At 39.8% G+C, this 288,358-nt stretch overlaps 3 protein-coding genes across 19 annotated transcripts; 2 read left to right on the top strand and 1 right to left on the bottom strand.

Moving 5' to 3' along the window:
- Positions 1 to 79,541: 79,541 nt before the first annotated feature.
- Positions 79,542 to 100,170, top strand: Frg1 (FSHD region gene 1). Of its 2 annotated transcripts, XM_059244771.1 has the most exons (9): positions 79,544 to 79,778; positions 82,298 to 82,368; positions 86,167 to 86,292; positions 87,192 to 87,249; positions 89,811 to 89,925; positions 96,780 to 96,884; positions 98,228 to 98,319; positions 98,778 to 98,888; positions 100,027 to 100,170. In XM_059244771.1, exons 1-9 carry the CDS (start codon positions 79,717 to 79,719, stop codon positions 100,061 to 100,063), a joined length of 777 nt encoding a protein of 258 aa, XP_059100754.1. In that variant the 5' UTR covers positions 79,544 to 79,716; the 3' UTR covers positions 100,064 to 100,170. The 2 variants fall into 2 exon arrangements, with proteins under 2 accessions (XP_059100755.1, XP_059100754.1); XM_059244772.1 differs by lacking the exon at positions 96,780 to 96,884 and having other exon boundaries at positions 79,542 to 79,778.
- A 27,845-nt stretch (positions 100,171 to 128,015) lies between these two features.
- Asah1 (N-acylsphingosine amidohydrolase 1) lies at positions 128,016 to 163,655 on the top strand. The gene is made up of 14 exons (XM_059244691.1): positions 128,016 to 128,173; positions 143,833 to 143,879; positions 148,353 to 148,443; positions 149,341 to 149,427; positions 152,992 to 153,070; positions 155,119 to 155,193; positions 156,405 to 156,450; positions 157,472 to 157,616; positions 158,438 to 158,492; positions 158,602 to 158,683; positions 160,728 to 160,859; positions 160,947 to 161,070; positions 161,494 to 161,550; positions 162,604 to 163,655. Exons 1-14 carry the CDS (start codon positions 128,093 to 128,095, stop codon positions 162,691 to 162,693), a joined length of 1,191 nt encoding a protein of 396 aa, XP_059100674.1. The 5' UTR covers positions 128,016 to 128,092; the 3' UTR covers positions 162,694 to 163,655.
- Positions 163,656 to 175,726: 12,071 nt separating this feature from the next.
- Pcm1 (pericentriolar material 1) lies at positions 175,727 to 274,857 on the bottom strand. 16 transcript variants are annotated; one of them, XM_059244353.1, is made up of 41 exons: positions 274,607 to 274,856; positions 255,670 to 255,786; positions 253,729 to 253,974; positions 252,783 to 253,052; positions 250,487 to 250,657; positions 250,184 to 250,300; positions 248,525 to 248,713; positions 244,332 to 244,509; positions 244,078 to 244,167; positions 241,423 to 241,532; positions 239,676 to 239,892; positions 237,779 to 237,977; positions 236,700 to 236,873; positions 236,053 to 236,207; positions 235,706 to 235,935; positions 232,082 to 232,233; positions 231,825 to 231,954; positions 230,171 to 230,311; positions 229,166 to 229,356; positions 226,054 to 226,251; positions 224,206 to 224,425; positions 223,954 to 224,099; positions 223,260 to 223,450; positions 220,035 to 220,206; positions 215,931 to 216,289; positions 204,165 to 204,329; positions 198,650 to 198,822; positions 198,151 to 198,282; positions 195,438 to 195,558; positions 194,428 to 194,586; positions 193,897 to 194,036; positions 190,747 to 190,881; positions 187,511 to 187,708; positions 186,158 to 186,220; positions 185,569 to 185,704; positions 184,989 to 185,149; positions 181,855 to 181,927; positions 180,467 to 180,726; positions 177,398 to 177,490; positions 177,203 to 177,317; positions 175,727 to 176,079 (listed from the first exon to the last, which is right to left on the bottom strand). In XM_059244353.1, exons 2-41 carry the CDS (start codon positions 255,763 to 255,765, stop codon positions 176,054 to 176,056), a joined length of 6,492 nt encoding a protein of 2,163 aa, XP_059100336.1. In that variant the 5' UTR covers positions 255,766 to 255,786; positions 274,607 to 274,856; the 3' UTR covers positions 175,727 to 176,053. The 16 variants fall into 16 exon arrangements, with proteins under 16 accessions (XP_059100336.1, XP_059100338.1, XP_059100337.1 ...); XM_059244355.1 differs by having other exon boundaries at positions 193,897 to 194,033; XM_059244354.1 differs by lacking the exon at positions 274,607 to 274,856 and adding an exon at positions 274,433 to 274,525.
- Positions 274,858 to 288,358: the final 13,501 nt, after the last annotated feature.

Genomic DNA, 288,358 nt, shown 5'->3' with positions numbered 1-288,358 from the left:
TGTAGGTAGCTCTTAGTCAAAGCTATGTTCCTTAGTAATGTGGGTTAAATCTTGAAAGCACTATAGTGATTAAGGTTGCTTTAGAAGTCTAGAATGGCTTTTACATAAAAATGTTCCACAACCAACATCATTCTTCAAGGATTTGAGGAGATACCTCTCTCCAACTGGCAACTTTCAAACCTTCTGGTTTTATCTACCACAGCCTTGCTGGCATCCTGTTTACCCAGATCATCATTAATACATCATGCTCTTCATCACTCACTTAAAATGCTGGTCTATTGTAGTAAAGAACATGAAAACAAAACTTTCTGCATGCAATGAGATCATTTCTGATAAAATTCACTCAGACACCTAGGGCCATCCACAGTCTACAAGGGATGAAAGAAGGTGCCCTTTGATAGAAGCAGTCCTCCTATGGTATTTTCCATGGTTGTCATTATGGAGTTGGGTGAATCTCTAACTCTGTGTGACAGGAACTGAGATTGAAGGATATTCTACTCCTATTGAATAATGTTATCTTCTTTTGAGTAGAATATCCAACGTGGTTCACTTACATGCTTGGCTTTGGTGCTATCTGTCACCTGAGGCACCCCCAATAGTGTTTCAGTTCTTTTCCAATAACTTGGGCATCTCACAATATGGCAACTATTTTCCAAGAATGAGTCTCAAGAGCAAGCATTCTAAGAGAAAGGAAGCAGAGGCCTCTTAACACCTGGCCTAGAAATCCTACACTATCTTTCTGTATATATTTTATTGGTCAAAGATGTCACAAAACCAGCTCGAGTTGTCTTTTTTAATATGAAAAGCAGCAACCACATACTGAGAGTGGGATGAATGTTAGGGTCGCTTTCAGAAGGCTAGCTTAATTGATGATTCCAGATCATCCTGAAGATACCAATTTCTTGGAGCATTTTGTCCTTTTTACGAGTTCATAGTCAAGTAAAATCCAATCCCTCTAAAACACTTGATCCTTGAGCTCATGGTCATGGCAAACCTGGAATTCTGCACCCATAAGCTCAGAAGGAGATGTTATAGTTTGAATTGGAAATGCTTCCACGTGCTTGTGTTTTGAGTGCTTATTTCCCAATTGATGCTGGGAGGTTGTGGACCCTTTAGGAGGTTAAGAAGAGGCATGCCTTTGATGGTTATACCAGCATGGCATGCTCTATCTATCTATCTATCTATCTATCTATCTATCTATCTTTCTCTTCCTCTCCTCCCTCCCTCCCTCCTTCCTTCTCTCCCTTTCTTTTGCTACACAATGATACAAATAGCCTCAACCACACACTCCCACAGTCATGAACAGAATGACTCCTTCATAACTTCCCTGCCATGATATACTGAAATTCTGAGCCAAAATAACCATTTCCTCTCTTAAATTCTTTCTGTTGGGTACTTTATCACAACAATGAGAAAAGTAACTAACATTGTCCACATGTGCACATGCATTTCATAACACAAATTCACATTTATGTGGTAGATCACATCCATAATAGAAGTCTTGCCTTCAGTGAAAGAGATACATTCAAGACAGACAACATTAGTAAATGATAGCATTTTATCACAGACTTAAATATCTTCTTACTGGTAAAAATAAAGCACTTCCTAGTAATATCTCATCGATGTATTTAATCACTTACTACATAAAAAAGATAACAGGAATAGAGGAAAAGGTTTCTAATCTATGATAAATCTGTTCGAATTGCAAGTAAATCTGTTTCCTTTAGATTTATAAGACATTTCCTCTAAATGCATGATACTATTGATACTACCCTTGGATCATTGCTACCTAATAAACAGTTTTAACTTCTAACTTCTATTCTTTATTAGTGCGGTACAAAACTTTTGCTGAACAGATTCATTTTGAAGGTGGTAGCCATTCTCAGAATACTTTTGTGAAGGTTCTGCTGAGTAAAAAAAGTCAATAATTTTATCAGGGAATCTGCAGGCTGAGTCTGCTCTAACTCCAGTGATGTTCCATGGAAAAGTAGCCTTCATATGAAGCAACCTTGTCTTCCATGGAGGGGATGGTCCTGGACATGGTCATGCCAGTCACCAAGAGATCTAAGAAGCTCATAAAAGTTTGGGGTCACCTACTATTCCCAGCAATATCTCTGTGACAGTCAGACATAACAAGCTGGAAATGATTATTTCAAATTCTGAAGTTAAGAGAGTGATAGGTCAAAAAGGAAGAAGGAGGAGGAAGAGGAGGAGGAGAAAAAAGAAGAAGGAGGAGGAAGAGGAGAAGGAGGAGAAAAAGAAGGAGAAGGAGAAAATGATAGAGTCCAGGTGTAAAAGAGCTATAGGCAAAATAAAAAGATATGATTGAAGTTCCCTTATGTTAGTAAAAGTGTGATTAATGATCATGTAATCTTTACAACATAACTGACCTTGTCATATATTGTCATGTATTCTGTCCCATGTGACCCACAGGACTTTTAACATGAATTTCATATATTCCCCTTATAGCTTTGAGAAGAAAAGGGGAAACCAAATATCTTAGATTCCAACCTCTGAACCTATTTGCTATTGAGGTACTGTCCTAGGGTTTCTATTGCTGTGATAAAACACAGTGACCAAGAACAACTTGAGGAAGAAAGGGTATGCTCCCACTTACAATTCTCAGGTCATTCTCCACCACTTTGGAAAGCCAAAGCCGAAACTGAGGGCAGGAACCTGGAGTCAGGAGCTGATGCAGAGGCCGTGGAGGGGTGCTGCTTACTGGCTTGCTCTCCATAGCTTGCTCAGCCTGCTGTCTTATAGCACCCAGGACCACCACCCCACGGGAGGCCCCACCCACAGTAAGCTGGGCCTTCTCACATCAATCATCAACCAAGAAAATGCACTACAGATTTGTATACAAGCCAATCTCGTGGGGACATTTTCTTAATTGAAGTTGTCTTCCCAAATGACTTTGTCCTTTGTTAAGGTGGCGTAAAAACTAGCCAGCACAGGCACCTTCTAAATTTCAGCAATTTCGGCAACAAGGTAAATTTGTATGCTTACTGAGCTTGCCTTTCTACTCTGTTTTATCATGAAAACAGTACTAAAAACGTAATGCAAAAAGATATGTTGGAAAAACAATGAAAATATATGGCAGTTGTGTGGACATTACGGTTTAGATATCTTCCCATGCTGAAATTATTTTTTCTTTTATTTTTGAGATTACAATTACATCATTTCTCCATTCCCTTTCCTCCCGCCAAGACCTCCCATATATCCCTCCCTGCTCTTTTTCAAATTCATGGCCTCCTTTTTTTTTAAGAGCTAGACAATATATTTAATCTCTTATATCCAAACTATTATTATTTTCTCAAGTAATTAATATATTAGATTTTTTTTTCACTCATTTCAACCACTTAAATCTTTACCTTTCCCACATGTAGCACAGAGGACTCAGCAGCCTCTTGTCACAGGTCCCCGGCACGTCCTTCAGGTATGTAATGTAACCAGTGTGATGTCACCTCAACTATGTCACCTGGAGTCACACTAGCCATGGGAGTCAACTGGTGAAGACACACAAGCATGGGGCTTTACTGTTAATCAACTCCTATATCAAGTTCACCCAGTCGGAAGGAATTTGTTTTATAGAAATCTTGATGAAATAATGAAAGCCAACAGTAAGTGATCTAGAAACTTCATTTAGCCTTTTCAGGATACATGGCCTCTTTTTTTTATTAATTGCTATTATACACACACACACACACACACATATATATATATATATATATATATATATATATATATATTCCTAAAGATACACTTCTCATTCTATATAATGTTACTCATATGTATATGTTTTTAGGGCTAATAATTTGGTATTGGATAACCAATTGGTGTGTTCTTCCCTGGAGAACACTATTAAGGAAAAAACTGTGTGTGTGTGTGTGTGTGTGTGTGTGTGTGTGTGTGTGTGTGTGTGTTCATATGCACAGATGCACATGTGTCACAGAGCATGAGTGGAGAGGCCAGGGAACAATCTTCAGGTATTGGTACTCACCTTTCCACCTTCTATGAAACAGTGTCTTCTCCATGCCATCTAAGTGTTCTGGGATACTTGCATATTATGTGAAGATATATTCCTGTGACTGGTTTAATAAAGAGCTGGACGGCCAGTGGGTAGGCAGAAAGAGGTTATGTGGGATTTCTAGGGACAGAGAGGACTCTGGGGAGAAGAGAGACAGAAAGATACCAGTAAGACTCTAAAGAAATCAGACATATGGTACAGATAGATCAGAGGTAACCGAGCCATGAGGCAAAACATAGATTTAAAAATATGAGTTAATTAAATTATAAGAGCTAGTTGGGAAAAGGCCTAAGCTAAGGCCAAGCTTTCATAATTAACAATAAGTTTCCATGTAATTATGTGTGAGCTGGCATCCCAAAGGAAAATCCATCTACACCTAAGCCAAGATAGCTGGCTGAACTGCAGGAGGACCTCCTGACTTCTTCCCTTTTCCCAAGGCAGGCATTGGGATTACAGATGCCTGCGTGACTGCACAGATGTTTTTTCATGGGGTCTGTGGATCCAAACTCAGGCCATATGGCTTGTATGGCAAGAACTTCCACCTAGTAAGCCATCTCCCCAGCCCCCCAAATAATGTCTTTGAAAAACAAATATGATTGTATACACGATACCTCTGCAGGTAGGTGCCACCTACCAAGCCTGACAGCGAGATCCTGGGACCCAAGTGATGAAAGGAGAGAACTGAATGACTCTTTCAGGTTGCTCTCTGACCTCTACACCTAGATACACACACACACATACACACACACAAACACACACATACACATACACACACACATACCACACACCACACACATACCACACCACACACACACACACACACACACACACACACACACATACACATACACACACACATACCACACACCACACACACACATACCACACACAAAAACACACCACACACACACACATACACATACACATACACACACACACACACACACACACACACACACACCACAAATAGATGTGACTAAACAAATACAAATGTCAAAAAGTATAGTATCATTACCAGAACATGCCTTCATGAGATAAAATGCTTTTGTAGACTTACTAGATGGGAGCTGTTAAATTAAAAAAATATATATATAGGGTGGTAAGAGGACTGAGATCTCAGATCTTTCACAGCAGGCACAAAGCAAGAACTTACCAACCACTTCCCAGAGACCACAATTACATTTGGTAATAAGATTAAGGGAGGTAACTTAATCATTCATTTTATTACTAATGCTGGCACCACAATCTGGATAATATATTTTTAGAGGGGGATAATGCACTTTTAATTTCTAAATTAATCTTTGCAAACAACTCCAGCCCCCTGTGATCTGCAACTTGGATTTATTCTAATGATCTAGAGGACAGCTGCCACCCAGCCAAATGAGGGCAAAATGGGGAGAAGGAGTGGGGTGTAAGACTCTCAGTGGAACACATCAGGACACCAAATGTGATGGATTTTGCTTGAGTCAAGGCAATCTAAACACACCATCAAGATCCAAAACTGCCTTAAAATATGGCCTTCCTGAAATGATCCAGTTTTCCAGTAAGGTAGAGACAAATTCATCAAGTCTGTCTTGCAGGAGGATGTGACACGGCCAGTTCTTCTCCTATTAACCGATGTCACCGCATGGATTTAATTCCGCACATTCAAGTCCAGATTTCTGTACCCTCGATATAGACATTTCACATTTTATTTGTCACCCTTTGTTCTCAAAAAAAACAGGGAACCGACTGCGCAAGAAGTAGTAAAATTCTGAGAATAAACTGGAAGCAATGTTTTGGGTAAAGAACTGGCAACATTCACAGCAAATTACTGTGGTATAAATTCAGTCCTGTACCAGAACCTTCTCATAGATCACGGGGTAGATGGCGGGTGAAGTTGATGGGATATTGATTCCAGCAAGAAAATAAAGGGCTATAAAACAAAAGATGATTAACATGAGATCGTTGTGTGAAGCGAACCTTAATAGACCAGGAGTTGTTAAATAAAACAGCGAGGAATGGGACTGTGCTCTCAGCTCACTTACAGCTGGAACCTTCTCACCATATATTAAAATTCTCCTGTGCATTTTTACTTCCCTGCATATTATCAATCCATATTCACCCACTGAAAAACATCTGAAATTAACATGTGGGGAAAGTAACCATATCTGGGACATATCATCAGGCAGAGAAAAAGCAACCCAAAAGCAACTGGCAATCGGGACTTCACGAACCTATAAATACTGTCAGAAAATAAAACGTTTTTATTTCTTTCATTTCACAAAGTCCCACTAATGTTTCACTGCATGCTATGTACATCTTGTTCTTAATAGATGCTGCTACAGTGAGGTTTTATGGGCTGATTTGTTGCTTAAAGTACACAGTGCTCAGCAAACAGATATATTGCTAAAACATGCAAGTAAATTCCTAAAACCAAGTAGTTTTCTTTTGTCAAAAATCATTCTACCGCAGTAGCACATGCCTTCTCCCATGCTCCATCCATCCATATACATACTACCACCCAGCTACCACCATTACTGCCACCACAATGAATTCTGCTAAACATTATCAATAAAGAAGCATCCTTTGCCCAGAAAACCAGACATTCCTGGAGCACTAATGGTTTTATTCCACTTTTTAAAAGGCAGCTTACCTAATTTGGGATCAGTGCTCTTAAAAGAAGTAGTTGTGTCCAGTCAACCACACAGGATCAGTGGATAAAGAAACGAACTTGGGCCGGGTGGTGGTGGCGGCAGCGGCGCATGCCTTTAGTCCCAGCACTCAGGAAGCAGAGCCAGGCAGATCTCTGTGAGTTCCAGGCCAGCCTGGTCTACAGAGCGAGATCCAGGACAGGCACCAAAACTACACAGAGAAACCCTGTCTCGAAAAACCAAAAAAGAAAAAGAAAAAAAAGAAACAAACTTGGCTCTCCATGGGACAGCTTCTAAATGCAAAACTCATGATCTGAATTAAACAAGTTCACATTCATGGTGATGGAAAAATGTTTTCCATAAGACCTCAAAGGCCCCATGGTTCATTCAGATGAAAAGTTAAGACATGAAAATATTAAAAAGCAGTCTGCAATTAGTGTCTTGCCCTAGTAAAGCTTTGTTGAAGTATTTATAGATGTGAGGTAGTCTCTGTGATGTTTCAAATCATTGATGTATTTATCACATAATATACCAATGGCTAACAACAACATATAATGGTAACAAGATTTTATGAAAAGACTAGTCATAAAACCCAAGAAAATCCAAGAATTTTATATAATTTCCCCTTTTATGAGGGTTTTTTTTTTTCACCTTCTGGGAGAATGGCATGAAACAATAAATCCAAGATTCAGTCTATAGACAGACCTAAGGGGTTTTTGTTGTTGTTATTTTAACTTAAGTTTGCCAGACTTAGTAAATTAAAAAAATAGAATGCCTACTTAAGTTTGAATTTCAAAAACAATAAATAATATTTTCGTATACACTTGCTATATACACTAATTGGTACGTGCTTATATATGTGAAAATTATTCATTGTTTGCCTGAAATTCAAATTTAATTGATGTCCTGGATTTTATTTCGCAGTCTTATTTTAATTATATTCCCCAATGATTTACATTTTATTCTAGAATTTACTCCATTATTGAAGGAAATAAAACAGCTATCAGGGATAGGATTGCTGGAGGAAGTGAGACAGTATAACTTCTTAGGTACAATATCAGCAGTTCTAAATGGATCGGAGCAGAGAAGAGGGGAGGAACATCAGAATCACTGAGGGACATTTTCCCTTGATTGAAATCTCTAGTGTGCTGATATTATGTAGTGCTTTCCCATCTTTATTTCTATATGGAAGTCAGTGGTTATGAGCCCAAGCTTGCGAGCTGGACTGACCTAAGTCTGAACCACGGCTCTGCCACTTACTCTCTATACAGCCTTAGACCAGGTACTTAACCTCCCCTCAGCTCCCTCTTTTTCATGTTTCAGATGAAATTGATAAGGATAGGATAAAACAACATAGCATAAGCACTAACTAAGCACCCTTACTAATTAAATGTCATGCTAATTGTTTTCGCCACAACCAATCACCAAAAATAAAGGTTGTCACAGAAGATCTTCCCTGGCTAACTATGTGTCAAGCCCATTGGGATACAAGTGCAAAGCCCTGTAGTTGGCAGAATATCCCACTCTGTGCTATATTTCTTCTGAATAACAACAGAAGTTAGGACTCTGGGAAATGAAGGTTCCTTTAGAGCATTTTTCTCTTCTACCCTTCCTCACAGTGGCTCTTTATAGACTCTCTCTCTCTCTCTCTCTCTCTCTCTCTCTCTCTCTCTCTCTCTCTCTCTCTCTCTCTCTCTCTCTCTCTGAGAAGAATTTCTTCCCTCCTCCCATCCACAGACAGAAGCAGAGAGCCCATCCTGTTCAGAAGTTTAGTGCTCTTTCTACAGTTCCATCCTAGAATTTGCTCTGTGCTCAGGTACAAGTGTCACATGCCTAAAATGGTACCATCAAGTCTGGTTTTGTGCTTGGAAGTCAACATATGCCACATCTCCCTGTTTCTTTTTATCCACATAAACCAAACAAGGGAGTTCACCAACACCCTTTCCACACTTACAGGGAAAGAGCTGTGTGATTGGAGGGAAGGTGCCCACATTGCTCTGGGACACTCATTTGGTCTGTGTGGGCAAGCCTTTCTAATCATATACCCTAAAGGTTTACATTGCATTTTCTGGTTTATTGCCTTGTTGGAGGAAATAAGACAGCTGCTTCTGTGAAAGAGGTGCTGGGAAAGCACCATTTGTAAAATGTGTTTCATTTCAAAGCCTGTGGCTTACAGGCAACATGAATTCAGGAGTAACTTACAAGGCAATTTCAAACACAGGCTGAATCTGGAATCTCTCGGAAGGGTTTCTCCCTTGCTACCATGCTGGAGGAAGTGAAGGATCACTTGTAACATTCTTTGTGACCTACAGGGACAGCAGATGCCAGCACCCTTAGAGCTGGTTCAGGCTGCAGAAGCTTTGCCTCCCAGTGCCCTAACACCACATGGACGTTTTGCACCTGGTCACTTGTAAACGTTTTACTGACACCTAGAACTATGCTACTGGCTAACAGGCAGATAGATGAGGGCAGAGCCTGTTGAGTCTTCTTAGAGGAAATGTTTTCAGAGAAATCATGAGTCTCGCTTTTTATTCCTGAAGCACTCCCCTGCCAAACTCCTTAGTAGATGACAGACCTACATAGAACAGATGTCTTTTATTTGCACTGTATTCCTAGGATGTCCTTTCACATGCATGCTGACCTCTGATGTCTAATTGGGTGGAGTGGATAAGGAGCTAGACAGTAGACAAGTAGATAGCTCTGCATGGTGTCTGCCCTCTTTCTTCTCACATATTCCCAGTGAAAATGCTCCCGCCTGGGCCCTCCCACTAGCCCTTATCGAGCAGGAAACAGGAAGAACAAGGATGGTGGCAGCTGTTACATCGCCCATCCTCTGGTCTTTCATCGACAAGAGAAAGCTATCTCTCCTTCAACTGCTCAAGAGAGGATGTGGGTAATAATGTATGACCTTTAACTATCAGCTGTTTGGATTTCCTTCAAAACCCGAGGTCAAGAATGCTAAGATCAGCATGCTAGGAAGTTGGTCAACAGATCCTGAGTTCCTCCTGTTGCTGGGCACTGTCGTAAGCAGCATGTGTGGAGCTATCAACAGATGTTTGGAGTACCTCTGCACACAGAACACGTCACAATACGTTAACCCATCGAACCGCCTGACGATTCTGTCATTTTGTGTAATTAAGAATAAAATTACTTAATATATAAGAACATTTTCTTGCATATTTGGTGCGTAATGCCTTTTAACTTAGTGCCTAAACACTGAGAACATTTCTAAACAGAGATGGGCGGTGACATCTCTTAAACATGATAAAACTCCCCTTACATCAGCTATACATAAGCAGAGGAGAGTAGAAAAGGGCCCATGTCAACCGTACCAATGAGCAACAGCCCCGAACCTCTGTGTTCATAAATACAGGTCTGATACGAGAAAAAAAGTAAAATCTCCAGAGAGAAGCTATGCACCTAGACTGCTCTATAACAGGCTTGGCAGAGCAGGAAAGGTGGCTCATCAGATAAAAGCTGCTCTTCTAGGGAGCCCCATGTGGCAACATCAGTAGCTGCTGTCCCAGGGGATCAGATGCCCACTTCCAGTCTCTGCAGGCATCAGGCATGCACACGGCACACAAGCATAGAAGCAGACGAGCTTGGATATGCCATGCTGTGCTTTGTGAAGACAGCATAACAATAGAAACAGTGAGGATAACAAAGAAATTTCCTAGAACTGACAATAATAACAAGGCCACCAGTTCTTTTAGTTATGCGTAGGATGACATGGAGATGGGGCAGGGCTGCTCTTCAAAGAAGGGTGTTATCTGTAAAGTAAGTACTTCCCATCTTCCTCCTAGCTGATTCTTTTTCAGAGTAAATTTCTTCATCTAGATTACTAGCTACTACTATAATGTGTGCACTAAACAACACTGATAATACCAAGTATATGGCTTTTCCCACACCAGTGAGTACCCCAACTCTCCAGACATCAACAAGGTATCTAACAGTTCAGCCAATTCTATCACTGACTATCCAAAATTTGAATAGACTGAGGCTAAGGGCCCAGTCCCACAGGCTGCCTTCTACTTCAGATGTCCACTGCACATCTGGCTACCCATACCGCTAACTGAACAGCTGTAAAGCAGCAGTTCTTACAAACCCATTTGCCAGATTTTAGGACAACAGTTGATTAACTTTTCTAGTTTACTAGAAAGGATATTACAAAGGACAAAAATGAACTGTCAGATGAAGAGGCACATGGAGCAAGGTCTGGAAGCATCCAGAACACAAGAGCTTCCCTATGGAGTTCACGTTTTCACCCATTCATGAATGCATTCATCAAGCTGGACATTCTTAAAATCCCATAGTTTATGGGTTTTGTGTAAGTGTGATTGATTTAAGTGTTAAGCATTGGTGGTTAGCTTAACTTCTAGCCACTCTCACCCTGAAAAAATTATGGGCTGGGAATAAAAGTTTCTACCTTGTAATTGTGTGGTTAGCTCCTCTGTCAATCAGCTGCTCACCTTGAAGCTATCCAGGGGTTCAAAATAGACATCTAAGCACAAATGCAGGTGAAGCTGAGAACGATTTAACATGAATAACAAAAGATGTTCCTCTCATCCCGATCAGTCAAGAAATTGCAAGGGTTTTATATCCATGTTAGGATGAAGGCCAAATACATTATTTACTTTTATGTCACATATCACACCAATATTCAGCACTATAGCTAATTCAAGGTAAGATGCCATCAACTGAGTCTATCAGTACTAAGCACAGTGCATCGGGATATCAAAACTTAAAGAACGGAGACTCCATATTTAGCTCATTAGGGGAAGTAAGGGCCTAGGGACCTGAAGAATTGGGTTTGACTTTTATTCCATGCTAACATCATTTAATCATTTATTCATTACATTGGGCACTGGAGATGAAACACCAACTAAGACAGAGTGTTCATAGTCTTTGCCCTGCTCTGTGTATCAAAAATCGTAAGGACAGAGCTGGATACGTCTGACAATTTGCCAAGCAGACAAATAGGTCTTAGCAATTGAGCCTGCCTGAAATAGAGCGGACGATGGCTAGATTCCTTCTTTACTCAGATATTGCTGAGTGCCTACTATGCACCACATGCTAGACGATGGCTGGAGGGGGCAGCAAAAAGGTCTCCCTGAGAAGTCTGAAACCAATTAGCTTGTAAATCCCACACCCAGTCCCACCTGCGTGAAAGTGTCTTGCAGCCTTGCTCAACATTTGTCCTGCATTAACCGACTCCAGCCACACGCCCACCACGTTTGTAGATTCTGCCACCTGCAAATCAGAAAGAAAAAAAAAAGTTGTTCTCACTCAGTCCCCCTAAACCAAATTAAACCTCAGACATGTGGTTCTCCAGCATCTGCCATAATCAAATTGTGACAAGGATTGTACTTCTTCTTTCTGTGTTCATCTGTCAGGCTGCCCAGCTGTCCAACATACCTTCTCACTCCCCCGAGGCTAGCCATCCAGACCCCATGCAACTGTAGACCATGCTCTCACTTCCCAGAACCACTTTCGCATCTTTCTTTCATTGCATCAAAATTTTGCCCGAAGTCACAGTGGGTTAATTTAAATGAAATTGAGGCACTTCGTCTGAACTTCCGGTCATGTGTTTGCATTTGTCAAGCACATTCTCCGTGAGCAGACCTATTACAGCTGCCCATAAGTTTTGCCCATTGACCATACCACTAACAACCAATAAGAATTCAGAATGCGGCCAAGCAGAGAAAGTAATGAAAGTAAACAGGGATCGCAGAGCGAGAGAATGGGAGCTGTAGCTCCAGAAGCCGGCGATACAGGTTGGATGCTGCTGTTCCATCACTTTCTAATGCTGCCCCATGGCTCTGTCTGACTCAGTGTCTCATCTCTGAAGTGGGACTCAAAACAATTCACTCTATAATTAGTACAAGTATGAGTTATGGTGACATAGGCTTAAAACAATACCTGACGCACAGTAAGAACACAATAAACATCAGCTATGGGGTTAGCTATCAACAACTAGATCATTTGTGACCATTTGTGAGACCCTATACAAAATGAAAATATAGCCATGACTGCAGAACTAACTTTAAACCAAGTTAAGGGACCTTCAAAGCACGGAGGCCTGTGTGAGTAACCAGGTCACAGTCACAAAATCAAGCCAATTCTGCCTCTCAGTTTGGTGGAAAAAAAAAACCAAACAAAAAAAAAAAAAAGGGTTTTCTTTTTACCCTTAACACCAGGGATTCTTCTGGGTGATCATTAAGAAAACTTTCTGGCAATCCGCCTTTTGTTTGCTTCTGGGAGATTGGGCATGGGTGAGAAAAATCGGTGGCACTTTCCAAAAGCACAAATAAAATCCAATAGCACACATACAAACAAATCCTAAGGTAGGTTTTTGCAAGTGAATCACTTGAACAACTTTCTGATGGAAAATCTGAAACAAAAATAATGAGCTATTTCATGAAAGCTGTTCTACAGAGGCAGAACCTGACAATAAATCCACAAACTCACTCCTGACTCCTGCCAACAGAAGCCTTGCTTAAGTAGAAAGGAGGTTGGGACAACAAAGGGCACTTCATAGAAAGCTTAGATTCCTTCTGAGATTAAAAAAGACTAGACTCTAGATTCATTTATTTTAAAAGCCATATCCTTTACTGTTTAATTTTGTGGTTTAAATTGCCTGTCAACCCATAAGAAAATAGAGCCTAGGTCCAGAGCTGAATAAACCAATTTTACATTCATAGTCAATTATAATTTTTAAATCTTTTTTTTTCAGTCGGTTTGTTTTCAAGCTCTTTTTATTTATCACTGACAATCAATTCTCAGCAATTTACTATACAAATATTATCAAATGCCTCCCATTTATTCTGAAGATCTAAACTCTGATGAAATAAGACTGCATGATCAATGCAAATAGCATTCCTCATCCCCTCCCCGGTCCCTGGTTGTAAATCATGATATGACAGTATCTATCCAGAGGCTGAATCACTGGTACCAGTCCACAGTGTTTAGTACTAGATCACTAAATCTTCATAAATCATATTCCCTTTTCCTCCCCCCACCCCAACCACTTCACATCTCTGTGAAAACACATTTATTTTCCAAATCCATCATTTCCAGGGCTGTTCATTTTCAACCTTAATTTCCTGGCCTATCTATTTGCTCAGGTATCTTTTTTTTTTTTTTTTTTGGAGGTGGGATTTGTCTGAACACACTGCTTTGATGGCAGAGGCTTCTTCAGCACCCTCCTCGTCTACTGTGTAACCTCTGAGAAAAGGTTAATATATCCTTATATATCTTTAAGTTCCAAATCTCTTCCTATCCTGTGAGCTTAAAATCACATCAAGGTAATTTCAGATCACTTGAACTCTGGCTCTGCCCCATAGCCTTTCGTTGGCTCCCATCTTGATTGGCAATAACAGTCTTATATTAATTTTCAGGCCTCGGGAATAAAAGTTACTAACTTGAGTTTGGTTTTGGGTTTGTTGTTTCTGCTTTCTAACAAGCCTTTTATAATTTCAGAAAGCTACCTTTAAAACAACTGTCCATGAAAGATGATTTTAAAGTTAAAGTTTTGGGAACACACTTTGAGTTCAATTGATAGCACAATACAATGGCCTGTAGTCTTTTTTTTTTTTTTTTTTTTTTTTTTTTTGGTTTTTTCGAGACAGGGTTTCTCTGTGTAGCTTTGTGCCTTTCCTGGAACTTGCTTGGAAGCCCAGGCTGGCCTCGAACTCATAGAGATCCGCCTGGCTCTGCCTCCCGAGTGCTGGGATTAAAGGCGTGCGCCACCACCGCCCGGCTCCTGTAGTCTTCAAAGACCTTCTGAGCAAGCTATTTATATTAGCAAGCCATTCTAAGGAATAACGACTTTAATTAGCAATGCTCTTTAGACAACTAAAAGTACACCCCCGGACCATTAATTTAACTTCCTAGGCATATTCTCTTGGGTAGTAAGATACACTGTAACCAGGGGAAGGTTTTTAAGTACTCCCTTCTGTGCGGCTACTCTGAGACATGGACTCAGAAGAATTGAGATCTGTTCCCATACTGATTCCAACGCTGCCCCCTTTCATGAAGCACTGAAATGATGGCTGTGGAAAGTTCGCATGCTGAGGACCAGATCACAGCTAACAGTACAGTGAATGCTGGCTCATAGCTGTGCATTCCAGAGCGGGTGACATAGAGAAGTAATTGAGAAAATAATTCAAGAATAGCGTCCCACATTTCCTCTCATTCCCAAATACACACGGGGTCCCCCTCGGAGGAAGAGAAAAGAGAATTTTTGGATTAGAGTTGTTACATGGACATCCTCTACCAGCTGTGGACTCACTGAGGACTTGGCCATTTGCTATTTACCCTTAGCACCTAGCATGGTACTCCACACAAGGCTGCCTGGACAACCTAAAGTGTATAGGATCAGCGGGTCTTGTCAAAAATGGAAATGGGCTAAACCCTTGTCTGGGATGTAAAGACCCTACAAGGATTTTATCAACAAGAGATGATAAAGAGGACACACAAAACTGACAGTAAGAGATTGCTGGCATCCGAGGAACTCATATGGATACCACAAAAAAAAAAAAAAAAAAAAAAAAAAAGAAGTAAGCCAGCAAGAATATTGGGAAGTACTGAATCTTATTTTCTCAACTTTTCAGTTTTTAATTCCCCTACAGGTAGACCACTTTAGGCATAGCCAAAGAATCAAAGTTGGCCAAAGTATCCTGGGAAATTCCAGTGCTACCAATAGCCACAAAATGATGGAACATTTCATGTTCAGTTGCTGCCACAGGAGTTGTTACTCATCATGTATGGGAAGGGTTGGGGTATTCTTTGGAGAAAGTACCCTTTTCAGTTCTGCATTGACCTTAACCTCTAGACATCTCACTCTAGTAGCAACCCACAGCATAGCAGCAGGGACCATGTTAGAGCTGGCTTAGAGAAGACACCAAGTAAAACAGTCAATTGGCATTTTATGGGATGCTCTAAATGAAATAGCCCTTCCTTAAAAAAAAATTGGTAAGCTATGCTATGCTTTCCCCTTAGCTCATGTTATGTGATTCCTTTCATATAAATTTCAACTATAAGCAAAATGAATCTGCAGTGACAGAAACCAAGTCAATGACTTCCTGAGCTGTCAATGACTGAGGAGGCGAGGTTGACTGACAGGGAAGGAGAGCAAGCTTTATGGAGTGACAAGCACATTACATATCTTGGTTAAGGTAACACACACATTTGTTAAAATGGCTGCCTTTAAATGCATGCATTTTATTTTACATAAATTCTACCTCCACTGAGTTGATAAGAAGAAACTGTCTTGGGCTGTGGAGACAATGAAGACAAACGGTGAGGCACTGGCTGCACAATCATGACTACCTGAGCTGGATCCCCAGAACTCGGATTTAAATGCTGGGAGTGGTACTAGAAACCTACATTCGATTGAAGTCCAAACACAAACAAGCGTTTGAATCAACAAGCTGGATGGTGGTGCAGTATTCTGCACTTGTAATTCTAAAACTGGGGAGGGAGAGACAGGCAGACCCCTGGAAGCTTGCTGGCCATGGCCAGGCTAACATTAATCATGAATTCCCAACCAGTGAGAGACTGTGTAATCGTCTCTAGGGGAAAAAAAAGGTAGAAGGGATATGGGAAGGAATCATACCTGAGATCATCTTCTGGCCTCTACCCATATGTTCATGAACATACACACACACACACACACACACACACATACACACACACACACACGTGGCGGGCGGGGGGGAAGCTCTCAAGAACCTTGATCCTGCCACAGAGATGACGTACTCTGCTTCCGGGACAAGTTGAAAGTACCTGAAAGCAAATAGTACTAAGAGGACCCAGCTGTCTCTAAGTAGGAAAGTGTTTTGTCTGTTGTATTTGGCTTTCTCATATAAGCCCAGGAAACAAGGCATCTTTCAGAGTCAGCAGAGTTCAGAGCAGAAACAGTGGACTACCTGACTAGTTGATATGTGTTCTAGTGCAGGTTCACTGCTACCTGGAGACATTGCTTCCAGCAGATCAAGGGACTTCTCCTGAGCATTCACTGTTTCTGTTTGTCAGACTTCTCATTTTTTTATGTTCTTGTAGCCCCCCCCCCCTATACTCCTTTGAGGGAGTTCTTGTGATTTCTTTTTCATTTCATAGCTCTCCCATTGTTTGGGGTCTGTTGTTGGACCTTCATTAATTTCTTTTGTGTCATGATTTCCTGAGTTCTGTAATCCCTTAGTCCTTGTATTGGTTCCTTTTCAGCAAAGAAGGGATAAACCCTCACTACTCACTCAAGCCTGTGACTCTGGAGAGCCTAACTGGTGAGACCTGTGAGCAAGCTGAGCTTTCTTTCAGTTTCTCCAGATGGCTGGGATACTTACTACCTTTGCTCTGAGTTGAGATGGGACAGCGGGCTGGGCTCCATGAGACTATTGGCTTAGTCTGCATCCAAAGTCTGCTACTAAGTGGATACTGCAGTCACCTCAAATCGGGTTATACTACAGGGTGTGCCTGGTCAAATGATATACCTATTTGAGTTCGCCAGTTTGATAGGTTTTCAAAAATGGTTCTGAGGTTAGGTGGAGTTGGTGACCAGAATGGATGAAATCAGCTACTATGCTCACTAAAAATCCACCATTACAAATAATCTCCCCACTACACACTTGGTCACAGGATATGGAGAAATCAAATAAGTACTGAACAGGAAGCTTCCTCTTTACTGACTAGCTTTCAGAATGCTGGAAGGTGCCATGAAGACCTCTAGCAATATACGTGTGTGTGTGTGTGTGTGTGTGTGTGTCTGTGTCTGTGTCTGTGTGTCTGTATATCATCAACATTCTTACCTAGCTATGAACCCTGTGAGCTACAATAATGATTATTCTAGAAAGATATGGCATGGATACAACAGTCTCACCAATGTTAATAGGGATAACCAAATGATTTATGACTGAGTATAAGGCTGATCCACAGGAGGAAACTCATGCCTGATATTATAAAACTAACCAAGAACCCTTGGGCCCCAAGGGTGAAACTATTACTGTTACTTTGTTAAATGAAAATGCTATCAGACTTCTCTCTAAATTCTTAGCTCTATCCCCATAGATTACTGCAGCTCTCAGACCTAATCAAAAAAGTTAACAAAAATTCACAACTGGTCAAAGTGCAGAGAATGTCTGTAGAGTTCTCAGTTACAAAGTGGATATCTGTATCACACTCTTTACCCCAAAAATTTAGAGACCACCACCTTTTGTATGGGTATAAAGAAGGGGTATAAAGATTTTAAGGGAGGAGTCAGTAAGAATCAGAGTGAAAAAATGTCCTCTGGACATGACAGGAATGCTGAACTTACCGCAGCGATGGTTGCCTGCACAAGACCTGTACAAGATCAAGCCAATCAGCATTTCAGCATGAAGGGGAAGCAACTCACTAACCACCATCCTAGTGGAGAAGCAATTGACAATTGCTGGGTTCTGGGGGAGGGAGAGTCAGTTTTCTTGTTTTTCAAAGAAATTTTTTTTTAATTTTATATACCAACCACAGACACCCTCTCATCCCTCCTCCTGCTCCCCCCGCCAGCATTCTCCCCCCCTCAACCCACCCTTCATCCCCTTGTCCAAAAAGGTAAAGCCTCCCATGGGGAGTCAGAAAAGCCTGGTACATTCAGTTGAGGCAAGTCCAAGCCTTTCCCCCTTGCATCAAGGCTGTGCAAGGTATCCCACCATAGGTAATGGGCTCCAGAAAGCCAGCTCATGGTACCAGGGATGGATCCTGATCCCACTGCCAGGAGCCCCTTAAACAGACCAAACTGCACAACAGTCTCGCTTATGCAGAGGTCCAAGTCCAGTCCCATGCAGGCTCTACAGCTGTTGGTCTAAAGTTCATAAGTTCCTATGAGCTTGGTTCAGTTGTCTCTGTAGATTTCCCCATCTTGATCTTGATGTCCCTAGCTCATAGAATCCCTCTTCTCTCTCTTCAACTGGACTCTTGGAGTTTGGCCTGGTGCTTGGCTGTGGATCTCTGCATCTGCTTCCATCAGTTACTGGATGAAGGCTCTATGATGAAAGTTAGGGTATTCGCCAATCTAATTACTGGAGTAGGCCAGTTCAGGCACCCTCTCCACTATTGCTATAGTCTAAGCTGAGGTCATCTTTGTGGATTCCTGGGAACTTCCCTAGTACCAGATTTCTCCCTATCCCCACGATATCTCCTCTATAAAAATATCTCTTTCATTACTCTCCCACTCTGTCCCTGTTCCAGCTCGACCATCTTGTTTCCCTATGTTCTCATCCCCCATCCCCTACCCTCCATTGCCCCCCTCACCCCCAGTTTATTCAGGAGATCTCATCTATTTCCCCATCCCAGGGCAATCCATTCGTCCCTCTTAGGGTCCTCCTTGTTAACAAGTTTCTCTGGAGCTGTGGGTTGTAGTCTGGTTATCCTTTGCTTTATATCTAGTATCCACCTATGAGTGAGTACATACCATATCTGTCCTTCTGAGTCTTGGTTACCTCACTCAGAATGATATTTTCTAGTTCTATGCATTTGCCTGCAAATTTCATGATGTCATTGTTTTTTACTGCTGAGTAGTACTTCACTGTGTATATGTGCCACATTTTTTTTTATTCATTCTTTGGTTGAGGGGCATCTAGGTTGTTTCCAGGTTCTGGCTATAATGAATAATCCTGCTATGAACACAGTTGAACAAGTGTCTTTGTGATATGATTGAGCATTCCTTGGGTATATGCACAAGAGTGATATCATTGAGTCTTGAGGTAGTTTTCTAGAAAAAGAATCCATGATGATATAAAGAAACAAAAAAGGGTATGACCACTGGTAGACCACCCTCCAGTGTATGGCCCAATGACCATAAGTATGTGGGCAGTACAAACTTGAACTAAGTGTATTATTAAGAAGAGAGAGGGGGGAGAGAGGGAGGGAGGGAGGGAGGAGGGAAGGAAGAAGGAAGGAAGGAAAGGGAGGGAGGAAGGAAGGAAGAAAGGGAGGGAGGAAGAAAGGGAGGGAGGGAGGGAGGAAGGAGAAGAAAAAGATAACATGAAGTTGGGAGAAGGTAGAGCATGAAGGTGGATCTGGGAAGGGTAGGGGGTGAATGTGATTAAAATACATTGTATGCATGTATGGCATTCTCAAAGAATTATAAAAATATTTTAAAAGAATTGTCTTCTTATTTATTACTACCATTTTTCCTAAATTGATATAGTACCCAACTACCTTCTCGACACTGATTCTTACACTCATAGATAAGTGTGGTTCTCACCCCGTCAAAGAAGCTTCCTTTTGCAGCAAATGGAGGCTATTGCAGAGAACATCTCATCAAAGTGCAAAGAATAAGTGACTGCGGGATGCCCATCACCCAATGGAACAGCTACAGCATAACTCTTACACCCAAGGCTTGGGAAACATTACGGAGGAGGGTTCAGAAAGATTGTAAGAACCAGAAGACCAGGAAAACTACTACAAAAAAAAATGTCTTCTGGACATGGCAGGAATGTTGTGCCCATGAACTCTCAGCAATATGATTGCCTGCGTAAGACCACACCAATCAACACCAGTCACAAGATCAGCATCAACATGGATATTCAAAGGGCTCATAAAGGACTACTCTGAATTGAAGACTTACAGGCAGTAGACAGCTACTGAGGCAAGAGAGTCCGTTTTCTTCAGGGATGAGTCCCCAGACAGGCTGTCCATATACAATTGCTGTACCCATGTACATGTTGGCAACATTAGTTGTACTCAGTAGGAGATATTTATGTTTATGTGTGTATATACAATACTACTACAGAAAAAAATAAATTTGAAAGGGGGATGTGGTAGTTTGAATAAGAATGGCCCCATATACTCATACATTTGAATGTTTGGCCATCAGGGAGTGACACTACTTGATTAGAAGGTGTAGCTTTTATTGAAGTAGGTGTGGCCTAGTTGGAGGAAGTCTGTAACTGAGGGTGGGCTTTGGGGCTTTCAAAAGCCCAAGCCAGGCCCAGTGGCTTGCTCTTCTGACTGCCTATGTATCCAGATATAGAACTCTCAGCTATTTCTCCAGCACCATGTCTGCCTGTGTGCCGCCATGCTTCCTTTCCTACCATGATGAAAAATAAACTAAACCTCTGAAACTGTAAACAAGCCCCAATTAAATGCTTTCTGTTATAAGAGTTGCCATGGTCATGATGTCTCATCTGATGTCTCATCACAGCCATAGAACACTGACCAAGACAGGGGATGCAGGAGGAACATGAGACAAGCTGGAAGGGAAAGGGTAGAGTAAACATGATGAAAATTCGAATAATGAATACTTAATAATATAGGAATACTCAAAAATAAAATAGTGAAAGAATTGTCTCAGTTAGGTAAAGTCTTCAAATGGGCTTCAAGCTGAATGTGTGCTGTGGGAACTTAGGCTATGACAGCTCTAGTCCTTTCTCTTTTTCTGAAATGTACTGCTGTGATCGTCTTCTGTCTTCAACACTATTCCAGGTAGGGCCTGAAGTTAGTCCTGGACGTGAACCACCTAGACATCCAAACCACATAGAATTTCCTGAGACTTCTGAACGAGACATGCTTGGCTTTTCAGGTGTTATCTACTGTTAGCCAGTACCTCTGAGTGCGCCCTACTGCCGGCAGATAAACAAAGCTACCGTCAAGATCTTCGATTCTTTTTGGTCCCTGTGGGCTCTGTCTCCAAGATTTCATATACTTGATCCAGGAGGGCCAACCAGTGCCATTTTCCCCCCTGAAATCTCCACGAAGACAGAGTAGTATGTGCTTCCAAAGAGTATCTCAGAACACCAGAGAGGGCAGAAATGTATGCACCCAGGGTTCTCTTCACCCCTGCTAGAAGTTTTACTCCCTAGGAAGTACTTTCTCCATAGCTTCATGCCAACTTGGAAGCTGATAAGCAATCCAGCCAAAGGGAGAGATTTTTCTCTTGCCATTTTCATGTATTTTCTATTCCATTCTGTGTCCCACACTGGCAACTCAGGGATACTTCCAGCTTTCAGGGGTCTTACCAAAGTGGGGTAGCTACTTGAAATTTTTATGGAAATGAAGAAAGTGTGGGATCTAGCTGGTATCATTCTGTATCACAATCATAAATTGTGCTCAATACAAATGTAATATCTAATGGCCCCCGCATCTGGAAAACATGTAGCAACATTATGGTTTTCCAGAGCCATAAAGACCATATGCAGTATTCCTTAAGGGACAGATTATAGTATCTTTCGGCAAAGACACTGGTAGTTTTCCTCTGTGCTTTTGCCTCCTAAGCGAGGTAAGTTCGAGTGGGTAGTTTTAAAATGGAGAGGCCAGTGCCAAACGTGGCAACCCTTTCTTCTGTTATTCTCTCTCCTAATTCCTTGGGTCCACACTCATTTGTGACATGTTTGGATTTATAGACCGGCTCTTCATGATTTAACTTTCTCAGGGCACAAGCGCAGAGAAAGCAGTCAGGAAATATACATAGTTTAGAAGATGAATTTGCAGTCTGCTCTAAGGGTCAATAACCTGGCCTTCTGCCAAAGCAAGGCAGGTGGAGAATTCCATGATGTGGGTCTGAGAAGCCATATGCTAGCAAAAAGTTTGAGAACTGTTATGTGGAAAAAAATCATAGATAATCTTAAAAGTTATCTGCAATTAAACACAAAGTGACAAGAAGTTTGTGTTAACTGGTTTCAGGCACATGGTTTATAAATTTATCAGTATGTGTTTCTATTACCTTCGAAGGAACAGACTACTGAATTTGAACACTGAATGCACTTAATCATCTAATGTCCAAATATCACTTGTTATGAGCAACTGGTAAAAGAAAATGGATTATACTAGTCTAAGCATTTTAAATGTATGTATTTCAAAATGTGACTCTGAGCTGAGGAATGATTGAGAGTTGGTGACTTCTGGAGGAGGGAAACTCAGTTTTTATTTAAGGGCATAGGCCCTAGTGGTAGGTCAACCCTGATCCAGTGGATGACCCCCACACCCGTGAGTATATGGGCAGCACAAACTGGAGTCAGTGAGCTATTTTCTAAAAAGTGAGGACACAAAGTTGGGAGAAGTGTGTAGTGGAGGTAGATCTGGAAGGGGTTAGGAGTAGTAATGAGAATGAATATGATCGAAATACATTTTATGCATTGTGACATTCTCAAAAATTACTTAAAATTGTATTAAAGGGCTGGAAAGATGGGTCAGATGATTAAGAGCATTTGCTGTTCTTTCCAAGGACCCAGGTTTGGTTCCCACATGGTGGCTCACACCCATCCATAACTCTGGTTCCAAGGGATCTGACAACATCTTCTGACCAGTCTTTGGGGATACAAGGCATGCATGTGGCATATAAATGCCCATGCAGGTGACCACTCATAAAATAAAAATAAAATAAGTCTTTTAAAAAGTGTATTTTAAAACATTTTAATGTGACTCAAAGCAAATAAAGGGTAGCTGTTTTTTTAATGCTGTGGCATTCAAAATTAATCTGACAGAGCATCTACTTAAGTAAAAATTATTGAAACAATTTCTCCAATACTCTGACCCTGTTACAAAAATAATTTGAAAGATGTACATTTTTATTTTTGTGTCCATCCATGTGCTTAAAAGCCTAACACTATGTTTTCATTCAGTCAAAAATGTTATGCTGATAGCTAGGGAAAGACAAAAATACATGCTCACTGCCTAAAGGGACATGCATGTAACCTAGAGGAAAAGACAGATAATGATAATCATTTAAATAACATACATATTATTTCATAATGAAAATTATATCATATTTCATATGATGAATGCAATGGAGGATAAACGACATACCTGAGATCCAACCAAGAATCATAGCTTAGGAACTTCATGGATGTAAAATAATCATGGAATGGCCATTAAGGATGCAACCTTTTACTAGGCATGATAGATCAGTAGAAGTTTCGAGTAAAATGCAGGTGAAAGAGTTTGTGAAACAAAGGAGTTGGTGTGCATGAAATCCCTGAGTCAGACAAGAGCTTGTCTTGTTCAGTGAACTAAAAAGACCAGTGCGAGCAACAGAAGCAACATGAAGCTAGCAAACAGGAAGCGATTAAAAAGACAAATGATCCACGCTAATGATCTTTGATTCTGTACTAATTGTAAGGAAGGGATGATTTGTTTGGTGGAGTGTCTTTCAGCTCACTTCCAGATTTGTCTCTGAAGACACTTGGGTCTTATTTTCTCTGGCCTGTTGTCTTAGCTCTCACTGGTCCATCGGCTTAGCTGTGCATCTGTTTCCTAGAGCCGCCATGACAAAGGACCTCAAACTGAGCATGTAATACAACAGAAATCCATGCTCTTAGGATCTAAAAGCCAGAAGTCTGAGACAGACAATTAGAAACTTGGGGGCAGTAGGGGAGTTGCCCCATGTCCCTCTCCTAGCTGCTGCTGCTTGCTGGGCATCCCTGGCATTCCTGGCAGATGAATTCCAATCTCTGATCTCATTATACATCTCCTCCCCATTTATCTCTGTCTCTTAATCCAAATGCTTCTTTTATAAAACTGCTAGCTGTGGGGTTAGCATCCACCATAATCCAGGATAGTCTCATTTTAATCTCGACCACATCTGCAAAGACCCTATTTCCAAAAAGTTCACAGTCATAGATCTCCAGAATGAGGACTTGAACATGTGTTTTTTAATCATGCAAACCAGGTCATAACAGGAAGCTACTGGGTAATGTTAGGGATGGAGTGATACAATCATGTTTGCTTTTTAACATCATATTGGCTACTGGGTGGGAAATGGGTTGGAAAAGCATAAAATCAATTGTGTGTTTCATTTTTATAATATTGTATGATGTTGGAGATCTAAAAGGTTCCCAGCATATAAAATACATATCAATATTGAATAACTACTTACTAATCATTTAAATATGCTGCTGAGCTAAAGACAATTGAATTAATTATAATGAGGGAGAACTGGCCATTGAGCAAAAAGAGAAACGGAGGTTAAATCCAGATTAATAAGTGGCCACGGTAGCTGTAATATGACTAGGTGCTAGCCAGTTCTCCAAATCTCTACTTTGACTTTTTTTTTTTTTTTTTTTTTTTTTTGGTTTTTTGAAACAGGGTTTCTCCATGTAGCTTTGGCACCTTTCCTGGAACTTGTTCTGTAGCCCAGGCTGGCCTCGAACTCACAGAGATCCACTTGCCTCTGCCTCCCAAGTGCTGGGATTAGAGGCGTGCGCCACCACCGCCTGGCTGCTTTGACTTTTTGACCTATAAGCCCACAGGCCTTACATTCAAAACTCTATAACTCTCCATTTATTTATTTTTTTTACAATTGCCTTTACAATTTAAACAGGTGAGGTTTTATTCTTTTTTAAAGAATCTATTTATTCCTTCAGAAAGATTTATGGAATAAATTCAAAGTGTTTGGTAAGTAACCCAGCCACGCAGGGACACACCAAGCTGCTCATTGGCTGGTGAACGTACGTACATTATCTCCAGGACAACTGAGTAAACAATTGTCACGCTTCTACACAGATGAACCCATCTGCAAGGCAGAAAAAGCATTCTTTCTGTCACCCAGCCCCTGATCAACCTTATTACCCTAATCCACTGGGGCAGCTATTTTCTTGAAAGTCCCACACATGCCTCGAACAAAGTAGAGAGAGAAAAAAGAAAGCAGCCAGGTGCAGTGTGGGTTTAAATACACAGTGGAAAAAGTCTCCATTCATGTGGCAATTCTATTTCAATGGCAGAACATTTGCATAGTGAACAAAGCTTTAATTTGCTGGTAAAATTATTAAATTAATATAACTATAATCTTTTTAATATGTACAGTTTGATCCCATATTAATTTTATTTTTGCCTGCCTCTCTAGCTGCTGAACTGCCCATCACAGAGCTTGTGTACATATATGTCTGAATAGATAGATGTATAGAGAACAAGATGTTAGGGATGGAGGCTGGAGAGATGGCTCAGTGGTTAAAAGTACCTAGTGCTCTTGGAGAAGACACTGGTTTGCTCACCAAAACTCACAGGGGCTCACAACTGCCTGTGACCATAGGTCCAGAAGATTCCCTGAAGTCTTTTAACCTCTGGGGGCACCTTTGCTCATGTTTACATACCCACACAGATACATAATTAACAATAACAAAATTAAATATGTTTTTAAAATATGTTTGGCCTTTTCCCTCATTGGATATCTGAAGGCAAGCAAGTTGGATCCTTAGCAGTTCTACTGGGTCAGCCACAGAAGTGTGGCCAGGGTTCTCGCTCTTGCCTCATCTGCTCAAACTATCCTAGTCTGGCAGGAAAGACTAACTAAGCATGTGAGCTCGGTGTTTTGCTTGGTACTCACATGATATAGGCTTCATTAAGTTGGACTAAGCAACCGTTCTTGAATAGATTATTCAAGACCATCTACCCAATGAAAGCAACTAACTACTAAAACTGTAAGTCTTTGTACATTAAAAAAAAGAAAAGGTTGTGACCTTAAAACAATATTTGGGGGCTGGAGAACTAGTTAGGAGCACTTGCTGCTCTTTTAGAAGATCTGAGTTTGGTTCCCAGCACCTACATGGCAGCTCACAACCCACTTGGCCCCCATGGGCACTGCACACATGTGATACACAGACCTATATGCACCAATACACAGAAAATCAAATAATTTCTAAAATATCTTTTAGATAGTTGCTCTCATCTTAATTTTTCTATTACTTTAAAAAAAAAATACAAACCGAGCAATGGTGGCGCACGCCTCTAATCCCAGCACTCAGGAGGCAGAGGCAGGTGAATCTCTGTGAGTTCAAGGCCAGCCTGGGCTACAGAGTAAGTTCCAGGAAAGGCGTAAAGCTACACAGAGAAACCCTGTCTTGAAAAAACAAACAAACAAAAAACAAAAACAACAACAAAAAAAATGAGAAAGTCATGCTTATTATAGAACATTTGGGAAACATTTAGAAGTGTGAATAAAAAGTGGCAATTCTAATTCTACCACTGTCTACATTTTAGAGCATCTTAGTCAGGATCTGTGTGAATATGAAGAGAATCTTTGTTTTCTTGTATGGAGTGTTTCCTGTGTCATGAACTGCTCCTCAGCAGTGAGGAGGGGATGGTATTCCACTAGTCAGAGAAGAAGGAATGATAATGATCTGAACTGGAGATAAAAACAAAAATAAATGAAGAAATAGGAGAAATATTAAAGATAAAGTTGTCAGGACAAAGTGATAGATTTGATGCATCTTTTGAAATAACTTCCAAGTTACACGTTTTATTTCCACAAATGTAAAGGTCTCACATAATTTTACCATCAATCCTACCCAAAGTGCAGTATATTCAGCGGAGGTGCACAAGGAATTCTTGCAAAGTCGGTTTAGAAGTGCCCGTTCTTCTGCCAGCAGAATCACCTGAAATATCAGAAGGGTAAGTTTGCCTATCACATTTTCTAATAATTTTAACATGGTAGTGTGGACTGAGTGTGTTCCATTCTGAGTATCAGATAAAAACAACGGGATCTGAAAGAATGTAAGAGAGAAGATGTTGGCTCCTAACCAGAGACTTCTGTGGTATATTTCTGTCTTCACTGTATAACAGTGAAGTCTATTTAAAAAAAAAATCCAAAACTGCAGCAAAGTCATCTCCTTCTCCTCATAATGCTTCAATAATGGTGTACGGAGGGCCTGTGCTACAGATTTGAAATGTGTTGTATTTTCAAAGCTAACTGGCTGATTTATGAAGAAACACATGTGTTTTTTTACTTCACAAAGGCACATTTGGATATTATTAAACTGAAAAGATAAAATATTGCATAGTGCTGAAGAATTAATTTCAAAATGTTTCTTTAAGATAAACAGCGTATCAACTCTATCTTAAATGTCACCACTTTGGATGACCAGTTGAACAGATTTACAGACAACTCCTTTGCTAAAAAGGAATTATTTTGGTCTACCTGTCATAAACTATTATGTCCAAAGTTGTGGCCATTGCCTCCAACTACCCTGATGTGAGAAATCTGCCCTGCGAAACCATGAGACCTCTGGAAATCTGTCCTTATCAGTAGAACTGATAACACGAGAGAGAATACACTCTACATCACACATAATTCCTTAAAGAATTTCCTCATCTTAACGTTGGCTCAAAAATGATGTATTGAAGGGGAGAAATAAAGCCCTAGCAATCACAGCTAAGAAAGCAGGGACTGTCAGCATCTTTCTCTCCAGTCTGTAATTCAGAGCTGGTGCACAAGCCCACAAGCTGGTGTTATCACAAATCTGCTTTCTTAGCTTTTCTTTGCACATTCCAACCCATCTTCACATACTCAGAGGGTTGTTTTTTTTTTTTTCATGAAATAAGAATTCTAAAACATTCTTCCTTGCTCCTTTATCCTTTGCTGACCAAGTCTGCAGCATTTGAAAATTAAATCATGAAGGAAGGAAATTTTTGTGTCTTAGAAAGGTTTCTGCACCTGGTGAGGACCCAGCCCAACAAGCCCTAGAGCCTTGAGAATGGCCCTGCTGGCTGGCATTTCTTTGCAGGGTGGATGCAACAACCCCAGGACCTTTGAGTTCTCAACCGTGATCCCTTGGAAGGAGGTAGGATTTGGCTACCTGCGGCATAGAGTTCTGCTCCCTCGGTTACTTAGTCTGGAAGAAAGTGAGACAAGGTCTTCCCAGGACAGGAATAGAAGGGCAGTGGTGTCACACAGGTAATGTTTCTCTCTATGTAAATGTCAATGGAGGTCAAGCACCCTTAAACCTGCTTAACTTCATTTCGTTAGTTACTGGATGCTACTTTGTACCAAGCATGATATTACTGTCAGAACAGAACAACAAATAACAGGCAAAAAGAAAACATCTCATCCAGTTTACATTCCACACGTTAAAAGGCTTCTTCCACCAAAGGAACCTGGGACTGAGAAGGCATTCCTTCACCGCCAGCGTCAGGAGAGACAGTGATACACTCCACACAGGTAGATAGATGCTGGAGAGAAATAACTAAAGCTCTTGGTTCTAACCAAGAACACGGGCTGCTTTGAGTGTCCCGTTCCTAATATCTTCAGTCTTGGGAAGCAAAAGACTTTCTTTTTGAGACAAAGACTCACTATGTAGCAAGTTAGCCTCCGATACCGTATGTAGACCAGGCTGGCTTCGAACATTCAGTCATCCTCCTGTCTCTGCCTCTCCAGTGCGAAGACTGTAGACAGGCCTCACCACACCATGCTCCTAACCTTAGTAAATACAACAAAGAGGAAATCAGAAGATGGATAATTTAATCCCTTAAAACTAAATGTAAATAATTATATTCCTTAGAACTAAATGTAAACATATACGGTCTATAAAGGTAAACATATTTACCTTATGCTTAACTAATCTGTTTCTTGAGAGGAGTTACCTTGTATTATTATCTTGGAGGAGAAAATAAAAGGAAAAAAACTGTGTCACAGATGTTGAGAAAGAATTTGTATTAGTTATAGAAAAAACCACAGTAATGTGAGGAATCATTCTCAAAAAGACTCTAAATCCCCTCTCACCTCCCAGCACATGGGAGACCTAGAGATCTTTAAAATATCTGGGAGAAGGGTGGACACTATCTCTTAGCACCATGCCTCTCCCAGGAACTCAAAACAAAAGGTTAGTACTGGGGTCCCGTCTTTCATCAGTTTCTATTCATTTGTAGGAAAACAATGCATTCTTTCTCATGTTAACAACAAGCATGGTATCTACTCTAGCTGAATTAATCCTGATATCTGGAGAGGCAAATCTGAAAGACAGACAATTTCATCTCATCAACTTTATCTGAACATTATAAATTCAAACTGATGGAATCCAAGAGTATGTTTATCATACAACAAAAACATAGCAAGGAGGGACCAGTTTTGAATTTTTTTCCCCTAGTTACAAGGCTCTCTGGGAGAATAACTATGAAGAAAACTTTGTCGTGGTGTTAGATTTCACTCCCCCACCAAAGAACAAAACTAACAATAAAGAAATATGAACAGTAAGAATTACAATTTTCCACTTCAATTATTTTGTTTTCTCTTTCTTAACAAATCCAGCTATCTTGTGTGTTCTCTTCCCCTTTCTAAAAGTGTCACAAGTAGAAACCCAGTATTTCTATTAGGGACTGTTTTTCTTTTAGACCTACAAAGTTCATAAGAATAAATGTTCATTTTTGAGCTCTATAGACCTCTATGAACAGTGTGGTGGTTTGAATCACCAATGTCCCCCACATTCTTGGGCATCTGCATACTTAGTCCCTAGATGGTGGTGCTTGGGTAGGTTTAGGGGTGTGGCCTTGCTGGAGGAAGTGTACCACTGGAGGTGGGCTTTGAGGGTTTAAAGATTCACACCAAATCTTGTTTGCAGTTCAATATGCAAACTCTCAACTTCCGCCCCCGGCTGCCGTGCCATCACTCCAACATCACAGACTCTCAGTCTGTGAAATGAATGCTTTCTATAAGTTGCCTTGGCCATGGTGTTTTCTAACAGCAGGAGAAAAGTAACTAATACCAATGATTAAACTGTAGCTTCAACAGACGCAGAGATCCACAGCCAAACACCAGGCGGAGCTCAAGGAGTCCAGTGGAAGAGAAAGAAGAGGGATTCTATGAGCAAGTACGTCAAGATCATGATGGGGTAACCTGCAGAGACAACCAAACCAAATTAGTGAGAACTCATGAAAGTTGGATCAATGGCTGTGGAGCCTACATGGGACTGGACTAGGCCCTCTGCATGGTAAGACAGTTGTGTAGCTTGATCTGCTTGAGGGACCCCCTGGTGGCAGGATCAGAATCCACCCATGGTGTATGAGAGGGCTTTTTGGAGCCCACTACCTATGACTGGACACCTTGCACAGCCTTGAGGCAGGGGGAGGGGCTTGGGCTTGCCACTACTGGATGTGCTTCCCCATGAGAGGCCTTGCATTCTTGTGAGGAGGAGTAGGGGGTAGGTTGGGAGGGTGAGGCTGGGGGGTGGGAGGAGGGAAGAGGGAGATCTTTGGTATGTAAAAATGAGTGGAAAAAATTTTTAATAAAAAAATTATCAAAACAATTTTTAGCTTCAAATGATTCATTAGGATACCAACTAAACAATTCTTCACTTGGTAAACACAAAAGATAAAATCACTTTGAAACCTTATAAAACATCAACATTCAGGTAAAAGGCCATAGAAGCAATATCGATATTCAGTAACTCTATCACAACTCATAATCGGTATGCCCAGAATGAAGCTTTTTAATAATTCCCAGGCTGCTATGTGCCTAAGATTTAAAATCCTAGAGTCTACAGGTTCACTGAGACTCATAACACATAAATTCTGGATAATACCCTGATGTCTTCACCATGAAATAAAATCATGATTAAGCTATGAGAAAGTGCCGCACTTGCTTATATATACCCTTGAACAAGAAAAAGGAGACTCGTGGTACAGACAAAGAACTTAGCACATGCTTTGAGCTAGAAAATCTCCCCCAGAGAGTCCCAGGCAAATGTCCTCCCAAATTCCCCATCCACTCCTCCTACAGCTTCTGTTCAGTGTCTTCAGGATCAGAAACTCTGGACCACTGTACTCCAATCACAAACTCACCTATTAGACAAAGCACTGTAGATCCACAGGCAAGACGCATTTAACAGCCCAATTATGAGTCAAGAAAGCGGCGGCGACTGCCAGCACCCGGTTGCTCAAAGAGCCTGAGAAACCCACGGAGACTTTGAGGGCCGATGAGGCAGTGGAGGATAAATGTGCAGAACACGGAGTATCTCTGGAACAACTAAAAAAGATTCAGTAAATTGGGTTGGAGGGATGGCAGAGCAGAGCCAGAGCCACGCTCATGTCAGAGAGAAGCAAGGTGGTGACAGGTATGGGAACACAGCCATTATCAGGGAGGTCTATCCTGGCGGGCCAAAAGCATGGAGCGGCTCCTGCTGCAGCTTGGGCTGTTCACCCTGCTGTGGGGAGAAGTCCGAGAGGCTGGGGGTGGGGCATGGTGCTGCCCACAGACAACAAGTATAGTGGCAAGGAGAAAGGTTGTGCCCGGCGAGACGAGGGTCGTGCCCGCTGAGCAGCACCGCGACAGGAATGTTGTGCTGCAGCAGTCTGGAACTCTCTCAGATCCTGCACGCTGGAACCATTGCCCAGCCACAAGATCACCTTGAACTCTGGGTAACAACAGCATACCCGAGATGATCCTCAACCATAGTCCAGTATCTATGGTGTTTCAGAAACCAGAAAACTTGAACCCGACTAATGACTCATTGCAATAAGTATTTGCATATAAAGCTGTTTGGGCAATGTGTGTGTGTGTGTGTGTGTGTGTGTGTGTGTGTGTATGTATATGTATATATAGTATGACACACAGCAGTTTGCAATGCCACTTTGATGAATGAATGATGAATGTGCGATGGAGAGGTAGAAAAGATGACTGAACAGAGCAACATGCTCACAGTGGAGAGAGACAGAACTAAAGATGCTTCAGTGACAGGTTTGTCCCACTGCGTGGCTTCAGTAGACAAAGGAGCATGTCGTTGTGGAGTAGGGCAGGCAGAGAGGTGTGCAGCAACCGGGAGCTCACACAGGCTCTGGCCCCGAACTCACTGCCCAGCCGCAAGATCACCCTGGTTCTGCGCAACAACAAGATATGCGAGATGAAGAATGATTCATTTTTCGGATTAAGCCTCCTAGAAAGACCTCCATGGTTCATACTGCTGCTGTAGGCCCTGTTGGTGCCTGAGGTTTGTATTGCCACCAGAGGCTATGTGGATGCCCACGATCCATGATGCTGCAGGGGACCACATTGATGTCTGTGGTCCCTTGTGGAGGCCCACAAAGGTTTCCTAGTGAGACCTGAGCTTGCTTTACCCAGCAGAGCTGCATTCGAGGATTGCTTGACCACATGTGTAATTACCAGGTGATTGGAAGGGTCAGTACTTGGCTGTGCTAGGGGGAGGTCTTTTGCTCTACCCCTTGGCATTCCTATAAAAGGCCCTTTAGAAGAGACAGAGGGGCCAGTGGATATTCATCCAGGCCCTCCCAAGGCTATCCTGTGTTTCTATCTGTTTCTCTCCCCTCTATCTTTCTGACTAATATCTCTTATCCCTTTCTCCTCAAGAGTACCCAGGGGAAAAAGTGGGGACAGGTTTCTCCACAGTCCTTGTTACGGCCAGAAGCCATGTTGATATCTGTGGTCTATGCTGCAGCTGGAAACCATGTGGAAGTCCATGATCTGTGCTGTGCTTGCTGTTATGAGCATGGGAGCTTCTTTTGCAGTAGTATAGATGACTGCAGACTCAAATTTGAGAATGGGAGACATTGAAGGATTCTATGACGACCCTCCCATACACACAAACACACACACACACACACACACACACACACACACACACACACACACACAAAGAAACAGTCCAGGCAGGAAGCCATTGAAGAGAGTCCTAAAACCCTGTGATAGGAATGCTGAAGTGTAGCTCATCACAGTTCATGGTTTCTGGGGTCATGGATTCAGTTGTCTTTAAGGGCTAGCCACTGGGAATTTGATCATGTTCCAATAAGTAACACAAATTGGACTTGGTGGTTTTTTTTTTTTCTTTTGTGGGAAAGGACACAAGGGTGAGAGGGTGGACCTGGGAGGAATGGGAAGCGAGTATGACTGGAATGTATTGTATGAAATTCCCAAATAATCAACAAAAAGAGTATGTTGGGAAAAAGTTGCATTTAACACAACTCTTTCAATGAAGTGGGTCAAAACAGTAAGTATGTCGATCAGTAATTAAGCATAGATGTAAATAAGGCATACAAAATGGAATCGTCTAATGAGGTTGAGGACATCCACAACCTTTTTAATCCCTCCATAGGGGAGGAAGCATTTCTTTTCCTCACATACGTCTAGGCCCAAATGCTTATTACAATATTAATAAGAGACAAACATACTGTTTTATCTATCTCATATAGCATAGGAGGCTTCATAATGAAATGAAGACCAGAGAAAGGGAAACTCATCAATTTTACTTTCAGTTTTGATGAAGAGTAGAAAGACATAGAGACATATAACCAGACAAAGTGGATGATGTGGTTAATCTTGATTGGCAACTGAATTAGAATTACCATAGAAATGAGCCACAGGATATATCAAAAAGCATTTCTAGAATAGGGAAGACTTGCTCTCTATATGAGTGGCACCATTCTATGGGGTCCCAGACTGGATAAAAAGGAGAAAGTGAGCTGAACACCAGCGTTCCTCTCTCTCTGCTTCCTACTATGAACACAATGTGACCAGCTTCCTCCAGTTCCCGCTCCCATAATTTTCCCAGATACTGAATTATACCCTCAGACTTTGAACAAAAACAAACCCTTCCTTGCTCAAGATGCTTTTTTCAAATATGTGAGAGCAAAAAGAAAAGTAACTAATACAGGGTATATGGCCTGATGATAAATCAGGATGGGGGAGCATTTAACAAAACCTTCTGTCATAATCTTCTGTCTCTTCAGCAACAAAGATATTTCTTGACTCCAGGTGTTGAGACAGTGCCTCCCATCATAGACAGGTGGGAGCCAGTTAAAAAGTGGTCCGCTGTCTACCGTTTGCTCCAGTTTCCCTCCAATCCCAAGGTGACATATTTTGAAGGCACACTTTATTTTTTTATTTTTATTTATTTTTTTATTTTATAATTAATTTAATTTTACATATCAGCCAAGCATTCCCCTGTCCTTCCTCCTCCCGCCCCTCCCCACACCCTTCCCCCAACCCACCTCCCATTCCCACCTCCTCCAGGGCAAGGACTCCCCAGGCTGAGCTGAATCCCCAGGGAAGGCACACTCTTGAACCTCACAACACCTTCACCACTAGGAATATAGTAAACGGTCCAGCAAAATGTCAGGAACAGTGGGTAGATGGGGAAATCAAACCAGCTACTGGCTTTACAATAAACAGAAAAATTCAATGAATATCATAAATGCTAATTTTTTTGTGTGTCTTTTCAGAACCACTAAGTAGCCACAGGAAAAAAGGCAACCCGATCGCTTTCCCACGGCTCTCAGTTCGTGGCCTAATAGATCATGATTCTGTCTCACCCACCCATGCTCAGCAGCCTTAAATAGACAGATTTTCTACTATCTCTTTCTCTGCTCAAAAAGCAAATGCTTCCCACTCCAGATGCTACCCAAGTGAATATACTGTAAGAATCCATTGTTTGTTTGTTTGTTTGTTTTTTAAGCTCAGGAAAAACTAAGAATTAGTGTGTGACCTCCCAAGATCTCACACATACATACATGATCTCACAAGCACACAGTCACATGACAAGCAATGACCTTAGGACAGCAAATTGTATTTTTTTTTTACTTTTATTATTGTCAATCATGTGTGTATGTAGCAAGGTGGGTATGTGTAGAATGAAATTCCTCGGCCCCACCTGGACAGCAGTCAATTATTTATAAAATAATCACTCAGAGGCTTAATATTAATTACAAACTGTTTGGTCTATGACTCAGGCGTATTGCTAGCTAGCTATGACATCTTAAATTAACCGATTTCTATTCATCTATGTATTGCCACGTGTCTCGTGGCTTTACCTGTGTTCTGTTACATCTTGCTCCCCTCAGTGGCTCACAGCAACTCTCCTGACCCCACCTTTCTTCTCCCTGTATCACTCTTAGATTTCCTGCCTAGCTATATCCTGTGTTGCCATAGGCCAAAACAGCTTCTTTATTGATCAATAATAGCAACACATATTCACAGTGTACAGAAAGACCAGCTCACAGCAGGTATGTACACATGTGTATAGGTGCCCAGGGAGGCCAGAAGTGTCAGATCCCCAGGAGACGAAGCTGCAGGCAGTTGTAAGCAGGAGCTGCTCAACCTGGGTGGTGGGAACTGAAACCAGAGAAAAGTAGAACTGTGAATAAAGAAATGGATTGACTCCCCTGTGTGTACCTATGTAAGTATTTGTGTGGGGGTACACGTGCACTCACATTGGTCTCCACACCAGACCCTAATATATTCCTTATCACCAGAATATATTTACCATCACAGTTAGTGTGGTGAACAGTTGCATTGCCACAAGTATGCCTTAGAAGGCATCTTTTGTTTGGCTGACAACCCTGGAGTGACAAGAAGATACTGAAGTATCACGTGAGTGTCTGGTACTCAGCTATCATCACCCAAATGTAATTTTAAGGAAGGGTTTTCATTTCTGAATCCATGTTTCATAAACAGACATGTCAAAAGGATCCAAATGACAATGGCAAAGGTTTTAAATCAGAGACTTGCTGTCAGCAGTTCGTAGTAGCAGCACATCATTGTCAACACAGAGAGAATGACAACATTCTTAAGATGGAGAAAGTATCAGTGCTCAAGGATTGCCAAGTGCTGGAGTCCCCAAAACAGCGGATAGCTGAAGACCACATGGGTCTTTGTTGTGAGCCTTGCTTCCGTGGCTCCTAATCTCCACTTGGATGTTTTTCTGTCTTTCTCTTTCTCTATTTATTACAGGGGATATTAACAAGTTAAAGAAGTCAAAATTGTTGTCTTCTTAAAAACAGAAGCATTTCCAGTGCAGAGTTGATGTACTGTGCAGGTAGGTAATCACTGTGCAGTGCATGTAGGTAATCAAAAGAGCAAAGGGAAATGCTGTCATTAGCAGTCCAGGTACGTACACTTGCATTAAGCAAGGAAGATTCAGGAACAGTGGCATTTTTTAACTTCTTTTTTATGTAAATGGGTGTTAAGCCTGTGTCCACCATGTGCCCTGATTTCCTGAGGAGGCCAAAAGAGGATGTTGTATCCACTGGGATTGGAGTTACAGACAGTTGTGAGCCACCACGAGGGTGCTCAGAATCAAACCCCAGTCGTCAGGAAGAGCAGCCAGTGCTCTTTATTACTAAGCCATCTCTCTATCCCTACAGTGGAAATTTTGAAAACAGAGAACCTAGAGAAAGGAGCAAACCTTTCTCTTAGACCATTCTCTCCCTTCCTAATGCTATGACCCTGCGATACAGTTCCTTGTGTTGTACTGACCCCCAACAACACAATTATTTTGTTGCTACTTCATTTTGCTACTGTTTTCTTTCCCTGCTACTTCATTTTGCTACTGTTAGGAATCACAATGTGAACATCTGATATATAGGATATTTGATATGCGATCCCCAGGTTGAGAACTCTGTCTTAGACTCTTAAGTCCTCTTATCACTGGTTGCTCGGGTGTTGCAAACCTGGAATAGAGAAGACACTGACCTGTCTCTGCATCAAAGTCATTCCTACGTTGTCCCATCTGGGAAGGCAAGGGCAGGGCACTTCCACCACAGAGGCAATGTCAGCTGTGACAATTCAGGACTACTTTTTTAGGTATTCAGTTGTTAACTGGATGAGACCAGTCCTCATTTGGCCGTTCAGTGTTTCAGTGTGTGGTCTCATTGAGTCTGCTGACACCAGTAAAACTTGGACACAAAATCATTCCCTGCCAATCTGTTACAAAGGAACTCGACCATGCCTTAACACGCTTTGACCCCAGTCAATATCCTTTTCCAGCTGCTGGTTTCCACTCCTTAAAACCATAACAAATCAAGGGGCTTTTCTTTTTCAGTAAATTATGAGAAAGTAATCACCACACAAGGCATGCCAGGTGAGTCCCATTAAGCCCTTTTGATTCAGTTAATGCTAATTCATAAAAAGAAAATATCCTAAATTCTGACTTCAACACAGATGAAAGTTCATCGAATTCAACACACAACATGGTGTGCCGTTTCTTTCGCCTCCAGCATGGTGAAAGGGATTTGACTGATTGAATGAAAGAAAACAGAAGGAAAGGTTAAGTAATGGCATACTAAATTTGTTTGGGGAAGGGGGAGATTTCCTATGATCCAGGGAATACTTTTGAACTTACTTTCCCCATCTTTATTAATGACTGTGGGGAGGAGAAGCAAATAGCATCTTAATAACTTCTGCAGGCAAATCAAAACATCCATCTGCACCACGTTGTTAACATTCAGAGCTGAGAAATGAAACCAAGTAATACAGTCAGATTAGAAATGGAGGGAGGCAATAAAAATAAGATCCAGCCTAGTAAGCTAATATCTCTGCAGGGAATGTTATAAAACACCTTTATGTAATGGAAGGAAGGTCCTTGTAAAGGCATAATGGCAGAAGAGACACGGAACTGTTATAAGAAACTAAAACAGGATTTACTATGTGCAATGGCAGCCAATAGAGAAGTGACGGGAGTGTCTGTGTGGTAAGAAAAGGCATCTCATCCCTGGGAGAAGAGGAAAGGGAGCCTCAGGAAGGAATGAGTGACTGCACTCAGAACTCCTTGGTCGGGGCAGGAGCGGGAGGGGACACAGGAACTAAGGCTCATCGAGGAGCCAGAAAAACAATAAGGATCCAATGACGTGAAGTAATTATGGAAAGATGAGAAAAATCAGACCTGCGTCGTCTGCCTAAATAATCACTTTGGAGAGATCAACTAGCTACGTATACTTAGAGAGGGGCAACAGTAAACACACACACACACACACACACACACACACACACACACACACACACACACAGTGCTACAAGAGATTAAGAAAGTAAATGATATGGGGGAAATTTATGGTGCTTTTGTTTATATTTGGACATCAAAGTACATCACAAGATAACTCTAAAATCTTATATTACTTGAAATTAGAAGGCTTCATTTTTCCTAAATCACTAAGAATACATTTTCCATATTCTTTGTCCTTATTCTAAACATCCATTGACTCAACCCCTGGTTGGAAATGTATGAGAAATACTTAAACTCCAATCTATACCCTTAAAATGGAATATTTGTCGTTGAGGATATAGTTGGTACAATCCTTGCCTAGCATGTGAAAAGCCTTGGCGTGATCCTCAGAACTTCATAAATAGGGTGTGCTGGCACATGCCTATAATCACAGTTCTCAGGAGGCAAAAGCAGGAAGATCAGAAATTCAAGATTCTCCTGGTGTACGTGAGATCCTGCATCAACAATAAACCAGAACAGTTGGCATTTACTCCCTAACGTTTGTCAGCTAGGATTTATTCAACTTCTAATACCAAGCTGAGGTTAATTTCATATTCAGCTTCCACCAAGACAGAAAAGAGTTTAGCTGTATAGAAAGTTTGTCATCCAGCACAAAGAATAGTCATACTAGAAAATTAAAAGTTATGGGTTCTTTCTCTCCTTTCGCTCTGATTTTAACTCAACTCTCCTGCCCAAAGCTACATGAAATGGTCCTAATCTTTGCATTCTCACGTGCCTCCAGAGATAAGTAAAACAAGTCCTAATCAAGCCCATTTTAGTTTGTGTAAAAAACCTTTGTTGGACACATACATGACTCAGTCATACTCATTCATAATTCATGAGGAATCTGAATTCTTCTTAGAAATAGGGAGCATGTACATAAATCAAAACAATGCACAAGGAGCTGGTGAGACAACTAAAAGGTTACCTGCCACCAAACATGACGACCTGAGTTTCGTCCCCAGAACCACTCAGCGGAAGAAGAGTGTCAACTCCTACAAGTGGTCAAGAATGACGCCTCTTGGAGACATTGTAGGCTAAGGGAGAATTCCCAGGAAGCCACAAGGACGACCCCAGATTTGACTACTAGCAACAGTGATGAGGGGGCCTGAACTGGCCTGCCCTGGTAGTCAGATTAGTGAATACCCTAAATGTCATTATAGAGCCTTCATCCAGTAACTGATGGAAGCAGATGCAGAGATCCACAACCATGCACTAGGCTGAGCTCGGGGAGTCCAGCCAAAGAGAGAGAAGAGGGATTGTATGAGCAAGGGGATTCAAGATCATGATGTGGAAATCTACAAAGACAGCTGAACCAAGCTCAAAGAAACTCACAAACTTGAGACCGACAGCTGTAGAACCTGCATGGGACCAGACTAGACCCTCTGCACATGGGACACAGTTGTGTAGCTGGGTCTGTTGGAGGGGCCCCTGGCAGTGGGATCAGGAGCTATCCCTGGTGCATGAGCTGGCTTTCTGGATCCCATTACTTATGGTCTGACATCTTGCTCACCCCTGATAAAGTGGAGAGGTGCTTTTTGTCCTGCCTCAACTGAGTGTACCAGGCTTAGCTGTCCCCCATGGGAGAACTTACTCTGTTGGAGGAGCGGATGAGGGTTGGGGAGGAAGGTGGGGGGGGATAGGAGGAGGGATGAGAGAGGGATCTGTGGTTGGTGTGTAAAATGAATAATTTAAAAAAAAAAGAACAACCTGCCGGGCGGTGGTGGCGCACGCCTTTAATCCCAGCACTTGGGAGGCAGAGGCAGGCAGATCTTTGTGCGTTTGAGGCCAGCCTGGTCTACAGAGCGAGATCCAGGAAAGGCACAAAACTACACACAGAAACCCTGTCTCAAAAAAACCAAAAAAAAAACACCAAAAAAAAAAAGAACAACCTCTTTTACTTTAAGGAATAATTAAGCCAAGCCCTGGATAAAGAGAGGACACTGAGCCACATCAATGGCAGTGGAAAGCTTTCCAGACAAAAGACACTATAAATGAACAGGCTCTGGGGCAGAAGCACATCTTTTCTAACATCTTTGAGGGCTGCATCTGGAAATAGGAGCACGAATGGACTTCAGACCGGAGAAATGTTGGGGAGCAAAATGGTTAAGACATTGTTTAGCCATGGTAGGGTATGGTTCTGGGAAAACAGGACAGAATTTTAAGCAAATGAAAAACATTATCTGTCTTATGTTTGTCCATTTTTAAATCACACTATGACTGCTCAGTGAAGAGTAAATTTCCAGGGAGCTGGGTTGATTAAATGAGAGGTGAATTAAGAAATTATTTCAATAATCCAGGAGAGCAACCGCCTAGGTAGGGAGAAATGGAGCGGATATGGTGAGGAGAGATGATGTCCAAATATCCTCCAACAGCATGTGTTGATGTGGAGTGTAAGAAACAGGACACATGGTGAGTTTTCTGGCTCTTCAATCTATGGATTCACTGCAGCTGCCATTGACTGAGACAGGAAGACTGGGGGGAGGACAGTGTAGGGCTCAGGGAGTTGGAAGCGGGAGATTAAGAAGTCCATTGTGGCATCATCCCCAGCCCTGTTGCAGACTGCTTCCAGGTCCCTCTCCTTCCTGCCTACCTCCATCTCCTGGGGTCTCTTCCAAACCTTGCAGCAGACCCATCTTTCTTCCCTCATTCCATCCTTTTGTGCAGCCAAAGACCCTGAATGGCCACACTGGACCTGGGCTCTGGTAGATGATTTTCACTCTCTTTCTGTACCTCTAGTCTCATTCCCAGCCCTGGAGCAGACTATCAGTCTCAGTATGTTTATCATTTGTATATAGGATAGCTACTGATTTTCGTGTGTTAATTTTGTTAGTTTTGTATCCTGGAAAGAGTTTAACAGCTATAGAAGTTTCCTGGTGGAGTTTTTAGGCTCTTTTGTGTATATATTATATCATCTGCAAATAAAAATAATTTGACTGCCTCCTTTCCCACTTGTATCCCCTTAATCTCCTTCAGCTGTCTTATTGCTTTAAGTAAGACTATATTGAATAGGTATGGACAGAGTGGACAACCTTGTCTTGTTCCCGGTATTTTAGTGGAAATTCTTTGAGTTTCTCACCATTTTAGTTTATGTTGGCTTTGGGCTTGCTGTAAACTGCCTTTATTATGTTGTGGTAGGCCCCTTGTATCCCTGGTCTCTCTAGGACTTTTATCATGAAGGGGTGTTGGATTTTATCAAAGGCCTTTTCTGCATCTAATGAGATGATCATGTGTCTTTTGTCATTCAGTTTGTTTATATGGTGGATTACACTTACTGATTTACCTATGTTGAACCATCCCTACATCTCCTGGATGAAGCCTACTTGATTGTGGTGGATAATCTTTTGGATGTGTTCTTGTATTTAGTTTGCAAGCATTCTATTGAGAATTTTTGCACCTATGTTCATAAGAGAAACTGGTCTGTAATTTTCTTTCTTTGTTGGGTCTTTGTGTGGTTTAGGTATCAGAAAAATTGTGGCCTCCTAAAAAGAACCAGGCATTGTTCCCTTGGCTATTACTTTTGTGGAATAATTTGAGGAGTATTGGCATTAATTCTTCTTTGAAGATCTGGTAGAATTCTGCAACGAATCCATCTAGCCCTGGACTTTTTCTTTTAATTACTGCTTCTATTTCACTAGAGGTTATAGCTCTGTTTATCTGATCTTGGCTTAATTTTGGTGTGTGGTATCTATCGAGAAATTTATCTATTCCTTCTAGGTTTTCTGTGCACAAATTGCTAAACGGTCTTATTAAATAAAAAATCCAGAGGCAGATATATGGGTGAAAACCTGCGAGATCAGAGGAATAGGAAAAGCCACAAGCTAACCTCACCTGACTGACACCTTAGTCTCCAAAGAGACCTACTTCCTGTATACCCACGCCTATACGCCTTTCTGTTCTGCTATCTCATTTGCCCTCTGTCCAGCTACATCACTTCCTCTTCCTGCCAAGCACTGTCACTTCCTGTCAGTCTGTACAGACCTACAGACCTCTATGGTTAGTGCTGGGATTAAAGGCATGTGTCACCATGCTTGGCTCTGTTCCCAGTGTGGCTTTGAACTCACAGAGATCCAGACAGATCCCTGCCTCCCGAGTGATAGGTTAATCCTATCATGTGGTACCATTGCCTGACTTCTATGTCTAATATAGTGGCTGGCTTTTTCCTCTGATCCTCAGATAAATTTTATTGGGGGACACAGTATATTGGAGGACACAATACATCACCGCAGTTTTCCAGTTTGGTGCAGTACAGATTTTTAAAGTACATCCTTATAATACTTTGTATCTGGTTGGTGTCTATAGTGATGTCCCCTCATTCATCTCTAATTTCATTGATTTGGGTCTTCTCTTGTTTTAATTAATTTGGATAAGGGTTTATCAATCTTATTGATTTTCTCAAAGAACCAACTCTTTGTTTCATTGGTTCTATGTATTGTTTTGTTGCTGCTGTTGTTATTGTTTCTATTTTATCAGTTTCAACCCTGAGTTCATTACTTCTTGCAGTCTACTCCTTTTAGGTGTTATTTCTTCTTTGTAGTCTAGAGCTTTCATATGTGCCATTAAGATGCTAATATGAGATCGCTCCACTTTTTGGGTATTTAGTGTTATGAACTTGCCTCTTCATTGTATCCCATAAGTTGGGATATGCAGTGTTTTATTTTCATCAGTTCTAAAAAGGTTTTGATTTTCTTCTTAATTTCTGTACTTACCCATTTTTCATTCAGTAGTGAGTCTTTGCATTTCCATGTGCTTGTATACTTTCTGTTTTTAATATCCAGCTGTAATCCATGATGGTTAGATAGAATGCAAGGAGTTATTTCAGTTTTCTTGTACCTGTTGAGACTTGCTTTGTGTCCAAGTATATGGTCAAATTTTGAGAAAGTTCTATGAGCTCCTAAGAAAGTACATTCTTTTGTGTGTGGGTGAAATGTTATGTAAATATCTGAAAGGTTCATTTGATTTATGACATTATTTAACTCTAGCATTTCTCTGTTTAGTTTTTGCCTGGTGAAAGTTGGGTATTGAAGTCAGCCACTATCACTGTATGAGGGTCAATATATAATTTTAGCTGTGATGGTGTTTCCTTTATGAATTTATGAATTATTGTTTAGAATTACAATATTCTCTTGGTGGATTTTTCACTTGATGAGTATGTAATGACCTTCCCTGTCTGTTCTAATTAGTTTTTGTTTGAAGTCTATTTCATCAGATATTAAAATGGTTACACTGGCTTGCTTCTTGGGTCTATTTGCTTGGAATATTTTTTTCCATCATTTTATCCTGATATCCCTTTATCCTTAATAGTAAGGTGTATTTCTTGTATGCAGCAAAAAGATGTATCCTGTTTTCTAATCCATACTGGTAGGCTGTGTCTTTCTTTTTTTTTTTTTTTTTTTGGTTTTTTGTTTGTTTGTTTGGTTGGTTGGTTGGTTGGTTGGTTGGTTGATTGGTTGGTTGGTTGGTTGGTTTTTTGAGACAGGGTTTCTCTGTGTAGTTTTGGTGCCTGTTCTGGATCTCACTCTACCAGGCTGGCCTCAAACTCAGAGATCCACCTGCCTCTGCCTCCCGACTGCTGGGATTAAAGGCATGTGCAACCACTGCCTGGCAGTCTGTGTCTTTTTATTGGGGAATAGAGACCATTAATATTAAACTTTATCAATGAGCACTGTTTATTGATTCCTGTTATTTTGTTGTTATGTCATGGGTTTTCCCCCCTTTTTTAACTTACTGATTGAGATTTTTTTTTCCTTGTGTTTTCTTGGGTATGGGTAACCTTTTCAGGTTGAAGTTTTCCTTCTAGTGCCTTTAGTAATGCTGGATTTGTAGAAAGATATTGCTTAAATTTGGTTTTATCATAGAATTTTTTTCTTTGTCTATTGTGATTAATACTTTTGCTGGATATAGTGGTCTGGGATGGTACCTGTGGCTGAGAGGAATATAGATGGGCTAGGAGATAAGGTTGAGAGGTACTTTAGAAAAGAGCTAAGGGGATCCTGTCCACACCAAGAGGGGATTCTGAAGGAGTTGGTGGTGTGCTGGGGAGAGAAGATCCTGCAAGTAGGTTGCAGTAAAACAAAGTGTGATCTGTAAAGACTTGGATGAAAAGGCTAGGGGGGCCCATGTGTTAGAGTCTCCAGTGACAGAGTTGAGGTGGGAGGAGAGGCACCAATAAGCAGGCTGTTACCAGGCTGTGGGGGAGAATGAGGAGATCATAATAAAGGACAGGAAGGATAGTGTGACTCACCTACCTGAGTCCCTGACCGATGTGGCCACTGAGGATCTTGGGTAGGGAGTGTTTCTAGGTATTATATCTACAGTTGACACAATGGAGTGGGAATGGGCTAGAAGAGAGGACTGAGGGGGTTCACAGGAAGGGGGAAAACTGGGCCCACATCAAGGTTTCAGGGAGTCTCCAGGGAGTGGAGGTAGAGGAACCTGCAAGCAGTCTGCTACAGAGCTTAGGATGAGACTGGAGAGGTTGTAATGGAGGTCAGGAGGGAGAGCAAAAATCACCTACCTCATAAACAGTTATTTAGAAGGCAATTTGACAGGAACATCTTGTTCATTTAGCAGAACAATAATAGCTTCCCCACTATGGCCTCTCCAACTATAGGCTTTCACCAGGCTTTCAGTACCAGGCATGAGTTCCCTCCTATGAAGGGGGCACCAAATCCAAATGGAAAACAGTTGGTTATCCCTATAACGGACTAGCCACTAATGCATCAGTGGGCTGACCTTGCCTGGCCAGTCAGTATTCTTGCACACAGTAAGACCATTGATGACGATTTTCCTAAAGAAGCTTTCCTAGTACCTTTCAGCACTCTAAGGGCTAGCTAGCAGGGAGGAACCTTCCAGTCAAGTTCCATCTTGATTTCTTTCTCACGTGACAAAGACACATTTCATATTTAGCAACAGTATCTTGCTGACTAGTGTTGGTGGGCCACGAAGAGCAGTGGCAATTGCCTATATGGTTTTCAGTTTATGATAATCTGTTACATCAACTAGTAAAAGCCAAGAAGGATGAATTTGGGCTTTAAAGTTCAAGAAAATTAGTTGTCTCTTTAAAAGAAAGTGAGTCGGTATTTCCCATGGTCTTAAATAATCCTTCAGAATGATGGGTTAGGAAACAAATGTGCTTCTATTTATCTATCTGTACTTCAACAGATTAAAAATGTAAACAAAATCTCCCTACATGTCTAAGGCACTAATACATTCAATTATTAATCCACCTAAAAGTGTAAATCCAAGAAATTTTTAAAAACAATCATGGTGTTCCAAAGGGAACACCAAAATTCTATGTGTTTTGTGATAGTGACATAATTAAAAAACACATACTTTCTTCAGTCATCCAATATTTTACATGGTATACCTATAATAACAAAATATTAACAGTATGAGAAGGGGGTGTGATGCCACACACCTACACGTCCAGGCTTTAGAGACTGAAGCAGGAGAATTTCAATTCAAGCCCATCTGGGCTACACAGTAGGAATCTGTGCCATAAACCAAACAGTAAGAATAAATATATATTAGGCCTCAGTTTACAAAATACTTTCATTCCACCACCATTTTTAAGAGAAACTGTGACTGATCTGGTGCATCGTTACAGGTCATTAAGCTATTTTTCAAAGAGTACACTTTTTAGAACAAAGAGCAGCTTAGCTATACCTGACTTTTGCTGCAAGCTTTAGCCTTGGAATGGTTGTACGTTGTCATTTGGTCTGGAAATCATCGGAGGCAGGCCACCCCTTCTGGAAGCAATGGGCTGCTGCTCTGTGGCTCTAGTTCCCTCGCTGGAGACAAAGGGTTATAATCTATTTCAATCATAGATTTGTTATGAAATTCCAGTGAGCTTCATCTCACATTGTTAGGCAGAGAAAATGAAATAGAAATTCCAATTGGTGTTAGGTATAAAATGTAACCTTAATAAAATGCCTCTCATAGTTGCAAGATAAAATTCTATTCCTTCTTTGCGGGTTATTCAGATAACACCTCCTCCATTATGCCTTCTATTTGCCCATCAGATGTGCTTGGTGATAATATCCTCCTTCCACTCAGTACGATGCCTCCTCTGAGGTGAGATACTCTATACTCAGGCAGAAATTGAGGTCATATAGACAGGAGCTTCCCAATTCATTTTTTTTTTCTTGTTTTCTTCTATTTTTGAGATTAATATAATTACCACATTTCTCCCCTTTCCTGCATCCAAACTGTCCCATAATATTTCTCTCTTTTAAGTTTATGGCCTCTTTTTTCATGAACATTACAAGCATATATGTATATACGTATATAATCTTAAATACAAGATGCTCAGTCTGCACATTGTTACTTGAACGTATGTTTTCAGGGATGACCATTTGGTACTGAATAGCCAACTGGAATGTTCTTGCCTGAGGAAGACTATTTCTCCCTCTCAACATTTCCTAGTTGCCTGTAGTTCTTTGGGTAGGGTTGAGGCCTCATGGGCTTCTCCCTGTCTCTTTTGAAATGTCTATTGGTATCATGTTGATGAGACTTAGGTGAGGGAGAGGGTTTTTTTTTTTTTCAGGTATGTAGCCACTGATAAGTTACGCATGATCCAATAAATAACCCCACACAGTAAATATTCCCACACTCATGGGGAAAAGGGCATCACTGACTCGTCCTCTGACCTGCCTCACTGTCCTCACAGGCCTTCCAGGAGCCTCCGGATTATGGTTGCCCTCCTCTGATTTCTTAACATCCAGGTACAGCTTCTCATTCTCAAATATGGAACTTGATTGTGTGCCTGAATTCTGATAAATCAGACCCCAGAAATAACCCTTAGGAAAACTCAGAGACAGAAAGGAGAAAAGTGGAGGGGGGTAGTTCCTACACCAGATTTGTACACAATTGTGATTCATTCCGCAGCCCATATGAGGTATGTGTCACACTGTACTTCAGCTGAGGCTCAGAGAGATTAAGTAAGTTTTCCAAGACCTTACATATACTTGAGAACATAGCCTGGATTCTGAACATGTGTGAGGTTCTGAGGTTCAGGCTGTACAGTGTGTAATGTTAAAATATAGCTCTAAACCAGGACAATCATGTTCCCTTTAGGGCACAACACTATCCCTTAGGATGATCCCAATAACTGAACTTTCAAACTGCTTTATGAGCAATATACATCTCCTGAGAAAGAATTAATATATTCCCTGGGTCTCCCATTTAGATACATTTGAGTTGGACACAAGAATAAAGAAAAAAAGATCAAAAGGGGAGAAAAGAAATGAGTTGACTAGAACAGATAATATTTGGGACTTTTTTTTCCAGACAAATTCAATAAAGATGTCTGCTTCTGTTACCTAAAATCATCGTGAAAAGTTTGCCCCTCCCATTTCCAGCACCTTTGTATAGAGCACATAATCGAACTTTATTTACTCTGGCCAAGACTTCTTTCAATGCTTTTATAATATTCAAAGCAAGCTTTATTTTATCCTTAGCAACCATAAGCAGAACTTCAACAATTCTCTACACATTTCACTATTTTAGGGAGAAAGTTCCATGAAATGCTAAAGACCTTGATTGTTAGAGGGATAAAAGAGTCATGCTTTGCTCTGGAGGAGCAAAACCTTGGCAGGGCCAGAGCCATCTTCGAAGAGCAGCAGTGAAGTTTCCCCTCCGCTGTCTCAATGAATGGCTCTTATTTTGCCGTGTGCTTATCCTCGGTAAGGACGCCAGATTGATTCAAGTTATTTGTAATGCCTTGAAGGCAGAGGATGTTGTAGCATCAAGAGTTCCCACAACACACTGTTGCTTTTCTAAGGGAGAATCTTGTCACAAAAACATAAATGTCAACAGAAAGTACACCTCTTCTTTTCACATATTAATATTGCTCAAAAATAAGTAAAGATGTCTATCAGAAATGCCCAATGCCTGTGTGCATTTTCTTTTAAGATTTTTATTGTTATGTATGTGTATATGTGGTGTGTGTGTATGAGTGCAGTGTCATCAAAAGCCAGAAGAGGGAGTCAAAACCCCTGGAGCTAGAGTTATAGGCAGTTGTGAGTCACTTGACATGGATGCTAAGAACTCTTGGTCCTCTGGAAGATCAGCAAGCTCTTGTAACCATGGAGCCATCTCTACAGCTCCCTTACATGTGTTTTCTAACCTGCAGTTGGACAGCAAAACCGCCTTCCATTCTTGAATCCAAGTCTCAGACCACAGCAGCAAACTATAAAAACATCTATCTGCAACTTTTGGAGTTGGAAATTACAATAAAAAATCTATTTTCTTCATCATCATAAAATAGCATCAAGAAATCAGTGAGGAGATACTTATGTTTGACAGATGTGAGATTCTGGGATTCTTTTTTCTTTGTCTGTCTTGTTGGTGGCTAAATGAAGGTTTTAAAAAAAAAAAAGCACTTTGGGGGTAAGGAAGATAGTTCTGTCAGTAAAATTCCTGCCGTGAAAGCATGGGGATCCAAATTCAAATTTCCAATATCCATATTAAAAGAGCATGGCATGGTAGCATGTGTCTATATTCATAGTGTTTGGATGCAGAGGACAGAGTCGGGCAAATCTCTAGAGCTTGCCGGCCAGCCAGTCTAGTCAATCCATGAGTCAGTCCCAGTTTCATTGAGAGATGCTGTCTCAAAATACAAAACAAAAAACCTGGTGGAAAGAGATAGAGGAAGAGTGACTGTCTTTGTCACTGTTCTATAGTCACCACGACCATCGCAACTCTTATAAAAGAAAGCATTTAACTGGGGCTTGCTTACAGTTTCAAAGGGTTGGTCCATGGTCATCACGACAGGGAGCATGGCAATGTGCAGGTGGTCATGGTAGCTGAGATTTCTACATATGGATCTGCAGGCAGCAGGAAGAAAGAGACTCTGGGTTTGGCAAGGGCTTCTGAAACCTCAAAGCCCATCCCTAGTGACACACTTCCTTGAGCAAGGCCACACCTCCTAATCCTTCCAAATAGTGCCACTCCCTACACATTTAAATCTATGAGCCTATAGGGAGTCATTCTTATTCAATACACCATAAAAACACTTGATATCATCTTCTGGCCTCCACATTCTCATACATGGACTCATGTATAGAGATATGTGAGACCTAAGATACAACTTAATAGTAAAATGAGCATGCCTAGCCTGCATGAGGTCTTGGGCTGAATGAAGCCTTAGCACTGGGAAAAATAAATGGAAATATGTGATAGAAGTTGGAGATTGGGATAAAAATTTTAATAATACTTTAGATCAATCAGAGTGTGGAAAAGTAAATAGAAAAAAAAAAGAGCAGTTTTGGCCAAGCCAAAGAAAAAAGGTTGATATGGAAGCACTGTGGGAAAAAATGGGCTTTGCCCAAAAAAAAGAACACAATGTTAGAGCAAGGGGTCAGAAAGATTGTTAATCCAAAACTATTTCGCACAAGAGGAAGTGAAATGTCCACCCACACAGACCCTGTGTGTGGACTTTGTCTCAGGAAATACTGGTCAAGGTGGCACAGGGTGACTTCTCCAGTAGAAGACATACTCATTTCTTTTGGCTAGTGTTGGAAGCCTGCATGGAGGTAGTCAGGACTGCTGAATTAATGTGACTGGGCGAAGATTGGGACCCTCACGGAAGTCATGCTCCTTTATTAAAGGGGGTAGGAGGAAGATGACTAGAACTGAGCACAGCTCAGGACTCAGGACCACAGGGGGAGCTACAATGGATGACGCACAGGGGAGCTGTAGTTGATAAAAGAAGAGCAGGGAACCTGACCTTCCAGTGTTGATCTCAGCCTCTACGTGAACGGGTTTTGTCTTACTCCTAGTCAGAGTTCCGCTATTTCCTCAAACCATTGAGTGCTCAACCCTAAGAAAGACATTTATATCACCCCTCTAAGGCTCAGAGAGTGGCATGGAAGAAGAAGCGAAAGAAGATAAGAAGCAGGAGACAGTGAGAAGGGTGGGCAAACGCTGTCTTCTGAGCACGGCACAGCCGCTGCAATCATACACTCGCCGCAGCCGTGGTTGTCTGCGCATGACTGGAATTGTCGGTGGCAAGTTAGGAGTGGAGGAGGAGTTCATGGAGTCCTTCTCCTCCCTGCTGAACTCTTGGCGAGTAGGAGATTCTGAGGAGGGAGAAGGAGGAAGAGTCATTACCTTCAGATGTGTATGGAATGGAGAGCCCAGCAAGCTTGATTAGGAATCTCTATACCCATGGTTACGCTGATGGCCCTGCTTAAACTTAGAGTGTCACAAAACAAAACAGAAAGCCATGAACATGGGAAAGGGACCAGTTAGGGGAGGGAGAGTTGTTGACAGGATTGGGGGAAAGATAAGAAAGGATGCAGGTGAGAGTAATCAGAATGCATTATTTACACGAAATAAACTGTCCGACAACGAATTTTACTGACAAAAATAAGGAATAGGTATTTCATAACCTCCCATAAATTTTAAGTCATCTTTATTTCCTCAATGTTAGCTGAAGTTGAGGTATAGAAGCATAAAAGAAGAAGTCAATCTGGCTAGATGAAAGGGAACGGTAAGTGGGCAAAAAAGAAGCTCTGGGAAGAGCAGCCCAAAGGCACTGGCTGGCTGGCTGGGTGACCCCCGAGGCCCCAGTGGGACCAATCACATGAGCACATCTAACAGGGGTCCAAGCACCAAGCCAGGACAGCCAGGGCTATGTGCTGAAAACCTGTCACAAAAAAAAAGCTAAATTAGTAACCTACACATTAAATGTAAAGTTGAATAATAATCTACACATCAAATGCCATGTTTTGTTTATCCATTGTTTATTCATTTACCCATGAACTGATTTCTTCTTGGTTGCTTTCAGCCACAGTGAGTCATGCAGCTGTTGTCTTTCCACAGAGAGACATGAGTATCTGAGGCCTGGCTTGAAATTCTTTGGGGAATAAATATAGATGTGAAGTAAGTATAAATATGTATGAAGAAATCATATGGTAATTCCCCATTTAGCTTTGTGAGGAGGCGCCATACTGTATCCGGCAGCTGCTACATCTCTCCACATCGGCATCAGCAATGCACAAGGGTTACAATTTCTCCCCACCCTGGCCAGCACTTGTTACTTTTTATATATAGTAGCTATCCTGATTGTTTTTGCAATGTCTTTTTTAATGCTATTCCACGGATGCCGGGTAAAACAAAACCTACTGAAGAGTTTTCAGTTGACTGAATGAGTGTCCCATGGAAGGCAATCAGCAAATATTGGTCCCTTTCTTGCTCCCTTGGATTTTTACTGATGTTCAAAGAAAGAATGGGGAATGTTAAGCTGTGGAGATGTGACACAGAACTGCCCTGAACTTCTGTTTTGTTCTACCTCTAGATCTCGCAGCAGATGTCAAATGTTTCCTCTGTTAGGTCTAAATAGCACTATACCTGCATCCAGCTTTCCACGCAAATTTACTAATCAGCACCTCTATTATTAAACAAACAAGGGCAGCTGTAATACTCAAGGAACTAGGAGAGATTATACTTAAAATTACATCTCTCCTAGCATTTAGTTTATTGAGTCACTCCAAAGTTTGTTTGTTTTCAGTTAACGATAAAATGCTTTGATAGCCCTAAAATTCTGAAATACTTGACAATAGAGGCAACAAAATAATTCACAAACAGAATAAGCATATGATGCCTGAGAAATGCTTTCAGAGACAAATTTAAGAAGCATTTGCTCCTTTTCTTTCTCCTTACAGTTAAAAACCATGACTTAGGGCCGGGCGGTGGTGGCGCACGCCTTTAAGTCCCAGCACTGGGGAGGCAGAGCCAGGCGGATCTCTGTGAGTTCGAGGCCAGCCTGGGCTACCAAGTGAGTTCCAGGAAAGGCGCAAAGCTACACAGAGAAACCCTGTCTCGGGAAAAAAAAAAAAAAAATGACTTAGTTCATCATCCGAAACCCTTGTATGTCCTTTGTTATGCTGGATGTCTGCAATGATTACTGAGCTGCTGATAGAATCCACGGATGACCCCAGGATCCACAAACCAATCAGTCAGCTATACAATGTCTAAGTGTTAGCAACAAAACACTGAACAATTGACTTGTAATGAAACAAATCAAACTACATTAAAGAATCAGTGCTCCTTGCTAGACAATCTAAAATGCACCCCACAAACATAGATCAATGAAATATTGGAAAATCCAAACCAGTTGTGGCTCACAGCTGTGCATCTGTCCTATGGTATCGATGATGTGGCAAATTAAAACTAACCAACTCTTAAAAACTGGTTTTCAGAAGAAACTCAAAGATTTTTGTGAAAGCAAACAAATCTTGCCACTTTCAATTTGTTGTAATCAAGCTATTTACAAGCATCATGCACTCCTGTATACAACTGAAAAATTTCGATACCCTCAGTTTAAGTAAAACTCTAAAAACCACTTGTGATTGCAGACTTCACTGCCCTGTGTGGGCTTTGTTTTCTTTCCTTTCTGGGTGTCACAGATTCTGTGATTAAACCCATTAAGTAATTTTATGTGTATTGGCCAAGTGGGAAAGTTCTCTCTAACGGACTGCCAAGTAGGCTGAGATCTACAGCAAAGCAGCATGAACTTTAAAATATACATGATCACCTGAGCTCCTCATTGAGATGCTGATTCTGATTCATTAAGACCTCAGTTCTAACACACTCCCAACAGTGCCCAGACTGCCAGCCTTGTACTCAGGGGAGCAATAATGTACATGGATGCTAGCCAACAAACGAAAAGTAAACGTAGCTGTGAATTAGGTCAATTCAAGGACTCAAGAAAAGGACAACATTGCTGAGATATACACATACCAATTTAATTGAAATATTTAAAAGATCTGCTCAGAGTCCCATAAAAAATGTATTGGGGGGCAAGAGAGATGACTCAGCAGCTAAAAGTCCTTGCTGCTCTTCCAGATGACCCAAATTTTGATCTCAAAATCTGTGTCAGACAAATGTCCAACTACCTGCAACTCCAGCTCCAGGGGATCTGACACCTTCTTCTGGACTCCACCAGAATGCACACATACATGCTAATAAAAATAAATCTTTTAAAAGAATGTATTAGGGCCAGTGACTGTGTAATATATTTATCTATAGTCCAGGATTTGGGATACTGATGTACGAGATTCACAATTTCGGTTCTACATAGTATGAGTCAAAGAAGAAGAGGAGGAGGAACAGGATGGGGAAAAGGAGGAGGAGGAGAAGGAGGAGGAGAAGGAGAACAACACTCATACAAAAATCTGAGCAAACTGGATATTTAATCCAATACTTGAGAAGCAGAGGCAGGAGGATATCTGAGTTCCAGGCCAGCCTGGGTCTACATAGCAAGTTTCAGGCTAGCCAGGGCTATATAGTGAGAATCCTAGCTCAAAAACAAAAATCTTAGCAAAAGAAGAGTAATTTAATTAACGGTCTTAGGCAAAGTGGAGATCATGTTGGCCTGAAGAAAGAGGAAAGGAACATGGGGATAATGGCATAGTGAGTGAAGAAAACACTTGGGAAAAGCTTGCCCGTGAAATAAGGAAGATGGCATAGATGGTAGAGAGGTTTACAGAATCCTGGGAAGAGTTTCTCCACGATACAAGGTAAGATTCGCAAAAACGAAAGATTTGTGTTTAGACACTGACCAAGCATCAGGCGAGAGCTAGAGATGCCAAGAAGAAATAGAAAAGCAATGAGGGGAATCTCTAAAAAGCCAGGAAAGGAAGAAGCCAGGGAATCACGAATCGCTTTGATTATAAGAGAGAAGACTGGCTGCACCTGTCGGGGTAGAGACTCTTGTGGGGACAGACAATGCCATGCCTAAGCGAGCTTCGCGGTTCCCGATGTACTTTGTTGTACAGGACCTACCACAGGCACCCTGGTTACCCACATTTCACATAGGAGGAAAGGGCAGAAGAGAGAATAGCAATGCATGAGGTCACACAGAGGGATTCTACTCTGTCCATGCCACATCTCAGGCCTTCAAACTTATTCCACCAGAATTATAGATGAGATGTAACAAAATGCCAGTTAATACCTCTTGAGATCTTGAAAATAAGAATACCCTTAGTTACTTATTTTATTCATCAACAAACACAGCACAGATCAGGGGACCAGCAGCACAAAATATTCTCTTATATAAATCATTATGCCCATTAGAGAGTCTTCCACTTTTTTGCTTATTGCTAAGAATTATACGGGCCTGGGTCAAATTATTAGATGAAACTAAAATAGAGGGTCGTGTTGTGATGTTAGGAGATTAGAGGTCGTACCACGGATGTAGTTCTAGCTCAGTGACAGACAGCCAGGTTCATAGTGAAACGATTTCCCCTTGCAGGTACCTGGGATTTGATGAAGCAAAGGAAGTGGCTAAAATGATTCAAAACCGAAGGGGAAGCCGAGTATGGTGCTGCGTGCTTTAATCCCAGCACTCGAGAGGCAGTAGCAGGTGGCACTATGTGTTCAAGGCCAGCCTGGTCTACAGAGTGTGTTCCAGGACTACATAGAGGATTCCTGTGTTGAGGTACAAGGGGAAATGGGGATGGAGGGAGGTAAGAAGCATCATTATAAAGACCTTTGAATTCAAATGTACTATTCAGATTACTGAATCTCTGAGGCTAGACTTCAATCAGTGGAAATGGCCCCCTACTCCCGGGAGAGAACAAACATGATTTAAGTAAAAAGCTTTTAGTTTTATGGCTGGGGAGGTGGCAATAAAGCAAATGAACTTCCTGCCTGTGACTCTTTTTCAAACCCTGCCAATTCTTGTGTCTGGGGAAGCTATAAAGAATGTCCAGTCTCCTGTCAAAAGAACTGCTGTGGATCTCCAGCTTGCCTTCAGTCAAGCACCCAAGCATCCATAAGCCCAGAAGAGAGGAATAAGCGGGGCCATTCTGCTGTCTCCTGCTGCAGTTACACTAGCTATACCTCCGCATAAGCAGGACCATGAGCCGTAGGTGCTCCAGGAATACATTGAGCAGTCTGAACAGCTAATGAAAAGCAGAATCTTCTCTCTTTGACAGCAATACCAATAGCATGAAGCACGTCTCCTTTGGAGCTTTCCAAACCACTTCAAAAGCATGTTTTCTGGTGTGGATCAACAAAGCTAAGCAAATTGCCCCTGAGTGAATAGCCACCAGCCAAGATATTGATGAGTGTGGGCAGCTCGGGACCATGCACGAGCTCCATCGGTGAGGTCCTTCTCAGAGCTCTGTTTAACTCCAGAAGAGTGTGGACAGCGCGTGAAGAAAGAGGAGCTGATTTTTGTGATCTTCAGCCAACCTAAAGGGGACTAAGCCCTTGCCTCTTCGTGGTGTCTTGCCCAGGCTCACTTCACCCAGACTTGACCTTTGTTCCTATCGAAACCTACCAGTTCGGCTGGCAAGATGGCTTGACGGGTAAATGTGTCTTTTGTCAAGCCTGGTGACCTTCTGGGGACCCATGTAGTAGAAAGAAAGAACTGACTCCCAAAGTTGCCCTCTGGCCAGCCCTCTTGACAGGTGGTGTCATAGCTGTGCCTGAGCACAAATACACAAACACACACACACACACACACACACACACACACACACACACACACACAGCAAAGCAAAGCAAAGCACATACATACATACATAATAAATAAATGAATGGGGCTAGAGAGAAGGCTCAGTTCGGAACACTGGCTGCTGTGGCAGAGAATTCAGATTCAGTTCCCAGTGGCCCCATGGCCCCTCACAACTGTCTGTAATTCCAGTTTCAGGGGATCCAACACCATTTTGTGACCTCCATAGGTACCAGGCACACATACGATGCAATACACACATGCAGTCAAAAATCTATACACATAAAATACAAATAAAAAATAAAGTCTTTTGTTTTATATTTCGTAGCTGAGGACTAAGCTTTTGCGCTTGCCAGGCAAGCGTTCGACCATTGAGCTAAACCCTCCACCACAATGAAATCTTTTTAAGGGAGTTTTTGAACACTGGAACTTCTATAACCTTAATACACGAATGCGGTATGAAATGAACATGAGACCTGAAGGATCCAGGGTTCAATATTACGGTTTAAAGTGATGTGTTGGGTGTCAAAGTGCGGACTTGTAATGGTTAATCTTTGTTGCCAACTTGCTAGGATTTTGTATTTGGGGCCAGTGATTAATAAAAGATGCTTCCCAACAGTCCTACATGCAGTCTAACTTGCCACAAACCAACCAATAAATTTGCCTTGGATCCAGTTACTACTCTCACGTGAGGCTAGAATATGAGGAAGAACAAGAGAAAAACAATCAGTGTCCCTAAGAAGACACTACAAACTCACCTCTTGATGCAGTTCTCTCCACACTTGCTCTTTGAATCTCTGTTTAAATTTTAATTTGGCAAGAAAAGTAAACTGTGTGATAATGGGGGTAATTGAGATGGTGTTTATCCAGGAACAGACTCTCCCCCTTGTCTCTGTGAAGAATGTGTATACCAAAAATAAGATTCAGTAAAAATAATACTTTATTACAACCTGGAGAGTTTCCCAAACAGAGAGGACTCTATTGAGCTAAGCCAGAACTCTTAATACTAACTCAGTCTGATGCCAAACTAGGCCAGAGATCACCACCACCACCACCACCACCACCACCACCACCACCACCACCACCCTGCCTAACCCTGGACTCTGCTATTTCCCTCCAACCCAACCCAACCTTAGATTTGGTCACTCATATGAGAAAGAGCTGGACGACCTGGCAGGCAGGGAAGCAGCTAGCCACAGAGAAAGCTAATGATGCCAAGGGAGCTTGTCGAAGATTTAGTGCGTTTTTCTTATTTGTCTCGGGGTGTGCTGTCTGTAAGAGATCGGCTATGAAGGCTCCTGCCAGGGATTATTCTGCAGGCATGTCTCACTCAACACTGGAGGAACAAGATCCCAGAAGGAGGGAGAAATGGTTAGACTTTCTGCCAAAAGGAGAAGGCCCAGCCTTCTGTGACGCTCGCCCAAGAAAATCCACTTAGAGTCAAAGAAAGCTCTGGTTTTAGCTGTGGCTCTCAAAAGAGACCTAACCTTGGCTGTGGCAGGCAGTTCATCCCTGGAGATATACGGAAGGGGGTGTGAGTAGAATCTGGACACCTACTGTCCTCTCCAGGCCAGTGTGTCATTTTATTGAGTCCATATGCAGAAAGCCTCAAAATCCTGTTTGCTGATCATATGTGTGTGTGTGTGTGTGTGTGTGTGTGTGTGTGTGTGTGTGTGTGTATACCACAGAGCAGTTTCTTATCCTGTTGTCAAGATAAAATACTCTGATAAAAGTGACTTCAGGGAGAAGGGGTTAATTCGGCTCACAGTTCCAGGTTACATTCCGCCATGGCACAGAAGTCTGAATGGCGGGGGCTTGAAGAAGCAACCGGTCACATGATGTCTGCAGTAGGAAGAAAAGAGCAACGAATTCATGCCACTGCTCAGTTTCCATTCTCCCAGCTTACACAGTCCAGAATCACCTACATAGGGAACGGTCCCACCCACAATTAAGATGCGTCTTCCCACAACAATTAGCGTAATCAAGACAATCCTTCACAGGCATACGCAGAGGCCCCAGTGATTCTGTTTTTGCAGGGTTGACACTAACCATCACAGCCACCACGCATCTTGAGGCTTTTGAGAACTTCTTATTAGCAGGCTATTCTGGTGAAAACCTAATAAAGTACTACTGGGAAAGAAGTGAGGTTTCTGAAGAATCAATGTTAGCACTCCCAGGACTCCGGAAGTGCTGTAGGAGAATGGTTTTTAGGTCCCAGGATGCAGAGGTTGGGATTCAAATGCTAGAGATTTTTATCCATGTGACAGCTGACTGTTATTAGGTAAGGTGCTGTGGGCTATAAGTTCATGTCCCACACAAGCTCTGACAAAAGGATCTTTCTAGGATGTGGAGCCTTCGGGTGATGATCAGGCTTCAGAGAGGGCAGAGTCTCTCAGGATGGAATTGGTGGCCTCTGAAAAGAGAAAGACATGACAGTAGATCTCTCTTTCTGCCACAAAAGGGTACAGTGAGAAGCTAGCCATCTGCTCAGAGAGTCTTCACTGGCTAGGTGCCGGGGCCTTGACCCTGAACTTCCCAGCTTCTGGAGACGTGAGGAATTAAATCATAAATCTGTGGCAATTGGTGAGAAACCCAAGCAGACTAAGACAGAGGATTAGCTTTTGTTCAGATATCTCACGAGTTCCAGTCACCAGAAACCATGAACTGCTAGTTTCTCCCTCTTCCCTTGAGACATAAGTTCAATGACTAGGGGAGTGTTGTGGGATATTACTGTAACTACATAAAGATGTGTTACATTTGTTTATGTTGTGGAATATTACTACTATAACTATGTAAAGATGTGTTATATTTGCTTATGCTGCATTTGTTTAATGATGTAAAGATGTGTTGCTTTGCCTGCCTAAGGCACCTGATTGGTCTAATAAAAAGCTGAACAGGCAATAGCTAGGGTAGAGGGATAGGCAGGGCTGGCAAATAAGTAAGAGGAGGAATCTAAGCTCAAGAGAGAAGAGAGAATGAGGGAGAAGGAGAGGGAGATGTCTGGGGCCAGCCAGCCAGCCAGGTAGCTGCCAGCATACCAGATATGGAGGAAGCAGGAAAAGGAGGACATATAGAATGAAAGGAAGGTTTTAAAAAAAAAAAAAAAAAAGACCCTGAGACAAAATGTAGATGAAGAGAAACAGGTTAAATTAAGTTATAAAATTTAGTGGGACGAGCATAAGGCTGGGCATTCATAACCAATCAGAAGTCTCCTTGGAGCTGGTGGATGGCCCAAAAGAAAGCCTGCTACAGGGAGGTACTTCTGTCTAGCCCAAACATCAGGGAGTGCTTGCTTTAGTCCGACTTTCTTTGGACTTCCAGCTCCCAAATTATGACAGGGAGACTTATCATTAAGTATAAAAGCTTGGCCTTAGCCTAGGTTTATTCCCAACTAGCTTCTAAAACTTAAATTAACCCATTTATATTAATCTGAGTTCTGCCACGTGGTTCATTACCTCTGCTCCATACTGTAAGTCTCACTTCCTCTGTGTCTGGCTGGCAAATCCCGCCTCTTTTCTTCCCAGAGTTCCTGTCTCTTCCCAGAAGTCCTCTCATGACTAGCTATTGGCCATTCAGCTCTTTATTAAACCAATCAGAAGGTGCCTTGGCAGAGACACATCTTCACGGTGTACAAAAGGATTGTCCTACACCCACTTGCTGAACGGACTGAAACATCTTGATGATGCTCACTTCCAGGACCTGCACAGCACACCAACGTGGGTTCTGTCTGCCTTGGATTTCAAAGACTGCTTAGCCTTGCCCTTCAGACAAGGGTATCATGATGATTCCAGCAGGAAGCTCAGATTCCAACGTCAATCTTGCATTCCAAATGTGCATCACTTTAGTCAGCACTAACACCGAGCGCTTAGTCAGTACTTCTGACTAGAGCTTTCCTTCCCTGATCGGTCACCAGACGCGTGGCTCACACGCAGTCTCGACATTTGGTGTCTGGCCTGCTGTGGCCACTCACAGCTCAGTCAAAATCAACATAGGTCTGCTGGCTTCCTATCCCCTCAATTTAGGGGTGCAAATAAATTTAAAACCAGGAAAGCAGACTTGCTTTATTTTCATTGTCTCATCTCTCCACTTCTTAGAAAACCTGGACTTCCAATAACCCGTAACCCTTCTGAAAATGACACAGCAAATACAGTGCATGCACAGAGCAAAGCCCAACTGACTTGTTTTTTTCCATCACCTAAAAAGCGCATAAGGTAATTTCTAAACCGGCAGTAAAATCTATTTATAAAGAATGTTGATTTGTTTTTTGGCACTTCAGAGCACAGAGGTTCAATTCATTTCCTTACCATAAAAAGAACCATTACTTTTTTTTTGAAACAATTATAGTCAGTACATTTTATAAATGTCTTAATTTATATAAAAAATTGTAAATTGGAATGTAAATAGCTTTCCTAAAATGTCTCCAGTTTATACGCAGTTTGCTGGTTGGTGATCTTGCTATTCTTTATAGCGAAAGATTTCACGGTCGCTGAGTGTATATTACAAAATTGTTTTTATAAAGCAGTTAGTTATCACTAAAACAATTATTATAAATTAAGTTGCGGGCCTTAAAGGGACATCTTTATTCGGACAATGCTAGATTATGAACTGACTCATTAACAAAAACTATTTTTCTACAAGAAAAACATACATTCCTTTTATGGAATAAATAAATCTACTACCATGCTGAAAATATAAAACTCTGGAGTGGGAACTATGTTGATTTTTTACTGTACATTGTGGTCTCTGGATTGCCTGCCTTGAATTATTAGAAGGGAAACACTGCCACCTAGTGGATCCATGAGAAAGTGGGCGGGCTTTGCTCAAAAATCATTGACTTGTGCTAGAGGCCATGAATTTGAAAGAGAATAAGGAGAGGTGGACTGGAGGGCTTAGAGGAATGAAAGAGAAGGAGGAACCCAGACAATTGTGTTACAATCTCAAAAAGAAAAGAAAAAAATATAAATACCGTGTTAGTGATCATTTTTAGATTTGGTTAACGGGGGGGGGGGGGGGGGGGGGGGGGGGGGCCTGTGAACATAGCTCAGTTGGGAGAGTGCTTGTCTAACAAGTACAAATCCTTGAGTTCCAAGCCCAGAACCCCATAAGCCGGGTGTGGTGTCCCATGCCTGTAATCCCAGCACTCTTGGAGGGGAGGGGAGAGTAATCTTTATTTAAGGGACAGTGTAGTACTTATGGAGCTATGTAAACGGTGCAGAAATGTCCTCGGGGGGTTACAGCATCTAAATACAGCTAGTGTCGTCTCTCTAAATTCCAAGTTTAGATGGGGAAGGGACGAATTAAATGAAACGTTAATCAAATAATATCATTCCTAACTTAAAGGCGAGCCAAGCAACAAGAGCCCAAAGGGACAGTGAAGAAGTGACCAGGACAGGAGGACAAACACTTCCACATCCTGAACCCTCCTCCAGCACCACTCACCAAGACCCACTGCCACCACACTGTCTCTCCTGTGCTTGCCTTTTCCTTCCACCCCACAAGCACGTGGCCTAGGGAACCCTGGAAGGTCCCTGCAGCCCTTCTGCAAAATTGAATTTTTTTAAAAAATCACAGGTGCATCCTTGTTTTCCATATCTGATCCTCCTTGGTCTATCCTGGGCTAACCTAGAGGCCACCTGACACAGGCTACCACAAAAGACTGAATGTAAAAGCAGATAAGGGAATCAATCTCTCTTCTGTGGAGCCAGGCATTAAAGAGGAATGCGAAAGTATAAAGCAATGCCGTTCTTCTCATCAAATCTATTGCTCAGAAAAGTAACTTTTAATAAAAATGAGATTTGCGTTAAAGTGTAATACGTAGGAGCTGAAGAGATGGCTCAGCAGGAAGAGTGTGTACTGAGGACAGGAGTTTGGCTCCCAGCACCCACACAGGGTGGTTCACAGCCCCGGGAACTCCAGCTCTAGTCTGACTGCCTTGGTTGGCCTCTGTTGGCTCTCCGCTTACAAGCACATACGTACACATATCTGCTCTCTCTCTCTCTTTCTCTCTCTCTCTCTCTCTCTCTCTCTCTCTCTCTCTCTCTCTCTCTTTCTCTCTCACCCACACACACACACACACACACACACAAGAAAGAATAAAATCTAAAAATAATGTGACAAGTGTATTTTTTTAAAGATTTATTTATTATGTATACAGCATTTATGACTGCAGGCCAGAAGAGGGTGCCAGATATCATTACAGATGGTGGGAGCCACCATGTGGTTGCTGGGAATTGAACTCAGGACCTCTGGAAGAACAGACAGTGCTCTTAACCACTGAGCCATCTCTCCAGCCCCGACAAGTGTATTTTTAATATTTAAGTTTTCCATTTTAATTTTAATACATTAAACATTAATCCACAGAAGCAAAAAGTGTTTGCGTGTCCTAATTAACTTGCTTTTTTTAAGACTTACTTATTTATTTATTATGCTTCTGCCTACATGTATGTCTGCACATCAGGAGACGGTGCCAGATCTCATTACAGATGGTTGTGAGCCACCGTGTGGTTGCTGGGAATTGAACTCAGGACCTGGGAATTGAACTCAGGACCTCTGGAAGAGCAGCCAGTGCTCTTAACCTCTGAGCCATCTCTCCAGCTCCCCTAATTAACTTGTAACGATAAAGAGTCTCAAAGTCCCCAAGCTCTGGACTGGTACATCACATACCCCTAAGGACAACACTGGGTCAGTCAACACCCTGTGCCTTTAACCCTGACCTGCCTCCTGCTACCCATGTTGCAGTCTTCAGAGCCTACGAGTCTACTGCTGAGTTCAGAGTGGTGCAGGTATCAGACATTAGCATCCTCACCGTTTAACGGCTTCATTGAGATTTCACTGACAAAAAAAAAAAAAAAGAAAAAAAAAAGGTTGTGTACCTTGATATTTTGGTATCCAGAAACATTGTGAAAGGGTTATATCAAGAGATTGAACTTATCTATTATCACTGCATGACTGCCATTTGTGTATACATATGTGAGTGCATGCATGCAAAGTGCTCATCACATCTATCCTCTTAGCATGCTACAAGCGTGCATTATCTAACAGAGCCTGCACTGTTTGACCATTATCTTATTCCTCTCATTAAGGGAACAGTCCTGCAGCAACACCACAAACTTGAGTTATCTTTCCATTTATTTATCTACTCTAATTCCTTTTCCGTGTATACCTCTTCCTCCTTCTTGGTTCAATTTATTCCTAAGTATTTTAGTCTTTTGGATACTATTACAAATGTGAGTTTATTAGTTTCACTTTGGGGATAATTCAACAGTATTCAAAAATACCACTGATTTTTAAGTTGATTCTGTATCTTACAGCTTTGCTAAATATGTTAGTTTTAATTGTTTTATTATTGTCAGGTGTTGTTTCATTTTTCCATAGTTTTTATGATTACTTAGATAGAAGACCATTTCTTCTTCAGCTGGGGCAGCAACTTTTGATTCTTCCCTTCTGATTTGGAATGCTTTTAGTTGTTTCTTGTCCAATTATGTTGCATTAACTTCCAGCTCCATCTTGAATAGAGGTGGTAAGATCATTTTGGATCTTAGAGAAATAGATTTCAGCTTTTCACTAATGTGTTAGGGATGGCTTGTTCATACGTGGTATTACTTTGTTGAGGTGTCTGTCATATCCAGCATATTCAATGCTTTTGTTGTGAAATGCTGCTGAATTTTGTCAATTATCTTTTCTGTTTACTGAGGCGATTGTCCATTCTTTATCTCTCTTTTATTAATATGGTGTATAATGTTGATTGACTTGCATGTGTATTGAACCATCCTTGAATTGAAATCCATGAGTACATTCTTTGTTCTGATGTCATTGAATTCCATTTGCTAATATTTTGTTCAGAACCTACTTTGTTTCCTACTATTTTTTCACTAACAGTGCCTTATTTGGAGGTAGGGTTTGGGTGTGCATCCATGCAAATGTGTGTCCATGTGTGGATATATACATGTGGAGACTGGAGGTGAATGACAGAGGTAATTCCTTCGGAACCATCCACCATAGTTTTTGAAGCAGAATCTCTCATTGGGATCTACTGGTCAGCAAACTCCCAGGAGCCTTCTACCTCTGTCTTCCCAATTCTGGGATTACAAGTACAAACCACCATGCCCAGCACATTTTTTTAGATTTATTCTGTTTTATATGTAAGAGTGATTTGCCTATATGTCTGTATGTGTGTGTGCCTGGTACCTGTAGAGTTCAGAAGAGGATGTCAGATCTCCTTGAATTGGAGTTACGGAGGCACCATGTGAGGGCTGGGAATAGAACCCAAGGCCTCTATAAGAGCAACAAGAGCTCCTAACCACTAAGCCAGCTCTCCAGCCACTATGTCCAGAATGTTTTACCTGGATGCTAGGGATCAAACTCAAGTCCTCACAGTTACATGGCAAATACTTCTCTAACAGCCATTTCCCCCAGGTCCCTTATTTGCCTATTTTTTTTTCATGTTGATGCTAAACTGACCACTTTCCTTAGAATTCTTTTCTGTATTTACTTTAAAGCCTGAAAAGCAATACCCGTGAAGACAACTTTAAATTCAATTTTTCGCCTTTAGGTTTGGTTTTGTTTTCAGTTTACTCACATGGAGTATGATTTGAGATCATCTGAAGCCATCTGGTAGCTACAGCTCATGGATGATCATTTTCTTTCCCTCCCAAGTCAACAGTAAATTACCTTTTATTACTGCCTCTTTGTTCAATGTGATTCATGTTTCACCCAACACATTGGAAGTGTAGCACTTTGTCTTTATAAGAGCCCCAACTGCCTTTATCTTGGGTGCTCAACAAAGCAGAAGTTCTAAGTCTCCAGGATATGGCAGATGCTTGGTCACAAGCTAGCCTTTGTACTCATTCATCCAAGTGTTCCTGCTTTCTTGATGTTTAGTTTTATAGAGATTTACTTTGTACCAAATGACTGGTGCATTAAAAATACCTTATCTAGTGGAATGAGGTTTTTAGTATTTATTAAATATTGAATAAATTATTTATTACAACTTTATTAGGCACAGACATGGTGCAATATATACGTGCATGAAAAATAAGGGTTGGGGATTTAGCTCAGGTAGGTGGGGGGGGGACCTTGAACTTGCCGGGCGGTGGTGGCACACACCTTTAATCCCAGCACTCGGGAGGCAGAGGCAGGCGGCTCTCTGTGAGTTTGAGGCCAGCCTGCGCTACAAAGTGAGTTCCAGGAAAGGCGCAAAGCTACACAGAGAAACCCTGTCTCGAAAAACCAAAAGAAAAAAGAAAAACACTCATACAGATAAAAATAAATAAAATTAATTTTTAACATTATTATAAAGAGCTTGTAAATAAAATATCATGCAGTGAAATTAACCAAACCATCGTACATTTCAGTGAACTTCTATATAATTAGAGCCATTCTGAAAGTGTGAAATTTCACATTGGATTTTATACTTTCACCATCAAATATATTTTAAGCACTTACTCACACCAAAAAGAAAAATCAATAATGGAGTTAAGATTAGAAAAATGATTATCACCTTTCATTAATAGTTTTTAAATAATAAAGGTCCTTCACAGTATTTGCTATTCTGTTGAAAATGGAAGCCATATTTTCTTCTAAATCAAGGGAAAACCCTCTTCCTCCTCCTCCTCCTCTTGGGTTTGATGTGAGGTGAGTCTCTGGAAAGTGAGAGAGGCCTGTGACACCCTCTAAGTAAATGGTAGGTCTGTAATCACCATTACCCCTCAGCTCCTGGGTCTGAGTTACAGCAATAAGATGCAAAACGTAACAGTAGAAGAAAGAGTAAAAGTAAGATGATGGTTTATGGTTTGTGTTTTACTTATACTAGTAAAGTGATCAGTAATTTTCCAATGTCAAAGAAAAAACTGAGAGTCCTTTGCAATTAGGACTTGGAAAGATATGGGATTTCTTAGAGGTTTTATATTTGTTACATAAAAAAATAAGGCTTATATTGAGAAATATTACTTTATAGACTATGATCTTTTTCTTTTCCTTTTTTTCCATTTTTGTTTTCTTTTTAGATTTTTTTGAGACAGGATTTCTTTGGGTAACAGCTCTGGCTGTCTGGGAACTAGACCAGAAAAATAGACCAGGCTGGCCTCAAATTAAGAGATCCACCTGCCTCTGCCTCCCAGGTGCCGGGATTAAAGGTGTGTGCCACCACCGCCTGGCTGACTGTAATCTTTTATAACTACTAAATAACATTACATATTAAAATCTAATGACTTATTAGGTTCAGAGATAAAATGCACACTGCCAATAAAACTAAATATGGCAATCAAATAATAAAGTCAATTGGGAACTGAATCAGTGTGTTTTATCACTTTATATGTACTTATTATTTTAGTGAAAAATTCACTTGGTACAGAGGTAAACATACTCAAGAAGAGTTATCCAGTTATAGATGAAAATTTCCAAACTTAGAAAGAAAAAAAATGATGAAACAAATGTAAAAATGTATACTCACACTAGCCTATAACTAATTTTAGACCAGCTGAGATAAGGACACAGGATTTTTCAGGCAGATAAATATAAGATTACAGTAATGTGTAAGCTTAAGTCACTGGAATTGAAGATGCGAGTCCGTGAAGAGAAAAACAATGACCCACTGTTCAGATGGGTTGGTGACGCTAACGAAGACCATCACAGAGTTGCTATGGTGATGAGAATGAATGGTACATGTTTCAAAGCCGGAATTGAGGGATGTGTAAAGATGTGTTCCAACACTAGTACTGGGCCATGATGTGATTCTCCAAGTCTGGGTACAATAGAATGGGAGCTGAATTGGGGTTGGAAAAAGTTAGAAGGGGAATTTTCATGGAACAATCAAGAGGACATTAGTCTATTAGAAATTTTTATTTACCCTTCTGTCAGATGTTCAAATCCTTGTCCTTTTTTTATCGTAGAAGATGGAACACCATGGCATGCAATGAACCTCAGGTAATAATGGGAATATTTATAAAGTAAGTCATGGTGGGTGAGGATGTGGAAGATGTCGAAGGAGCCGTGACAGTATGATAGGAGAAAAGAGGGTTGGGCCAGAAATGAAGATCGAGGGATGTGCAAGGCTCTGGGGAAAAAACCAAGACAACTATTTTCCTAAATGTTAGGAAGGGGCACATGGGCACAGTTCCCAAGAGTCTGCCTGAAAGCTGAGCTGCAGTACAACTCAGGGTCTGAAGAGCTACCAAATAGCCTAGCTCGATCAAAGGTCAACTGGCCACTTCCAAGCACTTCACATCTTAGATAGCAGTTTTACAGAGGCAGGAAGGCTCACCCACTAAATGAGCGCTTGTAGTCCACTGCACTATCGACTTTAAGTTCTCCTGAGCGTCTGTCTTTCCTTGGGTTTGTTTTTTTGTTTGTTTGTTTACTAGTTTATTTGGGGTTATCATTTGTTTCTGGTTGGTATTTTTTTATAGGGGAAAAATATTTAGTAACAAAATAAGAAAGTAGGGAATAATAGCAGCTTAAACATTAGAAACAATAAAGAATAATAATATCAAATTATAAACTTAAACTATTGTACTTTTTTTTCTATGTGGCTGACTGCAGATACGGTCATGGTTGCAGTCGAAACAATTTTGTCAGGTAGCAGTTAGAGACCTAAGGTGAGAAGTCAAAAGTCCACTTATATTTAAATTTCCCTGGTGTTTGTTGTGGTGATATTTTGTGTGTGGTCTAACAAGTAAAGCTTGCCTGAAGACCAGAGGGCAAAGCCAGCCACTAATTAGCCATAGAGGCCAGGCAGTGGTGGCACACACCTTTAATCCCAGCACTTGGGATCTCATGCCTTTGCTCCCAGTTCTTGGAAGGCTCACACGCCTTTAATCCCAGCACTAGGGAGGTGGAGACAGGAAGTGATAAGGCTGGGCGGAAAAAGGAATATAAGGTGAAAGGAGACAGGAGCTCAGTCCTTTCCGCTGAGGAGTTGGTGAGGTGAGAGGTGTGGCTTGTTCCTTGTCTCTCTGATCTTTCAGCATTTACCCGGATATCTGACTGCGGGTTTTTATTATTAAGACCAATTAGAATTCGTGCTACCGTTTGTTTTCTTTATTCTCTTATTTATACATCCTCTTAGGAACCAATAAGCAGACAGGAGTGGTAGAAATGCAAACACACAAGCAAAGGAGAACCAGTAAGAACAGCTACAGCCTTTCTCCTCAGGCAGCAGCATGCAGAACAGGCCCACAGAGCCTTGCTGGATTAGCTGAACACCAAGGAAGGAAGCACCTGTAGATTCGCCTTTGTAAATCCCCACTAGACTCTGAAAATACAGTTCGGTTTTTATGAGCTATGGGCCAGTGTTGAACACCAGGCTAAATGAAAGGAAGATACATATTCTCTCCACCATAGTAAATAAAGCCAGTAAGATCTAAGAGCAGCTTCCCACAGGCACAAGAAGCTACTAAATAGCATCAGAGATTTCATTTCAGTGTAGAATGCAAAAGAAATATCTAAGGGAAATAATCCTTTATAGCCACCAGATTTGTTTAAATGTTCATTTTTTTTAAAGTCTGGAAAGAGATGGAAGAGGAAAGGATCAATAAACGTATACAATTATTCTTTTCATTTTCCTTCTAATCTTTCCATTAGATGGCACAGGTTTCATATTTACAGCCTCATGGTAGACTGGAGCTTATCTTCACTGAACTCCACATTTGGATAGTGCTAATTACGGTGACATCATTAAAGAACAATACCATAGATTATCTATGCCATAATAATTTATCTAGCAAACTACAGGACTGGACTAGAATGTTACGATTTTTTGTAAGTTACAAAATATAAGAAAATTAGAACAACCCAATAAACATAATTCCTGCAATATTGAGTTGAAGATAAGTTGTAAGCCACGAACTTACCAGAGTCCCTGCAGAGCCTATCCAGGAACTCTGCATTGCATTTGGGTAGATACTGAGTCATCTACAACCAAGGGCCCATTTAATAATTCTAATGCATTTAAAAACATATGAATTTTTTATTTTAATGATTTCTTTATTTACTTCTTCATTAGGATGTCATAGTTTTACATCTATTTAAGAAACCTCAGATCTTCCATTTGTGGAGGACGCAGAAAGACATCAGTAGGAATTTGAACAGATCCTGGTAGGATAACTGTAAGTAGTCTAACCCTCGTGCATAAAACGGATTAATCTCAGAACAATCGCTTTTTAATCATCTTAAAGAACGGAGAGTGACCAAAAGCAAGCTGAAAGCAGAGTGGATTTTTCCTACTAAGAAGGGGATTGCATTTTTATTTCTTAGGGTAGGCTCCAGACAGTGCCACTAAGAGTCATGACAACTCACAAAGAAGCAAAACCTTTACAAACTGAGGAATCAAAGTTCAGGGTGGCACAAAAAAAATTAAAAAAATAAAATAAAATAACAATAAAAACATTTGAAGCCCGAGGAGGAAGGCCTGACCATGAGAAAGTAACAAAAGAGAAACCACCCAGTTCTCACACAGATTCCTATGCAAGGTCCTGGCTGGTACCTGCTGTGGTGGCCTAAATTCAATCCTGGCCATCAGGAAGCTCTGACGGCCGATTCCTGTGCATTTTAGGCCAGCCTGGGCTACATATTGAGTTCCAGGGAAGTTGAGCTACACAGTGAGATCAAAACAAAACAAAACAATTAAAAAAAAAAAAAGCCAAACTAAACAGAACTGAAAAGAAACTTCACTGAGGCCCACAACAAAAAGACTGAATTTGGAGACAGAGGTTAATCAAACCAACTGCCTACTAAATAAAACAATTACAGTTCTCCAGCAGGCGGCTGGGAAGAAACGATTTAAAAAGTTCATGTTGTTCTTGTAGAGGACCTGGGTTCGGTTCCCAGCCCTATAGGGTAGCTCACAACCATCTGTAACTCCAGGTACTGGGGATCCGACCCTCCCCTGACCTCCACAGACACCAGGCACATGCACTGTGCACATATATGCATGTAAGCAAAACACTCATACACATAAAAATGTCTATTTTTTTTAATATTCCAGCAGAACAAAACAAAATCCAGAGTTCCTACAATCCAGGATGCAATCCAGTTACATCCTATACATGAAGAAACACTCGCAAGATAAAGCAACCAACGAAAACCAACTCTAAAGTGACCCTGGTACTGGAACAAGTCAGTACGGATTTTTGTTTCTTTGTTTTTGTTCTGTTCTGTTTTTCTAGCTAGGGTTTCTTTGTGTAGTCCTGGTTGTCCTGGACCTCACTCTGTAGACCAGGCTGGCCTTGAACTCACGGAGATTCGCCTGCCTCTATCTCCTGAGTGCTGGAATTAAAGGCAAGGAGAGTGCCACCACCACACAGCTTTTGATTGTTTTTCTTTTTCTTTTTGTTTGGGGAGGACTTTTTTAAGTTGTTATAACTCTTTCCAAAACAAAACAACATAAGAACAGGAAAAACCTAATACTGATGGAAATCAAAGAAAAAAGAAGTTGGAATCAAAAAGATCTAATAAAAATTCTTAAAGGCACATATATGAAATTTTAATTGCCAGATATACTTAACAGCAATTAGAGATGATGAAAGTAAGACAATGAACCTAAACATAAAAACATTGAAACTATCTAATCTGAAAAATATGAGCAGTCATAATATATGGATTCATGCTTTTGTGTAATCTTGTATTTTGCATTTTTTTCATTTTTATTAATTTTACTAATATCTTATTAATTCTTTGGGAATTTCATATAATATCTTTGATCATATTCATTCTCCTTCCCCAACTCCTCTCAGATCCACTCCCACTTTCCAATCCACCCAACTTCATGTTCTCTCTTTTTAAAAAAAAAAAAATCTATCGATTCCAGTTTGTACCACCCAAATACTCTTGGATGTGTGTTGCACGAATCCTAAATGGTCTTATAACAAAAACCCGGAGCCAGATATTGGGGTAAATGCTGAAAGATCAGAGGAAACAAGCCACAGCCACTTCTCACCTCGCCAGCTCCTCAGCAGAAAAGAGACGATCCTGTCTCCACGAATCCTCAGACTGAATGCCCATGAGTCCTTAGCTAAAAAGGCCTAATTTCTGTCTCCTCCCAGCTTATATCTTTTCTCTGCCCAGCTGATGACTTCCTGTCTCAACTTTCCTAGTGCTGGGATTAAAGGCATGTGACTCCCAAGTACTGGGATTAAAAGTGTGTGATCTCAAGTGCTAGGATTAAAGGTGTGTGTGTCCCCACTGCCTGACCTCTGTAGCTAACTCTGTGGCTGGCTTTGTCCTCTGATCTCCAGGCGAGCTTTATTTCTTAGATTACAAATATCAATATCACCATAGATGTGATATTTGTCTTAGTGATAAAAAGATAAAAATAAGATATTTATCTTATTTTTGATAAAGTCACTATTACAGACTGGTACATTGGAAGAATACTTAGCCAGAATGTGTCTTTATTTCATTACTGCTTAAAACAGAATTTCTAGTAACTTCTTCACATACAAGATAAAAAATGTAGATCACATGGCAATATTTACATGCATTTACTCTGCACCTGCTGGTCTCCTAGTATAACACCAGTGACCTAACAGCCTTGGTAGGAAAGCATGCTGGGCCAGGTGTAGGGAACATGCTTGTATCCAAGCACTCCAGAGGCAGAAGCATGTGGACTGCAGTGAATTCATGTCCAGCCTGGTCTACATAGAGAGTTCCAAAGCACCTAACCTACATGGTAAGACCCTGTCTCAATAATGAATTAATTATTATTAATTGGAAAAATAGATTAAGACCACTGTTTATTATTTCTACATGTCTTCCTCCACTGTTGCAAATCACAGACCCAGGCAGTGTGTGTGTGTGTGTGTGTGTGTGTGTGTGTGTGTGTGTGTGTGTGTGTGTGTTGGGCGCCTGCCTGCCTGCCTTGTCTGAGAGAGCAAATGCAGCATTGCAGATCAAACCCAAGGCTTTGCACATCTGAGTAGGAGGGACTCTTCCCCAACTTTAGTGCAATTTTTTTTTTTTTTTTGAGATAGGGTCTCACTATGTAGCCCTGGCTGGCCTGGAACTCATGTTGCCTCAAACTCAAAGCTATCTGCCTGCCTCAGCCTCTAGGTTTAAAGATGTGCATAGCCACACCCAGACCATGGTCATTTTTAATGTATATCATCTTTATCAGGATCGAAGTTCATTTTGCACAGTGAAGTAAAGGCGGGAAGCAGGGGAGCACGAATCAGAGTAAGGTGACAGGAAGCCAGAAACACATTCTATACACAAAGCCATGCAAGAAGACAGAATATTTGTTCCAGTAAAATCAGTCATCCAGCAGATTGTCTCACACACCAAGTTAGCGTTTGGGGATTGGAATCAAAATCCAATCACTTCGGGGCAGTGTTTGTCAGAGGGCAGTTCATATTACTTTCTTCAGAATTACCTAAGCACTGGTCACAGTGCAAACAGTAGGCTCGAGTCCCAGACTCGCTAAGATTCCATCTCCAAGGATGGATCTTGGAAATCTTCGCTTCGAATCTGCAAGTCACTAGGTGATGTTTACAGACGGGAATTCGAGCTACTGCTTGTTCTGGCAGACTGGGAGCTGGCAAAAGGAAGCTGTAGATGGAAGCTGAGGGCAAGTTTCACACCCTTGGCACTATGGGCAATTCTTCAGTGGGGAGGAGCGGTCCTGCGCATGGTGGGGATACTAAGACGCCTCCCTACGCTCTTCCCCTGCCTCCCAGTTGTTTCAAATAAAAACTCATCTAGGCACTGGAAAATATACCTTGGGAAGTGGAGGAGTCCCTAGAACATAAGGAGAGCCACTGCTCTGGGAGGACGGTGGAGTAAGGATGTTGTTGCCAACCCAAGAACTGGAAGAGAGGGGAGCTTCCAAATATTGGAACTGTCAGCCCAGGCTAGGCTTGGACCTCCAGCAAGAGTGTATGCATAAGTTTGCAGCTTATTGAATCTAGAGGGCCTATTTAATGTTAGATTTTGTGACAGACACAATAGAAAGGCTAGAACTATACAGGGTCTGGCAGAACAGGCCAGACCTGTATCCTCACTAACATCAAATTTTAAAAACTTTGTTGGCCACAGCCAACTTCAGCCCTGAATCACAATTAAATTTTGCAGTTTCTCGTGTATTTTATTTTATATATGCACACAGAGAGAGAGGGAGGAATGGAGGGAGGGGGAGAGAGAGAGAGAGGATGGTGCACATGTGGAGGTCAGAGAACAACATTCAAGAGACAGCTCTCTCCTTCCGTGTGGGTCTCGAGGACTTAACCCAGGTCATCAGGCTTCACAGCAAGTCGCTGTACCCACTGAGCTACCTCTCCAGCCCCTGAACCAGAATTTCCAGTGATAAAATCCAAGCATCTGACACAAAACCAGAATGTGGCACACTCACTGAAATTACCGTAAAACTATGTCCAGAACTCAGCCAAGATAGCCTTGAACCAAGTAGACCCCCAAACCCCTCAGTGTCTGAACCTGTGGTAGCTCTCACTCCAAGCTCTAAGTGAGGATGAGAGCATCACACACACACACACACACACACACACACACACACACACACACACACATCTGTATGAGTCCAACCAAGGGATTTCTCCAATGCTATCGCCCTACCTTCTTTCTAAGTGGATCCTTGCTCTTCTGTATCGTTCTCACTGCTTCAAAGACAATTCCCTTCTCTCAATCCAGCCTCTATGTTCTATAGTTATTTGAATTGTCTGTGATTTGGGAACAATTAAGGAGAGAATCAAAACCCTTATTAACTGATTGAAATAAGAGTTCCTGACTTCCTTCTAGAGGTACTTCAGAAGGCTGAGCATCAATTGTAGCAATAGAGAGGGTACCGCAGTAAGACAGATGCCGTGAGGATCACAGGAAGCAGCAGTTCTTAGAGTAGGTCTAAGTTCTTAGAGTGCTTTTTGACATACACACACATACATATACTCTCACACGCACACAAAGACACACACACACATAGTCACAAACACATACTCACACACATACGCTCACATACACACACATAGACTCACACACACACCTACACTCACACACATACACACACTCATGCACAAGAAAGAGAGGATTGCCAGCACTTGGGAGGCAGAGGCAGGCGGATCTCTGTGAGTTCGAGGCCAGCCTGGTCTACAGAGCGAGATCCAGGAAAGGCGCAAAGCTACACAGAGAAACCCTGTCTTGAGAAACCAAAAAAAAGAAAAAAAAAAGAAAGAAAGAAAGAGAGGATTGAAAAAATTAGTTGTGGCTTCTCCATAGGGCTGACTTGTCCTCCTGCTGAGTCTCCAATAAGTGAGTGTTTTATGAGTCACAGCATGAAATGACTCAATCCTCTAGAGGTGCTTGTCCATACTTATGTGGCATGTACTCCCTAGGGCGAGTAGTGCTGGCCCACTCCTGGTTGCCTAAAGGATATCTGGCTCCACAGAGCCATGGTGTTGAGCAACTTTACTAGGTATTGCAATTCCACAACTGTCTGTTGTATTGTTTCACCGGGAAGACATGAATAATGAACAGGAAACCATTATCTAAGAATATAAAATATAGTTAACTAGACACCACAAGTGCTATAGTAACTTTGGTGGCAATTAACCTTGAAAATAAATTCATGTAGTCTTTCTGCATAGGGTGTGTCCTGCATAAAATGTATCAGAAACATCAATGAATGCTTTATGTCTTTTCATGATGTCAGAATTTATCACATAACAAATTCACAAGCTGTAACAGTTCCATTGCCAGCAATTTGCAAAGTAATCCCAATCTTCTTTAATAGCTGTCAGCAAGCACAAGTTCTTTTTTTTTAAGTATAGCAAAAGTAAAATACAATAAGATAAAACAAAAACTATCACATTGAAGTTAGACAAAACGAACAAACAGAAGAGGAAGAGTCCAAGAGAAGGCACAAGACTCAGAGACCTACACATTGACACACTCAAAAATCCCATAAAAAAACACTAAACTGGAAGCCATAATATAAATACAGAAGACCTGGTGTGGACCCATGCAGGTCCTGAAACAGATTCTTTTATTTTAGTCTTAATAACTGATATAGTCTTGGGTTTTATATATATAGTCTCAGGGAGTGTGTGTGTGTGTGTGTGTGTGTGATTCAAAATAGCTACAAACAGGTTAAAGAGGCCACAACAGAATTCAGGGAGGTCAAAGAAGCCTTACTGTAGACATAAGCAGGCAGCTGAGAGAGATGCCATGAATCGCCACAGTGGAGAGTGGCTGGAGGCATGGGACCAAGCTGCAAGGCTGCCATGTTGAAATGAACCTCAGGATTTAATAGCTGTTTTCAATCAGAGTTATGTATACATTTCCTGGCCCAACCAACTGGTCCCAAATAACTGAATCAAAGGCTGAATATGAATTATAAATGCTTGGTCGATAGCTCAGGCTTGTTAATAGCTAACTCTTTCACTTAAATTAACCCATATTTCTATTTATGCTTTGCCATGTGGCTCATGGCTCATTACCTCAATTTTACAAGTCCTGTTTGCTCGGCAGCTGGCTGGCATCTCTGGACTCCACCCTTCTCCTTCCCTTCATCCTTAGTTTGGTTGTCCCATCTATACTTCCTGCCTGGCTACTGGCCAATCAGCATTTTATTAAACCAGTTTGAATGACAAATCTTTACAGTGTACGAGAGGATTATTCCACAGCAGTGTTAGGTAGCATCCTCTTCATGAGACCAATGTAGGTATCCTGCATCATTCTTTTTCCTAGTGTGCCCCAAAAATTATCAAGCCTGGTTTTTCCAGTATGGTTTTAATGTACCCATGCATTTATATAGTTGCAAGCTACTTAGATAACTTCATGGGGTAATAATACATTTACTATAGAACTAAGTTATCTATTAGTTTGTATAGTCATAAGTTTTATCTGGTCCCACCCAGCCCCATGATCCCACAGCTGCTTATAAAATAACCACTCAGAGCCAGGAAGTGGTGGCGCATGCCTTTAATCCCAGCACTCGGGAGGCAGAGCCAGGTGGATCTTTGTGAGTTTGAGGCCAGCCTGGTGTACAGAGCAAGATCCAGGAAAGGTGCAAAGCTACACAGAGAAACCCTGTCTCAAAAAAAAAAAACCTCAGAGGCTTAATATTATTTACAAACTGTATGATCTATGACAGGCTTCTTCCTAGCTAGCTCTTATAGTTTAACTCAACCCATAACTATAAATGTATATATCGCCACATATTCCATGGCTTTACCTGCATCTCATTACTCTCTTGACTCTACCTTTCTCTTTCCTGTCTCTCTCCTTGGATTTCCTGCCTGCCTCTAAGCTGCCTTGCCATAGGCCAAAGCAGCTTATTTATTGACCAATGGGAACAACATATATTCACAGAGTACAGAAAGACATCCCCCAGCAAGTTTGCATATCATGGATAGTGCTAGACAGGTGGAAGTGCCTACATGTATAACAAGGTGCAAAGTCATTCTGCCTCTGCATTTACACTCAAAAATGGAGTCAAATATTGCTTGTAAAATGGAAAAAGGCATAGCCTGAAAGCCAATGTGTTACACAATTCAGATCAACTTAGAGCAGGGCACAGCCTGATTGCAACAAGAGTCTTGAGAGACACTGTAAGTCACCTGATAACTGAAAGTCAGAGAATGGGTAGACATGCTTATAAAGCTTTTGTACCTTACAGGTGCTACTTGCAACCTTATTCTGTATAATTTGGCCTTTAAACTTGTAGCATAAGTATTCCCATCCTATTTTCCCCCCGCCCCTGCCCACTCCTCCTTTTATTTAATATGTGGTTGTTCTGATAGCACTCTGACCTTTTTCCAGCATGTACAGATACTGTAGCTAGTCATGCAACTCTCCTTTAAAAATACATTTTTATTCTAAACAGAAAACATGAAAGCTACCTTTAGCTGTCAGTCATAAAAATAGAACTTCTCTGTACTTGCTTGAATGTAAGCATCTTGTGATTTTTATCAAAACCACATGTGCCCTAGTGCCTTCTGTGAAGTAGATACTCTCTAGGTAAGGGGCTTAGGACTTTATCTTAAACTAGTGTCTACCATGATTCCTATGATCAGCAAGCATTGGAAACTAGTGTTGGATCCTTCTAACAACCTTAGAAACTTGGAAGCGTAACCTGGGGGGAAAAATAAAGATAAGGAACAGTGTTCTAGGCAGAAAAAGCAAAACAGGGCATTAAAATTTTTCCCAAGGGGCTGGAGAGATGGCTCAATGGTTAAGAGCACTGACTGTTCTTCCAGAGGACCTGAGTTTAATTCCCAGCACCCACATGGTGGCTCACAGCCATCTGTAGTGAGATCTGGCACCCTCTTCTGGCCTGCAGGCATACATGCAGACAGAGCACTGTATGGATAATAAATAAATAAATCTTTTTTAAAAAATTCCCAATAACTCAGCGTAGTATCAAAGATTAAGTATGGAGGGAGGTCACCAATACAGGCTGGAGAAATGGATCAACAGCTAAAAACATGACAGCTCACAGCCACCTGTAACTCCAGATCCAGGAGATCCAACACAATCTTCCCTGTCCTGATTTCTCCAAGCATCAGGCACGTGATGAACAGACATACAGGTAGGCAAAACACCTACACACATGAAAATATTTTTTAAAAAATTAAAAGATCACAAGCCGGGTGGCAGTGGCACACGCCTTTAATCTCAGCACTCGGGAGGCAGAGCCAGGTGGATCTCTGTGAGTTTGAGGCCAGCCTGGTCTACAGAGCGAGATCTAGGACAAGTACCAAAACTACACGGAGAAACCCTGTCTCAGAAAAAATAAATAAATAAATAAATAAATAAATAAAAGATCACAATATTTATTAACTAGTAATAGGATTCCCTCCATATGTGTGTCAAAAAAAAAATGAGCTGCCTTGCATAAATAGATAGGAGAATGTCAATCTAGGGGAAAAACTTAAGATGCTTCAAAGCATTTTCACAGCATAGTGTAACATAACTATGGGTATTCTCAAGGAGGCTGAGATGAGGGACAATTTCTAAAAACAATAACAAAGAGGACAGGAGCCAGGGATTTAGCTCAGTGGTACAGCACTGGCGTTACCAGAAATTTTGGGATGCTGCGCAGTGAGTACCATAAGTTACAGGGGAAATAGATGTATCCTTTCAGGGTTCTTAGTCTCCATGATAAAAGAACCTAAGAATAAACAAAAACTCAAGGACCATTTTATTAGTGTTCAAAAGAAAAACCCTAGGAAAAGAAACATTACACTTCTTCATATATATTAACATCATCTCAGGAGAAGAGAGAAAACTATGTTGTTTGTAAACAGCCACAGTGGAAGTTTTAGAGAAAAACAGTGAAAAATAAAATTAAAAACAACCAAACAGACAAACAAAAAAACCAGAGTGCCTGAAAAAGAATGCCAGAGATTTTGGCCAGTAGCTAAAAGAAATGTCAAAGGGGGAAGTGTAAAGTCACCCTATAACTCAGAAAATCGGACAGACCTTAGAATAGCCTCGGCTGAGGCTCCTCCATTAGTCAACTGCAGGTTGGGTGGGTTTTATAGGAAGGAAAAATATGGCAGGGCTTCTAGAGAGCTCTAATCAAGACTACTGGGGCATTTTCCTCTCTGAAGTGATAACCCAAACATCATTTAGGAGAAGGGCTAAAATTGGGGATGAGATAAAATCCTGTTTTCACCAAGAAAATCCAGTTCCAGAAGAGATCAGTGTCTGCAGCTTTGATCATACCCTCGGGATGTCTCCAGGTAAAGGTGCTCTTTTAGGAGAAAGGTAAGAAACCAGAGCTCCCTTCTGGTATTCTTGAGAAAACCAAAGACATTCCTGGTTGTGTGACTTTCCAGGTCCCTGCCCTAAGCTGCATGTGCAATTCCTATCTCCCCTTCTTATCACAAGACTAGGTCCCCAGCACAAAGAAAAAAACAAGACAAAGAGGCTTTAAGCACAGATGATTTTAAACACTAATCCTTGGCTGGGTTAGTAATAATAAGACACCATATTTGCTGGATAGGGAGAACTTCTTGCAGAAGTGTTTCCTGTATGAGGCTGTGGCAGCCTCTGTGCAAGTTTGGGGTTCAGATACTGTCTTTTGTGATAGATACTTGCAAGCAACAACAGGCAAGAAACATTCCTTCATAAATGTACAATTTTGTGTTTATAAGCGTTGACAAAGCCATTCCATTTTGAGTATGACGACATCCATGTTTCTTTCACAGGACTAAAGGAGGGCTGTTTTCTTTTTTTGTTGTTGTTGTTTTTGGTTTTTGTTGTTGTTGTTGTTTTTCTGGAGCTGAGGACCCAACCCAGGGCCTTGAACTTGCTAGGCAACCGCTCTACCACTGAGCTAAATCCTCAACCCGTTTTTGTTGTTTTTTTTTTTTTGAAAAAACAAAGGTCATACAGACGTTGTGTCTGCGGTGGGTGGTTTGGAATGGGAAAAAGTTATAACATCATGGGAAAGATTGGAGGAGGCAAAAGAAATAATGTACGATGCTAGATCAAGAACCTACACAGAAAGACGGATTAAGTTAGTCTTCCACGTCAAGACCAAAGTCTCTTCAGCGCTTGTAGTAGGCGACAGCACTTAACAATACACACTGTGTGTCATACCCTATTGTTTCCTCTGCATTACTCAAGGCTCCCAGGTGAAACAATACAATTAACAACCCTGGAACTGAAGTATTCGACGAAGCTGCCCCGAGGGCAAGGCGCTGACCCACGCCTCCACAGAACACAGATCCCGGATCCTCCACGCAGGCTCAGCGGCTTGGAGCATCGGGCTTTGTCCGCTGCAAAAACTGGGGGCGAGCAGACGTGATCGGTTCAACACTTGCCTCATCAAACCCCAGCCCTGTCTCTCTCTCTGCAGCCTCCGCGACAGGAAGCTGTTGGAGACCTTCCCGTCCACCAGGGGGCCCCCCTCTGTCCGCTTGGCCTGCTGGGGGGGGGGGGGGGGAAGAATCCCAACATCCGGGACTTCGCCGCGGGAACCGCAAACACGCTGGCGCGGCCGGACCCTCCGCGGCCGCCGTAGCGGCTCGATCACAGTAAACAGGAAGCGGGAGCCTCCGTAGCGCTGAGTTGAAGAAGGCGGAGGACCCGTGCGGGACTCCCTCGTCTCCCGCCGGCCGCCGTTCGAGCCCGCTCTCCGTCCTTCTCCACGTCCTCCTCCCGGTCCGCAGGAACTCTGCCGCCTCCGAGTGCCGAACCATGGCCGAATACTCGTATGTGAAGTCCACCAAACTCGTGCTCAAGGGTACGAAGGCCAAGAGGTGAGGCGGAGCTCGGGCGGGAAGTCTCGGTTCTCGGCGCGTCCCAGCCAGGACCCGGGGTGGCCGCCCCCGTCACGGCCTCCCCGAGATGCCGCTGCCTGACAGAGGAGCCCCCGAAACAGGGAGACCAGTTGCCCGTGGGGCTCCATGCTTGGGGACCGTCCCTGCAAGGGTGACTTGCTTTAGGACCTTGGGTGTGGGTGTCGGCTCGGATGCCGACCGCACGCACCAGCGACGAAGACTGACGGTTCGTCTGCTCATTCATCAAGAGCTCAGATTTGTTGTTGTTGTTGTTATGTTTCTTGCATCTCGAGACTGTCAAAAGAGTTGACGAGAATTGCAGGAGACAGCCAGCGCAGACTGGAACGGCCAAGTGAGGGCGTGCTGGTGGTGATTTGTATAGTCCGCTCTTTAGAGAAACAGACCTGCCCATTGGTATCTCCGTCCTCTTTTGAAAGATTTGGCCCAAGTTGTGCACTTCTTTCCTGGATCACTGGTAACGCAGTTTCAGGAGGTACTTGTCAAGGGAGCCCCGTGCCTCTGAGAACTGCTGCTGGAGTGTGGCATCGTGAAGAATGTGTCCTGACCGAATCTGAAACTGTGTGAAGTAGCTGCAGGGAGAACAGAATTAGCTTCTGAAAACTTTGTAGTTAAGATGCAAAGAAGACAGACATTATTAAAACCAGGATAGCATTTCCATGTTTCAGAATGTGTTCTTTTTGGGTGTGTGTGACAGGGTTTCTCTGTGTAGTCCTGGTTGTCCTGGATCTCTCTCTCTCGCTGTAGACCAGGCTGACCTCGAACTCAGAGATCTGCCTTCCTCTACCTCTAGAATGCTGGGATTAAAGGTGTGAGCCACCACGCCCGACTCAGGATTTGTGCTAAGCACTTTGGATAATCGTTTTTCCTCTAAGATCTCTTTGTGTTTTTCGTTTATGGAGCTGTAATTCATATACCATAAACTCCTCCTTTTAAAATATACAGCTAATGAGTTAGTATATTTATGAGTTCACCACTATGTATGTATTTTTACCACTCTAAAGTAAACCCCTTAACCATTAAACAATTATACCCATCTGCCCCTCCTTCCAGTTTCTGTCAACTGCTTTCAGCCTATAAGGATTTGCTGATTAATATTTATGTCAATGGAATTATACAATACATAATCTTTTGTGTTTGCCTTCTTTCACTTAGGTTGCTGTTGAGACGATGTCTCACTGTGTAGCTCTGGCTAGCCTAAACTCACAGAGATCCACCTGCCTCAGCATCCCACATGCTGGAGTTGAAGGCATACCTCACTTATTTCACTTAGTTTTGAGGAACATCCATATTGCAGTGCAGTGTATTTGTTTTGTTTTGTGGCTGTATGATTTTCTTTTGTATGTCGTTAGCATGTTTTGTTCTTCATTTAATGAACATTTTACACTAGTGATAATGCTATCAATATTCTATTTTTTTGTGGACATGCTTTTTTCATTTTTCTTGGAGATATATGGAAGTAGAGTCACCTCAGTATTATTTATAGTAACTCAGCGTTTAGCTTTTTGAGAAATATTTTCCAAAGAGGTTGTCTTAGTTAGCGGTTCTATTGCTGTGATAAAACACCCTGACCAAAGGTGTGGGGGTGGAGAGAGGGTTTGTTTCAGCTTACCTCTTGTAGTCCATCATCCAGGAAAGAGAAGGCAGGACCCAGTGTAGACGCCGTGGAGAAATGCTGCTTACTGGCTTGCTCAGCCTGCTTTCTTACACAGCCTGGACCACCAGGCCACAATGAACTAGGCCCACCTATGTCAATCATTAATCAAGGAAATGCCCCCATAGGTTTGCCCACAGGCCAAATCTGGTGGGGATATTTGTTCAGTTTAGGTTCCATGTGCCCAAATGACTCTAGCTTGTGTTAAGTTGACCAAAACACTAGCCAGAGCAGAGGCTGGACCACTTTTCATTCTTCAGCAATAGAAGGTTCAAAGCCACTCATAATCCTCATAGAAACTCTTAAGAATTTGTCTTCATGCCGGACGGTGGTGGCGCACGCCTTTAATCCCAGCACTCGGGAGGCAGAGCCAGGCGGATCTCTGTGAGTCCGAGGCCAGCCTGGTCTCCAAAGCGAGTTCCAGGAAAGGCGCAAAGCTACAGAGAAACCCTGTCTCGAAAAAACAAAAAAAAAAAACAAAAAAAAAAAAAGAATTTGTCTTCATTATTATCCTCCTAAGTGGGGAAAGTGATTGATAGATTAGTTTTGTTGGTTGATTAATTTGGGGAATTTGTTTTTGTTTTTGTTTTGTTTATATCGCAGAGTAACAGGGACTGTAGATTATTATTTTAAATGTAACAACATGGACACAGGGCCAGAAGCAACTTCTCAGTATTTATAATATAATATGTCTGTAAATTTTTAAAAATCATTTGTCTATAAATCAGTATATAGCTTGCACGACTCCTCTGAGTGTTTATCTCATAATTTTCAACACATATATCAATATGTCCAAACTCATGTATGTATCTTTTTTTTCCTTTAGTAAAAAGAAGAAGAGCAAGGATAAGAAGAGGAAACGGGAAGAAGATGAGGAAACCCAACTTGATATTGTGGGTGAGCCACTTCAGTTCTCTATTGTTTGAAACGTTAGCGTCTGTTGATGGTTATGTTCCATTTGAAGTGTTCGCCTCATTAGAACGGGTGACTTGCTTGTCAGAGCCTTCAGTTTGAAAGCTCACTAGATGTCACTGTTGTTCTTATCATTAGAACAGCTAAGTAGAACTTCAAATGCCTGTCACACCAAAGTATTGCTTACCCAAGTACGTTTACACATGATTTTCTTTGGAAGTGCATGAATTTCAGTAAAAAGTCTGCAGTTTCTTTGTTTCCAATGGAAGTATAATCTGGTAAACTAATTATTTTGTACCCTGAAGTGAATGAATATCCTAAACACAATAGAACATCAAGGTACCCTATAAATGGTACTAGAAATAGCCTGTCCCAAATCCATAACCAAATATGTTTTTGTTTTTTGTTTTTGTCTTTTGTATATCTAGCTATACGTTAAGTCAAATTTCTATATTTTGTATAATGTTTAAGGGTCCAGCCTTAAATATATACAGTTCCAGGGGCCCAGGAGAGACGCTACCATCGGAGCAGGAATGAATCCAGTTTCTCAGAGCTCTTTCATTCAATTCATTTATTCATCAGTCACCATCATTCAGTCACCAGTTCAACTCTCTCCCGTCTCTTCATTTCCTTGGTTCCTTTCATTCTTTCTAACCTCCTTCTCCCAGGACTGGCCTATATCTTATCCCAAGCAGCAACACCTCATGTCTTGTGTACAACACAAGATTGTAGGGGTCCCGCTAGAGGCTTCCTGGCAATTATATTTGCAACCCAAAAGGGGAGAGATAAGAGTGGAGTCAGTTAGTAGTTGGGATAAATCAGAAAAGGAATTTATGTGCTAGAAATATATCCTTACTGCGGTTAGGTGAAGGCATTACAAGTCTATCGTAAATGTGTTCAACTGTAAACTTACAGGTGATAGGGTAGGGAGAGTCTGTAGGTCACTAAAAGTTAAAACTGTGAATTTTTTCCTCTGCCGCCAGTTTCCTGACAGGGTGGGGGAAAGTACTGATAGCTAGTCAGTCTGTATCACAGCCTGAAACTGGTAAGAGGAAAGCCCTTTTTGATCATAGAGGTTCTCTGGGGTGGTGAGAGAGAGAGAGGAGGGGGAGGCTTTGATTAACAAAGCTTGTTAGTCTAGTGGGTAGGCATAGATGTAATAAAGGATTTAAAGAAGATAGGCAATGGTGCAGAAATTATATGGGAAACCTCATATCATTTGAAAAAGTGATTCTAAAATAACAAAATTCTATAATTAGGGTCAGAATCAAGAGTAGATACATGAGTGTTGATTTGCAAATTTTTAGGATAGGTGAGTATTTAATAATATTAGAATGTACCAAAATTTCCTAAATGGTTTTGCTGTTGTGCGTCCTTGATAACAAGTAGTCCTTTCTCCCACTGGGTGCCCTTTGTTCTCTTTATAGTGCTTTTCTGGTGAGCTGGTCACTAGTTCTCCTCAAGCCTGTTAATTGTTTCTCACATGGTTACTACCTTTGAGATCTTTATTTAGCTTATCCCAGCATCATGACAAACTTGTACTTTTCCTTTTAGACATACTGTAGTTTAGGATTTTCTTTTTTCCTGGTTTTATCATCCACATCGGTTGATTGTATAGTATAAGATAGGACTCGGGTTGGGTTTGCTTTTGTTTGTCCTGTTTACAACCAGTTCCAGCCTCCTCTTGAACAGTTAGTTACCTTTCGCCATGAAATGGCTATTTGAAAATCAATTGAGTTTCTGTCGGTCAGTTTCTTGACTCCCGTTCCATGTACACGTTTTTCTGTTATATATTTGTCTTTATTACTTTCACTTCATGAAGTTTCCAGGTCCAGTAGTTGAGTCCTTCTACTTTATATTTCCTTTGATAAAATTAGCTCTTCTGAGTTTTTTATGTCCAGATAAATTTCTGAGTTAACTTACCATTTCATTTAATAAAGCCTATTGGATTATCTGAGAGCATTGTATTGCTTCTAGGTTATTTGGGATTCAGTATCTTAATTGTATATAATTTATATTTCTGTATCGACCTTGCTCTTTGAGGTATTACACTCCTCATCATTGCTATTTTTGTTTATACGAACATCTGGGGTCATGCTTCCTTTGACTATTGTTTTAATTTTCCTTTCTTCCTGTGTCTTTTCTTTCATTTACTAGCCAGGACTTTGGAAATGTTGAACAGATATGGTGAGAATAACTGTAGTTATTTCTAGTCTTCAGCAGAAAGTCTTGAGTAGTCCCCCATATAGTATGATTTTATGTTAGGATCTTCATAGGTGTTCTACCAAAATAATGAATATAGTTGACGATCTTAAAAAGAATTCTTAGTAAGTTGTAGAATTAGTCAAAGAGCAACAAAGATGTAACGTGTACCCCACTTGCCAATTGTTTTGACATATAAAAAACAGTAACTGACAACTGCAGAATACATGTTTTTTTTAAAGTGTCCCTAGAAATAAACCAAGAAAGTATATTCTCAGTAATACTGTAAATGAGACTGTGCAACAACACCTTTTGAAGGTGGAAAAGCGTAGAATGTCCTGTCCCTTCGTAAACAGAAATAACAAAGTGTTGGAGTGGATCTCAGATCCCACTTCAGTGTGTGCAGCACTAGACAGCGTTAAGCTTCGAGGTGCTGAGTTGGGTCCCCCCTACCACCCAAACCAAACAAAACTGTGATTGACTTAGGGAGCTCTGTTCATAGCACCAGCTGCTTTCTGACAGCTCAGCCCTGGGGTGATCCTGCAGCCATGAAACATGTAACATACCTCTGGCCTTTGAGTGGAGGCAACTTGAATTCCCAAGAAGAAAACACAACTGCTGTGGATAACTTTTTAGGCAGTGGAGATTTCTAAAAGTAATGTATCGTTTTTTCTACTTTGGTAGAGACTGAAAATTTTGAGTCTGTCAGAAATGTATTTTTCTGAAATTCACTATTGAGATGCTGTGTTAAAATGATTTCTTTACTATTAAATGTAGGCTTGGGGGTGGCTCAGTGGTAGGCTAGTTGCCTAGCATGCATGAAGCTTTATCATGGATGTGGGGGAAAGCATTGGTGTATGTAGGATTTGGCATTGGTCTCGGGCATCCTCGGAGGAAAGGAGAGGCTGTTGGTGAAAGCATCTCACTCTGTGGGACTCTTTTAAACATTGATACTGGAAAGTGTGTGGGATGGGGTCCGCAATCAGAGAAACTGTTCTCTTACTCCTTTGTTTCGGTTTGGTTTTTGGTTCTTTGGTGTGGGTTTGTATTTGTTTGGGTTTTGGGGTTGTTGGGTTTTTATGTTGGTTTTTTGGTTTTGGTTTTGGTTTGAGGCAGGATTTCTCTGTGTATTCCTGACAGTCATGGAACTCACTCTGTAGACCAGGCTGGCATTGAACTCAGAGATCCACCTATCTCTGCCTCCTGAGTGCTGGGATTAAAGCCATGCACCACTGCCGCCCACCTTCTTCCTCTTTGGTATCTCTGTATGTGTGAGAGTGATCCTGACTGTGACATCAGTCACGGGAATCCACCTGTGTAAACAAACAAGTGCATGCAGAGCTGGTCAACTATGAGTGAGGTTTGGGATTATGTCGATGTCAAGTGCTAACAGTTGTACAGGAGTTATGCAAGGTGGTAGGTACAATTAGGAGGAAGTCAGTGAAGGATAAACCAGGTCTCTCTGCATTGATTCTTATGATTGTCAAATACAGGCTTTTAGAAATAAGTTATAGTAAAAACAATAGAAAACCTCGAGTAACCCTGAAATAAAATGGTTAAACCTTGATTTTTGTTTTGTAGGAATCTGGTGGACTGTATCCAACTTTGGGGAGATTTCAGGAACCATTGCCATTGAAATGGATAAAGGAGCCTATATCCATGCACTGGACAATGGCCTTTTTACACTGGGAGCTCCGCACAGAGAAGGTTTGTGTGGGACAAACAGTGATGGGAGACCCTGCCAAGGGAAACATTACAAAGCTGGTGGATGAGTCGGAGGCATGTTCCAGAGCAAGGCTGCCATCCCACTGAGCTCCTCCCCGTTTTTCCTTCCTCACTCCTGCTATTGAGAGCTATCTTTTTCCAGAGTAAGCATTTGAAGCATTCTGACTACTGTCAGAAGAACCCTGTGGAAATTAAAAATAGCATTAAAATCACATTAAAAATTGCACTTATGCTGGGCAGTGGTGGCGCACATCTTTAATCCCAGTACTCGGGAGGCAGAGGCAGGCGGATCTCTGTGAGTTCAAGGCCAGTCTGATCTACAGAGTGAGATCCAGGACAGGCACCAAAACTACACAGAGAAACCCTGTCTTGAAAAACCAACAACAACAAAATTTTTTTTTTTTACTTATAAGTGAAAAGAAAGAAGAAAATCTAATTGAACCAGAAGTTTGAAGTTTTGTTGTTTTGGTTTCTTTTCCCTTCAGAATTGGGTATAATTAACAGACATTTAGACATTTCTCCTTATTGTGGAAGCACCACAGAAAATGAAGTAAGTGGAAAGTAAGAAGGTGTATGATTTGGCCAGAATGGATGTTCCTTGAGTAAACAAGAGCATTTAGTATTTCACATACTGTTATTCATGTACTGTGTTTTAAAACAGGAGATTGTATTAGAAGTGGCTAAACAAGTTATGCCAGCCTGTCTTACAAAGTACATGAAGTCACCATCTAACAGTGGCTTGCTAATATAGATAGTGTGTCCAAATATCTCAATATCCTTACCTGTAACTTTAGGGGGAAAACTAGTTTTCAAAGCATAAAATAGCTTTATGTATATATTTACAGCAAATGTTGTATATTTCCATTTTTGTTTTCCTATAGTTGATGAGGGCCCCAGTCCTCCAGAGCAGTTTACTGCCGTCAAATTGTCTGATTCCAGGTAAGCTTTCCTTGAACTGTATTTAAAAGCCTTAAAATTTAACTTCACTTAACCATGCATGGTAATGCATGCCTTTCATACCTATCTCATACCATAGGAGACAGAATCAGAAGTATCAGGAGTTCAAGGCCATATTGGCTGTATAATGAGTTTGGGGCCAGCCTTGGCTACATGTAACCCTGTCTCAAAAAATAATAATAATAATTTCACTTAAGTTTAAAAAAAAAAAACTACACTATTAGTGAATACAAGATCTTTTTTTTCTTTTCCTTTTCTTTTTGAGACAGGATCTCTCTACAGAGCCCTGGCTGTATTGGAACTCGATCTGTAGACCAGGCTAGCCTCGAACTAACTGAGATCAGTCCACCTCTGCCTCCTTATTGCTGGGACTAAAGGTATGCACATGGTGTTTCATTAGGGCACAAGATGTTTTATTTACATCACATATACATTGTCTGAAGATAATTTTGCAAAGTGTGTCACTGTTCCTGAATTTGGCTGTGACTAATCACAGGCAGCCATCTGGCATTATCCACGTGTGGCCTGGTGTCTTCGCTCAGAAATTTGGGATTTTGGAGGTTTGGGGATTAGGGATATTTAGCCTGTACTACGTATGTAGATACTCTCAATATATACTACTCGTCTAAAAAAAAAATAAATAAGAGCTTAAAGATGAAAATTAATAATGTCAAAGACCAAATTAAATAGATGAGAAAGAGAGAAAGAGCATGAGAAGAAAATAAACATAAAATAAAATCTGCTAGTAATACTATCATGTATAGATTTGCAATCAGAAGAGACATATTAGTCATGGTGGCAGATACCTGTCATCCCAACTTGAGAAATTGAGTGTCAATGTTCTAGTAGTAGTTACAGCAACAAAATAATGTTTTATATTATCATCAATCCCCAACTGAGTATGAAGTCAATTCAGCATCCCCAGAGATTGGTTGACAAATAAAAATCAGAAATCATTATTTTTAAAATCAAATTTAAAATAATAGCTTTTATATTTCTTTGAAAGACTTAGGAGTAAAGCAAAGGAACAGAATGTCAGTCAGTAAACTTCTTTATAGTTACAAACAAGACTATTATGAGCGGTAGAAAATGAGGAAAGTATTGCACCAATCTCCATATGCAGTGAGTGGTTCCTTGGAGGTATATCTGCTTTGAGTCATAATCCTGATGACATCAGTAGAGAATGGGCACACACCAGGTAGTTTTGAAGTGGGAAAAGAAAATAAGAACATGCCGGTGTCATTCTCTCTAATAACTATCATGCAAAGTATATACAGTACTATTTTTCCCATATTGTGTTTTTCAGCATTTTTAAAGTACTTAGTTACTTTTCTTGTCTGAGACCTGACAAGAAACAACTTAAGGGAAAATACTTTGGGTTTTGGTTTAAGAGGGTAAAGTTGGTCTTGGCAGGGAGTGTGTCTGGGACTCCGTATCTCCAGGTATCATCACAATTTTATGTACTCTGGAATCCCAGCTCATAAGACGGTCTCACTCACACTCAGAGTGTGTATTGCCTCCTTAGTTAAACCTCGCTGGAACCAACCCCAAAGACACCCAAATCAGTCAAGCTAACAATGAAGACATATATCAGTTTTCTTTTTCTTTCTTTTCTCTTTTTTTTTATAGATATACAGGGTTTCACTATGTAGCTCTGGCTGGCCTGGAGCTTGTTAAGTAGACCAGGGTGGCCTCTAACTCAGGAGATATTCACCTGCCTTTGCCTCCTGAGCACTAGGACTAAAGGCACATTGCCACCATACCCAGGGTATACTTTTTCAAAATTACAAGATTAAAATAATTTATTGACTAGATGCATAGCTTAGAACAGTGGTTTTCAACTTGGGGGTTGAACAACTCTTTCACAGGGGTCACACCACATAGCCTGCATATTATTACGACTCAAAACAATAGCAAAATTGCAGTTATGAAGTAGCAACAAAATAATTTTATGGTTGAGGGTCACCACAACATGAGAAACTAAATTAGAGCGTTACAGTGTTAGGAAGGTTGAGAACTGCTGCCTTAGAGCACACCCCTTCTCCTCAATAAAATCTTAATTTGAGGTGAGAACCTAAGTTCTTATAGCCTTTTCTTGAAAGCAAGTTAACAAACTGTAGAGTTTTAATATCTGGTGGGAGTCAGCCTGGGCTCCTAAAAAACACCCTGTTTTACAATCATAAGTTGATAACTTTCAATCCAGTGGCTTCCTTTTCTAAAGATAAATCAACAATTTTATATATAAAACAGAAATCAGTAAGACTGTATAATAGCATAAAAGGTGACTTTTATACATCTATGATAGGATAATGCATTTGGAAAATGATTGCTGTATAATGTAAGATACTGTATAATAATTATATTAGAAAGCAAAACATAAGATTATAGAGAATATGGTGACCATTGTAAACATGTCTGGATTTATTAATGTATATGCATATATGTATACACACAGATACATAAGTATACATAATATACTCTACATTTTATCATTAAAGTCTTACTCTTAATTTTTAACATTTATCTTTTTTATTAAACCAAAGAATTGCCCTGAAGTCTGGCTATGGAAAATACCTTGGTATAAATTCAGACGGACTTGTTGTTGGGCGTTCAGATGCAATTGGACCAAGAGAACAGTGGGAACCAGTATTTCAAGATGTAAGTATTGTCACTTAGAAGGGTGCTCCACCAATTTAAGAAAACGTCATTATCAGTAAAAGCACATTCTCTAAAATTAATAATAAAACAAAAAAGGATAGATTGTAATAGTGTTATATGTTAAATTGAAAACAATTAGAAGAACTTATAACCCTGTAAAGATGTCAGAACAGTGCAACAGAAAGGAATACCTTCCTCATTCTGGTCTCCATCCACCATTGAGGCCTTGTTGTCTTGTTTTCCATGAAAAGATTAGGACTCTTGCATTTAAGTGTTGGGGTTTTAAAAAAGAAGCAAATCCCCGGGTGTTTCAGGAGCATCTTCTTCACATAGGTTGGTTCAGAACCCTTAGAGACTGACAAGAGAGCAGTGAGGGAGCTAATGCTGCATTATGACAGCTGTGCATAGACTAGTAAACCATGGTCCATTGAGATAAACACCCTTTGGACAGCTCTGAGTCTCAGTTTGTGAAAGTCAGTATAAACAAGTTTCATTAAAGATACATCAACTTTAGTAAATACTCAGTTGTAATGTATTGAAAACTGTAAAGAAGAGCCAGAAGAGAAATTCGGTAGCTGTCCAGCAACAGTGGTGTGTGCATTTCAGCGTAGCAAGCATCAGGGCTGGAGAGGTGGCAAGCACACCTGCAGCATCAGTGTGAGGACCTGAGTTCAGATTGCAGCAACCACAGAACAGATGGATGAAGAAGCTGCATGTGCCTGTAACCCCAGTGCTGCCTCAGAGACAAGAGGGTCGCTTGGGCCTGCTGGCTGCCAGCCTGACTCCAGATTCCCTGAGCCCCTTTTCAAAGGAGTAAGACATAGTGTAATGAGTAGGACACCTGGTCTGTTGTTTTGAACAAATTCTCAATCATTCGATTTTACCAATAAAGACTTGGGAGCCAGATGCTGGGATGAAAGCCTGCTAGCTGAGAGAGGCAGAGAAAGCACCCAGCTGACCGACCTTCCTCTTCTGTTGATGTTCTAGAAACCTTCCTCTTCTCCTTTCTCTCTCAAACTGCATGTCCCTCCCTTCTACTTCCTATGTGTCTCTCTATCCGTCCTCCTGACTCCCTCCTACTCTCTATGGTTTTTTCTTAATAATCCTATGTACACTTCCTGTCAACTGGTTGCTTGCTCTGCCTCTTGACCTATGGTTGACTTTATTCAACCCTGTTTACAATATTCAAGCAGGAAACTCTTGGATTAAAGGTGTGTGCTAGGGCTGAGCTATACCACAGCTAGAAACAGGTTTTTCATGGTAAATAATGAAATCTCGGGGTTCACCGTGTGATCAGATATCCTACAACAGGTGTCCTCCAGCCTTCACATGTACAGGAGCATGCACCCTCATACACACACACACACACACACACACACGTGCATACGCCTCATACACATACACTACATTTAAGCACACAGAGACCAAAAATAATGATATAATAATACTTATACGATGCCTTGGTGCATTCTGTTCTCCCAAGATGAGGTAATTGATCCTTTCCTTCATCTCCTAGGATAAAATCTTGAGTTAGTGACTGGCAAACAGTTATGGCCATATTGTTGTGAGAAACACATTTTGACATCTCATGAGCAAGAACTGTACTCAAGAGTACTTATTTATTTTTTGGGTTTTTCTCTTTTATTGAAAGTAGTTTTTTTTTCATACAATATATTCTGATTATGGCTTCCCCTCCCCCTACTTCTCCCAGTTCCTCTCTACCTCCCCTTCCATCAGAATCCACGCTCTTTCTATTTCTCCTTAAAAAACATCTTAGGAGCAAAAATAAAATAAAATATAATACAATAAAACAAAAACAAACACTGGAATTGGACAAAACAAAAGAACAGAGCCAAAAAAAAAAAAAAAGCACAAGAAACACATAATAGAGACACACATGTTCACACACACAGGAATCCCATGAAAACAGGAAACCAGAAGCCGTAATAGATAAGCATTGGACCTGTAAGGTTAAAAAAGGAATGCTCTGACTCAACATTATGAAACAGAGAACCTCCAAAGATGCCATTGAGTTCATTTTGTATCGGCATCTACTGTTGGCATGTACAATCCTTTAAGAATGGATTGTTTCCCCCAGTGAGACTCCTCCCTTAGAGAACACTAATTTTTCTTTTGCGAGTGGTTACCAAGTAGAGATAGCTTTTGGTTTAGGGATGGGGGCATGTGCCCACTCCACCTTTCAGCTCTAGGACCCCATCTGGTGCAGACCTCTGCAGGCCCTGTGCATGCGGCCAGTCTCTCAGTTCACATGTGCAGCAGTCATGCTATGTTCAGAAGGCCTTGTTTAGTTGTGTCCTCTATTTGGCTCTTACCTGCTTTCCACCTCCTCTTCCATAGAGTTCACTGAGCCCTGAGGGGAGGGATTTAATGGAGATACCCCATTTAGGACTGGGTGTGTCAAGGTGTCTCACTCTCTACATATTGTCTGGCTGTGGGTCTCTGTGTTTTTTTCCCATCTGCTTCAGGAGGAAGCTTTCTCTGATGATGGCTGAGCAAGGTACTGATCCATGATTATAGCAGAAGATCATTAGACATCATTATATTACTACATCCCTTTAGTTTTCCGATAGGTCCCTGGCCTATCTACTCTCAGGTTCTTGGCCACCAAACAGCATTGAGTTCCATCTCATGGAGTGGGCCTTAAATTAAATCAGATATTGGTTGCTTGCTACTCCCACAGGCTTTGTGCCACAGTTACACAGGTGTATCTCACAGGCAGGTCATCATCAGATAAAGGATTTGTAGCTGGGTTGGTGTTTACTTTTCTCCTTTGATAGCATGCAGACTACCTTTCAGTACCATGAACACTGATCCACAGGAGATGAAGCTCTAGATAGGAACCAGCTCGACTCCTCCATGTTCAGTGAGTTATGTAGGTGTTGTCTTCAGTAATAAAGGCCTTGCCATCATTTTGTCAAGAGCAACCAATAACCCTGGTGCTAGCCTGAGTTGTTATTGGCCAACACCTTTATTATATATAACCCATTCCCAGTCCTGGAAGCTCTCTTTGATGATGAAAGATGTCCAGTTGGTGATTTCGTTTAGGTCACCTTTATATATGTGTATATTTTAGGAAGCTTCTACTGTAGTGGGCCTCCATATGACCCCTCAAATGGCCCTTAGTTTTAGCTGTTTCTCCCTGTGTTCCCTCCTGTTCCCCATTCTAGTCTCCTACCCCTCAGAACTAATTATTCTGTTCTTAGAGTTTATAACTATCCTCCCTGGGGAGATCTGTCTCTCCTCCCAGTCCCTTACTCTATACCTAACCTCTGGGGTTACATGGATCATAGCTTGTTTATCAGTGAATTAATAGCTAACATCCACATATAAGTGAATACTGTATTTTTCTTTCTAGGTCCGAGTTACCTCACTCAGGATGATTTTTTTCTAGTTCCATCCATTTACCTGAAAATTTCATTTTTTTAATGGCTGAGTAATATTCTGTTGTATAAATGTACTGCATTCTTCTGTTGAGGGGCATCTAGACTGTTTTCAATTTCTGACTGTTATAAATAGAACAGCAATGAACATGGTTAAATAAGTGTGTCTGTAGTAGGATGAAGCATCCCTTTGGGTTTGTACCCAACAATGATCCAGCTTGATCTTAAGTTAGATTGATTTCTACCTTCCTGAAGAACTGCCACACTGATTTCCATAGTGGCTATACAAGTTTGCATTCCTACCAGCAATGGGTGTTTCCCTTACTCCACATCCTCCCCAGCATGAGCTGTCATTTGTTTTACTGATCTTAGCCATTCTGACTGGTGTAAGATGAAATCTCAAAGGAGTTTCGATTTGCATTTTCCTGATGACTAAGGGTGCTGAACATTACTTCTAAGTGCTCCTCAGCCATTTAAGTTTCTTTTATTGAGAATTTTCTCTTTAGATCTGTACCCCATTTTTTAATTGAGTTGTTTTCTTGATGACCAGATTCTTGAGTTCTTTATATATTTTAGACATTAGCCATCTATCAGATGTCTAGTTGGTAAAAATCTTTTCCCATTCTGTCAGCTGCCACTTTGTCCAAATGATGGTGTCCTTTGCCTTACAGAAGATTTTCAGTTTCGTGAGGTATCATTTATTAACTGTTAATCTTGGTGCCTGTGCTAATGGTGTTCTATTCAGAAAGTCTTCTCTGCCAGTGAGTTCTAAGCTATTCTCCAATTTCTCCTTTATCAGACTCAGTATATCTGGTTTTATGTTGAAGTGTTTGATCCACTTGGACTTGAGTTTTGTGCAGGGTGATAAATATTGATCTATTTGGATTCTTCTACATGCAGCTGTCCAGTTTGACCAGCACTATTTGTTAAAAATGCGCTTTTTTTTTCCAGTTTGTAATTCTGGCTTTTTTTTTTTTTTTTATGAAAAATCAGGTGTCCATAGATATGTAGATTAAGTCTGAGTCTTCAGTTCTATTATTTTGATGAACAAATCTGTTTTTGTGCCAACATCATGCTTTTTTTTTTTTTTTTTTTTTTTTTTTTTGGTTTTTCGAGACAGGGTTTCTCTGTGTAGCTTTGCGCCTTTCCTGGAACTCACTTGGTAGACAGGCTGGCCTCGAACTCACAGAGATCCGCCTGGCTCTGCCTCCCGAGTGCTGGGATTAAAGGCGTGCGCCACCACCGCCCGGCTATCATGCTGTTTTTATTACATAGGTCTGTAATACAATTTGCGATCGGGGATGGTACTTACTTTCAGGAGTTCCTTTATTACTCAGGATTGTTTTCATTATCTTGGGTTTTGGTGTTTCCACATGAAGTCGTGTGGATCTGTGAACATGGGAGATCTTTCCATCTTCCAGTATCATCTTCAGTTTTTTTCTTCAATGTCTTATTAAAGTTTTTTTCATACAAGTCTTTACTTGCTTTACTTGGTTACACTCCCCCAAGATATTTTATATTATTTCAGGTTATTGTGAAAGGTGTTGTTTCCCTGATTTCTTTCTCACACTGTCATTTGTAAATAGGGCTGCTGATTTTCCTGAATTAATTTTGTATCCTGCTACTTTGCTGAAAGTGTTTACCAGTTGTAGGAGTTTCCTGTCAGAATTTTTAGGGCCACTTAAATATACTATTATATCATCTGCAAATAAAAATACTTTGACTTTTTCCCTTGCTGTTTGTATCCGCTTGGTCTCCTTCAATCATCTTATTGCTCTAACTAAGATTTCAAGTACTATATTTAATAGATTTGGAGAGCATGGGCAACCTTATCTTGTCATTTTAGTAGAAATGCTTTGAGTTTCTCTCTACTAGGTTGATGTTGTCTATAGGCTTGCTGTAAACTGCCTTTATTATTTTAAAGCATGTACCTTGTATCCCCAATCTCTCCAGGACTTTTATCATGAAAGGGTTTAGATTTTGTCAAAGTCCTTTTCTGCATCTAATGAGATGATTATGTGACTTGTTTTTCAGTCTTTTTATATGGTAGATTCCATTTATCAATTTACCTATGTTGAACCATCCCTGCATCTCTCAGATGGTGCCTACTTGATCATGATGCATGATCTATTTGCTGTGTTCTTGGATTTGGTTTGCAAGTATTTGGTTGAGAATTTTTACATCTGTGTTCATAAGGGAAATTGGTCTGTAACTCTCTTTGTTGAGTCTTTATGTTGTTTAGGCTCACAGTAAACTGTGGCCTCATAAAAAGAATAGGGCAGTGTTTCTTTTGTTTCTATTTTGTGGAATGATTTGAGGGATACTGGTATTGACTCGTCTTTGACTGGTAGAACTCTGAATTAAAACCATCTGGCCCAGGTTTTTTATTGCTGTTGGTTGGTTGGTTTGTTGGTTGGTTGGTTGGTTTTGATTGGGAGGCTTTTAATGGGTGCTTCTATTTCACTAGGGGTTCTAGGTCTGTTTACATTGGGTTTTTTACCCTAATTTAACCTTAGTAGGTGGTCTATATTGAGAAAATTATTCATTTCTTTTAGATTTTCCAATTTGGTGGAGTACAGGTTCTTAAAGTATGTCCTTATGGGTCTCTGAATTTCTTTGGTGTTTGTTTTCCTCTTTAATCTTGTAAATTGGATATTCTCTCTCTGCCTTTTAGTTAATTTGGCTAAGGGTTAATCAATCTTACTAATTTTCTCAGAGAACCAACTATTTGTTTCATTAATACTTTGTATTTGTTTGTTTGTTTTTATTGATGTCAGCTCTGAGTTTGATTGTTTCTTGCATCTACTCCTTTTGGGTATCATTTCTTCTTTTTGTTCTAGAGGTTTTATTTAATACAAATCAGTATAATCATAAACATTCAACCCCTAAAAGTATGCCATTCTACATAAAATTCCCTCTAGGTCAAAGGCTAGCTTTTTTGGTTAGGTTTTTTTGTTTGTTTGTTGTTTTGTTTTGTTTTAATTTTTTCGAGGCAGGGTTTCTCTGTGTAGCTTTGGAGCCTGTCCTAGAACTCACTCTGTAGACCAGGCTGGCCTGGAACTCACAGAGATTATTGCATATTATCCATAAGTTTTATTTTCTTTAAAGATAATTTTTAACTTAACTAATGAGTTGTATCTTCAGAGATAGGAATTAAAGAACGAAATTAATTTTGTGTAGGTAGAATGCTGTCCTGGGGGAAGAAAGTAAAAGACGATGTACGTGCTCTACCACTGAGCTAGTCTCCAACCTAATAGAAAGACACACTAACAACGTTTATTGTGATAATGTTGAGTATCAAGATTTGGGGTGACTTTGGTTTCCCTTCTATATGCTTTTGTATTTTCCAGGATTTCTCTAAATTCTTTTTGATTTTAGAATTGGGGAGAAAATTTTAAATTAGCATAGTATTCATAGCTTGATTTTTTTTTCTTTTTTCTTTGTTTTATTTAGGGGAAAATGGCTTTATTAGCCTCAAATAGCTGCTTTATTAGATGTAATGAAGCAGGTGATATAGAAGCAAAGAATAAAACAGCAGGAGAAGAAGAGATGATAAAGGTAAACACCTACAGGCTGGTAGTGACGTCTGAGAAACGTTGGGCAGCCGCCGACCGTCTTTCCAGACCTAACACCCTCTTCTGTGCTTTAGTGATCCACGTGTGTTTTAACTGTCACAAGTCCAGTGATCACGTCTTAGTTGTTGAATGTAATCGAGAAATTACTGATCAAAGCTTCTCTGCTGCTCTGCTAATACGTCATTTTTAAGATAGATAATGTGTTCGAAAGCATGTAAGTTCCTAAGTAAAAGCCTCCAAGGCTTGTGTCTCCCACCTGCACTGCTTACCCAGTTCTCATCCCGCCCTGCCTGTCCTCTGTTGTTTGCTTGACTTGGTTTTGCTGTTGCCTGCTTGCTTTATTCTCACTTTGCTTTGCTCTTGTATCTTGGAGATCCCTGTCCATGTAAATCTATATCAAAAGTCTTCTTCCTCCTTTTTATCACCTACATAGTGTTCCTTTTTAGGGATGTCCCTACCTTTATTCAGTTAGTCTTGTATAAACTGAAATGTAGATTGTTTCCTGGCTTTTGTCCTTAGAAACACTGCTGCAACACATGCCTGAATCTGCAAAATCAAAATTATAGGGCCTGTGTGCTTTTGCTAGCTACTGTGAACTTGCCTGGCAGGAAGGCTGTCCTCTTGTCCACAGCTACTTTAGCACCGGTGATGGTAGTCACTAAATAAACACAACCGTCTTAGAGCTTTTGGTCTGTGGCCCTTGGAGTTTGTTCTCTTTGGGAATACACATGCAGCCCATAAAGCGATTGTGTGTTTTACCTTGATGCAAGTCACTAACTGGAAGAGAAGTCTCCTTCTTCCAGGCAGAGTTCCCTAATACTGCTCTTTGCTTTTACTTCATTATAAATGTTATACAGGTACCTTTATATCACACTAAAATTCTCAATAAACTCCCAGGATCATCAGGTGGATGATCATCAACTGGAATCTGATGAAGTCTTATTTCAACTTACATATAATTCCAGCTGTTTCTGTAAATGATACATGTGTACGAAATCAAAAACACATCACATACCTTGAGCTTGTCTTCGTAAATCTTATTGCTGAGTTACTGTTTTCTTGGCTTGCATAAAGAAGTCATGTAGAGCCGGGCGGTGGTGGCGCACGCCTTTAATCCCAGCACTCGGGAGGCAGAGCCAGGCGGATCTCTGTGAGTTCGAGGCCAGCCTGGACTACCAAGTGAGTTACAGGAAAGGCGCAAAGCTACACAGAGAAACCCTGTCTCAAAAAAAAAAAAAAAAAAAAAAGTCATGTACAGTGCTCTTGCTTAGCAAGTGGGGAAAGGAAGATAAATGTGTAACCTGTTGGGTTCTCATCAATGTCCAGATTAGATCCTGTGCTGAAAGAGAAACCAAGAAGAAAGATGACATCCCAGAAGAAGACAAAGGGAATGTGAAGCAGTGTGAAATCAATTATGTGTATGTATTCTCCCTTCAGACTCCACTGTGACAGGAGGGTTTCTCAGGACACCTGCTAGGAAAGTACCTGAAGGACCAGAAAGTCCTACAATGGGAACTCAAGGACAGAGCCATGAGCTGAGTGCGTAAAGCTAAAGACCTTGGGTTAGTCAGCTCTCCCTTTCTTTAGCAGAGTTGCTATCTCGCCACCCAGAGGCCATTCATGTTCCAGACATGAGGATTGCAGCCAACCAACATCCCTAGAAGGAGACTTTGCAGGGCTACCCAAGCGACAGCCCTCTTGATAGATCATAAGAAATAACCCTTGTAGTAGAAAAACTGTCCATTTTTAAAGAAATACAATTAGGTTTGTTAAATGAATGGGTGGGAAAAAACTTTTAATTGTATTTGGAATTTGGTAAGAGAACACAATAAAAGTTAGAGATTTGTTTATTTCAATGAGAAATCTTTCTTAACAGAAAGAAATTTCAGAGCTTCCAAGACCACAAACTCAAAATAAGCAAAGAAGATAGTAAAATTCTTAAAAAGGCTCGGAAAGATGGATTTTTGCATGAGACACTTCTGGACAGGTAATTGTATATTTACATAATTACAACAGTTTTCAAAAGTAGTGTGTTCTTAAATTACTGTTGTTTTTAGGGTTTTTGTCTTCTTTAATCTATGTGGTAATATTATCAAAGAAGACATAAGTCAGGGGAAAGCATCTAAAAACAAACTTCTAAATTATAACCAGAATGTAAATACTTACATTCTTTTAGCTTTTCAGGTTTGATTGAAACAATTTCATAATTTTTCTGAACCAGGTCATTTCCATGGTGTAGCAATTACCATTTAACCACCAGGCCATTTCCATGGTGCAGCAGTTACCATGTTTGCCTCTCATAAATTTGCTTCCCATCATCTTCGCTTAAGAATTAGGAACAGAGCTAGAAATTTGCTTGAGTAATATCAAGAGTCTGTGTGTTCTTTTTGAGTAGTATAGGTTCCTAAAACTGAGATAAAAATTATGAATTTGTATCCAGACTAAAAGTTCAGTGAGGGAAATTGAACCTGTTTTAGAAAGGTTTGATTCAGCAGTATGCAAAATAATTATCATAACACATTATTGATATTGTTCCAATTCATTTTTATTTAAATAAGTAACAGCCTACAGTTAGCACCAAACTGAAAAAGAATCTGATAATCTCCTGTCAGTCATAAATAAGAGTGCTGTAAATCACTCTTAATCCTTCCCACTATCTGATAAATCAGTTAACGGGAGAATTTTTTTCAACCCAGAAAATTAATGTATGTGTATGGTTCTGAGAAGTCAGAAAAGGACATAAAATATAGTCAGACTGTGAACTCTGAAATAGACTAAGCTGTTTGTCTAGCAACTTTAAAACCAGTTTTAAAAAAGAATACACCGTTGCCGCCCAGTAGAAACTTAGGGCAGGCTTAAACTCATGAGTGACTAACATTCCTCTTGTGACCTGAAAAAGCTCTTAAGCCACCTCTGTTAAATATTACAAAGCAAGTTTCATAAGACCAGAATCCATTTTACATAAAAAGAAAGTTGAAAGGTAAAGTTTTAATAAGATCTTTTTAATATGAATTTTTAATACAGTAATGAAAATAGAACAATTTCCAAGCATGAGTTTTCTATTTTAGTAGCAATTGACTCTATATGGTATGTTTTACATTGATCCTTCTTTGTGTCTTAAACAGGAGAGCCAAATTGAAAGCTGATCGATACTGCAAGTGATGGAGATTATTTTGTGTTGCTTTGGTTTTTATGTTGTTGGGGGGTGGGGGTTGTCTGTCTATTTTTATCCTGAATAAAAATATTCAGTACAACTCTGCTTTTACAGAGTTCTTGAGTCCTTTTGAAATTACTGCTTAATTTAGTATCTAGTTTGACCAAGATTGATCAAGTTTAATCCAGATCCTTCATGGGATTTACTTTTCAGACAAGTGTACCCACTTAAAGGACTATAGAGCTTCTTACACTGAATTCCCTGTCATGTTACTTCAGAAAACAAGTTCCCTGCTGCTGTGACTCTTTCGGTTACTGTACTGCCTCTCTTTATCTTGGTCCAGGCTTGATCTGTACATTGAGAGGGATTTAGATAGTAAGTAAATGTAAGTAAAGCTTTGATACTCTTCCCTTCCTTTTCTTTCTTTTTTTTTTTTCTTCGTTGTTGTTGGTTGGTTGGTTGGTTTTGTTTGTTTGTTTGTTTGTTTGCCTGCTTGTTTTGTGGTCCATTAACATAATAGGGATTTTTCTGTTGTGTAGAAGGACATTTCAGGGCCAGCCTGGGTTGCATGAGACCCTGTCTCAAGGGGGGGGGGGGGGTTGGGCTTTAAAATAATGATAACCATATCACACCTGAGACACTAAGAACCCAGTACTCAGTTCTTGAGACTGGATGCCGAAATAGTTGGAATAGTGTGGGGCGTTTACCCACCACCCCCACAGTTCCCCAGAGTTTTCTTGAGTGCGAGCAGCAGGAAATATTAGATAGAAGGATTTATTGCGGAGATAAACAGATAGAAAATAAAGGATAGCCTCGAGAGGGCCTGGAACCTATTCCAATGGGCCCCGACTGTCTCTGCCCCAGGGTTTTTATAGAGACGCCAAGGGGTGGAGCAAAAGACCTCCTCCCCCAGCACAGCCAAGTGCAGACCATCTCAGACACCTGCACTCAGGCCCGTGGTCTAATCATCCTCTATGCGGACCTGCTGGGTAAAGCCACGAGGAACCTGAGAACAGGCTCCCACAGAATAGTCCCAGAATAGCCGAGAATAGCTGTCTTTCACTATGGGTTACTCATTTCATAGGTTGGGGTACCTCAGTAGTCCCCAGATCGGGCACTGGAAGCCCAGGAAATTCCCATAGAGCCTGTGGTCCCTGTTCTACAATGTAGACTTGGAAATGCTGCTTCTGCTAGTAGTGAAGAACTAGCAGTGTGAATCATCTCAACACAAGAGGGAAAGCCAAGTGACAAAGGAGACAGCCAACAGTCAGGGTGGGCCTTCCCACTTCTAGGAAATTGGGACAGCTCTTCAGGTGAGGCTCTCTACTTACTTAGCTGGTTATAATTTGTGGCAAGTTGACACTAAAATCAACTGTAATAGAAAAGAAAAAACTTTGCTAACCTGCCAGACCCTGCCTACTTTTGGAGTTTATGTTCCATGCCTCTCCAGATCGAGTCTTAGTGTCCCATCTGTAAGCACAGTCCTAGTGTCTGCGTTACCTAGAAGCTCTTGCAGGAGACTTAGTTCACCTTATCCCTGTCCCAGCAGCTGAGCATTGCCACACACTGTTCTCCAGCATCTGAGCCTTGGACTCGAAACCTAATTCTTAATCTCAGTCCAGGCTGTTGGGCTTTGTATGGGACATATTTCAGTGGCTCAGCAGGAAAAGGGTAGGGGTACTAGTAAACATACTTCTACACAGCAGCAGTCTGCCACAACCTGAAATCATCTAACCTAAAATGCCAACATTTCAAGGCTGTAAAAATCTGAAAACTGGCTCAATTGTCCGGGCTTCCCCCCCACCCCCAAGGCCACAAAGTAATAGCACAAAGTTATAGAATAAAATGACAGCCCATCTGTAGTCTACAGTATAGATTTACAGGAACCATCCTTAGATGCAAGGCTTAACAAATAGAGCATTAGACCCAAAGTTTGTATTTTTAAGAAAATCTGAAGCAAGTGATAGAAACCACATGGGGGGGGGGGGGTGAAGACACCAAAAGATGGAAAGATATGTTGAAGAATTGGCAGAATCAGTACTATAAAAAAAATGTCTGTATTACCCAATGCAATCTAAAGATTCAGTGCAATCCCCATAAAAAATCCCTGTGATGTTCTTCACAAAATTAGAAAACAGCAATACAAATTTGTATGAAAGCATAAAAGACTGGATAATGCAGTCCTGAGCAGTATCATGAAACCCAGCCTCATACTATGGAGCCATAGTAACAAGAACAACACGGTACAGATGAAATAAACACCACCAACAGACAAGAAGAGAGCACTCAGATGATAAATCTGGTACATCGACAAAGTTGTCAAAAACACATTGGACAAAAATACTGCCTCTTTAATAAACCATTCTGGGAAAACGGGATCTCCACACACATGAGAATGAAATTAGATTCACATCATCTTGCATAAAGATCAAAATGAATTAAAATCACAGTGTAAGACCTGAAACTGAAACCACTGGGGGAAACAAGTTAAAGGATTTTCTGGAAAGGATTCCAGTATCACAGGAGATAATCCTAAGAATTGATAATGGGATTCCATGAAACATAAAATTTTGCACAGCAAAGGAACGAACAATCACCAGTGAAGAGAAAGTCTACTGAATGAGGGGAAAGAAAAAAACAAAACAGCCCATTACACAGACAGGATGAATACCTAGATCAATATACTTCAAAAATTACACAAGTCATATATTCAGTAAATGGAATGATGGTCTAAATAGACAGTTCTCTGAAGAAGACATGTAAGTGGCCAATAAGTACTTGGAAAACATTCAACATCCTGAGCTAATAGGAAAATGCAAATTAAAACTACTTTGAGATTCCATCACCTCCAGTAAAGCTTATCATTAAGAAAGCATGCTACAGAAGATGTGAAGAAAGAGGAACCCTTATTCACTGCCGATGGGAATGCAGACTGATACAACCACTTTAAAAAGTCTCACGGAGGGGCTGGAGAGGGATCAGTGGTTAAACGCACTTGTTGCCCTTGCAGAGGATCTGGGTTTAGTTTCCAGCAGACACATGTTGACTAACAACAACCTGTAACTCCAGTTACAGAAGATCTGACATCTGGCCTCTGGCCACTGCACACACCTATATACAGACAGACATGCAAACAAAACACACATACACATAAAGACACACCATGCCAGGTGTGGTGGCACACACCTTTAATGCCAGCAAATGCAGAGGCTGGTGGATCTCTGAGTTCGATGCCATCCTGGTTTACAGAGTAAGTTACAGGACACTCAATGCCACAGAGAGAAACACTGTCTCAAAAAAACAATAATATTAATAATAAACCTGTTATAAAAACCAGTATGGAGGTTCCTCAAAACATGGAAAATAGAACTACCATATGATTTAACCATACCTGAGTATATACACCAACAACTAAGCAACATGCCACAGAGATACCTTCCCACCCCTGCTCATTGCTTCACTATTCACAATAGCCAGGAAACTGAACCAGCCTATGCACTCATCTACAGATCAATAGATAAATGTAGTGCAAAAACACTACGGAATTTTAAACAGCCTACAGGAAAGTGCAGTCATGACATTTCCAAGAACATGGATCCAACTGGAAGTCGTTAAGTGTGGAAATAGACCAGACTCCCAAGTACCACATGGTTTACAATTCTGAATTTAATTTAGAATTGTATGGGTTTATATTTTGAGGGGGTGTATCATTGAAACAGGAGAAAGAGACCAAAAGGGAGATGGACTGGGTCTTTGGCAGCCTCATATTCTCTAATTTCCTGCCCTATAAAATAAGTAGACCTAATTGCAGGTTCTGAGAAGATAAAACTCTGTATTGTATTATGGAGTAAATGAAGGTGGACGATAAATGTAGATAACAGGTCTGCCCAGTTATCTACATCAATGCCGCTAGAATATCAAAGTCAGTCTGGGAGAGTGGCAGGGGTTAAGTCAAGTGTCATAGAGCAGTAGCCTATCATCCCCAAGGCCTGGGATTCAACCCCTATGGGGTGGTATGGAATAAAGGCATCTAAATGTTCCCCTCTTTACATCTCATATCTCAGGTTATTGTGAGGAATCCTGTTTAAAGCATTACAGAAATCCCTGACTACATGTTGCCCTGATGTAGCAATCTAGTAGACTTACAAAAAATAAAATTATACAAGATAAAAACAACACTGACCTGAGAAAAAGTGCCCACATTTTTCAGATTAGGTCATGTCTAACTGTATAGAAGTTCATTAGGGTATATTGATTTATTTCTTAGAGGAACTATATTTATAATTATGGTGATATTATATTTGTACTGAAATGCGATTTTATTTGTATGTTAATAAATAAAGTTGCCTGGGGGTCAGAGCTAATAGCAAGCCATAGCAGAAGTCTGGCAGTGGTAGCACACGCCCTTAATCCCGATCACATGACAGGCAGATCTCTGTGTGTTCAAGGATACGCCTTTAATCTCAATACCAACCATAGAAGACCTGGAGGTCTGTACAGACAGGCAGTGACGAAGAGGTCATGTGGTTGGGTTTACAACCAACGAGAAGGCAGAACAGAAAGTCAATAAATAGAAAAACAGAAAGACAAACACACAGGAAGTAGGTCTCTTGCTGAGGAGGACAGCAGTGGCAGTGAAGGGTAAGGTTTTTAGCTCTTAGCTATTGCTCTGACCTCTTGGGCTTTTAACTCTGCAATTGGCTCTATGTTTCTTATTTAATAAGATTGTACATCTACATATAATATATAATGTTTCCATTGAAAATAATATTTTATGTACTCTGAAATCAACTAATAAATACCACATTTTTAAAAATTAATAACTTGCCAGCTACAGTGGTGCATACCTATAATCCCAGGACTTGAGAGGTGGAGCCAGGAGGCTCAGGAATTCAGTCTAGGTTACCTGATACTCTTATCTCAAACAAAACCAAACCAACAAAAAAGTTAGTAACTTATCAGGATTGTTTTTATTTTTAACCTTTGAGGAGTTTTTTTTGTTTGTTTTTTTTGTTTGTTTGTTTTTTTGACAAGGTCTCAAGTAGCTCAGGCTGGCCTCAAACTTGCTATGTGGCTGAGGCTGCTCTTTAACTCCTGATCTTCCTGCTTCCACTTTCCCAAGTACTGGGATTGCAAGTGTATGCCACCATGCCTGGCTTACAGCATCTAAGTATTAAAATCACAGCTATGTAGAAAATGAAGTCACCCAAACTGAAGATGTGAGCTAGTGAGAAGGAAAAGAATTAGAGTTCCGGTTGGTCTGAGGTGCTATTGAAGATCATTGCGGAGATGCTGTGTTGACAAGTCTGGATGGTAGGGCATTTCAAAACTAGTATCTGGCATCCTACATGATTCTCCAACTTTGAGTACATAGGAATGAAAGTTGAGCTGCCACTGGGGAAAAAAAAAATCAAAGGGGACATCCAAGTATTTCTTTTGGAAATTTGTAACTTTCAATTTGTTCCCTGGGCTAGCTTTGAACTCCTGGAGATAAAGGGTTCCTCCTGCCTGTTTTCCATGTAGCTGGCATTAGAGATCTAAGAGCATATTTATTCTTTTTTCTGCAGCTCTGCCCCCACCCTGCTGTAACTGTACTCAGGAACCAAGAGAAATCATATCTATCTGTAGTGTCAAAAACTACAGTGACATTTTCTTTTCCGGGATTCTCATGTCAAATCAAACTCTAGAGATAACGTTTCATGACCAATTCTTCAATTCCTAGCAATGTGGTAGATTTTATACCATGTATGACACTGTGTTAGCTAGTTTTATGTCAACTTGATTCTGGAAAGGAGGGAAACTTGATTGAGTAAATGCCTCTGTAAGATTCAGCTGTAAGGCATTTTCTTAATTAGTGATTTATGGGGGAGTGCCCATCCCAGTGTGGGTGATGCCACCCTTGGGCTGGTGGTCCTAGGTTCTATAAGAAAGCAGGCTAAAGCTATGTAGTAGTGGCACACGCCTTTAATCCCAGCACTCAGGAAGCAGGGGCAGGAGGATCTCTGAGTTTGAGACAAGGCTGGTCTACAGAGTGAGCTCCAGTTCCTGTCTCAAATAACCAAAAAAAAAAAAAAAAAAAACAGAAGAAAAGAGAAAGAAAGAAAGAGAGAAAGAAGAAAGAAAGGAAGGAAGGAAGAAAGGGAAGAAAGAAAAAAAAAGAAAAGCAGTCTTACCAAGCCAGTAAGCAGCACCCCTCCATGGCCTCTGCATCAGTTCCTGCCTCCAGTTCCTGCTGTGTTTGAGTTCCTGTCCTGACTTTCTTCAGTGATGAACAATGATGAGGAGCTATAAGCCAAATGAACCTTTTCCTTCCCAAGGAAAAGGTCATGATGTTTCATCACAGCAACTAAGACACACTCTTTATTGAAACAACTATTGGATGAAGTGTTTAAATCTATCTGGCCCCAAAGCATAGAATGTATAGAAGCCAAAGAGAAAGCAGGAACCCTTAGGGATGGGTGAATACAAAACTAGGTCGCACCTGAAAGCCTCTACCAAAGCTAGGAGACTTGATGCTTCAAAAAAATACCAGAGTTATTTCAAAAGAGAGTCTGTGAGTACAATGGCTACATTTCTGGGAAACAGTGAATAGGACATAAACTGCAATAGAAATCCTGAGAAATTCAAATATGAAAAATAGCCAGACTATTTTTACTATGTATTTTAAAAATATATAGTCCCAGTACTTGAGAGACTGAGGCAGAAAGAGTTCATGAACTACAACATGAACCTGAGCAACATAGTGATACAGTCTTTAAAAAAAAGGGAGGGAGGGAGGGAGGGAGAGAGAGAGAGAGAGAGAGAGAGAGAGAGAGAGAGAGAGAGAGAGAGAGAGAAATTTAATTTCCTGTTTTGAGCTAGGAATATGGCTCAGTGGTACAGCATGTGCAAAGCCCAAGGTTCAATTCCAAGCACTTAAGAGAAAAAATTAATAAACCAGAAGATACATGAATATATGACCCCACATGCATCCAAAAGAGACAAGGAAGATGTGATGAATTCCAAGTCAAAGAAGTATGGAGAGCATGAGAATGTCTAGTATGCACCCAGTTAAAGTATGAGGTGATAAGATGACTAAAAGAAACAACAGAGACAGCAACTAAAAATTTTTCAGACAATAAATCTTGGCATACCAGAGAAATCCAAATATGAACATCACATACACACATTAAAGAGAAACTATTTAATTGATTTTTTAAAAAAAGCCAGAAAAGTGATAATCTAGGGAAATTCAGCACTTTAGGTGATTGCTGGATTTTTACCAAGAACCATGAATCCAAAAGACAGCAAAGGACTGTCTTCTGTTAGCTGAGAGGAAACAATCATCAGTCCAACACAACATTCTCTGTGAGGCTGACATGAGATGGCTCCTGACAACCACACTGATTAAACTTCTGAGTCCTTTGTTAATGGCCAGACCAAGAGCAGGCTCACACCTCAGGAAAGTCTCTCCGTGCCCAAGCTCAGGGGTACAGTGTCTTGAAGGACAAAACCATAATTACATCAGTGCTTGTGGGCAGTCTATAGTGGGGATTGAGAGTTGCCTAGTAACATCTGCTTTCTTTGCAAGGCTCAGTGGTATCTTCCAGACACAACATAATATGTTTGGACCATGGTCAAGACCATGGAAAGTCCCAGATGTGTTGTCAAGGTGATGGTGGCTGTTAGGGTGGAAGACTGAGAAGTGATCGGGCAATCACAAAATAACACTGGGACAGGATGCTGTTATCTTAGTCATTTCAAGACCAAAAGAGTTAAAGCAAAAAAAAATTCAATTCATTATCAATCATCAATTAAGTTATGGCTTAGGAGTGTGCTGGGGGTTGGGCAAAGCCAGGGAGATTGTGAGCAGAAGACCAGCCAGACCCACATTATGAGTTCTGGGTCAGCTGTTACATAGCAAAACTCTGTCTCAAAATTCCAAAAAGAAAAGAGAGAAGAAATTATAAATAAAGTCTAGGCAGAAAGAAAATGATCCCAGAGGTGAGGTCAGAGATGGGAGAAAAAAGACAGGTAAAGATCCTTTTAAAATAATGGTAAAGCTAAGCAAAATTGATTAGATATAACAGAATAATAATGCTTCATTTATAGAAGGATTTTAACACATACTGTATGATAAAATAAGCTTGTAAAGTACTTGCTTTGTAAGATTAGGATTTCCCAGAACCCTCATGAGAACAGTTAGGCATGATGGGGTGGACTCATGATTCCAAGGCTTGGGGTGTGGAGACAGGCAGGTCCTTGGGGCTCCCTGATGAACCACCCTAGCCTACTTGTTGGGTACCCGGCCAATGGGAGACCCTGTCTCAAAATGGCATCTGAGGAATGACACTCCAGGTTGCCCCATGGTTTCTACATGCATGTGCACACATGTATGTGTACCAGTATGTACACATGCATCCCCCCACAAAAATTCAATGCTTTACCTAAAGAATTAAAAAAAAATAAACACTGACAGATTTGTTAGGCAGTATCACTCAATTGAAAACTGGACAAAAATACAAGAAAACTGCAGACCAATATCCCTAATAAACATAGATTCAAAAATTATCAAAATAATATCAAATCAAATTTTAACAGTGTATTAAGAGAAGTGCACATAATAACCAAGTAGGATTTATGCATAAGATGAAAGAATGCTTCAACATGCAAGCCAACTAGTGCATATCTATATCAAAAATGAGTTAAAATGAATAAAGATTACATCATAATCCAATGTATTAAAAAAAGCTTTTTTTTTTTTTTTTGGCTTTTTTCAAGACCGGGTTTCTCCGTGTAGTTTTGGTGCCTGTCCTGGATCTCGCTCTGTAGACCAGGCTGGCCTCGAACTCACAGAGATCTGCTTGTCTCTGCCTCCCGAGTGCTGGGATTAAAGGCGTGCGCCACCACTGCCCAGCTTAAAAAAAGCATTTGACAAGCACCTTCTCATGATGAAAATGCTCAGCAAACAGGAACTCCCTCGACAGCAGGTCGTGTATGACAGCCCCACGGGTAACAGCTCACTCGAAGGCCCAGAAAACGTTTACACTAACCACTTGTATTCAGCGTAGCACTAGCCTTGCCCAGAACAATTAAGAAAATCAAACAAGAGCTACCCGACTCAGAAAGGAGGAAGTGAAAATGGCAGGGGAGGTGTCATGGCCACAACCACCGATGCTGACGTATCTACAGCTGCAGCAGCAAAAGGGAAATGCCCACCACTTTCCCTTCCCCCCTCCGTGGAGAGCACAGTTCCCACACCACAGCTGCCTGAGGAGGGAGAGCAAGCGGGAGGCCTTCACTTCCAAGGTGGGACTCGGTGGTCCTTGAGGAGTTCATGCCAAGATCACTAACCTCATTAACGCCCCCCCCCACCATAATTACCCAGGACCCAAAGGGACTTAGAGCAGCTTAGAATACTGTAAAAGGCAATCTGTTCTTATTTTGATGTCTTTATTCAACAAAGTAGTAATGACGCCCATCAATTATGTACAGTTAGAGACAAGGCAGTTTTAGAAATCATGGCACTTGTGGGCATAGCTGCCAGCCCCTTCTTGCATTAGACTTGGTTTTTTAAATTGGCCACGGTCTTGTCCATAAATTACCAGCAGGTGGGACGGCAGAGGTGGCTGACGAGATTAAAACCATTTGCTGCAATGGATGGAACTAGAAAATATCATTCTGAGTGAGGTAACCCAGACTCAGAAGGACAAACATGGTATGGACTCACTCATAAGTGGATACTAGGTGTAAAGCAAAGGATAACCAGACTGCAACCCACAGCTCTAGAGAAGCTAGCTAACAAGGAGAACCCTAAGAGGGACATACGGATTGTTCTAGGAAGGGGAAATAGATGAGGTCTCCATGAGTAAACTGGGGTTAAGCAGGGGGTAATGGAGGGTAGGGGATGGGGGATAAGAACATATGGATGGTTGAGCTGGAACAGGGACAGAGTGGGAGAGCAAGGAAAGAGATACCATGATAGAGGGAGACATCAGGGGTTTGGGAGAAACAGGGTGCTAGGGAAGTTCCCAGGAATCCACAAAGATGACCCCACCTTAGACTACTAGCAATAGTGGAGAGGGTTAATTACCCTTCTGGGATCTGGGTACCCAAGGGCACCAGGTTTTGTATAATATTATAGGTCCAGCCTTAATATTATACTATCCCAGGGGGCCCAGAAGGGACACTACCAGCTGCATGGGAATGATGATCACCCCCCTGGGAAACTGCCTCCCTCTGGACAGCCTCCGCTAAGCAACATCTCTCCCAGGATGCACTTGGTTACCTATTCCCTTGATCCTATGAGTATCCTGTTCAAGGCACCAGATATGGATTTTCCATTGTCCAGGGAAGACGCTATGTCCAGTGTGGAATATCTGAGGGAAAAAAAAAAGTCTACATACACTATACACTATGCTCTTATGTCTGTTAACTTTATTTCTGTAAGGCAAAATTCTATCAATACAGCTACAGCTCTGTTAGGCATTCAGGGCAGGAATAAATCTAGAAACACCAAGCTCTTTGTCTGTCTACTTTATTTCTCTGGGATGAAATTCTGTCTACATAGCTTCAGATCCGTCCTGACACTCAGTTCCTCTTTGTTCCCTCTTTCGGTGTCCTCTCATAGTCCTGCTAATGACTAAGCTCTTATACTTCCAGCCTCCTCCTCCTCCTCCTCTGTTTCTTCACCCTCCATCTCTACTTGCTCTGTACTCCTGGCTCTGATGAACTCTACAAGAGTTCTGCCTTACCATCTACAAAACCTCTGTGTTCTTCCCTTCTCCCCAGTCATACCATTCTGTCTGCCTGTACAGAAAACGCCTGTCTTTTCTTCCCCTGGCCACACGGTTCTCTGCCTCCTCAGGAATGTTGCTCCACCCTACCTTCCACCTTGATATGTAAAAACCTCTTTTGTTCTCAGTCAGTTGCTCTGGAGAGCCACTAGGCCTCAAGGCAAGGGGATGGTTTGAGCTTCATTTACAAAGAAACAAAGTTATGCATCTACCACCGGCTTGGCTTTGCCTACTGACCTTATCCAAATACTGGCCTGAGCAGGAAGTTCACACACACACATTCTATGGAAATTGTGAGCACAAGAAATTCATAACAAGGCACAGCTGAATATTAAGCTGTATAACACCAAATAGTCCAAGCTAGATGGCTTCACACTTAACTGACCCTTGGTCTGGTCAAGGTATAGCTTTAGTACACAGCTGGACTCCTTATAACATATTCTTGAGGCTCACCACAATCACAGAGCCTTCATCTAGTAACTGATGGAAGCAGATACAGAGATCCACAGCCAAGCATCAGGCCAAGCTCCAGGAATCCAGTAGAAGAGAGAGAAGAGGGATTCTATGAGCAAGGGGCATCAAGATCATGATGGGGAAATGTACAGAGACAACCAAACCAAGCTAGTGGGAACTCATGAACTGTGGACCAACAGCTGTGGGGCCTCCATAGGATTGGACTAGACCCTCGGCATAAGCAAGACAGTTGTTTAGCTTGACTTGTTTAAGGGGCCCCTGGCAGTGGGATCAGGACCCACCTCTGCTGCATAAGTGGGCTTTTTGGAGCCTAGTGCCTGTGGTGGGACACCTTAAACAGCATTGGTGCAGTGGGAGGGGCTTGGACCTGTCTCAACTGAATGTACCAGGCTCTGCTGACTCCCCATGGGAGACCTTGCCTTGGAGGAGGTGGGAATGGGAGGGTAGGTTGGGGAGGAAGGCTAGGGGGCTGGGAGGAGGAAGGTGGGAGGAGAGGGGGATCTGTGGTTGGTATATAAAATGAATAGGAAATTTCTTAATAATAAAAAAAGAAGAAAACAAAAAACAAAACAAAACAAAACAAAAAAACCATTTGCTGCTCTTACACAGGAACCCAGTTTGGCTCCTAAAACCCACATCAGGCAGTTTGCAAACTGCCTGTAACTCCAGCTTCAGGGGATTCCACATCCTCTTCTGGTCCTTGCAGGCACTACTCAGGTGCACAGACCCACACTCACATACACACAGTTTAAAAACAAGTAATTTATATGCAAAGGACCTGTAAGAAAAATCTAAGCTCTTACAAATCATTATGAGATAAAGAACCTCCAAAAATGCCATTGAGTTCCTTTGGTGTTGGCCATCTACTGCTGGGCATGGGGTCTGCCCTTAAGAGTAGTTTGTATATCCGGTGAGACTCCCTTGGAGAAAACTAATTTTTCCCATGTGATCAGTTATCAATTGGAGATATCTTCTGGGTTAGGAGTGTGGGTATATGTCCACTTCCCCTCGCAGCATTGGAACTGATAGACCCACAACACACCCCCACGGTCTTGCATGTCTGGTGGACCTAGACACTTCCGCCTAGCCAGTTCCCGGTCAAAATAGCCATTTCCGGGCCAAGGCCGTATCGCATGACCAGGACCCCCGTGGCTTTGCATGGTTGCATAAGAGCGCACAACGCAACCATGTGATCTGCGCATGTGTGGAGTAGCCACATCGACCTGTTTAGGCATGTGCCACCCAGCCTTTATAAGCCGGCGCCATAGCCATATTCCCAGCTTCCTTTTCTTCTTCTTCTTCTTCTTCTTCTTCTTCTTCTTCTTCTTCTTCTTCTTCTTCTTCTTCTTCTTCTTCTTCCTCTCCTCCTCCTCCTCCTCCTCCTCCTCCTCCTCCTCCTCCTCCTCCTCCTCCTCCTCCACACACGTGTCTCTTCTGCAGCTCTGAGCATTTGTCTGTCCTTTTCTCTTAATAAAACTCTCGTTAGTGGATTCTGTCGTGTTTCCTGACATTTCCTCGCAGGGTAAGAGCGCCGCTAAATAACTAACAGGAACCCCATTAGGCCCAGAGCTGTGCAGGGCTTGTGTATGCTGCCCCACCTCTGTGAGTTGCTATATGCATCAGTCCTGCTGTGCTTAAATCTTGTTCCTTTGGCGTCCTTCATCCCTTCTGGCTTTTACAGTATTTTCACCTCTGCTTCCACAGTTTCCTGAGCTCTGAAAGCAGGGATGTGATGGAGTATAACACGAATTGCTAAATGGTCTTTTAATAAAAAACAAAAAAACAAACAAAAAACCCAGAGTCAGATATTGCAGTAAATGCTGAAAGATCAGAGAGACAAAGGAACAAGCCACTGCCACATCTTACCTCTGGGACTCTTCAGCCTGAAAAGCCTTCAGTTCCTGTCTCCTCACACCTTATATAACTTTCTCTGCCCAGCCATCACTTCCTTCTTAGGGCTGGGATTAAAGAAAGGCATGTGTGCTTCCCAAGCAAAGGCATGAGAGCTCAAGTGCTGGGATTAAAGGTGTGTGCCACCACTGCCTGGCTCTGTTTCTCTCCTAGACTGAGTCAATCTCATGTAGTCCAGGGTGGCTTTGAACTCAGAGATCCAGATTGATCTCTGCTTCCCGAGTGCTAGGATTAAAGGTGTGTGCCACCACTGCCTGGCCTCTATGTTTAATCTAGTGGCTTGTTCTGTTCTCTGATCTTCATGCAAATTTTATTAGGGTACACAATATGTCACCACAATGGAGACCTCCCATTTAGGACTGAGTGTTCCAAGGTCTCTTACTCTCTCTATATTGTCCAGTTGTGGTTCTCTATATTTTTCCTGTCTATTTCAGGAGGAAGCTTCTCTAATAATGGCAGAGTGAGACCGATCTCTGAATATAGAAGAATGTTTTTTTTGTTTTCTTTTTTTTTTTTTTTTTTTTTTTTTTGGTTTTTCAAGACAGGGTTTCTCTGTGTAGCTTTGCGCCTTTCCTGGAACTCACTCTGTAGCCCAGGCTGGCCTCGAACTCACAGAGATCCGCCTGGCTCTGCCTCCCGAGTGCTGGGATTAAAGGCATGCGCCACCACCGCCCGGCTACAAGAATGTTTTTAGGAGTCCTTTTTTTGCAGCATTCCTGTAGTAGAATAGTAGTATCTGTTTTTTCCCTAGGTCTCAGGTTCTCAGCCAATTTAAGAGGTTTATTTATTTACTTATTGCTAAGGGCCATGGCATAATACAGCAGACGCCAAATAATATTCAAGGTGTCAACCCACCAGATGAATAATTCTCTGATGGGAAACCTCGTGAAGCATGGCTGAGGGGCCACAGACTTCAGAATATTGTTTGCTTCTGTCTGTAATTTTTACATGTGCTACTGCAATTTGTCCCTAAATTGCTGTGGAGAATCTCCCACTGCCTGTATTGCCGTGTGTTTTTCTCATGTCTGCATCCTGATCTATTGGGATCTTTATCTGTGAAGATGACTCCTCCTTAAACTGTATTGTCCATGAGTAATGGAATACAAAGCAATGCTACACAAGTCAGGAATTATAAGTCCCTGAGAGTGGTTTTATATCATAGCTGAGGCTGACATGGGAAAATAGTAGTGTCTCCCCAGCTCTAAGACAGCTTTCATACCCTTAGCTGATTGAAAGCTTCAAAGTAACTTTAAATTAGACTAGGTGCCTTGCTAATAGGTTTTAAGATAAATATTCCCTATCTTAGTTCACAAGGACATGCTGAGCTATCTGGCTAGGTCATAAGTACAAAAAGCCCAATTATTGCTAGCTGGCAAATGATTAGTCCTTGCACCCATTCCTGGCCCTTGTGAAAATATATTATGACTAGTCAAGAATACAGAAAATAACTTGACTCTGTAGCTCCAAATGAGGAATGCAGATGTTCTTAGATAATTAGAAGCTACACACAGGACAAGAAAATATATTTTAAGATTTAAAATGCTTTTAATGTCACTGTGCCTTAAAGAGTGCCAAAATGAGCTCATATTAAGAGAATTAAGGTAAAATTGAGTTCCAACCAAAGCATTTATGACACAAGCTCTCTGTAAACACTCCCAGTCCGAGAGAACCTTACATTTTTTCAAACATTAATCACAAAGTATTAGTTTCAAATGTTACTACACTTAGAAAAATAGGTTATAGGCACGGTTTCTTTATTTTTCTTAGACTCTTCAATAGTTTAGTTTTATAAGTCTAGCTCTGTAAATAAATAAAAATAACTGTTTCTCTCTTTGAAGCTACAGCTGCTGTGAAATTACAGCCTATCAATTAAGAAGTTGAAATTTATTACAAGTGTGTTGTCAGGATGACTGTGTTTCTTATCAAATGACATGTGACCTTCAAATGTAACTTCTGTATTGCCTGAAGGATTTCTGTTGGGTATATATAGCTATGAAGAACAAAGAGAATTCAGAATTCAGCATGAGAAAATGGAGAAACCACTCGGAATAAATGTGAATGTGTCTTTTTCCTATACCCCTCAGATAGAAGGCATAAAGCCTAGTTTATGCCAACACTGTGGATTTTTTTTTTTCAAACCCTGCACTATCTGGAGGCTGGAACTCTAGGACAGAACTCTAGGTGCTAAGGGTTGAACCCAGGACCTTATACATATCAGGCAAGCATTCTCTCATTAGACTATATCTCCTATCAATATATATGTACCTTCTACTCTGTTCCCTTAAGTTTTATGTTCATGCCATACTGAAAAATTCATTTAGTCTATCTCTAAAAGTTTCCATGGTCATAATAGTTCCAGCTTGTTCAAAAGTCCAAGGATACAGTCTCAACTGAGACTTGGGCAATCACTTAATTATGAGATTCCATAAAATCAAATAGCAATTTATATACTCCCAACATACAATGGCACAGAATACATATTTCCATGCCAAAAGGAGTAATGGGGGCATGGGAAGGAAAGATTGGGCTAAATCTAAAATCCAACAAGGCAAACACCAAATTCTACAGCTCTCTGTCTAGTACCTGGGTATCTTGGTGGTATCATCTGGGCTGCAACAGCCTTAAATAGCACCAACCCTCCAGGTCTGCCACAAGCAGAGCCTCTCTCTCAGGCCAGCTCTACTCCATGTTTACAGCTTTTGTCAACAGATGCCCCACAATCCTAGCATTTCCAACATCTTGGGTTCTATACCATAACTTGTGTTTTACTTCCTCAGCTTTACAAAATAGCTCTCCCAGGGTCTCATTTTATGGAATTTGACCCTGCCACATTTTGCCTGGGCTCAGATTTCTTACTAGAATGACCCATTAACTTGGGACCCACATGTTAGCAGAAGAGAACCAATTCCCATAAGTTGTCCTTTGATCTTCATTCATATGTATCTACACAACACACACACACAGAGTAAATACATGTAATAAAAATTTTAATTATTTTTGTTATATGTGTGGGTCTTTCACTTGCATGTATATCTGTGCAACAATTCATGCCTATTATCCATAGAGGCCAAAAGAGGACATCCAATACACTGGAATTGGAGTTATAGACGGTTGTGAGCTGCCACGTGGTTGTTGGGAATTGAACCCCAGTCCTTTGGAAGAGCAGCCATGCTCTTAAATGCTGAGCTATCTCTCCAGCTTCCAATTAAAAAATAGCATGATACAAATAGAATGTCCAGAAATAAACTCATGTACAGCCAAGTGACCTTTGACTATACAATTGTAGGAGATAGTTTCTTCACAGACAGTTTTGGGGAAACTGGTTATCTATATGCAAACATGTCCCTGTAACTCTGCCATACACAAAAACACAACAAGGCTATATCTCAAAATAATTATAATGATAACAACAGTACTACTAATAATGAAATCTTGCATATTTTAATATACTGGAGGATTTTATGCCAAATTAAATAAGCCATATACTGAAGGACAAATGATAAATGATGCCATTCACATGATGAATAGAAAACAGTCAAGGTTGAAATAGAAGCAAAATGGTAGCTGCTAGAGGTTGAAAGATAAGATAGTCATCAAGGGTTGGGGAAAGTATTCATCAAAGATGCAAAGTTCCAATTGTATAGAGTAAATAAATCTTGTCTACTCTAAATAAAATGTCCACAGTTAACAATAAATATTCTATCATATACTTTTGCTAGGAAGATAAACTTTAACTATTTTTACCACAAAAAAATAAACAAAACTTCAGGAAGAGAGTTGGGAGCAAGAAATGGGTTTATTGTGTAGGGGACAGTGGTTATTTTATGCACTTAGGCTTATCTCTAAACTCACCAAGTTGTATATATTATCAATTATCTATAGATTCTTCTGTGTATGTACAAAATATTCCAAGGATTTTTTTCTTAAAGATAAACTACATGAAAGCAAAAAATGCAAGGTGTTCTCTGGGGAAACACATTTTTGATACATTGGTGCTAGTCAGTTTTCTGTAATTGTAGTTCAATATCTCCTGCTGGATAGTTTAAAAGGAGTCTCTTTAGCTTTGTGTTCTGGAAAGTTTGAAAACATGGTGCTTGGCTCTGATGATGGAAGTGTGAATGGCATCACAGTGGTTAAGCGTGTGTGCAAAGAGGAAAGAACATGTGGTTATTCCAGAAGCCACAGAGACCGGAGTACCATGACAGCTATGTTAATCCCTTCTGAGGGAAGGTCCCTAATGACCTAGTGACCTCCTACCTGGTACTTATCCTTTAAATGTCCTATCAACTCTGAACATTATCATAATATAAAGTTCCCATGAACCCTTTGGGGAGGGCACACTCAAGCCATATGCCAACCATAACAATATATCAATGGGTAAGAAATAGCATTTATGACACACAGAAAATAATAATCAAGAAGTTTTCAAAAAGCTCATGTTTTACTAAACAGACAAAAAACAAAAAGTAGTATTTTAAAGAAAATATAGCCAGGTGGTGGTGGTGCACACCTTTAATCCCAGCACTTGGGAGGCGGAGGCAGAGGCAGGCGGATCTCTGTGAGTTTGAGGCCAGCCTGTGTAGCTGGAAAGTTTCTCTCTGGTCCCACCAATCCCCCACAGCCCCGCAGCCCCACAGCCCACTTATAAAATAACCACTCAGAAGCTTATATTAATGAAAACTGCTCGGCCATTAGCTCAGGCCTACCACTGACTAGCTCTTATATTTAAACTAACCCATAATTGTTATTTATATTTAGCCACACAGCTTGGTACCTTTTCTCAGTTCTGCCTTCACATCTTGCTTCCTCTGTGTCTGGATAGCGACTCCTGACTCAGTCTTCCTGTTCCCAGAATTCTCCTCTCTCTTTGTCCTGCCTATACTTCCTGCCTGGCTACTGGCCAATCAGCACTTTAATTATTAACCAATCAGAATAACACATTCACAGCATACCGAGGGATATCCACAGCAAGCCTGGGCTACAGAGTGAGTTCCAGGAAAGGTGCAAAGCTACACAGAGAAATCCTGTCTCAAAAAACCAAAAAAGAAAGAAAGAAAATATAAAAGCCTACAAGTATATCAGACTTACCAACAATGATGGACTGATAATGTTTAACAACTGTCTCTCCCAGAAGGAAAGCTCTGGCTTGTAGTGTTTGCTCATTTCTGTAGGATAAATATCACAGATTAATCAAGGTGCCCCGTGATGCCATTGAACACAACTGACTCATGAGAGCAGATTCCAATGGCCCACCACGTTTGTAACCAGAGAACTACAAAATAAAACTTTCATGAAAGAGCATTTCAGCCAGCAGACTGATGAGAATTAAAAATCAAATCAACATAGTGCTAGCAAGAACACAAACCATAGGAACTTTTATCTGCTTTTGAAGTAGAGGGACTCACTTTGGCTAACTATGGGAATATTTCACAATTTGTATATTTGCTTCTTTGAGGTTGTTGTGTTTAAGATATACACTCATCATCAGTGTCTAAGGATGGATTTTTGTGTTTTCTGACATGATTCTGATCAAGTAACATATACAGTTGTGGTTGGTTTGGTCATGTTCATGTATCTATTAGAAATCCAAAAACAACCCCTAAAAACTTCATGTTAGAGCCTAGAGAACAGAGAAAAACTTATCAGTTATATTCTGAGATGCCCAGGGTATTATACATAATCTATAGTTCTCCCAAGGCCTAACACAAATGGAAGAGTTTCCAAATATTGGTTGAATAGTGTCTTCATCATGCCTACCCATATGGGGAAAATAAGACACAGAAAGTAAAAAACGAAACAAGTATGGTTGATGAGAATGAAGAGGACAGGTGTACAGAATCCAGGTTAGAGCTGGACCTCATTTGCCCACGAATCCTTGTTGTTTAGACAGTTGAGGTTCTTCAGCTCTGTAAGTAGTCAGTCAATTAGTCATGTGGCTACTATGCATCTTCACTATGCCAGGCATTATGCCTGATGTGGCAGGTATGATGCAACCATCAGACAAATAATTAAGTGATTAATCAATAATTAAAGTGTGCAAAAGCACTAGTAAGGAAAAGTACAGGATATTTGAGAATTCACAAGAGGTAGAGAGATGTAGGTCAGGGTTTCTCTGTGTAGTTTTGGTGCCTTTCCTGGATCTTGCTCTGTAGACCAGGCTGGCCTCGAACTCACAGAGATCCTCCTGGCTCTGCCTCCCGAGTGCTGGGATTAAAGGCGTATGCCACCAGCGCCCGGCTACAATTATTTTAATGAATTCATTTATTAAATAACTATTCATAAACCATGCCAAACATTGTATTAAGTACTGACAATATAACAATTTAAAAAAAAGTCTATGACTTCATGGATCTTACATTCTGGCTAGAGGCAGACAGACATTGGTCAAATAAAGAGGAAAATAGTCAATGGTGATAACATTTAGAGTTAGGTCTATCAGTGCTGGGAACCTAATGATTATCTATAGGGTGATTGCTATCTTATACATGATTCTGGTGGAATAATCCATTAAGAGGAGTTATTCAAATGTTTGAGTGAGCCACCTGTATATCTAGGAGAGAACATGCCTCAAGACTGAACAGTAAGTGTAAGTTCCTCATATGGGCCATCCCTAGCATGCCTGAAGCTCATAAAGAAGGCTGAGATACCATGAAAAAAGGGACAAAGTGGTAGGATGAGAGATCAGAGAAGTAGCAGGGGGCTAGTCAGACCAGAACGGTTTTCTAGCCCATGGTAAGAGCGCTGGCTTTTATTTTGAATAACAGGTAAGTAATTGGGTGGTTTTGAGGAGAGAAAGACGTGGTCTTTATAGAGATTATACGGGTGATGGGTGACAGCAGGAATAATCCAGGTAAGCGTAACATGGACCAAGGCAATGGGAATGTACAGAAATGTTAGATTCTGGATACCATACAGGTTGACGGTAAATCCAGAAAGATTTGCTGGTGTGGTGAGTGTGCATCAAGAAAGATAAAAGTCAAAGATGACCGAAAGATTTTTGTCCTAAGCAAAAGAGGAAAAACTGAATGGCTGTTTCCTAACAGAAAACTGAAGAAGTGATAGTGTGTCATGTCATGGTTTATTTGCAACAACAATAACAACAACTGCTTAGGACTGGTTAATGTAGCTCAGCATTGCAGCACAGTTCTGTAATCCGAGCACTAGACAGGCAGAGCTGGGTAAGCTACCGCCAGTTTAAGTCATGCCTGTTCTCTATAGCAAGTTCTAGGTCAGTCCAAGACCCTGTCTCAACACACACACACACACACACACACACACACACACACACAGAGAGAGAGAGAGAGAGAGAGAGAGAGAGAGAGAGAGAGTAATATATGTATACTAAAATTTTAATTTATAATATATATACATATATATGAATTTTAAAATTGCCTCCCATTTAGAGCTGGAAAGTCCGCTATCAGAGCTCAAGCCTCTGATAAAAGCCTCCTTACTGGCCCCTCACATAGCCGAAGGCAAAGGACAGGAGAGGCCAAAGATGGCATGAAGAGCCTCTTTTATTCAGGCTCCAATCCTGCACCTGAGGGACAGCCGCCGTGAAATCACCTCTTAAAGACCCTACCTCCAAATGTATAAAATACTGAGTGGGAGTTGACTGTGCATTGTTTTCTCTTCAGTTGTAAACTTGAGGTTGGGCATTAGTGTGTAACTGGTGTGTGTAGCTTTGATAGCACACCTATTGTCCAGCTTGTACATTAGTGAGTCAGTTAGACCTTTTTATACGTAGACCAGTGCCACAATTGTTGTAACTGCTTTGACTTGTCATTGAAGGAGGCCGTCATACTTCTCACTTTTCTGAGAAACAGCTGAGAAATATACACAGATGTTAGATAGGATTAGAGATTAACTTGGTTGCTGACTGTAGTGCAGCAGACAGAACAGCTTAGACTTCATGTCAAAATGAGATTTCGTCTTTTCCTCTGGAGTGGGTCCGTACATCCAGTTAACTGACAAACACAAATTGCATCCTGGGCACACAGCCAGTTGATAAGATAAGAGGGTATGAGTGCAGGGTGCCGCTGGGCCTGGGACAGAACCTTCATCACTAGCAGCCTGGTGGCAAAGACTTAGAAAAGCTTCCCTCCTTAAGTGTTTTCCCTCTGTGTCTTCCAAAGCTGACTGCTTTCTCTACATGTCTTCCGAAGCTCTCCTTTCAAGGCGCTTTTTCTGGAATTTACAAGCCATCTTGTTACAACTGTATTTTTAAGAGTCCCTCGGAGATTTTCCTATCTGGGAAAACATGTTCAAAGGCAGCAACTACTTCTACTTCAGATCTTATCATCTAGGGTTCTATGCAGTGAGCATATTGCTCTGGAAGGCAGATGTGAATGAGGGAGCCAAGGAAAGATCGGGTCACGCACATGCTATGACTCTTAGAGCTATCTACCAATTAGGCAAGGCACTCCTCCCTTAGAGAAACATCAATGGAAGAACTCAGAGAGAAAGGTCAAGTTCTCTTCCTCAAAGTATCTGATGTAGGTCTTGGTTTTGGGAGGCCCGAAGCTCATATAATTTGGGTGTTTCTTTCTGAGGAAAAGAACTCAAAACTAGAAGCATAAAATTTAGTAGAAGACAAGCAAGGTTCCTGAATTGGTGAAGGAATGGAGGAGCAAGCTTCACAGTTTTACAGTAATCCTCTTCTCCTATTTAGAAGGTGATCGCAGTTTTCTGTGTGTATCAGGGAGGTTGCTCTCCACCACAGTTCCCCTGGCAAGCAAAGCAACTTGAGTTTTGTAATAAGGAGCAACACGCTTTATACTAAGGCTTCAGCAGTACAGTGCAGTGGCTCATGGAAACAGAGTCCAGCTGTCAGACAGGCTGTGGGACGGATCGACCTAACATCCTAACAATGTCACCAATGACCCAGTTTCTTCGGATCGTTCCATTGCGCTGTCCACTGTATCTCCTTCATCTTAAGTGGCTCCCGTCAAGTCTGTGGCATGAATGCCAGCTGCTTTGGACTGCAAACTTCCTCTTCTCTGCCAGAAGAGAGAAAGCAACTGCTTTGACTATCTAGCACGAGTCCTGACTTCAAATCGGTTTGTTGGATACAAGCATCTGAGTAAGACCTAAGCCAAGCATTTCGGCAAGAGGAACAGAGTAATTTTAAATGTTGTAGGCCAGCCAGGGCCCACTTCCCTTGCCCCCCCTTCCCACACACACAGAGGGATAAGGTTACATCTCATTCCAATCCTGTAGCTGCTACATGACAAGATTGGAACCAAGATCTGTGAAACATCCACAGTGTAAGTCAGAGAGTTGATTCTGGCCTAATGGGCTAGCTATATTGAAACTTTTCATGATATTCTTTGGATTTATACTTTGCCTTCCATTTCTACTTTTCTCTGTTGGGAGGCTGAAAGCTCCAGAGGACAATAATCATTTATTCACTAAATTTTCCTAGCACCAGTATTAAGTGTTCAATTTTTTTTGAGAGAACAAATTTATTACACACTAGAAACAATTTGTTGAAGCATTAAATCGCTAATTATAATCCTTATGTAAAGTAGGTGATACATAAAGTTATAACAGTTTAGCTGTTGTAGGATTTAAGTTGAAAATAAGCTTCAGGGCCAGGGCTGTAGCTCAATTATAGGTGAAGTCCATGTTTAGAATGTACAAGGCTCTGGCACATATGAAAAAAAATAAATGAGTAATATCCTGGTCAGAAGCAAATCTCATTAAGGAAAATGTCAAACAGGACAGGATTTTTTGTTTGTTTGGTTTTTTGTTTTTGTTTTTCGAGACAGGGTTTCTCTGTGTAGCTTTGCGCCTTTCCTGGAACTTGCTTTGTAGACCAGGCTGGCCTCGAACTCACTGAGATCTGCCTGACTCTGCCTCCCAAGTGCTGGGATTAAAGGTGTGCGACACCACTGCCCGGCAAGACAGGATTTTTTTTTTTAAAGTGGCTCTTCAAATATAACACATTTAAATTGTCATTGACTCAATAACACTTCACAATGCTTCACAAAGAAATAAGGGCTTAGGATAAATGGAAAGATAATCATTATAACCTTTATTTTGACATTTATAGAGGGACAATTAGATTAAATGTGAGCTCTAAATTGTTAGCTTTGTAACAAAAAAAAGGATCACTTTATCTCAAGCTGAGGTAATATTTCATATTTTTAAAACACTAATAGTGAATAGAAAAAAACAAGTAACCCATGGCATGGTAAAGCAACCAGAAGAAAGAAAATGTGTTGACTTTATATGACTCTAATTTTCTATTTTTCACCTCTTACCATTTGTATTCTTTCCTGGAAGACAGACAAAGACTTCTCTTAAAACACATATTAACATTTTAGATGTACCGGGCCTTTTAAAATTAAATATAATTGCTGAGAGGTGGTGGAGCATGCCTTTAATCCCAGCACTTGGGAGGCAGAGGCGGGCAGATCATTGTGAGTTCAAAACCAGCCTGGTCTACAGAGTTAGTTCCAGGACAGCCAGGGTCGTGACACAGAAAAACCCTGTCTTGAAAAACTAGAAAAAAATTAAATATATATAATTTGTTTGAGATCATGGCAGATCTCACAGGCTTACTGAAGTTCTAGGTTACAGGTGTCTAAAAACATACCCAGCCCCTCTAAGCTTTTTTTTCTTTTTGCTTGTAAAAACATGTATATTTAAATTTGGTAAACTATTCTGTTAAAACACTTATTTTTCAAACTGAAATATTATCTCCATATTTCTTACCTTCTAGTACAAACTGTTATATACTCAGTATTTATTAAATCGAGTCATACTTTCTGGGTAAGTGCTGTATTTCTTTTAGGTTGAGGAGATTAGGTTACAATTATTTTAAATCAAAGCTCCACCTGGGGAACCTAGGCATGTTTCATAGGAGATTCAGATGTCTATGGGTTATGAAGAACTTCAGCTATTCCTATAAGCAATTTGAATACTTACACTGACTTTTGCATATTAAACAGGTTATCCAATTCTCAGACTTGATACTTCTCTGGAGAGTTTGAATCACCTTTTCTACATACATAATCATTCACATATACATTTCAATATCATCTCTATCGGTACATCAGTATGCTTAAATCACTATAAAGTTTCCTATAGTCATATTTTGCTCTGACTTTCTGTACATTTTTAGCATTGGGAATAGAGATTTAAAAAAAGATTGGACACCTGTAATATTAGTGACTTGAAAATCCTGAGTTCTCTAATCCAGCCTGGTGAAGCCTTGACTCAAAAAGTAAAAAGGGGTCCAGGGATAGAAGTCAGTGATACAAGCTTCATTTAGCATTTGCAAAACCCTGGGTTCAAGGCCCAGCACCGCACTCAAAAAAGATGTTAGTGTCTGTGTGTGTGTGTGTGTGTGTGTGTGTGTGTGTGTGTGTGTGTGTGGTGAGGGGAAACATATATAACATGATGTACTCTCAAGGAAGGAGATTTAAATTTAATTTATCTGAAAAGAAAAATCAATAGTATAAGGTAGATTTTGAAAATTGTTTATATGAAGATTGTGCATACAGTTATCATGTCAATTTATGTGAACTTACCTTATAAAGCATCTTAAGTTCGTTAGATCACCTAACTACCAAATACTATTTCATACGTAAAAGATAGGTCTGGTGACATGCTGAAATTACTCTCAGTAGTAATTAAGGTGAACTAATCAAGTAGCCATTTGGTTTGGTAATAGCTACTTAAAAACGGGATTCTCTACTTCTGATAGACTTACTTTAAACTTCATGGTAATTAGGCAGATTCAACACTGAACATGTGTATTCAGCACTATAAAAATCCCCAGAGGGAAGTGCCAGTCTTTATAATGGCTCTCGTCTTTGATCTGTTTTCCTTTCTTTTTACTTCTGACTTAATTTATTTCTCCCTCATTCCTCTGCTCAAGCCACACTGCCTGAATATGCTGGATGCTTTAAAAACATTAACTAACAATCATGTCTCCAGATTTCTTTAGTTTCTGCCTGATGTCCTTGTTTTTGTTTGTTTTGTTTTTGTTCCATGAAATGCCTTTATTTTTTTACATTCTTTTTTTTCTTTATTAAGAAATTTTCTACTAACTCTACATACCACCCATAGATCCCACCTCCTCCCTCCTCCTAGCCCTCCCTCCCAAGCCACCCCACATCCCTACATCCCCCAAATCAAGGTCTCCCATGGGGAGTCAGCAGAGCCGGGCCCACTGAGCCCAGGCAGGTCCAAGTCCCTTCCCGCTGTACCAAGGCTGCTGCACAAGGTGTCATACCACAGGCACCGCATTCCCAAAGGACAGATTTCGATCCCCTTGCCTGGGTATTCCCCAAACAGTTCGAGCCAAACAACCGTCTTCCTTATCCAGAGGGCCTAGTCCAGTCCTCCAGGGGGTTTCACAGCCACTAGTCTACAGTTCATGGGCTTCCACTAGTGTGGCCGGTCATCTCTGCACTTCTTCCCATCATGATCTCCACGTCCCTCGTCTGCAGAATCCCTCCTCTCTCTCATGGATTGGATGAGAGAGCTCAGCCTGGCGCCTGAAAATGCCTTTATTTTGAAAGCATTTATATGAATATACATTATTTCCTCAGTTTTGGTTAGCGTGAAGAAATGAGCTTGGAAGTCCTGAAGTAGTTAAACTTAGCACTATAATTTTTTTTTTTTTTTTTCGAGACAGAGTTTCTCTGTGTAGTTTTGGTACCTGTCCTGGATCTCACTCTGTAGACCAGGCTGGCCTTAAACTCACAGAGATCCGCCTGGCTCTGCCTCCTGAGTGCTGGGATTAAAGGCCAGTGCCACCACTGCCCGGCATAACATTATTTCTTTAAGCCAAATGTTATATTAAAAATCTGGACTATGCTCATATGCATGGTGTTTACTATTTCCCATCTAGTAAGCTTCATAAGGGAAGAACTTCGTGTCTCTTTGTTGCTTCCTCACATCTAGTGTCAGAAGGGAGCTGTGTGTCGCAGTATTCTGTTTTCTCTGTTTTGGAGATGAAGTCCTGCCATGTGGTCCAGACTAGTTTGAAACCACAGTCAGTGACTGAAAGTAGCCTTCTGCCTCAGGATCCTGAGTTTGGGGCTGCCTACAGCTGCCCTCGGTGCTCCCCTTCAAAAAGTGAGTATTTTCCGATCTTGTTGACCTAAGCAGGAACCCAAGTGTGTGTCAATCCTGTGCTGTGTTTCAACACTTAAACTTCCTCAAAGAAAACAACTTGTTTATCATATGCCTCCAAATTTAGGGTGGTGAAAACCACATCAATTTCTCATTTCCCAACCTTCAACAAGGATTGTTTGCATTTTCCTTCCTTCTTTCTTTCTTTCTTTCTTTCTTTCTTTCTTTCTTTCTTTCTTTCTTTCTTTCTTCTTTCTTTCTTTCTTTCTTTCTTTCTTTCTTTCTTTCTTTCTTTCTTTCTTTCTTCCTTCCTTTCCTTCTTCCCTCCCTCCCTCCCTCCCTCCCTCCCTCCTTCCTCCTTCCTTCCTTCCTTCCTTCCTTCCTTCCTTTCTTTCTTTCTTTCTTTCTTTCTTTCTTTCTTTCTTTCTTTCTTTGTTTTGTTTTTTGTTTTTCGAGACAGGGTTTCTCTGTGTAATTTTGATGCCTGTCCTGGACCTCGCTCTGTAGACCAGGCTGGCCTTGAACTCACAGAGATCTGCCTGGCTCTGGTCCCCCCTCCCCGCCCCTGAGTGCTGGGATCAAAGGTGTGTGCCACTGCCACCCGGCCTTGTTTGCATTTTCTAAGGAAGCAATATAACTGGCAAAACTATTACAACACACACACACACACACACACACACACACACACACACACACACACACACACGAAAAAGAAAGGAGAAATACACAGATCCCCCAGTACTGGGGTGGGGTGGGAATTAAATCAGATTTTAATGGTTCTGAATGAGTTTTAATGCTGCATTAAACCTCCCCTCACTCCACCCCCGCCAAAACAAAACAAAACCCCAAAACTTCGTGAGATGTCTGTCGTTGAAGCAGAAAATGTAAATCCAGAAGGCAAATTTTCCTGTTGGATTCTAGGTAACTCACCCTATTACGGCGAGCCTTGTCCAAGGATGATGCGAAAGCCAAGCAAGTATTATACTTCTGTCGATCTGCTTTTCAGAAGTAGACTGTGAAGAAACCTGTCCCAGGTTTAGGTCAGGTCGGCTAAACTGAAGTCTCATGAGCTAAACGAAAACACTTTAGTTGAATAACTCAACAAATTGGTCGATGAAGGTCCCACCCTTCGACCTCTCCAACCCCGGACATAAGAGCAAAAAAATCAAAGTCCAAATCTTAGCATTTAGCAGTGCCATGAAATCCCAGGCAGGTAATTCACAGCCTAGAGCACCCCGAGTGATGACACTTCCCGGTCCTGGCCCAGACACCTGCCCCTCAAGGCAGTGATGCCCCTCGGGCAGGATATATAGGGTGACTCACTTGGGGCCAGCCTTCCCCGGAGGACAAACTGGGTCTGACGGTATGCTCTGAGACTCTGGGTCCGTTTGGTGGGCTTAGGAACCACCACGCCTAGGAGCCGACCTCTCCCGAGTCAGTGGGGTCCGGCCCAGAGGGATCGATCCTCCTGCACCCGGAGCCCAGCCCCAGCCGGGGCAATCCAAGAGGGTGAAGTCCTGGGCAAAGCTAGAAGCCCCGCCCTGGGGGGCGTGGCTAAGGCTGGACGAAACCACTGCCCGGAGTGCCGGGGGCGCAGCCCCACTCTGGCCTTGTGCGTGGTCTACACTCTGGGGCCCGCGTCTCCTCCGCCTCTGGCGTGTCCCCCGCCGTGGATGGTGTGGCTCGGGGTCACGCGTCGGGGGCGCGGCCTGTTCCAAGCCGAGGTGGTCCCCGCGGCGGCGGCGGCGGCTGAGGGAGTCCCTCCGAGCAGCGCCGGCAGCTGGGAAGATGCTGGGCCCGAGTCTCTTCACCTGGGTCCTCCTCCTGGCGGCGACTGTCACCTGCGCCCAGGCACAGCAAGTGCCGCCGGTGGGTGAGCTCCAGCCGAGGCGCAGATGGGGGTGCAGGTGCAGGCACAGATGGGGAGTCGGGGGTGGGGGGGTTGGGGGGGACGCAGCTGTGGCGGGGCGGTGGGGAGCAAGGGACACACCTGCTCGCCCGCTGCATCTGGCGGGGACCTAAGGTTCGGTCCCGCGGAGCTTGGATGCAAACCCGGGCGAAGTCGCTTTGGTGCCCTCTGGAAAGGGAGCACGTTTTAGGGAAGTTCTAGCCTCCATGAACCACTGGGTAGGATTCAGTCATTCTCCAATCTTGGTGTTAATATTTGATCTACCAGCTGTAGGCAGAACTCTCTAGAGGAAAAGCTACCGATTGCCCGGTGACTTTGGCATATTCTGCCCGGTTACCAAGTGCTTTCTCCTGAAGAAGCCCACGCAGGAAGCTGTGGATCACATGCAGTCTTTGTCCAGATAGTGGGAACCCTCCCTCCGCCCCCCGCTAGCCCCCCAGCAAGCTGCACTGGCTGTGGCCTTCACGCCCAGTCTTGGAATGCCTGTCCCGTGGTGCTGCGCGACCAAGTCGCAAGGCCACGGGACTTTATTTTTATAAAACCGCAAGAGGCAGCGAGGGACTAGCGTGACTCTTGCATTTAATACAATAGGAAGTAGCCCTAGAGTGAAAATCTAGCCAGAGGTCACATCATTATTCACAGAAACATTTCTAAAATTCAGGCCCTTGGCCACAGTCTGACACCGACACTTCATGAATTGATTTTTTTCCTTTCTTTCTTTCTTTCTTTCTTTCTTTCTTTCTTTCTTTCTTTCTTTCTTTCTCTCTCTCTCTCTCTCTCTCTCTCTCTCTCTCTCTCTCTCTTTCTTTCTTTCTTTCTTTTAAACAAGCTATAGACCTAAGGCTATTTGTTTTGCTTTGTTTTGGTGCCAGCATATTTGATAACTAGGAACCTGGATGTACCTTACCCGAGCCAGATGACTTGTGGAAACGGCAGGACATCGAAAGTGGGAACAGTAGGAGTTTATTATTCCTAGAAGGAGAAATGCTTTCTGAGTTTAAAAAAAAAAAAAAAGAAAGAAAGAAAAGAAAAGGCAGGATATTATCCAGTCACCAGAGTAAACACTTAGCAGATAGAAGTAGAATGCAGAAAACTGTCCAGAGTAATTTCAGTGACCAAAACATATTATGTACAAATGATTGAAATATCGTAAGGAAGAACCAAATGTTTGCTCTAGTGCAGATAGAGAATTAAATTTTCTGAGCTAGGTTGGGATTGTGAGAATTGTGAAAGGATTTGGTGTTTTGATAGCCAGTGCCTTTTATCCAAAGATTACCAAAGGGACATACTAATAGTTGAGCAAATTAGGTTTAGTGTCAAAGTGAAGGATTGAGAAAATACCTTTTCAACCACCCACGGGTTAAACAACAACAATTTAAAAAAAAAAAACTTGTTAGGGAATTTGAACTTAATCCAGGATTTGTTCTAGATTGGGTAACAAGTATTCTCTTGGCCGCAGAAGGGTTATGTTTTGAGCTACGTGGTGCTCTTTATCAACGTGCACACAAAATCATGACATAAGCTTGCCATATCTCATTTTAATGTCTCCGAGGAACTTAATTCCCTGAGTGTGTTTGTGTCCAAGAACAGAGCATAAATTCCCCGGGGTCCTACATGCCTGTCTGGTGTTAAGTGATGTTGGTTGGGAACCGCAGAGTAGTTTCATGTACTGGTCGCTGGTTATTATTTTTATTTCTTAATACTTTGTTTTTAAGCAAAGATATTTTATTGTTTGTTTCCTTATTTGCTCTTTCAGTACTAGAGTGCTCACCCAGGACCTTGCACACACCAGACAAACTCTTAACACTGAGCTACATTCCTAGCCCACGAAAAATATTTAGTTGTTTTCAAAATTCGAAAAATCTATAGCACTTCAATTGACTTAATAGTTTTACTCAGAACTGTAGGCGGATTTTTCTTTTGGCTGCTGGCACACAATAACACGGAAACTTATTAGTTATGAAAGCTTGGCCTTTAGCTTAGGCTTGTCTCAACTAGCTCTTATGACTTAAATTAACCTGTTTATATTAATCTACGTTCTGTCACATGGCATTACCTCTCTTCCATCTTACACCTCCTGTTTCCTCTCTGTCTGGTGACTCCACCCTCCTAGATTCCTCCTCCTCTTCCTTTCTCTCCCCGGAAGTCCCACCTATATCTCCTGCCTAGCTATTGTCCGTTGAGCTTTTTATTATACCAATCACAGCAATACACCTTCACACAGTGTACAAATATCCCACAACATTTCCCCCTTTCTATCTAAATAAAAAGGGAAAGTTTTTAACTCTAGCATGGTAAAACTATATATAACCAGAACAATTATCAGGCAAGAATTACACTCACAATGTCCAGTCTATTTGTATTTGGCAAATTCAGAGAAAATACTGTATTATCTAGCCTATCATAGTGAGTCCAAAGTTTTATACCTAAACTATTTTCTATTATATCTTTTTAGACCTTAAAACATCTTCTTAGATAAACAATGTAAGCTTTTATGTTTCTCAACATTATAAACTTTACATCTCTTATGTAAGTTTTTTTTTTTTCTTTTCTGAATTTTGTAACAAGGAACACTGTAACTGTAACTGTCTGGTCTTCTGCTCCATCAAAGACCAGAGAAAGATCTATTACCTGAGTAAACAGGGAGTGCAGAATAAACAACTTCCAAAATTATAGAAATGAGAGAGACAGCTGGCTGCCTGGATAGTCATACAAGGTTCATCTGTAACATTGGGGCATCCATCTTTGGCCTATAGGCCTAGACTACCTGATAGACTTTTCTGTGAAGCAGGAATTTTGAAGGTCTGTCCTACCTTTTCTTGGCAAAGTTCAGTAGTCGCTTTCTTTTGTGTCCTGCTTGTCCAGTTTGTAGAGCATTCTTTCAGTAGTCAAGGCAAGGGCAGTTTTTTTTTTTAACCTAAATGGCTAGCTTTGCCACAATAAAAGGAAACTCCATATGGAGGTTCTTTGATGCCCATCATCCTTTTTTCAATTATATTGGTGCTGCCAGGAACAAACATGTCTCACTGTCATGAAAAGCCTTGTGTTATTAAAACATTTTAAATGCCATAATCTGTAGGTCTTTGAAGTGTTTGAAGACTATCTATCTATCTAAAATATATTTCTGTATGGCTTTGAAAACACCTAACACTACTGCAATTGTTAGAGATGACTAACTATTAGCTTGGTTTCTTAATTATCCTAAATGGTTTATAATAATACCTTTTAAGGATTAGAACTTTACATTACATTTTTTTTTTTTTTTTTTTTTGGTTTTTCGAGACAGGGTTTCTCTGTGTAGCTTTGCGCCTTTCCTGGGACTCACTTGGTAGCCCAGGCTGGCCTCAAACTCACAGAGATCCGCCTGCCTCTGCCTCCCGAGTGCTGGGATTAAAGGCGTGTGCCATCACCACCTGGCTACATTACATTTTTAAATGAGCTGCATATGTACAATACCTTAAACAAGAGTAGAAAAAAAAAGAGTATTAATATACAAAAATCCATACTAATATAAAATATTTGACACTAGTGGGTATTCAAAAGTAGATTCAACAATCTAACCTGTTATCCCAGCATTCTATATCCCCCTTTTTTTCCCTCCATAAAGAGGTCCCTGAATTTAATCTCCTTTGTTCACCTTTTTTCCTGACCATTACCAATAACAGCTTATAACCAGTACCTCTAAATGATGACAAACATCCATAACTCACCAAATGACCAAAACCCACCCACCCTACCTCTTGGGAATATGGGTGTCATGTTCTCTAGACTGCTGCCTGTTGTCTAGGAGTGATGGCATCTTTAGGGGACCCTGAGAAAATTGAGATAATGGTCAAGACCTGGGAGAGCTAGCTGTTGTCCAGTCTCAGAGTAATGGGAAAGTGCAGGGCTTATCTGAATTTCTGGCTGGAGAGTCTGAGGCTGGACCATCTCAGCTAGCAGCTTTGAAGTTGTTCTAGATGTAGAATTTTGAGGAAAATGCAACAGAGGCATTCTGAGATTACCTGGGCTACTTGTCTTTATTGATGTCTGGTCCTTTTTTTTCTGAAAACACATAAACTTTTAAAGGTAACATATATATCTATATTAACACGAGTATGGAATGTGTGGTGTGTACAAATCAACTAAAGATAATTTTTTGTTTTATGTTTGAGCAGGCAAAAGGCATCTGTCAACTTATAAGTCCATTTGGACTGTGTAACTAAATCACTATCTGTGTCATATGAAAGGATGACATGTAATAATAATTCATGGGAACTCTGTAGCCAGCAAGATTTATCATGTCTCATCCAGTCTCAGAGCTGTTCCTGTGTAGAGGGATCAGCATACAGGTAACCTATCTTGTAGTCTTTCTTGGTTTCTTTTTTTTTTTTTGTCTGTAGTCAAGATTTTCAGGAGGTCTCCCCTAGTCAAATCTGATCTTCATTAATTTTGAAAAGAACCATAACTTTTTGGTTCCTGTGAAAACAAAGCCATAACATACTTTTTGACTTCCATTCTGTAGTGAAGACATTCTTAAAATATATATGTTGGCTTAATTTAGCAGTTTCTATAATCCAGTGGTTCTCAGCAGCTATTGTTTTTTGTACACTAGCATTTAAAAAATTCAAAGTCAACAAAGCACCATACAGGATCCAGATGCCCTGTGTCTTTCCCATCTTTATGTGGCTTTTTCCTATTATGTTACTTTAAAGACTTTATTATTTTTAAACTATTTATTTTTTTATAACTGTCTATACCCATTTCTTTTTCTTTAGTATCTCAGCACATTTTAAAGTATACTATGTCTGTTCAGAGGTTTCCTCAGTCTAGACCTGACTTTCTGTGCATCTACAGTGTTCTCTGATCGAGTGAGCCAAACCTTAAACTGCTAAGCAACAGCTAAGCTGTCTGCCACATGGCTACATTTAACACATGGCCTGGCAGCTGGTTCTGCTCCCTTTTGGTTGGTGAGAGTGGAGCCTCATGTCTGCGGGTCCTGGCCTAGAGCTGGTCTTATCCGCCCAAGCTCTGGGAAGTTTCTGTCCATGCTGCAGTAGGCATTTCTGCCTAGTCTCCTGCCACCAAATAGTGTGCTGCCAGGTGCTCATAAACGCCATTCAGGTGCTTGGTAGCAGGGCCTCTTAAAAGAACTGTGCCTGTGTATGCTGCAAGCGCAGAGCCTACTCGGAACTTTTTTTTTTCCAGTTTTCTCAGACCCTATGTAGATTTACATGCCCCACATTGGGCGCCAACTGTAGGTGGATTTTTCTTTTGGCTGCCAGCTCCCTACGTTGGGTGCCAACTGTAGGTGGATTTTCTTTTGGCTGCCAGCTCCCCACATTGGGCGCCAACTGTAGGTAGACTTTTCTTTTGGCTACCAGCTCACAAATAATGACACAGAGACGTCTTATTAATTTTGAAAGTTTGGCCTTTAGCTTAGGCTTGTCTCAACTAGCTCTTATAACTTAAATTAACATGTTTATTTCATCTACATGTGTCACATGGCATTACCTCTTTTTCATCTTGCACCTCCTGTTTCCTCTCTATCTGGTGACTCCACCCTCTAGATTCTTCCTCCTTTTCCTTTCTCTGCTTGGAAGTCCTGCCTATACTTCCTGCCTAGCTATTGGCCATTGAGATTTTTATTACACCAATCACCACAAAACACCTTCACATAGTGTAAAAATATCCCACAATGCAGAATAATGAATATCAACATTTAGTCAGTCTACTGGGATCTAATTGGAGAAGTGTTTTCACAGGTCTTCTGTGAATAAGAAAAATAAGTGTAAAACAAAAATCAGTAATTTTCTTTGTAGTCTGGTTTATGGCCATTTTATTGTCATTGAACTGTTCTCATTAAAATAAAGAAAAAGACAGATGTTATGTGGAGGGGACTTATTTTGTTTTAAAATCTTCACTTACAGATTGAAAATTGGGAGCTTTTTGTGATGAGGCACTATTAAAAAATTTCACTGATCTTGAAGATATTGGGGTCCAGTTTTCAAAAGGCCCTTCCGAACTGCCTGGAAGATTGATAACTTTATTCTCTGACAGAATGGGAGGCGGTTGCTTTTCAGGTTTTGTTGTCTTGTTTGTTTAGTTTGAATCATTATATAAACGATAAACTATATATTAGAGTCTAGCCAAGTGTATTTTGGCTGGTCACTAATATATTTCAAAATGACTAAACATATTTCAAAACGTGTGAATATGGATGAGGGCTAGTTTTAAAAGATAAATGAGTTATTTGGTTTGGAACATCAACTGGGCTTTTTAAAAGTCTTGTGTTTGAGGCTTTTTTCAGTATAGGTAACTGAAGGTCATCTTAAGTTATTCCTCACCATTGCATCTATGAAGAGTCCACTAAGTTATAATGTGATGAGCTGGGCAGTGGTGGCACACGCCTTTAATCCCAGCACTTGGGAGAATGAAAGGGCATGTTTCTTAACAAACATAATTTAGATGGAGAGAAACATAGTTGCTGTCATGCCTTCTGGGCTTTAACTGAATGCACCCTAGTAAGCTACTGATATTTAAATAAACAGTAGATGAATCAACCACTTAAGAGGGCAGTAGCCTAGTTTATCATGTTGGCTGACTCAATGCCAGTGTTCAGGAAGGACTCTGGCAGAGCACTAAGAGAACAAATTATACCTGTGCATTCTTTCCTTTGTAGGACAGTAACATGGACAAAACCATCTAGGGCTTAAGAGATTAATAGAAGCTTTGTGATCATCACTGCTAATGCCAACAGTTTCACCACACACATAAAATTGTAGCGCATTTTAGCAATTCATTACACAATCATATGCTCACTGTCGTACATCTTCCGGATCTGCTCGGATTTATTACTGAGAACAGTCATTTTTCTCACTCCAGTTCGTTTCCTTCTAATCATTCCTCACCCTGCTGTCATTTATTTTCTGTCCCTATACTACGCAGAATAAGATGACCAATAACCTCTAGTTGCCAAGCAGAGTGGGCATTTCGTTCTCAATGGTATTTAAAAGAAGTAACCCTTCCATTTCCTTGCCTGTCCTGTCATACTAAACTCTCCCATTTGGGCTGCTGTGTTAACTTTGCTGGGCTCTTCTTTACTTGGCACACATGGGAAACTCACTAGGCTTTTGACTATTTCTCCTTTTCTCATTTATACTCTGTAGAAGAGCTTGTCTGTTCCAGTGGATTCAAATGTTCTTATTATTCCTAGACCCCCATATCCTGGCTCGTCTTCTAGACGTCTCTCTAGCTATTTCCATCAGATCATATATATATATATATGTTTTTTGTCTGTCTGTTTTTTGGAACAAGGTTTCTCTGTGCAGCCCTGGCTATCCTGGATCTTGCTCTGTACACCAGGCTGGTCTCGAACTCAGATCCACCTGTCTCTGCCTCCTGAGTGCTGGGAATTAAAGGTGTGTGCCACTACCACCCAGCTGTTTTTCAGTTCTTACCACTTGGACAGGTCAGCTTCATTCCTAAAGACCTGACTGCCCACTTTCAGTTTCCCTCACAGATGTCCAATAAGCGATGTGCCTGTAATTTGATTTTTATATTAGCTTTAGATCCTATGACATGCAAATATAATGAGGAAGGGATAGTATGTTTCATTATTTATTTGCTTAATTTAGTCTGGTTATCATGAAAAGATCTGGACTATATGCAGTTTATTCTCTGTTAGGAATCAAGCTGAAGCACTGTGTGTGTGTGTGTGTGTGTGTGTGTGTGTGTGTGTGTGTGTGTGTGTGTTTTGCACTCCTCTGTGTGCACATACGGAGGCCAAAGGTAACATTATACCTCATCTATATTGATCTCTACCATATTTGAGACAAGTGCTTACCTGAACCATTTTAGCTTCATTGGCTGGCCAGGAAGTCCTTAGGTCTATCCTGCTTCTATGTACCCTCGGCTCTGGGGTGTGTGCCACCATGCCTGGTTTTCTTTGTGTGAGCTGGGGATTTAAACACAGCTCTCATGCTTGAGCAGCAAGCACTTTATCCACTCACTGAGCTGTCTTCCCAGTCCTGGAAGCACTGATTTTATTGTTATGCTGTGGGAAGCTGTGGTAGAGCAGGAGAAGCCCTGGGCTCTGATCTGTCACCAGTGTGTCATGGCTAGTGGAGCTGAGCCCAGCATTCTGAACGTGACTGTACAGACCCCAGTCATCTGAAACTGAGTGAAAGGTCAGAAATGGGATATTTGTAAATCGAGTCAGGTTTCTTAATACTTATTTTTATTTATGTGTTTGTATGAGTGTATGCCATATAAGTGAGGATGCCCTCAGGAGTCAGAAGAGGGCCTCAGATTCCCTGGAGGTCCAGCTACAGGTGGTTGTGAGCCATCTAACATGGGTTCTGGGAACTAAATGTGGGTCTTTTACAAGAGCATTGTGCATGCTTAACTCCTGAGCCATCTAGCTCTCAGATCCACTATAAACCTAACTAAAAGTATGGATATTTAGAAGAATTTTATGTTGCTCATGTTAATATAAATCAGAATTGCATTTATAAAGTTAGTAATTATTCACCTTATTAAAAGAATAGCTTTTATTTTTATTTGATTATTTTATGTGTATGGGTAGTTTGTCTGCATATATGTCTGTGTACCACATGTGTGCAGTGCCCAAAGAAGCCAGAAGAGGGTGTCAGATCCCCTGGAACTGGAGTTACAGATGGTTGTGAGCTACCATGTGGGTGCTGGAAAGTTGGGTCCTCTAGAAAAGCAGCCAGTACTCTTCACTACTGAGCCATCCCTCTAGCCCCCACTAAATGTTGTTTTGAAAATTTGTATTTGTAGTTGAAGACTTTCTTTAATAGAGTACTATTTTATAGTGACCATCCTAAAGTTTATTAAACAAGGACTAGCCTTTCTCTGTGTCTCTCTGTCTCTTTGTGTGTGTGTGTGTGTATGTGTGTGTGTGTGTACACATTTGTGTGTTTAAATGCAGGCACATACATGCCACCACTCATGTGGGAGGCCAGAGGACAACCTCGGTTGTTGGTCTTTGCCTTACACCTTGTTTGAGACAGGGTCATTTTATTTTTATATGTCATGCTAGCAGCTCGCCAGCTTCCGGGCATTCTCCCGTCTTTGTCTCCCATCTCCCTGTAGGAGTGCTGGGGTTACAGCCTCTTGTGCTCTGTGCTATGCTTTTATAGGGTTCTCAGACTTCTTACTCAGGTCCTCACAGTTATTTTCCCAGCTGGTGCTTTTATTCACTGAGGTATCTCCCAGTCTCCCCTTCCTTCTTTCTGTTATTTGAGACAGGGACTCAAATAGCCAGCTGGCTTTGAACTCAGTATGTGCCGAAGATGACCTTGAACCCATGGTCTTCCTGCCTAGGCCTCCCAAATGCTGGGAGTACTGGGTGCATCATCTTGCCATGCTTGCGGGAGCTTTTATTGCTTTACAATAACTTCAGATAATGATAGTTTCAAACATTTAAAAATGTCAGAGAATAATTCTCTGAAAAATTCCCCATATAATGTAAAATAAAACCACACAAGTCAAAGAATTAATATTTGGAAATATATATCAGGTGTGCATGGGTAAAGAGAGTGGGATAACATGGACAGGCTTATGAAAAGTTAGTCTCCTAGTCCAGTTTTTCTCCTCCAGTCCACTCCTGAGAACAGCCACCTTCAGTTGCTTCTTAGCTGACTAGGTATTTACCTGCTCAGTATCAGTGCATCCAGAGCAGGTGTCTCCTGGCACACTAGTTTTTACAGCTGAGCTCCTTTGCTTGCAGCCGTGATATGTGGGCACTACAAATTAATAAGTTATCTTTGTTCATATCGATACTAATGATGTGGCTGCACTATATATGGCAGAATTAATTAGGTCCGGGTGTCGCCTATCTCGTGCGCAATGATGGATAAAGAGCTTATTTTAAACACTCTTCCCACTGTCACTGCTCTTCTGATTGCTTTGTGGAGATAGCGCTCGTGAAATACAGTTCACCATTAAAAATACACAGTTAGGAGGACTGAGGCAATGGCTCAGTGGGTAAGCACTTGCCATGCAACTGTGAGGACCTGTTGCGGAATATTACTTTAGCATGTAAAGGTGTGCTGCATTTGTTTATGCTGCATTTGTTACATTATGTAAGGGTGTGTTATTGTTTTACCTTGCCTGCCTAAGGCACCTGATTGGTCCAATAAAAAGCTGAATGGCCAATAGCTAGGCAGTAGAGGGATAGGTGGGGCTGGCAGGCAGAGGGAATAAATAGGAGGAGGAATTTAGGCTCAAGGAGGAGAGAAGGGGAGAGAACAAGTGAGAAACAGAAGGAGACTCCCAGGGCCAGACAGACAGACACAGAGTAGGACATACAGAATGAAAGAAGGGTAAAAGTCCCCTAGGTAACACGTAGATGAAGAGAATCAGGTTAAATTTAGTTATAAGAGCTAGCAAGAAATGAACCTAAGCTAAGGCCGTTCATAACTAACAAGAAATCTCTCTGTCTTGACTTGGGAGCTGGTTGGCTGCTCAAAGAAAGCCTGCTACAAAGACCAGAGTTCAAGACTCCAGAAATCCATGTAAATGCCACTTGGGTGAGATAACCAGCCTGCAGTTCTTAGGCTCAGAAGGTGGAGAAAAGGGATCCCCAGAGCAAGCTGGCCAGCAAGATTAGCTATATCTGTGAACTCTGAGTTTGATTAATAGCCCTGACTCAGTCAATAGGTGGAAGAGCAATGAGTGTGATTCCAGACATCTGTCTCAGGCCTCTACATGTGCCAATTGTGACCATATCCTGCCACAATCCCATCAGGGTAGAGACAGGAGGATTGCTGGGAATGGCTAACCAAGCTAGCCCAGCCAAAACACGGATTTCCAGATTCATTAAAAAAGACCTTTTCTCAAAAGAATAAGGCAGAAGGTGATAGGGCAGGACACATAGTGCCCTCCTCTGGCCTTCACAGTGGACGTGTGTGTGTGTGTGTGTGTGTGTGTGTGTGTGTGTGTGACGCACAGATGCACATGTGTGTATTACACACACACACATACTAAAATAGCTTCAGCATCGTCACAGAATTGTGCAGTCATTGTTGCCCTTTAGTTTAGGACAATTTACCCCCCAAGAGGGAACCCTCCTCATTTACCCATTAGTTTCCAATTCCCAGCCCTAAGCAACCTCACTATGGATTTGCCTGTTCTGTATATTTCGGAGGGCACTATACAGTATATGGTCCTTTGTGACTGGCATCTACTACATGGGATAGTTGTTTATGGCTCATCCTTCTTGTAGCATGTATCAGTTCTTCATTTCTTCTTGCCAAATAATATTCCATCCTAAGATATACCTCATTTTGTTTGTCTATCCTGCAGTTGCTGGACGTTTGGGCTCTCCCACTTTTTGGCCAGTATGAGTAACACTCCTGTAAATATCACAAACATGTTTTTGTAGGAGCTTATGTCTTCTTATCTCTTGGGATAGACTTGGAATCAGGATTGCTGGGTTTTATGGCATGTTTACCTGACTGAGGAACTGCCAGATAGTTTGGTAAAGCAGCTGCTGTTTTGTATCTTGCTCTCAGCCTGAGCGATCCCAGTTTCTTCATGCCCTTAGCAACATGCGCTGTTACTGTTTCTCATCACAGTAGGCGGAGTGGATGCTGGGCGTCTCTTCTGTGCTTATGAGTCATTTGCATATCTCCCTGAAAAAAAATGTCTACTCGGATCTTTTGTCTGTTTTAAAAATTAAGCTGCCTTTTTATTACTGAATTGTAAGATGTTTCTAATATGTTATAGGTGTATATTGTCAGGTATACAATATGAAGCATTGTAAATGTGGACTTACTTTTGGACTCCTGGTTCTATTCCATTGTTTTATGTATTTATACCCATGATAGCACCCACTGTCAGCCAGTGTGGTCAAGACTTATTATTAATATGATTGCCATAAGATTTCTGCTTTCTCATTTAAGTGTGGGAAGATCATATAGTAACTTACTTACACCTACACTTACTATTGTCGTAAATTTTTAGCTTCATTTTAATTAATGTTTTTAGCAAGCACACAAAATAGTAGGTTTCCTTATGACGTTTTCATGCATGTGTAACATTGTTCTTTTCTCGTGTTTGTACCCCAGTACCTTCCCTTGTTTCTCCCTCCCACTGGTCCCTTTGCACCCCAAAGAGTCCCCTTCTGCTTTCGTGGTGTGTGTGTGTGTGTGTGTGTGTGTGTGTGTGTGTGTGTGTGTGTGTCAGAGAGAGAGAGAGAGAGAGAGAGAGAGAGAGAGAGAGATTCAACGAGACTCACGATACCTACCTTTCTCTTTCCCCTTCCATCTCCTGTGTTCCCTTCTTCCTGCAGACCCCTTCCTTTCCCACATAGTCCCATTTCTTATAGGAAGTTTTAAAACTTATTAAAAAGTTTTAAAACAAAATTTTTCCAAGATTATTTTAGCCATTCTTAATGCTGAAACCTGTGGATTAATTTAGGAATGTTAACAGAATTAAGTCTTCCACTCCATGAACCTGACAGCTTTTATTTACCTATGTTATCTTTAATTTTGTTGGGCAGTGTTTTGTAGTTTTAGATGTGCAAGTTTTGAATTTCCTTGGCGAGGTTTATTTCTAAATACTCTTTTGTTTTGTGTTTGTGTTTGAGACAGTCTCCCTTATAGCTCAGACTGGCTTGAGCTTATGATCCTCCTGCCTCAGCATGCAGTAATGGAATGGGACTGTACATGTGTACTTTGTCCATAGGCATTCCTTGGATGCTTTTGTAAATGGGATAGTTTTCCCTTATTTTAGCTTTTCACTCTATAGATATATGATTGTTAATTTGGTAGATTGATCTGGAGTCTTGCAGACTTATGCTTAATATTTCTATGGATTCCTTTGGAGTTTTGTATTCAACATTAAACATTACCTCTTTTCCATTTCAGATGCTCTTTTTTTACCTCATTGCCTTGGCTAGCACCCCAGACATCATTGTCTCCCCTGGGTTCTTCCTTTCTTCTTCAGTTCTACTTTTTTGTTTTGTTTTCACTCTTGCTTAGTAAATTTTGATAGAATCATTGCAATGGTAATAATACCCCCTTCTGAACATTGTTACATGTTTCATTGTAGAACAGTGAAAATGGAAATGGTAAACTGTTTTTCTTGTCAATATTGGTCATTGTCCAATATGCCTTGATTTGATTTATTTACCTGTAGTTCTGAAGTCCTCTACCAGCTGTCCAAAATCATGCAGTTTTGTTTGTTTGTAGCGTTATTGGTATTGAGCCCAGAGCTGAATAAGCATGCTACTGCCACTGCTCTATGTACCCAGCAGCTCTTGAGTTTTATTCGTATTTATTTTGTACCTTACCTTTGTAGGCCTGTCCCCTGGAGTTTATAATTGCTTTCTTCCTTTTTCTTATGCTAGAAGAACCCAAGCTAATGTCATCCTTGTATCACCTGTATTGAGGTTCCTGGTTTGTTTTCGTAGCATATATTTTTATTCTTCCTAAAATCTACTGAATTCCTGTTGGAATTATCACCAGGTTAATATTTGCACCATTTATTTCTCAATGCCATTTTACATGTCCCATACATACACACTAACAACAAATAAATGTAAAAAAAGCAATTTCTGAGCAAAAAAGTTTATTTAGGAACATTTATAAAACTTTAAAAAAATGCAGGGTGTCATTGGGCATGGGGGTGCATGCCTGCAGTCCTAGCATTTAGAGATAGGGGAAGCTCCATGAGTTCAAGGCCACCCTGGTCTCCATAGTGAGTCACAGACTAGCTGTGGCCACACTGTCAGATTCTGTTTCAAACAAACTGCACTGTATTGAACAAAAGTTATAGTTGTTACTTGAGTTTTCACTGTCAGCCCTGTAGACTGTGAGCCTCACCTGGACATAGTCATCAGAGTTTCTGTGAACTTTTGCTAGATATTGAAGCAGAGAGCCTGGCATTTCAACATGGCAGCACCCAACAGCTTGGTAACACTAAAGTTTTGTTCTTTTTTTTTTTTGAGGTCCAAGCTGAGGTTGAGGCATTTTTGAGCGAGAACTTTTTACGATCAATATTATTTAACACAAACTACTTTTTGCTATAGACTTAATATTGTGTGTTAAGGAGTTCACTTGCAACATGCTTAAACAAGAAACCTCTCCCATGGTAAGGCCATTTTGGCAAGAGTGAAATGACTCTAACTACTCGCCATGCTATCAATAGTTAATTTTGAGATTTTCATTCCTACACAAGAGTTCAGCCAGATAGTCTGAGCTCCCCGTATAATTTCAGTAATTTCCTCCCCACTCGACCTCTTCTTAGTGCAGATTGTGCTTTTTATTTTACTTTCACAGTATTAGGTCACTGGAGGTGAGGAGATAAACATACTTTTTACGTGGAAGAAGTAACAAGAGTCATACATTTACATGAACTTCTTTTGCCTGATTTTGTGTTAGGAGAGAATTCAATTTTGCCACTAAGTGTGAACAGTTACCCCTGAAGCAGTCTTATTCATTCCTTGCCTCCAGCAGTGACCTCAATGTTGGGGTTGCCTTCCTATCAGGGAACACGGTATGGCATTGAGAAGACACAGCCAATTTAGTACGATGTGGTATTGTAGTGGAGATGTGCACAAATACAGAATATCTAGTAGGAGATGACTGTGTTTATATCGGAGGGAGATGAGACCTCCAGAGAGAGGTGGTGGGGAAGCGGGAGAAGTAAGTGTCTGGATTGGGTTTTAGAAGTTCCCCAGGTCAGAGAGTAGACATTCTGGGCAGAGGACACAGCGCATGTGCAGAATGGAAGCGTAGGAGGTTTAGGAAGTGTTTGCTTATACCCATGCTATTCGGAGGTGTGTCCAGAACAAGACTAGGATGGTAGGTTGTAGCCAGATTATTAAATACTGTATGCGTTGTGCCCTGCAAATCTGGTTTGAGATGCAAATCCCAGGTCAGGATACAATAGAATTACCTCAAAAAATTGAGGTAAAGCTACATCCTATTAAGCCACTGACATGCTATCCCAACACATAGAAATATTTTCCATCTCCTTTTCTACATTGCTTTACTCAATATAATCATTTTAAAAAGCCAGATTATAATACCTAGTCTTTGTGTAAACTGAATTAAAACATTAATGGTTTGGGGGATTTGAGAGGCAAGACTTTTATCTTTAAAGTTATTGAATGCTGGTATTGGAAGGAGAGTACAGAAGTTAAGAGGGCATACTGTTCTCACAGAAGATCTGGATTCAGTTTTGAGTACCATATGGTGGCTCACAACCAACTGTAGCTCCAGTTCCAGGCCATTCCAACACCTTCTGGTATCAGGTACCAGGCATGCATGTGGTGCACATGCGCAAAATGCCTATATATAAAATAAAAACATATAAATATTTTTAAAAAGGGTATTGAATTCCAAGTGTTGTGGCGTATACCTGTAATCTCAGTGCTCAGTCAGTTCAGGCAGGAGGATTATGAATTTGAGGTAAGCATGGGTGAGCTACATAATAATAAATTTGAAGCCAGCCTGAATGACCTAGGGAGGGAGACCCTATCTCAAACAAAGATAGTGAAATGGTCTAAAAAGATGGTTTTGTCTTAGTAAATAACATTTTTTAAAAGGTTGCTTCAACTGGTAAGCATTTGTAATTTTCTAAAATGTTTATTTCCTTTGTTTTTTAGTGGACAGAAGATTGCAGAAAATCAACCTATCCTCCTTCTGGACCAACGTGAGTGACCTCAGATGATCAAGCCATTGTCCTGTGCACAGATCCTGTAATGATCTCTGTACGGATCTGTAAAGATCTGTAATGATCTTCTAGAAATAACAGTAGTAAAGGAAACCTAAGCCGTGTCTTCCACCTGGAGACAAGGTTTGGTTTCCTCTTGTGTATGAACGACTCAGGCAGATATGAAGATAATATGATTAAAATGTCCATTTCCTGTCCATGAAACTAATAGGAAAGCAAAGGATTCCTGCCATCACCAAACTATTCTATGTCCTAGCAAGCATTTTTCTGCTAACAAATGGAGGCATGTATACCCCCTGAGCTCCAATGCTCTGGTGCCTGGGTGAAAGCCCTCAGACTGCATTGAAAGAGTCAAGAAATAAATCCTGACTTGATAAAACTTTCAGGCAAAACAAGATAAAAAAAAAAAAAAAAAACAAAAAAAACCGTAAGACAAGGACTGAAGCTTTATTTTAGTCTAACTTTTTTTAGTTCACATTTTTGTCTTTCCAAATCTTAGTGATGAAATGAGCCTGAGAAACAGGCAAGTATAGCTGAAGGGCATGGAGGGAACAGGATGCAGGGTAAAGGGACGGTGTAGGGAGTGGTCCTCTTTGCCCCTTGTCCTCTCCTGATTTGGTAGACTGCTGGAAGGGGGGGGGGGGAGCAGAGTACAATTGAGACTTTCAGTTTTATTATAAGGTCTAACTGGCCCCCTTCCTAGATTGTACTCTGTCGCAGTATCCTTGGGACACTGGAGTGTCACCCTGTGTCCACCCTTTTGAGCATTTCTGCTGCTCATGAAGTCCTTAGTATCTGTTGTCTTGTTTGTCCTTGAGGGTGTTCTGTCCTTTGAATTAGATTGCAAACCACCCGTGAGCCACATTGGCAGGTATGATTATGGAATGTTCTGGGCAGAGAGAATGCCGCTTCAAAGGATGAAATGATACTGTGTGTAGTAAAGTGGAAGAATACGCTAAGGTCGCTAAGGTCGCTACCGCTGATGGAGCATCAGTTACTGTTGGTTGAGAGGAACTGTGATAACCCACCTTGCCTTGATTGACCCACCTTTATGGAAAGATTGAAGAGTAACCAGCTGCAGTATTACTCTCCAGCCAATGCTGTTCCAGCTCACCCCGGGAAGGTCTTTTTTCCATCATGACTGGTACCATCTTGGCCTGCACTGCCTTCTTGATTGTGTCTTTTGACTGGTCTTACTGCCCAATTCCCTGAACAATTTAGCAAGTAATTTCTATACTAAGGGCCTTTTTTTTTTTAAATCTACCCTCTTTTAAATGTATTTTACATATAACTAGGGATATATTTTTTTACAAACTGTAAACCTTTCCTGATTAGACATAACACAACTTCTTACCGTGTGTGTGTGTGTGTGTGTGTGTGTGTGTGTGTGTGTGTGTGTGTATTACATCCATACCTATATGCTGTGTGTATTTTCTCTCCTTGCTTGCTGTTTGCTATTTCTGCTGTATTTTGTCCAGTTTCACTGTCCCATTCTTCAGCACTGAAATCCTCTGCCCTATTCTTAACCTTTCTTTTCTGAACTGTACAGCAGTAGCTCTTGGCATTTGGGAGATAAGGGTGACATTCACGTACCTTTAATTGATGAGTATCTTCATAGTCCTATGAGATCATCCTTTTCAATCAAGTGCATGAATCTAGGTAGGATACACCAGCAAATGTGAGGGAGGAAAGGGACACCTGTTTGTCTGGCCTGACCAGTCTCATCAATGCAGCTGTCAAGGGACTGACAGCCACATCACCCTACGTCCATTGGAATTCCACTAGACATTTCTTTTCTGCTGCTCATTAGCTGCTTTGTACCTGCTCTTATTTGTATATGTATGCATTGTGTCACTTGGGCGAGTTTGCAAGCCACCTAGGAAGGCAGCTGGGTTCAGATATTGTGATTGATAGTGCAGTGACTGGGATAGCAAGCGCTGAATCTCAAAAGCTCACATGACATTTACACTGTTTAAGGTAGAGTAGCGAAACATACTGTGGAGTATCCATTAATCACTAATGCTGAGTGCTTTCTACATCTTTCATGCAATCTTCACTACCCTCATAAGGTAGGTGCAGTTGTTAAATAGAAGAATACCAGCCGGGAGGTGGTGGTGCACGCCTTTAATCCCAGCGCTCGGGAAGCAGAGGCAGGCGGATCTCTGTGAGTTCAAGGCCAGCCTGGTCTATAGAGCGAGTTCCACGATAGGCTCCAAAGCTACACAGAGAAACCTTGTCTTGAAAAAAAAAAAATACCTTAGAGAAATGTTTAATGTGAGATAAAATACAAAATTAAATTAAGCTTAAATTATGAAAATAACTTGAGGTTTTATTATCAAGGTTTCCCAGGTCTCTCTCTTCCCACAAAACACTGATCCTCTCTGATAGCTTCTTTTCTCTCCATTTCCTCTGTCAAATGCTTGGGCCTATCTGAGACTCAGCTGAAGAAGACTCAGGAATTTATGGAAGGTGCTAGGGATGTGCTGACTCTGTTGGATGCTCAGAAGGGAGCAGCTGGTTGGAATTCACAGGTAGAACACCAGCCACCAATGTGCATAGCTCCAGGAGCACAACACTTAGTTATTGCATCTAGCCAGGGAAATCCAGATGCTCAGCCTGGAGGAAGGAAAGGTTTAGTACCATCAGCCCATAAATGGGGTAACAGATTACTAAACCATGGGACACAATTTAGCATGGTTAGTCAAAAAGAAGAGGAGGAGAATTAGAATTTTCATAATGAAAAGAGTTTTTCCCCAAAATATTTAAGTATACAAATATTAAGTATGCAGTATTCATGTAGGTATCAGCTTCTAAGGAACTGAGGAACTTGAAAGAACAACAAATTAATTATATATTTTATATACATGATAAGTATACATACAATAAATATACATTTAAACAAAATTATAATTAAGTCATTGTAATTTTGTTTAAATGTATATTTCTAAAATTGAGTACACTTCTCTCCACATCTGTATCACCACATGAATGGGTACTGGGTAACAGTTCCATAAAATCTTACACATATACCTGGGTCCCAAGCTCAGCAACATTTAGAGAACCAGATATTCATGGTAGTAAAGTCTACACAGAGACCCAGTAAATGACTTTCAGGAAATAACCTATCTCTGGCTGTAACTATAAGGCTAGATGATCTGGTAAGAGCCTGGTAGCATTGCAACACACACCAGTATGTACCCTACCCTTTTCTTACAGTAATACATGGCTCAAGTGATGGATGTTTTTAGGTTTAGTTTTAATCTGATAAATCGTTGAATGCCACACCCTCGAAAGCTATTTCAATTTGTTTAAAATTACTAGAGAAGAGCTAGTGTGGTGACGCGAGTGTGGTGACACATGGGAGGGATCCCAGTGCTTGGTGGGGGGAGCCAGAAGGAGTGGAGGTTCCTGAATTCAAGGCCATCCTTAACTACACAGCAAGATGAAGGCCAGCCTGAGATACGTGAGACCGTGTCTCAATCCCTGCTCCCCAAATGGGTGAGAAAATGGAGTTGCTGTATTTTTTTTTTCCCCAGAGATGAGGACCAAACCCAGGACTTAGCGCTTGCTAGACAAGCACTCTACCACCGAGCTAAATCCCCAACCCTAGTTGCTTTATTAGTGGGAGTAATTGTAGAGTTTGTCCACCAGAAAAATGGCCCAGCTCCATTAATAAGGGGTGGACATTGCTATATCCTCATAGCAGAGATTGCTGTGGGTAAGAGCAGGAAATTGAGAATGTATGTGACAGAATGGTACTTGGGCTTGGACTTGCTCAAGGCAGATAAGAGGAGTCCACAGGCACAGGGAGAATCAGAGAGTCGATCATGGGAGGCCTGTGTTTGTTGCCACTGTGGGCTTATAAGGTGACCTCGCTGAAGCCATCGTATGAGACAGTGATTTGACAATAGTGTTAGGCTGACTGACAAAGCGTTCCAGACTGGAAAACCAAGTGGTGAAGTGTCCTAATGTCTAGAAGGGTCTAGTGGCCCAGGCCTAGACTAAATTGTTATAGTTAGGAAAAAAACAAAAGTAGGCATTTTCTGTCAGCAGTTATTTTAAGTATTTGAAGTTGTAGCTCTTGAGCCACAGTTGATTCACATATTACCAAGTCATGTTAACCTTCCAGACCCAGTAGGTACAATTGTTTATTTGTATGACTTATTCTTTGAGCCAGGGCTCATGGTGTAGCCCGGCACCCCGAGTACTGGGATTACTGTGGCTGGCTCAGAATGTATAAATCTGTTCTTTGATCCCTGAGTCTACTTCAGATTGTATATGCAAAAGAGGGCCGAGGCACTGGGTGCAAACTCAACTTCCTTTGCAGATTTTGCCTGAGTAACCAACTTCTATACTGTTGTTATGGATATGTGTCTAGTCCATCCTTTCAGCTCTATAACCTCCTCCTGAAAGTCGCTTTCTGAATTTCAAGATGATGCTTTCTCATTGCAGATATAGAGGACCAGTTCCGTGGTACACCATAAATCTTGATTTACCACCCTACAAAAGATGGCAAGAATTAGCAGCTCACAAGGCACCAATGGTATGTTATAAATCTTAAATCTTCTTCTGATGTTATAGAATATAATTCTGCTGTTTAAGAAGTCCTTTATAAGTTGGGTATGGAAGCCCACAGCCATCCTTCAAGCAGCTGGGAGACTGTGGCAGGACAAGTGTGAGGTGTAGAGGCCAGCCTGGTCCACATAATGAGTTCCAAGACAATCTTGGCTATAGTGAGACCCTATCTCAAAAATACTACCAAAGGGGCGAGAGAGATGGCTTATCAATTGAGCACTTAGGGCACTCAAGATCAGTTCACAGCACCATATCGTGGCTCACAATCACCTGTGACTCTGGTTCTAGGGACTTTGATGCCCTCTTGGCCTTGTTGGGCACCAGGCACACATGTGGTACCTATCCATAAATGCTAATACTCATACACATGAATAAAATTAATAAGTTTAAAGGTGTATTTTTGATACTCTTCTGCCATGTATAGTAATTGATAGAGGAAAATATGTCATTTCCCTGTAGCTTTTGGGGGGTAAAAGTTTCTCCTTCCCTTTGTACTGTCTCCCTCCATCTAAATGATTAAGAAGCAATGCTACTTTAAAGAGAAAACTGTTTGCATAGTCATTGAAAATACTTTCAAATTGAACTGCTTTGTTACTTCTTTTTTTTGGTTTTTCAAGACAGGGTTTTTCTGTGTAACAGTTCTGGCTCTCTAGGAGCTTGTAGACCAGGCTGGCCTGGAACTCAGAGAGATCTGCCTGCTTCTGCCTCCCGAGTGCTGGGATTAAAGGTGTGTGCCACCACCACCCGGCTTGTTATCTATTTTGAATAAGTCAGAAGGTCTACGTTGGTTTTCATGACAACAATATTCATCTTAAATCTCAGTAGTTACTTTATGTCTTTTTATTGTTTTATTTTTTTTTTTCAGGTGAGGACTATAGTGAATTCCCTCAAGAATTTAGTAAACACTTTTGTGCCGAGTGGAAAAATAATGCAGATGGTGGACCAAAAGTTGGTAAGAAATATTTCCTGTAGTTAATTTTAAGGACACACATATAAACACACATACACAGAGAGTTAAAAAGTTGTGCTTGGGTGCAGAGAGACTGAAGCAGCAAGCACAGGGCCTACAAGGGTCTGCGCCAGGTCCTCTGTGTATATAGTATAGCTATTAGCTCAGTATTTTTAGGGAACTCCTGACTGTGAGAATGAGTGAGTCTCTGACTCTTGTGCCCGTTCTTGGGGCTCTTTTCCTCCTGTTGAGCTGGCATGTCCAACTTCAGTACGGTAGTTTTTGCTCCATCTTACCATATTTTCTTCTGTCATCTTTGGTTGTTAGCTCTTAGAAGCCTGTTCTTTTCTAAGGAGAGACAGAAAGGGAGTGGATCTGGAGGAGAGGAGAGGTGGGGAGGAACTGGGAGGAGTAGAGGGAGGGGAAACTGTAATCAGGATATATTGTATAAAAAAAGAATCTGTTGTCAATAAAAGAAAAAAATTGTGCATGAGATTTGTGTAAATAAGAAATAATTCACTGACCCTTTCTCAAGAACTTTAGGGGTATTTACATTTATTTTTAAGCACTGTCCAACTTGAGATTGGATTATTAGAGTCACAGGATACAAAGCATGGCAGGTTTTAGTACTTAGCGGCTCCTTGATTTGTGGGCAGTTAGGAAGCATATAGGAAAATACACAGATTTCATCAGGAGTATGGGATTTCTTGTTTTTATAGTTAGGTATACAAGTATACTACTGAAAACCTAGTTAAACTCCCCCCACCAGAACAGCTCAGTGGTAGAGCACCATGGGTAGCATATTGGAAGCCCCAGATTTGATCACAAAATGAGAAAGAAAAAGTTCATGTTTTAGAAGCACTTTCTACAAGAAACTCAAGAGATTTCTCTAAATAAAGATAAAATGCCATGTTCATCCTAACTGTGTATTATCTGGAGTCCACTGGTACCTGTGACCCTTGAAACTCCATTGTATTGAATGTTTCTTGTGGCTAGGCAATCACCGAACTATTTCCTTCCCTGACCTCCAGCCATGCAGGAAGATTTCACAGTACTTTTAAATTTAGGTGGTGCCAATGAAACATCATCTAGGGACTGACCCCCAGAACTCCTAAGGTATCCTCATCATCTAGGGACTAGCCCCCCAAACCCCCAAGGTATTCTCATCTTCTAGGGACTGGCCCTCAAACCAGGGATCCTCATCATCTAGGGACTGGCCCCCAAAACTCCCAAGGTATCCTCATCATTTAGGGACTGGCCCTCAAACCAGGGATCCTCATCATCTAGGGACTGGCCCTCAAACCAGGGATCCTCATCATCTAGGGACTGGCCCTCAAACCAGGGATCCTCATCATCTAGGGACTGGCCCCCCAAGTCCCCAAGGTATCCTCATCATCTAGGGACTGGCTCCCTAAATCCTCAAGGTATCCTCATCATCTAGGGACTGGCTCCCCAAATCCTCAAGGTATCCTCATCATCTAGGGACTGGCCCTCAAACCAGGGATCCTCATCATCTAGGGACTGGCCCCCCAAGTCCCCAAGGTATCCTCATCATCTAGGGACTGGCCCTCAAACCAGGGATCCTCATCATCTAGGGACTGGCTCCCCAAATCCTCAAGGTATCCTCATCATCTAGGGACTGGCTCCCCAAATCCTCAAGGGATCCTCATCATCTAGGGACTGGCCCTCAAACCAGGGATCCTCATCATCTAGGGACTGGCCCTCAAACCAGGGATCCTCATCATCTAGGGACTGGCCCTCAAATCCTCAAGGGATCCTCATCATCTAGGGACTGGCCCTCAAATCCTCAAGGGATCCTCATCATCTAGGGACTGGCCCTCAAACCAGGGATCCTCATCATCTAGCGACTGGAACCCCCAGACCCTTAAGGTATCCATATCATTTTTCAGATGCTGCTGCAAAGTCCAGGTCATGGCGAGGCTGGAAGGCTCTAGAGCAGATTTGGGGAACTAATGACTTTAGGATCAAATACTTTTTGCCGTGGGGGCTGGCCTGGTATTTTAGGGTACTAAGTTGCAAGCCTGGCCTCTATCCACTGCTTTCTTTGTTGTTGTTTGAAACAGGGTCTCACTATGTAGCTCTGGCTGTCCTGGAACTCACTGTGTAGACCAGACTGGCTTCAAACTCACAGAGACCTACCTACCTGTCTCTGCCTCCTGGGTGCTGGGATTAAGGGTGTGAGTCACCACACCCAGCTACCCACCGCTTTCTTCTTCAGTTGTAACAACCAAAACTTTAAAGAGACATTGTCATCTCCTCCAGGACAGAACTGCCCTAGTCCTAGGGACTGGATGATCAAAGCTCTTCCTCCTTCCATATGACCCTTGAACTCACCAGCCAGCAAGCCTGTAGGGTCATGTATGTTCTCACCTCTTCACCAGAGTTATCATATAGTAAACGTACCGGATGTACCCAGAATAAAAGTTGGTAGAAACAAAAGCAGAATGAGTCCTCACATGCCCCAGTACCTAATTCCTGCCTCTGTTCTGAATGTCTGTAGGGAGGCAGCATCAATGCCATGGTTTGGAGTCCAGTGTTATGCCTTTTAAGGCTGTCATGCACCTATGAAACTTTAGTTTTCTGATTTGGAAGGATAGCATTTACTAACAGTACATATTTCATATGGTGACTGTAAGGACTAAATGGCATATCACTCACTCTATGTACAGTGTCATGCTCAACACATGTTCATTAAGTCATCTTGGTTAAATTAGCTGGGACATTTCATTCCCAATGCCTTGAACTCACAGGGAAACAAATACTATGCTTAGTTAGGTCATCTTATGCAGATGGTGAAAATAGGATGTTGGGGCAGTGAGATGGCCAAGCCTGGTGACCTGAGTTCCATCACCAGAACCTTCCCAGTTGAAGGAGCACACCAACACCTGCAAGTTGTCCTTTGACCTCCACATCTGCCTTGTGGCATGTGTGTGCACATACCCTGTACACAAAATAAATAAGCAATTGTAAAACAAAAAAAGTAAATACAGGACTTGTGAACTTTAAACACACTGTCTTAGCCGGGGAATTATAAATTGTGCTCTCTGTATTTATGCTTAGCTGAGGTTGAGAATAAGATACAATGTCCGTCATTGAATTGTTTAGCTGTTGTTTGCTAATTGAATGCCACTGATGCAGTGTAGGTCAGGACCAGCCGTTAACCCTGACAGACAGTTTTGGGAAGTGGCAAAACTATGTGTTAGTTGCTGAGTATTGCCAGTCTCTAAAGAATGAATGAGCAGAGTTTTGCTCCTGTTGATCTAGATAGTGGGTCACTTTAAGTCATGTAGGTAAACTGATTCCAGTGCCCTTCTCTCTGGGACCAGGCCAAAGATATCAGCAGGAAAACAGAATCTGAGAATCACAGTTTCCATAGGAGTCCAACATCAAGCATTGTATAGAATCTTTTAGAAATGCATGATATTAAATGCTTTAAAAATAACATACCTCCTATTGCAATAACAGTATCTGAAAGAGCTGTAGTCAGAAAACCAGATCGCAAAGCATGGGTTTAAGTTCAATGGTCATTAGTTTCTTTCTTTTCAGCCTGGTCTACTTGGCAAGATGCCTGGCCCTTTTGAAGAGGAAATGAAGGGAATTGCAGATGTTACTGGGATTCCTTTAGGTAAATTTTACCTTGCAATGCTTAAAACATTTGATAAAACACTGCTACGTATTTGAAGTCTGATGTGCTATGTACAATGAAACGCACAAATCCTAGGTTTAAGCAGCTCATTGAAGGTTTACATATGTATCCACGCATGCACATCTCACTCATAAAAGGTGAAGGAATTCTAGTCCTTCAAAATGTTTCATCTGCCCCTTTACATACAATAACCCTGTTCTGCCTTCACCTTTATGTTAAAAATAAAATTGAGCATTTGAATTGCTGTTCTTTCTTAATCCTATCAATATAGGTTGTTGACCATCTGGGTTGTTTTCAGATTTGACGTATGTGTTTGCATGCATTCTTGCATATGTTTTTTAATGGATATATACACTAATTTCTCTTTAACTGAACTTTTGAGTCATAGGGTAGCTACCAATGTACTTAGCCTTATAAATTATGCAAGACAGCTCCTACAATGAACAGACCTATTGACAAGCATAGCATGAGAAATTTAGTTTTCTCTCGTTGACACTGCATTTCCCTGGTGAGTTACTGACTTTTTTTTTTTCAGTTTGACTTTTCTTTATTCCTCCATTTTGGGGAAAGGCACAACACTAGTCAAGGTCTCTTCATACATTTCTACAGATGAAGCACCATTTACTAAAACTGAGGCTCTCTTCCTCTGTACACCATAGTGGTGTCTTGGATGTAAGGCGGGTGACTCTGTATCCGGTTCTGTTGGTGAACTTTCTCCTGTTTCGTTGTCTTTGTCTTGTATCGGTCTCATGCTGCCTCAGTTACTAAAGCTTTACAGTAGGTACATTTTAACAGTGTAGTCCTTCCCCGTGCCTTCCTCCAGCACTGACTTATCCGCGTTGTTCTTCTGCATCCCCATATGCTGTATAACCAGCCTGCCACCTTGACAGTCTATCGATGGCTCGAATGAAGTTAACATATCCTTGAATATAGTTGAACGTTAGCCTTTGTTTAGGTATTGATTCCTCAAAGGCATTTTTCCTTTTACTATGGGGAGAAAAGGTCTTATATATTACTCATGAGACTATTCTTAGGCAGTGATATTTTGGGCAACTAATTTCTGTCTTCTTGTTTTTGTTTTTCCCTTTTTAAGACAAACATTCACTGCTATGTAGCCATGCTGGCTCCAGTTTCAGGGTCCTCCTTCTCCCCCTAAAGGGTGATGGGATTCTGGGCATGTGCAGCCTTGTCCAACTTTTGAAGTTTCTAGTTTCAGCTTTCAGTTTGTGTCATTTATTGAAAAAGGTTTTTCTTACTAACCTAGAAGCAATCAAAGCAACGGAGTCACCATTTTATGTAACATGTTTTGATAATATCTCTGTAGTTTCTCAACGAAGCTGGCTCGTGCTTTTGTTTCTTTCCCTTCACTACATGATTTTTAAAGGGCTGGTAATACTGATCGGCAAGTAAAGGGGCTTGTTGCTGAGCCTGACAACCTGCGTTCTGGATTCCTGGGATTGACATGGTGGAAGAAGAGAATCAACTTCCATGTTGTTTTCTCATCACCACACGTGCACCATGGCACACTTACGCACACAATGGCAAACCTATGCACACATCATGTAGATGCACATGTGAATAAATGCACATGTAAATAAATATAAAAATATTTTATCAGGCAGTGGTGGTGCAAGTCTTTAATTCCGGCACTCAGGAGGCAGAGGCAGGTGGGTCTCTGAGTTCAAGACCAGCCTGGTCTACAGAGTAAGTCTCCAAAAAAAAATTCTAACTGAAAAATAATTTAAAAAGATAACATACTGGAAATATGCCATTTACATGAGAAGAAAGTCTTAATATAAAAAGAGCTCTCACAAGTAATTAACAAATATAAATATCTTTAGAGAAAAATGTATTAACATAAATTAACTGAAAATAAAATATATTGGGGTAAAAATGCATGTTAAGCCCAGCATGTCAGCATTTAACAAGACAGAGAAAAACATGCTACATATCTTTAGGCTAAAAGTGGAATGGCATTTTCCTTATGCTGCCATGATTATTAACAAAAAACTTCCTTTTTTTCACAGGAGAGATTATTTCATTCAACATTTTCTATGAATTGTTCACCATGTGTACATCAATAATAACTGAAGACAATAAAGGTAATCTTTGCTAAGGAACATGGCAGTGCAGAATACAGTATAAAATAAAGCTTTTTTAGAGGAGAATTAGAACATTTATTAATGGGGCTTGCTATTTAAATTATGTGTATGTTGTGTACAGTTGAGTATATCTTGGTAAATTTTTATAAACACACTGAAAATTAGCCTTAAGACAACTAGAATGCGTATTAAACTTTAAATCAGACGTGTGCCACTCCCTAAAGACTAAGCATCCAAATATATGGGCCTGTGGGGGCCATTTTTATTCAGACCACCACAGGCAGTGACAGATGTTTTCCTGGAGACCCAGAACCAACATCCTGTAGCTAGAGTTTTCCTGCCTGGCCCACGGTCAGGGCAAATCTCTCTCACCTGCCAGTTCCACAGCCACTCAGACCCAACCAAGTAAACACAGAGACTTATATTGCTTACAAACTGTATGGCCATGGCAGGCTTCTTGCTAACTGTTCTTACAGCTTAAATTAATCCATTTTTATAAATCTATACCTTGCCACATGGCTCGTGGCTTACCGGCATCTTCACAAGCTGTTTGTCATCGTGGCGGCTGGCTGTGTCTCTCTGACTCAGCCTTCCACTTCCCAGCTTTATTCTCCTCCTCCCCCCTTGTCCCGCCTATACTTCCTGCCTAGCCAATGGCCAATCAGTGTTTTATTTATTGACCAATCAGAGCAACACATTTGCCATACAGAACATCCCACAGCAACATCCTCTCATAGTTTCCCAGCCAACAAGCACTGTGTATGGGACTCCTACTTTTCTAACGTTTTCCTGGCTGGTCCCCAAGATATATGGCACAAGGTGACTTGCTCTTCATTCACTCTGACTTTTGACCTACATCTAATACTTGAGATCGCCATCTATAAGGGTTACTTAAGGAATTAGGTAAGTCACATTAATAGAGGTAAAGATATCTATGTCCTGGTAGAACTGTAGTTGTCCAAGAAATAAGGATTTGCTTCCATAGCTGATCTTATCCAGAGCCCCAGATCTCCGATGTTGGATAATGTCCCAATGTGATAGTAATACTACTTTGAACTTGTTAAGCCTTATTCTGACTGTCAGGCTTCTTAATTATTATATCTTGCTAGGTGGTACAATTGGGAACAAATATTCACATCTATCTGTCCTTCAGTGATTAAGACACCATTGTATTTTAAGTGAATACATGTCTCTTACTTACTTCCTAATAGGTCACTTACTACATGGAAGAAACATGGATTTTGGAATATTTCTTGGGTGAGTAAGTAATGACATACTTTTACTCTGTAAGAAGTGTGGACTGTAGTCTTACCTTGATGAAAAGTAAGCCCCTGGTCTGTGCAGAAGATGGCCATGAATGAAGATGACTGGATTCCTTAGTGGTGGAAAGGCAGGCACACTGGGTGGCCTCTCAGTTCCTTAGGGGTTATATCTCAGAAATTGCACCAAGTGAGCAGAAGTTGGGACCGTGCATGAAGGGCACAGGTGCTTGTTTTCATTTATTGCTTAGAGAAATCTGTCATCCTGACCTTTATGAAAAAATAATGGCCTTGTAATTAGAGGTCTTCATTTGAGTCTGGGTTTCACTATTTATGTAACTAGAGTTAATCAACTTTTCTGAGCCTCAGTTTACCACCTGGAAAAGGGATGGAACTACCCTGTTTTGGATGAAGAAAGGTTTATTCTGGCTCACAGTTCAGAAATTTCAATCCTTGGTCAACTGGCTCTTCTGTTTTTAAGGCTGGTAAGGCAGAGCATCCTCTTGGTGGGAGGAGATATCAGAGGAGGCTGCTCACCTCCCAAAGTGAGGAATGCATTAAAGACAAAATATAGCCCCCAGGGGTGTACCTCCGGGGCCCTGCTTCTTCCTAAGTTTGTATCATCTCCCAGTAATCTCTCAGATTGTTACCCCATCAGTGGGTTACTCTTATCCCTTCCCGAAGCCTCCTCACCTCTGAACAGCAGTTTATTAGGGATGGGACCGTTAGCCCATGAGCCTTGGAGGGACACTTCAGATCCAAACCATGGCACACTCATTATAGAGATCTTGTTAAAGCTTATCCTCAGTGATCAGGCAGAAAATGCACCTGTAAGCCAGACATGGAATCTCAGGCCTGTAATTCCAGCCCTTGGAAGGTCGAGGCAGGAGGATTGCAAGTTTGAAGTTGTCTTGGATTCCATAGCGAGACCCAGCCACAAACACACAACATCTATGTAATAATGCCTGCCTCTCACCTTCATCTCCGTCTTTACCGTCACCAACATTTGTCTTTTTTAGGTGGAATATAAATAATAACACTTGGGTCGTTACGGAAGAATTAAAGCCTTTATCAGTGAATTTGGACTTCCAAAGACACAATAAGACTGTTTTCAAGGCTACAAGCTTTGTCGGCTATGTGGGCATGTTGACAGGATTCAAACCAGTAAGAAACATGTTATACAGTGTTCTAAGTAGTTTTGTGTCCTGGTTTTACTGTGTGGGAGTTTAAGAAACTGAGGACGTATAAAGAATATGAAGGTAGGCATGATGACACACTCCTTCAATCCTAAGGAAGCAGATGTTGGTGAGTTCAAGGCCAGTCTGGTCTATATAGTAAATTCCAGGCCAGCGAGGACTGACTGCATAGTGACACCCTGTCTCAGACAGAAAGACAAAAAGAATGTGAAGCCCTATTTTAGTCCCTTGTCCTTATCACTTTTGTCAGTACGAGACTCCACAGCACAAAGAAAGAAAGGAGATGGTCTCTGTGCCCATTGAAGATAAAGAGCGTGTGGCTGACTGTCAAAGTCTCCAAGTATAAGTGGGGGTCGGGCCTGGGTCCTTTGACGAGTTCAAGGCATGGACTCTTTGCTCTTCATTTACAAACCATGTGGCCAGTGATTTCCCACTTAACTCATCTCACACAGTGCATGTGAAAATGTTTTCAACTTAGAACAGTTTTTGTTGCCGGGCGGTAGCACATGCCTTTAATTCCAGCACTCAGGAGGCAGAGCCAGGCGGATCTCTGTGAGTTCGAGGCCAGCCTGATCTACAGAGTGAGATCCAGGACAGGTACCAAAACTACACAGAGGAACCCTATCTCGAAAAACCAAACCAAACAAACAAACAAACAAAAAAGAAGAAGAGTCTTGATAGTGTTACTGTGGTTTTGATTTCTCTTTGCATTCTTCCAGTACCCAGTTCAGAGCATCGTTCAAAGAGCACGATGACATTTCTGACTGTATTGTTTTGTCTTTTTCTCAGGGACTGTTTAGTCTGACACTAAATGAACGTTTCAGTCTGAATGGTGGTTTTCTGGGTGAGTGGACTGTCTGGAGATACAATGGGGATCTCAGTCTTTGGAAGGGAGGGCAGTAATCCAACCTCCTCTTGGTCCCGTGACACTGTCTGCATTTCATCTCTTCCAGGTATCCTAGAATGGATGTTGGGAAAGAAAGATGCCGAATGGGTGGGGTTTATCACTAGATCAGTTCTAGAAAATAGTACAAGGTTTGTTGCTTTATTATCAAATATCTGTTAAATAACTCATATTAAAATATAGAAATGTTTGCCAAGCCCCAGCTTTACAGCCACTGAGGAACTGTTGTTGTATTTCTTAGGTGATTCTTTGACATTCCTGTGGAATTATTCCTGTTTTCTGTATGTTCCATGCTGTCATATAAAGCAATGAATTCAATTATTAGTATCAGTATTAGAGATATTGACACTAGGAAAGATATCTAAGTTTTTGTTATACAAAAAAAAATCATACCGTGTGCATAGGCAATGCTAGACAGTAAAATCTTTGTATAAATGGCAATACATTCAGTTTCTAGCCACAGGAAAAATACATAAGTTGTAATACATATTAACCTAGAAGTTATGGTCTGTTGTAGTGGTGAAATAATACCAAATTGTCTTTAGCACATACTCTGTCCACATGACTTGGAGAAAACGAGCATCGATCTTCCATTTAACGCTCTCCATGGAAGAGAAGTTGGTTGTCTTTCTTGATTATCAACTCCCGTTCTTAATAGTCCTCATTGTCAAAGTTACTTTCTGTTCCCCAAGTCTGGTAGGGTTTATGTGTGTATGTGTGCTTTTGCTGTTTTCTTGAGGCAGAGTCTAATTATTCTGATCTGGTCTCAAACTCACTATGTAACGAATGATGACCTGGAACTCCTGGTGCTCTGGCCTCTATTTCTGGTGCTAGGAGTGACAGGCACCACCGTGCCCAGTTTCTATGGTGCTGTAAGTGCATGCTGCCCAGGACTCTGCCCCTCCCCAGCACTGTGGTTATAGTTCCCTTTCTTTTGTTGAACAAAAGGCATAGAGCTTGAGAGCTCCTTCAGATTTGGGGGTCTCCTAAAATTCCCACGTAAAGATCATTGGTCCTCCAGGATGGTTGCTCACCACCCATGTCAAGACAGCATGCTCCTTAACTGGAGGTCTCCTCACCTTTCCCATTCAGCTCCTTTTTGTCTAAAAATGCCTTATTTGATGCCAAGGATATAGGTATATAAAATATGTATCCAGATCGAACCTTTACTATAGTATAAAAATCAAACATTTACTGTAAATAAATTAACTTTAAAACAATTCTTTGGTATAGATAGGATTTTACCATTCATTAAAGACAAGCAAATGTACATACTAACTACATGGGATGTACTTGTTTATATAAAGATGAATATTTGTTACCACAGGACATAAAGCATCTTCATTTTTCAGAGTTGATTGTCAGTATTCAGAATGCCACTTGACATTGTATAAAAAGGCAGAAATATATTTAGGGGCATTTAAAATGAGATGTTCTCGAGGCTGGAGAGATGGCTCAGTGGTTAAGAGAACTTGCTGTTCTTGCAGAGGTCCTGACTTTGGTTCCCACTGCCCACATGGCAGCTCACAACCATTTGGCACTCCAGTTCTGTGGGCTCTGATGCCCTCTTTCATGGCTGCTGCACACATGTGGTGCACATACACACACTCAGGCACACACACATGATAATAAATATTTAAAAAAACTAAACAATCTAACACAATTCCACCCCAAAATAAATTAGTTTTATACTTAAAGCTGAGGAATAATAGCAGAAGATTACTAAAAGGTTTTGTTCCCTTAATTAAACCATTGTTTCTGTGTGAGCAGAAAACCTAGGATGGGTAGTAAAACACTTCAGTTTGTAACAGGGCTTCACTTCCAGCCGCTGCCCTGGGTGTGAGCGGAGGTATTTAAGGCAGCACCCATTGGCCTTGTGTGGTGGGACAGTCGGAGCAGTGCGAAGCGCACATTCAGAAGCAGGGCTGCAGGGAAGTTGCACCTGCAGCTCCAGAGAGCACCCCCAACAACGCCTCAGCCTCAGTTCACGTTTATGGGATTTAGAATGAACGCTTGGTCATTGCACATTCAGAAAGCTTTCACTGTTGCCAACTGTGTGTCCACATTCAGTTAAGTAACTCCATTAAGATAATTGTTTCCCTTTAGTTCCCACAACTGAAACTCATCATTCAAAGTCAACTGAAAATTCTTACTTTTAAAAATGTTTCTATATAGTTATGAAGAAGCCAAGAACACACTGACCAAGACCAAGATAATGGCCCCAGCGTATTTTATCCTGGGAGGCAACCAGTCTGGGGAAGGCTGTGTGATTACACGAGAGAGAAAAGGGTCTTTGGACGTATACGAGTGAGTACATTTGATGAAGCAAAATGAGTGAAAACAGGAGCCCAGCAAACAGGAACCCTAAGAGGGAGGCTCTCTTTTTGTATCTAGACTCGATCCTCAGCATGGCAGATGGTATGTGGTCCAAACCAACTATGACCGGTGGAAAAACACCTTGTTCCTTGATGACCGCAGAACACCTGCCAAGACGTGTCTAAACCGCACGACACAGAAGGTACATTTGCATTGTCATGTACAGAAAGCCACTGTCCCCACTGTGGGTGATCTTAGTTCTGGTGTTTTCCTTTGACCTTGAAGAATTTGTAAACCTACTACTGAGTATCTCTAGACACACCTCTTGGAGCTTTTGCTATTGAACTTAAGGAACAAATTCTTGCTGTAATTTTCCTTCCTTAGACTAATTCTGTAAAGTTAAATAACAAATTCAAAAACAAATTTTGAAATAATAAAATTACAAAAGGGGAGGAGGAGAGAGAAAAAAGTGATACGTGAGAACTGTCACCTTTGTTTCTAGTGGTGACTCAAAGGAAGATGCCTTAGGAAGACTGACAAATAGTTTTTGATGGCCCATTTGTATGGGTAAATGCAACTGAAGGTCTGGATTTCATCTACTGAGTACAATTGTTTTTGTGTCTAGAATCTCTCGTTTGCAACCATATATGACGTCCTATCAACAAAACCCGTCCTCAACAAGGTATTTATACACACACACACACACACACACACACACACACACACACACACACACACGCACACACACACACACGTACTGCTTTCGGGGAAGAATGTGCTTCTGTGTTTTGTCTTTCTCTGTTACCTTACGTCATTTTGAGTATATTAGTTATGTCCAACTTCAGGTTTATTATTCATTCATTCATTGATTCATTTTTTTTTTTTTTTTGAGACAGTGTCTGTCTGTGTCCCCGGCAAGCCCGGAACTCACTTTGTAGCCCAGGCTGGTGTCAGGTGTGCACAGTCCTTCTGCCTTAGCCCCCTGAGTTCTGGGATTACAGACAGGCACTGCCCAATCATCTTTAAGTTGTGATTTTTGAAAACTATTGTTGTGTGCCTGAAACCACAACTTTAAGAATGAAGTAAGGACGCTGCTCACTTGGCAACATCATCAAAGTTGTTTCAACTTTAGCTCCCCTCAGCCTCACCCTGCACCGCAACCAAGAAACCTACCCGTCCCATTTGTGTAGTCATTTTATGTACGGAGGTACATTCTGGATCTATTGCCCCCGACTGTCCCATTTCTTTGGTTTTGTCCAGCCTCCCTAAAATAAACAGCCTGCATCACCTGTGCCAGAACAGTCCTCCTTCCCTTTAGCATTTGGAACTCACCAGGGACGGCCCTCCTTGACTTGTCTCAGTCCAACTACCATCTTTCTCCTTTGCACAGTATCTCCTTGTGGCTTCACGGTGGGGTGCATGACATGGTCTGCATGCTCTGGAGGGTTTGTTTGGGTGTGTGCTCGGTCCTCTGTGTGCCTACAGTTTCCTTACTGCAATGGGACTGCATTGAGGGGAAGCATGGCCAAAGCCAAGCTGTTCTGTGCCATAGTGTACCCTTGGGCTCTGTATGTGTGCCACTTATATACAGGAGAGGGTTAAGTGAGTCTTAAAGGTTCATTGATTACTATTAAATATCACTAGAAAGCAAATTCTTTGGGGGATACAGATGCTAAATGTACAAGATCTTAGACTTGAAAATATCGTTAAAATGAAAATAACTTTTTCTTTTCAGCTGACTGTATTCACAACCTTGATTGATGTTGCCAAAGGTCATTATGAGAGTTACCTGCGGGACTGTCCAGACCCTTGTATAGGCTGGTGAGCAGGCATGGCCTACAGGACATACTGAGACCTGCAGATGTTTCCTCTGGCGTGGCTACTCTCCTTCCACAGGCTTGTTGTCTTTCCGTCATGAGATTGTCCTCAGTGTGTCCTCAGTTCACAGACTTTCTGTTGTTTTGATTGTCACCACTGTTCTTTACGGGTAAATTCTTTACGGGACGCACGCCATGTAGAATTTGCCAGTTCATTTCACTTGGACATTCTGGAAGGGGTAACCCTGACCTCTATGGAATATATCAAGGTTCTTTGCTGGTGTTAAATCCAGTGCCCTGTGTGATTAATGTATGCGTTCATTCACCTTTTCTTTTTGATAGACATGTTTATATTTGTCTGTCTACCAGTATTTTTCTCCTGGTCCTTGATTGGAATCAGCATGCCATTCACCTTTGCTGTTAGTGACAGCAGTGTGATTTCACTGTGCTTGGCTGGGGTTTCTGAGATGGACAATTGATATATTTTAATAGACAGACCTTTGACTCTGGAAATAGTATTTGGGATGGTTACAAAATAATTATTATATAAACAGTGTTTTTTTAAAGAATAGAAGTGTTCTCTTTTTCCTAATTAGTCTACCTTCCAGTAACCCCAGGAAGTTTCTAGCTTCAAAACCTTGAGTTCAAGAACTCAGCACAAACTCATCATTTTAAATTCTTGTATGTATAATCCATTTAATAGGGTTTTTTTTTCCATTTTTCCTTCTAATCAACGTATTTTTTTTAACTTTTCATACGGTAAATATAGTTATTAACAATATTTTTCAGAAATCAATCTATTTATAAAAAATGCTAACAGAACTTACTCACCTTTCTAACTTTCACAATTGATAGTGAAATGTATGCTGTTGGTGCCAGACGGTGGCCATTTAATTTTGTACCATGTCAGTTGTATCATGACGCTCAATAAACAATGGCTGGCAGTCAGGTCAGCACTCATGCATGCTGACAGGGTGTGTGCCTGTGTTGCTTTGAGGGTGGGGGTCATTATCAAGAGATACAAGCAGAGCATAATATCTAGCTTAAACAACAAGGGTGATGCAAGGAGGTTACTAAACATATGACTTAAATGGTCACAATCTGTCATGACTAATATTTACCTCTTAACCTAGTAGTGTCGACCCAGTTTGCAGGTATGCAAAGGCACCTTTTCCCCTGGAGACTGTACACAGTACAGGGCTTCCGCAATGCCAGCATCTCCAGGACTGTTTCAGAGAAGGGACAAGGATTCACGAGAGGATCTGTATTACAGTAAGATTCCAAGGTGGGCACAGTGGTACATGGCTATCATCTGAAGTTGAGAGGTGTCAGCAGAAGAATCAGAAGTTCAAGGCCAGGCAGGGATACACGGGACAGTCTCTGAAAACCAAAATAATAAAAATGGAATAAGATTCAATTAGAGGAAAAAACAAGATTCCAATTTTGACCCTCTCATAAGACTGAAATGAGATAAAAACCAATCGATGATATGCAGTAGGCCTTGACAGCATGATAATGTGCAACATTCTTCTGATTGCTACAGACTGCTTCTTTAGGAGTATGTCAATGACTTGGAATAAGTGGCATTAAAATTTTAGTAGCATTGTTTAGTGGTGAAGCAGTTTGTAGACAGTGTATGTAGTCCAAGCTTGTTTATGCAGATGCTTATACACAACTATATAGCTGGACTAGAAAGCAGTGGCTAAGAGGGGATTAGCCAAAATGTTGACAGTCATTTCCCCTGGTTAATGGTCAGAGCTATTAAGACTCAGAAAGGAACCTACCTGCTTAATATTTAGGAATATGATTGTTTATTTTTATTTTTATTTTATTTAATAAAATAAAGCCACCCCACATCCCCACATCCCCCAAATCAAGGTCTCCCATGGGGAGTCAGCAGAGCCCAGCACACTGAGCCTAGACAGGTCCAAGCCCCTTCCCACTGCACCAAGGCTGTGAAAGGTGTCACACCACAGGCACCGAATTCCAGAAGCCTGCCCATGCATCAGGGACAGATTCCGATCCCCCTGCCTGGCTGTCCCCCAAACAGTTCGAGCCAAACAACTGTCTTCCATGTTCAGAGGGCCTAGTCCAGTCCCATGGGGGCTCCACAGCCACCAGTCCACAGTTCATGGGCTGGTCATCTCTGCATATCCTCCCATCATGATCTCGACGTCCCTCACCTGCAGTATCTCTCCTTTCTCTTTTTTAAGGCAAAGTCTTGGAGCCCTGGCTAGCCTCAAACTTGTGATCCTCCTGCCTCAGTCTCTAGAATGCTGAGACTCGGGCATGAGCCATTGAACTGGGTTTAGGAATTATGATTTGAAATAGAGTCCCACACCTAACTAGTGATCCTCCTGCCTCAGTCTCTAGAATGCTGAGACTCGGGCATGAGCCATCGAACTGGGTTTAGGAATTATGATTTGAAATAGAGTCCCACACCTAACTAGTACGCATCAGGCCCTAGGTTCAATCCCGAATACCACAAAAAAAATTATTAAAATAAGAGGTTGGAGAGATAGTTGAATGATTAAGAGTACTTGTTGCTCTTGCAGAGTACCCAGCTTTATGTCTTAACAACTCCAGTTTTAGGAGATCCAACAGCCTCTTCTGGCTCCCACGGGCACCAGTCACCCATGAAGTGCACATACATACATATGTACAGGCAAATACATACAAATAATATTTTCTTAAAACTAAAGTAGAGGAGCCACGCGGTGGTGGCGCACGCCTTTAATCCCAGCACTCGGGAAGCAGAGGCAGGCGGATCTCTGTGAGTTCGAGGCCAGCCTGGTCTACGGAGCGAGATCCAGGAAAGGCGCAAAGCTGCACGGAGAAACCCTGTCTCGAAAAACCAAAACCAAAAAAAAAAAAAAAAAACCAAAAAAAAAAAAAAAACAAAAAAAACTAAAGTAGAGCTCTAGCATAGCTCACCTTTGTTACAGGTAACCCGTACCCAGAACTCACTGTGTGTCAGGCTTTGTAACAGAAAATAGCTCTGCATGCAGCAGCTTATTCTCTCAACAAACCCGTTATGCTTGAAGTCCTACTTGACAGTGATAAAAGTAAGGCCGAGTTGCTCAGTTACACTAACAGAAGGGATAGGAGCTGGGATTTGAGCCAGAGGTGTCCAACTCTTGGGCTTTTATCATGACACTCTGTTTCATAACTACAAGTAGCACAACAAGCAGGCCTGATGTGGGAGGCCTCTGCTTGAACTCCTGTGTCCCAAGCCACCAGGCTAAGGTAGGCCATCACGTTGGCTCTGTCATCTGCTGGTTCTTTTTGTTTTTCTTTTTGGTTTTTCAAGACAGGGTTTCTCTGTGTACCTTTGGAGCCTGTCCTGGAACTCACTCTGTAGCCCAGGCTGGCCTTGAACTCACAGAGATCCACCTGCCTCTGCCTCCTGTGTGCTGGGATTAAAGGCGGGTGCCACCACCGCCCGGCCTGCTGGTTCTTTGCAAAACACTTCAGCTTCCATAGGGATCTGAAACCTTTTGAGATCAGAAACTGTTGATAATGTGTTGGCTAAGAGGACATATGATTTTCACTTCTACAATCTTAAATGTGCTTAATTTGGGGGATTTAGAATTAAAGATGCACCACTACATTAAAAACACCAAGTTCAGGTTTAAGTCACGGAATTGCAAAGTCCAGGCACTTATTACTGTAGTAACAGAATATGTGAGTCCTCATTAGTTCATGTAAATTTATTAATATTCATTATCTCAGATGTGGCCAGCAGGTCCTAGACTACTTCATCCTGTGCATTGGCCCTGCCAGCAAGGTAAAGAGGTGTGCCTGGCCCTGCGCCATCAACACAACTTGTCAGCCTTTGGGGATGCCCTCCCTCTTGGACTGGGAAAGCAGGGTTACCTAGCCAGTTGCAACAGAGCAGACAAGTTTGCTCAGGCAATTTTCCACGGCATTTCTACATACCATGTGAAGATTTTACATCAGACTTTGGCAGGATTTGCTTTGAATAATAAAGATTATTGTCTCTCTACAGGGCAACAGTCGGTCAAGCTGACTAGTAGAATAGCTCTTAGTGTATTTCCTAACCTTGAGGTGCCACAGTTATGATAGAGATCACGTGGAGTACAGCATCCACTTGGCCTATCCATTACCTGCTTGGGGGACTTGGGAGGGAGGCAAGTACAACAGATACAAACACACAGAGGTCCTTAACTCTGACCAGGAGTGCCATCAACCATTAGGCTGTGTGCTAGGCTAGATGGTTAGCTTGCAAGCAGGCTAAGATCTTAGACCATTCATGGTTCTTGCGACCTCATGTTACACCTGTGCTGTAGATGTCTGTGAGATGCTGATCACTGAGCCTTTTAGAGCAGCTGGGCTGGGACCCAGGCATGTAAGCCCTTAGGACAGCTGCTTCCTTCAAGATTTCTTTGAAGGTAGGTCAAAGTGAATGACATATATTACATTTCCTCAAGGTCTCAGCAGACTGGGGAAGGAGCGGCATTCAAGACATGAAGAAAATTGATGTAAATCACTTCCCCTGTTGACCAAAGGGGCCTGAGCCAACTAGGGTTTTTGCATAGTGGAAATCTACATAAACATAATCTAGCTTTTAGCCATGCCTTTTTCCCTGAGGATCTCAACCTGCCTTGGTGGTCCCGGTTCTTTCTTATTGATAGTGGTGACATCTGGAAGCTACTGCTTCCCTAGAAAGGCTGAGCAAGACCTAGCAGGTATCTGAGGACCTGGCTTTCTGCAAATGTCCTCACTCTCCAAGTGACAAGAGTCCAGTGGAGCATCTAGAAGAATTTGGGTTCCAGGTACCATGGAGCCCAGCACACAGCACTTTTGAGAGGTGAGTGGGAGGTGCAGAGGCATTGGATCCTGGTAAATTCAGCTCCACACCACAACTAGAACCTTGGCAGCTGACATGGAGGCATCCAATCTGGTGGCCCTGATTATTCAAAAAAAAAAAATGTGTCCACAGTAGAGCATAACTATTAGTCAATAAGAATTTAAGTGTTTTCATTTATCAATAAAAGCCACTGATTTTCACACATAATTTTAGCTTCTGAAAAATTATTGAATGATTGTAAAATATTGCTTTAAATTTATCACATAGGTTGGGAGTATAGCTCACTTGTAAAGCATTTGCCTAGCATGTGTGAGGCCTTAGATTCAACCTTTGGCATCATAAGATAAAGGTAGTTAAAGAAAAAATTACTACCCAACACCAAGAGACGGTTGAATGGCTTAATGCCTGATAGCTTTAGCTCAGTCCCTGGTACTCATATGGTAGAGGAAGAGAGCAACTCCATGAAGTTGTCCCCTGACTTCCATGTGTGTTATGGTGTACACACATACACACAACTGCCGGGGACCAGCCTCAGCAGTTTCAGGGGTCTGAAGGATGGGATACCTGGAAGGCGCAATAACAACTCAGAGACAATGTTCGTGCAAGCCAACAGGTCACTTCGGGCTTCTGCAGTTGCTAAATTTCTTTTGCTTCCCTGGCTTCTCTTAGCTTCTCTTACTTTTGCTAAGCTTCTGTTAGCTTCTCTTAGCTTTTGCTACAGCTTCTTTAGCTTCTGCTTTTGCCCTGGTGACCTCAGTCTTTTATTATCATAAGAAAAGGGGGAACAGAAAAAAAGGGGAAATCACCCAATATGAAATATTCTCATGATTCCAAAGGTTATTCTTAGAAAATCTCCAATATATTCTTCATCATCTTTTACTAAACACAGGAACTATCCCAAACAACACCAAAGCAAGCATAATCTATTTTTATTATTAATGATTATACAATCTTCTGAGCACTTGACCCAAAGTTAGCAACATGCAATTTCGCAAAAAAAGGTAAAAATAAGAACAGTGGTCAATGTAGCAGACAGTGATTTCCTTCCCACACAGCCTGCTCTGACCTCAAGACCCCTGTAGCTGCCTCAGTTCCTCCTCAGCCCTCTGCAAACACCAAGCCCCATGACTGGTGCGCCACAATGACCTCAGACAAGAAATCTGTCCCTGCAAGTCAGCGACTTCTGTCCTTCTATATCCAACAATGCCAAGGAAGACTTAATCTAATTTAGAGAGCTTCTATGAAAGGAAGCTCACCTTTCTTGGCAGCTCTTTTCAATCTAGGAACCCAATAAAGCTTGTAGCAATCACCCCATCAATTGTCACATTATCTCCACACTCCTTCAGGAGGAATAAAAAGTATCTGAATTAAAGTTGCCATCTCCCTTTCTTGGTGGAGGCCACTCTAGGTTCCCACACTTTTAGTTTGTCTTCCCATCTATATGTTACTCCATCCATAGTCTTCAGCCAATACCCCTTAGGGTCTCAAGTTTTACACAATGCCCTTGGAATATCCTCAGAAACTGAATTATTCATCATGGCCAATTTAAATCCAGTATATTGATACACATCATCTACATGCTATAGTTGATCATACTTTCAGTATAGTTTATCCAAGCCTAAAAAGCTTCTCCAGGCTGCAGGTTCTTTTCCATGAACTACATAACTGCCTTAACCCCAGCCTGGCTGATCATCTCTGTATAATTTCCTGTGAAATTTACTTCACTCCTTTCCTGTATCACAGAAATTGCCATTGGTCTAAGAACACAGAACATGAAGATCAGATAGAAAAAGACTAGTATTACAAGAAGTATTTACATGGAGGAGGACATGACATGTGCACACCATAAAGTATGACCTTGGAACACATAGACATTTCTGCCTTGGCCCTCTAGAGGCATGCTAAGCAGAAGATCCAGAGGGGAACACATGGAGGGTTGATGGTCCACAATCTCAGGTCCCCTTTTCTCCAATCTCTACTGGCAGCACGTCAGCCATCTTATATGCCATCCCCGGCACACAACAAATTTAATTTTATATATTGCTACCCGATTATGCTTCTAAATTTATTCACAGTGCCTAAAATGTTAAGGCCAGGTTTGATAGCACATCTATAATCCCAGTACTTGGGAGGGTCAGGAGTTCAAAGGCATCCTCAGCTACATTGCTAGCTTGAGGCCAGCCTGAGCTATGTTGAGACCTAGTCTCAAAAACAAAAGAAACAGAAGATACCAATAAGACTTGGTTAAGAACTGTAAGTTGCAATTTCAGACATAAAATATGCTGATAGAATGTTAGGAAAGTATGTACCTTTGAATATTTGAGGTGTAATTTTCCTTGGTATTTTTGTATTATATTTCATAATTTAAAGGAAATATAATGAATTTTTCACTATGTCTCTTCCAGCTTACCTCAGCATGTCTTATAAATACTATTATTTAATATGTAGAGTGTGTGCTATTTCACATGTAGTGGTCAGAGGACCACTTTGTGCAGATGGCTTTCTCCACCATATGGGTTGCAGGAATAGAACTCAGGTCATCAGGCTTGGTGGCAGGTACCCTTACCCACTGAGCCATGCCACCAGCCCACAAACATCATGCCATAGTACGCAAACAGGCAGGAAATGTTGAATTCCGACTGCTTCACCAGTGGGCTGGCTGGAGACTTAACTGCCTTGTGGTTTTCTTATTTGCCTTTGTAAAATAAATGATCAACAATGATTTTTTCCTAGTTCCTCTAGGTTTAGGAGTCTAGACTTAAACTGTTTCTCAACTTTGCAGACAGTTCAGCAGAAGCCAGGTGTGGTTAGATACCTCAGGACTGTTTGGAGTGTTACACAGATGCATGGCTGAACCCAGTAACATTTTTCTTGTCAAGTACTTAAAAGTGGTGTTGCTCTACTTGACGGGAATCATGTGAATTGCCAGTACAGAATGGTCTCCACATGCGCAGACCTGAGTATGCCATACATACAAATACACAAAAGTAATGTAGCTAAATACATACAAACTTGTATAGGTATTAATTTGTGTACTAACTTGAATTTTTTGTTGTTGACAATACATTGTCAATGAATACTGTCGGTTTTAACTCTTTCCATTTTTTTTTTATTCTTCTCTATTACATCCCAACCACAGTTTCCCCTCTCTCCTTTCCTCCCAGTCCCTCCCCATAACCTCTTCTCTCCTTTCCTCCCAGATCCACTCCCCCTCTTCCTTTAGAAAAGGGCAGGCCTCCCAAGGACATCAACCAAACAGGGCATATCAAGTTACGAGACTAGGCACATCCTGTCATATTAAGGCTGGAGGAGGCAACCCAGTAGGAGGAAAAGGGTCCCAAAAGCCAGCAGGAGTCAGAGACAGCCCCTGCTCCCACCGTTAGGAGTCCCACAAGAACACCAAGCTACACAACCATAACATAAATGCAGAGTGCCTAGGTCTACCCATACATGTTCCAAGGTTGTCACTTCAGTCTGTGAGCCCCTGTGAGTCCTGGTTAGTTGAATCTGTGGGCCATTTTCTTGTGTTCTTATTTTATTTCACAAACTAGGTAAAATCTATGGTACAATGTGGAATTTAAGTTGTAATTAATGGCGCTTATTTTTCTTGATTTTAATAAAGTAGGTATCTTATGTTTTCATTATTTAAGAATGCTAGTGGGGGGGGGCACTGGAGAGATGGCTCAGCAGTTAAGAGCATTGGCTGCTTTTCCAGAGGACCCAGGTTCAATTCCCAGCATCCACATGGCAACTCAAACTGTCTGTAACTCCAGTTCCAGGGGATTCAACACCTTCACACATACATTTAGACAAAACATCAATGCATATGAAAATTGAAAAATCCTTTTAAAAAGAATGCTAGTAGGAGGTTTGGAATAAATAATCTCTGGTTAGAACTAATTTAATTAATCCTTTTTGTGGGGCTTGAGAGATGACTGAATGGTTAAGAGCACTGGCTGCTCTTCCAGAGGTCCTGGATTCAATTCCCAGCACCTATATGGCAGCTCACAACTGTCTATAGCTCCAGTTTCAGGAAATCTGGCACCCTCACACAGACATACATGTAGACAGAACACCAATGCACATAAAGTATTTAAAAAATCACCTTTTCACATGAGCTCATAGACACTAAAGCAGAGAGCACAGGGCCTACACCAGGTCCTCTTGTGTATATAGTATTGCTATTAGCTTAGTATTTTTATGGGACTTCTGACTGTGAGAATGAGTGGGTCTCTCACTCTTGTGCCTGCTCTTGGGGCTCTTTTCCTATTGGGTTGCCATGTCCAACTTTGATATGATTGTTTTTACTTCATCTTATTATCATCTTTGGTTATCATCTCTTAGAAGCCTGTTCTTTTCCAGAGAGACAGAAAAGGAGTGGACCCAGAGAGGAGGGGAGGTGGAGAGGAACTGGGAGAAGAGGGAAGAATTATAATCAGGATATATTGTATGAGAAAAGAATCTATTTTCAATTGTAAAGAAAAAAAAAAGACAAAAGGATTTCTATTCTAAAAAAAAAATTGCCTTTTGGTACCTTTTTTATTCCAGTGATCTTGAAGTTTTTGTCTTTTGATCTATACATATTGAGAGTCACATTAGTGGGTTACTTAGTGTTAGTCTACCTTCGATAGATGGGATAAATCCAATAAAACATCTTGCTGAATGAAAAAACTCGAACTACTATTTCCTTTCTTTGTATTGTTCTTAGGTGGCCATGACATCCAAGCATCAACTTGACTCCCCCTTTTGAGTTTTAATTATCTTTATTAATGTCAAATTCATCCTCTTCTCCTCCTCATCCCTCCTTAGTCCATTCTCCTCCCCTTTTGCAGCGCTGATGATCATGGGACTTTGTGCATGCTAGACATCCTACTCCTGATATGCCAAACCCCTTCCATTCTCTTAAGCAGTGAGGCACACTCGCTATCTTCTCACCTTACAATTGAAGACACTGTTCAGTCATTGTTACCAGTCATGACCACAGTGATAGAGCCAGTGTCAGTCAGTTCTCAACTCTTCTTAGTGCAGTTGGTTCTTGATATGCTTTCTACCTGCTGTTCCCCCTTCATGGTTACTTTAAAAATGGAAATCAAAGTTCTCAAATCATGAAGGGCACACTATGTGAGTTAATATTGATAACCTTCATTCACTTTTTCTTGTGATTTTTTTCATCATTACCCTCTTGAACTTACTCCTATTTTAGATTTTACTTTTAGATGTACATATGTGCCTGAGTTTATGAGTACTAGGTGCCATGCAGTGCCCACAGGAGCCAGAAGAGGGCATCAGATCCCTTAGAGGGGGAGCTGCAGGTTGTGAGCTGGGAACTGAACTCCAATCCTCTTCAAGAGCAGCAGGCACTCTTAACTGCTGAGCATTCTTTCTAGCCCTTAATTCTATTTTAAAATAAATTCGACATTATACTTTCTACTGAGAAATAGATTTGAAAAAAATCCACTTAAGAGATATTGACAGCTAGTAGAATATTAAAGGCCTTTAATATTTTTATGCAATAAAACTACAAATAAACCTTTTCCTCTGCCCAAACATGTTTACACAATTTCTCCTTTATCAGTCTGCTACTTCATTAATTTTATAGCATTTTTCATTAAAAAATCTGCATATTTGGCTTAGAAACATAGACTTTGGAGGGCTTGACAAAATCCTGGATGTCCTATTTAATCCTTGCAGCAAAAACACACACTGTCAACAGGAAGTTGATGCAAAATGTGTATTACAATCTTTGTCCTATCCCACTGCTTAAAAAACCTAGAAACCAACAATCTGGGGAATGTCAAATAAGACATAGCACTAAAAACACTTGTTGGGCCAGTGAGAAGGCTCAATGGGTAAAGGTGCTTGCTGCCAAGGCTGAAGACCTGAGTTCAATCCCTGGGACCCACATGGTAGGAGAGAACAGACTCCAAGTTGTCCTCTGACCTTCCCATCATAGTACACATGCATCCCTCCATATAGATAAATGTAACGATTTAATGCACATGTGTTTGTTTAAAAACAGGCGGGCATTTTGGTTCACTAGTTTGATAATCTGCCCCCTTTGATCAGTACATTCTCTGCAGTGTCCTCCTCAAACCCATTTCTGCACCAACAGGAAAACACTGAGGATGAGTCTACTGACCTTGAGGTCAGAACTGTTGTTAAGGTCAGAGGTAGGCAGCTAGAATAGAAGAAGAGCTGACGGAAGGCTGCTTTACTCTGTCTCATGCTGGGTTTAGTCATTAGGACTAAATGATAGGGGATTTTACAATAACGCCCCTCTTCTAGAACAAATCTGAAAAAGTATGCTTCCCCAAAGCAACACAGGCTTTTTTGTATCATACTTGATATTTATATTCTCTCACATATTTTCAAGTTAGGGAAGATAGATTCAAACATCTCTTTGTTATGTATATATCAAAGGTATTTATAAAAAAACAATGGAACTGAGAAATAATCAAGAATCTGCTCTTCATAAGAAAAATACTCTCCAGTGATACCTTTGGTCAGTGTATTATTATTTTTCATGGCCTGATTTTTTTTTAACATTAAATACTGCCAAATCAGACACAATTCTGGAATAAATTCTAAAGTGCAGTGAGTACGTCAATTTAAATAAAAATGCAATTCAGAGTTATATGTAGGATGTACATTTATTAACAGTGAAAAAGCATTTACCCAAAGTGAATGTTACAAAATGCAGAGTACCTCCATAGTCTGGGTAGTTCATTATTGTAGCATTATCTCTAACTTTGTAGAGTTGTATCTTACTCATTGGGATTTTTTTTCTCTCTCTTATCATGAACCAAAGTTTTAACTTACAAATTAACACAAATAGGAATACTTAATTTAATGAACTTTTGAGCAGTACTTACTAGAAAAAAACGTATTACACACATTATCTGTTCTCAACCTCTGGGTACTACAATATGAAAACAACAGCCTAGACAGCAGCTACAATGAGAGTCAAATCAAGTAGTTTGATGAGGGCCACAGGCACCATGCTAAGAGCTAACATACTAAACCAACTCTTCACTGCAGCATGCAGAGATAAGGCGGGGAAGGAAGAGAATGCACTGCAATTGTAAGGCCTGGCTTGAGGGTTCCAATCAAGTTTCTTGCTTTGAGTCTAGAAAATACACAACTTGTTTGTACATATATATTATTGTTCTAATGTCCCTGAAGTCAGTCCAACTGGGTAAGAATCCTTGATTCTGGATTTGTAGTTTCCAAATAAACTTGAATGACGTTCAAGATATATGGTCTTAATTTAAATTAAATAACAATACAATAAAAGTCCTCAGAGGGAAATCGTCATTTAATATTCCCTGACTGGACATTTATATTAAGCTATCAAGCAAGTGAGAATTTTAAAGGAATACCAAACAAGTTCTTATAGGGTATTTTAGACAACTATTGAACAAATTTAAGTAGATACTTGGAATTAACACTGACTTTTCAAGTAAAAATCTGTAAGACTGACTTATTCATGGTTAACTGGCTCTAGGAGAATACCAATCAGGGCGGTGGTAAGCATGACGGAATCAGAAGACAAAGCACTTTTTTTTCAGTTGGTTTACTAAGTGATGAAGAGCTCAGAGACTTCCTTAACACTTGACTTGCTTCTCTCCCTCAGGACACACAAAACCAACAGTTAGGCTTTGGTTTTAAATTATCATCTCAAAAGGCATGTTTGTCCAAAGGCATTACAAATCTTAATGTTCTGTTACATAAATTTAGTTCTATTTATCCTACTTGAAAGAGTTTGGGTTTTCATTTTAAATTAATTAGAATGCTACTTGTCTGTAAAGAAATACTCCCTACATTTATATAATGCTTGTTTGTTAATTTTTAGACAGGATTTGCAACTCTGGAAAATATTAATCTAATAGATAATTTTGTGAAGTTCTAGGTACTAACATAATCTAAACCTTGTACACAATGTGGGTTACTAACATGTTCTATGACCACTCTACTCCTGGTCACTTTTATAAAGTCTACTTTATCTTTACACAGGACCAGGAAGAAACTACGAGAACATCAGACCCAACAACAGTAACACTGGCATTATTCTGAAGACTGGTCTAAGGCTGGGCTCTAGAGTAAATAATGTATTTATCCAATTCTTGACCACTGCTGGTTCGGAATAGTGTTAAGTTACATAAAACAGCAATTTGCTGCATAGAATTCAACAAAATTTCCCAAAAGCATACTTTACAGATAAGTTCAAACTTTATTTAAAACTACATTTTAAAGTTAACATATCAAACATCACAATGAAGGGTGAGGGTCAAGACCATAACAATAACAACAAAATAATAATAAAATAAAAAGAAAATTCCCACAGTGTGTCAAGGTTTGAATCTGTCCAGGATTCAGATTCTGATGTTTTAAACTGCCACGGGCAGAGATTAGCACACCCATCAAAAATGCAGTGTCAAACTAATTTACATTTTATACAGATCAAAACAGATATTTATTTAGTGTCTTTTTATATGCACTGACTATGTAAGAGAATTAGATGAGTCCCTGAAGACAGTTCATATACTCTGGGCTCCCACTGTTTCTGAAAAGAAGAATAATGGTTAATGTTTTATAAATTGGTGAATTAAAATATTACTAAAATTTACTTTTAATAGTCTCTTCCATTAAAGCTTTACTTTACGTACAAGACCACAATAAAAAAAAATGTGAATTCAGTTCAAATTCCCTGGCAAAACACAGAATGACGATTTGTTTTTCATGAATGGAGTCCAAGCAAATATTTTTCTCTCTAAAACTCCACTAGAAGAAAAAAAAAGTAACTATAAAAATGATTAAATGTAGACAAAAGAAGAGTGGCTGGAAGACAGACACAATCCCAACAATGTCCTTGAAAGCCCTGAGTGTATGAGGCTTGGCCCCTAGAAGAGGCTGCGGCTGATAAGGATGCCATGTATTGAGATGGGCAGAACTGAGCTAAAAAGCAAACTCTGATATATCTAAATGTTCTGTCCAACACCTCATTTCCAGAGAAACAAGAAAAAAAAATCTTATATGATTTTAACTATTGATAGAGAATAAGAAGATGAAAATGCTTTGGTTTTGATACAAGAAATACTCTGAGCAGCTCAGAAGTTGTACCATTACATCCATAGAGAATGAAATGTGTATGTATGTGTGTGTGTGTGTGTGTGTATGTGTGTGTGTGTGTGTGTGTGTATGAAACAAGTATAAGGTTTAATTACTACAACTGTAAAAATAAACTGTGCTTATGTGAATAAAATTAATAATGTAATAATAGGATTTATTTTTATTTTTTTTTTTACTTTCTGCAACAAAGAAGGTTAAAGGACATTTAAAATAATAAAGGCAAAACCCCAAAACTAATGTGAACACGATGACAGGAAGGGAAATGGATCTCAATACACACTTTTTACATGGGAGATGAAAGATATTACATGTATTACATGTATCTGAAGCATTAAGAAATCATAAAACATTTGCATTGGAGTTGCATCTAGTACTTTATTAAAACTAAAGATTTTGAAAAATAGAGAACATAATCTGATATAATTTGAAAAGAATCAAGCAGCTGAATTGACAGACTGTCTCCTTAGATCTTCTAGGAAGTAACAGTACATTTCAAAAAAAATTAGACTGGTGTGATCATGATTTTTCAATACAAAATTAAAATTGGTAAGGTTTACCAGGTTCTTTCAGTATCTGAGAATTTCCAGCTAATTCTTCAGTCTGCATTTCACATATTTCATCAGATAAATGGTTTTTCTGTTCTTCTTCTACCATTTTCTTCCTTAGCTCTGCCTTTAGAATGAAAATTAAAAGTATAATCTTTCATCTAATATTTGTTATAAAGACAAGCTTAGCTGAAGAAAGCCGAATACCTCAGAATAGACTGTCAGTTTGAGCGGCAAATCATCAACTTTCACAAAGTCTTCTTCATCAGACTTTTGACTTATGTTCCCAGATTCCGCTTCCTGGAAGGTAAGTATAGTTAATGAACAAAAGCAAAAAGCACAATACCTTTGCCTCTGTATCAAAATCTAAATCACGCCGGGCAGTGGTGGCGCACACCTTTAATCCCAGCACTCGGGAGGCAGAGCCAGGCGGATCTCTGTGAATTCGAGGCCAGCCTGGACTACCAAGTGAGTTCCAGGAAAGGCGCAAAGCTACACAGAGAAACCCTGTCTCGAAAAACAAACAAAACAAAACAAAACAAAACAAAACAAAAAAACCAAATCACTCATGCCTAGAAATAAGGTGGATTTTTATATATTCATATTTATATGAATGATTTAAAAACGTATAGTTTACAGAACAGGGTACACAGCTACAGCTGTGAGCATACCATTGGACCTTTACCTTCCCCTACCCCCCACTGAAAAACCAGTTTACAAAGGCTTAATGAATAATAGTAGTTACACTGGGGGCTAAATAACTAACCAACCATTATTTTCTTCTTCTTTTTTGGTACTGGGGATTGTACTCAGAGTCTTACATATGCTAGACAAGAGCTATTTCACTGAGCTATATCTCTCACCCTTACTGTTTATGTTCATAGAATGCATCAGAATTATATTCAAAATATAATATTTATAAGCTTTTCAACTTATGTTTGTTAAGGCTCATGTAGAAACAGTGGTTGTGAATTTAGCAATTTACTTTTGTGCCCATCTCAAATTCTTTTTCTTTAACTTGAATTCTCTTCTTTCCTTAATTACTCCTTGCAGTTTTAAAAACTATCTTTCTATTATCTGCCCAAGTAAAAACCTGAGGTGGTTTTCTCTCTTGCACCATATCATCACCATCCACACCCTTCAGCTGTATACCTTCCTCTGACAACATCATTTTTTTTTTTAATTTAAAAATTTTTTTATGTGCATGAATGTCTGTGTGAGTTGGATCCCCTGGAACTGGAGTTATAGATAGTTGTGAGTTACCATGTGAGAGATGAGAATTGATCCTTTGGAAGACCAGGCAGCAGCACTCTTAACCGCTGAGCCATCTTTCCAGACAACATCTCTTATACAGTTATTAGATTGCTCTTCAGAGAACACAACACTGACCATTTCACTGTTTTGTGAAATAAATTTTCAGCATGAATCTCTGCCTAAAAATTGAAAATCAAAAAACCCCTATAATCTAATTATGAGATACTATCAATAGAAAATCTTCTATTTTGTACTTATGCCTTTAGTCCCAGCACTCAGGAGGCAAACAAAGGCAAGCAGAGCTCTCTGGGTTTGACGCCAGTTTGCTCTCTACAGCAAGCTAGCAGGAATAAATAGAGAGCACATCTCAAAAGACAAACAAATCAGAATCAGCTGGGTAGGGGGCAGGGAGATGGCTCATCTGATTAAGGCACTAGCTGCTGAGCCTGAGTTCCACTCCCAGACCCACAATGTGGATGAGAAAACAAAACTCTGGCAGGCTGTCCTCTGACTTCCACACACGGGCTGTAGTGCATACATTCATATGCCTTGCGCTTGCGCTTGCGCGCGCTCTCTCTCTCTCTCTCTCTCTCTCTCTCTCTCTCTCTCTCTCTCTGTCAACTAATTAATAGAATAAAGATTTCTGAAAGGGGCTAGAGAAATGACTCAGTGGTTAAGATTATTGGCTGCTCTTCTAGAGGACCCAGGTTCAATTCTCACCACCTATATGGTGGCTCACAGCCATCTGCAATTCCAGTTCCAGGGAAACCAATACCCTCTTCTGACTTCTATGGGCTCGTGAGCATACATACATTCAGACACATACGCATTAAATAAATAAATGTTGCAACATTTAAAGATTAAATCAACTAATTTTCAGAGCTTTGAATGCCTAAGTGTACAAGGCAAGAAAACAAAGCAGCTTATAATAGTTTCTTCTGATGTTTTTGAAACATTCTTAGTTCCCTTTCTGACCAATCTGTAAGTCATAACTAGAAAAATAGCTTTAAGAACACAGTCAATTTTAATTTAAAAAAAAAAAAAAATGAACCGAAGGCTAGTAGTGGTGACAGACACCTGTAATCCCAGCACTCAAGAGGCAGAGGCAGGAGGAACACCTAAAGTTCCAGGCCAGTCTATCTACCTATCAAGTTCCAGAATGGCCAGATCAAAGTAACAAACTGGAAAAACCAAACAACAGCAACAAAAAGGAAAGGGATACATTGTACCCACCAAGGTTCAAATATGATGCTTCATTTTTGCTAAGAAAATTATATTAAAAATATGTAACCTAGGGGATGGAGAGATGGCTCATCAGTTAAGAGAACTGATTCCTCTACCAGAGGTTCTCAGTTCAATTCCCAGCACCCACATGGTGGCTCACAACCACCTGTAATGAGATCTGGCGCCCTCTTCTGTCATGCAGGGACACATGCGGGCATAATATTATATACATAATTATGAATCCTTTTAAAAAAAATTTTAAAAAGTAACCTAAACATCCCCAAACTAAGCTGTTTGCTATTAAATTGAAATGAAATCAAGGTTCAGAGTGAAACTAACTCAGGTACTTATTATAAGTGTGATTTCCTAGTATACTGTTATGTGATTTGCTACATATAAATACTGACTCTGTTCTCTGCCATACCCCAAATTCATACCTTCAGGTATATCAAAGACTTTCAAAATGCCCCAAATAGCAAAGAAGTAAAAAATGGATCGTGTAAGAGATTAAATGACAGATCATGAGCACTTCCTATCTGAACAGGAACTCTTGTCGTCATCCCTACCTAAGTTCCTTGGTTTTCAAAACTACAAAACCTCCAGGTTTTGAGATGGTCATTTGATTTACTACCACTTCCCTATCACACTGAGCATGAACAAGAGAGAACAAATGTTCTGGCAGGTTCTGAACCTAACCACAAAGTGGAGTTCAATTTATACGCTCAATGTGTTAGCCGAAAATGAAATATACACAGAAATGCAAACGCAAAAATACTTGGAAATGTAACCATTACATACATAGTCATTCACTAACACTGGAGATTCAGTATCAGGACTTCCAGCCAGAGAGCTCTCGGGAGTCTCCTGAGCAGATTTCACTTCTTTGACGTCAGGCACTAAGGTTTCACTTGCAGTTAAGGGTAATGGCATAGGGTCAGGCTGTTTAGATGAATCAGTAGGAGTGAGTGAGTCCTTATGGGTAGTGCTATTTAAAGGTTGTCCATTTTCCAAGATATTGAGATAACAAGGCTTCACAGGAGAGCTGCTGTCTTGATCATCTGCCATCAAAAGGAAGTCTCCACGTTAGAAAAATGAAGGACCTGTTCAATCCATAACACTAAGTAAAGACAGCATCATGAACGAGAGTAGTCAAGACATGAAGACCCAAAAGATCCCCATCCAGATTTTCCTTATCATGGCTCCCAAGTTTAGTTGAACAGATTTAGCTAGGAACATGTTAAAATAAATTCCTTAAGGCCAAATGATTTCAGTGAATAAGGAATAATGAATTAGGATTTTTAATTGATTTAATCTAAAGCCCTAAAATGAGTATTATTTTAAAACAAACCCCTCTCATTTTTCTCTAAAGAAACTGTGGATAAATTTTGGGTACAGCTAAACATTTGTCAAATATAAATAAAAGAAGGGTGTGTGGGGTGGGGAGCTGAAGAGATGGCTTAGCTGTTAAAGCACTTGCTGTTTTCACAGAGGACTGGAGTTCAGGTCCCAGCACCCACATCAAGTAGTTCACAATGGAGTGTAACTGCAGTTCTAGAAGATCTAGTACCCTCTTCTGGCCTCTGTGGGCACTACATGCATGTGATACACATGCATATACTTAGGTATACACACACATTTAAAAAATAAATAAATAAAAATACTTGCACTGGGCAAGGGTCACATGCCATTAATCCCACAATGTGGGAAGCAAAAACAGGCAGATATCTCAAGTTAGAGGCCAACCTGATTTACATAGGGTGTTCCAGGCAAGCCAGGGCTACAGACTGAGACCCTGCCTCGAAATAAATACATAAACAAACAAATAAATGGAAAATAATTGCTACTTGGAGGCACAATATGGGTGCATGCACCTGCAATTCAATGACAGAAGCAGAGGCAGAAGGATCTGAAGTTCAAGGTTATCTTCAAACTATATAAAGAGTTCAAGGCCAGCTTAGGCTACACGAGGCTGTTTTTAAAAACTTAACCAAACTAAACAACAACAAAAATCAAATCAATCACTGTTCTCTTACACAAAATATTTACCAGGATAACAAAGATAGACGTTAAGTCCAAAGTGTGTTTACACTTACATTAGCCTAGAATTAAAAACTACTTTTTTTAGTTTTAAGCACACTGAAAATATTTTTAAAAGTGTAAAAATTAGGGTTATTTAGACTTCTTACTCTTACTAGTTGGTTCTTGGTCTGATGGTACAGTTGTGCTTTCTGATATTTTTTCAGGATCATGTTGTAGCACCTAAAAGAAAAATATGTTTTAATAGCAAGACCTAAAAATATATGTCTCTATAGAAAAGGTAATTACTATTGTGTGGTTTTTGTCCAACCCCAGAGCTATAAAAAGGGAAATGTAATATAGTCTTCTCAAAGTGTTTCCAGGTGCCTTTAGTTAACAATTAAAAGATGGGTAATTAAAAAAAGGTTTCCTTCTTAGACAAGCATAAAACAAATGATAGAATAAAATAGATCCCACAAGCTTTTACTATTTTTTCTCAGGATCTTATCTCAAAATTAAAGGCTATCTATAATTGTAAGCCTTAAGTGAATTGAAAGCCTGAAGCAGAAGTGAGAAAGAAGAGGAAGATGAACCACATCAAATGCTTGTAGCAGAAGGAAAATCTAATCTGAATTCATCCCGCAAGTGGAAGCAGCCGATGCTAGGGAGGGCTACAATGGCAGGACAGGGTGAAGGAGCACCACAAGGAGAGATGCTGGGGAGGTGTTTGTCTTTTAAGGAAGTAGTGACTCCTAGCACTTCATGTCCAACCTCACAGAAAGTAGATTACATTTTCAGAGAACTGAACTAGCTTCACACAAAGGGTTGAAGTAGAAGGAGGTAGACATGGTGAAAGAAGCCACACTGAAAATAGGGGTTTAGTCTAAGTCCACGTAATGATGGGATACCTACTCCACCCATTTAGCTCAAGAAGGCCAACAACACAACTTCTATGCCAGGGTGAAGAATAGAGAACCTTTTCTGAAGAAACCAAGGAAAGCACCAACATAAACTGACAATTGGGACTTTCTATCAGAAAGCGAGCTGCCTATAAAAATGCCTTACACAGAAACTCCAAAGAATTCAAGACATTTTTTCAAAATTGTGTGTGTATATGTGTGTGTATATCTATAAATCTTTAATCAGCCAAGATTCAGCAGATAGCTATCTAAAGCTTTCAGGTATAGAAGAAAACATATGACATTATAAAAAATAATCAGAAAAATGTTAAAAGTGTTTAGACAGAGTAGGTAGGAAAGTTGAAATAAAATAAAAACTAATAATACAAGTATTAAGACCCAGGATACATTCCAGAAAGTAAAGCAAAATGATAAAGCAATGGGACAGTAAAAGGAACAGAGGAGAAAAATGAGATTATCAACCAGGGGCTAACTATTTTACCATCTATAATTTCCACAGAGAGAAGAGAAAATGGTGGCAAGTAAAGAAAATTTAACAAATGTAAAAAAAGAATATAAACAGGGAAGACTAAATGAATACTTAAACAGAAAAAAAATCACAACAAAGGTGTAAAACTCCAAATTCTTGGGGGTGGAAGGCTTTTAGTGTAGGGAACAGGACAAAGCTATACACGTAGGGTCAGAATTATCCCAGGACACCTGCAAAGCAGCTCTTTAACCAAGACGATGAAGCAGTACAATCAATATCTAAAGGAAAATACCTTCAACACTTAAGAACTTGTTAAATATGTAACCTTTTATGCATTCTTTCTCAGAAGGGTACTAGAAGATTTATTACCCCTGAAATGAGGTCACAAACCACAAAGGAGAAAGACAAAGGACTAGATTCCATTAACAGAGACCTGATGAGCATAATGGAGAAAAATAAATTCTTAGGTTGGTAACTATTCAGCAGATCTAAGAACCAAATCTAGAATGCAGCAGAAAGGGATAGTACTTGAAGAAGGGAAAAACAGAAGGAAAGATGCTGTGGGATGTTCTGTCTGGCAAATGTGTTGCTCTGATTGGTCAATAAATAAATCACCGATTGGCCAGTGGCTAGGCAGGAAGTATAGGCGGGACAAGGAGGAGAATAAAGCTGGGAAGTGGAAGGCTGAGAGAGACACTGCCAGCCGCCAGGATGACAAACAGCATGTGAAGATGCCGGTAAGCCACGAGCCATGTGGCAAGGTATAGATTAATGGAAATGGATTAATTTAAGCTGTAAGAACAGTTAGCAAGAAGCCTGCCACAGCCATACAGTTTGTAAGCAATATAAGTCTCTGTGTTTACTTGGTTGGGTCTGAGCGGCTGTGGGACTGGCAGGTGAAAAAGATTTGTCCTGACTGTGGGCAAGGCAGGAAAACTCTAGCTACAGAAAGATCATTTAGTTCATGTATCAAATTCTGTTGAGAGGCTTATACAGACAGCTATTTGAGGACAGGATAGAATACTCGGGAATGCATATGTTCAAAGAATACTTATAAAAATGGAGACCATCCCTACATCTGTACAAGGGATGTACAATGGAGCAGTAACAATATTTACTTTGTTCAGAGGCTGGAAATATTTATATACTTTGGCTAAGTCTAAATATTAAACAGATTTAACACACACACACACACACATACACACACACAGAGTCACTAAAAAAACTGAAGTAGGGAGCTGGAGAGATGGCTCAGAGGTCAAGAGCACTGGCTGTTCTTTCAGAGGTCATAAGTTCAATTCCCAGCAACCACATGGTGGCTCACAACCATCTATAATGAGATCTAGTGCCCTCTTCTGGTGTGCAGGCAAACATGCACTGTATACATGATAAATAAATACATCTTTTAAAAAAAAACTTAAGTAAACAGCAGAAGAAACTGTATCAGGTATAGATAGCCTCTTGAGCTAGATAAAGGCAGGAAACAAACAATTTTATGCTTGTTATATATTATTTTAATTTGTGACTAGGAGAAAAATAGGAAACTAAAAATTTATATCTTCTAAAGTATCTTATAGTTTTACAACTTGTTATAAAAAAGATTAAAGTGTTTTAAAGATTATTAACTATAAAACTAGTGCTTCAGATTTTTTTGTTTTTGAGACAGAGTCTCCTTTTATAGCCCTGGCTGGCCTTGACCTCAGATCTGCCAACCTTTGCTTCCAGAGTAGAGTGCTGGGATTAAACACACATGCCACCTAGCAGGCATGTTTCAGATCTAAATAAATACACTAAGTTTTACTAACCATTTTAATCATGAAAATGAGACTGGCAAGGGCATTCACTCTGACAGCGTTCAGAAGGCTCCTGTTTTCACCACAGGCCTGGTGGAGGGGCACTGGTTTGTAACAGATACCTGACTGTCATGTTCATTCTCTTCTGGAGTTTCGGTGTTAGCCTGAAGTGAAGTCTGCACATCCACAGGACTCTCCTCAAAGTCTTCCATTTCTTCATCCTCATTTTCATCTTCTCCACTTCCATAATTAGTTAAAGCCTGACTTTCAGCTTTAGATAGATCTAAGTTGATTACAAACAAATTTTAGTCAACTCACAAATTAATCTTCAGGATGGGGGTGGGTGTACAGATGAGTCCCACTGTGTTGCTGGTACTAACTCCTGGACTTCAATTATCCCACTACCTCAGTCTCCTACTGCTGTACATCTCCCCATGCAATCTTAGTGATGGCGACTGTGTACTGCATCACAGAGTGACACAGGTACTGTGTACATGGTATCTGAAGGACTCAAACCAGTGCACACTAGAAACTGTGGTGCTGAATGGCAAGGCAATTTCATCAGGTCATGCACAGCATTCAGTCAAAATGATACTGGGATTCAAATCCAGAGTTTGACAAAATGCTCAATGCATCCCTACAAACTATAAGTGACCTACATAAAACTTACGTATAAATATGCCTCAAAGTCTTTAAACTTACTAATAGACACAGGACACCTTTCACTTTCTTCATCTTCCTCTTGATCAGAAACATCAGATCTTACATTTTTGGGACCTTTGGCATCATAGACCTCAGAAGTCTGAGTCTGCTTAATAGTTTCAGTCTCATCCTTGTCCTGTAAACAATGTAAATAATTAATTCTTGGAGTGTTATAAAAGGTATACATGGTAGAGCTTTCATAGCAATAATAGCCACTCTGTAATAATATAAAGAACTACTTCTGATAATCTAGTTTTGTTTTAAAAGAAAAACTGTACTGGGTGGTGGTGACGCATGCCTTTAATCCCAGCACTCGGGAGGCAGAGCTAGGCGGATCTCTGTGAGTTCGAGGCCAGCCTGGGCTACAGAGTGAGATCCAGGAAAGGTGCAAAGCTACACAGAGAAACCCTGTCTCGAAAAACCAAAAAAAAAAAAAAAAAAAAAAAAAAAAAAAAAGCCAAAAGAAAAACCATGGTTTGTAATAAAAAAAGACATTTAATTACATACTTGTAAAAAATATTAAGATAAAAGCTGTTAAAATTTTGTTTTGTTCTAAAAGCATTATTTATAGACACAAATTGGCACTTACTTTGTCTTCATCATCAATCTCTCCAGCAGGTGAGCCATGATCTCCTTCAAGAATTCTTTTGGCCTAATAGCAAATCAATTAAGTAGAATTCAGCAAGAAAACTTATGTAATTCCAGTTTTTCTAATCTTAATAAAAAAAAAAAACCAGTAAATCAGCCTTTGTTACCTTTCATTCACATCTAAACCATTGGAGTTACTTACTCAACTGTCAAAATTATTTGTCAACGCACACCAATCTAAGACATTAGCTTATCACTTCTTTTTATTTTTTATTTTATTTTATTTTTTTTTTTGGTTTTTTGAGACAGGGTTTCTCTATGTAGCTTTGTGCCTTTCCTGGGACTCACTTGGTAGCCCAGGCTGGCCTCGAACTCACAGAGATCCGCCTGCCTCTGCCTCCCGAGTGCTGGGATTAAAGGCGTGCGCCACCACCGCCCGGCTATTATCACTTCTTTTTAAAAATTTATTATTGATTAGTTTTATAGATATGTACTTTATCACATCTCCTCATATTATCCTCTCTTAAAAATCACTACACTGAGCTTTCTCTCTACGGGAAGCTGTCCCCAGTCTTCATGATGAACTCCTCTGTCTTTCAGTCTTAGCTCATATTTCAGCCCCTGGGAAAAGTCTCATGAGACTGCCTACCTAAAGTGGACTAAGACTTCTTTCCAGTAATCTACTATGGTGTTCTGCTGCTTTATTTCCCTTATGTATTTAGCAATGGTTGAAATGAATTTCTGTCTAGAACAAAACCAGGAGCACTGAGAAGACTCTAAGTTAGAAAGGTTTCTCTGTCTGGGTCTTGGCCTGCTGTCCCTTCTCGTGGTCAGAGGGTAAGGAAAGGGGGTGCCCAGTAACCCTTCCATTGCAGGAGAACTAACTGATCAAGATCACATGCAGTTATGACTTAACAAGGCAGAAAAACTAGAGATGAAAAATGAGAGCCCTAGCCAATGGGCAGATGCTTGTTGGCTGGAAGTGACTTCCTTGTGACACATATTCTCAGAGACTCAATGGCATTTGGCAACAGCCATCATAGGGAAGCTGTCCAGGAACCAGATCCGGGTTCTCTTCTCTTTGGAGCTCTTAGTAAGCAATACGAAAGTGAACTGGACACCTCACAATTCACAGTTAGCATCAATTCCTGTCTGCACTTTTGATCTCGCCTTGGTGGTGGAATCCTAAGTTTAGTATGTAGCCCATGTACTGATTTACAAATCTGACCAACTGGTTTTATGAAAAGTAACTGTTCTTGTTGAGGTCAAATGAGAGTTTATTTACTACTAATAATCAAGAACTGTATTGACAGGCTGACAACAACTCTTCTTACAAGCACAACTTGAAAGTTACCTCTTTTGCATAAGATTGTATCACTCCAGCTGCTTCCATTTTTCTTTTGCATCTCTGTTTAACAGCTATACTATTATTATCCAAGTCTTGCATGAGCTTAAAGAAAGCCAATTCATTAAACAACACTTCAGATATCTCTACAAGAAGATCTTCTCCACAGTCTTTCAGTTTTCTGCCTGCAAATTTTGCTAGTGAATCCTATTTAAAGATAAAATAAATAATTTTAAGATCATAGTAAACTTCAACTGTGGATAAAACAGGTGGTTTAAAAGATTAAACTATAATAGTTGCCTATAGAAAACCAGTATTCCTAAAATTTTATATGTGTGTGTATATATATACACACACATACACACACACACACACACACACAGATTTATGTTTTTTGAGATTTTAACATTATACTTCTCCTTTCCTTTTCCTCCCTCCAAACCCTCCCATCTACCCCTCCTTGCTCTCTTTCACTCTGACTTCATTATACTGCTACATACATTTATGTATGCACACAGAAATACGTAAGCAGAACCTGCTCAGGCTGTATAACGTTACTGGTATTTATGTTCTCATCTACTCACTTAGTGTTAGCTCTTTGTACATGGTTGAGACCTCCTGAGGCTCCCCTTGTCCACATTAGCATGTCTACTGTTGTTGTCCTTGTTCCTAATACTTTCAACGTATTGGAAAACTTAGCACTAAAGCCATGGCTATATAGAGACAGACTAGTATTACTATGAAATATTCTATTACAAAGCAGGTATCTTGCTAGCCCCACTCAGAGTATACACAAGGTAAGGAAAAGAATATATGGTATATACACCATATATTCTATACATGTATAAATATAATACTTCCTTAATATAATTCTTGGGCACAAATGAGTAAAACCGACTCCTAATCTCCCAAAAGTTCCCAGAGAGTACATGTTGGGACTATATATGTACTACTGTAATAAAAGATTAAATACTGTGTGAGGATAAATTGTCTTCCTCATCTACATGGTGCCAAATTGTTAATTTTTTCCTTTATATTAGCCAACCAGTCACTCTCACTGAAAATTTTCTACAGAATAAGTTTATAAGTAAGTATTAGTTCTACTCAAGCTGAAATACAGCATCATCAAATGAGTAACTGTGCTATTTTATATAAAAGACTTCCCTTTTTCTTTCTTGCAAAACTATGGGCTATGCTACTTAGAGAAAAGGTAAGCTACACTGCTGTGTCACTTTACCTACCGCCCCAAAGAAAGCAACACAGAAACACTGTCTAGACAGTCACAGAAATAGCATGTATGCAACCCCAAACTTTTCAACAGATCTTAGAAGAAGAAATCAGAAGCCAATACTTTAAGGTCTAGCTCATGATAAAAAGTGGAGATGAAAGGAAGCGGGGGAAGGAGAGAAGGGGAAGACAGAAAAGAGTCTAGGTAATATTTAAATTAGCTTTTGTTCTTTAATAGACATGAAACTATGAAAGAAATCAGGAAGGAAATGAAGAAAGGTAGTCAAATTTTCTTAGAAGAGCTGCACAGACATTGATTAAAATTATGAGTTTTAAATAATTTCTCTTTTAACCACATTCTAAAATAGCTATTTCTTTCTCTTGGAATAAGCTGGCTGGTTAAATTTATAAAAATTCATTTTCCATAAGTTATCTTAAATGTTTTTACTACTTCAGGTATTGCCGTGAGAACATTATTTATAATTTTTCTAACAATATGCTAATAAATCCTATTTGTACAAAGTACAAGATCACTGATGAATTATATACCTCACTGATGAATTATATACAAGAGTCAGAACAATTTTGAGATTATTACTGAATTTGTGCTTTAATCTTAATACTAACAAAATGGAAAATTATAGTGAAGGAAATTAGTATCTAACCAAGATTTTAAATTAGCTAGCAGGTAAAGTGATAGTACCTCACCTAAAAATCAGTTTAACTTCTGCAAAGAAAGCAAAGAAATTTCATAGAAAAACTTCCCATTAAGATGAAAGAAAAATGTACTATCTAAGAAAAATGTAGCAATACCCATCAATGAACTGTCTCAATGTGAAAATATTCAGGTGATCATAATGGAAATGATTTTTGTTATGTGGAGTAATTAAGGAGTCTTTACTTACCTAAGAGTATCACAACCTGAGCATTAATGATATTTAGGACCAGAAAATTGTTTCAATAAATATCATACAGATTTAGCAGCACGCCTGGCCTCTACCTAATACATCTCTTTCACCTTTTCCCTCTTATCTCTCTCCCACCTGACTTGCTATACGAAACAAAGCATCTACAGACACTGTCAAAGGTCTCCTGAGACACACAAAATCTTCTCGAGCTGGGAACCACAGCCTCAGTATAATTTAAAGCTGCAGTTTATCTGAGCGTTAGAAAGTGATTACTAGAGGCGAGGCAATGTGGGAGGGAAGGAAATAAAGGAAGTCAGGTAACAGGTACAAAACAAATAGAAGGTTCAGTGTAATTCGCTTTGCCAGAGTGGCATGCCCACAGTCCACATCAACCCATAACCTCCACCTATGTCATGGCTATCTGGGAGAGAGGAGCTTAAAGGCTTCAAACAGCACCGATAAGCAGAGTGAAATGCCAGTTAGTGAACACATACTAAGAGTTAAAAAGAAAAGTTAACTATGCTCTAAAAACTTTCTCTAGTTAGAGGCTGGTTTCTAGCTTCGAATATTTCCCAGATTATTTAAAATTAAATCAGAGCATGCCTTCTTCTAAGCATTTCAGTCTTGAACTATTCTTATTGGTAGAATGTCAAACCAGTTTTAAAATTTTCTTATTCATGTGTATGTATGTGTATCTATGTGGGTATGCCAAGTGTGTGCAGATGCCTTAAAAAAACAACAAAAAAAACCAGAACAGAACAGAGTGGTAATTTCCTAAGCCCCTGGAGCTGAAGTCACAGGCAGTTGCTGAGAAGCAAACCCAGGTCCTCTGGAAGAGTAGCAAGTGCTCTTAACAGCTGAGCCATCTTTCCAGCCCTTTCAAGCCAATAGACTATTACTGGAGTTAGGACAGGCCTTGGAGATGACCATGGTAAATAAAAATACAGAAGGTCCTCTTACAATTTTTAACTAAGTAAAGAGATAATATTAAAATGCCATCCAAAATGAGTATTAGAATGGACTCTTGAATAAGTTGTATAATACCAGAATACGTCAATAGAACCCTAACTAAATGGTATAGATGTAACATATATACAAATAAACTCTTACCTGTAATATACTTCCTAGTTGTTTATGAAAGAACTTGACAAACTCTTTGCTCTCATCATTTTGTTGGGTAAGGGTCAAAACCATACGTCTTACTGAAGTAAGAAGTTGAGAAGAACATACTTCATCCATGTGCTCCTAAGAAAAATCCTAGTAGGTTAGGCCATAAATTCAACTATTATTTTTAAAAAAAAAATCTACACAATTTGAAATTTCTTTCTCTTGCATAGTTTCTCATTTTCCAGAGAGACTGGAAAGATCCCTAAGAGTGGCTAGTCTCTACAGTATACACACTGAACAGTTTGGAGATTTTAACCCACACACCAGAAAATGACTAATAAAAGAAATTTCCTGTTCCAATACTTTCCATCACTTCCCTTCTGTACTAAGGAGAATTATGCACACCGATCCTTCAATTTGTCTATCTTCCTGTTTATAGATCATCATTTCAACTATGTATCTATGGTGGTTTAAATAAGAACGGCTTCTAGAGACTCCCATAGTTGAATCTTAGTCGGAAGGGAGTGGACCACTTTGACAGGATTACAAGATTCAGGAAGCATGGCCTCGTTGGAGGAAGAGGATTACTGGGGACAGGGCGTTCCGGTTTCAAGAGCCCATGCCAGGCCCAATCTCTCTCTGCCTGTGGATCAGGGCTCTCAACAACTCCAGCACCACACTTGCCATGCCTGCCGTCATGCTCCCTGCCACCATGCTAATGGACTAATCCTCTGAAACTAAGCAAGCCCTCAATTAAATGCTTTTTCTTGTAAGAGTTGCCATGGTCTTCTAACAGTTGCGAGTAACTCCATCAGCAACAACTGTACCCATACCAAGAACTAAAAATGCCTCTAGATATTAGATGTCTTCCTAACTTGCTTTCAATGCCACTTAGGGCAAATCTCTTAACTGCACCTTAAAAACCTTGTGAAAGAAGACCAAATGTGGTGGCATGCTTCACTTGGAGGGTGAGGCAGGAGGACTGTTTTAAGTTCTAGGCCAACCTGGGCTACATACCAAAACTGTCTCAAAAAACCAAAACTACACGTCAATTATGAAATAAACTTCAGCCTGGTTAGCTTCTCAAGGTCAGTCTAGAGTAGACCTGTAACAAGTAATCTGAAGGTTCTCATTCCTTTTCTGCTATTAATTCATTAAACAGGTCCTGTCACTATTTTTCCAGGTCAAATTCCACTCTCCTACTAACAATGAGGTGGCTAAACTACATGGTACTAAAGGTTGACCTAAGTACATCAAACATATAAGTAAGTTCATGTGCCAAGGCAGTTCCTCTCTGCAAGGGGCCAAAGACCAGCACGTGACTGTGGTGTTGTGTGTTTTCCTTAAGAGAGCGTCTCACTTCATAGCTAAAGCTGACCTTTGACTCTTGATTCTCTCTTGCTTCAGTCTCCTGACTACTGGAATTACAGGTGTATACCACCATGCTTGGTCTCTAACAAGTCAACATAGACAACATATTAAAAAGTTATCTAACATTAAAATATCATCAATAAAATAAATGTCATCAACTAAAATGTCATTTTCCCAATATTATAATCATTTAGGGGAAAATATTTAAAATGACTCTAAGCCGGGCGGTGGCGGCGCACGCCTTTAATCCCAGCACTTGGGAGGCAGAGCCAGGCGGATCTCTGTGAGTTCGAGGCCAGCCTGGGCTACCAAGTGAGTTCCAGGAGAGGCGCAAAGCTACACAGAGAAACCCTGTCTCAAAAAACCAAAATAAATAAATAAATAAATAAAAATAAAATGACTCTAACATCTGGAAAGATTCCTCATTCTTTCCTCTTTCTGACTTCCCTTCTTTAACACTGTATGTGGATGTGTGGGGTCCTGAGTGTCTGTATGTATATCACACTTGTTCCCAGGGTCTGACTTCCCTTCTTTAACACTGTGTGTGTGTGTGTGTGTGTGTGTATGTATGTGGGTGGGGGGGCGGAGAGGGGGGCTGAGTGACTGTATGTATGTCACATTTGTTCCCAGGGTCTGACTTCCCTTCTTTAACACTGTATGTGTGTGTGTGTGTGTGTGTGTGTGTGTGTGTGTGTGTGTGTGTGACTGAGTGTCTGTATTACATCACACTCGTTCCCAGGGTTTGAGGCCAGAAGGTGGCAGAAAATCCCCTGGAATTGTACTTACAGACACTTGTGAAACAACATGTGAGTGCTGGGAACCAACATGGGTCCTCAGTAAGAGCAGCAAATTCTCTTAACCACTGAGCCATCTCTCCAAACACAGGTGAACCCGATTAATAAAACATACTACTAGATGTACAGATGCAGATTAAACCCAGAACAGCAGTGGATATATCCTACTCTTACCAAAGACAGATCATTTTCACAAAAAAAAAAAAAAAAAAAAAAAAAGGACAAACCTGAGTTAAATGGCATTACAGACCAAGTATATCTAACAGACATCCCATAACGCTTTGGGCATTTTTTTTTTTTAACCTTACTGGTCTTTTGCTTAGATATTCTGGTCTCCTATTTTTATGGTTTTTCTGTGTGTATGTATACGCATGTACATATGCAGGTATATAGTCTTTGTGCTGTTTCGTGTTTTCTGTTTTGTTCTATTTTGGTTTATCTGCCTATTTTATAAAGAGAAAGAAAAGAAGGTATGGAGTTGTATTGGTAGGGAGATCTAGGAGGAGATAAGGGAGGGTAAACAATGATTAGAATACACTGTACGGAAAAACTTTTTTAAAAAAGTAATGGGAAGAAAATTTTAAAATGAGCCTAATGACAACACATTTTACAGTTTTCCATATCTGGGTGAAATGCAAACTATGTTTTCATTTCTAATTTTTAAAATTTCCAACTTTTGAAATTTTTACTTTAGATGAAAAGAGTGCAATTTTAAAATTCTTATTTTAAATGAAATCATAGTATGCAATTTCAGAAAGCAATTTGTTTCTCCAACCGGCCTAGAACTCACTGTGTATACCAGGTTGGCCTCAACTTCAGAGATCTGCTTGTTGAGGCCTCCTGAATGCTAGAGTAGAGTGCAACACCACACCCAGTCCTATTCCACTTGCACGTTTTTTTCTTTGCCCTATTAATGTTAACAGCACTATTTACAAGGAAGTATACATGGTCACTGTTAGTAATTATATAAGCTGGTTTATTTTTTTACCTTCAAAAAGGGAATGACTTCTTTCATAATCGCTTTAATTTGGCGGTCCAGTTGTTGAGTATCAATTCTAGGACACGGGACAGCAGAAACGTCACTTACAGGCAGTGGCGAAATGTGATTCTCAATAATGGGAGTTTCTACTTTTTAAGAAAAATGATGTATCAGCAAAAGCCAATGATATTATATACAGAGATATATACACATTTATATAATATTTTATAGAATGTTATAATAATTTTATGCTAAAATAATACAAAGGAAAAATCAAGCAGTTTTAGCAGTCCTTATAATCAAAAGAAAGCAGTAATAAAACCACTAGTATTAAAAAGAGCTTTAACTTTTTTTTTAAACACAGAGTGGCAAGTATATAGTTTAGACTAGTCCTGAATTTGTAATGTAGCCAAAACTAGACTTAAACTATAATCCTCCTGCTACAGTCTCTTGAGTTATGGGATTATAGCTATGCCCAGCTAGCTCTAGAGTTTCTATATGCAACTCTGATTATGACTTCTGATCACTCTAAACACACACCTTCTAGATTACTGACTGTGGTAGTGGCAGCAGCACCATCTTCATCCTCAATAACCCTGCAAGTACATCTCATATTTGAGTTACTTTCACTCTCAGTCTTCATGCGTTCATATTCTCTCATTCTGGCTAATGCTTGATCCAAGTGAATCACAGTGTTACCTGAATTTGGAACAGAAATATTCCTAGAATATGTAAAAGCAAATCTTTTCCCATACTCTCAAAAATATAAAAATCTGAACACAAGGAAGAAAAATTAGCTTTTTTCAAGACCTATTTTTATTTATATGTATATATATGTATGTGTCTGTGTAAGTGAATGCCACATGTGTGTGGGTAGCCCTACACTGAGGCCAGGAAAAGGTGTTGGCCCCCTTGGAGCTGGAGTTACAGGCAGTAACTCCAGTGAGCCATCTGATGTAGGTGCTCTTAACCGCTGAGACATCTCTCCAGCCCAGAATTAGCTTTGGAAGAATTTCCATTTACTGTGCTAATGAGGCACTTCATGTACAGCATCATCAGTTATTTGTTTAATCCTAAGATTACCCTACAAATGACAGCACTTAAGTAGCTTGCCTCAGACTGCATAACCAGTTAAGTAAAGGGATTGTTACAAAATCTGAGTTTTTACCTCAAACCATTAACTTCATATTTTTATTGAAAATACGTTTGGAGAAACCATGGATTTCCCAATAACTAAGTATATGATCTTTTTCCTTAAGGAAAAATAAAATTCCATTAAAAAAACCCCAAAAGTCTTATTATTCATATTTGAAGGGTTTTTGTTTTTCCCAAGAATACAGCCAATTAGACAAGAGTCCTACTTCAGCAGCATGTGCATAGCTTAGAGTGGATGATTTTCCCCAGGTCTAGGAATAAACAAGAGTCATGGATTTAGACTGACAGATAATTTTTGTGTCCATCCTAGTTATTTCCTTATTCAACTACCCAAAGTCTGCCAAGAGATCATGATGTAAAGTCATATGCAAGATTATTAAGAAAGTTCTGCTTACCTAGATCATCTGTTGCAAAAGGTTCAAAGTTGGAAGATCCAGACATGACACTCACATTATCAGCATCGTTCCGTTCACTTATTTTGTGTGTTTCTCTTTCAAAGTTCTTCTCAAAAGCTTCCTAAGTTAAATAAACAAAAATCACTAAACAGTCCATCTAAAGCATTTCATAAATATTAAAAATCTAACACAGAAACTGGTATTTCCATTAAACCACACATCTAAAAAAGATAGTAAGAAATTGCATGAGTACTCTACCCAGACAAGACCATAATGTAACCCAAGTTATTAAAGAGCCATTAAAAAAATTAAAATATTAGGCTGGGCGGTGGTGGCGCACGCCTTTAATCCCAGCACTTGGGAGGCAGAGGCAGGCGGATCTCTGTGAGTTCGAGGCCAGCCTGGTCTCCAAAGTGAGTTCCAGGAAAGGCGCAAAGCTACACAGAGAAACCCTGTCTCGAAAAAACAAAACAAAACAAAACAAAAACAAAAACAAAAATTAAAATATTAAGTAATCTTGGAGAACTTCCTTGCTAAATAAAAATAAGAAAGCCTACTCATTAAAAATTATAAATTGATAGTTAACATTTTAAATTATCTTTACGTTCTCACGGACACTTTATCTCTAGATACTTACTATATGTATCTCACTGTCTTATATGTGAAGAACAACATGACATTAATAATTTTATAAAATTATATTTTATTTGGCACAATTAACATATAATAATGTACTCATTTTAAGTGTATAGTTTGATGAGTTTGCACAAATGGATAAACTCTAAAGATAAAAGACCATTAGCTTGACACGGTAGTTTTAGTCATAGCACTTAGGAAACAGAGACAGACAGATCTCTGTGAGTTCACCAGCCAGGTCTATATAGGGAGTTCTAGGTCAGCCAGGGCTACACAGTGAAACCCTCTCTCCAAAAAATAAGTATAATATATATATATATATATCTCACACACACACACACACACATGCACAAACACACACACATGTAAAGACATTTTCCATCAGCCAAGGTCTTTTTGTATCCTCTACAGTTAATCTCTATCATGTCACCCGGACAATCTCTGTATCAGTCTTTTCCAAGTTATCTCAATGTCCAATAATCCTTACTATAATCTAGTAATTTCTTCCCCTTCCCCAAATGAATGAATAAATACATAGACAATTGTGTCATTTTTCATTTCTTGCAAAGAGGAACATACCATTTTCAGTTACTTGTAATAATTTATCAAAGTACTAAGTACTCATTTCCTAATTTATATTTACCATTATAAAAATGAAAACTATGGGACTGAGTCTTTCCCAAGTTATCACAATGTCTAGTAATGAGCAAACACCAGGTTCAATGAGAGATGTTGTCTCAAAAGATAATATAGAGAGCAATATAGAGTGTCAAGGAAGACACTCCATGGTGGCCTCTATACACAAGTACACAAACACATATACCACACACACACACATTCATATACACATTATAACACATATACATATATATGTACTATATGTGTACAAGCACAACAAAATATAAACTATATAATTTTTAGACATAGGTTTGTTTTGCGGTAGCATAAGATTTAGAGCATAGTGAAGAACAATTTTAAGTAGAAAAGTTAAGGAGGAATTGTCTTCAACGTGAGTTTAAGAGAAAAAATTAGAGAAAATCCTCAATTGTTTCTAAGCAAATTATTCTTATCTAAAAAAGAGACAACTTGAAAAAACGAGAAAAAACAAAAACAAAAAACAAAAAACAAACCAAAAAAAGAGACAAAATATCCTTTTGGAGAAGTATCTTCAGAAAACATTATGTTAACATTATAATACTGAGAAAAATCACAACAATGTTATTCCAACCCTTTACCTATAAGCAGATGTCTGCTAATCGATTATTCTATTCCTACTCAGAGATCTCCAGGTGCTTGAGTTATTAAAAAAAAGCATTTGCTATACAAGAACCAAAATCAACATCTGGCCGGGCGGTGGTGGCGCACGTCTTTAATCCCAGCACTCAGGAGGCAGAGCCAGGTGGATCTCTGTGAGTTCGAGGCCAGCCTGGACTACCAAGTGAGTCCCAGGAAAGGCACAAAGCTACACAGAGAAACCCTGTCTCAAAAAACAAAAAACAAAAAACAAAAAAAACAAAAAAAAAAATCAACATCTGAACCTATAAAGAGGCCATTCCCAAGTATCTAACATATAAAAGTAGCCTGCCATTTTCCATGTTCTTTATATTTTATTCAGACATTTGTCTAAGTCGAATACATTAAATTTTTTTCTTCATCTTCTTTTGTTCATGTTTTTCTGTGATCTGACTGCTATTTGTCTTACTAATGGTTCTGAAGAACACAACAAAGACTTATTTAAATGTCTATTAAAGATACGTGTGGCTATTGCAGGGTGTTTTGTTTTGTATTTTCGAGACAAAATTTTTCTGTATAACAGCCTTGGCTGTCCTGGATCTCACTCTGTAGCCCAGGCTGGCTCTGAACTCAGAGATCCGCCTGCCTCTGCCTCCTGAGTGCTGCGATTAAAGGCGTGCAACACCACCACCACCTCCACCACCCAGCTACTGTAGCATTCTCTATCTATCATTTTTTAAAAGCTCAACATCAACTATATTAGGTAAAGCCACAATCTGACAATAACTTCAACTTTTATTATACATTGAAATATGTTCACATTTAACATATCATATTGACTTACATCATCAGTAGTAGCAAGGCTTTCACTTGGAGTAAGTTCTGAGTTTGATGCTACCCAAGTGCCAGAATTCACGGATTTTACATTTTCTCCTTCTTTTTCATCACTTTCAGAAATATGTCTGGATACAATATCCTAAATAGGGAAATAAAGACATTTATATACAACACACACACACACACACACACACACACACACACTTCATTCCAAATTTATGTTACAAACTTAAAAGCAGAGGCAGAAGAAAAAAATTAAGTACTTTTCATAGATTAAATACAAGGAATATATATATATATGTATGTGTATATATATATATATATATACATATATATGCATGTAAAGATAACCTAAAACATACTGAAGCTATATAAGAAATTTAAAAATGCTGCAAAAAGCCAAAAATAAATCTAAACACATAGACAGCAAGGATGTGCTCCACTTGAGAAAGCAACCATATATAAACATGGAGTAAACTGATAGAAGAATATGAGGTACCAGATACCTGCAATGCATATAAAGCCCTCTGTCTCAAGTAGTCTGTATTAAGTAGCTGCAGCTCATGGAAAAGTTCAATAAGAAAATGTGGACGAGACTCATTTTGAGAAATTAATGTAGCTACTTCAGAATAAATAGTATCCCGTAAAGCTTCAAACATGGAAAAATCACTTCCAGTTTCTGGAAGATAAAAAAGGATCAAGAAAATAACAACAATATAATACCTTCATAATACCTCCTATTAATCTATATCATTTTCTAAGCTTTAACTGAACACAATTCTATTTTAGGGCTTTTAAAGAAATAATCTTAAAACATTGAGATAAATAGTATGCATTAAAATGTTTAAATTCAAGAATAGCAATATCTGATGCCACACAGCATCATATTAACTAAAAACTAATATTAAATTAATCTCAATTTTAAAAAATTGACCAGGTGTGGCAAATTATGTTCCTACCCAGCAGTGTGGAACATAAGGGCTAAAAGTTCAAGCTAGCAGCTTGGGCTACATAGCCAAAAACTGGTCTGAAAACTAAGCCAAACCCACATTAAAAACAAAACCTGGAAAATTATATGTACTTCATGGGACTAATGACTGAAATCTATAAGCACTGAATGCAATAAGTTAAATTAAAATAATTTTGGTTTATTTTGGTAATATGAACTTCATAATTAAAAAGGAAATCCATTTATTAATGCTGAAAAAAATGCTGTGGCTTAATAATGCACAATTATGCCATAACTGGTTAATTTCCCTACAATGTCATATTTACAGAACTGGTTCCTATCAGAGCAGAAAGTGCCCAAGTATAGTTTACCAGTTTTACAGACACTCCACATCACTATATTATTTATCTAAAATACTGCCACATAAACTGTTGACAACACTTTTAAAGTCAGACTCTTTTTGTGGGGGTGTGTAGTAATAGAAACCAGTCCCAGGGCCTCACACATGCTACCTTTGAATCATATGCTTAGCCCTAGACTTTTTTCAGGGTACAAACAGGAAATGTGTTCTCTCTAGAAACAAAAACAAAGACAAAAGCAGCCCACACCCAAATTCTGTGATCTTTCTGGAACAATAGTAGAACTGCAAGTATCTAGTTAAATACTTTTTTTTTTTCAAGTAATGATTCTAAGAAAAAGATAAAAAATGTTGAGTGTTTCAATGTATGTCGTTTATTTGAAAAGCATGAAAAGAACATGAAGATGTAATCATTTTTACAGAATAATAGGGATAAGATAATGCAGCAGTAATATATGCTGATTAAAAACAAAAACAAAAAAACCTCTGCACTAATTAGCTAAGTTACATGACCAGGTATTAAATCCCACAAACATAAGAGTAAAAGACATGCAACCTAGCCTATCATTCCTTAAGACTGCTATGCATTTTAAAAGGTGATATATTAAGGTTCTCTTAATAGTTTCAAAATGTTCACATGTGATATATTAAAATAAAAGTAACATTAACTAAAGTAGGAATGAAAACCAAGAAATCTCCACTTCAAGGAAGAAAAATCCAGACCAGGAGGTACTATTTGTTATATAAACTTTCAATCCATATACAACATCTTAATTATAGTTTAATTTTTAAAATGTTTCTTTCAAAGCTCTAAAAAAGTAGTGTATTTATGGCTTAATAGTTTGATGTGATAAAATTATTATTCTACAATAAAATTACTCCTAATTAATTACAACCTTCAACTCTTTTTTTAAATACAATTAGGAGGTTTAAATTTCATGTCAGTCTTTCCTCCTAAACTAAAATTAATGCTAGAAACCTCCCTAATCTCTGCCAGCCTAATCCTGATTCTACTGCTGTAGGTCTGGGTGCTGGTTTCACTTGACATTTTAGTTATGAACCGGGCCTTTAACAGCTCACTCAACACTCTCGTCATTAACTTTCTTTAGAGACTCCTAAGAATTCAAATAGGACTTTACTTTCCATTCACATATTGCTGCAGAAGGAATGAAATTGTTTTTATAACTATAAATCATATGAATCATATGAAATAAAAAAATCCCTCTCACTACTGCTGCAGTAGGAGGTAAAATATTTTTGTAATTCTAATTCATATAAGACCATATCTAATACAAATACGTATTTTGAAATCAAAGTAGCATTTTGGAATATTTCTAAATTTCTATGATCTTTATTTATTATAGTCTATATGCCCATCGTTGTTGGTTTTTATTTAATTTTTTTTCAAATATTGACTGATAGTGAAAAATAAATAGCTTTGGTATAAAAACACCTGTATCTAATTACAAAAAAAATTAATGCTTTTCACTATTTCAGATATATGAAACAAATAACTTTCAAACAATATCACAAAAACAGTTTCTATTACTTTTACAGATGTGTTAGCTAGGTTTCATGTTAACAAAACAAAAAAGACAGGCAGTTTTGCCAACAGCAAAGTATAAATGAAAGACTTTAGAATATGAGTATTTTATCTTTCTACGTTCAGAAACATAGATATACTAAGTTAAATCCAAAAAAGAAAAGAAATTCAAGGGTTAGAAAAACGGCTCAACAGTTAAGAGTACTAGCTGTTTTTCCAGGACTCAGAGCCCACACGGTGGCTAAGAACTGTCTGTAGCTCCAGCCCCGGGCATCCAACTCACAGACATACATGTAGGCAAAGCACCCACATACATAAAACTAAAAAACAAGTTGGGTCTGGTAGCACATGCTTTTAATGCCAGCACTCAGGAAGCAGAGGCAGGTAGTTCTCAAGTTCAAGGCCAGCCTGGTCTACACAGAAAGCTCCAGAAGAGCCAAGGCTCTGTGACTCATAAAATAAAACCAAACAAACAAAAAATTCAGGATAACATAAGGATTTTAGCTTCAATAAATAAAGAAAGGTAAAAAACATGGACACCAGAACTAAGCAGACTGTTACCTGGTGCTTCATCACATGCACTTCTATTAGATTTGCTAGATTGCTCTAGCATTTTAGCATGTGCTGTAGGAAAGGATAGACACAAGGGTGAACATAAAATGTGTACATGTTGTAAAGACATAAAGCGCTTATAATAAGTGAATGAGAAAAATCAATTAATTAAAAATGTTTGCCTACAGTGACATGCTATTGCAAGGAATAGTTTATGCTGTATTTGGAACATTCTCATTAGATGGGCTACAGCGATGACTCAGTGGTTAAGAGGACCCATGTTCGATTCTCAACACTCATGTGGCAGTTCACAACCACCTAGAACTACAGTCCCAGAGGTACTAGTCAGTCACGTGGTACATAAACACATAAGCAAACAAAACTTTATTTTATTTAAAAAAATATAGACTTTTTAAATTTAAAAATGGGAAGTAATCTCATTAAAGAAACTCTGCTATAAAGTTGCTGTGACTAATGATGACAGTCATGGTGAAGCATTGTCATTTAGGGTGTTTTTTTTTTTTTTTTGAGGAGAGGGAGTATAACAACACCCTGACACTCCTATAATTCCCGTGGGAGAAGAGGAAAGCATAATCCAATAATAGCAATAAGTGCTGCACTCTAATTAGCATGTTATAGGCCAAGTTACAACAAGCATCAATAAACAATGTAGAGAATATTAGGATCACGGTAAATGAAAAACATGTCTTTTAGAATATGAATGAGTAGCATATTTAGTATATTTTTATACTCAAAACTATTTAATTCACCAAAATTCAATAATTTTTTGAGGCAGGTTATTACTATGTGCCCCTGGCTGGTAGACAACTCAGTATGTGGACAAAACTGGCCTCCAACTCACACAGATATGCCTGTTTCTGCCCTCTGCGCACTGGAATTAACGGCATGTGCCACCACGCCTGAACTCAATTTTTTTTTTAAAAAAAATCTGACAACAATAAGGTCAGGAAAACTAACTTTCCATGGAAATAATAATACTAATTTTTTATTAAGCCATTCAATTTTGTGTCCTTTCTCAACTTCCACCCAACTCTTTGACAATACCACTGTTGGGTAAAAAATAGTGAAAGAAGATAAAAATTTAAAAATTTTGTGGGGTCTAGTACAATAGAATTATTATTTTTCCCAAAAGAATCTTGTACTTTACAGTTAAAAAGTTCAGTGCTACTAACTCCTAGCAATATGAGCTTGAGAAAGCCATTTCAAAATACAAGTAAATGTGAAGTTTCTAATTACAAAACTAACAACTATCTACTACATACATTTCAGAAAACATAAATGAGTTTATAGTTCATAAAACCACTGCAAACATTTTGATATATTTTCTTCTATCCTTATTCTCCTTTACCTTTTTATTCATACATAGCTGGAATTAGACTGTTCAGCCAACACTAAACCTTCAGTTTTTTTCTCACTTCTGCTCCCTTAGGGTGAATTCCAAAAAACATATACTAAGTTAAGGGCACCGTTTGTCAAAGTTTACAAGAAAGTACAACTTCATATTGCCAGCCTTTTAACAGTGCTGGCAGAAAACAGGTATTTCCTGATTCCACAACTGAAAAATGGAAGGAAAACAATGGCATTATGAGGCTCAAATGACCTGGTCAAAAATCCTATGAAACAAAAAAAATCTGTAAGTAGTAAGTATGATACAAATGGTAGCTGAGATCATTTTCACCAAAGGAGACAAATGAGATTATAAATCTATATTTACCGACTCTCTCTATGTATCTGAGACATACCTATTCTTTGTAAATCAGTAAAATATTGGTGCTGACTTAAAATGGTGACAGTCATGACTCTATTCAATGAACACTTACGCAGAGTGTAGTATTCAATGAACACTTACGCAGAGTGTACCACCTATCATGTATTATACCAACATTTAGTGTAAAAATATAAAAGTAGTTATTTGCTGCCAAAGCACTCAAAAAGATGACACAAACATCTAAAATCATTTAATATTATATTCTGTGACTCAGATAATAGAAAAGGTTTATACAGGCAAGAATGGAAATGAAAGGGAAAACTGGCCAACCTTAGACTCAGATACAATTTCGAGATTCCAGAATTAAAATTTTATTTAAGAATGAAAGGAGCTTAAAGGGGGGGGGGGAGGCAAAAAGGGGATGGATGTAATACGGAAAAGATAACATGGCAGCTACGGGAATGCTCTAATTCAGTATCACTAAAAGAAAGAGTTTAAGGCAGAGGAGCGTGAGAAAGGAACCAATTCCTTGATGGCACATTTGTTATATTAAGGGACGCACACTTTAGCACAGGCATGATACAGCAAACGTTTTAAGAAAGGAAGTAATGAGATTTCAAATCAAATCCTATTTAGATAAGATTTTCAGAATTTCAATTAGGAATTCCATATTAATATCAATTACTTGTTTTAAAATAATTTTTAATGTGTCAGAAACATTAAAGAGATCACAGCAACAAAAAAATATTTCTAGTTTACATTTTTCTATGATTAAAATCTTTCACAAGACAGAAATCTGTGAAAGCCTATTACTAAAACTTGCTTCAGTGTAGCTTTTCAAATTTAAGATGAATTCCTTGGATTAAAATAAACAAAAAAGAGGAACATACCTGAAGATATTTCTGCAGACCTACTATATTTTATTATTTTTTCCAGCTGTTCATGATTCTTTCTGCTGAATAATTTTGCTTGAACAGGCTCTTCAGTCTGGGCTGAATGTCTGTTCCTACTTTTGCAAGGTTCACATGTGCTAGACACACTGGCACTTTCATACCCTCGGGTAAAAAAAGTGACAGCTGTTATCAGTTGCAACTAACTTGACTGAAAGGGAAACTGTACAACAGTACAAGTAACTCTAAATTTAGAGTGCTATGACAGCCTGGCATAAACAATAGAAAATAATGTCTTTGAATACCTTCAGAATAAACTTTAGAAGGAAGAATAACAAGAATCAATTCCAACAGTTCATTTATCTTCTGATAGTCATTAGAACACCATGACTAAAGTAGAGTGAAGAGAAATCACAGGAGATCTGAATTCTCTTCCAGACTCCAAGCTAACACGTTTTCAATTTTATGAAATACAAAACAGACACACTCTACTACATTTTCTTCCTAAGGTTTTTAAACTTCATATTCATTGTTATATGGTACAACTCAATTTTATTCTATATGGATAGATGGTTATATCTATCCTCTTCCCACTGAATTAAAATCAATTATATTGATCAATATATTAACCCTCATATTTCACTGTATCTTATTTTTGGCATTGTTTTAGTTTCTATTCCAAGTCCTTTTTATTCTTTTGGTCACAGAAGTTATACAGTATGTTTAATGATTTGGTAAGCAAGCCCCACTTAGCTTCTTTTCTTGACTACTCCTAGGTATTTATCCTTCCATATATGCCGAGAGCCTTTTTGTTGTTCAGTTTCAAAAATAACCCAAGGCAATGTAAAGTAGACTAAAATTAAATGCACTTAATTTGAAGAAGACTTACATTTAATTTTATAGATTTTTTAAATCTCAGAAGTAGCTATGTTTTTATACGTAATCTTTTCTTATATTATCCAAAATATACAGCTTTTTATAAACCTACTACTGTTCTTGTTAGCAAAGAAAAGTGTATGCCCGCTTATTCAGTTCTGAGGTACTTCAACAGTTTACCTTGTTAACATTAGTTATTTTCCAGTATCTTTGGAGATTGTCTAATATACCCCCCCCAAAAAAAAACCCTAACAGAAATAAGTATTTCTCTTTACTAATAGTTATCCCAAGATAAACTAAACAGGCTGGTAATGAAGAAGGGTCCCTCTTTAGTTTCCCATTCTGACAGAAATGTCTGTGAAGTGTTTCCATTCTACAATGAAATAGGCACCGACGAATGGCTTTATTTTGTTTCACTAGGAATGACTTCAAATCTAACCTACCACTATGAATATGACTTTTTTCCTTTTAATACAGATTTTCTGGTAACAAAACATGAGAATGTTTCTGAAATTATACAGTCAACTGTTTAATTTCCTTTTGATATATTAGCAGTTGCTAATACTTTTTCTTTTGATACACGGTCTTGAACTTGTAGCAAACTTCCTACATCAGCCACTTTACCTTTGAATTATACACTGAGATTGGTTTGTGTATATGTGTTTGTGAGTATACCTCATAGCTGAGCAGTGGTGGCGCACGTCTTTTACCTCAGCACTTGGGAGGCAGAGGCAGGCCGATCTCTGAGGTAGAGGCCAGCCTCTTCTACATATTGAGCTCCAGGAATACACATAAAAAACACATAGAAACCTTGTCTTGAAAAACCAAACCAAACAAAAAACAAAGAACAAAAAGTGTCTATATGTTTCTCTTCTCTCCCCCTTCTCCTTGTCTTGTCTCTTTTTGGCTCTTTGTGATGTCATCTGGCTTGGCACTCACTCTGTAGTGCAGATGGTCATCAGATTCACAGCCAACTTCTTGACTCAGCCTCCACAGTATTGGGGTTGCAGGTGTCTGTGGCCATGCCTAGCTAGTGTACTGTCTTCTTACCTTTCCTTACACAAAGTTAATCTACTGTGAGTCATATGTTGTTTCCATGGGTTGCTTCAGACAGGATAAGCCTGCTCTCTTAGCTGAACACACAGGATTCTTACATTGCAGTCCCAGCCCACTGTAACTTTTTTGCTTGCTTGCTTTGTTTTAATAAATTGGACATAGAACTAGATAGCTTTAAAGAAGCAAGTCCTCCTTGGCCTCCCAAATGCTAGGATTACAGGGATTTGCCTCTACAGTATATTTGGATTATGTATTGTTCATCTTTCTTTTATAGAATGTGAGACTGCTTGATGCCAGTTAGGCTCCTTTTTGCATATAACTTATTCTTTTCTCCAGGAACATAGATTTTAACTCATCTTTGATATTCAGGGATTTGATCACCCTGTACATCAATGTATGTGCGGTGTCCCCCATTCCTTCCTGGATGGACAAAAGTTGGCTGTTCTGAACTGTACTACTCTGAAATACTTTACCACTTCATTATGTGTTTAAATATTGCTTCTTGCTTTTTAAGTTTACAACTCACAGCACTTTAGATAAAGATTTTCTCTTAATCCTCTAAAATAAGCCCTTCCAATTGATTTTTATCACCTACTAATTTTGGTCTATATAAAGACAGAATTCTTTTTTTTTAATTCAAAATTGGTAATTTGCTTTAATAAACAATATTAAAATTAATAAAACCATTTTTCTAGTTTTAAAGAATTTACATATTATAATTCAATCTGCTTATATGCCCTTATTTTGTTCAACGGTTTATTTCCTTCAAATAATTCTTTTGCTAGATTTTGCTTGTTCTGGTAGTCTGCCTCTATGAACTCTCTCTGGTTGCTAGTTTTCTCTTTATATGCACTGCTATATTCACTGGCCCAAGTACAAATTTTACCACCCTAAGGTTGAACACAAATGCTGGGTTGCTTTAATGGTGACATTCTAAGAGTACAGAGCAGACACTATTTTTCTTCTGGTCAAGCCACATTCCAGCTAGCAATATGAAAACATGGAAGTATTTTCTCCACTCTCAGCTGCAAAAGCTAATGCTTACTTATGTGTAAGGGTAGAAAGGAACACCACATAGCTGTTCACTAGTATCTTTGCCTATTAGTATCTCCGGGAGATCACTACTCCACAGACAAGAAGGGCCAAGGAGAGGCTGCATGCATCTTTTCTACCATAGCTTTAAGACCAGACTTTGATTTTACCCTTGTCATTCTAGACAAGTGAGAGAAGAACCTTTACTGCTATGTCCCCTAGACCAGAGCAGCTGCTCTGATGATATCAAATAAATTCCCCAAGTACTGTGCTACCTCTGTGATATCTTCTGTGGTTTCAAACCTCTTCTATTTTTAAGAACATAATTTAGGTTAGGATTTCTTTACTGTTTTTTCAGGATGAAGCCTAGTCACTATTATCCATTCTGAATGAAACTTACCAGGAAGAGTTCTCTTAAAGGCTAGTTTATTACTGTTGGTCACATAAAACAAGTCCATTAATAAAGGGAATGTCTACCAAAAGTACTGTGGAAAACAGTATGAGTACCATACATATGGTCGTTTGATTAACACAAATTGCTCTGAAGAAAAGTAAGTATGTTAACCTAACAAGATTTACATAAATGGAATTAAACTTTTGACTCTAGTACTGAATCACATGAGAAGTATTAAATGAATTCTAATTGAAATTAAATATAGGTTACGGATACATACAAAATTCTCTTTGTGTACTTTACAAAGGGAAACATGCAGTTAATTTGCCCCCCTCACAAAATGAGAGAGAGAGAGAGAGAGAGAGAGAGAGAGAGAGAGAGAGAGAAATATCCTACAGTTGAGATGCTACGAAGAGGGACATGTTGGTTGGCTTTTATTCACTTGACACAAATCTAGACATATCTGCAAATAGGGATTCTTAACTGAAAAAACCTGAATCTGTAAGACTGGCTTATAGCAAAGTCTGGAGGTATTGCTGATTGATGTGGGAGGGCCCAGCTCGCTATGGGTGGTGACAACACTGAGCAGGTGGGCTTGGTTGCAGTAAGAAAACAGACTGAGGGGCTGGAGAGATAGCTTAGTGGTTAAGAGCACTGGCTGCTCTTCCAGAGGTCCTGAGTTCAATTCCCAGCACCCACATGGTGGCTCACAACCATCTCTAATAAGATCTGGTGCCCTCTTCTGGCCTGCAGACAGAACACTGTATACATAATAAATAAATCAAAAGAAATGCTTAAAAAAAAAAAAAGGAAGAAAACAGACTAAGCAAGCCAGTAAGCGAAGTTCCTCCTAAGCCTCTGCATCAGTCCCTGCCCTGATTCCTTTTGCCGATGGGCTTGATGTGGAAGTGTAAGCTGAAATAAACCTTCCCTTCTCAATAGAAACTTCATCAATAGAAACTCTAAGATAGAGGGAAAATAGCTGTCTATCGTAAGTAGATAAGATTTCCTCTACTAAAGACACCATACATTTTGGATGCATGGCATAGCAAAATTAAGCTGGAACTGACCTGGAAACTTCCTCCCTTCTGGCTTTTATAGTGCTTAAAGATCTACATAGGCCAGTCGGGGGAGGAAAGTAATCCATCAACAGCCCCACCTAGTGGTGGACCATGCATGCTGCAATACCTATCTGAAGTCACTGGTAAAATAATGGTAATGTGTTATGGGGTAACTGATCTCTGACTGGACTGGAGGCCCTGCTCCACAGGAGTGAATTCACACCTGGTATTGTAAACCTATTTCAAAAAGTCCACAACTAGAAGATTATAGACCCTACATGGGAACCTACTACCAATGTTTTGCTAAAGGACATGTTCTCAAACTGTCTTCTAAATATTATGCTCACCACCATAGATTTATGCTGCTCTAAACTTTAATCAGTTAAGTTTTTTTGCAGTGGGCATAGGTTAATGCAGAGACTCATAATTAGTCAAAGTTCTATGAAAGTAGGAAGGACCACTGTGGAATGCTGTCTTTTGGACATGGCAGTTTCATTTATTAACTCAGAACAGCTATAGCTACCTGCATATGTTGCACATAAGATCAAGCCAGTCAACCACCCACTATGGGATAGGGACTCGTGAGGTTCCACTTTCACTGAGAAGCTATAGACAGTTGGTGGTTGCTGGGAGAAGGGGAGGAACTTTTCTTGGAGTAGGGAGTGGTCAGTGGTAGGTTGTTCACATTCCAGTGGTTGGCCCCACACCTATGTTAACACAGCCAGTAATAACTGTATTTACTGAGTGTTGAGTGTGGTGGTTTGAATGAGATGTCCCCCATAATCTCAGACATTTGGTACTTGAACCCCAGTTGATGGCACTGTTTGGGTGTGAGCTTAGAAACAGTTGTGGCACTGATGGAAAAGGTATGTCACTGAAGGCAGGCTCTTGAGAGTTTAAAGATTCACACCATTCATGAGTTCATGCTCTCTGTTTCCTGCTTGTAGTTCAAGACAGAAAATAAGCTCTTAGCTTCTTCCTCAAGCTGCTATGGTTACTGCTTTCTTACCACAATGGATTCTCATCCCTCTGGAAGCTTAAGCCCAAGGAAACCCTTCCTTCTATAAGTTGCTTTAAGTCACGGTGTTTTAGCACAGAAATAGAAAAATGACCAGTACAGTGAGTTGTTTTAAAAAAGAAGAGGCTGGAGAGATGGCTCAGTGGTTAAGAACATTTGTTGCTCTTCCAGAGGACCTGGGTTTGTTCCCAGCACTGACACAGTGACGACACATAATCATCCATAATTCCAATTCCAGGGAATCCAATGGCCTCTTCTGACCTCCAATGGCACCAGCCATGTAGTGTCCACACAAACATGCAGGTAAAACACTCATATATGTAAATTAAAACAATCTAAGAAAATTTTTTAAAGAGGGAGGGACCAGAGAGGTGGCTCAGTCTAAAGGCACTTACTGTGTGAGCCTGGGAAACAGAATTTGATCCTGGAGCACATACAAAGGTGAAATGAAGGAATCAACTACATGGAGTTGTCTCCTAACCTTCACACATATGCCCCCGTGCATCTACCTGGGGACTTTGACCCTATAGTGTCTGTCTGTCTGTCTGTCTGTCTCTCTCCACACACACACACACACACACAAACACACACACACACACACACACACACACACACACACACCACGGAAGAGAGATTATATATATATATATATATATATATATATATATATATATATATATATAAAATAAATAATTTTAAAATAATATTTACAAAGGGAGGAAAAAGACCCATGAATCCCAAATTAAAATGATTAAAGACAAGAGCTAGGTTTCTTTTTATTTTTTATATTATATTTTAAATTTTATTTATTATGTATATGTTTAGCTGTGTCAGCCTGTAGAGGTCAAAGGACAACTTTGGGAAATCTGTTCATTCTTCCACAATGGGGATCTCAGAGATGGAACCTAGGTCACTAGGCTGGGTGGCAAGCATCTTTACATGATGAGCCATCCTTCCTATCCAAGATCTGGATATCTAAGTTAAGGTACTAATGTGTGACTAACGAGTTATCTCTAGGGCATTTGGGTTTTGTTTTGTTATTGAGACAGTATCTCACAATGTGCCCAAGCTGGCCTCAAAACTTGCAATCCTCCAGACTCAGCCTCTCAAATAACTTCAATTACAATGTGAGCAAGCAGGTCAAGTTCCTTCAAGGGGAACAGAGAATTAGTAAAGGTTAATACTCCATATTAACACTGGCCAGGTGAGACAGTACTGTGAAATCATTACCGACACACAACACTCTGAGGCTCTCATCTCTCATGTCTGTCCACAACTCTCTCATATCTGGTTGTTGGACTCCGCATGACCCGAGCAGCTACACGAAACAGCAGCACTTCTACTTATGCCTTCAGTGTCGGGAAAGGCATCAGCCATGGCATTCTGAAGGCCCTGCATACATCCAAACAGCCACTCAAGGAAGAGCTGACCCACTCTTTATCAGCTTCCTGGAACACAGGGCTGCTATGTGGCCCATTCTCACTATCCATCCTCTCTGGAAGGCTATCTAGAAAAAAAAACATGCATGCTTACACCCTCACAGCTTCTAATGAAACAGGAGAACTTTCTGGCTCACTTCTGCAGGACACCAGTGGACTATAAAATGGCTAAAGATGAAACTGTCTCCTGGATCATTTGTTTCAGTGTTGCTCTGGAGTCTTGGTACAGTGTACACTGATTTCTTTAGTACAGGCTGGCTCCAAAAGTCTGTTTATTTCTAATGAGCTTATAAATGTCAATGTTCCTTATCAATGGCTTATATTCTAAAAAGCAAGAGTATAGTTGAACAATTTGATTCTGTCATATATAAATCAATTTTAGTGCTATCTTGTTTGATTCTGCTATGAAATGGGGCCTTAACGATGGCAGTGAATTGCCAGCTGAACAAACGTGAATATTATTTGGGCAGATATTTTTAAAATTACACATGAAGGAAGACAGTACAAAGATCAGAATAACAATCTTTGCCCTAACATAAAAAAGCTGAACCATATATATGGCAAAACAGAATGGCCATAATCAGCAATACTAATGACAACAAATACTGGTACAGATGCTGTGACAGGGGAACTTATATACTGTTGGTGGGCATGTAAACTTGGGCAGCAATGCTGGGAATCATTTGGGAAGTTTCTCAAAACAAAACAAAAACTAGAAATAGCCATATGACCCAGTTAGTTATCTGACTCTTATGCATATCCTGAACAGACTACATCCTATTACAGAGACAGCTGCATTTTAATGTTCCCTACCACTCTCTCCACAATGGTGAGGAAGTGGAATCACCTGTATGTCTATCAACTCACAAATGGATAAGAACACATTACAGTATTACTCAGCAGTAAAGAAAGATGTAATCATGATTGCAGGTTAAATGCAAAGAATTAAAAAAAAATTAAGAGTGCAAACTTAGGTGGAGAAAACAAATGTTGCATGTTCTCTCTTATATGCAAATTCTAGCTTCAAATCATTTGTTCCATGTGTGTTTAACTTGGAGCACAAGAGGAAGCCAGAAAGGGGCATTTTTCAGTTGGAGTTGGGAAGGGACACTACTGGGAGTAGAAAGGCTTGGGGAGTATGGGTAAAACCAAGGGGTTGTAAGGAAGGCCAATCCAAAGGAAGGGGGTATGGGAAGCCCTATTCAAGTCTACTACCTCAAAATCCATTTGTAAAATATAATTCGAGTTATAGTAGAATACATGTGCTATGAAAGAAGAAAAGGGTATAGTGGGGGAGGTGGGGTAAAGGACTAAGCAAGAATGGAGGTGGGGACAGAGTAGAAGAGGAGATATAGATTGTGAATTAATCAAAATGAAGGAAACCATGTTAGTAAGCTAATTTCAAAAACAAAAAGAAATGTCTGCATGGAATTACCCTGTACTGGTGGACAATGTAGCTCCCAGAGGACATGAATTATTATATGAAAATTGCAATGTAAGTCAGGAGATACCTCCCTACAATTTATTGGTCAGGGAGATTCCAAAGGTATACAAAATACCACAGGCTATCCTTGGTTACCCACTGTGTTGATTAGTTTTATATCAATTTGATACAAAGTAGGGTCTTCTGGGAAGAGGGACTCTCAGTTGGCCTACAGGTAAGTCTCTTGGGCATTTTCTTGATTAATGACTATATAGGAAGGACTAGCCCACTGTGGACGATGCCAACACTGGCCAGGTGGTCCTGAAAGAAGAAAACAGGCTAAGCAAGTCAGGGGGAGCAAGCCAGGAAGCAGTACTCCTCCATGGCCTCTGCTTTAGTTTCTGACTCCAGGTTCCTGCCCTAACTTCCCTTCATGATGGCTTACAACTGAAGGCTAACTTAAAGCTTTGCCTCCCTAAGTTGCTTTTGGTGTCATGGCACTTTATCACAGAAAAGGAAACCCTAAGACACCCACCGTAATTCCATGGTAAGACCCTATTGCTGAAGACAGCACACACTATGGTTGTAGGCCATAGAGATTCAATCTCAAACCAATAGGGGAAACTTCCTTTGTTTTTATGCCAGACAGAGCTATGAAGGTTGCTGAGAGAGAAAAGACACCAATGATCTTACCCAGTACTGGATCCTGCATGCCACAATACAGATGGAATGGCAAGATGTACCCACTGGTGCAATACTGACAGGATTTGAGCCCTGCTCCAAAGGCGGAAATTTCATGCCTGGTACTATAATCTTGATGAAAATCCCAAGGCTTCGGACGTCTTAAGCCCTAGAACTGAACCTGCTACTATTATTTTTCTAAATGGTCACTGTAAAAGTGCCTTCTAAATATCTATGCTTATATCCATAGATGTGAGATGCTCTAAGTCTTGGTCAGAAAGGCTTCTTTTTTCAGTGGACAGCAATCATTGCAAAGATGCAAAATTAGTCAAAATGCTGAAAAGAAACGGAGTACTCAGTCCTAAATAGGATCTTTATCAACAGCACCCCCTAAGTCCCAAGGCTCCGGGTATGTCTCGAAAGAGGTGGTAGCAAGAACATAAGGGCCAGAGGATGGAGAAAAGTGCACTGCAATGCTGTCTTCTAGATATGACATGGTTACAGAACTCAGAAATCCACAGCAGATATAGTAACCCTGTACAAGATCAAGCCAGCCAAACTCTGGCACAGACAGATAGGAGAGGTGCTCTTCAGGCCTCACTCCTTTGTTAAGAGCGACTGGCATTTGACAGCTGCTGGGGGAGAAAAACTCAGTCTTTGTGAAGGTGTTTCCTTCCATTGGCAACACTTCCTGTGCTCCAGTGGATGACCCACCCATACGTGCAACACTAACTGGACTTAGTGGGGTATCAAGAAAGACAGTGTTCTCCCTTGTTGGCCATCTGAAGGCAAGATGGGTCACCAGCAGCTCTACGGAGTTGCTCACAGTTCTGGGCAGGATTCTGGTGTTTTTTCAAGCCTACTCTAACAACTACAGTCTGATCCAGAAATATGAACAAGTTTTGGCAGTGTTTCCATTAGTATGCAAAGGACACAGGTTTCATAAAGTTGGACTAAACAACCTTTCTTGAATGGATTATTCAAGGCCATCTACCAGTGAAAGATCGTGCAACACTTTGTCATAAATGAAAAAATTTTAGACCTTCAAAGAAATAAAGACAAAGCTGGGAAGGTGACATGTTAGGGAATATGTGGGGAGTTGGATGAGGGAAATGGGGTTGGGTTTGATATTTCATTTTACAAAACATGAAATTCTCAGGAATTAAAAAAGAAATCATAATTAAAAAAAGAAATAAAGGGGTTTCACAATAACATAGATTTCTTCCAGACCAACTAAAGCAGGATCTGTATTTTGTCTGCTTGTTTATTAAAAAGGGTTTTAATAGGTAGCCGAGTCTGACCTTGAACTCTCAATAACCCTGCCTCAGTCTTTTGATGAATCAGAATCTCTACTTAAAATAGTATTCTATGGGAGTCCATATGAAACTTTAAAAGTTTAAGGAGTACTGCCCCCAGCACATCAAATTATCTAGCTAAATGAGAGAAAGTTACAATAAAAACTGCTCACATTCCTTCAGATATATATCAGAATATTTGTGGGGACAAAGAACCAAGAAATCCAAAATTATGTGATTGTTCATAGGGTCTGTCTCAGAGAAAAATAGCATGATCTACTTGAATGGGTCTCTGGTTTAACCAACTTAAGCACGTGATCTTTATCTACAACATTCCAGAGTTTAACTAAAAAAAAATGCTTTAAATCTAGAACTTTGGTAAACTTTTAAGAAAAGTATAGAAGAACCTACTTTTTAAAATCAAGTACACATAGCAGTGCTATAAAGAGAACTTTAATATGATATTCAGTAACAAAATTCAACGAAGCACTAGTTTATCTACAAGTAAACCTGTTTTAAAAGTGGTTTTATTTATGGTAATAAAAAACAACACTGTAGCCGAGCGGTGATGGCACATGCCTTTAATCCCAGCACTGGGGAGGCAGAGCCAGGAGGATCTCTGTGAGTTCAAGGCCAGCCTGCAGCCTGGTCTACAGAGCGAGATGCAGGACAGGCACTAAAACTACACAGAGAAACCCTGTCTCAAAAAAACCAAAACAACAACAACAACAATAAAAAAAAAGACAAAAACCAAACCAACACTGTATTAAGAATTAGAAGCCCATTAAATGACTCATCAAGAATCTAGGAAGAAGACTTGATTAAAATTCAATGTAGTGCCCTGGTATAACACTGAAAAGCCAAAAAAAAAAAAAACAAAAAAAAAAAAAACAAACAAACAAACAAAAAAAACCAAAAAACCAAAGTTCGGTATCTAGGCAATTTTTTAGTAACATAAAATTTAAGAGAACATCTGCCCAGCTGAGTCTCGACAGTTGATAGCTGCTGGGAGAGAATCATTCTTCCTTGAAAGTGTTCCCACTATCAGCGTTTCCTGGCCTCCATTGCCCATACACATACAGGCTGCACTAATTGGAATTAGTTGGTTATCCAAAAATGAACGAATGAGAGAAAGAAAGAAAGATGACACTGGAAGGGAAAACATGCTGGTTGGTGGATGTGTACATATATACTATATATATTTCATATGTCTATGTGTGTGTGTGTGTGTGTGTATGTATATATATATATATATATATATATATGAAATGAGAAATTTTAAGACGCACAAAAAATAAATGCAATGCTTTAAAATACTTACATTAAATGCTACTTAGGAATTTAAAAACCATAGAGTTAACTAAAAATGGCTGAAGTTGGTCTCAACAATACTTGTACATCTAGCTGTATAAAAATGTCAGCATGTCAAATTAAGAAGCCCAACATTTCTTGTACTTATACTATAAATGCTCAACAAATCTCAAAACTTACCAATATTTTTAACTCTACTTTTCAGCTGAGTAGAATTCCTCTTCTTACTCCTCGATTTGGGAGTTTTGTCTTTAGAAGCCAGGCTGGCCTGGGCAGATGCTTTTCTAGTTTTAAAAGTTTTAGTTACTGTTGTTGGATCTATGGGATCGGGCATACTGCTAAAGCTTTCCAATGATTCTTCATCAAACTGGCGTCTTCTCCTGCTTGTATCTGGTTGATTTTTGCGGTTACCATTTGTAGCTTTTTCTACAGACACTGCAAATCCAGTCTTGAAAAGTGGTTTTTCTACTACCTGTTCTTGATCATATAACCATGGTGTCTTGGTGTTTTCAACTTCCTCTTCAGGGTGTTTCTGATTCCTTACCAATAAAAAAAGTTTTAGACGTCACAATTAAGATTTATTTATATCTATTGAAATCTCCATATACGGAATAAATTTAGGTGAATAAAATCAGGCTAGAAAAATGTTTCCACAAAAACATGCATTCAATGTGTAAATACTACATATTACAAATTACTTTTATCTTGGCAAAGTCTAAATCAAAGACCTAACATTTATGATGTAAAGAGTAGGAAAAAAATATAAATTCAAAGATATAAAACATAACAAGCAAAACATGGTAGAAAAGGCTGTGAAAGAGTTGAGCTGATAGTTTGTGAATCTACATGAGTTGCTCAAAGCATTTCACACAAACTGGGATTTGTGAAAACAAATGGCCACTTCACTAGTATACTCCATTACTCACTGAGTAGAGTTTCTGTTGGTCTAATGTCATTTCTCAAATTTTATCTGCTAAATGCTGCCACTTATTTTAAAAATATACAAAATAAAATTAAATAGGTACGCAGGATTTCTCAGAACTCTTTATATGCCAGTGTACTTATAATATCTTAAGAGCAAGTGTAAAAAAGAAATATGCAACTTTTTATCATAGAGCCTAGCAAATGTTCACAAAGAATATTTTTGGGAGATACTGACCTATATACAAATTCAGCCAATACTTGTTTTAGATGACCTGTGAACTAGGTTTGTTTGTTTCTATTCTTTGGTTTTTTTTGAGACAGGGTTTCTCTGGGAAGTCCAGGCCATCCTGGAACGTACTCTGTAGACCCAGGCTGTCCTGGAACTCACAGAGATCCCCTGCCTGTGCCTCTCCAGTGCTAGTATTAAAGACATATGCCACCACTGCCTGGCTTTGTTTCTATTCTTAAGAGTTTTATTTATTTTTTTAATCAGAAAAATATTCCACATATGGAAATTATACATGAAGTTCACATTTCTTTTTTCCTTTTTTGGTTTTTCTAGAGGGTTTCTCTGTGTAACGGCCCTGGCTAGCCTCACTTTGTAGACCAGGCTGGCCTTGAACTCACAAAGACCTTCCTGTCTCTAGCTCCTGAGTGTTGAGAATAATGGCATGTGTCACCAAGCCCAGTGAAATTACCATTTCAGTCCCTATAAAATACAGTGAGCACACAGCCTCTCTCATCTTTATAGATCGTCTGTGACTGGTTTCTTCTTTTCTTTCTTTCTTTCTTTTCTTTTCTTTCCTTTTTTTTTTTTTTTTTTTTTGGCTTTTTCAAGACCAGGTTTCTGTATAGCTCTGGCTGTCCTAGAACTCACTCTACAGTCCAGGCTGGCCTCAAACTCAGAGATCTGCCTGCTTCTGGCTCCCCAGTGCTGGGATTAAAGGCCTGGCTTTTTTTTTTTTTTTTAAATAATAAAAATTGCATAAATGATTGGCTACAATAGATAGAGTATAGTTTGCCTGGCTTAAAATATTTACTTGCTAGCACTGTACAGTAAGTTTTATGAGCTTTATAAAACACTACTAGGTCTTAGCTTCCTTATTATCTTTAGTCACTTAACCTGGGCTGTCTATGTTATCTATGATAGTTCAGATTTGGTAAGATAAAGATACCTAATTTGAAGTAATTCAAGTAGCTAACACAAGATGTGTAGTTCCATCCTAAACATGACACGGTTAATGCAAAATCAAAGTAGTTTTCATATTGAGGGTATATAAAACATGGATAATAAAGTGGAAAATCACAATAGGAAGCCTAGTTCACTGAAGCTTTGCATAAATACTCATCGCTTGTGACTCACTCAATCTCCTTTCTAAATGGCAACTAATCCCTGTGTCAAGCTCTGATGAAAAAATGCTTTCATAATGAAACAAGGAACTTAACAGATAAAACCGTTAGGATAACTAATAAAAAGGAGTCAACAATGTCAGGGAGAGGAAATTATTCCTAGGTGACTATAACACAGGAATTCTAAGATTTATCTATTTATCCATCAAGTGTCCCTCCAAAGTTCATGATTTAATGAACAGTGGCAAATGCTAATTTAGGAAACTGAGACATGTCCAATCAGATTACTAAGTGGGGGTATACTGTGGATTACATATTTATAAAGGGGTCAGGTAGAAAAAAAAATCACAAAGACATTTCTAACAGAATCCTGGGTCCAACTGCTATCTAAGTTTTTCATTCTTCTAGGTTTTTGGGTTGTTTTTAAGAAAACCACAACGAGGCTGCAGACAGTGTTCTGGAAGCTGCCTTGCCTGCTGCTCCTTACATCTGCTCAATTTGCCTATTTTCTCTGAGAACGAACAAACTAAAAAAAGATTATAGGGATTTTGTTCAAGTTAGCTACCAAGATAATTGTCTGGATTAATGTAATTATAAAACTTTTTTATATAGCTGTAACAATGCCTAAAGAGTGATGGCTGGAGCCAGACCTCTTCTTTTACACTACTGTGTCGGAGATTATAGGTGCCACCAATATAGGTCAGCATGTTAAAGCTAGGGAGATTATCATATTAAAAATTAATAAACATGAGAAAGAAAGAATATAAAACCCTAGCCGGGCGGTGGTGGCACATCTTTAATCCCAGCACTCGGGAGGCAGAGGAAGGTGGATCTCTGTGAGTTCAAGGCCAGCCTGGGATACAGAGTGAGTTCCAGGAAAGGCGCAAAGCTACACAGAGAAACCCTGTCTCAAAAAAACAAACAAACACACACACACAAAAATAAAAGAAAGAAAAAAGAAAAAAAAGAATATAAAACCCTAACTATGGCTGATATCATGTACCATCAAAACTTCCTAGATAAAAGTTTGTTTGACAGAACTTTAGTATGTAGTCCTCACTGGCCTGGAACTCAGTATATAGACCAGGCTGGCTTTGAACTCCAATGATCTGCCTGCCTCTGCTTCTCAAGTACTGGGATTCAAAGGATGTGTTACCATGCCCAGCCAAAAGTTGTTTTTATAATCAAATAATACTCAATATAATAATATCTTACTCAATACTGGTATTCAGAGGCTATGAATCAAACAACTATTCCCTAGCAGTTACTATCAGTTTTCAATACTAAGATGGTAAACATTGAACTTTCTAAACCTAAAGGCAAACATCAAATCAAGAAAAAAATCATACATTTCTGGTGATGTCATATGAATCTCATAAGATACCCTGGACTAAAACTCTGGCAGTTGGACAAGGATTATCAATTAGTTCTTAAGATCGAGGGATATCTATTTTTTATATAACCAATACTGTATCAAGCTACACAATCACAAAAATTCCCCATGTCACAAAGTAAATTGTGAGCCACCAGTATATGTCAGCATGTTAAAGTTGCCAAGCCTGATAACCTGAGTTAGATCCCTAGGACCCATATGGTATGAAGATAGAACCTACTTACTCTCTCAAATTGTCTTTTGACACTGCCCCATACATACATGTGCATGTGTGCACGTGCACACACACTAAATGTAATATTTAAAAAAATTTGAGTGAGTGGTAAAAGCATCAGTTTTTTTTTTTTTTTTTTTTTTTTTTTTTTTTTTGGTGGCCATTTTAATTTATTGCTTTGAATACAACTGTAAGAAGGTACAGTGAGGCGGCTGCTATTTTCTTCCCCTCTGCTACCGCTTTGTGGTCCAGGAGCTGCTACAGCTTGGGATGGATGCTCTGGAGGTGACAGAGTCTGTCTGGAGAGGTCAAGCCCTGTTGACATAGGCCTTTCCTTAGGCCACAAGGTTTGGGCTGGTGGCCCATTTCTATCAAAGCATCAGATTTTGATACAAACAAGTACCTTTGCTTTTCTGCTCCAATAGAAGAACTGCTTTCAAAAGGTTTTGGAAAAGCCATATACTCTGCTTTCCCTGAAGAATTCTGGGCTAATGGCTGTTGCTGTTCAGTAGGTGTAGAAACATTCTGAGAAAAATCTCCAAAATTAGAAGGAAATAAAGGGCTGAAATTCATTCCTAATAAAAACACAGGAAAGAAAAGAATGAAGAAGTACCTTAGCCTTAAATGAAACTAAAATTTATTTTTAAGAGCTTTAACTAACTAAATATCCAGTCCAAACCTACCAAAACAAACTGTCAGTTCAATAAATTAATGCTCATTTACTCATTTACTATTACAGCTCAGCCTACTCCATCTGAGGTATTTGCGATATAAAGTCATTCATGGTTCTCCCTTAAGAACTAGAAGCCGAGGCTGGAGAAATAGCTCTTGGATACCTCCTAAGAACATTGTCTTCCAGAGGACCTGGGTTTCATTCCCAGCACCTACTCGGCAGCTCATAACTGTTTGTAATTCAAGTCTCAAGGGATCCTATGCCCTCTTCTGGCCTCCATGGGCACTGCACTCATGTGCACAAACCCACATTTAACATACACATATATACATAATTAAAAGTTAAAAGTTAAATCTTTTTTTAAATCTTAAAAAAAGAACTAGAAGCCATAACTAACAATGCTCTTATCAAATTTTCATACGGTGCCAGACTCAATTATAAGTACTTTATATACAATTTCACTTAATATTCAAAATAATGCTACGAAATTGATACTACACTCATTTGGCATGGGTATGAATATTATAAATGTGAAATGTATTCATCAGATGCATCTTGTCATTTATTGCTTAAAAGCCTACTCAAGTAATGTATGCTATCAATATTAGTCAATATTCATGAAGTAAAAAAGAGCCTGTTCAAGTTTTAATGCCCATACTTTGAAAATCTTCTTAAGGAAATACATTGTGAATATGGATATTAATATTCATGAAGAATTCTCAACCTTTACGTTTTTTATATTCCTTGGCAAATACATTCAATTCTTCTTCCTTCGTGATCAACTGGCCACTTAACTTATTCTAATACTTTCAAGTGTTTTCTTACCATTACTGCCATTCTTTACCATTGATCAGGCTATCACTCTTTCCCTAACATCACTACGGAAGCCTTCGAGTCAGTTACTCTTAGCTCCTTCCCTCCAATTCCTCAATAGTACCACAGTATAATCTTCCTGAAATAAAAATCCCATGTTGGGGTTGGGGATTTAGCTCAGTGGTAGAGCGCTTGCTTAGCAAGTGCAAAGCCCTGGGTTCAGTCCTCAGCTCCGAAAAAGAAAAAAAAAATCTCATGTTATTCCCCAGCTCAAAATACTTCTGTAGTCCCTCTTAATTGCAATACAAAGCTTAAGCTTCTTTTGCAGGCCACAAAAGGTCTTTGCCCCTCTCCAGCTACATCAATCACTTCCCTGCCTTGGCTCTGAACACTAGGCACACTGAGCTACCTCTAAATTCTCCAAATGGTATTTTATTGCTTTGAAACTCTTAAGTGGTTAAAAAGCTTTTCCCATTTTAATCATTAAGGAAATGACCCTATTCATCCTTTAGCTTAAATACATCTTTTCTAAAACCAACTTGCTCATATTCTCCAAGTATTTGTATCCCTACTATAGCAATCATTGCATTGCTATGAGCATTTATTAACATTATTAACCTTCCTAACTAAATTCTGAATTCTTTTTAAGATTTAATCTTAACTCATCTTTGGATCCCAGTAACATATAGTACCTGGCATATCAAGGGAAAACAAAGCAAAGCAAATAAACAATAAAAACACCTAAAACCACCTTAATAAATAAATCCCTACACTAAATATACTCACCAAGATATGGCTTCTCCTAAGTACTATCTTATTCATCTTTTACTCCCCTATAATGTTTTGCCTGGTGACAGTAGCCCTTAAACAAGATCAATATCTTTCCCCTGAATAAATAGCTGAGTTTTGTTAGCAGTCGTGCTTATTAACTTTTCATTAGAGAACAATGTAGAAAAACGTAACTTTAACAGTGTTTCTTGCAACTCTAAAACATGCCAAAAATTCATGCAATACATTCACAACTGATCAAAGTAGAGAATACGTGTCAATGAAGTGCTCAGCCACAAATGGGACATCTATAATGCAGGCCCTACCCACATAGTTCAGGGAACATTTAGGAAGAGGGGACAAAAAGATTTTACGAACTAGAGTTTGAGGAGGACCAGAGTGAACAGTGTCTTTTGGACTCTTGCTGCATTCATGAACTCACAGCAACTGGGCTGTCTGCAGTAGGCCTATACAAGATCAAGGCAGTCAACAGTTTAGCATGGAAGAGGGAGGGGTTCATGAGCCCCACCTCCCCACCCCTAGCTGAGGAGCTACTGACATGGTGACATCATGGAAGAGGGAGAGTCCGTTTTCTTTAGGGGTGCAGCCCCCAGTAGGTCACCCAAGCTCCAGTGGATGGCCTCACACTCAGGAATTTATGAGCAGCTACAGCTAAATTAGACTTGGTCATTTTTTAAAAAAGTATTAAAAGTTGGGAGAGGGTGGAGGGTGGATCTGGAAGATTAGGGGGGATGACTGGGCAGTGAATATGACCACAATACATTTTATGCATGTAGGAAATTTCCAAAGAATAAAGGTATCATGTATTTTAAAACAGTCATGTAATATAGATGGGGAAGGGGTTCACAAAGTCCTATCCCTTCTTGAAAAGCCACTGTCAACTGACGGCTGCTAAGGGAGGAAGAGAGAATGCTGCTCATACCCCAGTAGATTGCCTACATCCATGCACATACTAGCCACTAAGTGGACTTGGTAGGTTTAAAAACAAAAACAAACAAACAAAGAGTACATGAAGTTGGGAGGGAAAAGTGGTGATGTGGGATATCGGAAGAATCCATGGGGGGGGGGATTTGCTCAAAACACATTATATGCATATAAAACACCCTGAAACAATAAAAAAGAAAAATCATTATAATACATAGATTATAATTTCAAACTCTTTTTTTTCTTTTTGGGGACAGATCTCATTTAGCCCAGTTTGGCCTCCAACTCAGTATGTATCTGAGAATGGCCTTGAATTCCTAGTCCTACTGGCTCTACTTCCTGAGTGCTGGAATTTTAGGCATGTAATATCATACCCAGTTCAAAATCTTTGCATTTACTTATTTTTCCTTCAGTTTTTCAGTTACCTACCTGGTGCAAATGATGGAAAGTTAGTAAACCCAGGCAGATTCAACAGATTTACAGGCTGTGTTGGAAAGCTGAAAGGACAAAATAAATTGGGAGAAGAGGGGTGTGATGCACTACTGCCCCTTTCTTTGCTTCTAGTTTTTTCTGGATGCTGGCTTTGTTGGCGCATAAGTTCCGTTAGCATTTGTTTTAACCTACAAAAAGTTAAGCCAGTAATTTAAAAGTCAGTTTAAAAGTACCATCAACAAAAAAAGGTCAATTTTAAAAGTCAAACAAAAAGTCAATTTAAAAGTACCATCAACAAACTAAATTCAAAAACAACACATGTAAGAATGACTGAACAGCACTTAGAATAGACAGACTGCTCTGACCCTACAACAAATATTGCTTGCTCTGCTAGCCTAATTCAATAACTTAGCCATTGGAACAAGTACTGAGCTTTGTTCTAACAGACACAGGTATAAATCAGAACTTAAATTTTTGCCTGCTCACTAATTTACTGTGGTATAATTTATTTACTATATATTTTATCCAACAGAAAGTATATAATTCAATACAAATTTTATAAACAAAAATCAGGCCTGCAGTAACAGACCTCCTGCAGTTTGGCTCATGCCTCTTTCTCCTTGAAGGGACTTGTAAAGCTCTCACTGGGCACTCACTATACAGTATTAATACTTTCAATCAAGCAGATTACCTCTGAACATTATTCTGCTGCCACGTTAGCTGTGTGTAGCACTGGTTCAGCTGGTGCATTATAAGGTGTACCTGAGGAGATGCCACATTGCTTGGCATAACACTGTAAGGACCTGTTAGAAGAGTCTGCAGCAAACAAGATAAAGTCTGTTGGAAGAAAATTTTGGCAATAGTTAACCAATGTGTTGAAGAATTTTTGTACTGATTCAAAACTATGCAAATTAAAAAAATACATTTCAAAGATAAAATTTACCTGTTGGTCTTGCATCAAAGTCTGACAAATGTTGACACTGAAATCAAGTTGTTTCTTTAGCTGATTGATCTGTTCTTGCCACTGCTCTTTCTCTTCTATGTAAGAGAGCTCTGATACCCATCGAAGGTTTTCCTGTCGTTGCATGCTGATATTCTGTTGCCTTGTCTTGGCTAAAGGATGGTAATTTCCATCTGCTGAAACAGGGCGATTGTTCTTCCACCTAATGCAGAATTCAGAACCTTAAGTCATCACATGCGACAACTTCAATTTTAAAATACAGCAACAAACATCAAATCCTAGTCTCTGGACCAGTATTTCTTTCTTCAGTATTAAACATGAAAAAATAGAGGGGGGAAAAAAAAAGTCACAGATTTCCAGTCCATTCACTTATTCTTTAACTGCTTTCTAGTCTTTCTCATTTATATTCTTACATTGTAATCTAACTACATTCTACAAAAGAAAACTTTCCTTTGACTAGAGCGCTTTTCCATTCTTCATGCTTTATCAAGTGGCACTACTGTATCGAGTTAACTTATTCATAAAGTTTTATCACTCCTAAAAATAACAATGCAGAGCAGAGAGGACTGAGCAGTACAGGCACTTGCCACCAAGCCTCATAATTTGAGTTCAATCCCAAGGGCTCACAGAGTAGAAAGATAGAATCTATCCCTGCAAGGTGTTCTTGCACTCCATTTGTTCATCATGACAAATATGCATATACAAAAATGCACACACACACACAAAAATATAATTAAAAACATAAACAACAATATTGCTTCCTGTTTTGCTTTGTCTTGTTTTTTTGCTTTGCTTTGTTTTCAAGCCAAGGTCTCACTACATTGTTCTGGACTCAAGTGATCCTTTCAAGGAGCAGCTGCGACTTTGGGGATATACCACTGCTGCCAGCAATACAATTAGTTTATTACCAGAACTTTTTCACTACCTGAAATTTTTCATTTTTTGCTTAATTCCCCCAAACAGGAGCAAAGATGAAAGCTTAGGAATGATTCTTGACCTGGTCTAGGTGGAATCTATTGCAGCAACATCTTTGTGTTAGAAAAAAAAAAAATGTTTCTAGTTTAAGAACCACCCCCGTGTTCTGGGTACCCCCTACCCCTAAAATGTTTAGAATCTCCTGAGGGGCAGATTCTCTTTTGTTTTTCAGAAGAAGCCCCCTTTAACAAAGCCAGAGCTTATAACAAAGACTCAATTCTTAGAAAGCCCTTCACGATGAAGGGAGTAGTTTCCAGAAAATCCAATTATGTCACTAAAAGGTTGTTACTTCCAGACCCACCCACTAACCTTTAGGGAAGGGAAGGAAATGGAACCAGAGATTGAGTCTCATTATCAATGGTCTATCTATTTAGCCAATCATGGCTACATAATGAAACTTCCATAAAATCTCTTAAATAATGACTTCAGAGAAGTTCAAGGGTGGTGACCAATGAAAATGCTTGTACCCAAAGAAGGCGTGGAAGCGCTACACACTTTCTCACTCTAGACGTTGCCTCATAACGATTCCACTTTAAATGGCCAAGTCGAATACTTCAAAATAAATTGGTAATGTGATTTCCTGAGTTGTACAAATGATTAAATCTAAAGACAGATTGTGGAAACTCCATTTTAATGAACAGGAGAATACAGTTAAGCTGGGCATTTGCACTAAAAAGAATACTCTTGTGGGACTAATATTTAATTTGTGAGATCTGCACTTCCTTTGAGTAGAGGGTACTATTACTGAACTGAATTTCAGGGTACTTGGTTAGTTGATGTGAACTACAGAACTGACTGGTGTCATAAAGACCTGAGATACTTAAAATCAAGTAAAATTTAAACACAGAAACTAACCTATTTTTAGTTTCCTTTACATTGTAAGAATTTTGATTCATACTAGGATGATAACTAGGAAAGTTATCATTGGAACTGGCATCTTGCTCCTCTTCTTCTTCTTCATCTGTCCGAACAATTCCTTCTGAAAGATAACCATCTTCTTCTCCTTCTTCATCTAAGGCACACTGAGTAGAACCTCCCCAAGTTGCCATTGTTCTAGGGATAATGAGACATAAAACAGGCATCAGTATGGAGATAGCTAGATATTTTAAGGGCTATAATGCTCAAGATTGTATATATATGAAAACATACACATACACAAAATTTCATAAATCATAGTAATTTTGTGAGGTGTTCTCTTCTGTTGCTGTCATACAGAATGTGTAGTTTGCCTTCCACAAAATAGTATTTCAAAGAAATTAAAATAACCATCACATCTTCTGTAATTTTTTCCTAAACTAAGCTTCCCTCAGCCGTTCCTTGAGTGATAGCTCTCTATTTTGGTGCTACCTAACAGAATGCTCCACTATAGTGGTAATGATCTCTATCAGTGCTGCCCATGCAGCTATGCAGCAGATACAGGTACACATGAATACTGAACACTTAAAATGCTGCTGATATGATGGGGGAGAAAATGAAATTTTAACCCTTACTTTAAATAGCCACCATATCTACTGACTATGGTATTAAAACACACAATTCTAGGCCTAGACATGCTAAACTGTTACCTCTCATGATCCCTTTCCATTCAAGAAATTTTTACATGCCCCGAGTATACAGATGTATGAAATAGTTATACAATTTAAACATCTTCTGATAATCACAAAAAAATTTATTTTTGAAAATTCTTTGGCATATATATAATTTTATCAAAAAAAAAATACTAAGGGGATGACATGCTTATTTTTTACATGAAGAATTAAATCTTGGCCAGGCAGTGGTGGCACATACCCTTAATCCTAGCGCTCAAGACATAGAGGCAGGTGGATCTCTGAGTTCGAGGCCATCCTGGTCTACAGAGTGAGTTCCAGGATAGCCAGCTACACAGAGAAATCATGCCTCAAAAAAACAAAACAAAACAAAAAAAGGCATTAAATCTTTTGGGGACTAGAGAGATGGCTCACCAGTTAAGAGCACTTGCTGCTCTTTTAGGGAACCTCAGTTTACTTTTCAGCATCCTCATAGGACAAGCTAACAACCACCCACAACTACAGCTCTTAAAGAGATCCAATGGCTAGCGCCTCCACAGGCACATGTGCAGGTGTACACACACTCCTACATACACACACATAATTGAAAAATAAAATTAAAATAGGAGGAATATATGAGACGGAAGTATACAGAACATCTTTATTGCTTTTCAGAGTTCATTAATAAATATTTTGAGCTCAATTTTAAATGCTTAGAATTCTACTTTGCACAAGAAATACAAAATTACAGAAGGATATTTAAGATCATTTTGGAAATTATTGGAAATTCTGTCCTAATTAAGCCAAAATTCATTTCTTATTGTTTTTGTAAACTCAAAAGTCAGCAACTCAAAGTACAATTTTCTAAATTAAACATTGGAACAAAAAATAATCCAAAGACAGAATAAATTTGGTACTAACAGGATGGGGCATGATAGGAAAACAAACGTTTTCACAACTAAACTTCGTAAAAGCAGAAGACTTTGTATGTGCAGTAAAACACAGCAATTCATAACACACAAATGTTTCAGACAGCCTTTATCAATACGGCAGGGTGGCCTTGCAGGCAGTACAAAGTGCACATGTATGTTTCTTAGCACCAAGGCTATAGTTAAGTCACATGCTGCAACACAGGTTGTCAATACTGGAACACCTTGGATTCACTTTGCATTTAATTCTGGATATACTTTTGGCTGAATATATTAGTAATAAATTAATTCTGAATATATTTTGTATGTTTGAAATAACTAAATTTTTTTTGCAAGCCCTGCCTCCATTCAGTTGCATTCAGTCACATGAACCCATAGGAGGGGTCATAACCCACAGGTTAAGAAGCGAGACTCTACACCAGATTCTGAAACCAGATGCTCATCAAAAATATCTGAAGAACTCTGTGAAAGCAGAAATGCTCTGGACTCTGGCCAGAACAGAACAGAATATCACATAGTTTATTCAGTAAAATGCACATTGAGATTCCACAGTATGAAAACTCCTAAGAGGAAGAGAGCACATGTAATATTCTGGAAATGCCATCTGAAGATATGAAAAGATAAGACTGCAACATATCTGGGTTTCAAATTTTTAGATTAAATACTGCTATACAATGAATTAACTTATCTTACAAATAACTAATTCTTTTAAAAATATTCCAAATACGGAACCTTCAAACTTATTTCTAAAAGTTTAATGTTTTACATAGAAAGGCTTTAGGATTATCCTCAGGAACCTTACAAATGATAAATACACAATTTAAGATAAAAAGTATTTCAACTGGGCATGATGGAACCTGCCTATAATCTCAGCACTGAGGAGGTAGAGGTAGGAGCAAGTTCAAGGTTATCCTGAGCTCCATATGGAGGTCAAGGCCAGTCTTTGTTACATGAGACTCTGTCACAAAACAATGTATCAGTCTAGTCTGACAAAAAGTACCACAAAACATCATATATTTTTTCATTTTATAAGTATAAAACTTTGCAAAGAAAGTAAGTTTTAAAGATGGTCTGTATCACCAAGAGGTCAGAGTGCGCGCTTTTAATCTCAGCACTCAAACTCGGGAAGCAGAAGCAGGCAGATCTCTGTGAATTCGAGGACAGCCTGGTCTACAGAGCAAGTTCTAGAACAGTCAAAACAGTCTACACAGTAAAACACAGTGAAACAGTCAAACACAGTGAAACCCTGTCTTGAAAAACCAAAAAAAAAAAAAAAACCAAAACAGATCTGTATCATCACCATGTGATCAAATATCATAGTAACTGAAATAGAAAGAAAAGCTATAGAACAGAAAATGGCTGGCTGGATTGAGTTATACTTAGCCACATACTGAAAAATACTTGTTTCAGTGAAACAGCTGACTTGTGCTGTGCTGTGCAGGAAAATGAGTCTGCCTTGCTTTTAATCTGGGTAAACGATATTTAAAAAGACATTTTAAACAACTTTCTTACTTTTCTGTTCTACTTTGCTGAGGAGTACACAGGTTCTCAGATCCATCACTTCTCAACGATATAGCCACTGGAGAAGAAGTCTCAGCTAGACCTTGCCTCCTCTGGTGTTCAGCCATTAGAGCTTCAAGTTGCTTCCTTCTCTGTCGTAGCTCTTCCCTTAACATTTCATGTCTTCGCATATCTGACCACAACTGTTATTTTGAAGATCAGAGTCAAGTAAATACTTGGATTTGCTAAAGCCTTAAAGAATAAAAGTCTTAATGATATTGTCAGTACAACAATACTCTATTTTCAATGTTTTTATTTTCATTCTAAGATATCCATAAATGGAACTAGAGAAATCGCTCAGTGGTTAGGAGTGTGTGCCGCTCTTGCACAGGATCCGAGTTTAGTTCCAACACCCATATCCGGTAACCCACAACTGCCCATCACTCTAGCTCTCAGGGATAGTTGACACCTCTGACCTCCATTGGCACCTACACTCACTTGTATATATCTCCCCCACAACTCACACACAATTAAAAATACTAAAGTTGAAATCTTTTAAAGATGCTTATAAGGGCTGAAGAGTATTTTAGGGATAAGAAAAAGGCAGTGATCAACCGTTCATGAAAACAAGAAATATTCAATATACTTCATGAACTATTTGGAAAAAGCTATTATTTTTCTGCAAATCAAATATAAATGAAACACCAAAGAATAGGCCCTTCTAACTGAAATGATTAGTATTTGCTATAACTGCTCCTCATATTTGCTAATAAAGAATGCAACTGTTTTGAAACAATATCAATATAGTTTGGGGGGGGGATTTATTCCCCAACTAAAAGAAACAAAAGACACAGAAAATACACTTCATATATATGACCCATCCAGTAGGTCAAAGGCCCCAAAGTCCCATCTCTAGCATACCTCTTTCCCCATCCTCCCCATAAAAAAACTATTTTACAGATTCAGGAGTTAGGATTCAACTCAGGAGCAACACGCAGTAAGTACACTGTACCATACCTCATTATCTACTACTGAGGAATCTTCAGGTTCAATAACAGATTTGCTTGTGCTGGTCTCATTTTCATTAACAGTAGGAGTTGAAGTAATAGCTGGTAGATACTTTTTGGTAGGACCACTACCTATACTAGTGGCTGACAGCTAAATGAATAAAAAACAAAACATATGCATACAAACATATATGAATATATATAAAACAAACACTACTATAAAGTACTAAAATAATTGAATTTATTTTATAAAGTAGTTATTTTACTTCTCTAGACCTTTAGTGCCATATTTAATTTGTTATTGAGATTAAAATTGCCACCATAATCCAAAGACGACAGAAAAAAACAAAGATGGTAACAGGCTAAAGGTGATGAGAAGCAACAATCAGGAACAGTAAAAACAATAGGAATCAAATATTGAAATATTGGGGCAGGGGATTTACACTCAACCCAACCTTGGCACATAGGCCTCTGGACATTATTTATATTGGGGATAAAGGACAAAAAGATTAGAAAAACCGCAAAAAGTAAAAACTTAGAAAAATGGGCTGGAGAGATGGCCCAGTGGTTAAGAGCTCTGACTGTTCTTATAGAGGTCCTGGGTTCAAGTCCCAGTTCCCACATGGCAGCTCACAACTGTCTGTAACTCCAAGATCTAACACCCTTACACAGATATACATGCAGGCAAAATACCAATACCAATGCAAGTAAAAATAAATAAATTAAAAAAAAAACTTAGAAAAAAGTTGTATTAGAAACATAATTTGATGTTTTTCTCTTTCTTCAAAAATTCAACTCCAGAGTAAAGTTACCTAGACTGAGGAGATGGTTCAAGTGGGTCATGTGCTTGGTGTGCAAGCACAAGGCCCTGCATTCAGCTCTCCAGGCCTCACACAGAAAGCCAGGCATAGCACATGGGCCTGTAGTCCCAGTTCTGGGAGGCAGAAACAAGAGGATCCCAAGGGCTCACTGGCTATGCGTGCACTTCAATCAGTAAACTCCCAGTTGAGTGAGAGAGACTATTTATAGAATGAAATGTAAAAGAAGCCACCTGACATCAACCTCTGGTTTCCACACAAGCTTGTGCATGTGCGCGCGCGCACACACACGAATTAAGCTAATTAATATATTTTTTAGGAAGATCTCAAAAAAGAGTATTATTCCATATCAACTTTACATCAAATGTAACTGACCATGGGCAAAGTTATCTTATTCTCTGATCCATCTCAGCATACTATATAATAAACAAAAGCATATAAATTTAAAACTAAAGCTATACATAATTATTTTATTTAGATAATGCATGATGATTTAAAAGCTTTATTGTGTAATCCTAGATCAATAAAAATGAAATGCTGATCTGTAACTGCTAAAGGTAGCCAGAATATCTTAATGTGATAATAGTTATAAATTTTCAAGTCATGAAAAATTGTTAACTAGGCCAATACAAAAATAGAAGCAATCATTTGATTCCCATGTAGTACTTTCAAAGTAAAAAGAAAACCCAAATCCATTTCATTATTAGTTCGTTCATTTCAGCAATCAGAACATTAGCAAACATAGCCTGCCATCTAGGAAGCAGTGAAGACGACAGACTACTCTAAAATGACATTAGGTTTTAAACCATTTTCAGACACACTGACAGAAATACATTCTGTAATTACCTGAAGGTCGGGGCATGCCTTCTGCACAGCTTGAATTTTCTCTTGAATTTCAATCAGTTTCTTCCTTTCCTCCTGCAACTGTTTTAGCTCTCTCTGCTGCTGCTGTAGTTTAGCCTCATAAAATTTCTCTCTATAATTAAATTGACAGATTTGTGAACTTCAATAAAATAATTATACTAAGCAAAATACAACACAGTAAGGATTAGCAAAATAACTGGCTCTGAATTTTTATTATGAATGCCAAAAGCTTACCATACCTTGTTTTTTCATTTACTCCAGTATCTTTTTGTGTTTTATTAGAATTTTCTCTTGCATTATTGGAATTTTGTTTCGTATCTTCTTCTGCTGCATAGAAATCACCCAAATTTGATGTATTGGCAGAGACACCCACTTGAGTTGCATCATCATCCTAAAACAGCACAATTATATAAAACTATCTAGAAATCCAAAGATATTATCAATTTTATACTTTACATAATTGACTAGACTATGAAACATAAAGCAATTAATACAGTAGAGGATATAAATAATTTTTACAGAAAACTGAAGTGTATCCTCTATTAATGATAAGAAATTGAGTGCTAAACATAAAAATTTCTATTTGTAGTGCTGGGGATTGATCACCTTATATGCCTAAGGCCCTAAAACGCCTACCTTTCGCCACATACTGTCTTGCATGGTCTTACAACACTTAGCCAGAATGTGGACCCTTAACACCTCCAAAACTGTAAACTAAATAAGTTTTTTTTCTTTAAAAAGTTAATGAACCTCAGATATTTCATTACAGTGTTATGTACTAAGATACCTTTACAAATTAACTTGCCATTTATTATTTTGTTGAGATAATGAGTTATCAAAGAATAGCTTTATGTCAAATATAAAGAAGCTAAGAAAAATACTATGGAGCAGGAAACAATGTTAAATTTTAAAATGCAACGTTTATATTATTGCAAATAATCCCTGTCCATTATCTGCTTAAAAATTTCCCCCATTTACTCAATTTTACCTTTAATTTCCCTAACAAGTACTAATACTAATGATACAAACGATAATGAGACAGACAAGGTGGCTCAGTCCCGTATTCCAGTACTCAAGAGGCTAACAAATCAAGAGGATCTCCTGAGTTAAAGACCAGCTTGGGTTATACATAGTGAACTTCTGGCCAGCCCGAGATACAGGATGAGACCCCTTCCCCCCCTTTTTTAAAAAGAATATCCTATCTAAAATCTATAGTGATCACTTGAACAACCAAAGTTTTTATCTTACTAACAGTAGATTTGTTTCTTCTGTTGAACTAATGCGATGATTGGTAGAAGTTGAAATGAGCTTGTGCACGTTCTTGAAAATATTTAACTTATTTATAATCCATGCTTTTTCTAAAGATTACATCTGAATTTTTAACTTTTGGACACAATACTCTAATAAAATCATAATGAGTTAGACCTGATTCTTTTTTTTTCTTTTTTTTTTTTGGTTTTTCGAGACAAGGTTTCTCTGTGTAGCTTTGCGCCTTTCCTGGGACTCACTTGGTAGCCCAGGCTGGCCTCGAACTCACAGAGATCCGCCTGGCTCTGCCTCCCGAGTGCTGGGATTAAAGGCATGCGCCACCACCGCCCGGCCAGACCTGATTCTTATTAATTATAGAACTATGAACTTTGAGATGGTGATTTTAGTCTAGTCTTTGTATCAATCAAAAGACTAACCTAGCCCAGGGAGCATATGAAGAGGAGACTGGCAAGAACTGTGTTGTAACTTAAGAAATGAAGAAGCTGTATATGAAATATTTTCATAAAATAGTACATGGAAAAATACAGTATGAGAAATAATTCAAAACAAAGCTCATTTCTCATACTTCAGTCTTTCTATGTACTATTTTGTGATCTTAAAGGCGTTCTCAATCGTATTGTCCTAACACTATGACCCTTTAATACAGTTCTTCCTGTTGTGGTGACCTCCAACCATACAATTATTTTCATTGTTACTTCATAACTGTAAGTTTGCTACTTGCTATGAATCGTAATATAAATATCTGATATGCAGGCTATCTGATGTGTGACCCCTGTTAAAGGGGTCATGACCCACAATGAGAACCACTGTCTTAAAGAAATAATGGGAAAGTAATAAATAACAACAATTAGCAAATGAGTTCTTACAACTATGTAAGAACACTCAGTAATAAGCCTAACATATTACTACTACTTGTTTCAGAAGCTGTCTCGTGCATTTCAAAAGGTAATAGTCATGTATATAAGTTAAAAAAGTAAAGTAGAAATTCAGAAAGATGTCCATTCTTTCTATTGATTTCATTATACATTTGCAACCAACGTCATTTGCTTAGATGCTCTTCCTGATACTCTTCAAATATATGACCAAAATAAATCACATACATATATATCTCAAAAGGTGTTTCCTTGTAAGTTATGCACATTTTACATGCATAGTTTCCTTGTATGTTTGTACATGTTTATGCACTTTCGTTTCTTCAACAGCTTTTGTTCTCAGAGAGAAAACTGAGAAAAAGCCAATACTATTAATGTGTAAACAAGTTATCGTATACCAATATAATAAAAATGTAATCAAAGGTATGGGGACATGGACTCACTTTGCTTAGAATATCAATTAACTAATTCTGGAGAGCAATTAGAAATTTTCCATAAAATTAAAAGGTATAGTAATACATGACAATGGTCTAACAAAACACTTGAAAGAAACAACAAAGAAAAAAGAAGCAAAGGAATAATTTGACAAGTTAAACCGTTTTTGTTACTCTAGAAAAAGTATACCTACCACAGGAAATTGCAAAAAAAATCAGTAGATCTTTGGACATTAAATAATAAAGAAGTGTTAATAATTACATAATTACATGTGCATATGTATAAATTATTTTAGAAAACATATATTAATAGTTGAGGGCAGTGGTGGCACATGCCTTTAATCCCAGCACTCGGGAGGCAGAGCCAGGCGGATCTGTGTGAGTTCAAGGCCAGCCTGGGATACCAAGTGAGTTCCAGGAAAGGCGCAAAGCTACACAGAGAAACCCTGTTTCAAAAAACCAAAAAACACCTGTCAGAGACCAATGAACAAAAGTCTCAGACTGCAAGGAATAGTTGAACTCCACTAACATGCTAACATTTGGATTTTCTTTTTTTTTTTTTTTTTTTTTTTTTACACCAAGTAAGTAAAGATCTCAGGCTCTGCTATAGACAATCTAAATTCTGGCCATCATAATTATGTAACATTGGGCAATTAACATTTTTTTCAATCTGCTTAATAATTACCTTATGATGATGCTATGGGATCTATTATATGAGGCCAATATCATCAGCAAAACCAAAAACAATTATGTGGGGTTGTATATCAAACTATACTGGTACACAGCCACGCTCCTGGGTTTTTATATACAGATGGCTGCATTCACACTAATAAGTTGTAAAGGGTGTTATATGCTTTATAAAGACAATTTACCTACCTTAACCCCTCTCCCATTTTTTTCCAAAACAGTCTCTTGTGCCCAAAGCAGGCCTCCAACTTAGATATAGTCAAGGATATCCTTGAACTCCTCCTAATCTTCCTGCCTCCACCTTCCAAGTGGTAGGACTATGGATGTGCACCATCATGTCAGGCTCAATTTCTAAACTTTACCAGGAAGAGTTTGCCAGTATCTGATATATAGCATGTAAGCTACTAAACCTTTAATAGTAACATCTAAGACACAAATACAGGGCTGAGGATGTAACTCAGTGGCAACATGCTTTGCTTAGTATGTAAGGGGCCTCAGTTCAATATAAGAAATGGAAGGAAAGGAGTTATACCAACATAATTATCAAACACACACAAAACTTGCATATTATATGACTACACTATTTTAACAAGTAACTTACCTGCACCATAGCAACGAGATCTTGGAGCTGTTTAAGTTTCTCTTTCGCAGCCATGAGTCTACTAATCTTCTGTTCAAATTCTTCATCTTCTGGCGCCTCATCAACCAGACTGCTCCTATGACTAGATAAAGAAGCGCCACTGGCTCCTTCCTCTTCTACTTCTTCCTCCTCATCATCTTCACCCCGTGCTACATGTAACCTCTGTTCTCCTTCTCTATTGTATCGACAGTCTGTTAAAACAAGTATCATTCAAGTAATTGATTTTAAAACATTAAGAAGACAAATCAAAGATAATCTACTTCACAAGAGTAATATGGTAAGATGTCTGTGAATACAGGAAACCATACCTAATGGAGGCATGTTTAGAGCTCTGATGTTGGCAGCAGATCTGTTGTTAATTTCACAGTTAGAATTAACTGATCGCCCGTCTCTATTGTTAGAAACACACTGTGTATTACTGTTACTATTCACTTCATTCCAAGTAGAAGCTACCGGTGGATTTCTGAAAGAAATTAAAGCCAAGTTATTTAAAACAACAAGAAACGAAATTTTTTTAAAATCTACCTATTTAGAGCTATAAAGCTAGTTTCAACCCAAGAACAGCACTATCTAAACCATTTAAGCTCAATTTCTTAATAACGGACTCCTGCTTTTCATTAATTTTTCCACAAACTTAGAAGTTTATGAAGAAAAGCATCTGAAAACTCAAAATATACCTAAAGTATAGTGGTAGGAAAAGAAAATGCTAAATTTTATACTTAAATTTACTTGCATTCAGTAACAAACAGCAATTTTACTAAATTATTGCCTTCATTATTTCCTTCTTTTTCTTTATAGGGCAAGGATGATAAGTACACTAACAGTTAACTTATAGGAAAAAGCCTAATAAGAAGCTAACAATGAATACTTCACTGATGTGTTACTCCATCTCAGCCCCCACAAAGCATCATGTTCAGATGAATACATTGGGAAAAAGAAACTTAAATGTTGTCACCTAATGTTAGTAACAGGTTCAGAATTTTCATGCTCAGAATCATATTCTGACTCCTCAGTTTCTTCATCTTTTGTATTTTCATTTACAGCATCTGTCATCATATCTGATGTTTGTTCATAATAATGAACTAATTCTCTCAATTCATTCAATCTCTTCTGAACTTCACTTAACTTCCTGATTAAAAAAAATGTAATACCATTTTAGAAGGAAAAAAAGCACATTATTTTCACTTAATAGCAGTTGGCACATACACAGGAAAACACACACACAAATTTAGATCAAATTAAGTATTCAGGGCATCTGTCAATTTTAAAAAAAATACTGTTTCAGCTGAACATGTTGGCACATGTCTTTCATTCTAACACTCAAAAGGCACATCTCTGTAAGTACAAGGCCAGCCTGGTCTACACAGTGAGTTCCAAGCCAGTAAAGGCTGGCTATATAGTGAGACCTTGTGCAAAGCAGACAATCACTCAAAACCCTAAAGCACGGACTGAAATGTCTTACACATCATGCCTGGTTTGCAGGGGAAGCAGCAGAGGCTTTCTAAGTGTTCTGCTCACACTGACACAGTCTTGTATAACATCATTTCAGGACTATGAGTCTACAGCCTGGTTCTTAGTATTTGAATATTAAAACATTTTATAGACAGTTCTTGCTGTTTCTAACCCTTTCTCTGAAAAATAATCAACTAATAGCAGTTTACAGAAACTACCTACACGATGTCTTATTCTTTTAGCCAACTGATAAAACTGATATATATTACATCCCCTCCTTCTTTCTTCATATATCTTAAGAACGTTTATCTTATTAACTTCAGTTTCTTACAAATTTTTAACAGTTTAAGAAAATCCTCAGCCATGCGGTGGTGGCACACGCCTTTAATTCCAGTACTCGGGAGGCAGAGGCAGGCAGATCTCTGTGAGTTCGAGTTCAGCCTGGTTTACAGAGTGAGTTTCAGGATAGGCTCCAAAGCCAAATAGAGAAACCTTGTCTCGGAAAAACCAAAAAAGAAAATCCTCCTTATTTAATTCTAATTATTTAATAGATGTGAAGAATGATTGTATAAAGGATTTTACTGTAGTTTTTCAGCTGGATTTAGGAGAGCTTCATTTTCACTCTCGTTCTGAGAAACTAGAGAAGTGGCAGGACAAGGAACAGATGGCGTAAGGCTATTGGCCTCTCCATTGACAACCGGTGCAAAGCCTGCAGGAGCAGAGAGAGCTGCCGCTGGACTTCTCTTATCCCCACTTCTTTGGAGAGAAGCTGAAGGCACGACTAAAAGAGAGAGAGAAAAGATACACCATTACCTTAAAGAAACATCTATGAAGCAGCATATATTTACAGTTTGGATACTTATAAACAAATAGAAAATAAAATTCACTAGTATCTTAAAATCTGCAGATTTAAATCCTGAAAGCATATACATTAATAAGTACATAGGCTACTTATTAACATAGTTCACAACTAAACACTTCAAAATACACAAGGAAAAATATTTTTACTTCTTCCTTCTAAACAATCTAGCACTTTTGCATTACAGCCACTGGGTTAAAATAGAAGAAAGGGAGAAAATAAGACAGAAATTGAAAAGAATTACAATGCTATATGCTAGAAAAGCCACCAAAAGAACGATAGGATAAACTTGTCTTGGGTTAGGTTAAGCAGGGTCACTATGTATAATGTATAGAATCCTAGCAAGTAATGAGTAAAGACTATGTATTTGTCTCCCTCCTACTACTTCAAAACTACTGTCATTCACCTTTTTCTCAATGTGACTATCATTGTTTCCTTCTCATTTTAATGCCACAATTATCATGGCTAGTTCCCACTGGTCTCTTTTTCCACTCTTCTTTCTTTACCCAGTCTCCCTTTAACTACTGCTCTTACACTCTTTTCTAGGAGGAGGAGGAGCCTTTCCGTCAGCTGTCAGTTGGCAAAGTAGGACTTTCTTGGCATATAAAACTGACACAAAGCCATAAACACACCTTTCCAAGTTTGTTTTCCTTAGTTGTCTTCCTCTGTTCAGAAAAGGTAGTAAGTGATATTATCCTCTACAGGAAGAGGAAGGTAGCTGAGATCAAGAGGTGGAAATGCGTGTTTCAGGGCAGAATAGTAACGTGTCTTTGAAAGTGGCAGAAAACCAAGATATATGTGAAGAATAAAGAACAGCTCTTCCAAGCTGGATGTGGCAATGCAAACTTAGAATCCCAGCCCTTGGGGAGACCGAGGCAGGAATGTTGTGAACTTGAAGTAAGCCTGAGCTCCACTGTCAAATCCTTTCTTAAAACACAAAAAATAATAAAAGAGAACATCTGATTCTGTTATTTTGAATAACTTATTTATTTCTATTTTAGGTATGTATGTATCTGCATGAATTTATGTGCATCACACACATGCAGGTACCCATAAAAACCAGATAGCATTGAATCCCCTGGCACTGGAGTGACAGGCAGTTGTGAGCTGCCTAATGTGGGTCCTGGGAACCAAACCTGGGTTCTCTGCAAAAGCCGTTAGTGCTTTTAGCTACTGAGTCATCTTTGCAGCCTAAGAACGGGATTCTAAAAATGGTGTTCTTATCCACTATCATTGCTTATTCAGACAAAAACTGAAATGTTACAATAATAATGGCCAGCTGGAGTTACCCAGGAGATTTCAATTTCCTGCACTTGGGCTCCTATTACCGAGGGACAGGGACTAGGATTGAGAAAAATCTTTAGTAAAATAATAAAGACTACAGACTAGATATGAATTATACCAATTTCATTTTTTTTAATGAATAGACTTAACATCTATTTGGCTCTTACTACATATTGGCTTATTAAAACCTTTTCACATTCAAGTTTCTTCCTCAAAAATTACCTTTTTGTGGAACTCTATTTATTAACTTATCAAATAGTTACTAAGTAACTGCACTGTGCCAGCATATATACTTACATGCCCTTTACATAACACTGCTGAATCAGATTTACTCACATGATGAATTGTTCAGATGCTGGTCTCGAAGGGTATGGAGTTCTCCAAGTAATTTGTCCATTTTCTGTTTCTTTTCCTGTAGTACTCTCATTTTGCTAAAAAGCTGGACTTTCTCATCAGGTAAATGTTCAGAAACTGAGGGATTTCTGCTCTGAGAAATCTCTCTAGTTAATGAAAGGCTTTCTGCCTGTCTTCTGTTGTCTGGAACAGTGGGAGGCTTAGTTTAAAAAAGAAAAAGCAAAAAGGAAAAGATCATTTAAGATGAAGGCAATTAAAAGTTGCATTTTACAGTATGTTGACATTTATTTTGTTTCCTATTTGCTATTAACACAATGCTTCCATTAACAATTTTATCCCTATCTCCTGTAGTATTTGAGAACTTCCTTACGTAGGGTATGACAGGGTTCATCACAAAAATTTACTAATTTTTGCTAGATAACTGTCCAAAATGGCTGACCACACTCATTTCCTTAGTGGGCAAGACAAGAGTCACCGCATCTTTAATCACACATGCTTTCCCAGTGTGAAGGCAATGGTTCACCAATTCTTATCCAAATCCCACACTAAAAATTCACACATGCACCATTACTTTACAAAATTCATAAAACTGAAATACTTATTAATTCTAAAATTACTCTTGGTAGATATGGAAGCACAAGCCTATAATCCTAGTGCTTTAAGAGGCTAACATATAAAGAAGAAAAATTTGAGGTCAGCTTGTCTTGCTTCAATACCAAATCAAAGGAAAATACTACCCCTCCCTAAAAACCTTTCTTAAAAAACTGTCAATAAGCCGGGCGGTGGTGGCGCACGCCTTTAATCCCAGCACTCGGGAGGCAGAGCCAGGCGGATCTCTGTGAGTTCGAGGCCAGCCTGGACTACCAAGTGAGTTCCAGGAAAGGCACAAAGCTACACAGAGAAACCCTGTCTCGAAAAACCAAAAAAAAAAAAAAAACAACTGTCAATAAGATAAAATAATGCAAGGACACAGACTTAAAACTAAGTCTTTAAAAAGACTTTACGTCTCTTTGTTTGTTTTTGGTTTTTTGTTTTCTTGAGGCAGGGTCTTGGTAGCCCTGGCTGTCCTGGAACTCACTAAGTAGACTAGGCTGATCTTGAATTCACAGAGATCCACCTACCTTTGCCTCCCACTGCTGGGATTAAAGCACACACCACTATAACTGGCCTAAGTTTAAGTCTTAAAGGTTATAACCATCTAGTGCTTAAAAGAGGTAAAAAGAATGTTTAATCTAACAGTCAACACAAGGGAAACCTTACTACTCAGCACATTAAAAGTAGCTTTTCTGGGTGTGGAGACATGGCTCATCGGTTAAGAGCACTCGCTGCTTTTGCAGAAGACCCAGGTTCTGTCCTAGCATGCACATTAGGCAGCTCATAACTGCCTGTAACTCCAATTCTAGGTGATCTGACGCCCTCTTCTGGTCTCTGTATGCATAGGATACATATATACATTCAGGTACACAGATACAAATAAAAAAAAAATTAGTAATAAATCTTAATATAGTACATTCTCCTCTAACCTAGAGTTTCTCAAAGGAGAGTATCAAGAATAGCAACGGGATCATATGGGCCTAATCAAATCTTAAGAATCATAATTTTGGAGGTTGAGGGACTTTGTGTATCCACTTTTAAAAACTCAAGCCAGGTGATATCTATGTTTGCTAAGGTTTGAGACCCACTGGGTTAATTAATGTGATTCATAAACTTAACTACATAAACCAATTACCTGAGAATCACGAAGCTGATTATGGAAACGCTGGATTAAGTCATTCAGTTCTTCATTTAGTTCAGATGTGATGCTGACTCCAGATAAGCTTCCTGTAGTTTCTGTAACAACTGAAAACAAAATTAAATACTAGATTCAATATAAAGAAGCATCAAAGGGAGCTCAACCTAACATAATTTAAAACTTTTAATTACATAGTAGAAGTTCATATCTGACATAAAAATAAAGGGATAACTACTAAACTCTAGGAAAGTGACTCGTGTTTTTTAATCTCAACAGACTGTATTCCCAATTAATAAATGTGACTTGTTAGGACAGAGCTAGGATGACTCCATTAGTTTCTTTAGGTAGAAGGTACAGTGTGCAAATTAGATCCTGAAAAAACAAACAAACAAACAAACAAAAAAACCAGCTGACTCTGACAGGTCTCTATCTCCACCTCTTCAAGAAAACCAAAACTATATTATAGAAATGGGCAAGTTTTTCTACAAAGTACAGACTGAAAATTGGCATGGCTCTGTGGAATACAGTTCTTGTCTTGTCTACCCATTTCTGCCATTAAAGGGTAAAAAGCAGCAACATGAAAAAAAATGGCAGTGTTTCATAAAAGCATGTCAATTACAATAAAAGACCGCAGATTTTATCATCTTCATTAAAAACAACAAAACTCCCTCACCCTCCTAACGCATGTTTCTGAAGACAATTTTGACAACACTTACTGCTTTACTACCCAGTACCCCATCTTGATTCTCTCTTTTAACTTTCCAATTTTATAAGAAGCCACAGGCTACAAACTGCTTTAAAAAAAAAAAAAAAGATCGAAAAGAAAATACCATCATTTTCTGCTGGAAAACAAAACAAAACAAATCCCTAGCATGTGAGGACTGAGAACCCCTTTTCTAGTCTAAACTTCCCTTGGAGAACACCAGAGTTGCAATCGAGATAACTAATGAACGACTCAGGCAGGAAGAAAAGCACGTCTCCCCAAGGCAGGTGTGCTGCTTCTGAACAGATGAGATGCTAACCCTTGCTTTCATCAGTTTCCTTCAGCAAAACTTCCTAAGGACAGTAGCAGAACTGTTTTAAAATTATTAAGCCAAAATTCTTGTTGAAGAAGTACATAAAGTTCAAATTCAATCTTCTAGTTATAGTCTTTTATTGCAATTCATGATAGTGTATTTTTGTAAAAGAAACTATTTGCATATTTTAACCTAAATTCGATGGATTTCTATTAAAATTCCGTATAAACCTAACCAAGCCAGAAACTGTGTTTGTCGTCTTTCTCTATGAGGCCTTAAGCAGTAGCCTACAATAACGGTGATCCAGTGAGATGATGCAGCTTCAAGTACTCAAGACTATAGAAGGGCCACTGGGAACTTTGGGGGCCCCACTGCTCCATGAGGTTCTCAGGCCGTCAGCGGGCAGGAGAGAGACTGCTGTGCAGGAGGGCAGCCCCGAGTTAGATGTCCATAATCCTTAGGTGAGCCCTCACACACCTGTAAGTAGCCCTTAGGAACTTCTGTCACCAACACAGCAAGATAAAACGGCCTGATTACAGTGCTCAAAGACAAGTCAACTAGGAGAACTGACGAGAAAGCAACTCAGCCAACCTAAGAGGTTATTATAGCTATCGCTTTGTGCCCCAAAATATATATACACAATTGTTATTTGTCAGCTAAAAATATAGCTAAAAAGAAACCTTAGCCTTACTGAATTTTAACAAGAAACAATCTTACTTTTATCCTAATGTAAACTTAAAACAGGTTTGAAGACAGTAAGAAAACTACAAAATTGAAAAAAACTCAATATTAAACAATTCAATTGTCACTTAAATAATACACAGCTCTGAAGGAAAGGGGGGAAAAGAACACTTCTGAGTCTCACAAAAACTGAGTAAAGTATAACAGCAGTTTAAAAGCTCATATATAAAACTGGGTATCTCACTGAAATAACCACTAACACTGACTACTAAATATGCTCTATTAATTTACTACCTTATTAGACTTCTTCTTGTCTTTTTTTTTATATTCTCTGGGTGGTAAAGACTGAACCCAGGGCAGACTTAACCATGCAAACCTGCAGCCCTCTCCACTTTCTTATTTTACGAGACAGAGTCCCACCATGAAGTACTGGGGGAGGGAGTCTGTGTACACATCTGTGTACCTAAGAGGTGGATGTTGGGTATCTTCCGTAGTCACGCTCCATCTTCTTGAGACAAGATTACTCACTGAAGCCAACGCTCATGAACTGGCTAGACTATTGAATCCCAGGGACCTCCCATCTCTGTCCCTTCTAGTGTTGGGGCCACAGATGTGTATCACTGCACTTGGCTTTTAAGTGGTTGATCTACACTGAGGTTCTCATGCTTGTGGGATATGCACTTACCAACTCAGCTATCTCCCCAGACCCTAAGAATTCTTGATCTTCCTGCCTCAGCCTTCTGAGTGCTGGGATTACAGGTATTATGCTACCATACCTGGCTGACTTAAGATTTTTTTAAAACCTTCCTTGTAAGGCAAATAAAGAACAATCTTAGCTGAGTAAGATCAAAGAAGCACAAACAAACAGTAACCCCCAAACTGGAAACAAAAGCATCAAGAGCCCTATCACTCTGAGGTGAAAAAACAGTACTACATACAGGCCTGTCTCTTTTACCTCTTAAAGGTACTCTCTGATGAAAAGGAGAGCGAGCTGTCTGTCTGCACGGTACAGTATGATAGCCAGGAGCTGTTCCTGCAACCTTTTCTGTATAACCAGAGAAAAGCACAGGACAGAGTAAGCCTTGCTTGCAGGTTGCTACACTAGTCAACAACCGAGATCTGATTATATAATAATAGCATTCACTTTGCAATACACAGTTAATGAGCCTTTCTTATAGAAACAACATTCTAAGACTGTCTGTCACACACCAGAATCGTCCATCACAGCTATAGCTTGCTCTGCTTTATGCTGCAAAGCTAGAAGGGCGGCTTGTCGTCCCTGAAGAGCTCGCAGCTGCTCCTGCTGTTGTAACATTCTTTTTAATAAATCATGTTGTTTCTTCAAATTTTCTGTCTCTTCCATGGGCTCCTGTTGATGATCTCTGGCCTGGAAAATAAGACCAACAATACTTATTTCTGACTGTTGAAACCCATGGTCCTGTTTCATTTGCTAGTGGCAAAGTACAGCAAAGACAATAGTTTTGATTGAATACACAACTCTAGATAGTTTTAAAGGCTTAGAAAACAGATATGTCCCACATTAAGAATTAGGGAATTTCAAAGCAAAAATCTACGACAAGGAAATAAAAGAAAAAAAAAAAAACTTATAAAACAGAAAGTTGAAAGTCTATGAAGGCATAGGGAGCTGCACATATTGCAAACAAAAGAATAGGGGAGCCAATTACAGGTTATACAGACTTAATGCTCCAAAAGATCATTTTCTAAAAAAACTAGGTAACCAAACTTTCTACCCCATTCTAGAAGATGATTTTGAACATATACAACAAAAGCAAGTGTGTGTGTGTGTGTGTGTGTGTGTGTGAGAGAGAGAGGGGGGGGGGAGACAGAAAGAGAGAACACACCAACTTCTAACCAAGGTTGAGATTTTCTAAATACATTTCTCGATTATCTTATGTAAAAGGGCCTAGCTGAAACACATCAAGTACATAACAAAGCAGAAAACTTTATTTTGTATCAGATATCTTTATTAGTTTTTTGACTCTTAATGTATGTCTATTTAGCTGAGTTTGGAGTATAAAACACAAAGAAAATACTTCCAAACTTCCCCAATACACTAAGAACTTATCCCCTCTACGTGCAACATAACAGATTTAAATAGGGACAACTTAGAAGAAACTACCAACGGAATTGAAGAGATGGCTCAGCAGTTACATGCACTTGTAGCTCTTGCAGAGGACCCAGGTTCAGTTCCCAGCACTCACATAGAGGCTCACAACCATCTTAATTCCAGTTCCAAGGGATCTAACACCCTCTCTGATCTTTGTGGGCATCAGACATACAGAGGATGCACACACACACACACACACACACACGCAGTCTAAACACTTATACACATAAAATAAATCAACCTTTTAAAAGAAAAAAATTTAAAAAAGAGTAATGACTAAGTGGGCTGCTGGTATGACTTAATGATAAAGCTCTTGCTTAGCCATGCATAAGGCCCCTTGTGTGTATAAAAAACAAACAAAAACAAAAACAAAAAACACCTCATGCATATATAAAATTAAAATTTAAAACACAAGTGAACAAAACTAATCAAGACAGAAATGTAAATACAGCCCCCCAAACAATAAAATTTAAGCCCAATTATATATGAAATGTACATTGTAATGGTATTCATCAATGATTTACCATCAAAATATTTGAAAGTTCTGTTATGTTAATCCATTGACATAAAATATTCCCTTTACTGTATTGATTTGGTTTTAAATTTACCACACTAACAAATTTTTGTTGGGATTATAAAATTTTAAATGATTTCTCCCCTAAAATTACTAAAGCAATTCAATGATTTCTTTTGAAAGTAAAAATAAACCACTGATCTACATTCCCTGGTCACATGTGATTTCTAGAGAAACCACAGGGGACACAGACAGTTTGAGAAGTTTCCTTCTAGATGACATCCTTCACCAGTGCTACATAAAGCCTCTTCCATCTACCTCCTCTCCAGTAGAACTAGCAATATTGTAACTAGAATGGGTAACCAAGACAACATTTTACACTGTGACTTAGAAAAGAAAAAAATAAATAAGAGAACAAAAAAGCATATAGCCTACAGTTAAATACTCAGAGAAAGTTAAGATAAAATTGGAAGTTTAGTGGAAGTTGACTACTGCTAGTAACACTGACATACATATAATTTACATTTCAGATTGGTATTTATAATCAACTATGAAAAAAGTTGAGAAAATGGGTATGGTGGCACACCTTTACTCTTAGTATTTGAGAGGCAGAGGCAAGAGGCAGGTACACCTCTGTGAGTTCAAGGCCAGTGTAGTCTACATAGGTATTCCATCCTAGTCAAGGCTACACAATAAGACTGTCTTAAAAAAAGAAAAAAAGAAAAAGAAAAAGAGGAAGGGGAAACAAAGTGATTGCTTGCCTTATAAGCACAAGAACTTGAGTTGGATCCTAAGAACCTGTATTTTTTAAAAAAGGCTAGACCTGGCAGTCCCTACATGTAAACCCAGCTCTTGGAAGGTAGAGATGAGCAGATCCCTGGAACTCACTGGACAACTGCACTAGCCTACTCTGTCCAGTTATAGGCCAGTGAGAGATGCTGTCTCAAAAAAATGGTGAGAAAGTACCTGAGCATGGGTGTACATGAAGGGCTTCTTTGTTACATAATACAAAATGTTATGTCTATAAAATACACCAAAAAAATTAGAATCAGCCTTTGTAGATGAATATGGCTAGAATATCTATTATTTCATATCAATCTGTAACTCAACGGTTGTTTTCAGCTCCAAATCTACGATAAGACCTCAAACCTTTTCCTCTATTCTTCAAACACAATACATTTCAACAGGTTTCCTAGGAGGAAGGAAGCAGAAGGGATATGGAGAGTAACAGATTCTGTAAGCAGAGAAAAATTTAAGTCAGGTGGTAGGAATTAAGATTTGAATTACAGTCATTTTGTGAATTATGTACTAGTAAACTACATTGTGATGACCTTAAGAATCAAGACTAGGGTTGGCAGGATGGCTCAGTGGATTCGAGCCTGTCACACTGCTAAGCATTAAATCTCATGGCCTGAGTCAATCCTCAGGACCCACAGAGTATCGGGAAAGCATACAGGTTGTCCTTTGACCTCCACATGCATGTGGTCCAACATAGGCATCCACACACAAAATAAAAATTAAAAAAAAAAAAAAAAAAGAGTAAGGATAGTTGAAATGTAACAAATCCCTGAGCAAGTTTAAGATAGAATAATTCTAATCTATAAGAATACTTGCCAAGAGACTTAGAAACAGAAGGGCTTTTTTTCTTTTCTTTTCTTTTTTTTAAAGTAAATGTAACAGCACAGGGGAAAAGGAGACTTGGCCAATGTGCCACAGTGCCTGTCAACTGTATAAAGAAGACGATAAGTTTTAAAGGACACCTGCTGTAGCTCATATTTGTCTTCTCCCCTTCAATGCTATTAAGTCTAAAGATAACCAAGTACTTTTCTGCTCAGAAGGGAGTACCCTTAGCCTAATGCTTTGTGTAATTAAAGACACTCCCCCCCCAAAAAAAAATGAAAAAGCACAAACTGCCAAAATATTTGAAGTTTTGTCATTTTAAACACCAAAGAAAGAAAATAAACTACAAAAGAAAGATTGATCATTGGTAACAAGCTAGAAATAAAACTTACAAAATTATTCTTATGTACCCTAAAATATTAAAATGGTATTTTGCTCTCGCTAAAAGGATACACATGCTTTTACAAATGCTATTTTACTGGAATGTATTGGAAGAGCTATACAAACAGTTTTCTTCACTTATCCTGAATGTCTTTGTACAAATCATGGGATATCTAGCAAAACATTAAAATATCAATGAGCAAATCAACTAACTAAACCTTTTTTTCTGAGAGGGAGAAAGAGAAAAAGAAAAGGTTTTAAACGGTACACAAATACAAGCCAAAATCACGAAAAAAGCATTTCTTCCTTTAAGGACAGAAAAACCTAACAGCATGTACTATCTTCTTTTTCTCTAATGAACTACTATAATAATAAGACAAAAATTTAAAGTATCATTCTAATTCATAAACACTAGTATTATAAACAAAAACAATCATTGGCCAAGGTTTAAGAATGTTTTTATATACTCTGAACCTTCAATAACAAAAAGAACAAATTATGATTCTAATCCTTTATAATTGTAAATCAAAGTCAGCTACCATATTTTATCCATGCAGAGGTATATTCTAAAGCAAAAAAACTAAAGAAATAAAAACACTTAGCAACAGCATTTTACTAAAGCAAATTACAGTCTATTAACGGTGTTAATAAATTATAGAGTTCAGAGGAACAGCAGTTAACAGAAGAAGCAAACAAGGAAGAAGCAGAAATGAGAGCTGCTCATTTAAAGACGTCCCGAGTTAACATTGTGAAGTATACCTTTGAGGGCAATCCACGTTTTCGGCTACATTTCCTATTAGGTCTCAGTTCCCTGTCATTCTGAGGAGCTCTGTCACCTTTCCCTTTTGGACTTGTAGTAACGTCAATGTCTGAAACCTGTTCTTGTGAAGCTGAATTCCCTAGTTTGTCCTCAATGCAGGGCCGAATTCTCAGACTAAAAGATGCCTCCTTTATTAAATAGTGTAGCATATTAATTTCTTAACACAAACTCCTGTTTAACATATAAGCCAGCCTTGTAAATAAATACAAAAATGTCTCATTCCACTTTTTAAAAAATTTAACCCAAATCCACCCCCAAGAGGCAATAAATTTAATTATACTTTTAAGTTTCTGTAAAATAAACAGTTGCTTATTAAATTCAAGCAAGCATTACATCTGTGACAAGTTCCAAGAATGCAAAACTGCTAAAACACTATTTTAACATTTATTCTGATGCATAATAATTTACAAAAGGCCATGATTTAACAAGATTATGAAGAAAATTCTCATCACAGTAAACACTTTGGATTTGAGAATCTAAATTACAATCAACTATACCATTTCCCATACCTCTCCAATAAAATCCTTTAACCAGCCTGCCCCAACCCTTCTGCTTCTGCTGGTATGTAAGGGAGAAATTATTCCCAGCACCACTATGAACAAAAAACAATTTCCCACAGCAGAATCCATTTTTCAACAACTGTTTGGATTAAGACCCCTGAACATTTCCTAAATACAAAGAAAAAAATTTCACGTTTCCTATTTTAAAAAAGTTTAAACAGAAAGGATAGGGAGGAGAAAAGAAGTAGGTAAATTTTGCTGAGCAATAATAAAAGGAAATAAACCCTCAAATTCCTAATGCTGAATGATATTTTGAAATATATTACAAAAATCAAAGACCTGGGTGCTTATCCTTTCAAAAGAAAAGGTGTACTAGCACTAGGTGTTTAACAGTTCCAAGTACATGACTATACTGTGTTTCCATAATGTAGTGGATATCACCTGTACTTCAGACAAGTGCATGATTACAGGCACATCTGTTCAAATAAAAATGCTTAAAAGCAAATCAGTTTTGAAATGTACTACATTCTATGAACTAAATCCATCTTACAACCTTTACACTGAGAGTAAATAATGTCAGTATTATCCTGTCTTATTTATTAGCCTTTATTTCAACTTTTTATACATCTAGCTTTGCTATAGCACTACGGTATGAGAAATAAAAAAAATCTTAGCACATTTAAAATGAGTTCTCATCAGCAAATGAATGTGGAAACTTGTCCAGCTTAACAGGCTTAATAATCCTGAGTATCTCTAGTGATATTAACAGCTCTTATACCTACAATGAATTCTAACTTTGCCAATGCTTCTTAAAATTAGGAAACCTGTACCAGGCAAAACTGACTACACAGACATTTCTGTACACTGAAATTCAGAAATAACTAGATTTCCAATTCAAACTTTTAAAACTACTTTTAATGTTACTAATATAGCTTTCAAACTTCCATGTTTAGAAACTATATATAATGTTAATAATTTGAGGGTTTCTTTCCTAGAATATATTTTCTATTAAAGAATGCCAGAAACCGTCATCTTGAAAAATGGAGGAAAACCTTAAATCTTCATTTCCAGCACTTTAATTACCAAAAGGCCGCTTACCGTGGTATCTGAAGCCTCAGACTGCACATCTATGTTTAGCGATGTGCTCTCAGCTACAGAACCAGATCCCACAGCTGAGTCTATAGTCCGAACATCCTCCTCCTCATTTTCTCTAGCCTGAAATATTTTAGTGGTATAAATCATACAACTATTAAAAAGGGCAATAAAAATATTATAATGGATGGCACGATTTTTGAAAATATGTTAACTCCTCTGGAGTGGCAACAGAATGTCATCAATATTTGTACATTGTATATTATAAAAAAAATAACATATACATCACTTAAAAAGTCCAAAACTTACAAGGATTTTCTGGAGAAATTTCATATATGACTTTTCTTGTTCTTTAAGGTGTTCTATTAGATGAGTAAGGCGCTCAACATTAGCAGATCTTTCATTTTTCTCTACAAGATCTTCTCTCATAGAACTAGCTTTAGTAATATAGTCACGAATTTGAACAAGCCTGCTAACAATCTGCAGGGAAAACATTAAAAAGAGAAATAAGGATGACAGTATACAACTTATAAAACTAAGCCTAATTAATTGCATAGCAATAGCATCATACATATGTATTTCAAATGAAGGAGGATCAAAGATATATCTAGGTTTACCATATAAATTTATACATGCAAGAAAATTTGAATCAAACAGATTTTTAAAATTAAAACAATGGTCAATAAATTTCAATCACCATCAATTTAAAAGTAATCTCAAAATTATTTTAGTTTATATTATCTGAAAATGGCATCTATTTTAAAATTTCATTTATTATTGTTGTAGAGAGATTCTGTTTGCTTTTTTATGTCTGTGTGCCCATGGTGTATGTGTGGAGGTCAGAGGACAACTTCCATGGAGTTAGTGTTCTATTTTATGTGGGCTCCAGGTATTAAATCCTCAGGCTTGCAGATGTCGACAGCAGATGAAGCCCCAAGTTAGTGAAGTCCTAAGTGAATATGGACAGTTCAGAATGGCACAGCCATGCATAGAACTCCAACATCTCAGACCCATGAAACACTGGCACTCTCTCTCCCCAGGAGCCCAAAGAATGAGTGTTTATGAACGACTGATCAGTGTGTACAAAGACTAGCAACTGTGGCTTCTTTCTCCCAATAGTTACAGCCTGAGCCTGCTCACTTACAGAGGCCTCCTATCTAGTTAACAACTAATTAACAAGACTAGTAAACACCCAGCTCTCTGTGCTGTACCTAATAAACACACACTGAGGTTGCAGGTCTCAGCAGCAGCAGAAACCCCCATCCTACTTTACTCTCCGTGTGTCTGTCCTTTCTTCATTCCCTCACCACCCCAGTCAGGGCTCCCGGCCCCAAGAAAGTGCAGGTTGTCCCACTAAGCCAATTCTCCAGGCCCCAAACTTTTATTTATAAAACAAACTGCTGAGAAATTACTTATATTTTCCATGGGGGGGGGGCACACATCTGCACATAATATCTGTATGCACACACGTAGAGAGCAGAAGGTAAGTCTATGGTACTGGTTCTCTCCTCCCACCTCTACATGGGTTCAGGGATCACGTTCAGGTTGCCAAGCTTTCACAGCAAGCACTTTGAGCCTGCACCATCTCACTGACCCTAAATATTCTATCTAATGCTTACATTTCTTTATAAATAATTGGTAGCATTATAAAAATAAAATGTTAAAGCAGAATTTTTGAAAGTATTTTCCAAAAATATCAGCATTGTTTTATTTTTTTCATGATTTACTTTATTTATTATTATTATTATTATTATTATTATTATTATTATTATTTTGGTTTTTCGAGACAGGGTTTCTCTGTGTAGTTTTGCACCTTTCCTGGAACTCACTTTGTAGACCAGGCTGGCCTTGAACTCACAGAGATTCACCTGCCTCTGCCTCCTGAGTGCTGGGATTAAAGGTGTGCACCACCACTTTATTTTTAATTGGGTATGTGTGTGTAGGCAGGTGCATGTGAGTACAGGATCTTCTTGGAGCCAGAGTTTCAGGGGTTGTGAACCAATGTGTCCAGTGTGTATGCTGGGAACCAAACGTGGGTCTTCCACAAGAGCAATATGTGCCCTTAACCACTGAGCATCTTTTCAGCCCCAATAGCCACATGTGAATAAAATTCTTAAAAAAAAAAAAATTGCCGGGTGGTGGTGGACGCACTCCTTTAATCTCAGTACTCAGGAGGCAGAGGCAAGTGGATCTCTTTGAGTTCGAGGCCAGCCTGGTCTACAGAGTGAGGTCCAGGACAGCCAAGGCTACACAGAGGGAACCCTGTCTCAAGAAAAAAAAAAAAAAGAGAGAAACAAAAGAAAAAAGAAAAGAAAAAAAACCCTAATCACACTGATTCCAACCCTACTTTATTAAAAATTAGCAATTTAGTATTTGGCAATTAGAGAAGCTTTAACAAACATAAATATATAATTTCCCAATCATTTAAGGAATAAAATATTATTCTATTTCAAATATATGGTACATTACTGAAGAGGGTTAGAGGAAAACCTAATTCCACCTAACTGAACTTCCTACATGCATAGCCTAATACTTTTGGAAGATCTTAAGGTTTACACTGTACATCTGCAAACCACCACCCAAACAATCCATCCCATTTTATGACCTGGCTGCTCTCCATTGCAGGTTCGCCTCGCCCATCTTCTTCAGAGACTTGACAGTTCTGCAAAAGGTCATTGCTTAAAGCAGAAGCAAACAGCTCTTTGCACTGTGCTGATGCAGTCGTTTCTCTTTTGGGAAGACTTGGAGTAGCATCCTTGCTCTTGTTAGTATTAATCTGCATAGGCAAAAAGTTGAAGGGCTTTCGGTTTTCACTGAGCTGGCGTTTGTTGTTAGCCGCTGTTGCTCTACCTTGAGAATCACTTCCAATACTTCTCTATATACAAAAAGAAAACCAAATCACAAAAACATTAATCTTTCAAACATTTTATAAGAATCCAACATTCTTAGTTACAACATTAGATAATGAGGACATGGTTTTGTAAAAAGATTTTTAAAAAGCTTCAGATCTACAAAATTCTACTAAAGTATCAAAATTTGATTGCCCTCTTATTCTACTAGACTTGGAATCTACTTTTCTGCATGTTTGGAAACCTCTTTACCTCTGCAAGATTCAGATACGACAATAAAATACTAGTAAAAAGACCAGTCAAGAGTTTATTATCATTTCTACTTGACTTTAGATCTAAACTTTATTTTGGTGATTGTAAGTCAGTTTTATTCGAAACTTTAGATAATCAACCACATTCATATTTATCCAATAAATGTACTAAACTTAGTAGCAATTTCATCCAGTTAGCAATATCTACTTTGATAATGAAGTATCATAAGCTAGCTATTAGAATAGTAATAGCCCAGAGAGAAATACCTTTGGCAAATGTAAAATTACGACTTTGCCTCTCTCCAAAGACAATACTATCATCAGTATTTAAAATTCTCCCTACACATATAGAAACTTTTATTCTTTCCAATCTTTTATTCTTAAGACATATTACTTAATCCATTTCAAGTATTTTCCATGGTATAACTTATTTTGAAAAGAGTTCACAAACCTGATCTAAATCACTGAAGTTTATCCGCTGTTTCAGTTTCTCTAATTCTGCCTGCTCTGGAACAGACATCTGAGTCATATATCTACTATGTGGAAACGTATGTGGAATCTTTGTTCTTCGCCTTCCAACTCCTGGTGATGACTCCGGAGAAATATCATTAGTTACCCTCTTATCACTTGCTACACCAAACTTTTTCTTATTCTTTTCTGATGATCTATTGGCCTTCTTCTGTTGGCCACCCCACTCCTTTAAAAAAGTAAAATCAAAAGTTAATCTGACCTATATCAAACCAAGAAAATAATTTGGTATGCTCAAAACAAAACAAAAAAACCAACAACTTTGGTTTGGATATTAAAATACCATGACATTTTTCACATACAAATACTCTCTTAGAGGTTTATTTCTGTCAACCCACTTTTCTCATTATTATATCTATCCTAATATTAAAGCTTGGCCTTTAAAAAGTTTATTACCTTCCTATTATAGAACAGATATTAAACTCCAAATCCCAACCTGCAAATCAATTTAAATATTTTCAATAGTTTCTTTTTTATTTGAGATAAGATCTTGTTCTAGTTTAGACTGGCTTTGAACTCACCATACAATCCAGGTTAGCCTAGAATTCCTGATTCTCCTACTTCAGTCTGTCAAGTGCTATCAGACTACAGAGATGTTCAAAAGTATTTCTAAAAACTATTCTTTCTAGGGGTTGGGGATTTAGCTCAGTGGTAGAGTGCTTGCCTAGCAAGCGGAAAGCCCTGGGTTCGGTCCTCAGCTCCAGGGGAAAAAAAATACTATTCTTTCTAGCCATCTGTTATGATACATATCTATGCTCTCAACACTCAGGAAGCTGAAAAAAGAAGCTGGAGAGTTTAAAAGAATTCAAGGGTAGCTTAAGCTATGTTGTGAAACCTTGTCTCAAAAAGGTAAAAAAAATTTTCTTTTCTAAATTAAGTAGGGAAATAAACACATCTTTAAGTGGCCTTTAGATTACAATCAATTTGAACAGCAAAAAGAAGATATAACTAGAATTGATCAAGGTTCTAAAGCAATTACTGTTTCCTAAAGAATCATTTAATTTCATATGGTTTCAGTTTCTTAATCTTTAAAATAGGGTACCTTAAAAATAAGATTAAAAATAATATGTATGAGTATTTAGAACAATGCCTAGCATCTGATAAGCATTAATATAACTATTATATTTTATAGGCAAAAAGCTACTACATATTATCCAATACAGAATGAAATGGTATTTTAACTAGAAAATACTTTCATTTACTCATACCTACAACAGAAATAACTGTGCATTCCTGCATTATCCACATTGGAAGACTCTTAGTTACTGCCTTCATTTATAAGACATTTTGCCTCTCTAAAAACCGTTTCTCAACCCCATTCCATGTACGGGTATTCCTGTGAACCTTTTGTACTACTTAGCCCATCCTTTCAAGCCCAGATGAAAAAGAAATTTGTATCTAACGCAAATTTAGCTAATCATAACTTTAAATTGGTCAGTATCTAACTTCCTCCATGACTGACAATCTTCAAAAAGGCAGCCTCAGTATATGACAAAAAGCAGAGAAAGAGAACCGGCAGATCTGGAAGGGAAAGCTGGGTTAGCAGAGGTTCAGAGGAGACAGGCACAGTGGTGAAAAGCAATTGTTGACAACTTCCACTGTCTTTTTTTTCATTTCCTAAAACTCAACTATACTCCATAAAGCACTCTTACCTCTTTATAATAAATCACTTTGTTTAGGTTAAGCTAACTCATGCTTTCTATTAACTAAAACTAAAGTGACTAAAACCAATAATAAGTAGCACAGAGTCCTTTAGTCTATTTGCCTGTGGTTTTTGTAGAGTTTCGGCAAAAAAACCTGATGGGAAAACCACACTGGACATCAGTGGTCAACAATACACCATCTACAGAAAAATATCAATTACCATATTGTTGAGGCGGTCATCCACACTCTCACTGCTCCAGTTTGGTAAGTCCTGATCATGCATGACTTCTTCAAAAGGACCTCCTCCTGTGGCCATGTTGGTTCTAATAATTAATCTCTGAAAAGAAGTAAAAACTAAGCTTTTTAACACATAAAGGCAAGCTTTATTTTAAAATTTATTTATATTTACATTGGGTGTATGCATGTTTTTGTATGTAAATGCAGACATATATGTACCACAGTATATGTACAGAGATCAGAGGACAACTTTCTGGAGTCAGTTCTCTCCTTGCGCTGTGTGGTCTGGGGATGAAACTCAGTCATCAGATTTGTACAACAAGCATTTTCATATGCTAGACCATCTTGTTGGCCCTAACTTCAGAGTTTAAATCATTCCATCAAATTTAGTAGTATAAAGGAATCTCTGAAACACGAATTTTAAGAAATACAATGTCAACCACATGTCACAGATAAATTGATTTATCTGCTATACACAAAAAATAACATGAGTTAAGTAGCAAGAATGATAGAGATGGTAGCACATGCTTGTAATCTCAGTAGTAGGAGGCAGAATTACATGTTCCAGAGCAGCCTGAGCTAAATAAAAAAGAACAAAGGAACTAAACATTTTTCAGAGTACCTATTGTCTCACAGTGTTATATTAATCTTCCTAAAGTCTACCAAACTCCTAAATCTTCCCTGCAGAGGGTTTTGGCTTTTGATGTTCTTTTTGGTGTTGTTGTTTTGGGGCTTTAAATCACATTTATTTATTTATTTATTTGTCTGTTTGTTTGTTCGGTTCATTCATTCACTCATTCATTCATTCATTCGTTTGTTCGTTTATTTATTGGGGGAGTCGATGCTACAATGCAGGTATGAAGGCCAAAAGATAACCTGTAGCAGTCAGTTCTCTCCTCCCACTATTTGGAACTTGAGGACTGAACTTCGGTTGTCAGGTTGTGGCAAACATCTCTATCTAGTGACCATCTCCCTAGGCTGCTCTCTTTTTTGAGATCAGTCTTACTTACTATGCCACCCATGCTGGCTTTGTCCTACTTAGCCTCCCATGTGCTAGAATTAGAGGCATGAACCACCAAATCCAGCAAGATACCCTATGAAGGTTTTGCTTGTGGACATGAAAATAAGGTACTGAATATTATGTCTGGGTCAGAGAGGAGAAACAGAAGCAACAGAGTTGGAACAAAAGCAGAGAGTCAGAAGTAGAAATGACCATGAGAAAAGGTTTCTAAATGGTCTTGAGCAAGATCCTGGATTTCCACCAGCTACTGGATTACCATGTTGAAAGAGGAGCAGATGAAGATGGAAAAAAAAAAAAACAAGATAACTTTATCTAATACGGAAAGTCACTAACTATAAACAAAAGGAATATACTTCAACAGTCAGGTAATTTTACCAGAATCATTCAGTTACAGAGCAAAAATTTTAAATTCAATTTGCTCTGACTCTAAGATCCTAACTCACTCCATTTAATAATATCATACATTATCATTCATAGTAAAACAGTATTTATCTCATGGATATTTTAATGTTACAATATCTATTAGAATAATAGATTAACAAATTATGCAACATTAAAATTTTATCTCAAGATAAAAAGTGACATAAAATTCTACACAATATTAACTTGAAAATCTTTTTAAAAAATACTTGCTTACAGTTACATATATATTTATTCTGGGTTTCTTGTTTTGGGGGGGCAGTCTCTTTTTAGTGCTGAGTAGGGAACCTGAGGCCTTACACATGGTAAGCAAGTGCTCTATCACTTCTCTACCCCATACCATTTATGTTCTTTTCAAGGAACATATACTATTTTAATAATTCTCTGAAACACTGGAAAGAAGCGTATCTTATTCTTTTTTACACACGCATAGGTTTTTGTGGGGTGTGTGTGTGTGCGTGTGTGTATTCATCTGTGGGATGGTACATGCAGTGAATGGAAGACAATTTCAAGTGTACCTCTGAGACATGGTCTCTCATTAGCTTGTAGCTCACCAATTAGGTTAAACTAACTGGCTAGCAACCAAGTCCAGCATTTTCACATGGGTTTTAGGGACCACACTCAAGAACTTGTACATGCAAGCATTTAATGAGCTACCTCCTCAGCTCAAAAAGCATACTGTAAGCAGTCAACATTATTCTTTAAGACATGGAGAAAAAGCTTAATAAAATCAGAATGTCACGTATCTGTTACTTGGCACTATTCAAAAATTTTATCAAGCAGAAAAAATATGAAACAAAGTAATAATAGGGAAAAGAAAAAAAGGTAGTATTCTTAAATGATATGCACTAAAAAATTTACAGAACTTCAAAATATCACTGTGATGGCTTAAACATGTATGGCCCCCATAGACTCACGTGTTTGAATACTTGGCCTATAGAGAGTGGCACTAATAGAAGGTATGGCCTTATTGGAGGAAGTGTGTCACTGTGGAGGTGGGCTTTGGGGTCTCATATATGCTCAAGCCATGCCCAGTGACAGTTCACTTCCTGCTGCCTTCGGATCAAGATGTAGAACTCTCAGCTCCTTCTCTAGCACCACGTCTGCCTGAAAGCTGTCATGCTTCTTACCATGACAATAATGGATTAAACCTCTGAAACTGTAAGTCAGCCCCAATTAAATGTTTTTCTTTATAAGAGTTGCTGTGGTCATGGTGTCTCTTCAAAGAAAGACACCCAAAGACAATCACCAATAACAACTTTAAAATAAGAGGAAAAATGATCCACTTAATGATAAAATATGTAATAATGGAGACTTGCAAAACTTCTGCCTCATTTAAAAAAGCACTATCAAATACTACAGGACAGTAGTAGAGAGAATATAAGTATAAAAACAGTCTTCTCTATTGACAATAGTAAATACTGTAAATGTATCATTTTCCTTCTAAATGTCTAAGTTTAACATAATACAACCCCCCCCCCCAAAAAAAAACCCACTGTTACTCTTGTTGGAACTTGACAAAATTACTCCAAAATTCATGTGGAAGAATTAAGAAGTCAGAGGAAGAATTCAGAAGTCAGAGGGAGGCCGGCCGGTGGTGGCACACGCCTTTAATCCCAGCACTCAGGAGGCAGAACCAGAGGATCTCAGTGAGTTCGAGGCCAGCCTGGGCTACCAAGTGAGTTCCAGGAAAGGCGCAAAGCTACACAGAGAAACCCTGTCTCAAAAAACAAAACAAAACAAAAAAAGAAGTCAGAGGGACAATATAATATGTATAAAATAAGAAGCAAGGTTAGTGATAGATGACAGGTCAAGTGAGTAGAAAGTCAATCCAGCAGAGCAAGCATGAGGAATATCTACACAGACTCATTCTAGCCCAGGACAGATACAATTAGAAAAACGAGGTAATAAGTGGTAATCACAGCTATACTGCTTACCATTCAACAAGTACCACATTAAGAATCTTATCAGCCGGGCGGTGGTGGCGCACGCCTTTAATCCCAGCACTCGGGAGGCAGAGCCAGGCGGATCTCTGTGAGTTTGAGGCCAGCCTGGTCTCCAAAGCGAGTTCCAGGAAAGGCGCAAAGCTACACAAAGAAACCCTGTCTCGAAAAACCAAAAAAAGAAAAAAGAGAAAAAAAAGAACAAAGAATCTTATCATTCACAACTCTGCCATGTATGATTATTCCACAGGCAGGACAATCTCCTAACAATTTGCAAAAAGACTTAGAGCCTCAGCAGATTTCCTCAGCTGGAACTCTTACCCTCAAGCACAAAGCACAGAAACAGTATTCAGCCACACTTCCCCCTGACTTCCAAAGCTATATCCCAGTATCTTTCTACATCACTCATTTCTACAAGTGAACAGAAGTTAATGCCTCTGCCACTAGAGCTTCAATCTCCTCAAACAGAGAAAGGTTACTTTACCCAACACTAAAATAATAGATTAAAAACACAACTGTCAAGGAAATAGGACTTTTTAAAGGACTTTTAAAAAAATGAAATTTTACTAAATTTAGAACACAAAGAAATAAGAACATCTCAGATTGTACTCACACAAAAAGGGAGTCTCAAGATTTCTGACAACAGAAAATGATAAATTGGAGTGGGGGAGAATCTGAGAGATGTACAAAATACATAATTAGCATCTTTAAGTTTTTTATTACTTCTAATTATGTACACATGTGGGTGGGAGATGTCCACAGATGCCCTAGAGCTGGAGTTACAGCTGGTTTTGAACTACCTGATAAAGGTATTGAGAACCAAAGTAGAGTCCTCTGCAAGAGCAGTAAGTGCTCTTACCAGCTGATCCATCTTCTGCAGCCCCAACACCTACCTTTACTACATAAAAATTAAAGACATGTATACAAAAGAAAAAAGTAAATACAAAATAAAAAATAGTAGTCAAATCCAACTGCAAACTAAAATAAGAAACTATTAAAACTGCTAAATTTCATACATTATTCTAATACTGATTGATACTAAAAGCAAAATGGAACCCTCAGATACTGTGGGAATATAAACAGCTATCTTTCTGGAAGGCATTTTGTCAATATTGTATCAAGAACCAAACTTGTTTACATCCCAGTTATTGTACCTCTCCATATCTAGCCTATCTTAAATATGGGGTGGGTGACATTAGGCCTTGGTAGTGCTAAATTTAAAATAACTACATGTTATTATCCTATGAAAATGACAGGATAAATGCTATTAGGCAAACAGTCCTACTTCCACTGAGCTTTGAGAATGCTAAGCATCCGTCCAGATGTGTAATTATGAAGGCTGGACAATGTAGCATCTTTATTTATGGGAAAGTTATACAAGTAAGAGAAAAACAACATTGGAAATCATGCATGCACTTAATTACTGGTTATAGAGGAGAAATACAGTAACCTTTGCTCTTTTCTCTGATTCATATATTTTAATGTTTACACCACTTTATATTAGAAATAGTCTTAACTTTTAAAATAATTATTAATATCCATAGACAAGTATGTCCATTGAATTGAAACTTACTTGAACATTAAACAGTTACTTAATATATTCTAGATGCAATAGTATAACTTGGATTAATAAGGAATACGAGCTCAAAAAGATAGGCAATAGAAGCAGGCCTGTATTTAAAAGCAAATTGTTTGAAGAGGAAAAAGTGAGACTGAGAAGATAGCTCTGTGGGTTAAGTACTTAACACACAAGCCTAACAACTTGAGTTCAAATCCCCAGAACCCAGGCAAAAGCTTAATGCAGTAGTAAAAACATCTACATTCCCATCATGCTCCTATGGAGAGATGGAAGGCAGACAGGAGAATCCTTGGAAATTTATGGGCCAGCAGCAGTGACCAATAAGACGGATTCAGTCTCAAATAAGATGCAAGATGAGAACCAACAGCCAACAGTGTCCTCTGACTTCCCTACGTACTCCATGTTCCTGACACAAATGCAGCCACTCTCACATGTACATGAACACACACACACACACACACACACACACACACACAAATAATATTTAAACAAAACTCTAATGGGGTATGCTATGCTTTCTATAGGTAAAGTAATAACATAACTTTAACATAAATTAGGAATATTTTGGCAAGAAGCTGGCCATGGTAGCCCACACCTGAAATCCTAGTACTAGGAATGATAAAGAAACTGGCAAATTCAATGCCAGACTTAGCTTCAGAGTGAAAACCTATCTCAAAACAAAAACAAAACACTAAAAATAAGGCTGGTGATGTAACTCAGTAGTATAGAGTTTGCTTAGCATGTGCAAGCCTATGAATTTGATCCCAACACTGCCAAACTAAAAATGTATTTGAAGAGAAAAAGTTTCACATTCTAAGTTTATATTAAATTTTGAACTCAAACTTGGCTTATTCAAAAGATGTATTTATAGATCAATGACTGTAAAAATAAGAACTGTATAATTTGGAGGAAAAATCTTTTCTATTAAAGTTTTGTCTCCTGGGCCAGTGAGATGGCTCAGTGAGGATCATGCCAAGCATGATGACCTGAGTCAGATCCCAGATCCTATATGGTAGAGAACTGACTCTTGCTTCTCTGACCTCCACATGAACTGCCCTCCCCAAATAAATGAAGAAATGTTCTGAAACTGTAAAGTCCTGTCTACTGAAACAGAAAGAGAAACTGCTAGCTGTGATGTCACAGATACATGCTGTGGAACTCTGCCCTCCAGGCTTGATATAACTGTTGGCATCTTAGAATCAGTATCTACCTACATGAGACTCACACAAGAATGGACCAAGTGAAGAGGGCAGGGATTAGACCTTCACCTCCCATGCCAGGAATTCACGCCCTCTGATGTCCCTACCACCTAGTCAGTCACATGTGATCCTGACCCAGCTGGTGTGGTCTTTGGACTTCCCACCGTATGTAGGAAAGGAAAGGCTATCTAAAGGCAGGACTCTTATCTACGAAGCTATCAGGACTCCAGCCAGTACTGGGATGACTTTAAAAAAAAAGTGTGTGTGTGTGTGTGTGTGTGTGTGTGTGTGTGTGTGTGCGCGCGCGCGCACGTGCCACACATGTGTAAGTGCCCACAAAGATCAGAAGGGTGTTGGATTCCCTGGAGCTTAAGTTACTGCAGCTCACAACCCAATGTGGGTGCTAGAAACCAAACTCAGGTCCTCTGAAAGAGCAGCAAGTCTTAACCACTCTCTTCCAGCCCTGGGAAATGGGAAGTGGCTTTTAGTAACATAAATATTTTGGGGTCACCTATATCCCTGTAAGTAAGCTCAATAAACTATTGACTCATCAAGCTGGACTTAGATGTTTCTTTGGTTTGTCGGTGGTGAGCAACAGGGTGAACAAATTTTTTGTTCACACCTACCTAGGAAAAGTAACAAACACTTGGTGTCCAAATAAGAGCTTGACAGAACTAGCCGGGCAGTGGTGGCGCACGCCTTTAATCCCAGCACTCGGGAGGCAGAGGCAGGCGGATCTCTGTGAGTTCGAGGCCAGCCTGGGCTACCAAGTGAGTTCCAGGAAAGGCGCAAAGCTACACAGAGAAACCCTGTCTCGAAAAACCAAAAAAAAAAAAAAAAAAAAAAAGAGCTTGACAGAACTAATGAATAAGAAAGGAGCAGCTGGAGTGTCCTTGCTAAGACACACAATTGAAATGATGCCACCTGGGGAGAAATGTTCAAAAAGGCAATCTCAATAAGGCAGTTCTCCATGTGGCATGGAATGGTGTGCTATGGGTTATAAGACTTGCAACTACTAGCAAGCTATCTGCCTACAGGGAAAGTCAGGGCAGAACTCCTAGGGACTGTCTTCCTGTCTTAGGCAGTGACATGCCTTCTTGATGAATGTGATCCTCCAAAGGAGTATAAGCATACCCCTAAAATGGCTGAGGCACTAGAGAACACACTGCAATGCCTGAAAGTAACATATTTGCAATGGGATTTAAAGGAAGCTGCAGCAGCAGGTAAGACTGGCAAGTGATGATGAACTCTCTCTCTGCTCAGAGGAACTTATGCATGTAAAGGAGGAACTACATTAGAAAATAAATACAGCTAGTGTCTTCCATTTTAGTCTCTGCTTTGACAGCTGGGGTGAGATGTCTTTCTGCACGCTGTGAATATGTGTTGCTCTGATAGGTTGATAAATAAAATGCTGATTGGCCAGTAGCTAGGCAGGAAGTACAGGCGGGGTAAGCAGATGAGAATTCTGGGGGAGGAAGAGCAGTCAGAAGTCGCCAGCCAGACACAGAGGGAGCAAGATGACAACGCAGAACTGAGAAAAGGTACCAAGCCACGTGGCTAACCATAAATAAGAATTATGAGTTAATTTAAGTGTAAGAGCTAGTCAGTATTAAGCCTGAACTAATGGCCAAGCAGTTATAATTAATATAAGCTTCTGAGTGATTATTTTATAAGTGGGAAACGGGACTGCGGGGGCCTGGTGGGACCAAAGCAACTTTCCAACTACAGACAGCTAAAATGTATCAAGAAGATGATGAGATCAGTCATTGGCTCGTATTTCTTACAGCTGGTGAAGGGGCTTAAGGAAAAGAGAATAAAAGTAAGATCAATGCTAAATATCCTTCTTGGGATTAATGAAACAAAAGAGAAAGAGGGACTTCAAGGTGGCAGAAAATGAGGTATGACAGAGAGGTAATGTATGATACTCATTCCACCTGGCTAGACTGCATTGCATTCACTACAGAGTTAAGAAAGAAGGAAATTCAGCAGACTTCGGTACTGGTGTCGGTCTGTTGTAGCATTGCTGAACCTGACAGTGGGTCAGTATCTTTAAGAAGTAGGAGAGGCTCAGGCAAATATGTGTGAGTTAGACAGGCATGTAAATCAGGTTCAAAGTGTAAAAGCAATTAAGAGGGGAATAAGAAAATAACAACAGAGAGTATTATTGTAGATGAAAGCAATTGTGTGAGATTTGTGTCCTGAGTTTCTAGGAGGTTAAAAAAAAAAAAAAAAATGACTGGAGGATAGCCAAATGCTGAACTAGTGAGGTTTTGGAAGGCTTTAGGCCTGAACGACTGATTCATCAAAGGAGTGGAAGAAGTGTAGGTGAGTTCCATTGTGCCCACAGCTATGGAGTAAAGTGATCTACCAGGGTGAAAACTACTCTAATAGTTCCCCTAACAGTGGCCAAAGTTGCCTACAGAAGATGAGGACTATATAGGATGATTCGAGACTGAACAATGGATTGAAGACTTAGTAGTGCCCGGCTAATGTGTAGAATATTGAGGCTCTAATACAAGTTTGGGCCAGGTTGCTTTGGTTCCTGGCAGTCCCTGGGAATATCAGGTCAATGCCACCCATAGATAGATATGAAGATAGAGTGGTGCACATTAAAAGGATTGGGATGGGCAGTATATCTCCAGAATACACTGTGTACATTTCTCCTGAGATTAGAAAGTGTGCTCGGCCAAGGCTCTTTTTGCAGCCATGTGTGGCTAATGGAATGGAAATGTGGTGGCTGCAGAGCTGTCCCCGAGTGTCAGGACTGGAAAGCCCAGCACAGACAGAAGAGGCCTGAAAGCACTGCACCTTGCCACTCCCAACTTCCCCTTGGCTGAAGGGGTGGGGAAATGTGACCCATTCCCCAGGATGAGGAGGTGGAACAATTCATAGAGAATGACTGTAGATCAGAGACCTAAAGTGTTTCCTATCCACACAGCTGATTCCAACAATACCCTTTTGAAGAACAATTGATACAAACATAAGATCTCTTTGTGTTGTATTGGATCTTACTAACTGTATTCCTATAGATACTGTATCCTCTTTGGTGCTGAATCCCAAGACCAATTGGCACATGCCTAGAATAGACTATGGTGGCCCTTCAGAGATCACTAACCTGAGTACCTTCCAGATTTAGAAAAGCATCTGAAAATACAAACACAACTAAAGGCACAAGATTGGGGAAATACCCGCATAAGGTACAGAGGCCAGGCATTCTTATGAGTTTTGTGGTTGGATAAGGCTTAAATGATAGCGCTGACTAAATGGTGAAGAAAAGCCCTACAACAACCTGTGCCTATGTAAGCAAAAACATCAGTTAAGGAGTCTAAATATAGAAGTCACTCCAAGAAGCTACAAGACTCCTAATAATACCAATACCATGGGCAGGCTACCTCTCTATGAGGTACAATGCAATCTATTGCCACTGATATTGGTTGAGTGCCATAATCGGATGTTAAGACCCTACAACTCAAAACAGCATGTTCTAGATCAGAATATGAAGAAATCAAGTTAGGAGTGAGCCCCCTCCTTGCTGGCTAGCATTCTTAGTGCCAAAAACCATTATGAAGGCTGGGGCTGGTGTGGGGCGTTTACCCAACCACCCCCACAGTTCCCCAGAGTTTTCTTGAGTGCGAGCAGCAGGAAATATTAGATAGAAGGATTTATTGCGGAGAATATCGCGGAGATAAACAGATAGAAAATAAAGGATAGCCTCGAGAGGGCCTGGAACCTATTCCAACGGGCCCCGACTGCCTCTGCCCCAGAGGTTTTATAGAGACGCCAAGGGGTGGAGCAAAAGACCTCCTCCCCCAGCACAGCCAAGTGCAGACCATCTCAGACACCTGCACTCAGGCCCGTGGTCTAATCATCCTCTATGTGGACCTGCTGGGTAAAGCCACGAGGAACCCGAGAACGGGCTCCCACAGGCTGGGAACTGTTGTCTACATATTATTCAGGTATAGTCACAACAGTGTTAACACCATATGCATGCCAATCAAGATGTACCCATTGGTATAAGTGCCATGACTTATATACATTTGCTTTCTGATAGGATTTAAGGCTTAACTCCAGAAAAAGGGAGTAAACTTTAAATCTGATACTGTAAAACAAACATCTGTGGCTAAGGAAGCCATAGATCCCAATGGGAAAGCTTTGGCCAGCTATGTACATGATATATCTCTAAAAACTCTTCCCGTCAAAATTCTTTTCAACATTTATGTTTATGCCCATAAACTATTGCTGCTGTCAACCTTGCTTGGCTAGGGAAGCTTCTTTTTGCTTTGGACAGCAGCTACAGAAGAGACTCATAAGCAGTCCAAGTACTGAGAACAAGTCACTGTTGCTATAACAAAGAGGCCCATTACTCAACCTCTAAATGTGAGAAAATAATCATACATCTGTATGAGTCTCCCCTACCTACCCACACACAAGGCTCAGGGAACACTATGGAAGAGGGAGCTAAAAGTGTATCAGGATACGGAAGAGGTGGAGTGTTGAACTCTGTGCTCTGGGTATCACACGACTGCTGTCATCCTGAAATCAGAACATGAAACCCACACAACAGTGGGACCACTGATAGTCCCTCATGGAAAGAGGCTCCTGAGGTGCACATGACTACTCTACTCTCTTAAGAATTTACAACACTTAACGATGGCGGAGAGAAGAGACTGTTCTTTAATGATGTACCTGCCCATGTTCCTTATAAGCAACCCTAATTAACTTTGCTAGTTCACCAAGCTGGATTTCGATGGAATCATTTCTCTGGTCTGTCCCTGCCCTCTTTTACTAGAGTGACTTGGGTTCCCTAGAAAAAGTCATATAACAGTATTTATTAACCTAATAATATAAAATTTGTTTAAAGGGCACATTAATATAGAAGTGAAATTAGCATAAAGCTAGAGCTGGTTATGGTGACTCATGCCTGTAATCTTAGCACTTGTGAGGTGGAGACAGGAGGATATATAGCAAGTTCAGTGCCAGCCTGAGCTACATGAGATCCTGCCACAACAAAAAAAGAAATATAGAAAGCTGGAGCTGGAGAGATAGCTCAGTGGTTAAGAGCATATACTGCTCTTGCACAGGATCTAAGTTCCATTTCCAGCACCTATGTCAGGTGGCTCACAACCACTGTACCTCCAACTCTAAGGAATTTTCCATCCTCTTCTGGCCTTCATGGGTACTGCAATCACATGCACCTACACACCTACACACACACACACACACACACACACACACACACACACACCAACAAATACACACATACATGCACGGGGTGGGGGGTAGAGGTAGAGACAGACAGACATAATTGAAAATAAAACTGTAAAGAGAAAAAGTATAAAGCTAAATAAACGCATGTGAATCAATTCTCAATATATTAACATTCAGTAAATTTCTCAAAGGAACTAGTATTTCCTCCTATGAAACCTTTCTAAGGGGGGCTGGGGAGTCAGCTCAGTTAGTAAAGCACTTGATAAAGAATAAGGATCTGAGTTCAGATCCCCAACACTCACATAAACAGCTGACCAGGGTGGTATGCACTTATAATCTTAACACTGGGGGAGCACAAACAGAAGACTCCTGGGGGCTTACACTGCCATGACAACAATAAACAAAAACACTATACCCACAGAAGATCTTTTCCATTGCCCTTTCAATTAAAGACTTAAAAAATAAAAATTCAATAAATGGAGCTGATGAGGTGTCTGAGCAGGTAAAGGTACTTGCCACCAAGCCTAACAATTTGAGTTTTATCCCTGACCCCCCACCCCCCGTGATGTAGCAAAGAACTGACTCTACAAGGTGTCCTCTGACTTCCACCTATGTGCCCAAGTGCACACACAATAAATGCATTTAAAAGTTTTCAAAACTGAGTACATTTCTAGAACTCAAGATACATTTTTCAAATCGAAAAAGCAAACACAAAACTCCAAACTCTGAAGATTTAGTGGAAGATAAGACAAATAAATTACAACAAAATGTAGCATTCAATTTGAATTGACAAGAACTTGAGTTTCAACACTTGTGAGGCAAATGCAGGAGAATCATTGGAAATCTGAGGCAAGCCAGGGGTATACAAAGAGACCTTATCTAAAAAAGGAAAAAAGGCACTTAACCTCACAATGTACCTTACTAACTGAACTTGTTGTCTTAGTTAGGGTTTCTACTGCTGTAAAGAGACACCACGGCCACAGTTGTTGTGGGATATTTGTACACAGTGTGAAGGTGTATTGTTGTGAATGGTGTAATAAAAAGCTGAACAGCGGCCAATAGAGAGAAAGAGGTTAGGTAGGACTTCAGAGACAAAGAGGACGCTGGGAAGGTCAGAGTCACCAGCCACACAGAGAGGAAACAGGAAGTGCAATATGGAAGAGAGGTAATACCATGTGATAGAATGCAGATTAATATAAATGGGTTAATTTAAGCTATAAGAGCTAGTTAGGAACAAGCCTAAGCTATAGGTTAAGCTTTCATAATTAATAATAAGTCTCCCTGTCATTATTTGCAAGCTGGCAGCCCAAAGAAAAATCTATTACACACAGCAATTCTTATAAAGGAAAACATTTAACTGGAGTGGCTTACAATTTCAGAGTTTTAGTTCATTACCATGGCAGGACATGGCAGCATGCAGGCAGACATGGTGCTGGAGAAGGAGCTTAGAGTTCTACATCTTGATCCACAGGTAACAGGAAGTGAATTGTGACATGGGTGTAGTTTGAGCATAGGAGACCTCAAAGCCTACCCCGACAATGACATACTTCCGCCAACAAGGCCACACCTCCTAATACTCCCTTTGGGAGTCATTTTTTCCCAAACCATCCTCTAAGTGTTTTGCCTGCAAATATGTCTGTGTACCATGTGTATGTCTGATACCTTCAGAGACTAGAGAAGGCATGGATTCCCTGGAACTGTAGTTATAGAAGGTTGTGAGCCATCCTGTGGATGCTGGGAAGTGAACCACAGTCCTTTGCAATAACAAAAAATACTCTTAGCTGCTGAGACATCTCTCTATCCCCTCGTCATTTTATTTCTTGAAACAGATTCTTGCACTATAGCATGGTGGTTCTCAACCTTTCTAAGGCTGCAACCCTTTAATATAGTTCCTCATATTGCTACTTCATAACTGTAATTTTGCTACTGTTATGAATCATAATGTAAATATCTGTTATGCAGGATATCTGATATGTAACCCCTGTGAAAGGGTAATTTGACGCCCCCCCCATGGGGTCACAACCCATAGGTTGAGAACAATTGCTATAGCACAAGCTGACCTGGATCTCACTATGTAGCCCAGGCTAGCCTTGAATTCACAGCAATACTCCTTCCACGGTCTTCCAAGTGCTACGATGACAAGCGTGTGCCAGAATATCCAGATTTTTTTTAAAACAAAAATTGTACACATTTACAGGGTACACTGTGGTATTCTGATACAAGTAAACACTTCTATCAAACATTATTTCATTTTTAAAAGATGTATTTTCCCCCTCACCTCTTGCCACCTACTGCAGGTAGGAAAGCTGGTCTGGGGTCACGAGTGATCCTGTCCCTCAATGGCTGCAACACTCAGAAGACTGGGCCTTGCACCTAGCCTGGGCAGCCCAATAGAACTGACCCTGTTGATGGGGCCTAGGTGATCGGGCCCCACCCCTCATCTGCCACATAGTGGAGTGGACGAGGGAAAAGTATCTTCCCTCATCTCCTGCCCCTCAATGCCTGTGACGGTGGGAGAGCCGGCCCTGAGGTCTGAGAGTGGGAGAGCTGGCCCTGCCCCTCACTGGCTGCAGCACTCAGGAAACGGAACCCTGCACCTTGCTTTTCTACAATTACATACTAAGTCTAATATTTTCTTATAAGTAGATACCACTTGCAACCAAAAGTCACTCACTCCCCCGATATTGCTATCAGTCTCAAATCTCTATCTTCAAGACCATCCCAATCCACACCTATGGTTAACAGTTCCCCCTATCAAACACTTCCAACAGATTACAAACCAACTACCTACCTGCACATCCTCCATCAGCTCCAAAACATTCCTCTTCTGTGTCAGTAAAATCTAAAATACCTCTTAATGCACCAATTCCTATCAAATCACTTCTAAATAAAGATGTTCCTTTCCCACTCTTCTGGCTAACTCAATAAAAATAGTCTGCAAATAGTATTTTTCCTCTTTTTAAAAGTATACATCAAAAACACTACCCTACCTTGTGCATCATTTTGTACTCCCCTACCATTGATAATAGTGATTCCTAGTTTTGCTCACCATTCCCTGCTGTGGTAGTTTGAATGCAACTGACCTCCATAATCTCAGAGAGTGCACTATTAGGAGGTGTGGCTTTGTTGGAGTGGGTATGCTTTGTTGGAGGAAGTGTGTCATTGTGTGGGGCGGGTTTTGAGGTTTTATATGCTTAAGATATAAGTGTCTCAGTCGACTTCCTGTTGCCTGCAAGATGTAGGACTCTCAGCTCCAGCACCTCATCTGCCTGCACACCACCACGTTCCCCACCACGATGATAATGAACCTCTGAAACTGGAAGCCGCCACCTCAAATATTTTCCTTTATGAGAGTTGCCAATGGTCATGGTGTCTCTTCACAGCAATAAAAACCCTAAGACACCTGCTTTTATGAACTGTGTGTGTATATGGTTTCTCTTAGTCTCAATTCCAATGTCTATTTTATCTTCCTTGTTCCAGTACCTTTTTCACTCTGAACTGGCAATTTGTTCAAGATCAGGAACTTAAATTTCCTCTCTGATCCTAATTCCTGCATTCTACTATGTCACTGCCTAATTTGCTGAATCTGTTCTTGACCTTTCTGATTATTTCTAGTCCCTTGATTTTCTTTCTCTTATCTTTTAATCTTTTGCATTCTTACCCCAAACCAAGTAATCATTACAAAAATGTCTTCCTAGCATCCTTGACTTTCCTACCTATTTGCTCCTTCTGTTAACTCTAGAAAAACAACTACCTGCTTTCTTTGATTCTATTCACACCCTGTCAAAGTGGTACTGACTTTGGTTTGACTTTTGACAAGACTTTGTTAAGGCATGTGTACTATATGATATACATGTACTATATGATATACATACACTATCATGGGGTAATGTGTATTGTCTATTTTATTCAATGCCTTATCCCCAAACCTTTGTCATTACACACTAGAAGTGTACTCAAGAGTACATTAGAAGCACTCAAATTTATAAAACGAATGTACTGTTCTGCAGTGCCTGTTAACTTCATCCCAAATTCCTTAATGTGATTATCCCTTTCTGATTTTTCCACCACAGTTGTTTGCTCTTTTACAACACAACAAATCTCACTGAGAAAAACCCAAGTCTTCCCAAGTGAATTAAGTCAATTACCCTGTATTTTCATTCCTCATCTCTTCCCTAATTTTTCCTTTTAGTAAAATTTTATAGTAACTATAATTCTTCTTATCTCACAAAATGTCAACCACAATGCAATCATTTAGCATTAAACACTCACATTTTTGACTTCTCCTAACTTCCATTTTTCCTATTCTGCTATAATCTTCCAGCATAAAAACAAAAACACTGAGAACTGCAACTGAGACATAAATCAACCAACCGTCTGTAGTTCGGCATCTCAGTCTGATTTCTGTTCCTCATAAGGGAGTTTGAGTATTTGTTTGCTTTCACAGAAAGCAAGGACAAATTAAACAATTATTAAAATAGAGTATTTTAGCAGGTCATGGTGGTACACATCTGTAATCCTAGCTCTTGGGAGGCAGAAGCAAGTAAATCAGAGTTCAAGGTCATCCTCAACTACACCAGCCAAGGGTACATGAGATGCTGTTTCAAACACAGAAAAGAGACAGGGGTTGGAGAGATGGTTCAGAGGTTAAGGGTACTTGTTGCTCTTTAGACAGCTCACATTTGGGTCTCAGTACCCGCATCGTGATCACTGACCATCTGTAACGCCAGTCCCAAGGAATCTGACACCATTTCTGACTTCTGCTGGCACCAGGCACATGGATAGTGCACAGACATACATGCAGACAAAACACTCACACATAAAATAGTAAAATAAATGAATCTTTTTTAAAAAAAAAAAAGTTTCTTGAGTTCTTTTTATATGTGTGTGATTTTTTTTTTTTTTTTTTGAGATAGGGTCTGTCTGTGTAGGACAGAATGACCTTGAACTCCTGATCCTCCTGTCTCATATACCCAATTCCTGGACTATGGATATACCATTTGCCTGGCTTTTCTTAAAACTGCATGGGAGAAATAAATTCAGATTCTTTCTGCAGATACATACATACATACACACATATATTTCTTAAAAGATCAATTACTTCTAAAATACTTTAAACAAAATTTCTTCTAGTTTTCATCCTTTAGCCATTATAATTTTTTTATACAGCATTTCACATATCCCAGGCAGACCTCAAACTTGGCTATGTAGCCAAGGATGACCTTGAACCTTCAGTCTCTACTTCCCTAACGCTGGGATTACACCCATTCAACACCATTCCAGTTTATCTGGTGTTGGAGAGCAAACCTAGGGCAATAATAGTTTATGCTAGGCAAATGCTTTATCTATTAAGTTAATCCCAGCCCTAGCTATTTATCCTCTACACAGACGTTTTCAATTTCTTTTAACTTTAACTGAACTTACATTTCCCCAGCACTAACTTCTTATGTGGCAAGGCACTATGCCCCGAACTAATGTTCAAAATAATTTTATATAACTAAATTAATGCCTATCAGTTGTAGGTATAACAAATTTTAAAAAGCAGAAAAGATCCTGAAAGCAAGATAAAACCAATTAAGAAATTCTAAAGGCCATAACTTGAGAACGATAAATTCAAACTCGAATGAGCTTAAGAAAAAATTCTGCAAGACAAAGGAATTTCAGACAGTACTGTATAATTTTTTTTTTTAGTTTAGCTATTAGAAATGGAACCGCTCTTTTCTAACAAAGAATGAAGATACACCACAACGGCACGTCAAAAGGCAGAGGGGTAGAAGAGAGACTCTTCAATCCTGCACCAGTTTCTATACGGCAGGCCCCAGCATAAAATGTTCCCAACTTTAATACAAATGAAACTAACATACTAACGTGTCAACTGTTTAGAAACAAAATTTTCAGAAATACCTTTCTCTTTCACAGTTCAAAGCAGTTGTCTGCTTATTAGAAAAAAAAAAATCCCCAGTAAATTCTTACATTCCTAAGTACAGAAAACAAGCACTAAAGTTATGACCTAATATTTCAGATAACCAACAAATGTAATTTATAAACAATTTTAGACTCAAATTTACCTTAACATAGACGTTTAGGTACCCCAAATCTCTTAAGATCCTTCCAAACAAGGTATAACATCCACTTTGGAATATAATAAAAACAGCCCTCATTAACCATTTAAAGACCCATGAAGAAGTTTACTCTCCTGATTAAGTCATTAACTCCCTGTTACTCAAACTATTCAAGAAACTGTTACTCTATCATGTTTTTAAAAAGTCTCATTCATGAGAAAATATTTTCATTACATTTACGAGGTGTACCTTCAACTTCCAAATTCAGAATTAACGTCGGCCGCCAGTGGCCCTGGCCAGTGGCCCTGACCAGGAAGGTGATGGGGAAAGGCAGAAGCAGGTGCACCAGAAGCTCTAGTAACCAGAGAACACAGAAGGCGGGGTCTGGAAAGCGGTTATGGGGCGGAGGGGGGTGGGGTGGGTGGTGGTGGTAGGGGCACCCAGAAAGCCCGCTTCTTCTAGCGCCAAAGCAGGATCTGTTACCATAGTTCGTACAACACACATCTCAACAGCCATGGGGGGGGGGGGGGGGAGGTTGCTTTGTTTTGATGGGCTTTTTTTTTTTTTTTTTTTTTTTTGGAGAAGGGGGGGGGACAACAAGGTGAGCTGCGCAGGATGAAAAGTTGGTTCCAGCAGGCGCCCCAGAGGAGCCTAACACCTAGTCCCTGACACCAGTTTCTGCCAAGCAAGGCAACGCCGTCTGAATCCCACCGGACCTCTTCGCTGCCCCCCCCCCCCCCCCCCCCGGTTTTTGGTCCGAAGAGAAACCGGATCGGCAGGAAGGGACGGCGAAGGGGCCGCGCCGGAGGGGCGCGGAGAAGGGTTCTTCAATTAACCTTCCCTTAGCGAGAAGCTGGCAGAAGTCAGGAACGCCTACCCCGGGGGGGGGGGGGGCCTTGCTGCTCCTGAGAACACAAGCGACAGCGGACACACTCACTCCCGCGGATCCCCGGCCGCAGACGCTCTCCTCCAACCCAGGCTTCGGGCCGCGGGGGTGGAAGGGGGGTGGGGGTGGGGGTGGGGGGGCTCACCGAATGGAATTTGGCGGGTGGGGTGGGAGGGCGGTCACTAGGCCTCAGGCCGCCAAGGCCTGCTGCTTTCGGAACTCAATCACCCCCCCAACGACAGCCAGCCGGCGTCCCCTCCACCCTGCAAAGGGCATGGCTCCAGCAACCAGGGCACCGCGCCACGGGGGGTGGGGGGGTGGGGGTGGGGGGATGGCGGGGTGGGGAGGGTGGGGTGGGGGGATCCTCGGGTCGACGAGAGCGGAGGCGACAAGATGCCGCAGGCGCCAGCACGGCCCCAGATGCTCACCGGAGACGGTGTCCGCCAGTGTCAGCCTCAGCGGAGCGAGCATCGCGCGGCCAGGGGACCCCCCCCGGAGTCAAAAGGGACAGGCGTGGCCGGCCCCAGGGCCCGGCCCAGCGCGACACCACCCTGCTCTCCCGCCCGCCGTTGCCAAGGGCCGCAGACGCGCAGGCGTTTTACCTCTACACGAAGCCGCCCCTGCTGCCAAGGGCGGAGTGGCGGTCGCCACCACCACCACCACCACCACCGCCCCCACCCCCGCCGCAAGGAGCCGCCACCAAGCAGCGGTTCTTCCTCGAAGACCGCGGCGGGGAGGCCCACGGATGCCCGGACTGCCCCGGAGCCCAGCGGCCGCCCTTCTCTACATCAGCTCCGAGGCGCCAACCGCCGCAGCCACCGCCATCTTAGGACCTCATTGTGGTGGGAGAGGAGGGGGGGGGGCGGGCGGAACCGCAGAGGGAGCGGAGGTGGGGGGGCAACGCTCGGCGGGACGTGCGCCGTCTCCTCGGCGACGGCCGCGCGGGGGCGAGAAGTCGCCCCGGCTGGAGCCGCAGTGCGAACCCCAGGCGCGCAGGACGGGCGTCACGTGAGGCTCGGGAGCCTGCGGTCTCCCGGAACGAACCACCTGGTGAAACTACATATCCCAGAAGGCCACTCATCCGGGTAGCCAAAGGATTATCGAACTACAAATCCCAGCATGCTGTGCGCCTTCCAGCTGGTCCGCGGGATTAAGGCTGGAAGGCCTGGGCCGGAGTATTTTGAGTGCTTTGAATTCTCTGGACGAGCTGGAGGCGTCCGCTCCAGATGGAGATGAAAGGACTAGTAAAGCCTTGGATCTCTCCTGTAGTCCATTCCTACCCACAATCCTGTCACGAAACTCTCGGGTCCTTACAATCGAACCCCTGATTTTAACAAGGAGATTAAACCCACAGGAATTAAAATTTGCTGCTCCCGTGTCATATGTGAATAGTCGGTGGAAGAATCGTATTTTCAACGATCTTCGCCACTTGGAACGCTGTCCCGCTTCTTGATTGGTAGAAACAGGTGGTTTTAAGCGGAGTTTAATCTCACGAAGTTTTTCTCTGAACCCCGTTGTCTTCAAATTCCTTTTTAATTTATATTCTTGTTAACAGCTGTATTAAGGTTAGTAAATGGACAGATAATGGCTTTAAAACAGCACACAACTTAAATAAACTTGCAAGGCTTTCAATATGCCAGTCTCCAAAGTTAGATTACCTGACAATTTTAGTTCCGTTCAAGGATATTTTTAGACAGTTCGTTGTTATGGGATGGGGTTTTTAATTTAAGATATGTAAATAGGAAAGAATAGGCTTCTGGGTTTCCACAATAAATTGTTCCCCTCAATTACCAACAAAATAGTTTACAAAATAGTACAACTATCTCAGAACACAGTTCATAATAATAAAACTCTTCCAGCCCACTGCAATTTACTACGGGGTCCAGGTTTACTATCAATGTAATGACCCTTGTGTATTCATTTTATTTCATTTTTGAGGCAATGTCTTGTGTATCTCAAGCTGGCCTCAACTCTCCCTGACTTCAGATCCTTCTGCCTCTTGAATTCGGGGTGCGCATTGCTAGAAATCAAACCCAGAGTTTCGTGTATGTTGGGCAAACTTTCTATCAACTGAGCTACATATCCAGCCTCGTAGTGGATATTGAACCCAGGGCTTTTCAACATGCTAGGCAAGCACTCTACCACTTACCTATATCTTTAGGCCTCTGTTTACTTTTCATTTGAATCTGGGTCTCACTAAGTTACCTACACTGGACTTGAACTTGGATCCTGTGGGCTTTTTCCTTTTTTTTTTTTTTTTTTAAGAGGATATAAATTAGGAAAAGTGGAGGGTAGATCTTGGAGGACTTAGGAGAAGGAGCAAAGATGTGTGTGAATGTGATCAAAATAAATTACATAAAACTTGCAAAAATTTTAATAAAAATACTGTATATTTTAAAAACTTTCCTCTAAAATACCAGCATCATTGATTTTTGTAGGGAAAGAGGGAAAAAAAGCTGAAAAGCTGTAAAGTTATCCTGACTTCCAAAAATTTAGCTTGTACATATAAAGTCATACCTTAAGGAAATGAATCAGTTCGATATTAGTAATACCTGACTATGCCAAATAAATGATATAGGCAGAAAGTGCTTTAGTAATTCTTGGGGGTCGGTAGGGGTATATTATCTCAAAAATAATAGTATCTCTAGGAGTTCTATGTAAGAGGAAATAAGATGAAGCCATCTGTAAAATGTGGGTGGGAAATTGTGGAGGCCCACAAAGGTTCCTAGTGAGATCTGAGCTTGCTTTACCCAGCAGAGCTGCATTAAAGGATGACTTGACCATGTGCATGGTTAATAGGTGATTGGAAGGGTTTGCATTTGGTTGTGCTAGGCGGAGATCTTTGCTCCACCCCTTTGCATTCCTATAAAAAGCAAAGAGACAAAGGGGGCCAGTGGATAAGAATCCAGGCCCTCCCGAGGCTATCCTGTGTTTCTGTCTCTCTCCTTTATCCTTCTATCTAAATATTTCTCACTTCTCCCTCCTGAAGAATACCCTGGGGAAAAAGTGGGAGCTGGACTCCCACAGGAAACTAAGGGCTGTGGGGGGTGGTGTGTGTGTGTGTGTGTGTGTGTGTGTGTGTGTGTGTGTGTGTGTCTCGGGGGACACCACACTAAGCTACACTTGGAAACTGAATTTCAATTTTTCACATTTAGGAGAAAAATTGAACATGTTTGTTGAAATGTTCGGGAGTATAATGGCTGATGTGGAAGGAAATGGATTATGCCATGAATACACAGTACATTCAGAATAAGCAATGGCCAGCACAAAAAACCAGACTGGCTGAGGTAGAGATTCATGTTGGGCGAGGCATGGTGGGGGTTGGAGAAGGTAAGACTGGGTCCAAAGTGTGGAAAGCCTTCATTATCGACCTGAAGAAGTTGGACTTCGTTCTACAGGCTGTGTGAAACTATTTGAGACTTTGGAAGAGGTCTGGTTTGGTTGTTTTCGAAGTTCTGGAGAGAGAACCTAGGACTTTGTATGTCGTGGGCAAGTGCTGTTCTACTGCTACGTCCCCAGCTCCCGCTTTTCTTTCTTTCTCTTTCTTTCTTTCTTTCTTTCTTTCTTTCTTTCTTTCTTTCTTTCTTTCTCTCTCTCTCTCTCTCTCTCTCTCTCTCTCTCTTCCTTCCTTCCTTTCTTTCTTTCTTTCTTTCTTTCTTTCTTTCTTTCTTTCTTTTTCTTTCTTTCTTTCTTTCTTTTCCTCTTCCCTCCTTCTTGCTTCTTCTTTGGCAGGCTGGCCCTGAACTTATGACTGACTGTCCTGTCCCCACCTTTTGAGTGTGGGGTATTATAGGCATTGTCTTTCAGACTGAACATGAAATCGTTGAGACTTTTTAACTTGGGGGCCATGTTTAGTACAAACTAGGAAGAGAAGAAAAGGGAACAATGACAAGAGAAGGTGGCCTCTGATTAGGAATTAGAGGATAACTAAATGAATACAATTCAGTACTGGGGTTTCCAGTAACAAATTTAGTTGTCATGATGGGTAAAATACTACTTGTTTCTGTTTCTTGATACGTAGTGGGGCACTGGTCGGGTGGGACTTACAATATAACATTTTGCGTTATATTGTTTGTATTTTAAAATAATTTTGCAGATGATGTCTATAACCGAAACGTTGCCCTTTGTACTCTACATATGCTCAGTTCCTTGCAGATTTCATTTATTTTGGTGCTCCTCGACTTATTTTTATTTCTGTTAAAAAACAAAACAAAACAAAAAGCCGGGCAGTGATGGCACACGCCTTTAATCCCAGCACTCAGGAGGCAGAGCCAGGCAGATCTCTGTGAGTTCGAGGCCAGCCTGGGCTACCAAGTGAGTCCCAGGAAAGGCGCAAAGCTGCACAGAGAAACCCTGTCTCAAAGAAAACAAAAAAAAACCCAAAAGACAGTTTTCTGCAATAGCAAGTTTAACCTGCAGGTGGTGATAGATTGTAAAGGAAAACTCTTCAGTGTCCATGAGCCCATTATAACTCAATTTTATTGTTCTTATTGTGTGATTTTTTTTATATAATACAAAGAATATATAAAATATGTGTGAGAAGCTAAAATAATAAAATCCCATAAGGATTCATTAACTAACCTAAAATAATCAATTTAGTATGTTTAAGAACTCCCCATTTCTTCCCTATAAAGTCACTCCTTTTTACAAATGTAAACACTATCCTGAACTGGTTATTATTATTATTTACTGTCCGCATATAATTACGTATATTCATGAATAAATATTGTTTCATTTTTAAGTTTTCAATGTTGATATAAATGGTATCATACTGAATATGTTCTTATTTAACTGGCTTTGTTCATCTGAGATTTATCCATGTTGATATGTGTAAATGCAAAACCTAAGTAGAATGTAAAAATAATTTTGAAATATACTTAAAAACTACAACTCATTTTGAATTAGCTTAGTGGATAAATTGATGAAAGGAGATATTGGTCATTGCCATTCCAGATTCTGATGACCTCTGACCTAGTTCTTACACTTTTGTTCAGTTTATACACTGTTACTTCTCTGGTTTAACCTAGCTCCAAGTTTCTTAATTATGGCACTATTGACATATTGGACTTAATGATTCTTGAGGCTGGCTTTTAATTTTGTGTGTTTGTTTGTTTGTTTGGAATGTGTGTGTGCATGCAGGTCAGAGGGCAACTTTGGGGGATTCTGTCCTTCCACCATGTGGCTTCTAACGGTGGCACTCAGGTTGTCAGGCTTGGACACGGGGGCTTTTACAGACTGAGCTGTTTAGCTGGCTGATTGGTTTTGTTTGTTTGCTTGTTTTGTGTTTGTTTTGTTTTGTTTTAGGGGTGGGAGTGACTATTCTGTATATTGCAGAAAATTTAACAGCACTACCTGGCCTCTACTTACAAGGTACATAGAACAACTACCTTCCCAGTGGTGGAAACCAAAAGTTTTTCTGACTTTAATTACCTAGTATCTCCTAGAGCAGAGAAAGAGGAAAGACAATCACTCCTAGCTGAGAAACATGGGTCTAGTCTCTGCACAGAGAAAATTATATTAATTATGATTTTCTTATGTATCTCTTTTGGTAAAAAAAAAAACAAAACAACTCTGTTAACATATATAATTAAATCAATTATATGATTATATCAGCTAATTAGATCTGATCCCCATGTATAATTAATGTCTCAAGACTTCTGATACCCTTCTCTGTTTCCCTTCTATCAGATTACCATGGTATCTCTCATTACTGCCCAGTTCAGATTCTTCATCACCACCCCCCAAAAAATATCTAACTGCTGTTCTCAAAACGGAATATTAATGTTTATACCGGGTTGGGTTACTGACTTGTTCATAGCCGATCTGTGTCCATTTCTCTCAAAAACCACTCCTTCCATAAATATAATCCTTGTGGTTCTAACAATTCCAGCCGTGTCCACCTTTCCACCTTTCCCCAGCTTCACTTCTGCGGAGTTGTAACGACCATACATTTCAAATAGTTTCCTTGGGTGTATTCTTGGTTGTATGCCTTCACTCATCCTATTTACATAGCAACCCTGGTCAGGCCTGCAGTATGGGGATCAAATTAAAGGGACACAGGTGACAGTAAATAAAAGACTGCACAGGAAGTAACTTCTCTCCTAGTCTCTAACCATCCCTACAGCATGGAAATGTGTGTTATAACTAAATGTGGACTTTTAATTAAATTTAATTTAAAAAGAAAAAATTAATTAAATTAATTAATTAAATCAGCTAATGATGAGGAGGTTAAGAAATATGAGAATAGGGCTGATAGTTTATCTCCTAAGAAAGTGTTAAGGATATGAAAATGAACCCTCTCTCTTCACTGCTAAAACCCTGTTGTTGAAAACGAAACTAAGGTTGGGGATTTAGCTCAGTGGTAGAGCACTCCTGGGTTCGATCCTCAGCTCAAAAAAAAAAAAAAAAAAAAAACTACATGAAATAAGGACTCAAGTTTGCCATAGTTGTAAGAGAGTAGTTTGGTTTTATAAAATATTAAATCTAGTCTAGAAAATATCTTTTTTCTGAATAAATAACTGCGATCTTTAGGTTTGACACATGCTTTCAAATAAGTGCCAGTTATTGGATGAATATACAACATGGTTTGTTGCAGAATATTTTACACTGTGAAGATGTGTCTTTGCCAAGGCACCTTCTAATTGGTTTAATAAAGAGCTGAATGGCCAATAACTAGGCAAGAAGAGGTTAGGTGGGACTTCAGGGGACAGAGAGAACTCTGGGAAGAGGAAAGGTGGAGTCACCAGCCAGATGCGGAAGAGGCAGGATGGACAGAATGGAGATGAGGTAATGAATCTCAGGGAAGAGTGTAGATTTTTTGTTATTGTTGTTTTTGTTTTTGTTTTTGTTTTTGTTTTTCGAGACAGGGTTTCTCTGTGTAGCTTTGCACCTTTTCCTGGATCTCACTTGGTAGCCCAGGCTGGCCTCGAACTCACAGAGATCCTCCTGGCTCTGCCTCCCGAGTGCTGGGATTAAAGGCGTGCGCCACCACTGCCCAGCAAGAATGTAGATTTTTAAAAATGGGTTAACTTAAGTTACAAGAGCTAGTTAGGAACAAGCCTAAGGTAGGCTGAGGTTTTGTAATTAATAAGTCTCTGTATCATTATTTGTGGGCTGGCTGTGTCAACAAGAAAGTACTACTACAATGGTTAACACTACTAAGCCATATGAGAGACACTACATTATTTAGCTACAACTAGCTGTGTGTGCAATCTTTTCCTGTTTTACCTTTGAAAGCCTTACACACTGCATCTCTCTTGCCGTGATGAAGATTCTAAACTTGGAGAAATGGCAACACACACATAACCAGATAAGAAAGATTCAAATGCTCTTTCTTTCCCAGAAGAGAATGAAATATTTCCAGGGTTAACAACTGTGGATGTTGTGTGAAGGATGAACTACCCAAGATGCTACACTTGGTCTAGGGAAGCAACAAGCAGAACTCTTAAGTGAGCTAGAATGATGTAAGGCAGGAACTGACAAGTTTTCTAGAAAGGCCAAAGCATTAAGTATTTCCAGCAATGTGATCCATACCAAACTCTATGATTATAGAAGGAAACAGACAATATATAGATGGCTATATATTGCATGTCTATGTCCCAATAAAATTTTATGGGCAATGAAATCTAAGTTTTTATAACACTTTTACAAGTCTCAAATTATTAATCTTCTTTTGATTTCTTCCAACCATGTATAAATATAAAACAGGTATTAGGGCCCATTTTAGCCTTATGGATGACAGTTTGCTGACCGCTGACATAGAAAAATAAATACTTTTAGTTCTTATATAATTAATTAATACTAGGTTAGATTAAGAATTATGAATGGGAGAAAATGAAATGTCATTAGTTTGTAGGGTTGTTACTTTATAAGGAGTATTTTGAAATAAAGAAAAAAGATATAAGCTGGGCATGGTGACACAGACCTTTAATTCCAGCAATCAGGAGGCAGAGGCATATGAATCTCTGTGAGTTCAAGGCCAGCTTTGTCTACACAGTGAGTTCCAGGATATCTAGAGCTACATAACAAGACCCTGCCTCAAAAAAATATATAAATATAGACATATATATATATATATATAATCAAAATATTGTACAATATAAGTATTAGCTTGTATCACATATTTCCTTAAATATTTTGTTTGTCCCTTCTCAACCTAGGTGGAACAAGTCATTCCCTCTGTGAAGAGTCCTTACACTCAGAAATATCAGAAATGAAAGATAAGATTTCAGACATTGAGGAAACAAAAAGATGAACACCAGAGTAGTTCCCACTTCTCACCGTTTGCAGGAGAAAAAGAGATGATGTGGATGTGAAGTGAAAAGAACCCGATGCTTGCCCTTGCACCTCTGTGAAGGAGGACAAAGGGAGCTCAGTGGCAAGGGGTGTGGATTGATGACGCGGGTCCAGTGACTGCAGCAGGAACCGATGCCACCGTGGTACCGCGCCAACCTCACCCTATTCAAAGCCCCGGAAACCCTGTGCAATTCCCAAGCCAAAGAGAAATGCTTAAATTGTCTGAATTGAATGAGATTAAACTTCTCCGAGGCTCTACAAGGGAGCTCTTAGGAAACATGTAAGTTGGTGACTTGGGTTACTATACTTGCCTTACTAAGGCTACTCAAGTGTTAGCTACTCGAATGTTCCCAAAGCTTCAAAGTACAAAAGCCAAATCTCAGTCGATGACACCTCCTCAATGAAGTTCACGTTTTTCTGTTATTTCCTGCTTGTGCTGAATTCTTGTGATTTTTCTCAAGTGTAGCTTCCTTGTTGCTCATTTGTCTGTCCATCATTTCCAAATTCGAAAAGCCTTTTTTTTCCCCATTATTTTCTCAGAATACCATCAACACTAGACATCTCTGCACTGTGAATTTCACTGAAAACTTTGAGCTCACAGGGGAAAGAAAAGGAAGAGAATGCAACATGGAATGTCAGCTTCAGTAAACATCTCCAAACTGAATATTCGCTATCCTGTTCTTTAAAGATCTCTGACCACGACCCAGAGCTGCTCAGGCGCTGTCTTGCTCGGTCATCTTCATGGAGCCTTTATACTCTACTCCCTCGGTCTCTGTTCCTGCCTCCTCCTCCTTTTACCCCTTTCTTCCTGGAATACTAACAAGAGTTTCAAATGTCTAAGTCCTTCTGCGTTAGCGAACACTTTTGTTCTCCTAACCCCATTTGGAGCATTTGCCAGCTAGCTCTGCTGTGGAAATAAAGAGTGTTGCTCTTCTACCGTCACACCACTTAGTGCGACCCCACCCCTGCACAGCGTTCTAAGACATGAATGTCTTCTCTGAAGACTGAAATTCATCACACAAAGCCCTGACAGATCCTGATTAGCAGATACTTCGAGAAGCCACATTTCCATCACTCTGACATCATGGACCCTGATCCTCAGGAGTGAGGCAGGGGACTGCCAACTTGGTTATTAGGTGCCAGTGTTCGGTTCAAGACATAGTGAGAAAGGACTTAGTCCACTTTTCTACGTAGGTCCCACTGTTGTTTGTGTCTGTTACATCACCCACATTGGGTCACTTTAAAAAACATGCTCTGGCTAGTGTGATGGAGTTCAGTCGGCTCTGTGCTTGCCTAGCCTGACAAAACTTGAAGTTCGATCTCTATCTAGCACTACAAAAAAAAAAAAAAAATATGTAGCACATGCCCAGAAATCATAAGCACTTAGAGGTAGAGGCAGAAAGATTAAGGTTCTAGGGCATCCTAGGCTACATGGTGTAGTTTGAGGCCAGCCAGGCTTACAAGAGACTCTGTCTCAAAAAAACTAGAAAATAAAAAATCTCAGTGTAACTACTCTCTGCAGTAAACGCTTCTGCTCTGACAGAACCTTTTGAGGAGGAGGGATGTGGAGAGTATAGAAGAGAGTGAAGAGGGGAGGAGCGGGGAGGTGCGGGGGAGAGAGAATTTCACTGAATTACAGAGGATTAGGAAGATGTGGAAGAAATGAGTCTCCTTGTACTGTTATGGTCCAAGTGAAACCTTGGCTGACACTGATGGTACCTCCACTCTCTTTATTCTACTTTGCCTCCAACATAGCCCAAAACACTGCTCTCCAGAGCTGATACTTTTGGGCTACTAGCCTCAAAACTTGTGAAGTAACCTTCTTTTCTGTGTTACTTGGACTGAAGTTTTTGTTATAGAATGGAAAAGTACAGAAGAGTTTTTTTTTTATTGTTTATTTATTTATATTTTATGTTTTGGACATTTTGCTTGCATGTATGTCTGTGTATATGTGTGCCTAGTGCCTGAAGAGTCAGAAGGGGACATCAGATCCCCTGGAACTGGAATGGCAGGTGTCAGTCCTGGGAATCAAACTCAGGTCCTCTGGTGGCCCTATTGTGAGTAGTTATTGTAAAGGGGTTAAAAAGGCTTTGGTTGAAGAATACATGGGAAGAGAGTATGTGAGGTAAGTGAGTATGCATAGTCATTTTACAAAGCTTGGTTAAAAAAGAAAAAAAAGTAGAAAAGTGTCTGGAATGTATGCATGACAGCAATAACAAAAGAGGAATTAATATGGTAGATTCAATATCGAGGACAGTCATGGGAGATGAGAGAGTACATTTGCTAGGCATTGTTATCAAACCAAGTAATTTTCAATTTAACCAGATACATTCTTCTTTTCCTCAAAATTTCTGAATGCATTAAAGGAGACACATACCGAGAAGATATTCTTACATATAGTCATTCCCCCACCAGTCAAAATTATCAAAAGATCAGGAGGCTAGCTCTGATATCTAGATTTACAGTCACATACAGGTCACCGGGCTAATTGGATGGATTTTTCTCTCCTGGAGATTAGAAGTTTACATGGAAAATTACAGAGGCTACATTTCCACTGAAATTCAAACTCAAACTTTTTAATGTGCTGTACACTATAGATAAAGTTCAAGAACTCTTTTTTTTTTTTGAGCCATCCTTAAGTGCTACATTTTTGCTCTCCTGTGTCAGTCTTTAATTGGATCTGTTATTTGTCTAGCATCTCTCCAACAAATCCAATATATTTTTGCTCCAGATGTCAAGATGACGCCTGTTAGCTTCTAACAAAAACACAACAGTCTTAAGTGGATATCTCTGGAACTGGGCCTCAATATTTCAGAATCTTTCATTGCTGATGTCAGGCACAAAATGCATTCTAGAGTTTTGAATTATGAGTGTTATAGAATTTCCCCGTAATGCCTCTACAGAGAAAGTAGGAAAAAACCAAACCAATCAACCAAACAACAACAACAACAACCAGCTCAAAACACTTCCATTTTAGAGGAGTCTCTCACTTGGTGTTCACTCCTGGTCCTTCACATGTGCAGCAGGTAGCCTTCGTTCCTCAGAGAGTTCTAGTTGTTGGTAAAGCCATTCAAGTGCAAACATAACCTTTTGAAATAAGAACTTCATTTTGTTTTCGAAACGGAGTCTCACTGTGTATCCCTGGCTTGTCTGGAATTCACTATGTAGACCAGGCTAGCTTTGAACTCATAGAGATCCACCTGCCTTTGCCTCCTGAATGCTAGGATTAAAGGCATGCACCACCATGCCCAGCCACAAATTTATGTTTTAAAAAAGCAGATACGTCATTATTGAGTAGAATTAAAGCATAAGCCACATTTTCTCTCTCTTCTTTGTTTCTACAGCCATCCCATGCCTCTGCCTCTACCTCTGCCTCTCTCTCTCTCTCTCTCTCTCATACAGTCTACACATACATAGACATATTTTTAAAAAATAGAGATGACCATAAGACAGTTGTTTTCAGCTGAGGGTGGTTTTGACCCTGGGGGGCCCACTTGGCAGTATCTGTGTTCATTTTGGTTGGCACAACACAGGAAAAGGGGCAAAGATGTTAACAGCAGCCAGAAGGTAGGTGCCAGGACCACTGTTAAACATCCTGCCACACACAAGACAACCACCACAGAAGAACCATGAGAAAGAATTGCTTAAACCCAAAATATCAATTATACCAAGGTTAAGAATCTTTAATGGACAATTAAATGTAGACACACAAAGCAGATTCAGACCAGTTTTGGCTTTTCACTTTTTGTGCTTTTGGCACGTGCTGACATATGGTAAGTATTTGATAAACCTTTGTATTTTTTTTATTTTAAAAGGCATATTTTAAAATGTGGTTTCACTTACCATGTGCTCTTGTTTTCTTTTCCCCCACAGATTTTCTTTTACACAGTAAAGCTGAAGTTCTTTTTTATATGATAAGTGTAAGAAAAGAAAATCTGTTTTTGATTAGAATTCAACCTTTATTCGGTGGAAAAAAAATAATGGCATATGATCTTATGAGGAGAAAAATGGTGCTGTTCAAAAGCATAAAATATACACAATTCCAAAGCCCTTTGTATGTAGAAAGGGAAACAAATATGTTTCTTGGTTGAAGCTTGTTTTAGTTTTTATAAGAAAAAAAATGGCATAAGAAAAGACTTTTAAATGTTCTTCTGGCTAGATAACTAACATACTCTTGCTTGTATAATCAGAGCTAAAACAAAAGATTGAAATAAATGAGAAACTGGAGTACCAAGTAATCATTTCACTGTCTCTCAGCCAGAACACGGGAGAGGACACAGGCTTTATGGAATGTGAAGCTAAACATTTCTTGGAAACCTGACAAGTGCTTATCAACATTATGTTTTTACATTCTTCTTGTACAGGCCTGTAGGGAGAACCAGGCAGACTTTCTTCTCTCTCTCTCTTTCTTCCTTCCTTCCTTCCTTCCTTCCTTCCTTCCTTCCTTCCTTCCTTCCTTTTCTCCTCCTCCTCCTCCTCCTCCTCCTCCTCCTCCTCCTCCTCCTCCTCCTCCTCCTCCTCCTTTTTTTGAGACTGGGTCTCTGACAGTCCTGAATCCTAAACTGATTACCCATCAACCACCAGGGATCCACCTGCTCCTGCCTTCCAGTGCTAGTATTACAACAGCAAGGCGCCGTGTCCAGATTCTTTCTTAATGTGCCACCATGTCCATTTTTTGTTTTGTTTTGTTTGTTTAATACCTGGGACCTGGGGATCATCCTCTGGTGCTTCCTGCTTGTAGGACAAGCACTTTGGGGACTAAACCATCTCTCCAGTCCTGGTCTCACTCCTTATCCTGCAAGTTTTCATTGATTTTTTTTTTTCTGATCCTATCTTATTCCTTCCAGTGTTCCTGGAAGCCTTAAGTGAAAATGCTTCCCAGATCAAATTCTCTGAGTTATAAAATAAGAAGGGCAAAGGGTGAACAGTGTATGAATGAAGAGAGTAGGAACTACAACCAAGTGAGGAAGGAGTCTTTATGTATCTGCCTATCTATCTATCTATCTATCTATCTATCTATCTATCTATCTATCTATCTATTGATCCACTTGCCTCTGCCTCCCTAGTGCTGGGATTAAAGGTTATGCCACCATGCCCAGCTGAGAAAGGTGTCTTAAAATAGCATTTCCCTAGTCCTTCTATTTTCTGCCTTGACTGTTGTCCTTGATTTTCTGTGGCTCTTTTGAACCCTCCTCTGAAAAGCACTTGTAATCTTTGTTTGTTTTGTTTTGGTTTTGTTTGTTTGTTTTTTGAGACAAAGTTTCTCTGTTTTACCCTGGCTGTCCTGGAACTTGCCCTGTAGACCAGGCTAGCCTCAAACTCAGAGATCTATCCAACTCTGCCTCCCAAGTGCTGGGATTAAAGGCGAGCACCACTGTGCCTGGCCAGCACTTGTCATCTTACAACTCATGTATCATTTGTGTTTTCTTTGGTATTGCCAGTTTATGCCTCTCTATTTCATTATTTTCATTTTTGAGGGGTTTGGAGAGGGAGCACAGATTAAAGTGTATAGTTAATTTCTCACATTTATTAGGAGGTTTTGATGACAATTTAATATTAGCTAGGGGAAGAACCATATCTCCTGTAGGTGGAAACTTTTCCGGTTTTTGGTGGGTGACCTTTTAATGAGTTCTTACTACATAAAAGTAAAGCCCAGCTGGGCGGTGGTGGCGCACGCCTTTAATCCCAGCACTCGGGAGGCAGAGCCAGGCGGATCTCTGTGAGTTCGAGGCCAGCCTGGGCTACCAAGTGAGTTCCAGGTAAGGCGCAAAGCTACACAGAGAAACCCTGTCTCGAAAAACCAAAAAAAAAAAAAAAAGTAAAGCCCAGATTATATTCTAAAATGGAAACCCTGTGGAAATAAAAATCAATATTCCTCTGCATAAGTCTGTAAGTGTTTATCTTTGTTGTGCTGATGTTACTAGTTTTTATTCTTATAAAAAAAAAAGGTGCCACACACCTTTTTTGTGTGGCAAGAGAGTAGGTAAGGATAAAGCATGTTCAGAAACACCTCACTCATGGGAGATTTGATCCCTTGTAGCCACAGCACTTGGGAAGTA

The sequence above is a fragment of the Peromyscus eremicus genome, chromosome 17 (assembly GCF_949786415.1).
Source record: "Peromyscus eremicus chromosome 17, PerEre_H2_v1, whole genome shotgun sequence".
NCBI classification, from domain to species: domain Eukaryota; kingdom Metazoa; phylum Chordata; class Mammalia; order Rodentia; family Cricetidae; genus Peromyscus; species Peromyscus eremicus.
The sequence above is the reverse complement of the archived record's forward strand: the minus strand, read 5'-3'. Positions and strand labels throughout refer to the sequence as shown.

Excerpts from the sequence above, each read along its gene's own strand:
- Frg1 (XM_059244771.1), top strand. The coding sequence starts at position 79,717 with ATGGCCGAATACTCGTATGTGAAGTCCACCAAACTCGTGCTCAAGGGT. Across the intron at positions 86,293-87,191 it reads GGGAGCTCCGCACAGAGAAG|TTGATGAGGGCCCCAGTCCT; the intron begins GTTTGTGTGGGA and ends GTTTTCCTATAG. Across the intron at positions 98,889-100,026 it reads CATGAGACACTTCTGGACAG|GAGAGCCAAATTGAAAGCTG; the intron begins GTAATTGTATAT and ends TGTCTTAAACAG.
- Asah1 (XM_059244691.1), top strand. The coding sequence starts at position 128,093 with ATGCTGGGCCCGAGTCTCTTCACCTGGGTCCTCCTCCTGGCGGCGACT. Across the intron at positions 153,071-155,118 it reads TGTTACTGGGATTCCTTTAG|GAGAGATTATTTCATTCAAC; the intron begins GTAAATTTTACC and ends TTTTTTTCACAG. Across the intron at positions 155,194-156,404 it reads AATAACTGAAGACAATAAAG|GTCACTTACTACATGGAAGA; the intron begins GTAATCTTTGCT and ends ACTTCCTAATAG.
- Pcm1 (XM_059244353.1), bottom strand. The coding sequence starts at position 255,765 with ATGGCCACAGGAGGAGGTCCTTTTGAAGAAGTCATGCATGATCAGGAC. Across the intron at positions 180,727-181,854 it reads CCAAGAACCAACTAGTAAGA|ATGATCAAGACAGCAGCTCT; the intron begins GTAAGAAGTCTA and ends TTTTGATGGCAG. Across the intron at positions 177,491-180,466 it reads CAGTGTTAGTGAATGACTAT|GAAGCGGAATCTGGGAACAT; the intron begins GTATGTAATGGT and ends CTTACCTTCCAG.